The sequence below is a fragment of the Chanodichthys erythropterus genome, chromosome 22 (assembly GCF_024489055.1).
Source record: "Chanodichthys erythropterus isolate Z2021 chromosome 22, ASM2448905v1, whole genome shotgun sequence".
Classification (NCBI taxonomy): Eukaryota; Metazoa; Chordata; class Actinopteri; order Cypriniformes; family Xenocyprididae; genus Chanodichthys; species Chanodichthys erythropterus.
In genome coordinates this window covers 14,142,670-14,431,027 of record NC_090242.1, presented here as the reverse complement: position 1 = coordinate 14,431,027, position 288,358 = coordinate 14,142,670, and the positions used below count along the sequence as shown (strand labels likewise).

Here is a 288,358-nt window from a genome sequence, read left to right as displayed (position 1 = left end):
ATTAGAGAGAGCTGTTTCTGGGCCAGTGGCAACGTCAACAGTTCTTTAGTAAAGACATAGAATACGTGCGTTCACGGATGTTGTGACAGACAGGTGAGTCCCGTGAATACACGTGTAAGGTCTCTGACTTATATTTATGCACATGTAACACACAACATGATCCCACACAGACACAAGTGATGACAGCTGCTTAAACAGCATTTCCAAGTACACTGTTCCAAATTGCATTACTTCTCATTTATCAAATAAAACAAAAGCAACTTTGAACAATCTCAAACTAAATTCATGTTATGAGCTATGACTCCAGAGCAATGAAGGGCTCATGTTTCTACATCTAGGATTCATAAATTATTACACAACTTCAGCAGTATTTTTCTTCATTGACGACTCGTGCTTTAGTGATGTGGTCCAATGCATTAAAAGCAAAAGGTCGACTCTATCGGACGGGTTAACAGTCGGCCTCGAGAAGCACACGGGCCAAAGAAAGCAACCCATGTGCAGTAACGCAGTCAGCCTTTTCTCTGTTATTGCCATTATCATTTGTCAACATCCAGTGGTAGGATGTATGTTGTGTTTTGGCACATTGAAAAATGTACTAGGAAACTACGAAAGGCTTGGCACACAACCAGCTTTTTTTGGTCAGAAATATATCAACCAACTATCAAAAAGTATGGGGGATCAAATTTGATTAAGGAGGACAGACAAGAACAAAAGGGAATTTAAAAAAAAAAAAAAGGATGAAAGTGATTCCTGTTACCAGTCCTAGTTTCCACCCCACCTGCAAAGACGCCCCCCTTCAGAGAGTCAGAGGTCGGCCAGCTGAAGGTCAGAGGGTTTAGGGGACACGTGTTCAAACGCTAGCCCAGGCGGAGGTGACCCAGCTAGGCATGAGTCGATAGCATGATCCAGACAGTTGAAAATCTGCTGCTTTATTGGAGCTAACATCTGTAACATCTTAACTTAAAGCTACTTTTTTAAATTAAAAATGAAATCAAATTTTAAATTAAATATTAATATATTTATATAACATTTTATTATATAATATACATTATACATTAATGTATAATATTACTGTTATATATATATATATATATATATATATATATATATATATATATAGATTTATAATATACATGCATTAATTTAGATTAAAAATAAATAAATGAATAAAAATACATGCAAATAGTTAATTATTTTAATATTAATTTTAATTATTACATTAATGTTATACATTACTAAATATATTTATATTTTATTTTACTTTTTGCTTAAGTTAAATAAAGTAGGGACATATGAAGTGTCAAAGTGACAGAAAAAGTATGGATGTGGTTTTAATTTAAATAAATTAAGTTAAATTACAATTTAAACTAAATAAAATATTGATATATGTACTTAAACTATAGTTATATAATAAATGTAATATAATATTTATCATATATTACATATTTATTAAAAATAAAATCAATATTAAAATAATTAAATAAGATAAATCTATAATTCAAGAATATATTTACATATATCAGTCAATTGTGTTTTTTTTTCTTTGATATCTGGCACAGATATTATTGCATACATGCAAACAACAAAACGTAACTGTATAAACATCATATTTGCTCAACAATGCAGAATTTGCATAGCAACACCCTGGCAACCACTCATCATTTTGGTATCTGTATGCATGAGCAACCACCACTCACATAAAGTATATACAATGTAGTTGATTTGTATTCTAACAATATTCTTTTGAATGAATAATGGTATGTTACTGCAAAGCAATGTTTTGAAATTTGGACTGTGTATATAATTGTTTTGGCAGGGTCGGTTTGATAATGGCACAGTGATTAACAAGAAAAAAATTAAATATTACTTCATGTCAAAGTAAAGTGTGTCTTGGCGCGGTATTAAATGTAAACACAGTCGGTAATGCCTTAAGAGAATGTAAATGGTCAGGACATAAAAACGGGTATGTGTCAAAATATTAGATCTGGCCATTAGGACTTGCAGTGTAATAGTGTGATAAAGTCACACACAATCTCTTCCATGTAAATCTAGATTGGTCTCAAGCAGATTCAATAGTGAAAACCAGGATATTTTGTTGCAATCTCATTGGTCCAAAATTCAACACCACATACAATGGAAGTCCAAAGTCTTTTAAAATGATTTTAGTGCAAAAACAAAACAGATCCTGCACCTGCTGATCCAGTTTCAGTCTTACAAGGCTGTTGAAACTATTAAGAGCCTCCCGTAAAAGCAAACATGAAGTGGAACTGCATCCAAAAACATAGAATTCCATGGCTACGAGAGCTCAAATCTGATTATGTCCCAAATGAGACCAGCCATTACAGATTTACTCAGAGTTCATGACCTTAGAGTAAAAATATTTCAACTACAAATGCATCTTAAGTGTACAAAGAAAACATTCAGTGACATTTCCATGTCAACAACATACCGAATTGCTCAGTAGATCTACAAATATTCGCGGTCACGAACTTAAGACATTGTCTCCAGAGGCTAGATACACACATGCCGCAAAGTGATGATACGGCTGAAAAGGTTAACATTAGAAAGCCTGCTGTGATTCACAGCATTTGTAATTTAAGTGTGAAAAAGTGTGTGTGTGTGTGTGTGTGATGATAATTCATTATGTCCGTCAGTCTGTGGAAGAATGTGTGAAAGAGTAATGAGGGTTAACAGTCTGTAACAGGAAGTGTAAAGAGTGTCACCGTCGACAGCACCCACAGAGCTATAACACCATCATGCTGTGTCTAAAATGAAGCTTGGTTCAATAAATCTACAAATGCTAAAAGTGAAAAATGAAGAAATTAGGATCAAGTACAACTAGCAATTAGGAAGTTACTCAGCATCTTAAGAATGTAATGGTAATGTGATGTTTATAATCTTTACTCCAGGGGTTCCGAATCCTAATCCTGGATGCCTAACTTCCAGCAGAGGTTATGTCTAAATGCCTGATCCCACCAAGTCAAGAATTGCAGCTCTAAGAACATGCGTCACATGATTTCAAACACAAAAATGCATCTCTATGAACTCCAACTTTAACTGTTTGAATGCTGAAACACAGACCCCTTCCCCCCCAAAGAAGAGAGAAAAATATCTCTGTTAATAGGTTTAGCAAAAAACTAGTCTAGACCTACTATGAATGAATTTCTTGGTGTTCCAGATTGGTTTATCTTAGTCAGTGCTAGTTTGTATATGATATATGATATGATTCATAGAACTTTTAAAAATATTTTTGGCTGTTGAAACAAAGCTGAAATATAAATTAAAAAAACAAAATGTCAATATTAGATGAAAAACTTTAAAATTAGAACAGTTTTAGAATTAGAAATCTTGCCTTGGCAACTAACTAAAATAAGTTTAAGTTAAACTAAAACAGAAAAATAAAAGCTAATTAAAAAAATCCAATACTACAATAGTACATAAATAATACTAAAATAACACTGATTATATTTATATATTATATTAAGGGGAGACACTACAGGCATAAACACTGTTTTTTCAGGCACCTGTCAATTTTGAAATTTTGTACTTTTTGGCTTTTCATAAAGTGTTTTTTCAGACTGGTGGAAAGAAAACATCCAAAATACACCTTTAAGTGTATATTTTATAGCACTTTATCTTTATCTATTTGCATCTATAGATTTCAATTACAGTAAATATCTTTAAAGGCCATTTTCTCAAAATGAGTTTTTTCTCCTGCTCTGAGTCTCCACTTTAGCAGAACTTACAGACACCAAACTTTTTTGTTTGGTCAAACAGTTTTATTCCTATCTATATTCTGAAGGTTTTTACAGAGGGATTTGTTGATATATAATTTGCCTGATTTTATACAACATTTTATTCCTAAAAAAATTGTGAAAATATTTTTTTTCTGGCTGTTGATAGTATTTTCTGATTTATGGAGTGATAAAAAGAGATATCCAAAATTTCCTCTGTAAAAACTTTTGAATTTAATATGTCCAAAAAATTAAATGAGAATTTTGAACCTGACGTCATCCAATATTCCGATTTTTGTTCTAGAAATGTATGCAAATTAGCGCATATTTAATTAGATAATGCCTCATTTGCATATTTAAACATAACATTTTAGAAAACTTGTAATACAAAAAATGTTTGCAATTTTAATGTAATCAATCACATGGGGTAGTATGGTGATATCTATTAGTTAATTTTTTTACCCTATTCACCTGGGGTGTCTCGCCTTAAGTAATATACAACATAAATTATTATTACTACTTTACTACTATTATTATTAAGCAGCGGCTGTTTACACTAAGTGAAAATAGTGATAGATTCTATATAGACTATGTAAAAATAGCAGTATCTTCTTTGCAATAAGTGTAAATAGTAGTTAGATGCTATTTGTACTTATAAATAGTGGCAGATACTGTTTGCACCTCAGTGTTGATGTACATTAAACAGTATGCAAGAATAACATAGTGTAAATGATTATATTTATTAAAATTATTAAATTAATTTAGCCTTATTGGGACAATAAAGCCGTCCCCACACATTAGACACTTTATTTACACTTTTCGTGAGGCGACTGTTGCAAGGGAAAATAAATATTTCGCAAATATTGTTTACTTTCATGTCATTTAGCTTCTTCAGGTGTAAACAAGCCTTTCCTTAAGTTCTCAAGGATTTATTTAAAGGGGTAGTTCATTTTTGATGAAATACGAGAGCTCTCTGACCCCTCCATAGACAGCAATTTAAAAAACATTTTCAGAAAAGTAGTAAAGACACTGTTAAAATAGTCAACGTGACTGCAGTGGTTCAACCTTAATGTTATGAAGCGACGAGAATACTTTTTGTGCGCAAAAAAAACTAAATAATGACTTTATTGAACAATTTCTTCTCTTCCCTGTCATTCTCCTATGCCAGGGATGGACAACTCCGGTCCTGGAGGGCCAGTGTCCTGCAGAGTTTATCTCCATCCCTGATAAAAACTCACTTGCCTATAACTTTCTACTAATCCTAAAGACCTTGATTAGCTGGTTCAGGTGTGTTTGATTAGGGTTGAAGCTAAACTCTGCTGGATACTGGCCCTCCAGGACCGGAGTTGTCCATCCCTGTCCTATGCTGTTGACGTAGTAAACACATTGCAGCACTAATGAATAAAGTCATTATTTTTTTGTGAGGCTGATTAATTAATGACCCCTAATGAACCCTTTAACAATGACAGGTCTGTGTGTTTAAAGGAGGGCTAGTACTAAACCTCAGTAGGAAAGTAGATGTCCATGAGAAGGATTGAGCACCCCTGAATAAATTCCTTGAACTTGCTTTAGTACATCCTTTAGCTAGTCATAATAAATGTGGACACCCAACTAGACTCAAGCTCAAGAATGTAAGCCACAGGCCACCCGGATGTCACAAAATAGATGCTGAGCCAAACCACGTTATCTTAATAGAGCTTAATGGTGAGGCAGAGACAAATGGAAAACAACACCATTGCCCTGTGTGCTAAGCAATACAGACAGCATTAAGGAACATCAAGATTAAATAGAGTAGTGCAATCAGATTGTGTGCTTATGCTAGACAAATTATTATGATTATAGATGCAGTAAAATGAACTAGTGCACATTAGTCCTTAAGTCAGACACTTTAGGATACTAATTAAATTACAGCCGATAATACATTGTTTGTGAGGTTTCTAGGGTTACCTTCAGACTGTAGGCAAAAGTGGCCCAGATCTGTTTCTCCCCCCCAAAAACACTGTGAACAGCACAAACCACATGGAATCTGATCTTTTCGATTCTGATTTGGGCCACTTCCATACGTGGACCAAAACCAGATATGTGTTTTGCAGTGCAACCTTTTAATATTGAAATTCACACGACTTTTACGTCACTCTAGGCCAACATTCATCACAATTCTGCACTGATGCAAGCCACTTCACAGATTTTTCATACTGGCAGTCGTTTGGTCACTCAGTGAATATGGAAGATAGCAGTGAAGTTAGTCAGTTGAAGGACATTGAGCTGTTATATTATGATTACAGCTCTATACAAGAAAAACTGCACAAGAAAAATGTTGCTCTTTCTGAAATTCACTGGCTCCAGTGGCACATCACCTTATAAATGCAGTGTGAACGTAGCCAGGTTACATATGAGGATTGATACGTACCATTGGGCCACGTCGTCCCTGTTTAATATGAGACAGGTCCGGTGAGGGCCCAATAGGCCCCATGTTGCCTCTGGGACCAGGCAAACCTTGTGGCCCCATCTGTCCTGGGGGGCCAGGGGAACCTTTGGGTCCTGGGCTCCCTGAGAGAAACATAAAAAGTGACAGATTTAAAGAAGAAAGGCTTTAGGAAAAGACAGATGAAATGAATGGAGAAAATAAACACCACATAAGTGTCACCGCCCTTTTTGAGCATTGACACAAAAATGCATCTGAACTTAAAGGGTTGTAATTCGTGAATGCTTTGTAGTACAGACCTAAGCTTCATCTTTTTTTAAAGGATTCGTTTATTTCATGACCTTCCCAACATGATTATGTCCTGCATGGCGAATCGCAGAGCTAGTGCATGACGAACATTTGTGGTTAAAAAGTAAATAATTATTATTATTTTTTTAAATAATTATTCCTCAGCTGGGATTGTGTAGAGCCCTTTGAAGCTGCACTGAAACTACAATTTGGACCTTCAACCCGTTGGTAGCCGTTGAAGTCCACTATATGGAGAAAAATCCTGGAATCAATGTCTCCTCAAAAACCATGATTTCTGATTGAAGATTGAAAGACTTAAACATCTTGGATGACATGGGGGTGAGTAAATTATTAGGAAATGAATTCTGAAGTTAACTAATCCTTTAAAAAGACACTCAGTAGATTATTACATATGTGAAAGCACTTCAAAAAAAAAAAAAATAAAAAAAAAATAGACGAAAAAAGTTATAGTAGGGCCCTATGAAATCCATTTTATTTTTTCCCAAATTCCATTTAATTTTTTCTCAAATTCCGTCTTTCCCATTTTATTTTTTCTGGATTCCGTTTTTTTTCCCCGTTTTATTTATTTTTTAACTCCATTTTAATGGTTAAATTAAATTTTAGTAATCAAAAAGCATGTATAATTAATTGAAATAATGAATCTTGTCCAATTTACCAACAATTTAATAAAAGTTTAACAAAAAAAATAAAAATTTTAGGGCCCTATGATAAACGTTTTATTATTTCCCCTCAAATTTATTTTTTTTACCAAATTCCATTCCATTTGGCCAAATGGATTTTACCAAATGGATTCCATTTTAATGGTTTAATTCCATTTTAATAATCAAAAAGCATGTCTAATTAATTGAATTCTTAAAAACAACAATATTTATTAATTTAAAAAATATATTTTTATGATTTTCTTTTTTCAGAAGTTCTGTTGTGTACTTAAATTTTTCTGGCAATCAAATTTCATAATCATGAAATTAAACTTTTTTGTCAAACAATGTGCTGCACAACTGAGCTTTACTGTTAAAATTAAAACATGGAAGAAACACTGAGATTATTGTTTAAAATATATTTTAATAATTTATTGTTAAATTAATTTATCTAAATTCTACTGTACAACAGTAATATGTTTCTGTCAAGTTAACTTTTATTTTGCCTAGAGCCTTGAGTTTCTCTGTGTTTATGACTGTAGTTTTCTCAAACGAAGCGGTTAAATGATAATTAAGTGACTTTCAGAGCAGCTCTGGAGATGAATTCATGCGTTCATATAGTGAGGCGACAGAGGACGAAAACACTGCGTGCGTCGCATGTGCTTCAGCATGCATGCGCCCCCGCGCGAGTTTGTGTGAGGCGGTGTGAGGTAAATGAAACTGCGCTTCCACATCATTCATTTCAGAGTCACACAGGCGTGCAGGATTCATGTTTAAATAGTCTTTTTGAGGTTTAATATTCACAGACACTAGTCTATATCACAAAAATTGAAGTTCCCATGAGATTTTGTTAAGGCGTTGTAAAAAACAATAGCCACCAGGTGACATCCTCATTCCACTGAATGTTTTTGATACATTCTCCTGTAACAAATTAATACATTTCTGTCAAAATATCACTTCTATCACAAAACATTCACCAAATATGGAACCAGTCTCAGAGCTTTCCAAAGATATGCGTTTTGTCAAGATTAGAAAAAGTTTGATTATAAAATAACTAAAATCAATTTTGTAATATGAAACATGACAACGCCCACTAGGGGGAGGAGCCCATTAAAAGGGTTTAAGGTACCGTATCCATGGAATCCAATTTCAAAACAGTTTTCACATGATGAATTTTGAATGTTTAAGCTTTCGAATGATACCTAATTAATGATGATTACTAAAATATGTGATAGGAAAAAAGGAAAGCGTCCTGCTGGTGAGACGGTTACAGTTAAGGCGTTAACAAAGCTCACCTGCAGGCCCAGGTGGCCCTGGAGGTCCAGGTAAAAATGAGTGTGTCATCATCATCTTTTCATTGGTCATCTGCTTATTGACCTCTGTATTGCTTGGCAACAAGGCAATCTGAGGAAAGGAGAGTTAAAACACAGATCATCCAGGGTCTTGCTGTTTCTTGCACTACAGGACTACAAAATACAGAACAGAAAAATTACATGCACTAGATTTTTGGTTCTGAAGCTCAACAGAACCAAAAACGCAAGACTTACAGTTAGTTTTACAGGAAAGAAGCCCATAAATGAAAATAAAATGTCATTAATTTCTCTCTCTCTCATGCTGATCCAAATCCAAAATGTAGTTATTTATTTTCTGTGAAAAAACTTCAATAAAAAAAATCTTCATGCTGGCCTAAAATGAAATTAAATATAATGAAAATAATTAAATTAAAAAATTAAAAACAGATAAAATAAAAATGAAATATAAAACAAAGAGAAAAATGGATGGATGGATGAGATATAGAGAACAAGCCATATGGAATACTTTTGTTTTTAACTGTATGGTGATTTTTGACATGCCACTATGAATGATAGTTGTATGGAAAAGAACTATATTAAGATTATGTAACAATATGACGGTGAGTAAATTTGTTCAAACTATTCCTTCAAGCAAACGACTAAGGATGTTACGATCACATGATATCAATTACACTACCTGTCAAAAGTTTGGAAACATTAAAAATGTTTTTGTTTGTTTGAAAAAAGTCTCTTCTGCTCCATTTATTTAATCAAAAAATACAGTAAAAACTGTAATATTATGAAATATTATTACAATTTAAACAATTTTCTATTTTAATACATTCAACATGAACATGTAATCTGATCTATAAACTTTAACATCTGTGTACATGCCATTTGCAAAAACAGGAAATCCCTGAATTATTCAGGCTGGTGCATGGACTGAGATCAGTGCCTGTCTTTTACAAGCATTCTTTGTGGAGTATTTCACTTCAAAGAACTGGAGGCTGTCTGGGTGAACTGGAAGTATCCATTACCTGCTAACCTCTGAGCTCTGGACATCAGTACACACACACACACACACACACACACACACACACACACAGACCTTTGAGGTCTCGCCACACACAGCAGATACAGCCCTAGGCTTAGCGCATAAATCTGTGAAAGTGTCTGTGTCCAGCCCTTTGCAAGCAATTTAAATCTCATTTGTCATTGTTTCTGGTTTTGATTTGTGTCGGGTTCCTTGGACTGCACATATTTCAATTCCGAGTGCCAATATCAACCACTTATGATGGCGCGAGAGATTAGCAGCATTATGCGCCGTGAAGAAAAGTCCATTTTACAAAAATAGACCTGCAGTTGAATTAAAACACTACAACTCTGATTCAAAACTAGTGAATATTGCAGTCTGTCACCCACATAGTAAGCTACCTTCTAAGGCACCATCCTAGCAGTCATGTGTCACTTCATAAATGTTAAAGGGAGAGGGATAGTTCACCCAAAAAAAAAACATTGTCATCATTTACTCACCCTCAAGTTGTTCCAAACCTGAAAGAGTTGAACACAAAAGAAGATATTTTGAAGAATGTTGGTAATCAAAACAGTTGACGGTAGCTTTTGACTTCCATAGCAGGAAAAAAATATATATATTATGGAAGTCGATGGCTACTGTCAACTGTCTGGTTTCCAACATTCTTCAAAATATCTTCTTTTGTGTTCAACAGAAGAAAGAAATTCATACAGCTTTGAAACAATATGAGGGTGAGTCAAGGAAGCTAAAATTTTCATTTTTCGGTGAACTAATACTTTAAACACAATATTCCGAACAGGAAAATAGAACATTTTGAATTTCACTTAAAATGTAATATATCGATACTGTTCAGTATTGAATTAAATACCGACCACAAATTTTTGAACAGTAGTGTATTATTTTTTAAATGTTTAATGTTGAAAGAAGTCTCTTGTGCTCACCAAGGTGGCATTTATTTAATCAAAAATACAGTATTAGCAGTAATATATTGTGAAATATTTTTAAATTTAAAATATCTGTTTTATATTTTCATATATTTTAAATTGTAATTTATTCCTGTGATGCAAAGCTGAATTTTCAGCATCATTACTCCAGTCTTTAGTATCACATGATCCTTCTAATATGCTGATTGCTGCTCATTTCTCATTTAATTAAAATTGTCTTTTATCACTTTAATGTCACTTTTGGTCAATTTAATGCATCTCTGCTGAATAAATATATGAAATTATTAAAGAAAGCAAAAGAGGAGAAGTTACAACAACAGCCAGAAAAAACATTTGTAACAATCATATCAATTTTTACATCACCTTCTCATAGAACCATACCTCTTGCCTCACACATTTTTTTTACTCTTTCAATCTTTTCCCCTCATAGTCTGCTGGACCACACGCACAAGAGCTATATATCACGGCGTGACCATGAGGGTGTTGAGTGGATTTGTTGACAGTCTCGCTTTGACTGCAGAACACCGACTCTGCGCCCTCAGCCTGTCTAAACTGCATCACTGCGTTCAACGTGATTTACTAGCCTGCAGCAAGGACAGACATAAGTCACACTACCAGATCGCTTAGCTGTTTGGGCCAAGTTTTATCACTCTTTATTTCGCCTATAAAGTCGCCAACACATCCCTAAAGACCTGTATAACCTGACTCTGACTTGCTCGTGAAATATTGGCAGGTAGGTTCTCGTTGGGTCGACTCAAGTCTACGGATGAGGACATGCATATAAAAAGAAAACTGCTGCTTGTTTTAACGAATAAGCCCCGCAGGTGAAACTGGAATACCTTCTGTTTGAGTTGGAGAACGGTCATCTTCATCTGATGAAAGTCTTCACATGTGGCCGAGCATGTTCCCTCTTTCATGACGTTGTCTGACTTCTCAAACAGCGGAGCTGCAAAGAGATAACATGCATGTGGAATTTAAGGAAGGTTGTTGGATAAAACCAAAATAAATCGCAACAAGTTCAGTGAAAAGATGAGTTGAGAGAACTGTTGATTATGAATACACATTTCATGAAATAAAAAAGTTCTCAGTGAAAGCAATTCAAACTCTTTACAAAATGACTATATGTATTTTTATGCTTAGAGCATTGCACCATTAGCTTCGCAATATGCTAAAGCCAAATTTTAATTGAATCAACTGTTGAGAGTTGTGAAAAAGAAGTACACTTAAGCATACTTTTAAAATCAGTTATGTAAATAATCTACTTTAAAGTATATACTAAGTGCAAACTGAATAATAAGTAAAAATTAAGTAAAAATGTATTATAATTTACTTTTCAGTATATTAAATGCAATTAGTTGAACTTAAGAGTGCTTTTTTGACCCACTTAAGCAGGACTTAAGTAAATCTTTACATGTAATTTCATAATTACTACTGTACTATTGTCTTTGTAATATGGTAAAATTGTACATCCGACTGTGCTGAGAAGTATTTATGGTAAACTAAAATATACTTTAATATAATTTCTATTGAAACTTGTACACTGTAAAAAATAATTGTTGTTTTAACTTAAAAAAGTAAGTTACCGCCTTAAAATTTTGAGTTCTTTGAAATAAAAAATTTGAGTTAATACAATTAAGGCAATTGGTTTAATCAACAGAAACTTGATATATTATGTTATCTGAATCGCATTAATTATCTAAGTTGATATGACAAAAAAAATGTGATAAACCATGAAAATTTTTTACAGTTGGTCATATATTTGTTATTACACATTTTTTATTGAAGTTACAATTTAGTATATTTAAAAAAATATTAATGTTAAATGCAAAATTAAAAAAATACATGCTTCTATAGTTTTTTAAATATACTTTTAAGATTTGAAGTATATTACAAGTGCACATTTAATAAGCGCACTTCCTTTTCACAAGGAGAATCTCCCATATGTAGCGCGTACAGCTGCTGCCTATGTAAAGTGTTCTAAATCAATAACTTCTGAGATTCTGTTTCAGTTAGTATCTTATTTAGGCAACAAGGTAGCTCACTAGCTTTTGGGATAGAGCTAATGGTGCCATGAACTTACAAGAGATATCTTAAGTCTTGCTCAAGGTTATAACAGAAGCTCACTCTGTACAGGCATCATCAGAAATGTACTAGCTCATCCCAGTTCTGTCCGCTGAGTCATATCACAATCTCCAACAGCTTAGTTTGACTCATAGCTGATAACCTCATCTGATCCACACACTGTAATCTCAGTTTTCTGAAATTCTCAGAATTCCTTTTTTGTACATCTGGATTATTGCATCCCCGAATGCCCCAAAAGGTCATCTTGTTTTGCACTCAAACTGACCCAAAAGAGAGGAAACAGCACACAGGAAACTCTGACAGACTGATACGCTCCACAAGAAAGTAAAAAAAAAAAATAGATGGACAGAGGAGTGGAGAGGAGGAAGTGATTGATGCTAATGCTAAGCGCTAGCTGATGTCCCAAGTCATTAACCGCAATGGGTCAGTGGACTTCCTGCAGGGAGGCAGGAAGCAATGTCTTATAAATGTGTCAAGCCAGAAGAGGCTGCAGAATGGATTTTTTGTAAATAGTGAGGTGATTAAGAGTTAAGCCATATCTGACATGAAATTAAGATGTTCTTGGTTCATAGCCAAAGCCAGGAACAGGAACATGTTGCAAACCTGCAAAATTCTAAGTTAAAGGGGTAGTTCACTGAAAAATTATTTTTTTTGTCATTAATTACTCACCCTCATGTCATTCAAGACATTTGTTTATCTTCAAAACACAAATTAAGATATTTTTGATGAAATCCAAAAGGTTTTTTAATCCCCCATAGAATGTAATTCAAGTCATTCAAAATCCAGAAAAGTAGTAAAGACATTGTTAAAATAGTCCACGTGACTACAACTTAATGTTATGAAGTAATGAGAATACTTTTTGTATGCAAAAACAAAACAAAAACTTTATTCTTCTCTTCTGTGTCATTCTCATCCGCTGTTTACGTTCAGCACTTCCAGGTTCTACATCAGAACGCCGGCTCATGATTGGCCAATGCTGTACATGTGAGCACCACAACGCATGTGTGTGATGCTGACGCAGGGGCCAGCCAATACTGATTTGGCGTTCTGACGTAGAACCTGGAAGTGCTGAACGTAAACAGCATAGGAGAATGACAAGAGAGTCGAATTTGTTGATTTGTTGAAGTCATTTTTTGTTTTTTTTGTTTTTGCATACAAAAAGTATTCTCGTTGCTTCATAATATTAAGGTTGAACCACTGTAGTCACATAGACTATTTTAACGATGTCCTTACTACTTTTCTGGATCTTGAATGACTTGTTATTACATTACTTTCTATGAGGGATAAAAAAAGAACCTCTTGGATTTCATCAAAAGTGTTTTAAAGTCTTACGGGTTTGGAACAACATAACGGTGAGTACTTAATGACAAAAAATTTTGGGTGAACTAACTCTTTAAATATGACCCTACGACATTATTCAGAGGCAAACATAATGTGGCGACCAGGGCGGGCGAGAGCGGTGAGGGAACGGCGCGAGGCCGGTGGTGCGAGTGTTAATGAGCTTCACCTGGGAGGCGCACCGGCCCTGAGTCCCTCACGGAAGAGCTCCGGGAGCATAAAAGGAGGAGCGACTACCGTGAAGGACGAGAGAGGACCAGGCCTGGACTTTATTTTATGTTTGTTTGGCCGGCAGACGTCCGCGAGGGTCTGCCGGCATTACTTTCGTTTTGTTCTTTGTTTCTTTTATATTAAAGTTTGTTGAATGTTCGCCAGTTCCCGCCTCCTTCTTCCCACATCTACCTCGTTACACATAAATTTTAGCATCCACCCTTATTTTAGGCAAATCTCTGCTTGTTTTTGCACTGCTATAATTGGATCTTAAGGTTTGATGAAGCATCCATGACCTGTCTGAGCATTTTACAGATGGCATTCACTCCTTTTCACACCTACGTAATGGAGAGATCTGTTGATGGATGGTCAGGCCCAGACAGGAACACGAATATCTCTGGTTCTTCGTGTTCTATTTAAAACCTCACACAGCAGAGATTCGCCTTTTTCTGTGCTCCATTTCTGTTGTTTGTTGGAAATGCATTGGCCAAATCAAAGCAGAACTGTGAGGTTTGCAAAAGCAGCTTTCAATGGGAAAAGTGTCTCTCAAGCTGAACAAAAATCTCACCGAAAAACTGTGGAAATGGACTACAATCAAGCACCGCAAATTCTGTAATCTAATTAACCATGATGATTCAACTTAAAACCATTGACCAAGTATACAAATATACTAAATTCGAAGGTTATTACAAAAGTATTCACAAAAACACATGACTGCCAAGTTGATTTATTATCTTTACAAGCGAACAACAACTTCTCTGGATCTTGCTTCAGGATTCATGAAGTACCTAATTTTGGCAATTTATCTTTTTTAGTAAGACCGGAAGGAGGGGGGTCAGTGAACAGTTTGGGGCCTTTAACAAATCCAACAAACGTGTCCCAAAAAAAGTTTGACAAACCCCAATGTACAGAAGAAAGACAAAGACCAAGCAAGCCAAAAGATTAAAGATCTTTGCTGAGAAAGACAACCAAAGTCCAGAGCGTACACTCACCTCTCTCGCCCTTGGTGCATGTTTTCCCATCGTCCTCTAGGTAGAAGCCTCTCTCGCACTCACACCGGTAGCTGCCGGGGGTGTTCACACAGATCTGTGAGCACACCGTCTCGTTATTGTTGGCACATTCATCAATGTCTGACGCAAGAACAGAGAGTCAAAGTGTGAGGGATGGAAATTTGGCAAAGCACAAAAGATATGATGTTCTCTCCTTGGGCGCTATGGAACGCTTCTGTGAGATCAGCCGGAAAAAACAAAATTTGACTCCAATCAAATCAACACTTCAACAGTCAGGGAGGTCAGACACTTTAAGAAACACTCACGCTGATATTAAAGAGACATTGAGAAATCATGCTCCATATGAACTAAAAACAACCTACAGAGGGCGCTAACATCTTCATACTGTTAAATATTCTAGATCAAACAAGTAAAATTTCAAAACATCCCAATCAAATTACAGATTTTCAGTCTTCTTTTGAAAAACAAATTTTACTGCAGCTATTGTTATAATAAATCAAACTGTGATATGGTAATATGCACTATTGAAGAAAAGGTTCTATATAGAACTTTAAATGGTTCTTTCAGGCACTTCATATCATGACATCTTCAATTTAGTTTATTTTAAAAAAATTTTTAATTGTAATTAAATTATGAAGTAAATGGCTTGTAAACAATTTATCGCTAGAAAAACAAAACAACAACTGTTAAACGTGAAAGTATTATGCAATCATTTAAGTAATTTCTCCTTATATAGAACCTCTTTTGCATAAAATTGGCTTAAAGAAGCCAAGGCTTAAAGAGTCAAGAACCTTAGGGTTCTATATAGAACCCCCTGAAACTTTTTCCCCTAAGAGTGTTGGTGTGGGTGAATTAGGGTTCATGGGTGACAAAATAAGTTAAAATGACAAAGCTTTTGAAAATTTGAAGAAGATACCCTATTATTATTTATTTGTTATAATTTTACAGTTTAAGAATGTATAACAATAAAATAAAAAAATGAAATTGATATAAGTATATTAGAGTCTCCAAAAATATATAAAAGGAACAGGAACATTTACATTTATTCATTTGGCAGACGCTTTTATCCAAAGCGACTTACAAGTGTGGAATACAACAAGCGAATCGTCATGATGAGGCAAATAAACAAGAAGTGCTCACAATACAAGTTATAGGCAGTGGAAGTAGGAGCGTGCTGAGCCTGTGGTAGGTCTGTAAGCAAGCGTCTACGCCTTGAATTTGATGTGAGCAGCAAGTAGTAGCCAGTGCAGAGAGATGAAGAGAGGCGTGACGTGGGCTCTTTTGGGCTCGTTAAAGACGAGACGTGCTGCAGCATTCTGAATCATTTGCAGAGGCTTGATTGTGCATGATGGCAGTCCAGCCAGAAGAGCATTGCAGTAATCAAGCTTAGAAATGACCAGGGCCTGGACCAGAAGTTGTGTTGCATGTTGGGTTAGAAAGGGCCTGATTTTCCTGAACATGTTGCACACATGCAAATGCCAAGTTTAATTAGAAATTTTAATGGTCATAAATATTTATATTAATTAAATAATTAATTAAATAATTATATTTAAATTTCAATATTTACAGTGGGTACGGAAAGTATTCAGACCCCCTTAAATTTTTCACTCTTTGTTATGTTGCAGCCGTTTGCTAAAATCATTAAAGTTAATTTTTTCCCTCATTGATTTACACACAGCACCCCATATTGACAGAAAAAAAAAAACAGAATTTTTGCAGATTTATTAAAAAAGAAAAACTGCAATATCATATGGTCCTAAGTATTCAGACCCTTTGCTGTGACACCTATATATTTAACTCAGGTGCTGTCCATTTCTTCTGATCATCCTTGAGATGGTTCTACACTTTCATTTGAGTCCAGCTGTGTTTGATTATACTGATTGGACTTGATTAGGAAAGCCACACACCTGTCTATATAAGACCTTACAGCTCACAGTGCATGTCAGAGCAAATGAGAATCATGAGGTCAAAGGAACTGCCTGAAGAGCTCAGAGACAGAATTGTGGCAAGGCACAGATCTGGCCAAGGTTACAAAAAGATTTCTGCTGCACTTAAGGTTCCTAAGAGCACAGTGGCCTCCATAATCCTTAAATGGAAGACGTTTGGGACGACCAGAACCCTTCCTAGAGCTGGCCGTTCGGCCAAACTGAGCTATCGGGGGAGAAGAGCCTTGGTGAAAGAGGTAAAGAAGAACCCAAAGATCACTGTGGCTGAGCTCCAGAGATGCAGTCAGGAGATGGGAGAAAGTTGTAGAAAGTCAGCCATCACTGCAGCCCTCCACCAGTCGGGGCTTTATGGCAGAGTGGCCCGACGGAAGCCTCTCCTCAGTGCAAGACACATGAAAGCCCGCATGGAGTTTGCTAAGATGGTGAGAAATAAGATTGTCTGGTCTGATTAGACCAAGAAAGAACTTTTTGGCCTTAATTCTAAGCAGTATGTGTGGAGAAAACCAGGCACTGCTCATCACCTGTCTAATACAGTCCCAACAGTGAAGCATGGTGGTGGCAGCATCATGCTGTGGGGGTGTTTTTCAGCTGCAGGGACAGGACGACTGGTTGCAATCGAGGGAAAGATGAATGTGGCCAAGTACAGGAATATCCCGGACGAAAACCTTCTCCAGAGTGCTCAGGACCTCAGACTGGGCCGAAGGTTTACCTTCCAACAAGACAATGACTCTAAGCACACAGCTAAAATAATGAAGGAGTGGCTTCACAACAACTCTGTGACTGTTCTTGAATGGCCCAGCCAGAGCCCTGACTTAAACCCAATTGAGCATCTCTGGAGAGACCTAAAAATGGCTGTCCACCAACATTTACCATCCAACCTGACAGAACTGAAGAGGATCTGCAAGGAGGAATGGCAGAGGATCCCCAAATCCAGGTGTGAAAAACTTGTTGCATCTTTCCCAAAATGACTCATGGCTGTATTAGATCAAAAGGGTGCTTCTACTAAATACTGAGCAAAGGGTCTGAATACTTAGGACCATGTGATATTGCAGTTTTTCTTTTTTAATAAATCTGCAAAAATGTCAACAATTTGGGTATTTCTGTCAATATGGGGTGCTGTGTGTACATTAATGAGGGAAAAAAAATGAACTTAAATGATTTTAGCAAATGGCTGCAATATAACAAAGAGTGAAACATTTAAGTGGGTCTGAATACTTTCCGTACCCACTGTATATTAAACATGTCAAATGGAATATGTATTAGGGGTGTGAGATTTCACGCCACGAGATCTTGCGATATTAAAATGTGGTGAGATTTTGCGTCAAGGTGAAAAGCTGTCTCGCAACATCGCCATGACAGAGCATGAGGATGAAATTAGCATAGAATATGCCACCGCTGTTTTTTTTTGATAGAAATAAAAACCATTTAATTCAGTTGTATAATGCTCACTTCAATTGTAAACTATTGTAAATGTCTGCTCTGCTAATCCAGCTTGAGCTGCAGAGTCGCACACAGTACAGCAGGAATCACAGTTCACTGATCATGCGACGAGAGTAAGGCGAGATTTCTGACAAGACCATGGTGGAGGGTTTGTTGTGCAACAGAGCCTAAGTGTCTGATAAGTGTCTTGTCTTGTAGATTGCATGCTCAGCACCACTGCTCCCTATACACAGAGCGATTCCAAATTCGAAAGCAAAGTAAAACGCAAGCTCCCTGATACAAACAAATTAGGCTACATACAATAGCCTGTCTCCCGATATCAAACCTATCTTAGGCTGGGTTGTGTAGTTGTAACAACCTCTTAGCTCTGGTCTCTGTTTTCAAAGAGAGTACTTTGATTATGGTTGCACTTACAGTTTGCACTTAATAAGACTAAGAAAAAACGTTATTTATTTTGTCGTTTATACAGTTTTTATTTCTACGTACAATTTGTAGAATAGACTTCAATTAGGTGGTCACACACAGCCTCAATCAGAAGTTCTGGAAGCTCATGATTCATGTACAGTAAATTAATTGTGTGAAATCAAACAGGAGAGAAGCCAGTCAGTTGAGTTTGTAGCAAAACCTTTTACAGTGCTTGTATATTGTTGTCTTTCAATGCATATGATAATTCATACTCAGAACGTAGAACTGAAATGACATGTACCTGCAGACTATTTTTCCAGTCATGAATTTTGTCATTTAGGATTTCTTAAAAGTATTGTGCAAAAATGTTGTTTAGGGGTGCATCTTATCACACCCCTAATATATATATATATAAACACTCAAATAAGTAAAATTTTCGCAATTTATTCATATGAATATGAGTAAAATCTTACCAAGGCAGTACGGTTTCTCACGGTTTCTATGTCTTTCCCGGTCATAGCGATACCCAGAGTAACAGGTGCACACCACACGGCCAAAATGATCGGTACACTGCTGTTCACAAGGAGCGCCAGTGCACACATCATAGTCTGCATATACAAACACAATCACAAACAAACAAATATAAAAAACAAGAGAGGAAAGCACAGGATTATAAACATCAAACCTAGCTTTAAAACAAAACCCACAGTATTTGTAATTTCCGGAAATCATATACAAATGTGCTACTTCAAATGTCTTTTCCCATTACAATTTTAATTTAATAGTCAAACAAAACACTGTGGTCTAGAAAGCCAGTACTGCAAGTTCCAGTTCAAGATTTCTCCCATCTTTTCCTTATTCCACGATTTCTCCTGGAAGAGCCAAACCATCTCAGGCACAGCATGGAGCACCGTGTGAGTCAGGGAAATATGTGTCCATTCTCAACTGGTACTTTATGTGTTTCTCATCAGTGGAGAGGGGGCAGGTAAGGACACCAGAGAACATAAACAGCATAAAAAAGAAAAAAAGACTTTAAAAACAAGCTGTAGACTGTCTCAAAGGACCGTTCCAGAGACCACTATACACCCTCTTAATGTGGCAGGACGAACCGCAGAACGCAGACAATATAATTGCACGCTTTTATTTGACAGTTACGAGTAAAAACTTGTTAGTGGTTTGAACCCCTCAACCAAAGATCGAGAAGTATATAATTGCATTCATAAGCTAATATACAGACCTGTTCCCGCTATAAAAATACACACAAGGTAATCAAGATATTGTTACTGGTTGGGAAAACTCTGCCAAGCTTTTTAAGGTGTGCTGGAAATGTTAAAACAACAGTAAAAGCACCAGCCGAGTTGTTTCCAAAAGGAATGATTTTGTTTAGAACACTAATGGGAGATGAGGGAAAACGCGTCCAGAAATATCAGAGCAAATTCAGCCCAGAGGAGTATAGTAGAGAGAGAGAGAGAGAGAGAGGGAGGGAAGGGTCTTACCTTCTGGAATACACTGTCCCAGCACAAACTTAAAACCTTCACAGCACTTCTTTCTGAAAGAGAGAAGAAATTACAGAATTTTCTTTAAAAATGTGATTCAGGCTTACCCTTGATGCTAAGGTGCACTTTATAAACCCATTTTTTTCTATTTTCACTTGTTTTATCATCACAAATCACAAGTTCTTATAAAAGTATCAAAAATCTATCTATCTTCAATTCTGTCTTCAACAAGCTTCATGATTGAGGTATCATTCATAACTAGCCAAAGTCCCTTCTAGGCAAGTCATTTCACTCGGCGGCCACCTTTGAAATGCCTCTCGGGCAGCTATTTCAGTCATGCGAGTACAGCTCTTGTCTCTTTGAATGGGAAAACATCAAATTCTCCAAAGCTGTTCACCAAGCTAATGATTAAATTTCGTATTTAAAAATCATCAATGAAATCAGAAAGCAACTGTCTCATACATTTTGTTTCTAAACGCTCAAATAATGACAAAAAAAAAAAAATGCATTTTTCAGGCTAGACCAGCCAATGCACATGTGATGTCCTAAGTGCACATCTGAGAAAAAAGACTGTTTCCGTAGCAACCGGAGCTTCTAACAGCAGCTGCAGTGACACAATGAATTTACCAATTGACGATTGCCTCTTTTATTTACAAGGCAGGACTTATTCCGCCATATTGCGCGTTGCACTTTCTCCCATTCATAATAATACGAGTGCACCGTATTTGTATATCTGAAGTCTTTGCTGTAGCACAAACAGGCTGACACGTGTTACGCACAGAAGTTTATGGGTTTATTCAAACCACCCCCAACTGAACGGATGAGCTATAATAATACTGATGTTTGCCTAAGAAACTTCAAGACAGACCAGATGTCCCAATCCAGTCTGAAACAAACCAGCATGAGTTATTAATGTGCACAAGTGTGTTTTTATGATTTTCATAGTCTGATTTAATGTGATATCCATGTCCACAATACAAGACATACAAACAGAAGATCCAAGGGGGAAAAAAAGGTGTTTTTTCTGGTCAGAAATGGAAAATTCACCTCCAAGGTAAGACAATGAAATTCCCCTGGACCTTTTCCCTCTCCAAGTGGTCATTTTGGTGATGTTCCATTTTCGGAATGACAAGGGAACAACTCACAATCACTTACAGAAATGATTCATTTCCACAGTGTTTTACAATGATTCCCAAATGTTTCAATGCTCAAAAAAAGAAAAACAAAAAAATACAACAGGGGGGGAAATGGAATTTGGATATTAAGTAATGGCAATATCCTTTCCAACAGTATTACTCACAGATTTTGTGGAACTATTTAGTCTAGTCTGCTAGAGTGAGCTATGTCGGTCTACTCTGGAAGCAAACTGATCAACAATGTTTAAATGGTGCATATTAAATAGAATATCAGCATGTTAAACATTTAAATGCACTGGTTTACAAGTTAATAAGAACATAACCAGCCAATATATTTCCACACAATCACTTTTACAGCCACATACAGAGTACGAGGTTTGAGCTAGGCTACGGGTTAGTATGGTTTGAATCATGGGAGCTATTTAGGTGGTCTGATTCACACAGAAAAAATAATGGGAACCACGATCACTTAAAAATCTCTCTGTCACACACAAACCCAAAACCCAGTAAACCCTTCCAATATTAAGGGGCACCATCTACATCTTGATATTCTGAAAAAATAATAAATATACATAATAATATACTTCAGCTACATGAAACCTTATGGAATTCCTTAATGGAAATTACAGTGCAAAATGTAATTATATAATATTTTGAATGAGAAGTGTAGAAATCACAGATAATTATAAACTAATCATGATTCGCAACTTGGCTTTGACCTTAATAGACTTGAAACACTGAATACATTAGCTTGTTTTCAGACAAGACTTGCAGTCTTTCCACATCACAACATTTTTTTCTGCTGCATGTTGCATAAAGGGTGTCGTTGGAGTTCCCTCCAAGATAAAGAATTTTCCCACGCTAGCAAGAACCTGTAGCATTCAGCCTACTGAGACACTGACTCTCTGGAGTTTGTTCCTTTTTAAACTCTATATGAAGGTTTTAAAAGTGATTTTAATCATGATGCCATAAATATGGAAGCTTGTTTCCGCCACTGAATAAAAATTAAAAAAGGTAATTGCGACATTTTATCTCACAATTCTGACTTTTTTCATGAAATTGCAAGTTTACATATCGCAATTGACTTTTTTTCTCAGAATCGCGTGATATACACTCACAATTGCGCGTTATAAAGTCAGAATTGTGTGATATAAAGTTGCAATTGCGAGATATAAACTCAATTGTGAATTATAAAGTCAGAATTGCGAGATATAAACTAACAATTGCAAGTTATAAAGTCAGAATTGTGAGATATAAACTCAATTGTGAATTATAAAGTCAGAATTGTGAGATATAAACTCAATTGTGAATTATAAAGTCAGAATTGTGAGTTATAAAATCAGAATTGCGAGTTATAAAGTTGCAATTGTGAGTTAAGTCAGAATTGTGAGACAAACTCAATTACGAGTTATAAAATCCGAATTGCGAGTTATAAAATCAGAATTGCGAGTTATAAAGTCAGAATTGTGAGATATAAAATTAGAATTGCGAGTTATAAAGTCAGAATTGTGAGATATAAACTACCAATTGTGAGATATAAACTATTGTGAGTTATAAAGTCAAAATTGCGAGTTATAAAGTCAGAATTGTGAGATATAAAATTAGAATTGCGAGTTATAAAGTCAGAATTGTGAGATATAAACTACCAATTGTGAGATATAAACTATTGCGAGTTATAAAATCAGAATTGCGAGTTATAAAGTCAGAATTGTGAGATATAAAATTAGAATTGTGAGTTATAAAGTCAGAATTGCGAGATATAAACTTGCAATTGTGAGATATAAACTATTGTGAGTTATAAAGTCAAAATTGCAAGATATAAACTAACAATTGCGAGTTATAAAGTCAGAATTGCGAGATATAAACTAACAATTGCAAGCTATAAAGTCAGAATTGCGAGATATAAACTAACAATTGTGAATTATAAAGTCAGAATTGCAAGACAAACTGACAATTGCGAGCTATAAAGTCAGAATTGCGAGATATAAACTAACAATTGCGAGTTATAAAGTCAGAATTGCGAGATATAAACTAACAATGGCGAGTTAAAAAGTCAGAATTGTGAGATATAAACTAACAATTGCGAGTTATAAAGTCAGAATTGTGAGATATAAACTACCAATTGTGAGATATAAACTATTGCGAGTTATAAAATCAGAATTGCGAGTTATAAAGTCAGAATTGTGAGATATAAAATTAGAATTGTGAGTTATAAAGTCAGAATTGCGAGATATAAACTTGCAATTGTGAGATATAAACTATTGTGAGTTATAAAGTCAGAATTGCGAGATATAAACTAACAATTGCGAGCTATAAAGTCAGAATTGCGAGATATAAACTAACAATTGTGAATTATAAAATCAGAATTGCAAGACAAACTGACAATTGCGAGCTATAAAGTCAGAATTGCGAGATATAAACTAACAATTGCGAGTTATAAAGTCAGAATTGCGAGATATAAACTAACAATGGCGAGTTAAAAAGTCAGAATTGTGAGATATAAACTAACAATTGCGAGTTATAAAGTCAGAATTGCGAGATATAAACTAGAAATTGTGAATTATAAAGATATAAACTAACAATTGCAAGTTATAAAGTCAGAATTGCAAGATATAAACTAACAATTGCGAGTTATAAAGTCAGAATTGCGAGATATAAACTAACAATTGCGAGTTATAAAGTCAGAATTGCGAGATATAAACTAACAATTGCGAGTTATAAAGTCAGAATTGCGAGGTATAAACTAACAATGGCGAGTTATAAAGTCAGAATTGTGAGATATAAACTAACAATTGCGAGTTATAAAGTCAGAATTGCGAGATATAAACTAAAAATTGTGAATTATAAAGATATAAACTAACAATTGTGAGCTATAAAGTCAGAATTGCGAGATATAAACTAACAATTGCGAGTTATAAAGTCAGAATTGTGAGGTATAAACTAACAATGGCGAGTTATAAAGTCAGAATTGCGAGATATAAACTAACAATGGCGAGTTATAAAGTCAGAATTGTGAGATATAAACTTGCAATTCTGAGAAAAATGTAAGTCTTCCCCCCCGTCAGAATTGGACTTTATAACTTGCAACTGCGAGTTTATATCTCACAATTCTGAGAAAAGAAAATTGCAAGAAAAAAGTCAGAATTGTGAGTTTATATCTCGCAGTTCTGACTGTATAATGCTATTGCAACTTTGTATCACGCAATTCTGAGAAAATCATTTTTAGATTTGCAAGACGTTAACTCATAATTGTGAAAAAAGTCAGAATTTTGAGATAAAGTCACAATTATCCTTTATTTTTCTGTTCTTTGGTAGAAACAAGCTTCCATACATAGGAGAACCTTTTAAAATCATGATGTGATATAATAACTTGTAAAAGACCTATGATCATGTAATATAACCTAAAGTTCTTATGATGTCAGAAGAACCATTTAAAGTACTATGATGCAATATGAGAACCTTTAACTATTTAATGTTTGTTTATCTAGCCTATGTGCCAATTCTTGGTAAAGGTGCGAGCACCATTGTTATCTAGCACTGCCTTAATCCTCCTGGGCATGGAGTTCACCAGAGCTGCACAGGTTGTTGCTGGGGTCCTCTTCCACTTCTCCATAATGACATTACGGAGCTGCTGGATGTTGGACACATGGCACTTCTCCACATTCCGCTTGAGGATGCTCCACAGGTGCTCAATAGGGTTCAGGTCAGGAGACATACTTGGCCACTCCATCACCTTCACCTTCAGCTTCAGGACATGGTTCCAGTAATTCATGCTCTTGGACAGGTTGTCTTCAGCAAACTGTTTGCAAGCTTTCTTGTGAGCCAGCTTCAGAAGAGGCTTCCTTCTGGGATGACGGCCATGCAAACCGACTTGTTGCAGTGCGCAGCGTATGGTCGGAGCACTGACAAGCTGACTGCAACTGCTTCTGCAACCTCTAAAGCAATGCTGGCAGCACTCATGCATCTGTTTTTTGAAGCCAGCTTCTGCATCTGATGCACAACACAAGGTCTCAACTTCTTTGATTCAACTTCTTTGGCCTGTTCCGACCGGAACCCATCTTGGAAAACCTCTCTCTATGACCCTGGCCACTGTGCTGTAACTCAGTTTCATGGTGTTACCGATCTTCTTATAGCCTAGGCCAGTGGTTCCCAAACTACCCTGGTGGTACATGAGGTGACGGCGATTCATATCGATATTGAACGCGATATTGCGTGGCTTATCAGTGAACTACGGCTCTGTCTATTAAATGCCGCTCCATTTGAAAGCAGGTGATGGCGATTTAGCGGCAATCAGGGAACAGGCTTTACTGACGAAATGCGCGTGACAAAAGCATTCGATATAATCGCCCAGCCCTAGGGGGATATGCGAACAAAATGCTGAGTAGTTAATTTAATTCTACCTTAAAATAATATTAAAATAGAGCATGTATTTCTAACTACCAAAATGTCGTAAATCCAGTACATTTAATCAAATTACCTCATCATTTGCAGTCAAAAATAACTGTATCCACACAAGCAGCATGCATATGATAGATTGTGTGTCGAATCTGCTGCCTTAAATCGCACTAAATTACTGTCGTTCTCGACAGTGCACCTTTGTAAAAGTGGGGATTTAGCACGCATGCAGATAATGAATTAATTTCAATTTAAGACTCAAACTGTCTAGGGTACAAAAACATACCTTGTGTGAGTTCTTGTATTTAATGATGATAACTAGCAAGAATGAAATTGTTCTCAAATATCCACAAGACTGCAAACTTGACATTAATATACAACAGGTCAAAAAACAAAACGTACATTTTAAACACAGTACTGCCAGTATTTACTCTATTTTGCAATGAAATAATAAGGAAAACCACAGCAGAACTACAACACACGTCTGTGTTTCGTGAACATTTCTGCGGCTTTGAAAGAAATTGTGAGAGTTGATTCAATGATTCATTCACAGCCACTTGCTTCATTACTGAATGAATGACACGATGACTCACTCATAAAAACAGTGACTTGCTGCCACCTACTGGCAGTTTTAGTTTAATATTTAAACGTTTTACTTAGTTTTACCATCATTGCATATTTCTTTATTGAACATTTTTATATTAAACATTATTTATTTTATAAAGTTATTCATAAAGGTAAAAAAAATGCACTGGAAAATCAATTTAGGGGGCAAATATTGTTCCTTAATGGTAAAGGTGTGACTGCAGTCGAAGTGGAAGAGAGGGGGTACGCGGAAGGACGGTAATGCCTTCAGGGGGTACTCCACGCTAAAAAGTTTGGTAACCACTGGTCTAGGCCATCTCTGTGGAGAGCAACAATTCTAATTCTCAAATCCTCAGAGAGTTCTTTGCCATGAGGTGCCATGTTGAACATCCAGTGATCAGTTTGAGAGAATTGCACTCAAAGCACCAAATTTTAACTGCTCTAATACAAGATCCACACATTTGTATGGTCCTGTCAAGCAGGCAAAAACATGAACATGATGAATAGGACATGTGGCTTTGCATGGTTAAACAACATACAACTGTTATCACTTAGGGTGTATTCACTTTTGTTGCCAGCTATTTTGACAATAATGGCTGTATGTTAAAGGAACACTCCACTTTTTTTGAAAATAGGCTCATTTTCCAACTCCCCTAGAGTTAAAACAGTTGAGTTTTACAGTTTTCGAATCCATTCAGCCGATCTCCGGTTCTGGCGGTACCACTTTTAGCATAGCTTAGCATAGTTCATTGAATCTGATTAGACCGTTAGCATCGCGCTTAAAAATGACCAAAGAGTTTTGATATTTTTCCTATTTAAAACTTGACTCTTCTGTAGTTACATCGTGTACTAAGACCGGCGGAAAATGAAAAGTTGTGATTTTCTAGGCTGATATGGCTAGGAACTATACTCTCATTCAGGCGTAATAATCAAGGAACTTTGCTGCCGTATCATGGCTGCAGCAGTGCAATGATATTACGCAGCGTTTCTCACAAACGTCTCCATGGTTGCAGGGCACGCTTCCCTGTGCAAGCAGGGGCTCACGGGCGCTGCGTAATATCATTGCACTGCTGCAGCCATGGAACAGCAGCAAAGTTCCTTGATTATTACGTCTGAATGAGAGTATAGTTCCTAGCCATATCAGCCTAGAAAATCACAACTTTTCATTTTCCGTCGGTCTTAGTACACGATTGAACTACAGAAGAGTCAAGTTTTAAATAGGAAAAATATCAAAACTCTTTGGTCATTTTTAAGCGCGATGCTAACGGTCTAATCAGATTCAATGAACTATGCTAAGCTATGCTAAAAGTGATACCGCCAGAACCGGAGATCGGCTGAATGGATTTGAAAACGGTAAAACTCAACTGTTTAACTCTAGGGGAGTTGGAAAATTAGTCTATTTTCAAAAAAAGTGGAGTGTTCCTTTAAGTTATTTTCAGAGGACAGTAAATCTACACTGCTATACAAGCAGCACATTGACTACTCTAAAATATATCCAAGTTTCATTTCTATAGTATTGTCCCTTGAGAAGATATACTAAAATGGCTGCTGAAATGTGAGGGGTGTACTCACTTTTGTGAGATACTGTATATATATATAGTGTATTACAGTCAGCCCTCTTACCTAGGAAAAATTAAATTCTGAATTCAAGAAGGCTCACACTGACACACAGAATTGTAAAATCAACTGTGCAGTGCCACACAAGTGCCATAACTCACATTTATATGGTGAAAAACAGCAGAATTGGAGAGAGTCCATGGGGAGGAAGCACTGAGAAGTGGAATAGGAGGGCAGAGGAGGCACAAATCTCCTGCTGTGGGAGGTGATGATGGGTATGAGAGCACAACGAGGTGGAGGTGATTTTCACACTTCGACGCATGTTTGCAGTCATGTACACACAGACACTCAGGGGGTCATATTCACTCTACCAAACTAAATCACACATGCATGAACACCGCTATAGAAACATAAACACAAGGCATGTTACAATACAGCTGTGAATTTGCAACTAATGCAAATGAAAACGAGCCAAGTTAAATATCTGCAAATGGAGATGTAAAGAAAAAAATGGTAAAACTCTCTAGTAATCTCACATGTATCTCCTATCAAAAGATCTAAACAATGTGCTCAGATTTGAGAGTATAATAAAGTCTGTAATTAAAATTCCAAGTACTTTCACAAACACATACAGTACAGTATAGTAAGGACCTAGCTTTAGGTACATTAAGATCCAAAAGAAAAAAATATCATTTTTTTCTGGTATGCTGACAGCAAAGCCACCCTGATCCTTCACAAATACACAAACTCTAAGTCCTAACAAACACGCAACATTCAGAGAGAAGAACCGAACGCACAGAGAGAACAGCCAGAACTGACCCTGGACCTGTGTCTGCTAGGGTAAGCTTTCCAAAAATATTTTTAAAGCTTTGTTTATTGACTCTCTGAACTGTTTACACTTAGGTTTCCATCCATCTGGTGCTTTCAAATATTCATAGTTTGAGGGTTTTACATTTCATTTAAAAAACAAAAAAAATCTCTTTATAAAAACCTCATATAAAACACAAACTATGAAACCTATCAGGAGTACATTTTTTTTAGTAATTATATCTTTAGGTTTAGTATGATATCTTTATTTACCCCTTATTTTAGTTATAAAATTTATTGGATGTTATACAATATGAAGCGTGCATATTTCTAGGAATTTTAGAAACAAAATCTGAACTGCATGAAAGTATTTATTAGTGCATGTGTCATTAATATGAATAATTATACAGGCTTAATGGACAGGAGAACATGAAATCCAGCTGGACCAAATCCCATAATGATCTAAACAGAGCCAGAAATATTCAAACATGAAATCAAACTATACTGTATACATCACACAATCCAAAACCATGTAAATATACGAAACTTCACAAGGGCTATAATTTTTTGCCTTGAGCGACCCCAGATGTTCTGCTCTGACGTCTTATATAGACTATGGCTACTTATACCGATTCATATTATCTGTCTGACACAGTGCTGGTTTAATCCCAGAAGCTTGAAAACACAAAACCAATCATGAGTCTGTGCAGTCTAAATGTTCAGGCCTGTTTCAAAATAACATGCGCTGTACAGAGGAACAGCAAATTATAATTTCAGTGGGAAAAAAAAACAAGACCGTTTTTCTAAAGATAAGTTTAATAGCACTAGCATTTAAAAACATGACACATATTAATGTAAACCTTTGAATCACTCCCTATATTAGTTGCATGTCTGTTAAAGCCTGACAGCCTGATGCAGGCCAGAATCTCTAGAATCAGTTTCCCTAATGACCATTTTTCATGACAGGACCTTGGAGAGACACTCCAGCCCATTGGAGTCTTCACGAATGCAATTAAGACACATGCTTCTGAGATGGTTACGCAATATTAAGCACCTACACATGGAAGAAATACTACAAAAACTTATGAAAAAACAATACTATAAAATTATAAAAGTCTGATTATACAATATGAATTTAAGAGAATTCTTCTTAACATTCTTAACATTGGCAGATACACAAATCAAAGAATTACTCATGATTTAAACATATCTAGTTTCTAAACAGCACTGATATGTACGAAAGGTTTTTTCTGCCACGGAATACACAAATAAAATAAATGAGTAATTGAGACTCTCTCGCAATTCTGACTTTTTTCCCTGCACAATTGCAATTTTACAACTCGCAATTCTTTCTTTTTTATTTTACCGCACAACTGCAACTTTAAATCTCACAACTTTCCCCCCCCCGCAATTCTGACTTTTTTCCCAGTGCAATTGCAATTTTACAACTCGCAATCTGACTTTTTTCCCCCTCACAATTGCAATTTCATAACTTGCAATGCTGACTTTTCTCCTCGCAATTGTGATTTTACAACTCGCTATTCTGACTTTTTTCTGCGCGCAATTGCGATTTTACAACTCGCAATTCTAACTTTTTTCCCCCTCACAATTGCAATTTCATAACTCGCAATGCTGACTTTTCCCCTCTTAATTGCAATTTTACAACTTGCAATTCTTTCTTTTTTATTTTACCGCACAACTGCAACTTTAAATCTCGCAATTCTGACTTTTTTCCCAGCGCAATTGCGACTTTAAATCTCACAACTTTTTCCCCCGCAATTCTGACTTTTGTCCCAGTGCAATTGCAATTTTACAACTCGCAATCTGACTTTTTTCCCCCTCACAATTGCAATTTCATAACTCGCAATGCTGACTTTTCCCCTCGTAATTGCAATTTTACAACTCGCAATTCTGACTTCATTTCCCCTCATAACTGCACATTTATATCTTACGATTCAGACTTTATAACTTGTAACTGCGAGTTTATCTGAGAAAAACAAGTCAGAATTGTGATAAACTTGCAATTCTGATATTCCATAAATGTGAGATCTATAGCTCCCATAGATGTGAGATCTGTCCAATGTCAGAAAGTTGTGGAAATTCAGAACTATTTTTACAGTTCAGTTTAGAAAAAAAGAGAGATCTTTTTGGACTGGAGAGGATGTTTGGAGCTCTGACAGTTACAGTATGTTTTCATATTACATCAAACTCGTATCTCAAAAGATCAACGTCAATTTAATTTGATATGACTCATTTAAAATATTTCCTCTTAATAAACTTAATACAATAAAACACTATATATGCATTCCTACTTTAAAAGCCACCAAAAGCTAACCAAAGAAATCAAAAACTTTATTTTTATTTCTGCATTGAACCTGATAAACTGCAAGTGAAACTATATTTCTATGAATTAGGATAAGCAACCAAAATTACTCAGATTTTTTGTGGGAACTTCTGTGACACAGATGTTTTCATGCAGTAGATTATTATTCCAGAATGCCATGCCACTGCAGGCTGTTACATCATTTACTATTAAACATTCTCTACGGGCCAGATTGAAAAGATAAGATCACATTGAAGAGCAAAAGAGGATGTGGGACACTGTAGTGTGGTCAGATTGCTCCAATGGTGTGTAAGTCTCAGGAAGGGAAGGATCCAGATGTGAACCCAACCTCAGGAGGTTTAAATATGGATGAAATGGATTAGTTCAGGTTGAGTCACTCAGAAACAATCAGACTTCTAACCAAATCAATGTTGTGTAAGAGAAAAAGAATTAGCATGCAGTGGCACAAGGTTGAATACATTTTTTTGTAAGTGAATAGAAGTCATCTCACAGTTATTCAATATCACCTATTGATTAACACAAATGCTACTTCATTTAGAACACTCACATTGAGCCCTGATCACTCACTTAAGCACCTGATCTCGACTCCTGAGAGCGTTGCAGTCCTCAAAGAGCAGGTGCATTTACTTGCTGATGAAAAGGAAAAGTTTAGTTATTCTGGCACATTAAAAGGGCTTACAACAAGTCAGCAGCAAAAAATTAGCTGCATGGGAGTGTTTTGTTTAGATACATTAGTGTGGAAAAGGAAACGTCTTGTATTTCTGTAGCCTAAATGATAGATGAAAATTATGGGAACTCCATGAATGAGCACTGAGATTCCAAGACCATGCCGAACAAAAACAGGTGCATTAACAGTGAGTCACATTCGCTTTTCAACAGTGATTTTACTTGACTTGTCAGATGTTATTAGTGGGTACGGTAGCACCTGTGCTTTCCTAATGTTGTGTTTATTTAATTTCCCACGCGGATGGGGATCAGATTACCAGGAGAAAAATCAGGTCTGGATTAGCGTGACCCTAGCCCCACTTGCTGGGCTCTGAGAGATCTCTAATTACCTGATAAACAAACAGAGTAGAGACCTGGAATAAACACACACAGACAGTTCACATGGAGGAAATAACATTACATTCTGGCTACACTGAGAAATGTACCATGGTACGTGGAGTCTATAACATCAGTTCAGTTGAATTTTAAATAAAGGCTCAAAATAAAGGTTACAAAAATAAAGGTGCCTATGAAGTTCCTGTTCCTGAAGCTGATGTCATATAAAAACCATTTTAAGGTCCTATGATGTCATGAGAGAACTGTTTCAAGATCCTATGACGTCACATGACGGCTGTTAGAAGCTCCGGTTCCTATAAAAACGAAATGAGACACAAGAAACGCGCATTTAGGACTGTGTATGCGCATTAGGTTGATCCAGCCTGAAAAAGACCATTTTTTTGGTCATGATTCAAGCATTTAGAAACAAAATTTATAAGACAGTTGTTGTCAGATTTTATTGGTGATTTCAAATATGAAATTTTATCAAAAGCTTGGCAAACAGCTTTAGAAAATTTTATGTTTCCCCATTCAAAGAGATAGGAGCTGCACTTGAATGCCCGAGAGGCGTTTTAAAGATGGCCGCCGAGTGAAATGACTTGTCTTAAAGGGACTTTGGCTTTACCACCAGCTCAGTTCAAATAAAAATAAAGTATATTAAAATTCAAATACATTGTTCTAAAGCAGCTTTACAAAAAATTATGCCTTACACAAAAAAGAAAGAAAGAGTTCTGTGATGACGTTAAAAAAAGAACACTTAAATGAACATGAAGGCATATGCTGCTAATTTTGCAACATTTCCAAGTGTTTTATAAACAAACACATAAATGCATAAATAAATGCATATATATATATATATATATATATATATATATATATATATATATATATATATATATATATATATATATATATATATATATATATATATATATATATATATATATATATAAAAATGTATATAATATCAGTGTATATAAATGTATATAATATCAGTGGCGAGCAGTGACTTTTTTTAACCGGGTATGCTGTGTGGTGCGTCATGTAAATAAATGTAGCCAATGCAGCTAATATGCGAGACACTCACATTCTCTAGACATTGTTAATTTACTCATTTGCTTGCTCATGACAAATAGCAACACAGCGAAACGTATTTCTAATATGTTGGAACTTTTATTGAGAGTAGCCCATATTTACCTGTTGAGACGTGCCTTCACAAGCACCTGTAAGAGCTTTGGTGACATTTGAGTCGACGGAGGCGCAACATGCGAAAGGTGTGTTTGCAAAATATGCTGTATTTTTGTAATCCGCTAGGTGCCGCTAGTGTCACAGAAATGACATACTTCAACGTATCAGTTTAGGACACAGATCTAAATCAGACACGACAAATAAATAACACCAAGCGCGTCAATTTAAATGTATGCCAGAAGTACCTTTTAAATGAATAATTAAAAAAAAAAAGTATAACAATTAGTATTGGCAGCCTATTATAAATAAATAAAATAAAATGTAATTATAATAAATATAAGTAGGCTATAATAAATAAAAATATCAGTAGGCTATTCTTTAAAAAAAAAAAAAAGTTGAAATTATGCAAACACAGAAATGATATCGATTAACATCCGTAAACTATTTATAAGTTTTCATTAAAAAATCTCTATGGAGAAAATTTAATGCTATGAAAATAGTTTTAGTTATGATTTTTTCCCCCCATTTGGCTAAGTCTAGTTAGTTTTGTATCAAATACAATCTGGCAGTGGCTATTTTTTCCTCTTGGGCGAGCGGCCCGCTCATAGCTTATCCTGCCCATGTAATTTGCAATAGACCAGCAAACCAATGAGAACGCGCTACAATGATGACGTTCCATAACAAAAGCGCGAAGGTGCAAAAGCTGCTGCAAATCAGCTTACCCGGAATTTTCCGTAACTGGCAGATTTAGGGAACTGTCGTTTGGCAAATAAATTAATTACGGACAGTTACATATGTATTACCAATCGTGTAGGCTTTATGGTACACATCAAACAAGGGATTTAATAGTAATTTATAATGTTAATATTAGTTGCTGAGTCCACGAATGGCTTGTGTATGCAGAGCTTTCGCAGCTTATATGGACCGCACGTCACTGATATATTATATATATATATATATATAAAATAAAGTAATCAGATTACTTTTTTCAAGTTACTAGTGAATTAGCACATCATTTTACAACAGAGTTACTTTTTCAAATGTTTGTTTTCAGTTGCCATGCATCTCCTAGCAAGGTGTACATTTCTGCATGAGTTTGTTGTGTTTGGAAGAACCTGAAAGTCTGGTAGCATGTGATCCTCAGTTGTTTAGTGTACGATGCCGAGTTTTTCTTTATAACCGCTTTAAAAGTAGACAAGTGATGGCTAGTGTTTGAAAGTGTTCAGTCGTGTACTGTATTATTCCAGCTTTAAGAGGAAGGTAATTGCAAAGGCGCTAATGAATCATGCACAATAAGACCAGGAATGTGAATCAACAAAATTAACTGGGGTCATTTCAAATCCATGATGACTTTAAGCTTAGCATAGCACTTGAACTTGATACTTTCTATTTAATACTCACAGATACATTTTCCAGACTATCCAGCCAAGCACAGCACAAAGAGTCATCAACATTCACAGCTGGAGATCACAGGCTAACAAACGCATAACACAAATCTCAATTTCCTTTATAATTAACATCCACATAATTGGCCAGGAGCCTAAGCCATTAGCAGCTGCATAAGGAGGGTGGTTGTACTATTTCATGAATTCATGGCGGGCATCTCTCTCCCCTTTTTCTGAGCAAAAACCTCTACAGCTGGAAACTGTAAATTACACAGACCTCCATTAATGTTTGACGATATATAATGAGTGTATAACTCAGTACAGGCTTTGTGTATGTGTGTGGCTGTTTGAAGTTTCAGTATTACATGTGTAAGAGTCTTATTAGAGCCTAGATCCCATTGAATCTTATACTGCATTTCAGTAAACTCCCTTTGGTTGAGTTAGGCCTCTTAAAACTGATTTGATCTTAGTGCTTTTTTTTAATGCCAAGTGTGAGTATGCATGTTCAGGAGGGTCTAATTGTTTTGATGGGGCTCTGATGCAGAGGGCCACGTCACCTTCTCTACTTTAATGCTTAGAAGAATCTTGATAATGTGGCACAGATCAAGAGCCTGAAACACACACACACACACACACACACACACGACAAAAACTACATTCCTCCACACTGGCCCCAGATGTGGTTCCTCGTTTTTCTTGTCTTCTCTCACTGCAACACCACCCACAGGTCTTTTATAAGAGTAGGGAGTCGGTATGCCTCTGGTAACCCACTGGACTTACCAGTCTTTTTTCCCCCTCTCATGATTTAATGTTCATGTTAAATCACAGAAGTGCTGGTGCTTGTTTAGGTGTAACTGCTTGGAATCGAGCCTGACAGAACCAGCCTGCCAATGCAAAGATCTGCCTGTCAACATTTCAGGCATGCTGAGGTGATGAGAAAAATAAATTAATTCAGATTGATGGTGTAATGGGCATTTAGCTGGTCTGGAAACCCATGCTGGCATGGGCACCATATAACACAAGTAATTCATATGGCAGGGTGTTTAACTGTTGAAATCCACATTTCACTTAAATTTAAACTGTGCAGGTCAATTACTTTAAATTAAACTACAAATTGAAGCCGATAAACAGTATGCAATTGTGACACTTTAAATATATACAGTATTATATTTTTAAAAAAGAATGTCAAATTTAAGTTATCGGAGGAAATGAGGTGAGTGATAAAATTAAAAATAAAATAAAAATAATATGATTATAAATTATATATTTATCTAATTATAAAGGACAAAATATTACAAAATAACAATAAAACATTTAATAATATAAGATAATATAACATAATGTAACATAACATTCAATAACGTATTGTAACGTAACAAAAAATTTTGGAGGTGGAGGTGTACTATAAAATAAAATAAAAACAATATATAATATAACATAACATAACATAACATAACATAACATAACATAACATAACATAACATAACATAACATAACATAACATAACATAACATAACATAACATAACATAACATAACATAACAACATAACATAACATAACATAACATAACATAACATAACATAACATAACATAACATAACATAACATAACATAACATAATATACAAAAATGTAGAAGTGGAGGTGTACCTTTCATATAATATAATATGATATTGAAATATATGAAATGTGATATGATATATAATATATGACATATGTGATATATGTGATATGACATGACATAATATATGTGATATATGTGATATGTAATATGATGTGACATTATATGATATGATATATGATATGTGATATGATTTCATATATGATATGATATGATATACAGAAATTTGGAGGTGGAGGTGTACCTTTCCTAGCCCTCTTGTTTTCCTATTTTCTCCATCAAGTGTATTTGTACAGTGATTAGACATCCCGACAATGCAGTGGAATTTTGCATAACTGTGTAAATATATACCAGGTCATGAATTTGTAAGGGTTCAAAGTTTTAACTGGTATATAACAGCCACATCTAATGCACATCAGTGCTTTTAAAAAATGAATTCTAAGAAAAATCCAGAGCAAGACTGGCAAGCTTAGAAATGTTTCGGGAAACCTGAGATATTTGAGAAATACAATCTCCGTGTTGAGTTGATGCTTTGGCAATCCTTCTTTCTTTTTTGCTCTGCCTTTCACTCTCCTCTATTGTTTTCACGTCACTCCTGTTTGCAATAAACAGCTCAAGAGAGGAATCTGGACCTGGAGCAGGCCAACTTTAGAACAGAAATCACTTACGGACAATCTAATTCTGTGGAAGTATGCGTTGACTGGATCTGTCTACCGTTTAAAAAAATGATAATTTGTTGGTTTTGCCTGTCCAATGTTTAAGATACTATATGTGATCAGAAACCGCTTTGTTGTCTCTCGCCATGCACCAGCCAAGAACTGGAAGCAAACACATGGGATCAGCATGTGGAATTATTTGGAAGTTGTTCAACATACAGTCTAGAGCAAAATATGAAACAGTGATCAGGCGCTACTATTCCAACAATCATTCAAAGCTTTATTTATAGCATTATACCTCACATTAAAGCCATTTTCACAAAGGCTCGCGTTAAACCCATGAGAATATGACGCAATATTTAGGAATCACCAAAACCTTCAATAACATCAGTTTGACCTCCATTGCAGTCCTCTGCAGTTTTTCAGTATCCTTCATATATCAACACCATGGGGTCCGCATACAATCTCAAGCCCCATGTGTTATAATAAAACTGATGTTTGGGCTTTATGTAACTCACTTTATGTAATCTATGGCAACACCGAAGCAAGCTATCTGTCAAAACACATACTTATGTATAAACCGTTCATCGACACAGAGGTGAACCAAATGTCTGTCATGGTGCGCTGGTTACTCAAGCGAGCAGTGAGAACGAAAGGCCTAGCCAAAAAGTTCAAGAGAGGAGAGCGGCTGTCGGAAAATACTAGTGTTATGTCTCCAAAACACATTGCCCTCTGGGAATACTGTTACAGGAAGGCATAAATTACAAAGAACAGTTACCTCTGAAAAGTGCTTGGATATCTTTTTGTTTTTTAATATTTCTTCTTCCAAATGTCATATTTGGAGGAACTTCCTACCACTGCTAAAAATATCTCTGTCAAACCACAGGATGCTTTGCAGACCTGAGAAAAGTGCCTTTTATCACGAATTGCAGATAATCTTTAGACGGAACTGCACTTTTTCATGAAAGGTATAATTCATCTTGTCCTTTTTTTTCCACTGGAGTAAAATGTTTTTCCCGTTACGTTTACTTCTTTCATTTTCATCCCACTTCATAGTCCAATTTCAGCCGCTACAGTTGCCTTGAGACTAACATAAACCCAAAAGACTGAATTGACTTTGGCATTTATGATATAATTGTACTAGGTACAGAGGACAAAGCAATTTGTCTTGAAAAAGGATATTACTCCAAAGACGTGCTGTGCACAGGTCAGCGCCTGTGACGCTCTGATCGGGCAGCTTTTCTGTAAGAGAATAATGCTGGATCAAATCTTTAAGCTCCTGAACTGTCTAGTCATCTAAATGTTGACCAGACAAAGTTTAGTTGGTCTCCATGGTGCTCTTTACAATGGTCACGCACAAGCCATGGAAAAAAGGCATTTGTACAATTCTGTGTAAAAGAATAAAAATGCAAGTACACTTGAGGGGCTTCTCAGTTATGCGGTCTCAAAGGCATCATTAAAACAAGAGAGGAATTTACACTCTTTAAAGTGTCTTCAAACTAATGCATTGTATTTGCATTTGAGAATTATCTGTTCAATGATCAAATGTTTAGAGCTATTTGTGTAATTTTCTGATCTGGAAATGCTTTCTCCTATCCCAACTTTTCAAATCCCCTAACCTAATGATTAAACTTAATTCATGCAGCACCCGACTGTTCTACAGAAATAAATTATACCTCAAATTCATTGGCTTATTGAGGACAGATCCGCTATGAATTTTTTATACAATCAGCAGTGTAACTTTCATCTGGCAGATCATAGAAAGGCACTACACTAGAACATCATAGACAACCACTCAGACACCACCTACCACCCATTCAGAACAACCACATAGCGACACACTGAAAAAACACACTCAAACTTTACAAAACAAGCATGCACTACGGAAGCCTGTTTCCACAACGGAATTAAAAAAAAGGAAAGAAAAAGAAAGAAATTGCGACTTTTTTTCTCACAATTCTAAATTTTTTCTCAAAATTGTGAGTTTACATCTCACAATTCTGACAATTGCGAGTTATAAAGTCAGAAATGCCAGTTATAAAATCAGAATTGTGTGATATAAAGTCCAATTCTGAGGGAAAAAAAGATGACTTTATAACATGCAATTGCGAGTTTATAATCACAAAATTCTGTCTTTATAACTTGCAATTGCGAGATTATATCTCACAATTCTGAGAAAAAAAGTATGAATTGCAAAATGTAAACTGCAATTACCTTTTTTATTTTTTATTCAGTGGTGGAAACAAGCTTCCATAATGCACAACATTCTAGCATCATGGAGAAAAAAATATATATTAGAACGGTTTCTGAAGGATCATGTGACAAAGAAGACTGGAGTCATATTACAGTATTTTAAATATATTTTATAATATAATGGATATATCCAGAATATTTTATAATATATATTAAAAATATATATATTTAAATTAGTGTTGGGCTGTTATCGGCATTAACTTGAGACTCTTATCGGGCAATAAAAAAATATTGCCGTTAATCTATTCTCAAAGTTGGGTTGGGAGCTGGGTCTATACTACGCAAGCTATGATGACTTTCACCTTGATATTTTAGCGCGGATGTATACCTAGCCGAATTGACCCTTCGCAAAGACCCGCCCCCCTTAGTTACGGTTGCTTTGTCCGACAAGCCCTGTCACGCCACACACAGTGATAAATGCATCACGGAGCAAAGAGGACACTGACAACACGTCGACAGACAAGACAGAGCAGGTTACTTATGATATTAAACAAAGTCCTAGCTTTAAAACGGTGTAGTTTTTTAAGAAATTCAAACAATAAAAACCGTTTTGTTGCTCTTTAATGTGCCGTGACAGATTGCTGTAGCGCCTCAGCTCAAGAGGCTCGTAAACCGATCATCTCTTACTACGAGTCCACAGCATCAAATAAACATGAATGAACATGAGAATCAATGTAGTTTCAAATGCGGAAAAACGTCAATATACACAATTTTTCAAGTTTAACTCCACAAAAGGTTAATCTTCTAACTCTTGACTGCTTCCTTGGACAAAATGGCGGATTACTTTTAGTCATTATTTGGGTAGCACACATATTCTGAATGTCTTCGGCAGAATTCAAATGAGCCATTTTAATCTAGATTAATTCCAAGATTACAGTGAGATTAATCTAGATTAAAAAAATTAATCTATGCCCACCACTAATTTAAATATAAAAGAGTTGTTTTCACAATATTACACAATATTAAAAACTAGTGTTGTCAAAAGTACTGACTTTATTTAAAAAATGTGATGATACCAGCATTTCCCCCTAGCATTTTGAGTGCTGTTGAGTGGATTCGTAAATACCTCTGATTGGCCATTGTGTTCACGCCATAGACTGTAAAAAAAGATGGACGACGCGACGCGGCTTCCTTCCATTGTATTGAACTGAAGCCAAAATGGGCTGATGAGTGGGCGCTGACACGTTACACAATACGTCAAAAAAAAAAAGTTTGGATCCTGGGCATGCGTAGAAGGAATCGTCAGTTGAGCCGGAGGCGGAGTCGTGATATCAAACTTCCGCCCAGACGACTGCGTCATCATTCATGTATTTTAAATAGACTATAAAAATTATACACAATTTAAAAGTCTACCTATAAAATAATAGGCTATTCTGTTTCTAGAGCAATAATATTTTTGAAACAGCAAATTCAGTAGATAAAATCAATATATTATGCCACTAGAAACAACTCTAAATCGTCAGAAACGGTCCTGCCATTTTAAATCAAGTTCAACTAACGTTACAGGAGATCGATTGCTGTAATTAGAGTAAGCTATCACTAGTTTTGTCCTGCTAATTATTATTTTATACCCATGAAAATAATAAGTAACTGCCAGATAACGATCACCTGCTTTTTCCCGACATGGTTAACATTAGGTGTGTTATCTTAACTAATAACATTTATTAATTAGCTTATAACGCCCACATTTGATGTTACAGAAAAAAAGTTCAGTGATCCGTCAGATCCTGTAGGTCGGTTAGTACAGTTTACTGCTGAACAACTCATTTTGTTGGTGTTAAAAAACAAAGAAATCGAAAATTAACAGTTAGTTAATACATCTTCAATCTCCCCTCGAAGCTCCGACAGTCCTCAGACAAGCTGTCAATCAACTTCGAATCATGACGACACGCCCCGTTTTTATATCATCAAATTGCTAGCTAAAATCTAAATCATCACAAAAACGAACAATTGAATATATATCAGTGTGATAACAACTACCTTAAATGACCAAAACCATCTTTCAGAAAGTTTTATTTGAAGCAGAATTTATTTTTAAGTTTTCACTCAAGTCTCATTCGACTGCATTGAGAGGGCGGGGTTTATGACCTGTACTGCATCCAGCCTCCAGGGGGCGATCAAAGAGCCCGTGGCTTCACTTTTCAGAACGTATGAGACACACCCGGTTCACAGACTCAAGAGATATGTCTGTGATTGGCTACAATGATCAACGCACGGTAATGCTTGAAAGCTCATTGAAGTGTTTAAAAGCATTTTTGAAGCGTTGATCACAGACATTTTTTGATGAGTGCTTGAACTCAATAGCCAATCAGAGGTGTTTAAGAATCTGTTCATCAGTGCTCAAAATGCTAGGGGGAAATGTTGGTATCTTCACATTTTTAAAATTTCAGTACCGATTTGGTACCGAATTCAGTACTTTTGATAACACTATTAAAAACACAATCTTACTTTTTTTTTTATTTAAAGTCTTTGTGAGCATACTTTTTTTTAAAAAAACATAAAAAAAAAAATAAAAAAAAATTGAACGGTAGTGTGTGTTGGCTGTATGACAGTTTCTCCAAAATTCCCTGTCAAGCCCGGTCTTATCCAAAACAAACAAACCTGCATGAATGGTTTGCTTAATTTGATGTTCATTTCACGCTTAGTTCCTCATTCCCAACTTAAGCCTTGTCAGATGTTCAGAAAATAATGAATCAAGTTGCCATGCAGTCAAATCACAACACTTCTCACAGTGTAAATGTGCAGATGATCTGCTACAATGGCCAACATCCTCCACAATTTCACAATCTTCACAAAATGTCACTGAAAATAAAAACTGCTTTGATGATCACTTTTGGATGTGAATTACATGAAACGACCTGCTGCAGAATATTTATGTCATTATCGTGTGAGGTCTTGTTTTTCCATCACATTCAAAATCCCCAACCTGAGACGCACATGTGAACGTCTCGGTTTTTGTTGTTGCACATGCTCACTGACATTAGAAATTGCTGAATTCTTTGTTGACTTGACAACAGTCGGAGGGTTCTAGAAAAGACCCCCCAAAGCCCATGTGGTTGTGGTTAGATGCAGTACTGTGTCTCCTTTTGGCCAGTATTCACATGTGGAACAGTCTCTCTCCTCATCTCCATCTCTCTCTCTTGAGACTCAGTTACCAATTTCGTTATCGGAACCATCTAAATATCTCACGATATCTCTTTTGAGCCTGTAAACAATAAGGTTAATTAAACCAAACAAAGAAAAGATGTGCGTTTTCTCAGATACACAAACACAAACGCTTGAAACCAAGTGAACAACCAAGAAATCAGTCCAAAATCTGCAACGTCTGGCTTCAATATAAAGCAAGAGGAGAAAGTGAAGGTATCTTTGGATGTGGGCACTGAATCTAACCTGTGTGATGTTTCTCACCCTGACAACCCCGGAAATTACAGAGAACATGCCCGTCCATAGGTTGTTATACAGAATCCGCGTTTACGGACGTCCTTTCTGTGCATTACACTCTCTTAACTCGAACCATACTACACCCCTGGCCTTGGGCCAAATCAACGATGAAGAAAGCGTTTCGACTACTGGAACCCTCAATAGACAGACGATTTGCACAGTAAACGGGAGGTTTTTCCAGGAAAATGTCAAGTGCTTAGACTGACCATTTGGGCCGCTTTATAAAAAGTGACACCTTTACTGCCAAAGGACATGAATGAATGATGGGATGAATGAATGAACACGTCCCTGTTTTGTGAAAAGTAAATCCTGTAGGCACTGACCTCTGGTTTACAAAAACACCAAATCAGGACAAAAAGTTGTTGCTTGGAAACAAATGATTCAGTTAAGCGGAAAATATATTATATATGTCAACAAGGTGATTTTAACGATAGCTGCAGTTAAAGTATTCTCAGACAAAGAGGTTTTTCTTTCACATCCAATTTGTTGGAGAGTCAAAGGCTTATGGGGTATCAGATGACCAAGTTTTTCCCTACGATTTAGCAAGAAAACAAAGCTTGTACAATTTGCATGTCCTGAACTGAAAGCAGTATGTCCGCCAGACTGAGAAAAATATTCAAATTCAGTAGCATACAAGATTATAATGGTGGTACAAAGTCAAAATGCACGGAAAAAGGGCGGCCTGGCATCCAAACTCTTGAAAATCAAGCTGATAGCAATAGAAAATGACCGACTGTAGCACAGTGCAGAACATTTCCTTTTGCAGGTTAAAAATTATCGTCTCTTCTCCTAATGGGAGAATAAATTAAGAGTTAAAATGACCACAAATTGTTTATAAAGCAAGACAGCAAAACAGAAACGAAATGCTCTGCCAGTAAAATATGCACTGCAAATCCCAAAACAGGCAAACGGTTAACCACCTAAAGGAGGAAAAAACCCAGACTGTGGTTTTGCGGAACCATGTACAATTTCCTATGCAAACCCACATAAACAGTTCTTGACAATCCATCCTTGACTTCATTATCCACTGCACATCAATCATGCAATTTAACACATTTAATGTCGTTCCATAAATATAAAGAATTAAAATAAGCACAATTTAGCCGTGCTGGGAATTTATAGCTTTGGTGGGAATTGTCTTTAAATCCAATAAATCATGTATGAAGTATGTAAATCTTCCAGCATTAAAATGATCCAAATTCATTCATTCAAATTTATTCAAATTCATGTTCAGATTCTTTAAAGCAATCTAGGGTTTCAAATAAATAAATAAAACTGTTACTACAGTGTAAAAAAGAAATGTTGATTTAATTTTGAGTTAATACAATGAAGGCAATTGGTTAAAACTTAAAAAAAAAAAAATGAATTTTCAGAATTCAAACAGTAAAGAAAGGCTATTCCAAAACAATAAAGGGGAATGCAATAAAACTATCCATCCAGCATTCGCAGAATTTTTACAGCTCAAGTTTAAAAGATTAATGTTTCTGAATCAAGCATGGAAACCACATTTTTACACCCTGTCCAGACTTTCACACAGGGGTCATGTGGATGCAAAATGTAGTGCCGCTCTTGTATTCACCTTAAATAATCATTAGATCCACTTTAGTAGTTCCATTAGAACACACTTAATAGGATAAACACACACACACAACATGTTGACACAGTACAAAGCGCTATACATCATCAACCTGTGTCTCGACCATCCTGTTTTAATTCAGGCCAAAGCTAACATCTGTTTCTCTTTAGGAAGCCAAATCCTCAGTAGTCTGCATTCAAACTACTGGCACCTATTCAACGCAACCCCCCCCCCCCCCAAAACCATGGCAGGGGCAAATGAATATTGTCAAAATTATGTTTAAAAAGGATAAGTGTGCGGCAAAGACAGAGTGACAGGGCTATTTTTCATGCAGTTGGAAAGAGCCAAGGGTTTGTCAGTACCGCAGGGGACTGAAACAGTTTAGATTGCTGGCTATTTTTGGTGATGACTAGACTCATCCTCACAAGGGGGTCTGTTACGGTATTGTCCTAACAAGGTAAATTAGGACGGAGCCATGGTGAAAAGGTTAACACGTGCTCAGATACACTGAGCTCAAATCAGATTAAATGGATTATACAATTTTCAATTTCCAGATCCAGCTTGATTTAATTATTCAGATATTCGCATGTGACAATTACATGTACATTTGAATGTGCAGTGAAATGTGCAATATGGACATAAAGACAGCATTTAAAGCATTAAAATATACACTGCCATTCAAAAGTTTGGGGTCAGTACAATTTTTTAATTTTTTAACTTTAATTCAGCTAGAATACATTAAATTGATAAAAAGTGAAAGACATTTATAATGTGCTTCATAATAGTGTTGTCAAACAATGAATTGCGATTAATCACATCCAAAATAAAAGTCTGTGTTTACATAATATATGTGCGAGTACTGTGTATATATGTGTGTATATACACATTTAAATATTTTAAATAAATATAATATATTTTTGTTAAAGCTGCAGTCCGCAACTTTTTTGGTTATAAATGATCCAAAATCAACTTTTGAACAAGTACATAACCAGCCAGTGTTCAAAACTATCGAATTATCTTGTCTCGATTCACAACGGTAAGCTTGTAATCATGTTTTATAATAAGAGCGACATGGCGGATTTCCGCGGGAAATTTGAGCATGCAGCATTTTCTCTGTGCGTCGTTACATCACATCCGTAAACAAAGGAAGGAGTCCCGTCGAGAGGCTAGTCAGTTATATCATGTGAAGATGCTACCGGTAGTGGCACATTTATAGCAGCTTTAAATATGTACATGTATATGTGTGTATTTATAAATACATAATATATGTGTGAGTACTGTGTATGTTTGTGTAAACAAACTTATTTTGGAAAAGATTAATCACGATTAATCGTTTGACAGCATTACATCATAATAAGGTTTCCACAAAAATATTAAGCAGCGCAACTGTTTTCAACATTGATAATAATAAGGAATGTTTCTTGAACAGCAAATCAGCATATTATTATTATTATTTCTGAAGGATCATATGGCACTGAAGACTGGAGTAATGATGCTGATTCAAAATGGATTAATGATGCCGATGCATTCAGCTTTGCATCACAGGAATTACAAATATATATAAAAGAGAAAACATTGATTTTAGATTTGTAATAATATTTCACAATAGTAGCGTTTTACTGTGTTTTTGATCGAATAAATGCAGTCTTGGTAAGCTGGTGTTTCAAAAACATAAAAAAATCTTACAGACTTGAACTTTTGAACGGTAATGTATGAACAGTTTAAAAAAAAGGAATCAATACTTTATATTAAAAATACCTTTGTATTATTATATTTTGCTATTTATAAAGATATATGAGGTGTTTTGAATTAATTACATATAATGCCATCACATTTATGTCACTGATTAAATGCAATATAAAATTACCCTATAATTTGATTGAACATGAAGTTAATATTCTATGAACCTACAATTAAAAGGATTCGCAAAAAGGTCTCAAGTTAAAGTTGTTCATAAAATGATTACTACATTTTATACAAAACCCTACAAGTAACAAGTTCACATTGCCTGGTCCCATTCGTGCCTTCTTCCCTTATTTCCAAAAGTAAAAAGACAAAATAAACATCAATTAGACACTTAAGATCTGTTTACAACTCACAAACTAAGTAATTTTCAGGTAAAAGGTCAATTAACACACAAAGAAAGCTATGTGCAACATACACAATGACTGCTGCAAAGTAATTAAATCAATATTTTTCCTAAGTTAGAAGTATAGCTTTTGCAAGCAGCGCACAAATATTTGGTAAAACAGGATGTTTTAGTCATGCTTTTACAAGTGAGCTAAACATGAACAAACAAACCTATCATAGCACTGTGGAAATGAGACTAGTTTATAGAAACACATGCCATAACAGCAAATAATGAGCAAGAAACGAATCATCTATGATTAACAGAAGTTTGGAATATTGAGGTAAACATGTAGACAGGATGAGTGGACCTCTGCCAAACCAAAACCTTGAGGCTAATCCACAGCAAAGAGAGACGCAGATCAAACTCTTCATTTTTTGGCAAGTATGTAAACGTTTTTAGCTACCAACAAGCTCATTCTCATTCTATTTGACCTGATTGCTAAAACACATGGATTACAAGACGATTCAGTACCCAGCTAACAGGTCTGGACAGCTAGAACAAAGTCTGGCACAAAATACTAAAATGATGCAAATGCCCAATTACACAATTGTACCGTTTTTATGCCAAATTACTTCATCTTTAAATATATACAGCTCATCTTCATGTCTGCCATTATCAAAGCACATCTAAAACATTATTAATATACTTTATAGCTAATCATCTTGGAAAAATTAAAGATTTACATTCACAGCCATAAACAAAGATGCAAAGAGAGAGATTTAAAGTTAAATCCCCTTTTGTTGAAGGTCTGTTTTACTTTTTGTGTTCATATTTCTGTAGTGCTGAAACCTGACCTCAGAAGAGGAAACCAATGGGAACTGAAGCACTTATAAAAGGATCATGAAGGTCATTACTATCATTTGGATAAAACAATCCTGGCAAAGGAATGTAACAACCATGGCAGCCACATTCAGTAATGAACAGTAAACAATGATTATGTTATGAAAACAAACTCAAGGCTATGAAAAATGGAAACATCACAACCCCTGATAAAAAAAGTAAAAAAGTAAAAAAATAAATAAAATAAAAATAGGTAAATATATTGACCCCTAAAAAGAAAAAAGAAAAAAAAGTAATAGTCGTTTGGTGTCAATTTTAGAGAGAGTAAAGGTAATTTTGTGGCAGTTTCAGGACCTTAAAATCCATCGTTTATTGTCTAATTTTAAATAATAATTACCCTGACTTTTTATTTCACAATTCTGGCTTTTTTCTCACAATTGCAAGTTCACATCTCACAATTCTGACTTTATTTCTCAGAATTCCACGATTTAAACTCGAAGAATTTAAAAGTCAGAATTGCGTGATATAAAGTCACAATTGTGTCTTTGTATCTGTGAGTATTTATCATGCAATTCTGAATTTATAACTCACAATTTATAAAGTTATAATCAGTAATAAAGTCAGAATTGTGTGATATAAAGTCAGAATTGTGAGAAAGTCGCAATTGCGTCTTTGTATTTGCGAGTATTTATCACACAATTTTGACTGTATAACTTTATAAAGTTATAAAGTTGAGTTATAAAGTCAGAATTGCATGATATAAAGTCAGAATTGAAAGTTATAAAGTTGCGTCTTTATATCTGTATTTATCATGCAATTCTAAATTTATAATTCACAATTTATAAAGTTGTCAGTTATAAAGTCAGAATTGCATGATACAAAGTCAGAATTGCGTGATACAAAGTCAGAATTGCGTGATATAAAGTCAGAATTGCATGACAGTCAGAATTGCGAGTTATAAAGTCAGAATTGCATGATATAAAGTCAGAATTGCGTGTTATAAAGTCAGAATTGTGTGTTATAAAGTCAGAATTGCGTGTTATAAAGACAGAATTGCGTGATATAAAGTCAGAATTGCATGATATAGTCAGAATTGCGAGTTATAAAGTCAGAATTGCATGATATAAAGTCAGAATTGCGTGTTATAAAGTCAGAATTGCATGATATAAAGTCAGAATTGCGTGTTATAAAGTCAGAATTGTGTGTTATAAAGTCAGAATTGCGTGATGAAGTCAGAATTGCGTGATATAAAGTCAGAATTGTGTGTTATAAAGTCAGAATTGCGTGATGAAGTCAGAATTGCGTGATATAAAGTCAGAATTGCGTGATATAAAGTCAGAATTGCGTGATATAAAGTCAGAATTGCATGATATAGTCAGAATTGCGAGTTATAAAGTCTGAATTGCATGATATTAAGTCAGAATTGCGTGATATAAAGTCAGAATTGCGTGTTATAAAGTCAGAATTGTGTGTTACAAAGTCAGAATTGCGTGATATAGTCAGAATTGCGTGATATAGTCAGAATTGCGTGATATAAAGTCAGAATTGCGTGTTATAAAGTCAGAATTGCGTGATATAAAGTCAGAATTGCGTGATGAAGTCAGATTTGCGTGATATAAAGTCAGAATTGCGTGTTATAAAGTCAGAATTGCGTGTTACAAAGTCAGAATTGCGTGATATAGTCAGAATTGCGTGATATAGTCAGAATTGCGTGATATAAAGTCAGAATTGCGTGTTATAAAGTCAGAATTGTGTGTTATAAAGTCAGAATTGCGTGATGAAGTCAGAATTGCGTGATATAAAGTCAGAATTGCGTGTTATAGTCAGAATTGCGAGTTATAAAGTCAGAATTGCATGATATAAAGTCAGAATTGCGTGTTATAAAGTCAGAATTGCATGATATAAAGTCAGAATTGCGTGTTATAAAGTCAGAATTGTGTGTTATAAAGTCAGAATTGCGTGATGAAGTCAGAATTGCGTGATATAAAGTCAGAATTGTGTGTTATAAAGTCAGAATTGCGTGATGAAGTCAGAATTGCGTGATATAAAGTCAGAATTGCGTGATATAAAGTCAGAATTGCATGATATAGTCAGAATTGCGAGTTATAAAGTCCGAATTGCATGATATTAAGTCAGAATTGCGTGTTATAAAGTCAGAATTGCGTGTTATAAAGTCAGAATTGCGTGATGAAGTCAGAATTGCGTGATATAAAGTCAGAATTGCGTGTTATAAAGTCAGAATTGTGTGTTACAAAGTCAGAATTGCGTGATATAGTCAGAATTGCGTGATATAGTCAGAATTGCGTGTTATAAAGTCAGAATTGCGTGATATAAAGTCAGAATTGCGTGATGAAGTCAGATTTGCGTGATATAAAGTCAGAATTGCGTGTTATAAAGTCAGAATTGCGTGTTACAAAGTCAGAATTGCGTGATATAGTCAGAATTGCGTGATATAGTCAGAATTGCGTGATATAAAGTCAGAATTGCGTGTTATAAAGTCAGAATTGTGTGTTATAAAGTCAGAATTGCGTGTTATAAAGTCAGAATTGTGTGTTATAAAGTCAGAATTGCGTGATGAAGTCAGAATTGCGTGATATAAAGTCAGAATTGCGTGATATAAAGTCAGAATTGCATGATATAGTCAGAATTGCGAGTTATAAAGTCCGAATTGCGTGTTATAAAGTCAGAATTGTGTGTTATAAAGTCAGAATTGCGTGATGAAGTCAGAATTGCGTGATATAAAGTCAGAATTGCGTGTTATAAAGTCAGAATTGTGTGTTATAAAGTCAGAATTGCGTGTTATAAAGTCAGAATTGCGTGTTATAAAGTCAGAATTGCGTGATACAAAGTCAGAATTGCGTGATATAGTCAGAATTGCGTGATATAGTCAGAATTGTGTGTTATAAAGTCAGAATTGCGTGATGAAGTCAGAATTGCGTGATATAAAGTCAGAATTGCGTGTTATAAAGTCAGAATTGTGTGTTATAAAGTCAGAATTGCGTGTTATAAAGTCAGAATTGTGTGTTATAAAGTCAGAATTGCGTGATATAGTCAGAATTGCGTGATATAAAGTCAGAATTGCATGATATAGTCAGAATTGTGAGTTATAAAGTCCGAATTGCATGATATTAAGTCAGAATTGCGTGTTATAAAGTCAGAATTGCGTGTTATAAAGTCAGAATTGCCTGATCAAGTCAGAATTGCGTGATATAAAGTCAGAATTGCGTGATATAGTCAGAATTGCGTGATATAGTCAGAATTGCGTGATATAAAGTCAGAATTGCGTGTTATAAAGTCAGAATTGTGTGTTATAAAGTCAGAATTGCGTGATACAAAGTCAGAATTGCGTGATATAGTCAGAATTGCGTGATATAGTCAGAATTGCGTGATATAAAGTCAGAATTGCGTGTTATAAAGTCAGAATTGTGTGTTATAAAGTCAGAATTGCGTGATGAAGTCAGAATTGCGTGATATAAAGTCAGAATTGCGTGTTATAGTCAGAATTGCGAGTTATAAAGTCAGAATTGCATGATATAAAGTCAGAATTGCGTGTTATAAAGTAAGAATTGCATGATATAAAGTCAGAATTGCGTGTTATAAAGTCAGAATTGTGTGTTATAAAGTCAGAATTGCGTGATGAAGTCAGAATTGCGTGATATAAAGTCAGAATTGTGTGTTATAAAGTCAGAATTGCGTGATGAAGTCAGAATTGCGTGATATAAAGTCAGAATTGCGTGATATAAAGTCAGAATTGCGTGATATAAAGTCAGAATTGCATGATATAGTCAGAATTGCGAGTTATAAAGTCCGAATTGCATGATATTAAGTCAGAATTGCGTGTTATAAAGTCAGAATTGCGTGTTATAAAGTCAGAATTGCGTGATGAAGTCAGAATTGCGTGATATAAAGTCAGAATTGCGTGTTATAAAGTCAGAATTGTGTGTTACAAAGTCAGAATTGCGTGATATAGTCAGAATTGCGTGATATAGTCAGAATTGCGTGTTATAAAGTCAGAATTGCGTGATATAAAGTCAGAATTGCGTGATGAAGTCAGATTTGCGTGATATAAAGTCAGAATTGCGTGTTATAAAGTCAGAATTGCGTGTTACAAAGTCAGAATTGCGTGATATAGTCAGAATTGCGTGATATAGTCAGAATTGCGTGATATAAAGTCAGAATTGCGTGTTATAAAGTCAGAATTGTGTGTTATAAAGTCAGAATTGCGTGTTATAAAGTCAGAATTGTGTGTTATAAAGTCAGAATTGCGTGATGAAGTCAGAATTGCGTGATATAAAGTCAGAATTGCGTGATATAAAGTCAGAATTGCATGATATAGTCAGAATTGCGAGTTATAAAGTCCGAATTGCGTGTTATAAAGTCAGAATTGTGTGTTATAAAGTCAGAATTGCGTGATGAAGTCAGAATTGCGTGATATAAAGTCAGAATTGCGTGTTATAAAGTCAGAATTGTGTGTTATAAAGTCAGAATTGCGTGTTATAGTCAGAATTGCGTGTTATAAAGTCAGAATTGCGTGATACAAAGTCAGAATTGCGTGATATAGTCAGAATTGCGTGATATAGTCAGAATTGCGTGATATAAAGTCAGAATTGCGTGTTATAAAGTCAGAATTGTGTGTTATAAAGTCAGAATTGCGTGATGAAGTCAGAATTGCGTGATATAAAGTCAGAATTGCGTGTTATAAAGTCAGAATTGTGTGTTATAAAGTCAGAATTGCGTGTTATAAAGTCAGAATTGTGTGTTATAAAGTCAGAATTGCGTGATATAGTCAGAATTGCGTGATATAAAGTCAGAATTGCATGATATAGTCAGAATTGTGAGTTATAAAGTCCGAATTGCATGATATTAAGTCAGAATTGCGTGTTATAAAGTCAGAATTGCGTGTTATAAAGTCAGAATTGCCTGATCAAGTCAGAATTGCGTGATATAAAGTCAGAATTGCGTGATATAGTCAGAATTGCGTGATATAGTCAGAATTGCGTGATATAAAGTCAGAATTGCGTGTTATAAAGTCAGAATTGCGTGATGAAGTCAGAATTGCGTGATATAGTCAGAATTGCATGATATAAAGTCAGAATTGCATGATATAGTCAGAATTGCGAGTTATAAAGTCAGAATTGCATGATATTAAGTCCGAATTGCGTGTTATAAAGTCAGAATTGCGTGTTATAAAGTCAGAATTGCGTGTTATAAAGTCAGAATTGCGTGTTATAAAGTCAGAATTGCGAGTTATAAAGTCAGAATTGCGTGATATAGTCAGAACTGCGTGATATAAAGTCAGAATTGCATGATATAGTCAGAATTGCGTGATATAAAGTCAGAATTGCGTGATATAAAGTCAGAATTGCGTGATATAAAGTCAGAATTGTGTGTTATTAAGTCAGAATTGCGTGATGAAGTCAGAATTGCGTGATATAGTCAGAATTGCGTGATGAAGTCAGAATTGCGTGATATAAAGTCAGAATTGCGTGTTATAAAGTCAGAATTGCGTGATATAAAGTCAGAATTGCGTGATATAAAGTCAGAATTGCGAGTTATAAAGTCAGAATTGCGAGATATAAAGTCAGAATTGCGTGATATAAAGTCAGAATTGCGTGATATAAAGTCAGAATTGCGTGTTACAAAGTCAGAATTGCGTGATATAAAGTCAGAATTGCGAGATATAAAGTCAGAATTGCGTGATATAAAGTCAGAATTGCGTGATATAAAGTCAGAATTGCGTGATATAAAGTCAGAATTGCGTGTTACAAAGTCAGAATTGCGTGATATAAAGTCAGAATTGCGTGATATAAAGTCAGAATTGTGTGTTATAAAGTCAGAATTGCGTGTTATAAAGTCAGAATTGTGTGTTATAAAGTCAGAATTGCGTGATGAAGTCAGAATTGCGTGATATAAAGTCAGAATTGCGTGATATAAAGTCAGAATTGCATGATATAGTCAGAATTGCGAGTTATAAAGTCCGAATTGCGTGTTATAAAGTCAGAATTGTGTGTTATAAAGTCAGAATTGCGTGATGAAGTCAGAATTGCGTGATATAAAGTCAGAATTGCGTGTTATAAAGTCAGAATTGTGTGTTATAAAGTCAGAATTGCGTGTTATAGTCAGAATTGCGTGTTATAAAGTCAGAATTGCGTGATACAAAGTCAGAATTGCGTGATATAGTCAGAATTGCGTGATATAGTCAGAATTGCGTGATATAAAGTCAGAATTGCGTGTTATAAAGTCAGAATTGTGTGTTATAAAGTCAGAATTGCGTGATGAAGTCAGAATTGCGTGATATAAAGTCAGAATTGCGTGTTATAAAGTCAGAATTGTGTGTTATAAAGTCAGAATTGCGTGTTATAAAGTCAGAATTGTGTGTTATAAAGTCAGAATTGCGTGATATAGTCAGAATTGCGTGATATAAAGTCAGAATTGCATGATATAGTCAGAATTGTGAGTTATAAAGTCCGAATTGCATGATATTAAGTCAGAATTGCGTGTTATAAAGTCAGAATTGCGTGTTATAAAGTCAGAATTGCCTGATCAAGTCAGAATTGCGTGATATAAAGTCAGAATTGCGTGATATAGTCAGAATTGCGTGATATAGTCAGAATTGCGTGATATAAAGTCAGAATTGCGTGTTATAAAGTCAGAATTGCGTGATGAAGTCAGAATTGCGTGATATAGTCAGAATTGCATGATATAAAGTCAGAATTGCATGATATAGTCAGAATTGCGAGTTATAAAGTCCGAATTGCATGATATTAAGTCCGAATTGCGTGTTATAAAGTCAGAATTGCGTGTTATAAAGTCAGAATTGCGTGTTATAAAGTCAGAATTGCGAGTTATAAAGTCAGAATTGCGTGATATAGTCAGAACTGCGTGATATAAAGTCAGAATTGCATGATATAGTCAGAATTGCGTGATATAAAGTCAGAATTGCGTGATATAAAGTCAGAATTGCGTGATATAAAGTCAGAATTGTGTGTTATTAAGTCAGAATTGCGTGATGAAGTCAGAATTGCGTGATATAGTCAGAATTGCGTGATGAAGTCAGAATTGCGTGATATAAAGTCAGAATTGCGTGTTATAAAGTCAGAATTGCGTGATATAAAGTCAGAATTGCGTGATATAAAGTCAGAATTGCGAGTTATAAAGTCAGAATTGCGAGATATAAAGTCAGAATTGCGTGATATAAAGTCAGAATTGCGTGTTACAAAGTCAGAATTGCGTGATATAAAGTCAGAATTGCGAGATATAAAGTCAGAATTGCGTGATATAAAGTCAGAATTGCGTGATATAAAGTCAGAATTGCGTGTTACAAAGTCAGAATTGCGTGATATAAAGTCAGAATTGCGTGATATAAAGTCAGAATTGCGTGATGAAGTCAGAATTGCGTGATATAAAGTCAGAATTGCGAGTTATAAAGTCAGAATTGCGAGTTATAAAGTCAGAATTGCATGATATAAAGTCAGAATTGCGTGATATAAAGTCAGAATTGCGTGTTACAAAGTCAGAATTGCGTGATGAAGTCAGAATTGCGTGATATAAAGTCAGAATTGCGAGTTATAAAGTCAGAATTGCGAGTTATAAAGTCAGAATTGCATGATATAAAGTCAGAATTACATGATATAAAGTCAGAATTGCGTGATATAAAGTCAGAATTGCGAATTATAAAGTCAGAATTGCGTGATATAAAGTCAGAATTGCGTGATATAAAGTCAGAATTGTGTGATATAAAGTCAGAATTGCGTGATATAAAGTCAGAATTGTGTGATATAAAGTCAGAATTGTGTGATATAAAGTCAGAATTGCGAATTATAAAGTCAGAATTGAGTGATATAAAGTCAGAATTGCGAGTTATAGTCAGAATTGCGCAATTCTGACTTCATAACTCAATTTAAGTTAAAGTCAGTTATAAAGTCATTAAAATGTCAGAATCGCATGATATAAACTCGCAATTGCATCTTTTAAAGTCAGAATTGCAAGATATAAACTTGCAATTCTAAAAAAAAAAAAAAAATCCTTTTCTCCTAACAATTGCACATTATAACATGCAATTGCAAGTTTATATCACACAATTCTGACTTTATAACTCGCAATTGTGAGTTTATATTGACTATTGATGGTGCTTTCACAAAAAAATTCATTGTCTAGAATTCCTTGTTAAAAGTCTATAGCATATTTGTCATATTTACACATCACTAAGGGACACAAAGCTTCATAGAATGACCTATGTGTCCTGAAGAGGGCACTTCATAGATGCATTTCAATCTAAGAGAATGACCTTTCACTGTAATTCACTTCAATGGCCTTGTGCATTGCCCTGGTACATCCTGCCACAAATAAGAAAGATTCTTAAAGCTTGGCACTCCAACATAGAGACCATCAGGAAGGAAATGCAATCCACAGAGAGTTTTGAAAGGGAAAAAAAGGAATTCAAAAGCTCTCCAAAAAGTGTGTTGAGTCCTCTGTACTAATAAATAACAGCACTAAATTTTAAAGCATTAGGTAACAGTACAATGCGAGTTAATTTGTCCTGGTGAGAGCAGAAAAACATCAGGAAAAGAACTGGGAAAACTACTGCACTCACTCACAGTACATTTCAGCATAAATACATCTATAAATACTATAACCTTCCAAGAGCTGCATAAAAAGTACCTATAAATAGGACATTTTTCCCTTCAGTAATCCACAAATATGAAGAAGTGAAATGAACTGAATCAAATGATTTCATATTGAAATCAATATCGCTTTATTGTAAAAAGTCACGCAATGGTATAATCCTTCAAATAAAATAAGACTGCCTACAGCTTTGGTTTATGGCTGACTCTGAGAACGAGAATTCTTACCAAGCGTGCTCATGATGATATATGAGACTTAACAGATATATATGACATTTATAGCACTTGTTTGCCAATGCTCTGGCATATCACAAGATATCCTGCTGTGATACTCCTATACCAGCGTACTTCATTACATATCATGAGCCTAGGAAGAATGCCAGCGCTATCCGCCGGTTGAGATTTAAGACTGCCATATACATTGAATATTAAACCCATTAATTTGGGTTTGTTTAGAGCTACCCATCAAATGTTATATTCATCCAAACTCCCTAAGCGAATAACTGCTCACATTGGCTTTGCCTCGGGCTCTTTTTGGGTGGAAAACATAAGTAATTAAATTCATAGAACATCAATCAATGCCTCTGTCTCAAATAACTACTGCTTGACATCATCTAAAATGAGTTGAACAACATGGCAAAGAATGTGTTATGCAGAAATGTCATTTTTAATTAAAATATTGGACAATAAATCCAGTAGATATTTCTAGATAAAAGCAAATTACGTATTCTTATCCTTCATAACTTCAACAACATGCTTTGTTAACATGGCTAACTCAATAAAATGGCAGGAAAAATGGCTCAGGGGAGGAAAAGACTACATAATTTTTCTGTTTCTCTAAACAGTTGGGAGAAACATTACTGAAGACCATCCAAAAGAAACGGCAAAGAAAATTTCACTTATTTACAGCTCTGAAAAAAGGTGTTCCAATCTTTAAAAGCCTTGAAAGTCTGAGGAAAATGGGTTCATGCACAAATCCACCAGCATTATATGGTTTCACAATCTGCAGCTTATGCAAGGATTTTATCATAACACAAAATGCTAGAATTGTATAAACAATTTCCATGTCTTGTGATTGGCTGTCATTTACGGACAGCTGAAGACATAAATGTTGAGTTGCTCTGGTGACAGCTACAAAGTGTTTTAGTTAACTGCCTCTACTCTACTGCATTGTTCTCAAAAAGACTGACACGAGAACAATAAGAAACCAACATTAATGGCAGATATCAATCTACACTCAGTGTAATTGCTTACAGGTGGATCAAAACACTTGCCAGGTTGGAAATCAAATGTCTGACATGGAAATTTCACTTCTGCATTTATACAGCAAGACTGGTGCTTCATTGGTTCCCTTGTTTGTGTGTGTGTGTGTGTGTGTGTGTGTGTGTGTGTGTGTGTGTGTGTGTGTATGAATGGACACCACTGTGTTTTTAAAAGTGATAGGGCACAGATGTGCTAGTTGTGATATGAAATGGCTTCGCTCATGAATATTATCATTATTTATACAACAGTTCTTTCTGGTTCTTGAATGTGATTGGCTGACAGCCGTGCGATATTCTAGTGATAACAGCACTCCTACCTTTTCACCGTTTGCATCACTCCGCTTGTCATGGCGGTCGGGCAAATCCACTGTATTTTATTTTTATTTTTTTACAAATTGGACACTTGTTGTACCATGAACTGTAGTTTTAAAGAGTTTTTTTTTTTGTCGTTGTTTAGACCTGAAACTCATATTTAATCATAGCATCTATTTTACAGTTTGTTTAGATGTTTTCAGAGATGCGAGCTCCAGGCTGTCAGCAGCTGTTCAGTGCTCCTGTACCCGCTGACAACAGTTTTATCTCGGCCAGTACTTCTGGGATTCGCTGCGGTCTCTTATAGTGGTTAAACATGAGATATAATTAATTTTGGTACATAAAACAGGCAATCTTTGGTCTTGTTAATCTATTAATTGTTCCTGAGCAAATCAAATTTAGTTAAATTTAATAATTTAATATTAAGGCTATATTTAACTTGCGTCCAGTAGAGCTTTTTTACGTTTGACTGAATTGTACAATTGTGTTTATTTCTTATTGTCATTTATAATGGCTATTGTTGTTAATTTTAAAAATTGTTGTTCAATAAATATTATTTTATATAAATAATATGTTGTATTTGTTATTGAGAAAGGTCCATTAGTGTGTAATATGGATTAAGTGAAAGTTACATTAATACGCCATTAGATGGCGGAAAATTTTACTAATGAATAAGTCAGTCGCAAGAGACTTATAAATTGAAAGGGATTTTTGTAAACAAAGGACGTTGTTTTAGTGCTGTTATGGAAAATTCCCCTAACTGTAAAAAAGACAAATAGAAAGATCGCTTTCCTCAGCAGACATTCAAACAGATTTTTATAATGGACCTGAAGAATGAATGTTATATCAGACTTGGTCAAACTGTAAACTTGAGATTTGTATCTGTGGCGGGTTTTAGAGACACTCTGTTGTTATTTCTTATTTATTTACACACTCATGTCGTCGAACTGTTGTATAAATGCAACATCACGCTCATAGCCATGCAATAATGCTGTATATCAGCATTCTGTGATTACCTACGGCGCGTGATAATGTATTGATCTAAAGATGAACTCTGCAGTACAGTATTGGCTCATTTTCAAGTAAAAACTGAAACGTAAACAATAACAATTAACAAGAATCATTAAAATAGTAATTTCAATAGCAGATTGAACTGCCATTTTCCAACATGTCCTTCCAAAAATGTACAGTACATCTGATTCTGTAGGTCAGTTGATAAGTGCATGGATAAGAAATTGAATTGCATGGATGACATAGCAATGTTTCTGTATAGAGTACAAGACCTTCAGGGTTCTAGCCTGCCCTAATATAACTTTAGATTTTAATAAGCCAAAATTGTAACAAGTAGATGTATATCAGCAGCGGGAACACATTTGTTTGCATTTTGATTTGTGATTTCACTGGAACGGACAGTGAACCACAGAAAAGCAAAAGGGAGATAGAGTGCACAGCTGTGTGTGGTAGAAAACATAGCCGCTCTATGTCGCTGTTGACAACTGCGATAATAACTCAGCAAACAAATTACAAAATTCCAGCAGGTCTCCCTCATTATAACACATACAAACAAAATACAAACTTATGCCTCAGAAATGGAGAAGCTTCCACTATATTAAATGCATCACGGTAACAAGATATGTCAAAGTGCTGGGAACATGATGCCACTGTCCCCACTGTAAATGATGCCCATGATATTAAAAGGATGAAAAACAGAAATAGGATGGATAGCAGGATACAATGATGCGTAATCAGCAAACGTGAACAAGAGCAAGACCAGAGTTCCGAGGCAATTCATACATCACTGAGGAATGCAACACAACAAAAACAACACGTCCTCTCCCCCGCACGCCTGCCAAGATATCCCAAACAGCACTGCAGACTCCCTGTTGCTCAACTGTGCTCTCAAATTGTGCCGAATAGATGTCTGCTATTTCAGTCAACTACTGAAAAAAATGGGCCTTAAATGACAAGTTTCCCGGATCTCTCTATAATGCCGGGATGGAGAGAGCACGCTACATTCACTTTAGCTGAGAGTTTTCTCAATGAGCTGAGGTACTGAGTTATTCATCCTGAACGAATGGCAGAACTTGAGCAGAAAGGGCCTTTCTTGCCAACGATGTCTTTGAGGATTAAGATTCACACGCAATTAGAAATAAAATCCCAACCTACACCAAGGGCAATTCAAATGATGGAACAAACTGAATTTATTAAAGTGCCCCTATTAAGCTTTTTCGAGAATTAACTTTCATGCAGTGTGTAATATATAAGGGTGTGAATTGTCACTGGTCTCATGATTCAATCTGGTTACGATCATCATGTCAACGATTTGATTCAATATCACAATGCATCACGAGGCGTTGCAATATTACTGCACATGGTTACATTTTCATCCATGAATGCAAGCAGTTATTATATATATTATATATATGAACTCCCTTTTTATCTGCTCCAAGGAAGTACACTTCCTGAATGTAGTCAAACAAAACTTAAGTCTGAACACAGCAGACGACAGGAGCATTTAGAACTAATAGTAATAGTTCACTAGTAAATACTAAAAGCTAGGGATGTAACGATTCACCCAACTTACTCAAATCCTAAATCAAATAAATAAATAAATAACAGAAATAAAAGAAATCTCTTTATAGGAGTACATAAACAAAATGTTTATTTGCTCTATTAAAGGCTGAACTATCTGTAGCCGTTTAAAATTAGAGGCAAGCACTGCATTTTAATCACGATCCTAACAAAGATGCTGCATACATGTAGCATGAGCAGTTTGTTACTTAAATTAGACTGTATAATTTCAAAATTTGAAGCAAAAACAGAATGGTCTGACCTTAGCTTTGTGAAATTATGCCATATAAAACGTCATAACGGCAGACGGGCTGCATGAGAACACAAATTCACTGACTGACAGCAGGTGCCGTTTATGGAACAGCGGCAATACAGCACTTCCATTGGTTACCGGTGTAAACAAAGCAGCGCTGCGCACTTATAAACACTACTTTAAAAAGCATTGTATGGAGGTAAGATGAAAAGAAAATACCATCTGAACTTTTCTGAAGACAGTAACTCCCCTCGGATATATATTTATATAAACCCCCACCCCCAAATGTATTGCGTTTAATTTAGCATCTCAACCAACTTGAATCATCACATACTTTAATCGATTTTCAACTGGTTCGGTGTGCGCAGTTACATCCCTACTAAAAGCACATGAAACTGTCAAGTAGTGTACTCAAGTTACAATAATGCTCTCACACACATGCACACGCACTCGCTCACACGCTGTAAATGTTAAAATAGTGGGTGCATTTTTATTACTCGCTTTTATGTTTTGCCTCCCTCGGCCATTTTACACTAACGAGACAAGAGCGCATGGGACAAATGACATCAGAGAAACTTCAGTAGGCTATAATCGATTATGGTCTATTTCTGCGTCGATGCAGAATCATCCACGTCTGCATCACAATGCATCGTAGAAATTATTAATTTCAACACCCTTAGTAATATAGCTGTTTGTGAATGTAAAAGGTCTGCAAAGTTTTAAAGATCAAAGTACATGTGCAAAAAAGTTATTGTCTCCTAAAAGAAAGAACAGATTCTGCCATAACAAGTCATCAGCAATTCAAACCTACATTGCTACAAACCTAAGTAACAAATTTTAATAATGCCAGTCTAAGGTCTTCATTGGCTTCCCATAAACAACATCTACTTTGACCAGCCCTCAAGCACTGTAGTTGTAGCTGAGGCCTGGAAGAGTTTGGTTCATGTTGTGATTGGTCCACTGCCAATGCAAAGTGGAATTGCATGTCGAAAAGACGATGTTTCCATCGCTGCAATTCCACTTTGCATGGACTTCAAAAGGATGAGGACTCTGGAACTGATACGGAAACAGACGACACCATCATTACTGTTCGTATCACTGTGTATACAAGTGATGAGGAAGCCTCTACATCTGAAATTCAGATATGGTAATGAGCATTTTGTTTCAGACATGTGCTGTAAGCAGTGGACCAATCACAACAGACTGGGCCGTCTGACCAATCAGAGCAGAGTAGGCTATTGGAAAGGAGGAGTTTAGAGAGACTGAATCTTTGAACAAACAGTTTTCAGACTCTTTGAGAAATGAGTTGATGTGCAATGTATATTATGACATGTATGTTTTTTGACCTTTGATGCCTTTAAATCTATTGTATTTTCAAATTTTCATTTGTTCCATAGGCTATCAACTTGCTTAATTCAAATAGGAAGAGGTAGTTTTTAATCTTTTACCTTTTCTTAATGTGCTATTAATGTTGTGTATTTGTCTGTCTTGTGTGTGGTGCTATCATGCTGCAGAACAAATTGCCCCTAAGGGGGACAATAAAGTTTTACAATACAATACAATACAATACAATACAATTATAGGAGACAAAATTAGAAACCTTTAAAATAGCATAATAGGGGCATTTTAAGAAAACAAGACCTTGGAAATAGTCCAAAAGGTTGGGGTTCCACAAATAGACAGTTAGTTCTGAATCACATGATTTCAGCTGCGCTTATTCAATATGCTTTCCATTCACAAAGTACATATGAAGTTAACTGCGAATCTGCGACGTAGCTGTGACAAGATTGTCCACATTCATTGGGATGTGTGGGAGTTTTTGTGACTGTACTCTTTACACTATGCAACTGTACATAGTAGAAAAAAGTTACTGTTCTGAAGTTTTGGGTCAGTAAGATTTTTTTTTTTAAAGAAATTAATACTTTTAATCAGTAAGGATGCATTAAATTGATCAAAAACAACAGTATTGCATTTCTAATGTTAAAAAAGATCTCTATTTCAAATCAATGCTGTTCTTTTGAACATTCTAATAATCAAAGAATAAAAAATAAATAAAAAAATATGTATCACTGTTTCACAATGCATCACAAGAATATTAGGCAGCATATCTGTTTCCAACACTGATAATAATAAGAAATGTTTCTTGAGCAGCAAATCAGCATATTAGAATGATTTCTGAAGGATCATGTGACACTGAAGACTGTTAGTAGAAAACTTTAGGTGAAAATTTCTTAGTTAATATCAACCTAAAACATTAGCTACTTACAAACAAAGAAATGAGGTAATGGGAACTGGTTAAATGACAAAATGACTTACTGGATTTACCACAGGCCCCAATTATTCAGGTTGTTGACCTTTGACCTTCTAAATTGCACGAGCAAACCATTACCGGCCTAACCATGAGTCTGTATCGTCTTGACTAGTGAGACAAAACAGACCACCATTGCTTCTAATTACTGCAAAAAGAGCAGCAATTATTAGCAAAAATATGTAAAACTGTGGTCCGGTAATTAACCTTTGTGAATGCAAGACAGCGAGAGGGATGACCATCATTTGTATGTGACACCATAACGTCACATCACAATAACATGGTATAACTTTGATCATTTTTGAGGTATATTTCTGAAATATGATTTAAATACAGTCCCTCATATTTAAAAAACAACAAGGATTCTATACCTTAGTACTGTAGTTTATTTAGCCATTCAGTTTCTCTCCAAGCTAATTTCAGAGCCATTCATAACATTTTATGCGAGAGAATCGCTGGAAATATAAAAACCACCGCTTTTGTTGATAACGTTTTCTTTATGTTCATAAAATTGCATGAGCAAACCGACCTGAAGTTGATGCAATCTGTTTAGATGTCAATGGGGCGTTACAATTTTCACCTCAGATAATTTCTTCAAGACTGATATTTCGAAGAAAGCTCACGGAAAGCTTCATCTGAATTCATAGCTTACAGCTGTGTACACACACCAATGCGGCATCACCAACCAGACCGGTGTTGAAAGAAACAGCGTCATGACAAGATGTAGAAAGCAAAGAGAGAAAATTATTAAAGGAGAGTGCTAGAAAACAAATGCCTTTTTCCACCGCCACTATTTTCATCAGAATTATCACAGAATCCATCAGGGACTTGTGTAAATTCCAGAGGTTGTTGGGTAATGCATTCGTTTTTCTTCATGCTTTGACTAGCTTTGCTCAACTGATCCCAAACAAACTCTGGCTACGTCCCAACTAGAATCACTCGATCTAACGTTTTCTTGAGCTGGCTTCAAGCATGCTGAAAATGTTCTTCAGCGGACATTCATTAACTTTTGGGTTTTTGGAGAGGAGAATGAAGGTCATCCCTGTCGTAAATACCGGCCAGTTGAAAAGCCTATAAATCAGCTTGAGTGGTGTTGACTCGGTGGTCAGTGGTCCATTTTATTTAAGCATCTACAGACCTCATGACTCATTTGTGCTTTAAAAAGATACATATTCAGATGGAATCCTAACCCTCACTATAAAAACACCCCATAACACACCAGAGCTCTTTATGAGCAAACAAGAAGGAATTTGTTTGATATTCAAAGAAACAATACCACAAACAAAAGACTGGCACATTGACTACGGTTTGATCGGCTGCCATTAATTCCCACAGACATCATAAAGACACAACAGAGAACAATGCAAAGGATTTCCTGTTAAATCACCCTTTTCGTTTCATGGGTCAAAAATGCCAATATCCTATTCCCCGGAATTTCACGAGCTGGTGGTCAAAATGGTTTGTTTGACCTGATGAGCATTTTGAGCTGATTGATGAAGACCTTCACTGATATGAACCATATGGTCAACTTAACCAAGCAGGGCATTAATCACTGTAAAATTGCGTAATATTTCTGGCTAAGTCATAAAATTAAATGTACTGAAATCCCAAATGGCAGATGCTCTGAGAGTGATTCGCATCAATTACTTCCAGCTTGTGTCTTTTGAATATTAAAGGGGAGGACAAAACCATCATAAAATGTTTGTTGGAAATAAATCATACTCAAATATTTTTAAAATTAAGCAGCAAAGATCTCTTATATCTTCAGCCTGCGGATATGTTGCCTCAAACTAAATTTCTTCCATATTTCATGTGTTAATCTAGTTGACAGAGTTCATGCTCATACTAGTTTAGATAAACTGCTCCTGATGAATTATGAACACTGGCAAAGTCTAAATCAATTAAAAGTCATGGATTTTTTTTTAAATCAAATCACAATTACAATTTCAATTTTGATTTTAATTTGATTTAATTTAGTTTTTGGAAGTGAAAAAGAACAAGTCATTGTATAATTTACATTCCCAGAATTCCCCGTATGACACTTTACATTTCATGTATTTTCATTGAAATAACTATGTTTCTTTTCATTTTTTTCTAATCAGTTATGTACATTAGATTTTTAGGTTACATCTAATGTTGTTAAATTAATGTTTACTGTATTTTTTAATATAATGTGTGTTACCATGGTGGTGTTTAGTGTTTGTGTGAATGACACTGTGCACCTTCTATATATTAGTATTGTCCTTCTCATCTTGTGGAAAAGCTGCTTGTGATAAACTTTGATTCATCATGTGACTCTTATCACCACTGTGTTTGGTGTTTGTCAGTGTATTACAAAGTATGAAATGGATATTAGTTATTCAATAGATTGGTAAATTAAAATTCATTATATCAGTTAATGAAATATGGTATTTTTCTGTACATTTAGGTTAAATCTGTAAAACCTAAAATGTTTCATTTTTTTATGGTAAATTTCTGGCAACCACAGCTGCTGTTTTTTTTTTAACTGCATATTTAATGGATTTTTTTTTACAGTCATAATCCCATATATATTTAAAAGATTAGTTTACTTATGAATGAAAATTTCCTGATAATTTACTCACCCCCATATCATCCAAGATGTTCATGTCTTTATTTCATCAGTTTTTGAGGTTTTAGTGGACTTCACTGGGGTACAACAGGTTGAAGGTCCAAATTGCAGATTCAGTGCAGCTTCAAAGGGCTCTACACAATCCCAGCCGAGGAATAAGGGTCTTATCTAACGAAACTGTCATGATCACCGTCTGTTCCTGTCAGTTCCCGGACTACATTACCCACAATCCTCCCTGCCAGTCACATGTTCACTCCACACCAATCACCTGTCGCCACATACAGCCATGCACACACTCCTCACTAATCACCACACCCAGCTGCAGTACATTAACAGGACTATAAAGGACTCACACTCACACCACCAGTTTGCGAAGTCTTGATTCCTTGTGACAATTCTGAGCGTTTCCTTGTTTTCTGTCTGCCTGTGATTGATCTTGCCTGTTCCTGTTTTTGACCCGTTGCTGCCTGTCCTGACCCTTGCCTGTTTTACTGTTCTGTGAATGATATCTGCCTGTCCTGACCATTGCCTGCACCCTGATTACGATCCTGCCTGTCCCTTGCTGTTCTCGTCTGCTCCTGATTGACCCTGCCTGTACGACATTCTTAATAAAGCTTGCATTTGGATCTTACCATGACTCCCGCTTCGTTACAGAAACAATCTGTCATTTTCTAAAAAAAAAAAAAAAAATGTATATAATTTTTAACCATAAATGCTCATCTTGCACAGTTCTGCAATCCGCCATTCATTACGTAATCACATTACAAAGGTCACACGTGACGTAGGTGAAAGTACAGATCCAGTGTCTACAAAGTGACTGTGCAAAGATTAAGCCAAATGCCCTTTACAAAAAACAATATAGAATTTTTTCGAAGTTGGAGGGGAAAATGAGATTTTTTGCCCTAACGTGGTGCTTCCGTCCACATTACGTGTGACCTTTCCAACGTGATTACGTCATGCTGACAGGTCGCAGAACTAGTGCAAGATGATCATTTGTTGTTAAAAAGTATATAATTTATTTTATTTTTTTAAGAAAATTACCAACCGTTTTGCTAGAAAAGACCCTTATTCCTCATCTGGGATCATGTAGAATGCTGCACTGAAACTGCGATTTGGACCTTCCACATGGTGTACCCCACTGAAGTCCATTATATGGAGAAAAATCCTGGAATGTTTTCCTCAAGAACCTTAATTTATATTAAACTGAAGAAAGACGTAAACATCTTGGATGAGATGGGGGTGAGTAAATTATCAGGAAATTTGAGTTCTGAAGTGAACTAATCCTTTAACTCCCTGAGGTCCGAAAACGCGCCGGCGCATTTGCAGGATTTTTTTCACACTGCAGCAAAACAGACTTAAAATACTCCCGTCATTTCTTGTCATAGGGACATAAGTAATATATCAATATAATATATGCCATTAGTTCCTAGTTCCTTTTCTTCTTTATATGAATTTGTGGCCTAAAGGTGTACAGAGTGCCCTCCGGCTGCAAGTATGAATTGTAAACACAGTATCCAGCACACATAGTGATGACAATAAATATTACTTCTCAGTATAGAAAATTGACATAAATATATAAGAATCTAGGGATGTCCAGATCCGATCATGTGATCGGAAATCGGGCCCGATCACGTGGTTTCAGACTCGATCGGAATCGGACGTTACCTCCCGATCAGGACTCGGATATATATGTATTAGGGGTGCAACGGTTCTCGGTAAAAAATCGAACCGTACCGTATGGTTTGTTTAAAATAGCAACGTGGAAAACAGACAGACACAGTTCAAATAATGTATGTTTCAGTCGATGGATGCACAAAACGTTACAACAACGATAATCAAAAAGCGTGGACAAAACAGTCACTCTTTGTAAACTGTTAACTGCGAGTGCCGTCTGCTCTCATGTCCAGTCATTTACGCCGTCATCACCCGGGTGTTGATACAGGTGAGACCTGAACAGCACACGTTGCTATCTGTGTTTAAACTAACTCATTTAAGCCTTGCTGATTTAAACCTTCAAGAACAAGACGCGAAAGTGAACTCGCAAATACTGAGTTCTCTTTCACGTCTTGCGCTTCGGCGGCCACATTCATACAAACATTATTTAAAAATGCCCGTCCTAGCTAATATCCTAGCAAACATAGTCGGTTATGTCTTAAGTGAACGTATATTAGTCGAGAAAGACAGCGCATGTGGAACAGTAAAGGTATGTACTGGATTGTGCATGTCTTAAAGGGAGAAAAACTATTCTTGCTGCCTGTTTTTAATGTTAAATAAAACAACAAATAACAAAGAAATCACTTACTGCTCTTGACTGAATAGTTTTTGTAACTTCAATAATGATTAATCTTTATTTATTTTACAGTAAAGATAATATGAAGTGATATTTTATATTTGATTACTTTATCCATTTTCTGTACGTGAAAACGACTGTTAGATACCTGAAAAACCTGAAAAGCACTGTTCCTGGATCTGTTTTTTCGCTCTTCTTTATTCTTTTTCATGTAGGCTATTATAGAAGTATCGGATCGGGACTCGGTATCGGTAGATACCCAAAATCAAATGACTCGGACTCGGACTCGAGGGCAAAAAAACGTGATCGGGACATCCCTATAAGAATCCATCAATATTTCTCCAAATGTGCATGCTTTTAAGCTAAATGCCTATATGTAATGCCATAGAGGTAACATAATTGTTCAGACACTTTGCATCACAGAAATACATTCTATTTTAAAGAATATAATAGAATACCATTATTTTAAATTGTAATAATATTTCACAGTATTGCTGTTTATGATGAGCTGAGACATTATTGCAGAGGGTTTTTTTCACAGCCTACCTGACTGAAAGGCCTCATTAATATGCAAGTCATTTCAGGTCATTGTTATGTGATTCTTTTGTCTTATCAGGTGTAAATGGCCCATTATTCATGATGATTCACGCCTCCACGCATACTGTGTTTCTTGACAAAAAGTGTCTTACAAAACCTAAATCAATATACTGTTTTATAAGAAGGAGTAGGCAGCATAATTTTTACATAATTCTGAAGCAAAAACTCTAGTCTACAACCTCCAATACCCAGAAGTCTTGTGAACACAGATTTAATATACTTTTTTTGGCCTTATTTCAGTGACTTAAGTTTTTTGTTTTTTTCAATAACCACACATAAACATGATTCCTTCAAAAATACAAACATGTACATACATGTTCCTCACATATTATTGTAGCCTAGTTTGTGCTGAATACAGTGTAATGATAACTTTTGTCATTTATATGTTTATGAACAACTGAAAAAAGCACAAATGTCAGGGCATGTCAAAACTCCTCCAAGCCCCAAATCAGCCTCAGACTCCAGAGGGTTAAGGGAACAAACAATAAATCTTTTGCAATTACAAAAGAAGCAGGACACTGACAGATTCTCAAACTTCAATTGTCTTCTCCTCAATACAGTCCCCCCCACCCCCACAAAAGAAAAAAAGTATATTTCGTGAAAGGCAATAATGTCATAGCATAATTATGGATTCATGTAGATCAAATTAAACTAAAGAGTGTGGAATGTGGTTACCGGTTTGTCCAAACAATGGAAGTTAGAAGGGATGGTAGGAATGTTTTGGAAAGCCTTCGCCCTTCAGTTTTAAGTCCCAAATCTTAAAGTAATCGAACAATCAATCCCGGAGCTGTTCAGCGGTGGGTAACCAGTACACTTGTGAAGCCATGTTGCAGGTTTTAGTTTACTGTGAATATGCCAGACACATCTGCATTTGCTCAAAAGAGCTTTTGGACATGTCTGGGTTGAAAAAAACAATATGATCTTGTTTCTTTTAATGGCCACTTTTGGAAATAAACTCCCTAGACACCCGTGGATATTAAAGATGAACGAGGGGTGAGAAAGACATGCGACTGGACTCTAGAGGCTTACAGTTTGTGTAAAGGTTCAGCCGATAATTAAAAAGCTTTCTGCTGGCGACGAACAAGTGCTTGTGGTCAGATGAACTTTATGTTTAAGTTCATGGCTGGTTTTCTGTCCTAGAGGGGATAGTGAGAGGAAAAAACTGAGAGGGTTTATATGATATGGCCTTTGTCTGTTTGGTTCCCTTTGCCTTTTGCCCTGGAATGCTTCTACTTCAGAGCATAGAAACAGGCCTAAAACCACCAGAAATATTTGGAAGAATAATCAAGAACCAAGTTCTCCAGAAACGTATGTTCTGGAAAGGCCTGCTCTGATCTGGCTTCACAATGTTGTCCCTGATCCCATTCCTGTGAAACAGTACATCTATTAATCCAAAACTATTGTACTAAATCACTTTGTGCATGGCACTTAATTTAGAACAAAGCTATCTATGGCACTATCAAACAAATCTATGGCACTATATCAACAACGTCACAGCAGCCTTTCAGAATACACAGCTGTCCAATGTAAAACTATATCCTCCAATAAAGGATCCATGACACTATTAAAATAAACCATCCAATTGTTCTTGACGGTGGTATCCTTCTGAAGTCTTAACAGAAATGAGCAATTAAGCTGTTAAACAGGACGCATGAAAGCGAATGGTCCTTTATGCTTCCATTTGTCCTGCTGTCAACAGACTCAAGTGTGTGGAGTAGAGGGCTGCACTGGGATTGGGGTCAAGCAGGACCCAACGCAAATTTTGCGGGAGCGGGCAGTTTTACCTTTGCTGGGGGTGGCAGTGGGTGGTCAAAAAGTACAGCGCAGGTCCCGTGATTTGCCAAGAAACTAAAGGACTCAACAAACGAAGTTCACCGCACTTAATCAGTATACATTCTCTTTCTCCACTATCTGAAGTAAACTAGGCCAAGTGAGTCATTATTTAATTCATTTGTTAAGTACATTTAATTTTTTTTTTTTTTTTTTTTTTTTTTTTTTTTTTATTATAGCATAATTATTGTGCCTTGTTAGGTTACCAGAATTTAACTGTTATGGTTGCGTTTGTGTGTCTGTGTGTTCAGCGGCCATCTTGAAACGCCTCTCAGGCATTCAAGTGCAGCTCCTATCTCTCCTATCTCTTGTATGGGGAAACATCAAATTCTCCAAAGCTGTTTGCCAAGCTTTCGATTAAATTTCATATTTGAAATCACCAACGAAATCTAACAACAACTGTCTCATAAAAGCGTTCGAATCATGACAAAAAAACAGTCTTTTTATCAGGCTGGATCAACCTAATGTGAATGCGCAGTCCTAAATGCACGGGTCTTGTGCCTCATTTCGGAGGCGTGCATCTGACTGTTTCTATAGAAACCGGAGCTTCTAGCGGCCGCTGCAGTGACACGGTGACTTTACCAGTCGGCGATTGGCTCTTATTTAGAAGGCGGGACTTATTCCGCCATATTGCGTGTTGCACTTTCTCCCATTCAAAATAATAAGAGTGACGCATCTTGTGTTATTCTGTAGTCTTTGGTTACGCACCACCTTTCCAACGTGATTACGTAATGCGTGGCGCAGAGCAGAGTGAGACAAGCATTTGTGGTTAAAATGTATATCAATTTTTATTTTATTTTTTAGACAGATCGTTTCGCTAGATAAGACCCTCAGCTGGGATCGTGTAGAGCAATTGAAGCTGCACTGAAATTGCAATTAGGACATTTTTAACCTGTTGAACCCCAGTAAAGTCCACTATATGGAGAAAAATCCTGGAATGTTTTCCTCAAGAAAGAAAGACATAAAAATCTTGGATGACATGGGGGTGAGTAAATTATCAGGAAATCTTAATTCTGAGGTGAACTAATCCTTTAAAGTCAAATTTCATAATATTTGTGTTGTTTTATTTTTGTATTGTGAATTATTTTCTCATCCATTTTTTTTTAAGAGAATTGTTTTTTTTGTTTTTTTTTTAGAAAACATTGCAATGTATGTAATTGCAATGTAATATTAATGTAATTGTTTACATTATTCAGATACAAATGTTATCTATTACAGTCAGCCACAAGCATACTTTTACACACATACGTAAATAGTTTCTGAGATAAAGCCAATAAAAGTTCAATAAATGATCATTCAATGATGGACAGAATGTTTTAGCACTACATCCCTGGCCAGTTTTCACAGCTATCTAGTTCCAGGATGGATCACAACTAAAGAAAATGACACACTGAAATGCATGAATGTTCTCCTCTGTTTGACTTTATGACATTCAAGAGACAGACCCTGGCTTGCAGGCATGTTTCTAACACAAGAACAGATGCGCAGGAGATCAAATCAAATCACATCAGATTAGAAGCATCAATTAAACAATGAATGACACACAAATATTTCCTTATCGCATCATGAGATTGAGAACCGCCAAGGCACAATCGAAAAGAGGTGTGGTGGCTTATACTAACTGCTCCTGTTAATTTACGATGAGCTCATATTAAAACATCGATTGAGTCATTTTAGTGATCTGCATATGAGCAAATGTTACTGACAAGCCTGCTCACTTGAGACCCACTGTGTAAATACTCTCCAAGCACGCTTGAGAGATTTAGGGACTCCACAGGTCACCAGTGCTGGCGCACCATACACGGCAAGAATTTACAAGAACAAGCTTAATGGCGATTTTGGCAAGTGTTTCAAAGCATCACACATCAACGCCTGCTGAAATAAAAAGACCTGTTGTAGTTTGTACTTTAACTTGCTACTTCCAGCATGCAGGTGGACTGAAATGCACCACCACAGAAGAGAAAGTGTGACAAGGGAAAAGTATGGAAGCTTGTTTCCATCAGTAAATAAAAATAAAAAAGGTAATTGTGACTTTTTATCTCGCAATTGTGACTCCTTTTCTCAGAATTGCGAGATAAAAAGTCAGAATCGTGAGATATAAACTCACAATTCTGACTTTTTTCCCCTCACAATTCTATTTTTTTTTTTTTCTGGCAAATTGCGAGATATAAACTCGCAATTCTGACTTCTTTTCTCAGAATTGTGAGACATAAACTTGCAATGGCGAGTTATAAGCCCAATTCTGAGGAAAAAAAGACTGACTTTTTTTCTCAGAATTTAGTCCATAACTCACAATTCTGACTTTGTATCATGCAATTGTGAGGTTAAATTATTTCAGTAAAGCCGGTTCCCTGATTACCGCTAAATCGCCATCACCTGCTTTCAAATGGAGCGGCATTTAATAGACAGAGCCGTAGATCACTGACAAGCTACGCAATATCGCGTTTATTATCGAAGGCGATTCATCTGCGATAATGAACGCGATATTGCGTAGCTTGTCAGTGATCTACGGCTCTGTCTATAAAATGCCGCTCCATTTGAAAGCAGGTGATGGCGATTTAGCGGTAATCAGGGAACCGGCTTTACTGACGAAATGCGCGTGACAATCGCATGCGATATATTGCCCAGCCCTAGTTTAAATCACATAATTTTGACTTTATATCATGCAATTGTGACTTTATAACTAGCAAATCTGAAAAAAAGTCAGAATTTTGAGTTTATATCATACAATTCTGACTTTTTAACACGCATTTGTGAGTTTATATCACACAATTCTGACTTTTTAACACGCAATTGCGACTTTATAACTTGCAATTCTGACTTAATAACACGCAACTGCGAGTTTATATCACACAATTCTGACTTTATAATGCAATTGCGACTTTATATCTCGCAATTCTGATTTTATAAATCACATTTGCGAGTTTATATCACGCAATTTTGATTAAAAAAATTGAGAGATAAAAAGTCGCAATTATACCTTTTTTATTTTTATTCAGTGGCGGAAACAAGCTTCCATAGAAAAGTGATAATGTAAGGGAGAGTAAAACCTTTTCAACTGTTTGATTTAAATTCTAGATAATTATTTAAAGAAATAATTAAACTATACATTACCAAACCTGTATGACTTTACGTCATCCGTGGACCACAAAGGAGAGAAAGTATCATTTGGACTACATTTATGAGACTTCATGGTGCTTTCTGTCTTTTGCAGCTCAGCAACCTGTATCTTTACTTGCTTTGATCTCAAGAACATTCATAAAGCCTCCTCCTTTTATGTTAAACACAAGAAAGTCTCACATATGGGTTTTAAAAAAATTATGATAGTGAATTACTCAGAATAGATTTTTGAACTAACTATACCTTTAACTGAGGGGGTGTGCAGCAACACAATAAACCTCAATATTAATCTAACCATCCTTTGGCAAAGCAGTAGACTGGAACAACAAGACCTGCTTTAAAACTAGCTTAAGTTACTGCGGTAAGGCTGAGGAATCTTGGTCTGCTTTGCATCCGGAGCCAGCTTAAAGCACCAGCATCATAATCCTCAACCTTCAAAGAATAATATCTCCTTGCTTTCTTTCACTAATTCTGAAAGGTCACAGGAATGAAAACAGGATTACTTAACATGCCCCACACAAAACACCAACACAGCTAACCAAGTGAAAGAAAACCCTGGGGACTTCATGAGAACAGAAACAGCACGAGTCACTCTTGAGGAAAGGAAACACTTACTAATCAAGTGATAATCTAGCGATAGCCTATTAAAGAAAATCTATTTTAATCTAAAAAAATGAAAAAATGCACTTTATATATAGACATATATATACACACAAAGAGAGATTGAGAGAGAGAGAGAGACCAGCTGATTGAACAAATTTTAGATTAATTTTCAATTTGAAAGGACACAATGTGGGTCTCGTTTTTTAAATATAAACTCAGTATGGTTCTTCCATTTGCACATAAGAACTGCATAAAACGCAGCTGGAGTCTGTGTGCTGTTAGTGATGTAGAATAAAATGGTACATTAAAAACTGTCTGCCATCAGAAATGGAGCCAGTTGTTCTATTTCAAACTTAATCATAAAGCAACCAAAGATAATTTATTGGCAGCCTTCCTACAAATAAGATTTTCTGAAAATCTTCAAGCAAAACGGGATTCATTGCATAAACATTCAAAACAGTCATGATTGACAGACAGATCTTTATTTATCCCACATGGGAACCTGTAAAGTCCAATTCAGGCTTGCTTCAATAAACACAAAAAGTTCATACAAAACGATAACAGCTATTACATACAACACACAAGAACCTACAGAATGCTGAGATGGATGAGTAAACAGTTCTTTACCTGTAGCATGTGGTCACCTCTCCAGTGGATTTTACGCAGGGGTATTTCGTCGTTGCGATTTTGTTCTCTGAACACACTTCTCTGTAAGACAAAGAAGTCGTCAGCTGTTTCTTTTTACATAAACAATTCTGCCTCACGCGCAGGAAACAAACTTTCCATCCTCTCGAGTTTGTGCAAACAGCGAGCTGACAGCACGCGCACTTTACCTGTCCACATCCTCCTTCTCCTCTCGGAAAGTCCACGGCGTTCCCGATGAGAACAGTATTACCACCACAGCGAGACTGAGAGGAGTTCCTCTGCCCGTGTAGATCATTTCAAACACTCTGAGATGATAAAAAGATATTTGTCCGTATAACGCCAGCGTCTTGAAGTTCAGCGCTTGTTTCTGAGGAATTGAGAGAGTATTGATTGGTTACCTCCTGCGAAGCCCCACGCGCAGATTCCCTCCGGCCCCTCCTACTGCAACACTTGATCAGCTTGCATAGGTTCAGGAAAGCAAGTTATAAATATAATATTTAATAATTGCCGCAGGTAACATTAAAGTCATTCTTGGAAATAAGCCTGAAACCGTGGGGTGTGAGGTTTGAGATAAATAATTATTATTTTATTTAATGTTATAATAGGCTACATATTTAGACAAATAAAAATTCAGTATCTGAAATTCAGACCATACTGAAAATGTTTTCCCTTTGTGTGTGTGTTTATAAATATATATATTGTGTGTAAATGAGCTGCGGACAAAAATGAACATTTTGTCATCATTTACTCACCCTAAAGTTGTTAGAAACCTGTATGAGTTTCTTTCTTCTGTTGAACACAATGGAAGATATAAAGAATGTAATTAACCAAAAAGCTGATGGACCCCATTGACTTCTATAGTATTGTTTTCCTTCTATGGAAGTCAATGGGGTCCATCAACTGTTTGATTACCAACATTCTTCAAAATATCTTCTTTTGTGTTCAACAGAAGAAAGAAACTCATACAGGTTTCTAACAACTTTAAGGTGAGTAAATGATGACAACATTTTCATTTTTGGGTGAACTATCCCTTTAAGCCCAAGAATATTAGCTCAACTTAGATATTTTTGCTCCAACATTTTATTAATTGGCATTTTTACATGACAAGTGTTTAATTCTGTACATAAATACATGAACAAAGAAATTACAATTGCACAAATAATGTTATGTCATGACTGACTGCCATGGAAGCTGTTAAGGAACCCAAATGGCCCACAAAGCACTGCTGTCACAAAAAGATTTAGGCTAATAGTATACTTGCTGAATTTAGTTATTTTTATGTCAGTGCTATTGATGCCCATGTAATTCAGATGAACTGGGGCGACTTTTTGAAAGTTTTGCCCCCTAGTGGCTGACAAAACAGCAGCTGTTTCTTGTTTGAATGCAGAAGAGCCCTCACTAAAAATGATCTCCATCCCCAACCATCAGAAGAGCAATAAATGAAGATGATCTGGCCAGAAAAAACTTCCTGATGAATAATCTTGCATCTCATGAGATTCAGAATCGTTTCTCATGAGTAAGCAACTCTAAACATATCAGATGGGGTCGAACTCAAGTGCTTGGAAGAGCCGATAAATGATCTGCTTCCAAGGATGTGTTTCCATGGAGCTGTTTGCATGATGCTGCTGATGAATCTTGGCTGAGATTACTCTTTCGTGCCTTGTTTTTTGTAGCGATAAACCACTCCTTTTCTTTTCCTGTCAACACTTTCATTACAAATCCAAGATTTAAGAAGCAAGGTTGATGTCATCAGGGCCGATGTCTAGACTTTATGGAGCTAAGTATTAAAAGTTCACTCATTGCTTTCAAGGTTCAAAATCAAGGCTAAATGTATATTCATTTTTCTTAAGCAGTGTTGGGGAAAGTTACTTTAATGCTAGGGTGACCACATCCAATTTTTCCAGAGACAGTCCTGTATCTCAGCTCTATTTTTAGTGTCCCCACTTATTAAGAAAAAAATCATGTTTTGTCCCGTATTTCATCTTTCCTAAAATTTCCAATTACAATTGGGTGATCATAGAACGAGTAGTAGTAGTAGTAGTGTTCTGTCATGCAAGAACAGCCCAATCAATTCGTCATAGAACAAAATTACCATCCAATCACAATTCGTTATTGATTAGTGAAGGCGGGATAGGTGGAATCGTTTGGCGCTGAATGCACAGACCAGAAGGGCTCTCTCTCGCACACTCTCTCTCTCTTTCTTGCAAGTGATCCCAGTTCTCTCAGACAGCGTGCGTTCCGTTCTCCTTGGTCAAATGCACACATAGCTTTCAAAATGTCCATCGTGTATCGAGTATCTCACGTAAATACAGTAGGTTATGGCTTAAATGGACGTAAACAGGTAGGTGAAAACAGGATATGTGTCAGTATTATACATCCATGGATTCGGCCTTAAAGGGACAGTAGCCTAATTAAATATTTGTCTGACAGTAATGTTAATAAAACAACAAAAGATGTTAAATAAATGTATATATATATTGTGAAATAAAATTTCTCATATCATGGTCATATTGCCCACTCGTCCTGTATTCCACCATGAGAAATCTGGTCACCCTATTTAATGCATCACAATATTGTAGTACTCACTAAAAAAGTAACTAATTGTGTTACTTAGTTACTTTTTATGGAAAGTAATCCGTTACGTTAATGCGCTACTTTTTCTCATCTGGGTTGGGCTGTTTGTTTGTTTGTTTTTATAACAACATAAAAGTTCTATTTTTGGCAAATGTAAAGCCAAAAGAGAAATGAATTAGCCTCAGGCTGAAGGAAATGCAAATTCAAGGCTGTACAGTAGAGGGCGCAGTTCAAGCAAACCCTTCAGCTGTGCTGCCATTCTGGAATACAGAAGAATAGGACGCAGGAGAAGAAGTAAATGAAGAAGTGTATGCTCAGAACTAGTCTGTAATAACCACCATGTTCACTCAGCTCACACAACGCCTCGGCACTTACTCACAATTTCTCTTAGCATGGGGACAGGAGAGTTGTCAGTCAATAAATGGGAAAACAAAGTAACTTGCGTAATTTTTTTGAAAAAGTAACTTAGATATTGTGTTGTAAATTTAAAAGCAATGAGTTACTTTCCTAGTTACTTAAAGTAATCTGATTGTGTAACTTGTGTTACTTGTAATGCATGACTCCCCACACTGGTTGTAAGAGACTAAACCTTGATTTCCAATCACAACATGAGGGTGGATGTAACATTTAAAATTTAATTGAACCAGCATTTGTTTTCGAATTCTTTCTAACTGTTTACATGTGATTTTTTTTGTCTCAGGTGGTTGCATAACTTATGCTGTGCTATTCAAACAAACAACCAAAACAACCAACAACCACTCATATGAATTGTTTTCAGACAGAGAACACCTGCTCTTTTAAGAATTTTACTCAAACAGCAACGAGCAATTTAACCCTCTAGTCTACCGCATAGTGTTGCCATATGGCAACATACTCTTTGTGTTCATTTCCTTGCCACCGCCTCTTTAAGAGAACATTCTAGTTTTTTGTTGTTGGTAAGAGAAGACCTTAGTTTAGCCAATGATGTGCTTTGGTTAAGTCACATCACATGCAGTTTTTTTTCTGTGGTGCGATTTCTGACAGACTGCCGTCTCTTGTCGGTAGTTGCTGAAAGCAAATTAAAACGTCAGTAACAAACAAGGACCCGCCCATGTCACATTCACAAACATTTTTTTAACATCATCTCAGGTAAGGTATGATGACATATTCACCACTCAAAAAAGTTTTTATGAAATTAGTTTTTGGTAAATCGAGAAAATGTCTGTGTTGCCATATGGCAACACTGCACAATAATGGAATGCCATTATTATAATAGGTTACATAGCTAGCAAAGGCCAGCTGCAGTCTGTTAAGCTATAACAATAAAAACATTAATGCTAGTGATATAATGTTGATTAATCGTATGTTATGGACTTCCATGGCATTTATATTATGGATTAAATCAACATCAGAGATCTGCCATCACAGCCAGTGCTACTGGCCCAGACCTACCACTGGCCTACCATAGTGTCTCAAAAAGGCAGGTGCAAGTGGCTGTAAGTGTATTGTTAGGGTGAAGTGCACCAAATGTGATGTGTATATGTGTCTCACCTCTGAAAAAAAAATGTTTTTTGAAGTTTCGTACAGAAAAAAAGGTGAAGTTTCAAGGATTTTGGGGGGTTCATGTTCATAACCTTCCTCTCATAAGATTGCGTAATGTTGAATTTTCATGAACTGCAATGTTTTTGGTTTTATGTCAGTGTTTTATGATACATGATGAACAGTATTAGATTTGTTTTTAACTGTCTACATTTGCAATTTAAATAATATTCATGAAAAATGTAATGACATTTAAAGAATATAAAGCATTATTCAGCAAAAGAGAATGGAAAAGCACAAGATGTTGGAAAATAAGTATAAGGTATTGTTTAAATTTACTGCTAAAGCTTATAATAGCACCAATTGATTCAATACAAACAACATTTCTGAGGAAAAATATCAACTATATACACTTACACTTGTTCCATATGGCAACATATCATAAAGTACCTTAAAATAATATTTTTTTCCAAAAAATTTTTTTACAGCACTTTAAGTTAAGCCATTCTAAGAAAAGAAAAAGAGTCAAATATTTTTTTTTATAGATTTATCATAATGCGTGCAGTAGAGGGTTAAGTTTATATTGTTTAAACTAAGCATTTTATCCAGTGTAACATAACTGCATAGTGATAAAAATTCAGCATTTTTGTAAGGGATGGTCTCATTTACATAGAAATTAAGAATTGTGTTGACACAGTGTTATGAGTAAGCAAGATTCAAAATGATACAAATATGCACTAATGAGAATGAGTGTGCTTGCATGTTTTGCTTTCAATTAAGGCATAAGAAATAGGTCAACTTGAGCAGTGCAACAGCAGGAAAATATGCACAGCCTTTAAAAGCCTTCCAAACATTTTAATGTTAATGGTAGATGCAAATATTTGCAGTGGGTTATGACTAAAGAAATAAGGTCTGGTTTTTTTCTTCACTTCTGTTCTATAATGGCTGAAAACATTCAAAGGAACAAGAACAATGATTTGTTTCAATGTACAATAATTATGAAAGCTTGAGCCAAAAGTCAATTACACAAATGTGTTTTTTAAAGCAGTGGTTTTGTACACTTCCATTGATAATTTTAGGGTCAGTAAGATGTTTTTAAAGAAATTAATACTTTTATTCAGCAAGGACGCTCAATCAAGCATGACAGTAAAGACAAAGAATCCTAAAAAAATGTAGCACAGTTTGAATAAAAAATATTACGCAGCACAACTGTTTTCTGTGATAACAATAAAAAATATTTCTTGAGTACCAAATAATGATTTCTGAAGGATCATGTGACACTGAAGACTGGAGTAATGATGTGGAAATTCAGCTTTGCATCACAGGAATAAGTTATATTTTAAAATATTAAAATAGAAAACAGTTAATAATATTTCACAATATTGCTGCTTTTACTGTATTTTTGTTTTGCCAGCATCACACACATGCGTTGTGCTGCTCAAGTGAACAGCGTCGGCCAATATTGAGCCGGCGTTCGGACGTAAACACAGATGCACTGAACTGCGTCAACTATGTACGAGACTGACAAGGTCAGAGAAGAAATTGTTGAATAAAGTCATTATTTATGTTTTGTTTTTGCGCACAAAAAGTATTCTCGCCGCTTCATAACGTTAAGGTTGAACCAGTCACGTTGACTATTTTATCGATGCAGTTTTCCCTTACACAAAGTGAGAATCATCTGTTCTGACATGAAGGTACAACTCCTTGTGATAATGACATTTACATGTGTGTATTTTGGTGTGTGAGAACAGGAAGAATTTACCATGCTGACCTCTGGGTCACCCAAATCAATGGTCCATAATCAAGGTCATCCGGGGGCTCTGCACTGTTATTTTTTCTCCTTTCCTTTCTCTCTTCAGCTTAGAGTTGACACATTAAGAATGCAGCTCTGGATTTTGAATCTATGAGAAAATATCTGAGAACAGAAAATGAAGCTGTGGGATTTATTCCATCTGCATCAACAACACAATCTGCAGCCAGGATGAGACCTACGATTTATGTTTATACATCATGCACTGGAACACACACACACACACACACACAGAAAAAAATCTTGAGATTTGCCGTCTGTCAGATTTTCTACCTCACATGACCTGCCTGCTAAATCTATGAACCGAGATTTTCACTGTCTGGTCTTTGTGTCGCTACAGCAAGACATTATGGATTAAAATGCTCATCTTGTCATACATGGGCACTTTATCACGTGATATCAGTTTTATTATTACCTCTTATTGTTGTCAATGCTGGCATAGGGACATAAGGCATCGCTTGACCAAGGGAAAAAACCTCACGACAAACTACAATTGTAGTACCGCTGTTGACCGCTAGATGACTCTTCGACTCCAGTGTAGCGCTGCACACCTCCGTCATCGTAAACAAAATGGATGACCAGTGTTATAAATACCGGGGTGCGTCACGACTAGGGAGGGTGCCTGCTGTGCCATTTAAGTTTCTGCAGTTTTTGATGGCTCAGCAGAGGGGAGGAAAAAGGAAGATAGATAAATAAGGAGAGCAGGGTCATTATATGTCTCCAGGTGCAAAACATCCCTCCCACAGCCAGTCTTAAAGAAGAGAGGCACTGTATTTTCCTGTGGTATAGCTATAACGTTTCACACAAGTCATTTTTGTTGCTTTGTTGTGTATTGTGTGTGTATAAGTGAATGTGAATAACTTGAAATAGCCTTGAAAGCACTTGTGGGGTTTCTCTGAAAAGCATGCAATAGTTTTTAAAGGATTAGTTCACTTTCAAATGAAAATTTCCTGATAATTTACTCACCCCCATGTCATCCAAGATGTTCATGTCTTTTTTTCTTCAGTCGAAAAGAAATTAAGGTTTTTGATGAAAACATTCCAGGATTTTTCTCCATATAGTGGACTTCAATGGGGTGGACTCCAAACGGTTAAAAGGTCAAAATTAAAGTTTACAGCGATCCCAGACGAGAAATAAGGGTCTTATCTAGAGAAACCATCGCTCATTTTCTTAAAAAATAAATAAATAAATTGTTTTAACCATAAATGCTCATATTGAACTAGTTTTCTTCTTCTTCTTCATTTGAATTCCAGCAGTGTAGACGCTGCTAAGTGTATTACTGCCCTCCACAGGTCAAAGTTTGAACTAAATTATCATATACAATATGCTAGTGCAAGTATATAACAATTAGTTCAAACTTTGAATTAAAATAATAAAAGTTTTAATTAAAATATTGCATTATCTGGACCAATTCTGAAAAATAAAATTGTAAATTTTGTATTTTATAAAAAATAAAAATATAAAGATTTGATTTAATTTCTGTAGGCAGTATTTATTTAAATACATTGTAATTGCTGTATTTATTACAGAGGAGTCTAAAAGTCAATAAATAAAAGCATTTTAGTAGTGTTGTTGGTTTGGAACCCACTGTACATTTTGGACAGCATCAGCACCACTGTACATTTGGAAAATCACAGTCCCTATTCAAGAAGATAGTAGCAGATGTGCTTACGTGACTAGAAAATTGCTGCCAAGGGTTTTCGCCAAGATGGCTGCCAAGTGAACAAACTTGCTCCATTGAGGATTTTGGTTTAGTGGAGAGAAACTGGAAAAGATGGGAAACGAGAGGGAAGAACCAGATCTGGAAATGCCACAAGTTGGAAACAAATTCACTTCGCCTTAATGAGCCCCACTGCTCAATGCGTCAGAGCATGTGCACTAACTACTAGGCCACAGCTCCAAGAAATGCATGTTATCTTTTAATGAGTTAATGAATATTTCCATTTAGTGGTATGAAGCATATAATCCAACACCAGGGCTATTGTTTGATTGTATCTGCAGTTTGCATGTTTTTTTTTGGGTCAGGTCTGCAGATGTGGCAGCATTTGTCCCATGCAGTGTCCAAACTTTTTTTAAAGGGGGCCAGATTCAATGTTTTTGACACTCTTTGGGTGTCGGATACTTCTCTTTCATTACATTTATTCATATCTTGGCCATATTCCAGGATGACAATGTCAAGATTCATCAGGCTCAAATTTTGAAAGAAGGGTTCGGAGGGAGCATGAAGAATAATTTTCACACATGAATTGGCACCTCTGAGTCCAGACCTTAAATTCATTGAAAGTTTTTGGGATGTGCTGGAGGAGATGTTACAGAGTGCTTGACTCTTGCATAAGATCTTGACCTAAAATACCATCACAACATTTATTTCCATCAAGAGATGCATCGAATTTTGGTTTCACTCAATGTTCACTGCTAGACCTAGCCTAAAATCTAGTACCATCATCTTGTGTTGACACGGTAAAACGGCATGATTTGTAAATTATGTGTGGTGGGCCACATGTGTGACAAGCTGCAGGCCGTTTGAAATTCATCCCCGGGCCGTAATTGGCCCGAGGGCTGGACTTTGGACACCCCTGCTTTAGAGGATCCTGTGCACCAATTTACCCAGGGCAGTGTTACTATAATAAGTTCATGCCTTTTGTTTTCCCTTTTATATTTTTCTCTGTCCATTCGGTCACATATTACCTTGCCTGAGAATTGGGTCTGCGGACAGGGAAGATTCTCTATGGTGGGCATAAGGTGATTACATAACGCCTGGCACACCAATCATAGAGGGGCACCATGCTGACTCCTGGACACACACTTGGCCAAACTAATGTCTCTTTCTCAATTCATCCTTCTGTTCCATTTTCCCACTCCTTGATTGCATCTTTTCCCTTATCAACCATTTTATTTTCCTCAAAATGTTTTTTTTTTTCTTTTTTCTTCTCCTCTCCCCAGGCTTACACATTTCCTGTTCCAGCCCCAAGCTTTGTCATTTCAAATGAATTTTGGGCTGTCTAACCCTGCCTTTTCAGCAAAAAAATAGTACTACTAATTTATGTATATAATCATTTACTTTATTAAGTTAGAATCTCCACAATTTCAAACAGTTTGGAGATGGATAGATGGATATTATTTATTTTTTTATAAACCCCACCATTCAAAATCTTTGGGTCAGTCATTTTTTTTTAACATAATTAATACTTTCATTCAGCTAGGACACATTCAATTGATTAAATAATGACAGAAAATACATTTATAATTCAGCACTTTTTATTCATCAAAGAGTGCTGAAAAAAAAAAGTATCATGTTTTCCACAAAAATATTACACAACTGTTTCAACACTGATAATAATATGAAATGTTTATTGAGCAACAGATCAGCATATTAGAATGATTTCTGAAGGATCACTAAAGACCGGAGTAATGCCTGCTAAAAATTCAGCTTTGCTACATTTTAAATTGTAATGCGATTTCATATTACTGTTTTAATATATTTTGATCAAATGAATGCAGCATAAGAGACTTTTTATTTAAAAATCTTACAGACCCCGTTCTTTTGAACGATAATATCTACTGCGAAATAAACATTGTTATTATCTTTTCATCCAGATATATCTAATGATTACTTGAATTTGTGTTATATTATTCGATGTGACGATATGGTGCAAAGACAGTCTGAAAACCTTCATACAAAAACGCACATGGCAAGACTTCCTAGGCAACGAGGCAGCCTTTCGGTTTCAGATACAGCCTTGGAAAGCATTGCAGCTGAGAGAGGACATTGCAAGGAATTCTGGGATAAGCAGAGAGCGAGAGCTGCAGTGCAGCCATAGTAATCTGTTTACGGTGTCTGCCTGTACAGACGCCAGCTTCTCTTCTCCTCTCTCACAATTCATACTCTGAGCTGTAGCACTACACACAGTGCAGTCATAGCAAATGGAGGCTATCATAACATCAGCATCCATCACTGTCAGACAGGCACCTGTCAGCTAGAATACAGGAATGTCCCATAGTGCCATTGCTTCAGACAAACACCCAGTCCCTCAGGGCACCGCAAACCCACGCACACATAAACCAACAGTCTGCCTGACCACCTGAAGAGAGAAGGTGACAGTGCTTGTGTTTTTTTAACACACACAGTAAATACTGTCATAACCCACACTTATGTTTGTTCACAACTAAAGAGCCAACATTTTTCTTTATTTTCTGAAATGTTATAAGGTTAGTTCACCCGCAATCCATCCTAAGTGTATATGTGTAACCCCTCCTGTTTGAACTGCCCGCTCTAAGTGGGATTTGAACCTGAGTCCGCTGGCATGAGAGTCAGGTGCTCTAAGGAGGCTAAAGACTGCAGTCTCTAGCATCAGTCACTAGAGCACCTTTTGAGATCAGGGGAGTGAGGTTTACACAGCTCTTACCGACCTCTGTCCGTTACATAAGACTTTCTTCTGTAAATCAAACACATATAATATAATGGTTTAATAAAACAGAGTTATAATACAAATATTCTGGCTCTTCTTAGCATTATAATGGGAGTGAATAGCAACCGATATTTTGAAGCCCAAAAAATATATCTATCCATCATAAAGGTAATCCATATGGCTCCAGGGGGTTAATAGTTTTTATAAGAAATATATCTATATTTAACTTAATAGACTAAAATCACTTGCTTCCGGTAATGTCCTTCTTTGCGTTTACAAGAGAGTCGAGTTCCATTGTATGACGTAGTAGTAGATGCCTCTCGCAGTTCAAACAAATATGGTTGGGCAACAAACTAAAGCTCCTCCAACATTTCTCTTTAAAAATCCTCAATCTGTGACCGGTCAAAGTTCACTCTTACAGGGGAATCAGGTCATGTGGAAGTCAGTGATTGTAGTTTATAGTTATAAATATGGATATTTTTCTTACAAAAATGCACCGCTTCGCTTCAGAAGGACTTTTTTAACCCCCTGAAGCCGTCTGGATTACTTTTATGATCGATGGATGCACTTTTTTGGGCTTCAAAATCTTGGTTACTATTTAATCCCATTATAAAGCTTGGAAGAGCCACAATATTTAACTTCCAATTGTGTTTTACTGTAAGAAGAAAGTTATATAAAACTGGGATGGCTTGAGGGTGAGTAAATTATGGGATATTTTTCATTTTTGGATGAACTAGCCTTTTAAAACTTGCTTCTATGATGCCAGGGTGTCACTATGCAGTTGCTAAAGTGTTCGAATTGGTTTTTGGTGTGTTGCCATGCAGTTGTTATGGTAAGAGCTCACTCAGATCATATACAGTAATAAGCCACAGAAAACACGTGACAAGAAAAAAGAATAATGAATAAATAAATAACACATTTTTTCAAATATTTTATTTAAAAACTACAAAAAAATTAGTGAGGTTAAGAATAGAAAAATGGACCAATAGCTCAGTTTTAAAGCCTTGTTTTCACAATACATTTAATAAAGTACTGGATGTAGTTTGCAGACAAAATTAAATAAATGTTTTGCATGTATTTATAAATTTTATTATTGTTTAATAACAGTATTTGACTCATAACATAGCCAAAAAATGATTTCAGATGAGTTCTTTTCAGTGTAAAAATCCAAGTGGTCAGTGTCCGACTGGTTAGCTTCAGTTACTCCCTGCTCATATAACTGCCATAACTACAGCATTATGTGGGTAAAATAGCGTGACTGTGTGATGAGAGTATTCAGGTAAGATGACACCTCCTGTACAGTTCTTGTGTAACTCCAGACACAAGTGTCTCCACCTGAGCATACCGAATGGCATCAGACCTGCTGTCCTCTGGCTGTTGTCCGCAGGGAGCTGCTGTCACTGTCTAGCCAAGAAGCCAGATAAGACAAATGGTTATGTAAATTGTAATATGAGCTATTTGAAGCTACTGTGTTCAAAATTATTATATGCAAGTGACATATCAGTAGGATTTTAGTACAATAAACATTCAGATTTAGTTTTTTCAAAGAAAGTTTTTGTTTGTTTTATTTCTCTTATCTCTTTAGATAACTGATAATAATCTCTGACAGGTTTGTTAAGTAGTTTGCCAGGTCTTAGGTACATGGAAACAAAAGAAGTTGTTCCACATCAGTAAGCAAGTCAGTTCTCATTCAATATAGGGGGGAAGAAAGATCTTTCTGAAGATGAAAAGCATGAAATGGTGCAATGTCTTTTGCAAAAACTAAATAGAGATTGTCAAACTGTCAAAAGATTTGTGAGTGATTTAGAGCATTGAAGAATCTGGTCAGATAAAGGCATTTTATATTATATATATATATATATATATATATATATATATATATATATATATATATATAGCTTTTGAACATTACTGAATGACTAATCTATAATAATACCCAGTAGTGACCTTTCCTTTCCATTTGACTCCAATCAGTATACATTACTGCATATCTGGAAGTGTCTACAGTACCTTTATAAATACACATTTTAACCTATTTTTATCACATTATATCCATTCAATGGCCTTTCCCAAAGGCAAAGCACGTATATATTTAAAATTCTATGATTATATAATGCTTGCATATTAAACATTCTGTAAATATACCAGAACAGTATGCTCCATTTATGTCAATGCTTGAGTAACTGTTACATTCTCAGATTAGATACTACAGCAAACACCCTAATCTATGACTATACCTTAGCAACTGCATAGCAGTGCCATAGCAACTACCTTAAACCACTCAGAATACCTTAACAACCACATAACAATGCTCTAGCAACCATCCCCAACACCATAAACAACTCAAAATACTTTGCAATACCATAGCAACCACCCTAAACCATGCAGGATACCTTAACAATAGCAATGCCTTAGAAACCACCCTGAACACCCAAACCACTCATAATGCCTTAGCAACTGGATACTAATGCACTACAGGCACACTAAACCACTTTTAATGCATAGTAATGCATATAGTAACCACCATGAAAACCCTTAACCACTTAGCAAAAGCATAGCAATGCCCTAGCAACCATCTTAAACCACTCAAAAAGAATACTTTACCAACCACACAACATTGCCTATAGCACCCACCATGAACAACCTAAACCAGTCATAATACATTAGCAACTGCATAGCAACACCTTAGCAACCACCCTACAACCCTCACATTCACAATACCTTAAAAACCACATAACATTAGCAGTAGCAACCACCCGTAACAACTAAAACCACTCATAATACCATAGCAAAAGCATAGTAACACCACAAATACCATGTTAAACCACTCATAATACCTTCACAACTGCATAACAATGATCTAGCAACCACCCTGAGCACCCTAAACCACTCATAATACCTTAGCAAATGCATAGCAACACCTTAGCAACCACCTTAAACCACTCAGAATACCTACACAACTGCATAGCAATGCTCTAGAAACCACCCTCAACACCCTAAACCACTCATAATACCATAGCAACACCATAGCAACCACCCTAAACAATGCTGAATACCTTAACAATCACAAAGCAATGCCTTAGAAACCATAATACATTATATCATAATACCTTAGAAAAAGCATAGCAATCCCCTAGCAACCACCCAACAGCACTCAGAATACTTTAACAACCACACAATGCCTATAGCACCCATGAACACCCAAGCAGTCATAATACCTTAGCACCTGCATAGCAACACCTTAGCAACCACCCTAAAGCACTCACTTTCACAATACCTTAACAACCACATGGTAATAATGCCCTAGCAACCACCCGTAACACCTTAAACCACTCATAATACCATAGCAAAAGCTTAGTAACACCTTAATAATCCCTTTAAACCACTCAGAACACCTTCACAACCACATAACAATGATCCAGTAACCACCCTGAACACCACAAACCATTCACAATACCTTAGCAAATGCATAGCAAACACGCTAGCAACCATCTTAAACCACTCAGAATACCTTCACAACCACATAGCAATGCTCTAGCAACCACCCCAACACCCTTAACCACTTATAATACTTTAGCAATACCATAGCATCACCATAGCAACCACCAAAACCATGCAGAATACCTTAACAACCACATAGCAATGCCTTAGAAACCACCCTGAACACAGTAACCATTCAAAACACCTTAGCAACTGGATACCAATGCCCTACAGGCACACTAAACTGCTCATAGTACTTTAATAACCAAATAGAAATGCTTATATAGTAACTACCCTGAACACTCTAAACCACTCAAAATACCTTAGCAATAGCATAGCATCACCCTAGCAACCATCGAAAACCACTCAAAATACCCTCACAACCACATAGCAATGCTCAAGCAACCACCATGAACACCCTAAACCACTCAAAATACCTTAGCAATACCATAGCATCAGCATAGCAACCACCATAACCATGCAGAATACCTTGACAACCACATAGCAATGCCTTAGAAACCACCCTGAACACCTTAAACCACTCAAAATACCTTAGCAAATGGTATTGCCCTTAGCAATGGCCTACTGTCACACTAAACTGCTCATAGTACTTTAATAACCAAATAGAAATGCTTATATAGTTACTACCCTGAACACTCTAAACCACTCAAAATACCTTAGCAATAGCATAGCAACACCCTAGCAACCACACTGCTTTCAAAGATTTATCACTGAAGCTTTATGAATCAGTGAAAACAAGCTGAGAATGATCCAGGGCAGCTAACACCACACTGTCAGATAATGTTAGTGGGTTCAGTACATCAAATTATTTGGTTGTGATCATTCCATATATTTTTTATTAATGTCATTAAAATTCGTAATTGCAGGTTGCAGGTTTTCTGCCACCTCTAAATTTCTCCTGTTGTGTTCCTATATTTCAATATAGCTGTAGTATAGATTATAGTTCAACGCTCTGCCTCCTGTATTAAGGGGTTGAGTGTTACTGCTACCCCATGACAGCCACCTGTCTTTCTGACTGAACATTTCTACCTTACGCAACACAAAATTGAAAGCCAGCCCTCCTGTGTTTTGTCCTCCGGAAATTTAACAGCTCTCGGAGAGAAAATGAAACACCTTTGTAATCACATCCTGACCAGAGTAAAGCGACAGAAAAACAGAATGCTCTGCACCCACGTCTAGAAAGTTCTCAGTACAAAGACTTCCTGAGGACAGCTATGCTTCTGCTGTCCTCCTCACATTAGAATGGGCATATGACAGCTCACCTGACAGACAAAGAATGTATCCACTTGAGATATCCCATAATCCCCATTCAGACAAGCTGTTCCTTGTTGCTACAGGAACTTGGCACATCAATGGCCTGAGGTTTCAGTCCTTCCAACTCCTGGAGAACTTCATTGTTAGCCATGATTTTCAACATGACATATGTTTGCAAGATGTGCGGCTATTTGTATCTTGGTTGTGGATATTTTGTGAATGATATGCTGAAATATTATGACCTGAATGAAGCATTTTATTGTGTGAGGTGCTCCAGCTGACCTCTGCAGTTGAATCCGACATCTGCAAAGAATCAATGCAATCTTAACAATGCATTTTTTCCCATCAGGTTAATGCAAAACTGCTCTTCATAGATGCAACCTCAGTGCTGTGAAACCTCTTGTTCACATTGCATACAATTCTTGATTCTATAACAAAAGGGCAGTAGCACAACACTAAAATTGTAAACATTGAAAATAAATGTAATTGATACATTTCATTTGTTTGGTCTACAATATAATGTTATATAAATAGGGCTGGTTAAAATGAATGTGTTAACTTTTTTTTTTCCAGTTGAATGCATTCAAAATATTTAACGCAATTAACACAGCATCCGTTTTTTCTGTCATCCTTTAACTAGCTGTAACACAGTTCGTAAATGTGGGAAGAAGGAGGCGGGAACCGGCGAACATTCAACGTAACTTTTAATCTCAAAATAAACAAACAAAACGAAAGTAATGCCGGCAGACCCTAGCGGACGTCTGCCGGCCACACAAACATAATAAAACATAAAATAAAGTCCAGGCCTGGTCCTCTCTCGTCCTTCACCGTAGTCGCTCCTCCGTGAGAGACTCGAGGTCGGCACGTCTCGCAGGTGACGCTCATTATCACTCGCGTCACCGGCCTCGCGCCGTTCCCTCACGGCTCTCGCCCGCCCTGCTCGTCACACTAGCGTTACATTATATGATCACGCTCTTATTCATGCAAATGCTTTTAAACCATTCAAGCGACAATGACATCGAGTTCTCTTTTGCGCTTGAACGCACAAAATTATGCCAAAATGCCCGTTTTGTTGAGAATTATCATAAGCATAGTCTAAAAATTAGTTAAATAAAGTCTTAAATGAACATAAAGAGTTGATGTGAGTCAGATACGCATCATGTGCGTCAGGTCTTAAAGTGACAGCAGCCTAATAAACCTGCTTATGTCTGTCTTCAATATTAATCAAAGAACAAAAGAAAAAATGAAAATCACTCACTGCTCTTAACTGAATAACCTTTGTAGCTTTATATAAAACATCTATCTTGTGTTTGATAACTTTAATCAATTTTATACCTGTTAATTTGGAGATTAAATGTGCGATTAATCACGATTAATTACAGAAAAATGTGTGATTAAACCGATTGACAGCACTATACATAATATAATATATTGTTTGCAGAGGGGGTGAGTACTTGTATTATTTGATAGATTTTTCTGTAATAATAACAACAAATAATATCAATAAAGGTGAATGAATGAATAAATGAATGAATCTTCAGTACAATACTGAAAATAAGATAAGCCTTTTAAAATAATCCTTAGATTAATCAGTTTTATCATTTATCATCATCATTTATGTTATATTTATTTAAACATATTAAAACATATTTTTAATGAATAAATTGGTTGAGTAGTTATATGTAGGCCTATCTTTTGTCTGTAATAACAACAAACAAACAAACATATAAATAAGTGTAGAATATTTCAATAAAATTCAACAAAATAGTTATTATGGGCAGTTCTAGCATTAAAAATCTCAAATTGAGATGTGCTTTTTTAATAGCACTGCTTGGGCGCAACCATTTGGAAAATGTCAGAGGTGTTGGTTTCGCATGGTGGAATAGCATGTCCTGGGCGTATTTTCTCTGATGTGTCCTCTCACAGGCCCCATTGCACTGGAATAAGTGAGTGCTCACGCCATTCTGAATTTTTCATTGGCCCCTGGAGTTCAAGACTCACATAGTCTTGCAGGTGTCTGCTTCAAGAACGTGTGTGTGTGAGATAGACAGGTCACCTGATCTCTACCCAAATCAGTTAGACAGTCATTCTAGACTTTAATCGGACCAGGTCAAGAAGTTTTGACCGACAAGGGCAAGTGTGGGAACTAGAGACTGTATTTGTGAGTGCTGTCAGACACTTGTGCATTTCTTTCTTTTTCTCTTTCTTTCTTTTCATTTATCTATCTATCTATCTATCTATCTATCTATCTATCTATCTATCTATCTATCTATCTATCTATCTATCTATCTATCTATCTATCTATCTATCTATCTATCTATCTATCTATCTATCTCTCTCTATCAACACTTTAGCAACTGCTTAGCAACCACCCAGAATGCTTTCTATATATCAAATTATTAATTTTCTGTTCTTTCTGTGCCTCAGTTCTTTGTATTTAATTCATGGTGTGAGGTATGGGTGTGAGAAAGTCATTTGTTTAAACAGCATGATGTCTTCTAGAGTTTCAGAGCCGGATGTTGTGGCTGTAGGTGACTGTCAATCATGTGTCTTTTTCACATCAATGTGACATCCCAGCCTGGAAGACCAGACAACATATTTGGTTGTGAATGTGTATTTGTGTCTATGCTAATGCTGTCAAATCAATTAATAGCAATTAATCACATCTAACATAAAGTTGTATGTTGGTGTTTCCTCAGAGGAGGCAAGGGAGGCAGAGTCACCTTAAAAAAACTGTATGAGAAAATAATCAATATTACAAAAATACAAAAAACGCAAATATTACAAAATGTGACGTTAAAGGGTTTAGTTCACCCAAAAATGAAAATTATGTAATTTATTACTCACCCTCATGTCGTTCCAAACCTGTAAGACCTTTATCTTCTGAACACAAATTAAGATATTTTTGATCAAATCTGATGCCTCAGTGAGGCCTGCATCGCCAGCAATACTCCCTTTTTCAATGTCCAGAAAGCTACTAAAAACATATTTAAAACAGTTCATGTGACTACAGTTGTTCAACCTTAATGTTATGAAGCCACAAGAATACTATTTGTATGCAAAAATAACAAAATAGCGACTTTATTGCACAATATCTAGTGATGGGCGATTTCAAAACAATGAAGCTTTGAATCTTTACGAATCATTTGTTTCGAATCAGTGGTTCAGAGCGGCAGTTTGATATGCACTCTGACCACTGATTCAAAACAAAAGATTCATAAAGATTCAAAGCTTCATGAAGCAGTGTTATGAAATCACCCATCACTAGATATTGTGGAATTAAATTGATATTTTGTTATTTTTGCCGCACAAAAATTATTCTCGTCGCTTCATAATATTAAAGGAACACTCCACTTTTTTTGAAAATAGGCTCATTTTCCAACTCCCCTGGAGTTAAACAGTTGAGTTTTACCGTTTTCGAATCCATTCAGCCGATCTCTGGTTCTGGCGGTACCACTTTTAGCATAGCTTAGCATAGTTCATTGAATCTGATTAGACCGTTAGCATCACGCTTAAAAAATCACCAAAGAGTTTCAATATTTTTCCTATTTACAACTTGACTCTTCTGTAGTTAAATCGTGTACTAAGACCGACGGAAAATGAAAAGTTATGATTTTCTAGGCTGATATGCCTAGGAACTATACTCTCATTCAGGCGTAATAATCAAGGAACTTTGCTGCAGCAGGTGCAATGATATTAAGCAGAGTCTCTCACAAACGTCTCCAAGGCACGTTCCCTGTGCAAGCAGGGGCTCACGGGCGCTGCGTAATATCATTGCACTGCTGCAGCCATGGAACGGCAGCAAAGTTCCTTGATTATTACGCCTGAATGAGAGTATAGTTCCAGGGTTTCCGCGGGGTCTTAAAAAGTCTAAAATTCTGAACTTTAAATTTAAGGCCTTAAAAAGTCTTAAAAACGGCCAGATTTTCATCAGAGGTCTTAAATTTCAATTAGTCAGGTCTTAAATTTTTTTACCCATTTCCAGAAACGCTACCTGCTGAAAGTTATTACAAAGTAGCAAAAAAGTAGCGAGTCGTAGTTCTTTCTGGGGTATATTGGTGTTGGTATACGCGGTGATAAAACTACAAATCCCGTGATAAATGTAATACCTGCCCGCGAAATACGTCTGCGTCTCCTCAGAGTTTGTTAAAGTTCGGCTACGTGTGGAAAATGGGAAAGTGTACTTTCAACGAGACATGGCTAGATCACAGCGATTTCTGCTGTTGGTTACAAGCGGTACCCAGCTCCAGGTACGAGGCTCACTGCAAACTTTGCAAAAAAAAAAAAAAAAAAAAATCAGTTAGAGAGTCTGGGTGTGAAGCGGTGTAAAGGCGCTGGAGTCACACGCCAGAGCGGAGAAACACAAGCTAGCCGCAAAATCCCTTCAGCGGACTCGGCCAATTAGCCTCACCACTGCCGTCGTCCTCCTCAATGCTTGGTCCCTCCGGTCTCCAGCGCAATATCATCACAGCTCCGTCGAACAACCTTCGGGGTACTTTTGGAGCGACTGACACATCGAAAGCCGAGGTGCTTTGGATACTACACACGGTGACTAAACAAACACCACTCATTTAATAGCAACAGTGAGATTAGCGATCTCTTCCAAGTGATGTTCCCCAATTCAGTAATCGCGAAGCCGTTCTCTTGCGGGCCCAACAAGATCGCTTATGGCGAGATTTGGATTGGGGGAGTTTATAAAGAGGGAATTGATTCGTACTCTTACCGGGCCGTATGTCGTAACCATAGGTCGTAACGTTCAATGAAAGCCAAAATCAGACCAACAGGACCATTGTTCTGGAACAATGAAATAGTTTAGTCGAGGTACCTGGGCTCACAGTTCATGGGACAGTGCGGGACACACACACACACACACACACACACACATACATACATATATCAGATAATCCATGTTAGATAGATACTCTAATTATCCCGAGGTAAGTATCTATCTATCTAAAATAGATTATCTGGTGTGTGTGTGTGTGCTACATTGGTTGTTACATGGGTTGGAGTAGCCTGTTCAATCTTTATTAGGCTATTAATATGCTGTTTTGTAATGTAAATAAATAATGAAATGAAATCTATTCTATTTGAGGGCAAGTTTGTTTTAGCCTATTTTCATTTTGGGCCTAAGGTTTTGGGCATTTGGCACATTGATGTGTGTGGAAGGTTACTAATGTGATTGCTTTATCTGTAAATTAAATAAATGCTTTTTCAATGACTGAATTCATTGAAATAAAATGATTTTTTCAGAATTTCTTTGATTTGAATATTTTTTGGTAATGCGTCGTGTAGGTCTTAAATTTCAGTCTTTATGGTCTTAAAATGTCTTAAAAAGGTCTTAAATTTGACTTACTGAAACCTGCATAAACCCTGAGTTCCTAGCCATATCAGCCTAGAAAATCGCAACTTTTTATTTTCCGTCAGTCTTAGTACACGATTTAACTACAGAAGAGTCAAGTTTTAAATAGGAAAAAAAATCTAAACTCTTTGGTCATTTTTAAGCGCGATGCTAACGGTCTAATCAGATTCAATGAACTATGCTAAGCTATGCTAAAAGTGGTACCGCCAGAACCGGAGATCGGCTGAATGGATTCGAAAACGGTAAATCTCAACTGTTTAACTCTAGGGGAGTTGGAAAATGAGCCTATTTTCAAAAAAAGTGGAGTGTTCCTTTAAGGTTGAACAACTATTGTTCCATGAACGGTTTAAAATATGTTTTTAGTAGCTTTCTGGGCATTGAAAAAGGGAGTGTTATTGCTGGCGATGCAGGTCTCACTGAGCGGATTTTATCAAAAATATCTTAATTTGTGTTCCAAAGATGAACGAAGGTCTTACTGGTGTGGAACGACATGAGGGTGAGTATTTAATGATATAATTTTCATTTTTGGGTGAACTAACCCTTTAAGAAGTGTAAAAGTCACTCCTTTTTATAAAGCGTCAACCGCAGGTGAAGTTACAGCGGGAGGCTTGCCTCTACCGTGCTTTGATTGGCTGATATGATTGGTTATAACTGGATATGATTGGATGATGCGATAAATCCCGCCTCTTGTTTTCGTGCGCGTTCTCATCGGCCTGAAAAAAGACAATGATGGCGTTAATGGGAAGCAGTGTTGCCAAGTCAGTTTTCCCGCGGAATTGGGCTACTTTTACACTGTTGCCGCGGGTTGTTTTTCATGTCCGCTGGTTGAATCGACCCAAAATAACGTGATATTTAGCCCCTGGAATGTGAAGGGGACCAGGGGAGCCACGCCAAAAATGCTAATTTTACCCACCAGAAAGCGATTTTTACCGTGGGACCCCCCTGAAATGGGAATGGACAAGTTTTGGGGAGCAATTGGACAGGTTTTGTTGTGAAAACCTGGCAAACCTGATGGGAAGACTGTTTAAAAAGTAAGTAAACAACTCAGCCTTTTCACCGCTTTATGTCACGTCAAAATCAAACTTGAAATGGGCTGAAAACATGATGACTATTAAAAAGAAAAGCTGAACATCAGTTCACAAATATTATATATTGTTTAAATTGTTACTGCCTCCAGTTAGATTATTTTGGAATAAATGTGAAATTTGTAAAAACCGTTACAAATTTATAGGTTACTTGGTTTTAATACATTACATAGTTATTGCCAAAAAATACAAAATGGAATTGTATTTGGAATAATGGACATAAATTTACATTTGATATACAGTACAGAAAAAAAAAAAGTGAGGCCTCCTCATTTTATAACACCACCACACACCACTATATATATATATATATATATATATATATATATATATATATATATTACATAAAAAGGTAGATCAGTGTAATTCGAATTGGAAACGTTAGACTGATTAAATCTTGGTTAACTGCTTGATCAAAATAGCTTAAGATGGAGTCTTAACAAGGTGACTCTACAAGTATTGACCAATTGTGGGTAAAATCGCCCACTCCAGTAGTCTAGCCACAAGAAAACCGAATCACTCTGTCCCTCTGTCCAGTCCAGCTTTATGCAACATCTGCTGAACAGCAGTTTGATTTCTCCATATAATCATCTGTGATTAAACGACAACCGAACATGAAGGGCATCCGTGTCTGTTTCACTCTCTTTTTATCCGAAATCATTTTGCATTCTTGGTAATCACAAACATCTGGTCATTCCCATCTGCTCCAATGATGTGTGGATGGGACGCAGGGATTATGAGACCAAAAAAAAAGCCCCCAAAAAAAAAAAAACCCATATTAAATGTTGGGGTCATATAGAGACAGCATAATGTCAGGACCGCTAATAAATACAGACATGTGCAAATATACACATTCTGTACATAAAACAATCCACAGAAGCCTATTTATGCCTTTACTGAATACTTATCAAGGATGCATTACATTAATCAAAAGTGACCATAAAGACATTTATAACATTTAAAAAAACAAACAAACAAACAAAAACCTTATATATAAAATATAAATGCTGCTGTTGAACTTTCCATTTATCAAAGAATGCTGAAAAAATGTATCATGGTTGCCACGAAAAAAAAAAAAAAGATACTTTTTTTAACCCCATTTTATTCAGTACCAGATTTTATTGATCTGATAACTGAAAAAAAAGCATAGTGAGCATTTATACATATCCCCACAGAAAGATAGAGAGCTTGGAATGTCTCAGGATGAACATTAAAGGATGCTGCTGACTGAGCATGAACATTAAATCATAAGAGGCATTTCATAAAGCGCTGAGAAAAACAGTCACATAAAAGACTGACTGCAATGCAGAAAGACTTAAAGAGAGAAATATCAGGAAATGGCCTCCAATAAATACAGGGACCTCTGATATTTAAGCAAAGCTCTCACTTCAAGCACGGTTACTCTGATAAATGAATCAATAAATTGAGGTGAAGTGTTGTTTTGTTCTGTGTTTTTCCCACTTCAGTTGTACAGAGAAAATGTCATTAATTCGACAAGCTGAATGGATACAAGAATCAAATCACTTGATTGAAATCAAATCAACACTGTTATTTGAAGTTTTTTTCTATTCACCAAAAAAAAAAAAAAAAAAAAGATTCAGATTCGTTCATTGGTTTGTTTGGTAACCCTTTTAGTAAGTTATATCGTTAGGTGGGGATTTACAAGAATTGAATCAGAAAGATTTATTCCCTTAAAATATGAATTCAAAAACACTATAACATTTTGAAAAATAGTAGTGGTTTGGAGATTAAGGGAAAGAAATCAAAGATTTCAAATAGCTCTGTATAAAAACAATTGAAGTTAATTAATGGAAGCCTTTGAAAAACAAACATGTGTGTATGCGTGTGTGTGTTTGCTTTTGTCGTAAGGAATCTAAGAGGATGACATTGTGTGATATTGTCTGAGAATGACACATAATCACTAGCAGGATTGTGGACATTGACTCCCTGTTGCTTAGTCATCAGGGAAGAAAAACTAGACACAAAAGAAGTCAATGAGCGAGAAACAAACAGAGAGCTACAGTTCCTTCAAATGTCAAGGTCTCAGAAACCTATGGCAGTTAAATCTGTTCCTCTGGAAACTACAAATCTGACTGAAACATACCGTTCATTCAGAGACTGTTTGGATTTGTGGATTGTTATTAAAGGTATTATTTGTAAAGTTGGTAGGAGTTTGAAAGTAATGACTAATAATAGACTGCCTCAGAAATGAATCTATGACTCTTTCTTAGCTGGAATTTATAGCTGGGCTGCCGTTTATCTCGTATCCAAGGCCAACTGAATGGAAAATCTGAGACCCTGAGCAATGGAAGAAAATTAGCTATCTTTCACATATCCAGCATCCTGATGTCTTTATAGTTAGAAAATGCCAAAGTCAGTCAAATACTTGGCATAGTTATTATTTAAAAAAAGTCCAGTTCTTTTCTTTCTTTCTGTTTCTCTTTTTATGCAAGAACTTTAATGAATGTAACATATATAAAATTGATTTTTTAGGAAATCAAATCAAATGAAATACAGAACAATTCTTCATTCATTTCAGAATAATCCTGGTAAGACACTTAACAGTGTCTACACTGCCGGAATTCTAATAGAGAAGAAGAAGAGAGCTACACTGCAAAAAAAAAAATCCCAGTAGAATTTACGGTAAAAAAAACGGCAGCTGTGGTTGCCAGAATTTTACCCTAAAAAATACGTGCAACATAAAAAAGAAAAAAATCTGTTAAATTTACGGTAAAAAAACATATTTCATTAACTGATATTAATGTTAATTTACCAACCTATTGAAGTACTAATATCTGTTTTGCACCTTTATAATACAGTGACAATCACCAAACACAGTGGCGATAAGAGTCCCATGATTAATCAAAGTTCATCACAAGCAGATTTTCCACAAGCTGAGAAGGACAATACTGATATATAGAAGGTGCACACTGTGTCATTGACACACACACACACACACACACACACACACACACACACACACACACACACACACACACACACACACACACACACACACACACACACACACACACACACACACACACACACACACTATCATGGTAACACACAACATTTTAAAAATGCAATAAACATTAATTTAACAACATTAGGCGTGACATAAAACCCTAATGTACATAACTTATTAGAGTTATTTCAACGAAAATATATCAAATGTGAAGTGTCACGTAGGGAATTGTGGGAATGTCAATTTACGGTTTTTCACTGTAAATTTTACAATGAATTGTTATTTTCACTTCCGAAAACTGTGAATTTAATGGTATTTTACCGTAAAATTACATTAAATGTACCGTTAGATCTATTACAGTTATTCACCGTATATAGAATGGGAATTTAAGTAAACCAATTAACAGTTTTTCACCGCAGCATTTTTACAGTCTTTTACTGTTAAAATCACGGTCATTTTTTACAGTGTAGTACAAGATGAGCATTTATGGTTAAAACTTTATTTTTTTTTAGAAAATGAGTGATGGTTTCTCTAGATAAGACCCTTATTCCTCGTCTGGGATCGTGTAGAACGCTTTGAAGCTGCAATGAAACTGTAATTTTGACCTTCAACCGTTTGGAGGCCACTGAAGTCCACTATATGGAGAAGCATCCTGGAATGGTTTTCATCAAAAACCTTAATTTCTTTTCAACTGAAGAAAGAAAGACATGAACATCTTGGATGACATGGGGGTGAGTAAATTATCAGGAAATTTAATTTGAAAGTGAACTAATCCTTTAACAAAGGCTTTCAAGGTTGTGATATTGGGCAAACTGAGAGCAAGTGCATTCACCAAAAGCTGATGAAAGGAAGAATTACATTACTTTGAAATAAATTCAAAAGACATCTGAATTAAAGATTGCATTGAATGATATGGTTTTCTATAATTAACTTCCGGTATTATCCAATAGGTTACCATTTGGTGGTGGATTGTCCTTGCCTTCATGAAAAGAGCTTGACTGAGCTAAAGGAATGTTCACAACTAATTTAATCACAGTTGTTTAGCTTTAACAGTCTTGTTAAAGAATCAAAAATGTCTCAGACTACAACCAAACCAAAGAAGATGAGAAAGAAAAAGGAGGACAGAACGCCTGAGAGAGCTACAAATTCTTCCCATGGTGTCTTATAGCAGATACAGCGTTGTATTAAGTCTTCGTGTAGTCGGCTCATTTGTTTTCTCTGGCCCATATACGTTGTCTTACACAATTTTGTCGTCATGAGCTACAAGGCCATAATTCAGCGAACCTGGTGATGTATCCACCAGAGCCTAGATGTAGATAACTACATCATCAATCATATAGAGGCTTCATGCCGTTTGTGCGTAGTTTACAAAAATGCACATTCAACAAAACCAACTTCGCCAGCTAGTCTGCCTGGCTCCTGATGCCCCATTTCTATCTCTCAACAGGATGTCATCATTGCGTCTGAGGTTTTATTCTCATCTTCATAGCAACACTGTGTATGTTTGATTTGTTTGGAGAGCATATTAATTCATTAGTGTGATTGCCTCTTATAGTTCAGGTCCATGCTGGTGGTAGATTCAGCCTTGCTGATTGACACTGTTGTTTTCCCCAGCATGTTTATCTTCACGATTGTTTGACTGCTCAAAAATCCATGCGAAATAATAGACGATTTCGAGAAAATCTTAATCACACTTCAACGCAGGAAGCACAACGCTGTTGTTTGCGAAGACCGGACCATGGTAAGTCAAACCCTGTGGTTGTATGTGAGAGACAGGTGAGATGGCTTGTGTTTCAGTTGCGTGTAAACACATCCCAGCTTGGTAACAATGAAACCGGGCACATGGTAATCCAAGCAGCCCAGCCCATGCCAGGGTCTGCGCTCATGCTCACCTTAGTAAACACACATGCGAAGCTGCTTTATCCATGATAAAATCATGCGCCTGACCCATGAGGATATTTGATAAATGATGCAGCAAGCAGATCTGATAAAGCAAGCAGAAACAAATAGAATAGAAGGCATACAATTCACCCTTGTGTCCTAACCAGTTTCCAATGACTTTTGTCTGTCCACATTGCAAATGGAAATGTATGGAAGCTTGTTTCTACCACTAAATAAAAAAAAAATATATAAAAAAGGTATTTGTAATTTTTCATCTCACAATTCTGACTTTTTTTTCTCAGAATTGCGAGATTTAAACGCAATTGCAAGTTACAAAGTCAGAATTGCGCAACCCAATCTCACGGTAATTCGTACGTATTTTACGAGGTGGCTAATTCGTATGAATTTGCATGAATGACCTACCCCTAACCCCGCCCCTAAAACGCAGGGGTTCAGACAAATCGTATTAATTCATAAATATGTACTAATTGGTCATGAGATAGCGTTGGAACTGTGTGATATAAATTCAGAATTGCGAGTTATAAATTCAGAACTGTGAGATATAAACTCACAATTGCGTCTTATAAAGTCAGAACTGAGATATAAACTCGCAATTCTGACTTTTTTCTATGAATTGCTTTATAAGACGCAATTGCGAGTTTATATCTCCCAATTCTGACTTTATAACTCGCAAATGACTTAATATTACAAAATTCTGACTTTATAACTCGCAATTCTGACTTTATAACTCGCAATTCTGACTTTATAACTCGCAATTCTGACTTTATAACTCGCAATTGACTATCACACAATTCTGAATTTATATCACACAATTCTAAATTTATAACTCACAACTGACTTTATATCACGCAATTCTGACTTTATAACTCGCAATTCTGACTTTATAACTCGCAATTCTTACTTTATATCACGCAATTCTGACTTTATAAAGTAAGAATTGCGAGTTATAAAGTCAGAATTGTGTGATATAAAGTAAGAATTGCGAGTTATATCACACAATTCTGACGTTATAACTCACAACTCTGACTTTATAACTTGCAATTGACTTTATATCACGCAATTCTGACTTTATAACTCGCAATTCTGACTTTATATCACACAATTCTTAATTTATAACTCACAATTGACTTTATATCACGCAATTCTGACTAGATCACAAAATTCTGACTTTATAACTCGCAATTCTGAATTTATATCTCGCAATTCTGACTTTATATCACGCAATTCTGACTTTATAACTCACAATTGACTTTATATCACGCAATTCTGACTTTATAACTCGCAATTCTGACTTTATAACTCGCAATTCTGACTTTATAACTCGCAATTCTGACTTTATAACTCGCAATTCTTATAAAGTAAGAATTGCGAGTTATAAAGTCAGAATTGCGTGATATAAAGTCAATTGTGAGTTATAAAGTCAGAATTGTGTGATATAAAGTAAGAATTGCGAGTTATATCACACAATTCTGACGTTATAACTCACAACTGACTTTATATCACGCAATTCTGACTTTATAACTCACAATTGACTTTATATCACGCAATTCTGACTTTATAACTCACAATTGTGAGAAAAAAGTCAGAATTGTAAGATAAAAATTTGCAATTACCTTTTTTAATTTTTATTTCATTGCGGAAACAAACTTCCATAGAAAAGCTATGAAACAAGTGAATCTAAACATATTTGAAGTTTATTTTCCATTTTGGACCAGTAATTTTGTTTGTTGCAGTATTGGTTATGCTAAAAACTCAAATGAACCTGGAAGTGATTGCATCACACCTGAAATTCATTTTAATTTCAAAGATGCAGCATCTGTTTATCTCTAAAATGAGCCGAATTCTTCAGCATCTGTCCCACAGAACCTGATTTCACTGAGTGCAACATCTTTGTTGATCCCGGAACAACATTCCAATCAGATTTGAGTGACAAGTTTACGGTTTATGTCACATTTAGGCTTACAACAAAGGTTAGGTGCTTCTACATCAGTGTTGTTCACCTATCATTTCCCTCTGATTTTAGGGATAACATAAGGGTAGGGTTAGGGATATGGTTAGGATTAAATTTTCAGACAGGAACATGTTGATCCAGGAACAGTGCAAAATCAGGACATGTCACTGTCCCCAAAGCCACAAAAATTGCACCATTGCATCATTTCCAAAAATAAGACTGGCAAATATGTCAGTCAATGACATTTTGGTTCCAGTTCAAGGAGGTCTATAATACCTGAAGAAAGCAAATTGTAAAAGCTATAGCATTTCCATTCACTTCAGTGCTTGACTGAAAATGTCATATAGAATGCCAATTAAAAGTTTGTGATTGGTACTTTTTTTTTTAAAAGCTTTTAAAAGAAGTGTCTTATGTTCAATGTTATATTTATTTGATCAAAAATACTAAAAATATATTTTATAAATATATATTTCATAAATATATAAAACACTTAATATATTTTAAAATGCAATTCCTGTGACCACAAAGCTGAACATTTCTTATTATTATCAATGTTTAAAAATTTTAATTGAACAATCCTTACATATTATTCATATTATGAATTAAAAAATTTAAATGAGAAAAAAAAATAGAGCTTAATAAAACATTTGTATAAATCTTAATGGAACAAGGGAATGGACTATTTAGTTTATTTGATTTGTATTCATTCATTTAAACATTTTCATTTATTTATTAATTTTACTATACCAATTGAAGCTCATAAATATTTAAAAAAGGCTTACATTTTTTTTGAGTGTGATATTTTTTTCATTATTCTCCGATAAATATTAATTATAAATTGAAAAATTATAAATTTTCGTATTTATTTGAAATATTTTTTGTAAAAAAACAAAAACAAAGATCTTTTGCATCCTTGCTGCATAAAAAAAAAAAAAAAAAAAAAAGTATAAAAGCATACATTACTTTGAAATAAATAAATAAAATCTTACCCCAAAATTTTAAACATAGTTTGTAGACTAAGCCCTAATATAAGCTGTGGTTGTAACCTAATAATGGAAAATCATTGCAGAACAAATCTTCAGCATTTAAAGTGGTGCCAAAGAAACTGATGATTACCGCATTGCACTTTTGTACTCTTGAGTAAATCACTTAACTTCAGGTATTTCCAGCGGGACTGTTCCGGCACTTGGGATACTTTGAGTTGGATGAAGCATATTTTCCAAATGCCAAGTTGCTAATTTGGCTCCTCACCTAATTCCTGTTTGATTGTTCATCATAATTTCTCCCAAACAGGCTAAGACATCAAGCATACATTATATCTACAACTGCAACTTACTGACATCAAAACAGAATATAATCAACATCTAACGTGCCAGCAAAATCCTCTGTGTATGGTTCAATGCGTTTCCTCCAGGCCTCAATATTTAGAAAGGCCAGAAGAAGTCTTTGGTAATGCTTCTCACACTCATGCCTAAGGAAAGATCTCCTAATGTCTTTGTTTTTTGCTTTGTTGTTGTCGTTAGTCTTGCTAGCCTCATTAGCTGGCTCAGAAAGCCTTTCGATAAAGCATCCAAGCAAAAGGAGTCTATCCTCAAATAAACCAGCAGAGATGACCTACAGAGCTGGAACCAAGCCATAAGATGTTTTACCACCACATCTTCTCTATACACTGGGCTGTTTTGTTTTAATCCTCTTCTGTATCTAGCTTGTGGATGCTATTCAAAGTAAATAAAACAAGATTAGGAAAGATTATTGGAGTACGCTTTACAAGAAAATACTCTTTGTACTTCAAAGTTTAATGTTTAATGCGTTTAATTTGTAATTATTCGTAAAATTTACTAGCAATTTCTGAGTGAAAATTGTTTCAAAGTTTGAATTTTGTTTTTGAATAGTTTTTCTTCAGTGCAGGTTCAATTAATTACGGAGCCCCTAAAGGGACACAGTGTTGTAAAAAATGTATGAAAAAATATATTTCAATGCTTTTGCGTCCTCTCCCAAATGTTTAACGTTTCCAAGAAAAACTTTGAATTCACTCGCAAAGAACACAAAAGTTTTGCGAGCGAATGCAAAGTTTCTTGGAGGGAACGCAAAAGCATTGAAATCGACGTACAAAAGCATTGACATATAATTTTTCCCTCTGGTCCCACCTCATTTTTTTTTTCTTCACCACATCCCTTCATGGGCTTCATAAATTGAATAATATCAATTCATGAATTAAAGGGATAGTTCACCCAAAATGAAAAATCTGTCATCATTTACTCACCCTCAAGTTGTTGCAAACCTGCATACATTTCTTTGTTCTGCTGCCCCCCATTGACTACCACAATAGGAAACAAAAAAGGTTGTTGAGGGCATAAAAGCAGTGATCTCTCAATTTCTGCACCCTAACGAATGCTTTCATCATATCCAACAGTGCAAATGTGAAATAACTAAGAAATTCGTTGAATAAAACGGGAGTTTTGTTGCGAGTCCAGAACTCAGACAATGATAAACTCACGCTGTTTGATTGACAGCTCCAGTGATTGTAAAGGGAGCGCTCTTTGAACGCTTTCTATATATAATTTAATCACTTTTTAAATAACTATATCATTATTTTCATCCTACTAAGAGAAACAATTTGAAGTTTAGTCCATTTAGTCACTGGTTTGATTTACTGACGCATAGACAAAGAACATCTGACTGTACATGAATCATTACATATCAGATCAGGCATTAGAATTAACACAGTAACTTACATGTTGTTGCATTACTGTCGATTCTATATCGTAAAAATCTGTTTGCAAAGCCTGCGCGAAATGCGATCGATTTACCAAAGAATCAATAGGAAAATGTCCCAAATACAAATAAATAAAGCTCAACTTAGACATTCACATTGTTGAAAATAAATAACCATATTCCTAGCATTAGGATCCTTTGAAAGGTAATGGTATTTTTAGTCCTCATCTCATGCCAGTGGGCGGGGCTAACGTTGCAATGATGAAGTAGGCATTTCTTTTGTAGAGGTGGCATTTCACCTATCTATGAGGCACATTCCAGGACAAGTCGTTCGCTGGGCCTGGTGTCAATGAAAGCTTTTATTGGACTAACAGGAAAGTTTTCAGTTCTGAAACTTACAGAATATTCTTATAGTACAATGACCTCTTATATATCAAAATCTTAAGGAAAAGCTGATTTGAAATGAAACTGCTACTCAAGGTCATGACCTCTGTAGAAACGTATATGTCTGTGTGATGTAAGCCACGTCTCTTTTGTTCCACCCTTATGACTGCCAAGCAAACATATTATTATTAGCATTTCAGATCAAAAGAGAATCCTTATGTAATGAATGGGGCAAAAATAGTTTTTTGCTGACCTTGGGGAAACATGGTGGGAAACATTTCAGCGGATCATCGCAACCAGCTGTTCCCTTGAGTGCAGATGAGTCTTAAATGCATTATTAGCGTGATGTGATTTTTATTGTTGCATAAGAGAATTTTTGGAAAGCTTCAGAGAGCTGATGGACTCAAAGAGAGAAAGAGATGCTCACACATCTGGGAGCAGTTCCTGACATGGATGACTGGCTCTTTCACTTCAATAGTGGCAATGTGAAGAATGATCAATCATGACACACCTCATTCCCTTTATGGCTGAGCGTCACATTTCTGGGACAGCTGCCGCTGTGTCTCACCTATTCTTGGGAGTTATGGCAAGATTCACATGGAAACAGGAAACCATGTGCCTGCAAACGCACATGCAAGCATAAACATTAGCATATGCGCATATATCTCAACCGTGATAATGAAAACACACTAGAAGTTCACACTCAGAAGACCATTTCTCAACCCATTAATTGATTATATGATAAGGCCCCAAGTGTCCACCTAATCCCATAAAAAAAGAGAAGTGTTAAATATTTACATTTTTATCTTACCATTTAAAAATTCACCACAAAGGTTAATAAATGATAACAGTTGTCATGTTAACAATTAGCATCTTTTCTCAAGCATCTGTCAGTTACATTTTCTCCACAGTCAACCTCGAATGGCACTTTAAATTCTGCATGTCTTTTGGTATATCGAAATATTGGATCTAAGCAGCAGACAGGCTTGATGGATTTGTTCTGGGGTTGAAGGTCAGGTAAACGTCTTGGGTTACCTGTGTGTAAGATGTCGAGTTTAATTTCAGGCGATGCCAGAGGACGCAACAAACCGAACATGATTCCTTCTGGACCGTAGTCTTCTCGCTCAGCGGTCCACTGGTGACAGGTGCGTATGTGTCTGGAGAGATTTCTTCAACCTGTAAAGCAGCCACAGGTTTATAGGTTTATAATTTTCATTTTTTAACATTAAACCTGACCACTTAAAGGGTTACTATGGAATTTCGTTTCTGGCATGAAATAAAAAAAATGTAAAAAGGTAATTGCGACTTTTTATCTCATAAAAAATTGCAATTGAGAGTATATATCTCACAATTCTGACTTTTTTCTCAGAATCGTGACATATAAATTCACAATTACGAGATATAAAGTCAAAATCGTGTGATATAAACTCATAATTGCGAGGAAAAAAAGTCAAAATTGTGAGTTTATATCTTGCAATTCTGACTTTTTTCCCAGAATTGTGAGATATAAACTTGAAATTCCATGTTATAATGTGCAATTGTGAGGGGAAAAAAGTGAGATATAAACTCACAATTCTGAGAAAAAAGTCAGAATTGCGAGTTTATATCACTCAATTCTGATTTTATAAGATGCAATTGTGAGTTTACATCTCGCAATTCTGAGAAAAAAAGTTAGAATTGTGAGATAAAAAGTTGCAAGTACTTTTTTCTTTTTTATTTCGTGGCGGAAACAAGCTTCCATAGGTTACAGTAGTTGACACAAAAATAAATCCACAAGACTTTTCATCCAAATGAAGATATTTTTAATGAAATCTGAGAGATTTCTGTCCCTCCATTGTAAGTCTATTCACCCAAAATTCTGATGCTTTAAAGTGCTCATAAAAAAATTCATATGAATCAAGCATTGATCAGTAAACAAACAGAAGCTCAAGCATGCTTGCTTGATGTGTGAGATTCATGCACTTGTTACGCAACACATTTGAGCTTCCGCAAGAACCACTGAGGATTGCTCTCACACACATCAAGCACATACGGTTTATGTTCACTGATCAATGTTTATAGGTGAAAAAAGGCTAATTTAAATCTGTTCATCATATAAAGTGATCATATCTCTATAGAGGACTTCTCGATTCATAGAGATTTGTTTTACAATCTCTTTATGAACGTTTTGTGTAAATAGACTTTAAATGGAAGGACAGAAATCTCTTAATTTTCATTCAAGGAACTTCATTTGTGTTCCGAAGATGAACGAAAGTCTTACGGGTTTCGAACGACATGAGGGTGTGTAATTAATGACAGAATTTTCATTTTTTGACTGAACTATCCCTTTAAGGAGTCCAATGAATTTTTTATATTTTTTATATATTACTTTTATCAGTTTATTATTTATTAGCAGCTTTTGAAGCATGTTTCACAATGTTAGTTAAAATTAATAACAACAAGCAATGCCAGTGCTTATCATTACACATCAAAATCAAGGCAAAACGTTGCAATGCCACTTATAGGAGTCCTAAAATTAGAGATCCATGAGTAAACCAACCTTCTCATTCACCTCGGCAAACGTGATCACAGCAATTATTCGATAATTAGCATTGGTTCACCACATCCAACGGCTAATTGCAGAAAGCTTTCAAGAAGTAACCACAAACACTGGACTCATCTAAATTAGAGGTGCAGAGGCAATTCACGCCCTTAATTTATTTGTAATTTGATGTTAGCTTACTAAACTGAAGGGTCATTACATGGTAACCATTAAACACATGGCTTTTGGGAAGGACAATATCATTTTCTCACTGCTGGGGGTGACAATTAGCAGAAAAGAAACCAGAAAATATTGTGGGTAATTCAGTTCATTCGTTCATTAATCTTGCTTGAGTGTAAAATAAACACACTGAAATTGAGTCTGCAGATTTGCATATTTTGGTTGCATGTCATTTTATGATTTTACTGGAGAGTGTGGAGTTGAAAGATTTGGGTTGAAAAGTAGCATTCAGTAAGTCATGTCACCCAAATATTGTATTGTGTCACCAATAACCAGCTCCATTCCTGACCCTGACAAGAGAGAAGGATATTACTTAAAGGGATAGTTCACCCAAAATTGAAAATTCTGTCATGATTCACTCATCCTCACATTGTTTCAAACATGTACGAGTTTATTTCTTCTGTTGAACATAAAAGATGATATTTTGAAAAATGTCGGAGCTAACAAAGTTTTTATAACTGGTTTCGGAGTGAAATTTCCTCCGATAACTTCTAAAGCAACTGCTGTTTTCAGCATATGTGAGGAGAGACCACATTATCAAGGGTTTTTAGGACTGAGATGAAAGACAGGGCCTGGAGCCCCCTAATTAGTGTCTAGCGTATTTTTTATGTGTCTATAAATGCGTCAGATGAGGACATAGTTAGCAACTTATTATAAAAAAACGCAAGTTACCATGTGAGCATTTGACTGGCAGGTTTTGTGATAAACTGTCCTTAAATGCTAGGCTCAGACCAATGCAAAGGTCACTGTGTGCTATGCATCTGTCAAAACCGCTGCCATTCCCTTAAAAACAAGAACATTAGAGATTAATTATCAAATAGCCAGGGCTTTAATGAGGGGAACAAAAAGGTTACTGAAGCTCCATAACACATGCAAAATGGGACACTGACCACCCGCTAAGCTGGGCTCTCTTGGATGTGACATCTTGGACAATCAGGCAATCCGACAGGGACATGTCAAGGAAAAAAGCTCTGATAGCTAAAATCAGAGAACCTGCCCTCCTGTAGAGGTGGTAATAGGGACCAGAGAAGACTGAAGAGGTCACAGATGCATGTGTTTACCTCTGAAGAGCCTCTGCAATGTCGAGTGCTGATTCATATGAAATGAGTCATATTTGTGACTGATAGGGGAACTGAAATAACGAGCCTTAAAGCCAAACACATTAGAGATAATAATTTACCAGTGTTGGGGAAAGTTACTTTTAAAATGGATTACAAGATTGCATTACTCCCTAAAAAAGTAACTTCGGTTACTTATTATGGAAAGTACTGTAATGCATTACATTACTTTTGCATTACTTTTTCTCATCTGGGCTGGGCTATATTTGGCAAATGTAAAGGTTCTTTCATTCCAAAAGTGGAATAAATAAGACTTAGATATTTATTTGAAAAAGTAACTCAGATATTTTGTTGTAAATTTAAAAGCAATGCGTTACTTGTAATGCATTACCCCAACACAAAATCAGCAATAAAGGTAAAATGAACTATCACATGCTTTTTGCTATAACATTTGTGATCAAGTAAATATGAAAGGATATTTATTATTGCATACACCGATCAGGAGTAACATTATGACCACCTTCCTTATATTGAGTTGGTCCCCCTTTTGCTGCCAAAACAGGCCTGACCCCTCGAGGCATGGACTCCACTAGACCCCTGAAGGTGTGCTGTGGTATCCTGTATCCTCAACAAACCGTCCATACCGGCATGAAGAATACGATCCTCAACCGGATGGAACTGGAATAAATGCTATGAATGTTGCGATCCTATCAGACTTACGATAGCAACCTGAATCGTAACAAAGCACTGTTCGGCAGAGGAGAACTGGCCCCCTGACTAAGCCTGGTTTCTCCCAAGGTTTTTTTTTCTCCATTTTAACACCTATTTGCCACCTGATGTCACCTGTTGGAGTTTGGGTTCCTTGCCGCTGTCACCTTTAGCTTGCTTAGTTGGGGACACTTAAAATTTGATATTCAACAGTATTCTTGACATTTATTCAACAGTGCTTCTGATCTGCCTGCATTGACACTATTATTTAAGAGCTGCTGTGCAGCAAAAATTATATACCAGGTATCACTGTAAAGCTGCTTTGACACAATCTGCATTGTAAAAAGCATAAATAAAGGTGACTTGACTTGACCTGACCAAGATGTTAGCAGCAGATCCTTTAAACCATTCCTGAACCATTTTTGCTTTGAGGCAGGGTGCATTATCCTGCTGAAAGAGGCCACAGCCACCAGGGAATACCGTTTCCATGAAAGGGTGTACATGGTCTGCAACAATGCTTAGGTAGGTGGTATGTGTCAAAGTAACATCCACATGGGTGGCAGGACCCAAGGTTTCCCAGCAGAACATTGCCCAAAACATCACACTGCCTTCGCCGGCTTGCCTTCTTCCATTAGTGCATCCTGATGCAATGTGTTCCCCCAGGTAAGCTACGCACACGCATCCGGCCATCCACGTGATGTAAAATAAAACATGATTCATCAGACCAGGCCACCTTCTTCTTTTGCTCCGTGGTCCAGTTCTGATGCTCACGTGCCCACTGTTGGCGCTTTTGGCGGTGGACAGGGGTCAGCATGGACACCCTGACTGGTCTGCTGCTCCATACGCAACAAACTGTGATGCACGGTGTATTCTGACACCTTTCTATCAGAAACAGCATTAACTTTTTGAGCAATTTGAGCTACAGTAGCTTGTCTGTTGGATCGGACCACACGGGCCAGCCTTCACTCCCCACATTGGCCGCCCATGACTCTGTCGCCGGTTCACCATTGATCCTTCCTTGGACCACTTTTAATAGATTCTGACCACTGCAGACCGGGAACACCCCACAAGAGCTGCAGTTTTATAGATGCTCTGACCCAGTCCTCTAGCCATCACAATTTGGCTCTTGTCAAACTCACTCAAATGATTACGCTTGCCCATTTTTCCTGCTTCTAACACATCAACTTTCAGGACAAAATGTTCACTTGCTGCCTAATATATCCCACCTACTAACAGGTGGCGTGATGAAGAGATAATCAGTGTTATTCACTTCACCTGTCAGTGCTCATAATGTTATGCCTGATCTGTGTATATAATAGAGCAGGGATGGACAACTCCGGTCCTGGAGGGCCAGTGTCCTGCAGAGTTTATCTCCATCCCTGATAAAAACTCACTTGCCTATAACTTTCTACTAATCCTAAAGACCTCGATTAGTTGGTTCAGGTGTGTTTGATTAGGGTTGGAGCTAAACTCTGTTGGACACTGGCCCTCCAGGACCGGAGTTGTCCATCCCTGTAATAGAGCCTTAAACAGAGCAGTCACTAATAAACAAATCAATAAATGCATTTTTAAATGATTTATAGCAATACTTGCATATCCTAAAGATTCTACTAAGAAAAAATATTTTTAAATAAATCTATCGTAATACAACAATCTGCCTAAGATGAACACAGCAACAATATTACATCAATATTAATACAGATAGTCCTGAGGTAATTTTCCATAATATTCCATAACTAAGGCACAAGATGACACTAATTACGTTATATAAAACAATAAAACGAGTCTGCAATGTAATTCAAGAGACATGTAAGTAGCGCCTGCTTCATTGCCATAGGCAACAGTGAACATTACTAAGAAATATCTGACCACTGCTGAATGCCGTATTTGACCAATCAGAATCAAGTATTGCAGAAAGCCAAACCAACCAGCTAAACGGTTAATCTCAACATTAAAAACTTTTATTTGAAGTAAAAATTTCAAAATCAGGAACAAGTCTGGCTACATAATGGCTTTAATGAGGAAATATGAACTATTGGCTTCAACAAATTGATTAACAACCTCGTATCTCGTAGATCTGTCTTTAAACGTTTATGTTGTCATTAAAAATATATTTCTCTATAGAGAAAATTAATGGAATATTTACTTCCAGAACTGGAGTGTTATACCAACATATAAAAAGATACAGTGAGACTAAGATACTATTTGACTATTTAAAAATAGGCATTTCATCGATTTGTCATTCCTCTGTGTGTTTAGTGTTCACAACACTTATCCGGTATATGGTCCAGTTATGTCTAACAAGCCTTTGAAAAAATGCCAGGTGTCAAACATGTGCTCTAATAAATCATTACATGCGTGGGTGAAGTGCCTCATGCCTTGTATAAAAAGCAGTGTAAATGTATGCAGCCTACCTGTTTATTTTTGTTTATTACTATTTTGAATTCAGTGAATTTATAATTTCAGTGGTTCTGTAAGGATGAATCTCATCTGCCAAGAATCTACCATGTGTTTATTTATAGCATATGCTAATGTACATCATGAATCAATGTATATATTCTTGGAAAGTAACAATGAAGTCTCAGTTTGCTTATGGGAGCAACTCAGCATCTCTGATTAGTTTTGGATCTTAGCCAGACAAACAGAGGTCTCTGAGGACACACCAACACTTGACAAACAAATCTCCCTCTCTTTCTCTTTTCTTTCATATACATACATACATACTTTATAAGCCCACAATTCATAACTCTGCACCTGTACAACCTGCATTATTATGTAAATCTATCTTATGTGCCTGTCTGTGTGAGTTGTTCACTGTAGGACCACATGTTCTGGGTATCTGACCTGGCGAGGCATGACACCAGCTGGTTTTACAAATGTGTTAGCCTCCCTGGCTTACAACGCTAGCTCATTAGCTAGAATCAGATGTTGTTCTGCAGGGCAAGAACAAATGTCATCAGGGTATTCAGCACTGAAGGACTGAACAAGCACCTTGGCTCTGTCTCAATTTACATACAATTATACATGAGACTAGACCGTTGTTGTAGCTAGAGCTGGGAACTTGACTAAATGGTCTCCAGAGCTAGCCAGAACAACAGTTTATATTATTGAAATTAAATGGAGGAAACTAAAGAAATTTCTGGGTCATATTTCACCCAAAACTCAAATTAAAAAGAGAGAAAAGTACTTATGCTTTAGCTGAAGAAAATGAAGCCTGTATCTTTGAAATAAGTAAAAATCTTTTATGATGAATAAACATTCCTGTGCAGGAACATTCATTATTTTTGTTTTGTTTTTGCGCACAAAAAGTATTCTCGTTACTTCATAACATCAAGATTTGAATGCCCTAAGCCCTTGATCACTTGAAATCCACTATGGAGTTGATTTATTATTTAATTTTTTCCCTCACAAAATTGTTTTATGCAGCATTCTATATGTATAAATGTGGGTTTTAAATATTACAAAATAATGAATATATCATAGAGTTGTTTGGAGTGGGGTAAATTAAACGCAATATGCGGTGACGTCACAATCGTGTTTCATTATGGAATATGGAGCTGCCTGAAGTATACATATTAAAAAGACCTGCTCCCTCTGTCAAAATCGAGGGAGCGAGAGTCTGTCCAAAAAAACTTCCCTCATCCACTTCACGAAGTGGAACGCACTTCAAAATGGTGGCAGGGATTCCCCCGAAGAGAAGTGCTTAGGGAAGTTTGTGAGTGTGTGTCTAAAAGTGGATTGCATACATATGCTGTTGCTTGTTGCTTCTTCTTCGCCTGTGTTTTGATGAGGAGATACAGTACTCATTCAGAATATGTGTAATAGCGCCCCCTACCATATAACAGTGAAAATGCAGAAAGCTGGAAAATTCCGTCAATGGCGGGAAAGCTTTGTCTCATAAATAACAGATATTTCCTTCAATGGTGGGGAAAGAGTACATTTTCAAAATGTATAATTTTTTATGATTAGCAGTTCCTCCTGTCTCATGCAAAAATAACATGGTTCAAGTGGTATTCGTTGTTGTTTTACCTTTCAGTCGGGTCAAGACACACAGTCTCTCAATTTACAAGACAGGTAGAGAGGTCCCGGTTTCTCCCCAGACTGTTGTTGTCCAGCAGCTCAATCAATAGTGGGTAATGAAGCATCTTCTAAAAAAATGTTATATAGCATTGTGGGTGAGATGGCCTGCAGATTTCTTGAGGGGCCAAAAAGAGAACTTAAACTTTAAAAAGAGTTTAAACACTTTAAAATGTTCTATGAAAAAAAAAAAAAAAAAAAAAAAAAAAAAAACTTTTTAAAGGTTTAAAGTGCACTATAGCATTAGGCTATAGTTGTGTATCTGCATATTGAGCTATGATACAAGAAAGTGCTTTATCATTCAAAAATGCAGCCTTCTGGTTCACAAAAAGATGTGTACTGAGGTTAATATATGTGTGCTAACAATAAGTGCATTGATCTCGGACAGTGCTTGTGAAATGAAGTGTGGTCTCCTTCCCAAGAGGGACTTTGTAAGCAGTTTGATTGAGGTCCACTTGGTGGTAAGACCTCTGGAGGTCACCTACCTCAACTCTACGCTGCAGGACACCAAACAGCTTCTGACAGGCATTTAGCAATGGATAGGATTGTTGAGATGAAAGCCACTATTTGTCCACTGACCCCTGTGGAGACCAAGCCGTGTATCCATCAATCTGCTCAGGAAGGAAAGGTGAAAGAACAAAAAAGAAGACAACTGATGAACCGCTCTTCAGATTCCAATAATTAAGTTGTTGTCAGGTGTAAATACCCTGCGGGAAATAAAAATGGGCTGTTGCATGGGAGGAAAAAGGAGGATAAAAGGACCTTGTGTAAAGAGAAGTGCTGATGGAGCAAGCTGAGCTGAAACAGGTGGAGGTGGAGAGATGGCACGTGTGGATGGATTGTTTTAGGGAGGAAGTCATGCGTGACCTGCAAGATGATGAGAAGATCAGATAATTAAACGTGATGACAGAGAGCCTGACTATCCTGTATGCATTTCAATATGGTGTCAATGGATGAAAGCATTTCAAATAGATAAATAGACAGACAGCATCTAAAATATAATCTATTTGGAGTATAATAGTACATACAAACCCGATTCCAAAAAAGTGTTTTTTGGAGTGAATGAGTAAAAACAATGCAATGATGTGGAAGTTTCAGATTTCAATATTTTATTCAGAATACAACATAGATGACATATCAAATGTTTAAACTGAGAAAATGTATCATTTTAAGGGAAAATTAAGTTGATTTTCATCAATACATCTCAAAAAAGTTGGGACAAGGCCATGTTTAACACTGTGTGGCATCCCCTCTTCTTTTTATAACAGTCTGCAAATGTCTGGGGACTGAGGAGACAAGTTGCTCAAGTTTAGGAATAGGAATGTTGTCCCATTCTTGTCTAATACAGGCTTCTAGTTGCTCAACTGTCTTAGGTCTTCTTTGTCGCATCTTCCTCTTTATGATGCCCCAAATGTTTTCTATGGGTGAAAGATCTGGACTGCAGGCTGGCCATTTCAGTACCCGGATCCTTCTTCTACGCAGCCATGATGTTGTAATTGATGCAGTATGTGGTCTGGCATTGTCATGTTGGAAATGCAAGGTCTTCCCTGAAAGAGACGACGTCTGGATGGGAGTATATGTTGTTCTAGAACTTGGATATACCTTTCAGCATTGATGGTGCCTTTCCAGATGTGTAAGCTGCCCATGCCACACGCACTCATGCAACCCCATACCATCAGAGATGCAGGCTTCTGAACTGAGCGCTGATAACAACTTGGGTTGTCCTTGTCCTCTTTAGTCCGGATGACATGGCGTTCCAGTTTTCCAAAAAGAACTTCAAATTTTGATTCGTCTGACCACAGAACAGTTTTCCACTTTGCCACAGTCCATTTTAAATTAGCCTTGGCCCAGAGAAAACACCTGCGCTTCTGGATCATGTTAAGATATGGCTTCTTTTTTGACCTATAGAGTTTTAGCCGGCATCGGTGAATGGCACGGTGGATTGTGTTCACCGACAATGTTTTCTGGAAGTATTCCTGAGCCTATGTTGTGATTTCCATTACAGTAGCATTCCTGTATGTGATGCAGTGCCGTCTAAGGGCCCAAAGATCACAGGCATCCTGTATGGTTTTCCGGCCTTGACCCTTACGCACAGAGATTGTTCCAGATTCTCTGAATCTTTGGATGATATTATGCACTGTAAATTATGATAACTTCAAACTTTTTGCAATTTTTCTCTTAGAAACTCCTTTCTGATATTGCTCCACTATTTTTCGCCACAGCATTGGTGGAACTGGTGATCCTCTGCCCATTTTGACTTCTGAGAGACACTGCCACTCTGAGAGGCTCTTTTTATACCCAATCATGTTGCCAATTGACCTAATAAGTTGCAAATTGGTCCTCCAGCTGTTTCTTATGTACATTTAACTTTTCCAGCCTCTTATTGCTACCTGTCCCAACTTTGGCATGACATTTCAAAATGTCTCACTTTCAACATTTGATATGTTATCTATATTCTATTGTGAATAAAATATAAGTTTATGAGATTTGTAAATTATTGCATTTCTTTTTTATTCACAATTTGTACAGTGTCCCAACTTTTTTGGAATCGGGTTTGTATAAACATACATATCAATATAATACCAAGGATTCATTAAGATGTTCATGTTTATAAAGTTGTGCATAGATAAATACTTATGCAGTTTTTTTAATGCTGTATTGGCAAAGAAATGTTTTTTGCAGTTCTACTTCAAAATATGAAGATTTATGTTCAGATTAGCTGGTGAGTTGGAACCAGGTGCGATGTAAAGAAATATCTGTGACGGATAAAGTTGCGCTCTGGCTAGAGTGCATTAAATTCACAGCCTACAGTAATTAAACATGACATCTGATCATTAAATTTGTCCTACAAAGTTGGCTAGAGCCGAAGTAGAATAATGAGAGAGGAAGTTTTATAGAAATATGTTTTATAGCCTCGAACAACTACCGAGTTCTAGCAAAATCCAAGATGTTGGAGTCATTGCTCACTGCTATACTTAGTAACACAAAAAAGGGATAGATCTTAAAGGGATAGTTCACCCATAATTAAAGGGTTAGTTCACCCAAAAATGAAAATGATGTCATTAATTACTCACCCTTATAACATTCTACAAATGTAAGACCTTTGTTCATCTTCAGAACATAAATTAAGATATTTGGGATGAAATCCAAGAGCTCTCTGACCTCTCCATAGACAGCAGTTTAATTACCACTTTCAAGGTTTGGAAAGGTAGTAAAGACATCTTTAAATTGGTCCATGTGACTACAGTGGTTCAACCTTAATTTTATGAAGCGATGAGAATACTTTTTGTGTACAAAAACAAAACAAAAATAACGACTTTATTCAACAATTTCTTCTCTTCCCTGTATGTGTCCTATGCTGTTGACACAGCAAACACAGTGCAGCGCTTCCTGGTTCTAAGTTAGAACGTTGGCTCATTATTCGCTAGCTCCTGCGTCAGCATCACATGTATACGTCAATGTCTTTTCTGCCTTTCTGGACCTTAAAAATGGTTATTAAATTGCTATATGGAGGGGTCAAAGAGCTCTCGGATTTCATTAAAAATATCTTAATTTGTGTTCCGAAGATGAATAAAGGTCTTATGGGTGTGGAACTACATGAGGGTGAGTAATTAATTACAGAAATTTCATTTTTGGGCGTAATATCCCTTTAATTAAAAATGTTAATGTCCCCTTTAGACATTTTGTTGACAATAAGTAACGCTGGACATGTCAACTAACTCTCATTAGTGGACTGTTAGGGGTAGAGTAAAGGTTAGTAGAATAAGTTGACATGTACTTGCAAAGTTACTTATAATGAACAGAATGTCCAGTGGGCCATCAAAATAAAGTGCTAGCACAAAAAAAAAAAAAAAAAAACCTTTCCTCTGTGGAAAAATTAATAAATAGATAGATAAATAATAAATGCTATAGAATTTCTACTTCTGGGTAAACTAACCCCAGTGCTTTCAAATCAATTAAATCACAATTAATCACATCTAACAAAGTTTGTGTTTATATAATATATGTGACCCACGACCACAAAACCATAAGTCATAAGTCTCATCGGTATATTTGTAGCAATATCCAACAATACAATTGTATGGGTCAAAATGACCAATTTTTCTTTTATGCCAAAAATCATTAGGATATTAAGTAACTTAATTAAGTAAATTGCATTGCTAAGGACTTCATTTGGACAACTTTGAAGGCGATTTTCACCCTCAGAGTCAAGAACATCAAATAGTTGTATCCCGGCCAAATATTGTCCTAACAAACCATACATCAGTGGAAAGCTTAATTTTATTTTAAAAAAAAAATTACCCTTATGAATGGTTTTGTAGTCTAGGGACAGCCCTATATAACCAACCAAAACCGTTCTCAAGTGGATTATGACAACTACAATAGAGAATTACATTGGAATAGTACAGAAGAAATGCTCATGCACCTTTCCACGTCAATTTCCTGCACATCTCAAACAAGTGAGCCCTGGAGCGACATCTATAATTATCAACCTCTGAAGCTGAGAAAATTGCAGGATTTGCTTTCCTCTGTATGTCTTGAAGATAAAACTTTGAAGTTTTTATCCAAGCAAGGTGTCATCCTTTTCCCCAAACAGAGGGCAGAAGATAATCATAGATAATTGCAGTCACATGTGATAATACAGTACAATTTTTTTACTGCACTCCAAATCCACATCATGTGATCTCCCCTAGCCCATGCAGGAAGTAATGTGTTTCCATGCAGATAATTGCACTGTGCTAATAAATTAAACGCTGATGAACTACCATTTAAATTGGTGCTGGTGTCTGTGTGTGTGTGAGGAAGAGGAAACTACCTGCTGTTTTTCTCATGGAAGTTTTATTATTTAAGAGTAGGGTGTAAGGAACAACTATAGCCGTGACCATGCAATCTCTAGGGTCTGCTGTAATGATGGCCGCTGACATAGATTCATGCTTATCATTACTCTGTGCTGTTTACAATAACAGCTTGGCCAGCTTGAAAGTGTCAGCAGGGAAACGGTATTAAGAAAAATGCCTAGCATTACATTTTAGCCTGCAGCGCAAAAATACCTATCCATCTCTCATTCTGGGCGGCTAACTGATGGATATCAGAATATTGCAATAACACAGGCAGCCTGGCAAATTGCCGCACCTCACCTTGTTGGACAGGGTCTTGTGTCTGTCTCTGTGAGACTAAAGACTGCCTAATCTTGGTCACGTGCATTAAGACTGCAATCTTGTCTTTTACATCAGAGATTCTCAACTGCTGGGTCACGACCCCAAAAATGGGTTGGAGGTCAGGACAGCAGGGAAAGAAAAAATGTTAAATGCAGATAACAGAATACAACTAACCATTTAATCATATCATCTAAATAGGCTTGTCAACTTTTAGTCAGTGTGTGTCCAAAGGCATCAAACTCTTTGATATTTAACTGCAAATTCATCCCTCACTTGATAGAAACTAGCCAAATAGACAGACAACAAAGCGAAACCAAAAACAAAGTAACATCTTTGTAAAGTAAAAGAAACTATAACTCAGACTACATTAAAAATGGATACAAATGGTTTGTTTTGGCTTACAGGCTGCCAAGAGAATGTAGTACAGAAGCACTAAGTTTTAGAGTACATTTAGACAACAACGATATACTAAAAACGGAAAAGTTTTTCCTTTGCATTTTTTGTGTACAGAAGATAATGTTGTATTATGCTGCCAGGCCAGTAGTTGGCAATGTCACTTTATAATGAAACACTCCGCACCTATAGACCGAACATGTAATACGCATGCGCATGGCATTACCGTTTTCACAAATTTGCGTTATTGTGGTTTTCACAGAGAGAATAATGGTATTGTTTTCAAAAACTTGCACTTAAAAAAAAAAAAAAACGTTTTCAGGCCCCCAAAACTGTTGAATGGCCAAAATGCATAAAGGATTTCAAGTTTTTATTTGAAAATAGTTTCAAGTAGTCTTAGTGTGATCAGGAGAAAAGTGACAAAACAAAAGTTGTGTTCAAGATCTCAACCTAAAAGTTGTTTTCTTGGTAACTGTCTGACAGGAACAAGAGATTCTCATGCAATATATGTACGGTTAACAAGTGAAAAATTGGATTTTGCTTTTTAATCAGGGACTCACTCAAGCTGGAATATGGTGATGTCTGTCTGTGATGGAGCACTTCCTAATCAATGTCTGACACTTGAGAATGAGACTACAGCTTTATCATTATAGGAACTAAAGTGACCCTGAACATGTGGTCAATTTCACTGCCAGTGAACTCGAGGGACTACTAGGGCATCTGCATACTTATAGACTGATGTTTGAGAAATGGGAATGAAATGGTTTGAAGTTGACCAGAGAAATGGTGAACAACAATTGGTTTGGTTTCTTTTAAGAAAATTAAGTAGAGATCATGAGATAACTTGTGTTGAGATCATGATGTTGAGTCATGCACATAAGAAAACAAGACGAAATTGCAGTCTTATAAGCCTTCTGTAATGTCTCATTCTCAACTATATACAGCCTAGAGATCCACTAAAAGCTTCTAGTTCCTCTTTACATATTTGTCTTGACTCACATAAAAAAAAAATCTCTATTTACTACCCCTCATTTCCCTTTATGGACCCTAATGGGTCTGTACGCCACATTAATCCACCATTGATGCTTTCAAAAAAACAAAAAGGCCCTTTTCCTTAATTTTTCCTTTTCTACATCAAAACACAGTCCATAAACTCGCTCACATCTGTGATGCAATTAAATTACCAGCAAGACTAATGGGGAGGTGGTTTCAAACTTGACTGACATTCGAGGGTGTCTGTCCGACTAAAGAGCCATTATTGACACAGATGCGGTGGTCAAATATACACACTGATGCTATTTAGGTGACAGTTTCATTAGCTCATGACAGTCCCATCAACACCTTCGTTATTACAATCAACACATGTGGGGATTCTGAATGGCCAGGTCCCCAATGCGTGTAGAAATGACAAGCATATGTTAAAATAGTCAAATTAAGCATCTGTTAGGAAATTATCGAAGTGCAGCGGCAGTAATGAATATATCTCATATGCAGAGGCGAAATCCACAAAACAAACTTGGGGCCTGACAAATGGATGTGGTGATTAAATTCACTGACTTGATTGGGGAAACATGGGACATCTGTGATGGTAGAAAACATTAGCAGCTGAGAGTCGGCTCTTTGCAATCAGAGTGAGCACATATTTTACATATCTTTTCAATCAAAAGCAATCAGTACTTAACCTGTTAAGAAACCTGCTAGGCTATTCATGGCTAAAAATGAAAATTTTCATTTTACTCACACCTATGTTGTTTGAAATCTTTATAACTGTCTTTCATTTGTGGAACACAAAAGAAGACATTTTAAATGGGACCTATTATGCCCCTTTTACAAGATGTAATATAAGTCTCTGGTGTCCCCAGAATGTGTCTGTGAAGTTTCAGCTCAAAATACCTCACAAATCATTTATTACAGCTTGTCAAATGTGCCCCTATTTGGGTGTGAGCAAAAACAAGCCATTTTTTGTGCATGTCCCTTTAAATGCAAATGAGCTGCTGCTCTCGACTTGTTTTTTAGAAGAGGGCGGAGCTTTAACAGCTCGCGCTTTGGTTTCTCAAAAACAACAAAGCTGGAGAATCTCACGCAGCCAAAATGTCGATTGTCAATAATATTGTTCAGCCTTATGTTGTTCAAACCAGAGTCAAACACTGAAGGAGAGTTCATTCAACTCATCGACTAGCATGTGCCGTCATGTTAATCTTTTGTGAAAATCCAGAGTTGAATTGACCCTCGTTTGTGAAGCAGTTCACCATGAAATGACGGCATGGCAACAACACTCTACTACAACAACTCTTCCTCTTCTCTAAAGCAGCCCAACATGGCCTTTGTTGCATGTTCTCGGGGGCAGGGTTTATGTAAATTTTGGGGTTTGTGATGTCACCAACCTGGGAAGAAGCTTGTTGTAGTTCCTACCAGCTGTTTGTTGTAGTCCTTAAACAGAGATTTCTGTAAAAGAAAATGTTACTTTGCAGATTTTGTTTAAGCCTAAACAGCAACATTTCACACTAACTAAAGTTAAAAAAGTGATCAAGGACCCCTTTAAATAAATCATTAATAAATAATGTGTTGCTCTTCTCCATGAAATTATAATAAATGGGGTTAGCAATTAATCAAAAAACACTAGTGAACTTCCTTGGGTCAGTGTTGAGTTGAGTTACTTCATCTAAGCCTTTACATTAACAAACTCTCATCTGCATCACCTCTGAGTAAATGGACCTGAATAAACGGAGGTCTGAGTGATTGATTTATTAGTCTGATCTTGAGCACCTTGGTTCAGGGACAGTTAATGTTTAATGATGTGGTTTAGCCCAATGGCCTTAACCTAGATTTAGACTTGGCTGATTCCATTACTCATGATTACCTGTGAAGAGACCACCCAAGTAGGTCAATAATACCTGGTGAAAGTTCTCCGTTAGCGTTCTGTCATCTCAGTGGTACTTAAACTGGTGTGGGACTCCATGGAGGATCAAAAACATTTATACAATTTAATTTATAATATATAATTGTAATTGTACAGGATTGTATAGATGATATATGTTTTGTTGGTTGCTTGCAATAAATAAATAAATAAATAAATAAATAATGATATTAATTGTCAATACATAGATGACAAATGATGCTATTTGCAGCCAAAAGGTGTAGTTACATCTCAGCTTTATCTAACTGGAAAACCTTGCCCTGTGAGACCACCTGGACCAAAATGACACTATTTTTCAAGCCATATCATAATATTTTATTGGCATTTTGAATGAAAGGAACTGAAATGTGTATGATCCACAGCCACTATGATCTCCTCTGAGAGTTGATTGTTTGTTCTTTGCTGTAACAAGCTAAAAGGAGGATTGCGCCTTGTTGTTTTATTCAGGGATATATTTGGGTTAGTGGAACATGAATCCAGACGCTGCTGAGATGGTAGATCCAGCATTTCTCAGCCAATCTATGATGTCAATTTATGATTTCAGATGCGAATGTGGGATATATTACAAAATTAGCACTAAAACCAATCAAATAAAAGGTCAAAAATGATTAAAAGTGATCACAAGAGGGTCAAAGAGAGTAACTTGTCTTGTACGCCCTATGAATCAAACATGCACTCTTCTCACCACTGATGCGCAAGAGCACAGTTCGGATATCAGATGCATGCGCACGTCCTTTAATAGTGGATGATATAGCATCTCACCAACACACGATGATATCACTGATGACATCGTTGAGAGACATAAGGGCACTGGTTAATGACCTCTGGCACAATGCCATAACGCCTGTCCATTTCAGATGCAGCCAAGTGCAGAGGACCTGGCACGTCCATTTCGCCGCAATTAGGCCGGAGTTAAGAGGCGTTACTTTACACAGACTATTAATGAATAATAGGTAGGAGATTTTGTTACGTTGCCACACAACCTTGTGTTACATCAAAGCCTGTTACAGGTATGTTTAAACATTCCATTCAGGCATACAGTAACGCTCAGCGGAATGACCAGTCGGACTGGTGTTGTATCTTGATAAAGATCAGATAAAAAGCAAACAATGCTATTTAATAAATAAATGATGCCAGGACAAGACGAACGTCATACGTTAGCTACTGTAAAATAATTCTCATGTAGTTGAACTAGAAAAGAGTATGGTGACATTATTTATAAATTCCACATAGAATAAATGGGATGCCAGTAGATTAGGCTATTAACTGACTGTGTAGAGTAGGGCTGCAACTAACAATTATTTTGATAATCGATTAGTTGACTGATTATTTCTTCAATTAATTGGATAAAAAGACCATTATTCTTTTTTATTTTATTGACAGAACATACTATTCCACATCCTGCCCAATGCTGTCCTTCAAACAACTGAATGCTATGAAAACATATGTAATGAATTATCTAAGTAAGTGCCTTATATATACACTGTACAGTTCTCTCATCACTCCATATTTAACATATGGAATAGAAATCTGGGGAAATACATATAAATGTAGAACTACTCCAGTTTTTCTACTAAAAAAAGGGCTATTAGAATAATTACACATTCTCCATATAATACTCCAATGAATCCTTTGTTTACCCAGATAAAAACATTAACATTCTATGATTTGGTAGATTTGCATACTGCTAAACTTGTGTATAAGGCAAGACAACACATCCTCCCTCAGTCCTTGTAAGCTATGTTTAGCTTGAGAGACAGTAATTACGACCTTAGAGGGATATATATGTTTAATATACCATATTGTAGAACCAATTTAAGAAGAAACTGCCCATCAAATAAAGGTGTTCTGATTTGGAATAGTTTCCCTGATGAGTTAAAAAAGGCTATTTCATTAACACAGTTTAAAATACTTTATAAAGGATTGGTAATGAAAAGATATACTGAATAGTGATGATAATGTTAGTAGTAGTAGTGATGATAATAACAATAATAAAAATAATAATATTGTATGTTCTTCTAAATATATACTGAGAATATCTTATATTGTCATATTAATGTCAATTAGTATGTTAGTGCTGCTTGTGTGGAGTTGAGGGTAGGCATGATAAGCTTTAGCTTCAGCCTACACCTTTTGGTCAATAAGAGTGTAAACATCTTTGTTTTTTTTTTGTTTTTTTTTGAATGATTTTGTAATTATTTTAATTTGTAAGGTTATGTATGTGTACATGCATATGCACAATTGTATGTATCTGGAAGTTTTATGTTTTCTTGTGCAAAAGGGAATTTTGCTTGTTGACCAAAAAACAATAAATATAATAAAAAAAATAATCTATATCTAATTTGCTCTATGTAAAAGAGCTAAAGCAAAAGGACAGTTTAAGTCCCTACATTAAAAATAAAGATAAAGACAAACAAAAACAAAAACACAAGTTCAGTTAACAGACAAGAGGAATGTTCAGCAGGAAACGCGTGCGTGCGCGCACACACTCTGGACACAATAACCTGTTATTGTAATTATTTCTTTATCCTGTAAATGTAAGAACGTCTTCAATTTATATACACAGTTATCCTTTTACACAGTTGGCATAAAATACTTTAATTAGCTTACATGTAAACTTTTAAACTTAAATTTAACGTCCAACAAAAATATTAATAGAGGGTATGCATCAACGTCACTTTCCCACCAGAACACGCTCCCTCAGCTGGACTGAGTGGCTAAAGAAGCTGCTGAATAACTGGATTTAATAGAGGAAACTGCGAAAACGCGAGGTAAAACAAACGAATTACAATAAAAGGTTGGACTCGAAAGTGTTTCTTACAACTTGTCAAATAAACTTAATCCATGGATATTGACATGCAGCCAGGAGTCGTGTTTCCTGACATTTATATGTGCCTGATTTGATGCTGGGGAAACACAAAGCAAATCCGCCTGTGAATATTTTATATAACTAAAATATAGGTAGGTTTAAATAATCACTTATAAATAATCACCGCGTAATCACTTATATCAATGTTATATATATATCGTCATATTGTCCAGCCCTAAAACATATATAGTTTTATAGTATAGAACTTGTCAATGTTTATTTTAAAACACACAAGATGGAAAATATTTAATTGATGATTTGTCAACATAATATATAACAATACAATATATACGGTATGATTTTACCTCAAAATCCAACAATTTGACACAAAATGATAACTGCAATGTTTCTCTGCTGGAGTCGAGTTGTTTCTGTGAATTGCAGTGATACTTTTGCTTCTTTTTTCGGCAGTCTTTAAAGGTCCCATTCTTCGTGATCCCATGTTTCAAACTTTAGTTCGTGTGTAATGTTGTTGTTAGGGTATAAATAAAATCTGTAAAATTTTAAAGCTCAAAGTTCAATGCCAAGCGAGATATTTTATTTAACAGAAGTCGCCTACATCGAACGGCCAGTTTGGACTACATCCCTCTACTTCCTTCTTTAATGACGTCACTAAAACAGTTTTTTGACTAACCTCCGCCCACAGGAATACACAAGAGTTGCGGTTGTAGAGTGTGTTTGTCGCCATGTCGTCGAAACGCTGGTATTTTCATCCCGCAGTCCAATCACCGGGTCTGATTCCGGCTCAAATTGATAAGGTAAAATTAAAGACATGTTTACAATAACACTGAGCGTGTGCATCTCCACGTTTTGGTAAAGAGGCGTGACCTTTCCGGGCAAGGTTCACTCAGAGCTGTCGAATCACAACACAGGAACCGCTGGCACAATCAGAACTCGTTACGTATTTCTGAAGGAGGGACTTCATAGAACAAGGAAGTCATCAGCCCGTTTTTATGACAGTGGAAACAGCGGTATACAGATAAGTAAATAATGTGAAAAATACTGTGTTTTTTTACATGCGAAACATGAACACATGTTATATTGCACACTATAAACACAATCAAAGCTTCAACGGGACCTTTAAATATATACCTCAGGTTTTGTGTCAAAACTACAGTCAATCACAAAGCTCTTTTCCGCTTTGGATATGTTTTGTGTGTTTTTCGCGGCATTCATGCTCAAAACCAATGCTGCCGCTCAGTCCTTTGCCACTCAGCGGGCGTGACCGCAGTCATAACGGTCGATGGTGACATCACATGCATATCCTCTATTGTTCCCCTAATAGACCCCTTAAAAGTTTGTAAACATTGCAACTTTTCATGGTGGGCGGGGCTTAGCTGGAGGCAAAAAGAAGTGCTGGACGCAATGTTGACAAGCGTAAGCTAGCACGTTTTTGGAGGGATTTATTAAACATGGATGCAGAAGAAGGTTCGGAACTGTCCGAATATGTACAGTCACTGACTCTGCGGGACCCGTGACAGCTATTTTTGTAAATTAACTCTCGCGGATGGAAGCAGGCTGCCTGACCCGTATGCCGTACGGCCACGGGAGTGGCATGTCTTGACGGGGCTGCCGAGGGTGGAGTGGCCGGACATCTACATTTACCTCATCGAGTCACCAAGTGTTTACTGCCAAGAAAAGCTACGGGCATATCCCTGGATGCCTACAACTATGTTATTAATGGTCACATTCAGACATTACAATACAACAATTTACATACAGATCTTTGTGTGGTGTTGCCTAGGTGTTGCCTAGCCAGAGGCAAGGCAAGAAGGGTGACATGTACCACACCTGGGTGATCGTAAATCGGGACAACAGTAAAATTTTAACGGCGAACTGCACTAACTGCACTGCACTGAACCAAAAGTGCTGTTCCTTCTATTCTGGCAGCCAAAACCACAACAAGACGACATTTTAAAGTCAAAACCTCAAACTTTTAGTGCACCTGCTATGAAATCTTCCTTATGTTTTGCCTCCAGCTAGAACGTTGACGTCACAGTGATGTAGGCGATCAAGGGGTCTATAGGCCTACGTCCCGTCTGTTTATCCCGCATGCGTTCGCTGGCGCTAATTCATTCAGAAGTTTGAACGCAGACTGTCGGACAAGCCTTTGCAAAATAGAAATAGGCTACTCACGTGAATTTGTAACACTTACAGATAAGGATATAACCGTAAAATTAAAGTTTTGCTCTAAGGAAACATATCAAACATTAAACAGCTGTACACGCTGTCAAAGTGCCTGAGAGGACAGGCCATTTCAAACCTTATGCTAATTAGCATTAGCTCGAAGCTTAAAAAAAAGAATTCTCATGTTTTGGGCAGCTTGGATTACGCACCTTTCCTACAGCAGCTCACTCAGTTTCCTCCACTACTTTAAGATGCATTTTGTCCATAGAAATGCGTTATTAGGTGCTTTGCTATAATTTAAGGCGTCTGGCGGATCTTTCCTTCCATGGCTGGCAGATACGACTAATCGATAATGACATTCGTTGTCATTGATTTTCATTATCGATTACTTGTTGCAGCCCTAGTGTAAAATAGTGTGTAATTCTTAGGATCAGGGGTTTGTTCAAATGCTCTTTTTTCTTTGGTACCCTCAAACCCACATCACATTAACCAAAACTGAAAATTTGCTAATTAGGTTTTGCAGTGCACTGAGAATCACTATAACGTAGCCTATTACAGTTTAAGGGTTCTTATCGCATTTCAGCTTAAACTGACTCTACGGTAACATGGAGTGATCTGATTAGACTAATGCAGAATGAGTTAATCCATCACAATCAGACAGAATCCCAGCCACGTCCCGAATGTGGATGGTCCCTTCAGTCGTCACGCGGATCATTTTCTGCGATACATTTCAACCCAAAACTTGATTCCCATTGGCCACTGAAATATTCAGTCCAGCCGGTATGTCTGTGACCCAAAGATTCTTATCTTTTCACTGTTATACTGGCAAGACGGAGCTTTCAATGAATATTTCATTTGGCACAGAGTGAATGGGCAACCACGGAATGACATAAAGGTAACACTGAGTGGTCGTTGAGCATTGACTGTCATCTCCACGTTTCTCAGCTTTCCTCTGCAAGCTCAAGTGCTATCAATCTGAGCTACCAAAACATGTCCAAGACATCTGAAACCTCTCCTTGAACAAATTCGAACAGAATTACACAATTAAGCAATAGATGGTCTTTATTGCATGAAAGCCCTTCAGCCATGATAATATTCACAAATGACTGCCTCGATTGCTATTATAAAACAGTCTTGGGACACAGCAGTCAATGTAATGGGGGCAAATGTTTCTCCCCTGAGAGACTTTTAGCCAATAATCATTATGTTTTAAGAGTTTCATCTTCTTTAGACACAGTGTGAAATAAATAAATAAATAAATAAAATCGTAAATGGTCATGTGCGATGACAGCTCTACCAGCAGGTTGGACAGGATTAGGATATAATATTAGACCAAAAGGTAAAACATTTTTTTATATAAAGAAAAAATATAGAAATTGAGGAAATTTTGTTTCTCCTTGGCTTCAGATGCCAAAATGTATCACAAAATGAATTATAATAAACTATAATATAGTATATAGATTTCGGAAAATCACATTAAAAATGAAATAGGAAATATAAGTAACTACGTAAATATACATACTTTGTTGTAAATTGAAAAAGTAATGCATTATTTTACTAGTTACTTACATAATTCAAGTTACTTGTAACAATGTTGAACACACAAATATATATATTATATATATATATATATATATATATATATATATATATACACACATATACATATATACATATATATAGCTATGGAAAAAATTAAGAGACCACTCCAAGTTCAGAAATCAATGTTAAGTGTTCTCTTAATTTTTTCCATAGCTGTATATATATATATATATATATATATATATATATATATATATATATATATATATATATATATATATATATATATATATATATTTATATATATATATATATATATATATATATATATATATATACACACACACACAACCCAGCTGTTACTATATTGTGTAACACTGAATCAGCATCCACACTCTAAAAAATGTTTGGTTAAAAACAACCCAAGTTGGGTTGAAAATGGACAAACCCAGCAATTGGGTTGTTTTAACCCAGTGGTTGGGTTGAATGTTTGCCCAACCTGCTGGGTAGTTTTATTTAACTCAACTACTGATTAAAAATGACTATATGGCTGACTTAAAATGAATCCAAAAAAGGTGAGAAATTAAAAATTAGACAAATAATTACTAGAAGCAACAATAATAATCAAAAGGTGTACATTTATTAATAAGCAATTTATTAAATGTTTATTGTTTATTATTCATTATCTTATTAATAAATGCTCATTTATTAAACATATTAATAAATGTTAATTTCCAGCATATTTTGGGTTCATTTTAAGCAAGCAATACAGTAATTTTTATACAACAGTTGAGTTAAATAAAACTACCCAGCACGTTGGGCAAACATTTAACCCAACCACTTGGTTAAAACAACCCAATTGCTGGGTTTGTCCATTTTCAACCCAACTTGGGTTGTTTTTAACCCAGCATTTTTTAGAGTGCAGGAATAGATTGGTTTTATTTTTTGGAGTGTTTAGAGTGTGGGAACCATATAAATGCACTTTTATAGGCTTTTGCTTTGACCCTTAAGAAAAATGCTACACTTATATGTTTAAACAGCGCACTTTGTGCAAATTTTACAGTGAACAAATCCAAGCACTCGTGATTCAGCACCCAATGCACACGTGGGTAAACGATTCTCCTCATTACACTTGGCAAATGCATGGTACACATGCTGCCTTTTGCCTTGAGATGACAGCTTGGCAGAGGAACAAAGGAGAAGTGGAGGAGAAGAAAAAAAAAAAAAAAAAAAAAACTAGGTCAAGAAAAACCCTGATTTTGCAATCCTGCACACCTCATCTGTTGCCATATGACGCACATTCATTGGGATACTGTTTGTGTACGTGTGTGCATGTATAATTAGTGGCATGCATTACTATTAATATGGATCATACTTAAAATAAGGGGGTGATTTAACTCTATAACCTTAAATTGCCTTAAATTTCAGATATTACCTTAGTAGTGTGCTGTGTAATATAGCTGTATGTGAATGTAAAAGCTCTGCAAAGTTACAAAGAGCACAACAAATGGATTGGGCTATCTGACCAATCAGAGCAAAGTAGGCTCTCGGAAAGGAGGGGTTTAGAGAGACCGAATCTTTGAACAAACCGTTTCAGACTCTTTGAGAAATGAGGTAATGTGCAGTGTTTATTATGATAAAATAAGTGTTTTTTGACCTTGGATGAATGTAAACCTAGGAGACCTTCAGAACAAAATCAGGAAACTTTAAAATAGCATATAGGGGCACTTTAAGTATTAAAAATTTTGTGCAGAACTCGACCTTTATAATCGACCTTCAAATTGATAGCATGCTATCACATTCCTAAGTGACTGAACTTGAGATTTTCATCTGGCTGATGATCAAACTTCTAGTTAAATGTTTGTGGTGCAAAAATGCACATGCAAACGGCTTTATATAGACTATCATGAGACACATTTTAATCTTAAAAGAAACATTTTAACCCTACAGAATGAGCATAATATAGTACAAAAAAAATTGTGTGTGAATTATGTATTTTAGTGCAACACACTGTGTCTATATTGTTGCATTGTAACTCACATGATAGGACACACACAAAAACACTTCAACTGTCCTTTTCTGGTCCAGTTGGTATCACTATCTTTCCATCTTCTCTCCTTATGTTGGGCGGAGATGATGGATCAGCCTCCACACCTGGATAACCCTGCTCTCCTCTCCTCCCTGCCGCCTTGCTGTGTCTCCCTTCCAATCAGCCATTCCCTTTCATCTGCCTTTTCAGAAATCTCCATGACTCACTCATATATGACTTCGTTCAATAAAAGATTTTTTGCTGAAAAATCATCAGTGTTGTAACCCCAACAATCTCTCTGAATCAATCTCTGAAAATGCAGAGAGTTGATCAAAGCAGGGGGAGGTTGGGAGAGATGCACTGTCTGTACTGGAAAAACAATTACTATTGTACATTTAGGAATAAAAACAAACAATTAAGTGTAAACAAACAATAATATCTCGGTTTGATTTTTTTTTTTTTTTTTGGTCATATGGTCACTTTAACGGTCTTAGAAAACTTCCATAATTTATTTTTGCTAAATTTCAACAATCTTGTTTATAGACCTAGACCTTCATTTTAAAATATAAAAATTATCAAAATATAATTATATATATTTTAAGGCAAGACATAACAGGCAAAACCCATGCTTTTCATGTTTCTATTAGCAATAAGCAATCCATTAAAGTATAAAGTGCTATGTAAATAATCGTTAATAATCGCAGAACTGGTGCAAACATGCTTTCCATACATAGTGGAAAGAAAACATCCAAAATATATATATTTAAGTGTTTATTTTACGGCACATTATATATTTGCGTCTGTAGATTCCAATTACAATACATATCTTTAAAGATGGTTTTCTCAAAATGAGCTTTTCTGAGTCAGAAATCTTCAGTGTCACTTACATACAATAAACTTTCTGGTTTTATTATATCTATAATCTGAAGGCGTTTACAGAGGGGTTTGTTCATATATCATTCACTTGTTTTATATAACATTTTATATAACAGATTACTTTTTTCTGGCCATTGAAGGTATTTTCTGATTTATTGTGGAATAAAAAGTAGTGCTGTCAAACGATTAAACAGTTATCTCATGTTAATCTTGAGTACATACAGAGTAACAATGCATTCTTCATATCTCCGAAAAGTCTTTAGTTTTATCATATTTATAAAAGATACATACAATGTACAAAGTCTTTTCGAAAAAAGCCGAGCTCCTGGAGGCGTTCCTGCCGTAAAACCTTTAAGTCTAGTATGTCAAAATGAACAAAACAAAATTAAACAAAATTCTGAACCTGCAGCTTAATCTAATATTCAGAATTTTTGTTCTGGAAATGTATGCATATTGGCAAATTTTAAAGCATAATTTGCATAAACATCACTTTTAAGAAAACTTTAATGGCCTAATTTACTGTGATTAATTAACGGATAGTGATATCTAGTTAAGACTTGTTATTTATTATTATTGTGTAACATTTCCAATCAAAATGTAATTTGGTGAAATTATGCAGAAGTTTTATTTAATTGTGTGTATATAAGATACATGAAACATGAGCTAAGAAATAAAGCAAAGGCCTTTATTCTAAAAGTCCACAAGGCCAAAACAAGTTGAAGAAACACTCACTTTAACTTTAAAAAAATAACCTCGGTTGGTTTTTGATGAATTCCAGAAAAGTGAACAAACATCTGTAAAATTGCCCTTAGAGTGGGCGATTATTAACACATTCATCAAGCACGTCCCCACAGGTTTCAGCAATAAATAATAATTTACCCACACAATGCTCTAATTTACCACCCAGCCTGTCTGAATAGGCACACAGATTGAAGTAGATGGTAACTGAGACTATTGTATTTGAAGTTGTTAAGCAGCATACTGACAACAATACATTTTATTCTAGAGATCAAATAAACATAATCATTTAAATTGCAACATTAGCAACAGCGAAGAAAATAAACCTTATGAAATTGCAGTCTGCCACGGATGTGGAGCGAAACAGAAATCTGTTCCTCGTTCCATGAATAATTACTTAGAGGCTTAAAGGTAAGGATCTCATTTTACGTCTCAAAGACTGTGAGACAGGACGTGCATATTAACATACTTAGTGTGCATATTCTATTCTATTCTATTCTATTCTATTCTATTCTCAGTATGTTACTTATATTGCTGTCTCTGAACAAAACTTGTCTAATTCATTGTTTTTCAAGGTCCACTGAGATATTAAAATTTAAATGAGCGCCTCCAGCTCTAACGATGGTAAAATATTAAAATTAGTTTTTAGTTTTTATCAGACCCTTATTTCACAGATAGAAAATAACAAATAATAACCACCACAGCGAATAAAATAACATCTTAATGAGGTTTGCGTTTATTTTAGGTTGTGTTTGTCATCAGTCCACATTAACTAAACAGGACAAGAACGTATGAGGAGGCTGTTGGTTACTATGAATATTCCATATTTATTCTACTCCACAAGGACATCCAGGTTGTTCTGCCCCTTGGCATTTTTTTCTGTTTTTACATTTAATGTATAATCAAGGCTGATCCTCTAGCTTGTGTACGTGTGCTTGTGTGCATAAGATTTAATATCTAAGCGGCCACTGTACGTGCTAATGAGAGACGCGACAGGGAACATCCTGATTTTCTCACATATTCAGCCTCCCATCTCTGCTGAGACAGCAAGGCCTGGCCCCAGGGGTCCCGAGAGAGAAAGAGAGAGAGCATGAGAAAGGTGAAAGGAAATGAGGATGAGAGGAAAGGAAGTGGAGACAAACAAAGAGGTGAGATGAAACATATAAAGGAAATGTTGTGGAACAAGTGCAAGTCCTCATTACTGAGTCTTGTTATAAAACAAGCACGCATCTCTTCATGTAAAAGGTAAGTGTATTTCCCGTAAGAGTTTTAGAAGAGAGGAAAAATACATTCATGTCAGTCTGGATTTGCCCTTAAATCATCATATTTAATATTCGCCCCATATAACTGAGATGGCATTTTTGGGTATAAGAAAAATAACCTGCAAATAAAAAGGTATAGCTAATATGTGACATATTGCATTTTATTTTTAATATATTTACTAAATGTTTAATCTAGTTTTAAAGGTGCACTCAAATAACGTCTTTAAAGGTCTGACGCAATGTATATATAAACAGAACTTTTTTAATGTTTTTAATGAAATAATTAATAATAATAATAACAATATACAAATGATTATTATTATATAATGTAATAACAATTGATAACATTAATTTACTATACATATAAAATATTATTACTAAATTATTAATAATTATTACTAAATTATTGTCACAGATCCCTTGTTTCCCTGGACTCCATATCCCATTATCCTCCTGTTCTCCACACCTGCACTCACTTCCCTCGTCATCTCCCCATCATCACGGATCACCTGCACCTGGACTCTATTATCTGCACTCCCTTTATAATGCACTCACTCCCTGCACTCCTTGTCCGTTCTCTGTTTTGTTAAGATGTATGTTTGGTGATCTCTGCTTTCTGTTTATGTTAAATGTATGTGTGGTGCCTCCTGCCTTGTTTAAGTAAAGAAATATATGTATTGTGGAAATCCGTATCTGCCTCGTCTCTCTACACCAGTACACGTAACAGAAGAACGGACCAATAAGGCTGGATTTCCACAGAATTATGGAGAGTTCCACCAGCTCCCTGGCTCCTGCTCCTTCTATGCCTCTCTCCCATCTGGCAGCCGGCTATCGCCTCATCGGGCTCCTGCAGGTGGGTCGTTCGCTGGAGAGGTATGTGGAGGAGTTCGCTGAGCTTGCTTTTTTGACTAACTGGCCCGACGCTCAGTTGATCGCCCTGTTTCTGGATGGACTGGACGACAACACTATCCGTTTTGATGAACCTGTTTTTCGTTTCTCCTTAAGCGAAACTATCAATTTAATTTTGTGGTTAAATGGCTCCAAATTCTTCGTGGACACGGTTCATGATCAGTGTATGTCTCCAGTCCATCCGGAAACACGGTTGACCGGGCCAGTCAGTCAATCTCAGTCTTCCTCCGCATACCCCTCCAGCAAACTCCCTGCCTGCCACATGCTGGACCCACTTTCCTCTACTGGGCCCAGTAAACGGAGGAGGAGGAAGAAAGCGGCTCCAGTCTTTCCAGAGCCCGCTCCAGTGTCTCCAGAGCCCGCTCCAGTGTCTCCAGAGCCCGCTCCAGTGTCTCCAGAGCCCGCTCCAGTGTCTCCAGAGCCCGCTCCAGTGTCTCCAGAGCCCGCTCCAGTGTCTCCAGAGCCCGCTCCAGTGTCTCCAGAGCCCGCTCCAGTGTCTCCAGAGCCCGCTCCAGTGTCTCCAGAGCCCGCTCCAGTGTCTCCAGAGCCCGCTCCAGTGCCTGTGGGGATCTTAATTGTATTTGAGGGAATGAACTGGCCCTCAGCTCCAGCCGCCGCCGCCGAGCCAGCCGCTCCAGCAGTCTCCGCCGAGCAAAGCTCTCCAGTCTCCGCCGCCGAGCAAGCAGCGCCAGTCTCCGCCGCCGAGCAAGCAGCGCCAGTCTCCGCCGCCGAGCAAGCAGCGCCAGTCTCCGCCGCCGAGCAAGCAGCGCCAGTCTCCGCCGCCGAGCAAGCAGCGCCAGTCTCCGCCGCCGAGCCCTCCGCTCCAGTCTCCGCCGCCGAGCCCTCCGCTCCAGTCTCCGCCGCCGAGCCCTCCGCTCCAGTCTCCGCCGCCGAGCCCTCCGCTCCAGTCTCCGCCGCCGAGCCCTCCGCTCCAGTCTCAGCCGCCGAGCCCTCCGCTCCAGTCTCAGCCGCCGAGCCCTCCGCTCCAGTCTCAGCCGCCGAGCCCTCCGCTCCAGTCTCAGCCGCCGAGCCCTCCGCTCCAGTCTCAGCCGCCGAGCCCTCCGCTCCAGTCTCAGCCGCCGAGCCCTCCGCTCCAGTCTCAGCCGCCGAGCCCTCCGCTCCAGTATCCACCGCTAAACCAGCTCCACGCTCCTCCACCCACATATTTACTTTATTCCTTGGACTCCTCAATATTATCCTAAACCTCTCCAAGTATTTTTTGGGGGGGCCAAGTACCCGTGGGAGGGGGACATGTGGGCGCCACACATGTGGCACACATGACATGACATGGCAGCCCTCTGCACCTGACCCGCCGTGGCCCGCCAAGGCTCCTGACCCGCCGTGGCCCGCCAAGGCTCCTGACCCGCCATGGCTCATGGATCCGCCCTGGAGACCTCCACTCCAGTCCACTCCTCCCCCGGCACCTGCATGAGGTCTCCAGGGCGCCCACCCCCCCTCCCAGTTATTCTATTTACGGCGCGAGGACGCGCCTACCGGGAGGGGGAGGTACTGTCACAGATCCCTTGTTTCCCTGGACTCCATATCCCATTATCCTCCTGTTCTCCACACCTGCACTCACTTCCCTCGTCATCTCATCATCATCACGGATCACCTGCACCTGGACTCTATTATCTGCACTCCCTTTATAATGCACTCACTGCCTGCACTCCTTGTCCGTTCTCTGTTTTGTTAAGATGTATGTTTGGTGATCTCTGCTTTCTGTTTATGTTAAATGTATGTGTGGTGCCTCCTGCCTTGTTTAAGTAAAGAAGTATATGTATTGTGGAAATCCGTATCTGCCTCGTCTCTCTACACCAGTACAGGTAACAATTATATGAATAATAAGTATATAATGTCAAGTTTATAATTAATATTAAGTATATTAAAAACAAGTATTAAACACTAATAATACATATACTGAAGACTTCTGAATCTACAGATGCTAATATATAATGTGCCATAAAACAAACACTTAATATATAATATATATCATATGATATAAAAATAAACACAATACATAAATTATATATTTTAATTTAACAAATATATAACATAAATGTAATACATAAGTAAAAATATTATTACTAAATAATAATAATATTACATAATACATAATATATTAAATATATTATTATTAATGACATTCATTTACTATATGTAAAATTATTATTATTAATTAGTGTTATTAAGTAATAATAATTAATATTAGTATATTACAAATATTAAACATTAGAAATTATAATAATATAGAAATACTCACTATATACAAATATATGTAAATTATTATTATATAATTTAATAAAATGCAATAACATTTAATACATATGAAAAATGTACACATTATTAATAAATAATTATAATGATAATAGTCATTAAGTATAATTATATTAAATATATTATGATTATTCTTAAAGGGATAGTTCACCCAAAAATGAAAATTTGATGTTTATCTGCTTACCCCCAGTGCATCCAAGATGTAGGTGACTTTTTTTCTTCAGTCGAACGCAAATTATGATTTTTAACTGCAACCGCTGCCGTCTGTCAGTCAAATAATAGCAGTAGATGGGAACTTCAACTATAACAGTAAATAAAACTTGCTTAGACAAATCAAAATTAAAACCTGCGGCTTGTGACGGCACATTAATGTCCTAAGAGACGAAACGATCGGTTTGTGCGAGAAACCGAACATTATTTATATAATTTTTACCTCTATTACACCACTATGTCCAACTTCGTTCAGCTTCCTGTTAGTGAGGTCAAAAAACGCGTTCTGGTGACGGAAGTGATGTCTCGCCCATATACTTCAATGAGCGCGAGACATCACTTCCGTTGTCAGAGCGCGATCAGACCTCACTAGCCGGAAGCTGAATGAAGTTGGACATAGTGGTGTATTACAGGTAAAAAATTATATAAATACTGTTCGGTTTCTCGCACAAACCAATCGTTTCGTGTCTTAGGACATCAATGTGCCGTCATGAGCCGCAGGGTTTAATTTGGATTTGTCTATGGAAGTTTTTTCGACTTTTATTGTTCAAGTTCCCAATCACTGCTATTATTTGACTGACAGACGGCAGCGGTTGCAGTTAAAAATCATAATTTGCGTTCGACTGAAGAAAAAAAGTCATCTACATCTTGGATGCCCTGGGGGCAAGCAGATAAACATCAAATTTTCATTTTTGGGTGAACTATCCCTTTTAAGTATATTAGAAATATTAAATATTAATAAAATAATAAAAACTATATAATTTAAAATCGTGTACGCTCACATGAGATGAAATCATGTTAGTAGCCTTATAAAAGCTGTTCAAATCATCATTCAGACTGTCACTTTCTCTCCAAGTGGGCAGTGCATGGTCAGAATAAAATGCACCAGATAAATAAATAAATAAATAAAGCATCAAGCATAATAAAGACGAGCAACACAGTGAGTTTTGACATTGAATATCTGTCAGTCAGGTTCAGAAGTAATTGCAAAAGCTAATTTTGAAACGAGTTATACACAGAGCAGCAGACTTCTGACTGGGGATTTTATTTCTTTCTGCGTCCCAATGGATGGACTGCACTGCAGCAAGCCTCTGAACACTGATAGTGCAGGTGAAGAGAGACAACACAATGGCCAAGGCAGTTTAATTAGTGTTTACTAAGTCTAACTGAAGCTGAGCTGAGTCAGAGTACCCATTTAAGACAGGCGAGCTCTTACTCTGGGACTTAATGTGATCATGAAGTATTGACTATGGTTGTCACTTTATCTGTCTTTCTCTCTTTTTGGCCTTTCTTTTACCTTTCTCTAAGCAGTCACCTAGCAACCACCTAGAAACAGCTTAGCAACCACACAGACACTTTCACAACCGCATAGCAACACCCATGCAACCAGCTATTGTGAGTTTGCTCTATCTCCACCTCCTTTCCACCTGCTTCACTCTCTCTCTTAACTTTCTCCTGCAAGTAATGTCCTCACATTAGAGATAATGCCTCATGGCCGCTGGAAGGACAATTTCATTTTCGTTGCCCTGATGCTTCTCTTTTGCCCCCTCTGTCAAGGTGGATAAATCCATACCGCAATGAGTCCACTTGATTGCTTTAGTCCACACACCACTTACAGTATTTTCATGGATGCACGAGTCAGACACAGCCTGAATGGCTTGCGGAAGAGAGCTTGACTTCACAAGGAGAGAGAACCGGCCCTGAACTGACCTTCAGTTTCTTCTGAAGTAAAGTCATCAATCATTAGCAAACCAGAGCTAGCAGAGGACACGGGGGGATAAACAAGATCACAGACCAATCTGAATCAAACAGCACGTTTATTCAGATAAATGTCTTTTAGATTTTAGGCTATCGTTTTCCTTGCTTAAAAAACATACTGTACTACAATGCAGTTATGTTACATCACACAGTACAAATTACATGCAGTTTACATTTGAATGACCAACTTGATGAGACTTCCGAAAAGTCATAAATAACGTTGTGAAAGTGTGAAAATACCTCAGACTCGAAACATATTTTAGCTAAGTTACAAAAACGGCAACATTTGTGGGACGTTTTAAAATACAACTAAAGCCACAATTAATAGGTATTTTTATTATTATCGGTCTTACCTTATTCGCCAGAAAAACTAGCGTGTAGCCACATTTGAATTTTGTCTTTGAACTTCCGTTTTTGCTGCAACGTTAGCTCTGTTTGTTTCTATTGCATCGCTGTAGAAGAGCAATTATCTGGTGAAGCCTTCACGTGCTCTCGGAAATATCGAAAATTCTGTAATTTATTACTTACCATCCCACACCCGTAAGACCTTCGTTCATAGAACACAAATTAAGATATTTTAGTTAAAATCCGATGGCGCAGTGAGGCCTCCATAGGAAGCAATGTAATTTCCTCTCTCAAGATCCATAAAGGTACTAAAAACATATTTAAATCGGTTCATGTGAGCACAGTGATTCAATATTAATATGATAAAGCGACGAGAATATTTTTGGAGCGCCAAAAATAACAAAACAACGACTTATTTAGTGATGGCCGATTTCAAAGCTTCTTGAAGCATCGGAGCACAAGTGAATCAGTGTGTCGAATTATGATTCGGATCGCGTTTCAAACTGCCAACGGCTGAAATCACGTGACTTTGGCGCTCCGAACCATAGACATCATATAGGTAGACGCCCTATCGAACGCTACTGCCTATTGGCACGGACGAGCCGTGGAGCCGCCATCTTGGACCGGTCGCCAGCTCCACTCAGTGAGCTGTCAGCGCATTTAATTAATCATATCTCACTGAATACCTAACTGATTTTGACGCGGGTTTTTTTGCTGCAAAGGTCATTCATGTAGCTATGATACAGGACACATTGTTCAGTGTATTTTAATATTCATAGTAGGCTTAACAGTTATACAATATTCTGATATAAGATAGAGTGACCAGACGTACAAAATCAAAATATGTGATGTAGGATATAAGGTAATTTATAAATCGCACACTATAAATATGATTAAAAAAAAAGCAGAAACAGATAGTTGCAGTAAAATAAGATATCTCAGTAATACTAGCAGAAGTGGGAGGGGTAACTCGATTTGCGCTTTGCCATGTGTATACATTGCTTCCTGATATCACGTGCACAAACACAAATAACAGTTATGTCCGGTCGAACAATGTATGTATTAAATTCAGATTGGATTGTGTTGGTAATAGGCACTTAACGTTACCTAACGCTAAAAGTAAGTTTCGTGCATTGAGCGCATTCTAACAAGTGCTTTTGAACTTCTTTCTGATCTGAATAGTAAGTTATGAGGAAAACGCGAGGTCCGACGGTTAAGCAGAGCGGTTAAGATAAAGGGGCTTGAATAATTAATAATCAATATAACCTGACGAAAAGATATTTATTAAATGTTATCCACATTATATTTCATCTGCAACAGCATTGTGTACTTTTATAACGATTCGTTTGGTCATTCATTTTTAAATGCATCATGCAAAGATGAGGAGAGTTCTCTGCATGAAAGACCAATGGCAGATCAACGTGCGACTACATTTCTCTCCGAAACGGTAGGAAAATAAATTTAATTAAATGTGGAGGAAATGTGGAGGAACTGTGACAAGATGATTGACAGGGTAGTTTAAACAGTTAACGTTACAGTTTGCGTAAATAAGCGACAGAACGTCCGTTAAAGACGCAGTTATGACGAGGTAGTATGTCCCAAAGCTTGTCTACTCTTCTGCTACACACTCAAAAGTATGTACTTTTTCTTTACAAAAACAGTAAATGCTTTTAGAACGTAGTATAAGTAGGCGAATTGGGACGCAGCTTATGGAGTACGACCGGTCTAAGATGGCGGCCGCAAATCTCAGCGCCCAGCGGCCAATAGGGCGTCTACCTATATGATGTCTATGCTCCGAACAGCAGATTCGGTGAATTAACCCTTTAAATGTTTATATGTTTGTCAGTGCATCATGGGACACTTAATATAATTTTGGTTTTAATACGATTTTTCCAATAAATAGGCAAGAATAAACCGGGAGTCTTCCATGATTTCTGTTCATTTCAACAACAAAGAACTTGAAAGAAAAAGCTCGTAATCACGACTTCTGAAGTGGAAATTTCCGACAGCACATGAAGTAGGCTACTTATTATACACTGAAAAAACTATTTTCACTCAGAAATTAGTAGTAAATTTCACAAATAATTACATTTAACTGAACATGAAATTTTGAAGTAGAAAGACTGAAATAGTTGGACTCCAATAATCTGTTAAATTTACAGTGCAGAGTTTACTTAAGTTATCAAAGGCATTGTAATGTTTGAAGCGGATTTCATAACAATTGTCAGTATACTGGGAATATTTTAAAACTTGTGGTTCATTCATAAATCCGTAAGATCTTACCTTCATGCTGTGAAAATACAAACCAGAAGACAGAACACAAGGAGAGCGTTGCTGAAAAGGGGCGGGGCTACATAAGGCCTATACTTTAAAGATGTCTGTGGCAAAAACATGCAAAGCCAAATATAATAAGCTACCAATTAATGGACTTTATAAAATGTTCATGCAATGTTATATTGCAGAATATGTATTTATTAAATATAAAAAACACCTGCTGCCTGTTTTAAAATAATAGTTCACACAAAGATGAAAATTTTGTCATGATTTCCTCACTCGCAAGTGACTGGAACATACTTGAAATATGGGACACTTTCATGATACTTTTATGATGTAATGTAATGTAAATTAATGAAATAAATAACATTCAATTAAATAAAATTTAAGTTTGTAGTGACATGAGGCTGAATAAATAATGACAAAGCTTTAACTAGCTGCTATGGATAAAACAGTCATTATAACATTTTCACAACATTTAAACAACGTTTTTACAATGTAGATGTGCTAGCTAAGATATTTTCTTGCAAAGGTGAGACAACGAAACATAGTTCTCATTTATCCAATGTTTCAGATGTCAAAAAGAGATAACTGACAAAAATTTGTGTCTTTCCTCAAGAGCTTTTGAAAGGTGAACTATCAGAGGACAACACAGAGGGAGAGATGTCATAAACTTTCCAAGAGCTCAGCCATAATTCCTTTAATCCAGATAACAGATTCATATTCAGTGCAGTTAAGGTGAAACCGCCCTGAAGAGCCCCCAAAACATCGAACGTGAACTAGCACAAGGTCGAATGGAAACTAAAACAGGATCGTCCTCCGTTTGCTGTTCGTTTTCTGCTGCTCTGACATGGCAAGACAGAATCAGAGTAATAGTACATTATTTCCCCAGAGGCCATAATGCAGACACAACGGCCCATGATACAAGACAGATCTGAGATAGGATTACAGTTAAAGAATATGAGCGGGAAAATGTTGCTGTTATTCAGAACAACAGAAAGAGCTCTATGTGTACAGCGTAAGCGCAACCTCATCATTTGAAGATAATCCTCATCATATTACTTATTATATTTGAAGCAAAGTGTTTCAAACCTGATGTCCATCACAGACTTTTATCATCTTATTGAATTATATATTGTATAATTGATCACCAGTCTTACAAATAAAAGTGGCAAAATAAAAAATAAAAATCATATAGACTTACACTGAAAGAGGGACCTGAGCCAGATCTAGACTGACCACCTATGAAATGCATTGGAATGTGTGTGTGTGTTTGTGTGTGTATATATATTATATATTTTATATATATATATATATGTGTGTGTGTGTGTATACATGTATATATGTATGTGGGTCATTGACGAATAAGGATTTTAAAAGTGTCAAAAAATATAATGGAGATATAATTAATTTTGAAGTTATATTAAGTATTATTGTGGTTTTTATAAACAATTAACACTTTTGTCATTTATTACAAGATGAACAAAATTTGTCACCAAAATTTCGGTTTTACCGAATTACATTTTTTTGTTACACTGAATGACGATATTTTCAAAACAATGCTAACAGGCTGATATTTAGCTAGCTAGCTAGTTAGTTACTTTGCTTCATGACCATGTGGTCCTTTGCAGGTGTCTGAATGATGTCACATCCTGTCACATGATATTGACCACATGACTTGATCCAAACTATATCTTTATATTGGTTCCTCCGAATGACATCAATGAAATTCTTTTTTCTGGACATTTTTTTCTCATAACAAAGCAATGACTTTCACATAATTTTAATACCATTTTGCACTATGTTGGTATATGATGTTACAAAATCATGCCAGAATAAAAAATATATACATTTATAGATATTTTAATCACAAATGAAATGGCTATATTGGCCTTTGGACGGTTAAAACGAATGACCTTTTGACACTTCAAAATCTTTCAAATACATTTATATGTAGCAAAATATAATTAAAACCTTTTGGATTCAATAAAACAGATCAAATACATACTTTGGATGTCATATTATTGTTTTTTTTTTATTATTATTATTAAGGCCTTTGGACAAAAAAAATGACCCGTCACGTTATTGATACATGTATGTATGTATGTATATGTATGTATATATGGCAAAGCGGAAAGAGTCCGATTTTGTAACACAGTGCTTTGGGGTTTCTTTTTGGCGGAAGTCTATATTTGATGTGTGACGAATAGCTGGCATAAAAAGCATGTAATGTTGCACATGTGGGAAAATATCGAATGAGTGAATGTAACCTAATAGATGCACATGAGTACATTAGCCCCACAGGATGCTAAGCAATTCAGCTTCCCACATCTGTGCCTAATTCAGCTTTATTAATTAGCCTCAGAGCATCAAATCACATTTTCGGATATAAAAAACATACAGCACTGATTTGAAATGACCTTCACTTGTCTCATCTGTTGCAGTTTCGTCCAGCGAGACCTTTGCATATGCCAGAGTTTCTTTCCCCCCCCCGCACATGTGATCCAGCGCTTAAGCTCTGTGGTCAGTCTCTAAAGAGTTATTACCTTGTGTTCATAAATTACGCAATGCTTCGCCCCAAAACTAAAGTTACACAAGCATTCTGGACTGCCCCGAAAGGGAACAGTTGGTATGCCAACTAATCCAGGCAAAACTCTGGCTGAAAGCAAAACGGAGGCAATAAAAGGAATGTCAGCTTTAATTTGGTTAACTTATATAATGAGCTCACTGCCAAATGTGCTACACTAGATAGTCTTCATATAAATGTTGTCCATTAGCAGGAAGTTCCCTGTACACACATTTTCCAGTGGTGAATCATCATTTTTGTTGTAATATAGTCCACAACCATCTGTGCCCAGGATTTTAAATCAATTATATTATAAAGAATAAACCAATGTCTCTCTATATATGTAGTAATATATATAGTATATGTAGTACATAAGTAAAGTCTGTTCTTTTGAACTTTCCATTGATCAAAGAATGTCGAAAAAAAAAAAAAAAATCATGGTGTGCAAAAAAATATGAAGCAGCATAACTGTGTTCGATTGATAATAATAAGAAATGTTTCATGAGCACCAAATCAGCTTATTAAAATTATTTTTGAAGGATCATGTGACCAGTGTTGGGGTAACGCATTTATTCGAGGTACGTAATCAAATTACTTTTCCAAGTAACTAGTAACGTAACACATTATTTTACATGTACAACAAACTTATTCAAATAAGAATTTACTCACCTCACTTGCACAAAAACAGATTCAGTATTTGTCACAACGAATAAAAACAGTAAGATGCAAACTCAGACTATTACGCAAACCTTCAATAACTAAATGTTAAATGACACTAATATAGCTACTTTATGTGTTTAATCTCACTTTATTAACCAATGTCTTTGTTGCTGTCCTTCGATGATCCAATTCAACCACAACAAACAAAAATGACTTTAGTTAATTATCACATTTGTGTTTAATTTTTTTTTTTTTTACTTTTGTCTCTTGCGTCTTATTCTTCTGCGAACCATAATGGCAGTACAGCTTGTTTGTTTAAACTGCGCCCTCTTTTTTACCAAAACATTAAAAAAATTTTTACCACCCTTAAACTTAAAAGCTTATTAATGACTAACAATCCACCATTGTTTTTTATTTTAATAAAATGGTCAACCAGCAGTTAATGTGACTGCCTCTGTTTTACAGAATCTACTTTCTTCTGGTTTTACCTTTGGTTTTGGCAAGGCCAGGTTCGAAATCATCATTATAAATAGGAAAACGTGTTGTTTTAAGCCTCACATTATAGCAGGGTAGCAGGTGGACTTGGTCTGGTTTCATCAATTCACCAGTTTTCACTGGATGTGCATATCGTCCTATGTCCATGACTGGCACACAGCTGTCCAGCATGCACAAATCACCATCATCACCACAACACAACCCTATTTTCCTCTCCAAATCATTTCTCTGCAACTGGGAACAGCTTGAAAGACTATAAGAGAATTAAATCAATTTCAGGTGATGAGCCAACATTGAAAGACAAAATTCAAACATTTAAATATTGTGTTTTATGCATTTAATGCATTGAGGGCCACTGATTAAACGATTTTTGATACATTTCTCACAAATGATATCAGATCACTCACAAGAAAAGCTTTATTTTGGGAAAACTATCAGTTCAGGGCCAGTGCTTCCAGTGTTAATAGGGAGTGGTTCTCTCATGGTTGAAAGAATCAGATGAAAGGTTTTAAAGATGCAGATCAAGCTGCATCTTTAGCTGTTTTATCAACCTTTCTTACTTAGGATTCAAAATGTCCCTATATTGGCAGTGGATTTAGAGCCTTACAGTTTGATAGTCTTGCATTTAAAATAGCAATAATAATGTGAATTTTGCCATTGGGCTGACAATATATCATGTGACTGTAGAAATGCGTCAACTAGTAAACATTTGGCTGTAATATTTACACTTTGGTCAGCACCTACACCACAGTTAAAGGGTTAATTCACCCAAAAATGCAAATTTTGTCATTAATTACTCACCCTCATGTCGTTCCACACCCGTAAGACCTTTGTTCATCTTCAGAACACAAATTAAGATGTTTTTGATAAAATCCAATGGCTCAGTGAGGCCTGTTTATGTGACTACAGTGGTTCAACCTTAATGTTATGAAGCGACGAGAATACTTTTTGTGCACTAAAAAAACAAAATAGCGACTTTATTCAATAATATCTAGTGATGGGCGATTTCAAAACACTGCTTCATGAAGCTTTGAAGCTTTACGAATCTTTTGTTTTGAATCAGTCGTTCAGAGCCAAAATCACATGCTTTCAGTAAATAAGGCTTTGTTACATCATAAGAGTTTCAAAATTTCAACAGTTCACATGATTTTAATAGTTTGCTCCGAACCACTGATTCAAACCAAAGGATTCATAAAGCTTCGAAGCTTCATGAATCAGTGTTTTGAAATCACCCATCACTAGATATTATTGAATAAATTTGCTATTTTGTTTTTTTTCTCTCGACGCTTCATAGTATTAAGGTTGAACCACTGTAGTCACATGATCTGTTTTAAATATGTCTTTAGTACCTTTCTAGGCATTGAAAAAGGAAATGATCCTGCTGGCTATAGAGGCCTCACTGAGCCATTGGATTTTATCAAAAATATCTTAATTTGTGTTCTGAAGATGAATAAAGGCCTTATGGGTGTGGAAGACATGAGGGTGAGTAATTAATTACATAATTTGCATTTTTGGGTGAACTAATACCCTTTAAAATGACATCACTTTCTATAAACACACATTTTAAAAATCCTGCTTTCTTTCTTCTTTTCTATCTAAAGTTTACTTTTACACTTGGCATAGAGATTATGAATATCAACTCTTGTACGATAAAACGCTTGTGATGTTCTTCATTTGTAAGTAGCTTTGGATAAAAGCATCTGCTAAATGATTAAATGTAATGATTATGTTGCTAAATTCCCTTTAGGTTTTTTATAATGACTTTAAATGGTTCATCCAAGAAGAACAGCCAGTCCAGTTAGAACTGTTTTATAATATTAGTTTATACTGTTTAGAGACTTTTGTTTTCAAACTGTTACATAATGTGAAGTTGGTTTTGAACTGATGCCAGCCTTTTGTTCAAATAATCATCTTTTGGATTGTGTCCATAAAGTAAAAAGAGAAAACAGCCAAAAGAGATGAAGTACCATTCAGTTATTCAAAAACTAAAATAAAGGTATAAATGTAAAATAAAAATTCAAAATAATACGTTATTAAAATATTGATATTTTTATTTGTATTGAATTTCAACTATAATAGAACCTACCATTACCATAATACAAAATGTATTAAAAATGATACACGATTTTGTCATTCCACAAACCCCTACGGCATATGAGATTTTATTGACCGCTTTAACCACAGAGATGTTAGTCTTTCATAATATAATTACCATTTCAATTCACCTCATAATAAAACATGCCCTTCCCAAATGCTTTACATAACCCTGATTTGCATCTACAACATCATGTTCAAATTGTGTTCCTTTGGCACCCTTTCAGTCTGGAAGCACATCCGCGCAGGCAGCGCAGTGCGTCCGCGACACGCTCGGAGAGAAACGGGACGCGGGCCGCGCTCAATCCCAACAGTAGATGGCAGCAGCCCAAGAAAGCTGATCCCGTCGGATTCACCACTACTCTGCCTCTCAGTTGTGCAGCAGCACTTGCACTGGAGGCAGCGGTGGTTTGAGGGACGTCCAATGAAACAGAAGAGCCGCCAGCTGCTCCTTTCGACTTTTACGCGTAGCCTGTCCTCCGCACCCGGAGACAGCACGTTCTGAAACCGCCATGGAAGACAAATCCAATTCGTTCTCGAGCAACAAAGAGGAGAAAGTGGATGGGAATAATGTGTTCCAGAGGCAAGACTCGATCTTGAAGAACAGCATGGGGAGCCAGAACATGAAAGACCACGGCAACTCAGTGGGTGTCAAGGGGGACCGGGAAGAAGCCATGGTCGGTTTTGACGATATAGACGCCGCGTCCAGGCAATCCGGGTTTATGCAGCGGCAATTTGGAGCCATGATGCAGCCCGGGGTGAATAAGTTCTCTTTGCGGATGTTCGGGAGTCAGAAAGCCGTGGAGAAAGAGCAGGAGAGAGTGCAGACGGCTGGATATTGGATCATTCACCCCTATAGTGATTTTAGGTAAGGAGTGTGGAAAGTCACCTTCCCACGCACACGCAGGTCACAGTAAAATGGGCTCTGCGTGCGCCGCGCGGCGCGTTTGCAGTCATTTTGCATAGCGTATCGGGGAACCAAACCGGAACGCACGCGATGTCCTTGGCATGAGTAGGGGTGAATGTCACCTCGGTGAATTAACGCCACGATAGTCATCATGGGACGTCTCCGACCTGCCATCATTGGGCATTCTGCTGTTGTATAAGACGTGTGCTGGTGCGCGCAGGGAATGATGCACCACTCTTTGGCATTGTAAACACATAGCTGTTAGTGTTTGCCGTGAGAAGGAACCAGGGTGGCTGCGAGATCACGTCTTGTTTTCAGGCGTAAACACGCGGATTATTCTATTGTTTTATCTCGTGGCACTGTATGATCCCGTGTGGCTGTCACCAGGTAACATCCCATGCCAATTTTAGCGCTGGGACAGTTGATCTAAAGCAGTTTAACGCTAATCGCGTTAGTCAGGTGAAAGGAGGGGATTTTCAAACCCAATGCCCCCCAGAACAATGTTTCATGCACAACTTGACTAGCTCATATACTTCGAATTAGACTAATGTGGACTAAGAATGTACAATTTAACACCGAATTCCTGTCAAATAGCCTGTTAGGAATGGAATTATTACATAAGCAAAATCATAATTTCATTCTGTTGTGCACCAGTTGGAGCTGATTAGTCCACTTGGAGGTTTGAAGTCTTCAGTTAGTTTCTCAAACAGGCAGACAGACAGACAGACAGACAGATAGATAGATAGATAGATAGATAGATAGATAGATAGATAGATAGATAGATAGATAGATAGATAGATAGATAGATAGATAGATAGATAGATAGATAGATAGATAGATAGATAGATAGAGTATATATACTGTAAAAATCTGGTTTGTGCTTAAATCATCTGATTTCTTTCTTATTTTTATGGGTCACATTTGCTAAAAGGCCAGTTTTGATGAACTTTAAGTCATCATGTAGCTTTCATTTGTACCACCTGAGTGATAATTGGTACATTTTTACAGTAACTACCCAAATAGCTCAAATATGTTGGTATATAAACATACAAATACAGTCAAGAACTAAAATATATAGTCAGCAAAATGCTTGAAACGTCATTGCCATGTTTTTACAGTGAAGTTCTGACAAACACAGCTGCCAGCATTTTTTTTTTTACCATAATTGTGTAGATATTTTTTACAATGTAGACAGATAGATAGATAGATAAATAGATAGATAGATAGATAGATAGATAGATAGATAGAAAGAAAGAAAGATAGATAGATAGATAGATAGATAGATAGATAGATAGATAGATAGATAGATAGATAGATAGATAGATAGATAGATAGAAAACAATGACATGTCTGATCATTAGTTTCAATCCTATCTGCCCGTAACGCTCTCCATGGTGCTGAAAACAGCTCCATGCTCTCCATGAATGCAGAGAACTTTATCCCTTGCAGGGTCATTAGCTCGACTCCCACCTGTCTCACTGTTTTATTTATTTACTTCATGTACTTTGCTTTGGAATATCATGTGTAAAGTGTAAGAACATAACTCGGAAGTTGCACTCCCAAGGCACTAAAACTACCAAAAGCAGGGTAATATGCTGTTCATTTCGAAGTCAAGTCTTCACATACTAAATAAAATATTATCATAATTATTATAATAGCCAGTATGCCTATTACTTACAATATCATAATTAAGTAAACAGGGTTGAATTTTTAATAACTTGAGCCAATGCCATTTTTGTCATGTTTCTGCTGCTGCAGTAACTTGTAACATGAAACATATGCAGTTTATTAAGGAATTAGGCTATTATTAAATTCATAATCGGTCTATCAGTTTTTCCTGTTTCCTTTCCCGTCTTTTGTAACATCCCTTTATCTGACAAAAGCAGTGACATCATCCTCCAGCAAGTGACGTAGTTGGTTTGTCTCACTCTAAAACATCCCATCCTGTTTAATAAAAGAACAGAAATTGTTTAAAAACAAACTAAATATAAAAGTAATAAAGAAACACCTTCTATATTTCTTAACGAATTGCCAGTTTTTCATGTGAAAGAGGTATGGCAAAAATGGCGATATCCACTTAGAAGTGCTATTTTCTCCAGTAAAAGTCAGGTTGTTCCCTAGGAAAATAGTTTAAGTTACAACACAAGCATATACTTAACTTTTTTAAGTTGCAGAGGTCAGTCAGTACTGCACAACAGGAATGACCCATCATATCTGCTGGAAGTAAATTTCCACTGCTTTTATGCTGTTTTTATGCCATGTGACTCTCAGTACATTTATTACAGGAAGTAATGGATCAACCTGAGGTTACATGTCCCACTCAAGAGCACAATGGTTATAGTTCACGGATTTAATCCTACAACCATTCAGGTCTTTAACCACTAGGTTATGCTACCCCTGAAACAGATCAGAATGGTTTGTGTAAAGCCCTCTAACATCAGAGCAGGGATGAGAGAAGGTGAGATCGGATTAGATGTCCAACACACACTGAACGAGATTAACATCGCTCTGAACCCTGTGATGTAACATGATTGACCTTTCTGCCATAATGTACAAAGGACGCGGATGCTTAGCAATCATACACTTACTGTACAATATTCTTATTAAGGAGGTAATTTTGAGAATCTAGTAATTAAAGCTTTTTTTAATGTCAAAATACAGATGTTAATGTGAAGAGAAAATTAAATTTATATATTTATTTTATTAAAAAAGGTAATTTTCCACCAAAAATCGGATCTGTGGCACTTTCAAAACATTAATTTATTTGATTGGGCATCCAAACACCATAACACCACCAGCTCAACCAATAGAGTGATTACATGGGTGGGACTATCTGTTCGATTGACCAGTGGCAGACAGAGGGAGTGTACTGGAAAACTTTTTAAAAAGAAAATGACACACTTCAGCTTCAAACTATTTTTTGATCAGTTAGTAAACTTTACATTGACATTTCTGCATAAAACTTACTGTACATACAGATGGTTTGAAGACATTATTTAAAAAAAAGCAAGCAGTATTGTTTATTAAATACTGCCCTAGAACTTAGAAAAAAATATGTAATATTAATCTAAGGTGTCCCCTGAATGTGTCTGTGAAGTTTCAGCTCAAAATACCCCATAGATTTTGTTTAATTAATTTTTTAACTGTCTATTTTGGGGCATCATTATAAATGAGCAGATTCAGGGCTACTGGCCATTTAATTCTCGTGCTCCATGCCCACGGAGCTCGCACTTGCCTTGAACAGTGCATAAACAAAGTTTACACAGCTAATATAACCCTCAAATGGATCTTTACAAAGTGTTCGTCATGCATGCGGCATGAATGCGTCGGATTATGTGAGTATTGTATACTGTTATATTGTTTACATTGATTCTGAATGGATTTGAGGCTGTGCTCCGTGGCTAACTGCTAATGCTACACTGTTGGAGAGATTTATAAAGAATGAAGTTGTGTTTATGCATTATACAGACTGCAAGTGTTTAATAATGAAAATAGCTACAGCTCTTGTCTCCGTGAATACAGTAAGAAACGATGGTAACTTTAACCACATTTAACAGTACATTAGCAACATGCTAGCGAAACATTTAGAAAGACAATTCACAAATATCACTAAAAATATCATGATCATGTCAGTTATTATTGCTCCATCTGCCATTTTTCGCTATTGTCCTTGCTTGCTTACCTATTCTGTTGATTCACCTGTGCAGATCCAAATGTTACTGGCTCCCCTTGTCTAATGCCTTTCATAATGTTGGGAACATGAGCTGGCATATGCAAATATTGGGGCATACACTCCGACTGTTACGTAACAGTCGGTGTTATGTTGAGATTCGCCTGTTCTTCGGAGGTCTTTTAAACAAATGAGATTTATATAAGAAGGAGGAAACAATGAGAGTTTGAGACTCACTGTATGTCAAGTACTGAACTCTTGTTATTTGACTATGCCAAGATAAATTAAATTTTTCATTCGAGGGCACCTTTAAAAATCAGTTCTGTCATGACAACTCTCTGAGAGTTTGGCATGGAAATGGATATGACAATGTTGATATGTTTGGTCTTGGTGGAATAGATCTGCTACTCTGATGCTGCTGTTATTGCTGCTGCCAATACATACACAACACACTGCTGTGAGCAAGTAAGACATGCTGCTGCTGTACAATAGCATACATGAATTACCCATAGCAGATCTATACAGGTGGAGCTGGGGAAGGTGGAGGGTTTCTGAAGCGTGCTGCAACTGCTACAGCAAATGCTGACCAAGTACTTGAGCGTACATTGACTACTGATACAGCAGGATAGAGAACGATGTGATTGCAAGCAGACTGAGTTAAGGTCAGCCTGTGCTATCTAGAGTTTCATGACAGAACTTTGCAGTTTTGCTAACTGAAATTAAGTTGAAATAAAGTAAAATATAAGTATTAAATGAAAAATTGAAACTTCTAATAATTAAACAAAAATTAGAAATCTTGTCTCGGTGGCAACTAACTCAAATAAAATAAGTACTATAATGACAAACTAAAACTGAAATAAAAATGAATTAAACTAATTAAAATGCAAAAGCACACAAAAGACTAAAACTTATACTAAAATGAAAATATGAAAATAAAAGCTAATTCAAAATATTAATAAATACTCTAATAGGATATAATAGGATATGAATAATACTAAAATAACAGAATATGAGCACGCAAAAGACGGCTAGTCTTTATTGAAATGAACTTAGTGTGTAGCTTCATAGCACTCTTATAGGGCTGTTTCACACAGAATGCGTTTTTGCTGTTATGTAAAATGCGAGAAGCAGGTCAGTGGAAGAAAAAAGTGTTAGAGTCTAGAGATTTTAAAGGGGTCATGACAAGGATTTTTTATTCTTATTTTAATGTTCTTTGAGGTTCACATAATGTTAATAAAGTTTTTTTTTGCTTTTATATATAAAGTTAAAGTTTATATATATATATATATATATATATATATATATATATATATATTTATATATATATATATATATATATATATATATAATATACACACACACACACTGTACGGTGTTTAAACAGGATGCATTAAAGCAAACATTCCTTTACACTTCTATTTACTCCACTATTTGTCCTCTTGTTGGCAGACTCCAGCATGTAAAGCTTCTGTATACTGTATCCAGTGTAGACAGTGTCAGTAATTATAATGGGTTTTATTTGCTTTTGGCGCGACGCTTGCATCCAGTGTAGGCAAGTGTCAGCCGTTAAGCGGCTGAATGCCAGTGGGTGGGGCCTATGATGCGATGATGTAAAACTATTCGACGATGTCTTACTCTGGAGGCAGGCATTTGCAAATGAATTTGTCCGTGTGACGTCACAAGCCCCCCATTTTTGGAGTTGGATTAAATAAATGCTTTGCATATAATGACGAAGACGTTTTAAGCTATAAAACTTGTAGGATGTTTTAATGGTACAAACATCTTTATGTCAAAAGATCAAGGCAAATTTGATTTCTCATGTCATGACCACTTTAAAAGTTTTAATTTGAGCGGCATGTTTTTAGAATGCCACGGGACGCATGCACAACGGTTAAAGACATCCGTCTAGCGTGTTTATATTAAAAAACAATGGAAAAGTAGTGCAGTGGAATAGAAAAAGCACTCTGTGTGAACAGCCCCTTAGATGGCCATGCTTCAGTTCTGCAGGTGGTACACACGATATTGAGCCTTTGATCGCACTTGCCAAATAGGCTTTACATCAAAGAGAGAACCATAAAAGGAGACAACAGGTGAGAAAGAGAAAACAAGATATGGAGAAGGAAACGGTGGACAGAAAAAAAAGAGAGCAAATAGGAGAATAACAGTAGTTATTGCTTTAATGGACGAAAGCCTAAACCGTGTGATACTGGCTACACTTGGCAGGCATCGGTATTGTCTGCTCATTTACAATGGCTTTCCTTTTTCACCCACACAGGAAACTGCTCTTTTGTTTCTATGCTTTTTTTCAGTTAATGTTGTGAAATTTGCACATTCTTTCCTAATTTTCTTGCAATAATGCCACAGCTGTGAGCTGAAAATGTTGGAACCGCATGAGTGACAACAGCATTCACATGTGCTGTTTTGGTTCTGAAGCATCAAGGAAACTCAATAACTCAATGCGGTTCTTTAAAGATTAATAGGAGGTTAGTAAGATTCATTAGTCATTGTTTTCAGAAAGGGCTCATGCTTGACTTGATGTGGCCTGAGCCCTTTTGTCATCGGCTTTTGTCACGCGTGACTCAGTCGTATGTTTCTTTTATTGGTCCTCCATATTGCATGTCATCTGTCTCTTGCTTTCCTTGTTTGTCCAACCTATAGCTGTGCACACAATTCTTCACTGGGGAAAAGAAAATCTACTGAAGATCTACTGAAGATTCCTTCACCTTTCCGAGTGACTTTGTGTGTGTGTTTTTTTTTTTTTTTTTTAGTGGCAGGATTTATCAGGTAACAGATGAGCCTGGGTCAAATCTCTGGCTTATAAATTAATCACACAGGTTGTGGAAAAGCAGGATTTGTATTTGAGCAGATTCCTTCTCCCTATCAAACGGCCTCTGATTTCTAAACCCAGATTAACCTCTATTTTTAGGGGCATGCAAGTTTGTCTTGCATTATTGATGCTTTTTGCTGTTGCTTTTTGGAGGCTTGTCTCAAAGTCGTGTCCCAAAGTCTAATGAAGGTCTTTGTGGCTGCGTGTCTCACTTTTTCCAAATTGATGCCCCTTCGGTAATCTTTAAATAGCCTAAGACTGTTTTTCTTCTCAGATAAAATGCAGAAAAACGCCCAATTTATGAATGCAGTGTGACTGCAGAGTTCTGCAGACAGGCCACAGCAGGGTAAAGGATTAGTTCACTGATAATTTACTCACCCCCATGTCATCCAAGATGTTTATGTCTTTCTTTCTTCAGTCGAAAAGAAATGAAGGGTTTTGAGGAAAACATTCCAGGCTTTTTCTCCATATATTGGACTTCAACAGGGTTACCAATGGGTTGAAGGTCTAAATTGCAGTTTCAATGCAGCTTCAAAAGACTCCACATTATCCCAGAGGAGGAATAAGGGTCTTATCTAGCGAAACGATCGGTCATTTTCTTAAAAAAATTTAAAAAAAATTATATACTTTTTAAATACAAATGCTTGTCTTGCAGTAGCTCTGTGATGCGGCACGCATTACATAATCATGTTGTAATGGTCACACATGACGTAGGCAGCAGTACTGAGCAAGTGTTTACAAAGCAATCATGCAAAGACTAAGTCAAATGGCCTATACAAAAAAATTATTTTGAAGATGAACGATTTTTATGAAATGCAGTTTTTCACCCTACTGTGGTACTTCTGCCTATGTCACGCGTGACCTTTCCAACGTGATTATGTAATGCGTGGCGCATCACAGAGCTAGTGCAAGACGAGCATTTATGGTTAAAAAGTATACAATATATTTATTATTTTAGAAAACGACTGATCGTTTCACTAGATAAGACCCTTATTCCTCGACTGGGATAGTGTAGAGTCCTTTAAAGGAACACTCCACTTTTTTTGAAAATAGGCTAATTTTCCAACTCCCCTGGAGTTAAACAGTTGAGTTTTACCGTTTTCGAATCCATTCAGCCGATCTCCGGTTCTGGCGGTACCACTTTTAGCATAGCTTAGCATAGTTCATTGAATCTGATTAGACCGTTAGCATCGCGCTTAAAAATGACCAAAGAGTTTTGATATTTTTCCTATTTAAAACTTGACTCTTCTGTAGTTAAATCGTGTACTAAGACCGACGGAAAATAAAAAGTTGCGATTTTCTAGGCTGATATGGCTAGGAACTATACTCTCATTCTGGCGTAATAATCAAGGAACTTTGTTGCCGTATCATGGGTGCAGCAGTGCAATGATATTACGCAGCGCCTGTGAACCCCTGCTTGCACAGGGAACGTGCCTTGCAACCATGGAGACGTTTGTGAGAGACGCTGCGTAATATCATTGCACTGCTGCACCCATGATACGGCAACAAAGTTCCTTGATTATTACGCCTGAATGAGAGTATAGTTCCTAGCCATATCAGCCTAGAAAATCGCAACTTTTCATTTTCCGCCGGTCTTAGTACACAATGTAACTACAGAAGATTCAAGTTTTAAATAGGAAAAATATCAAAACTCTTTGGTCATTTTTAAGTGCGATGCTAACGGTCTAATCAGATTTAATGAACTATGCTAAGCTATGCTAAAAGTGGTACCGCCAGAACCGGAGATCGGCTGAATGGATTTGAAAACGGTAAAACTCAACTGTTTAACTCTAGGGGAGTTGGAGAATGAGCCTATTTTCAAAAAAAAGTGGAGTGTTCCTTTAAAGCTGCATTGAAACTGCAATTTGGACCTTCAACATGTTGGTAACTGTTGAAGTCCAATATATGGAGAAAAATCCTGGAATGTTTCTTTTTGACTGAAGAAATAAAGACATAAACATCTGTATGACTTTTTTGTGCACTTTATTACATGTCCTTTGAAGTCCTCTTTTTTCCATGCTACATATAACGATAGCAATGATTGATTCATGAAAGACTCATTTACTCTTTTCAATGACTTGGTTGATTCAGATCATAAAATCAGTTTGAGTGATTCATTGATGATTCAGGGTTCAGACTGATTAGAACTCAGTGATTCAATGATGCAGTGGTTAACAGAAGATTATCAGTGAAAAAACAACTTAAATGTCTTCTCACACAAAGCTATCATATGACTTCAGAATACTTGGAATCTAGTGCACAAGTTGAGAGCTTGACAGCCTCGTTCACATTCATTATATAAAGGGTTCTGGAATGACATGAGAATTAATACATGACAGAATTTTCATTTTTGTGTACATTATTCCTTTGAACCACATTTCACACCGAGGGAAAGTTGCAGCAGCTGTAGAGAGACAGAAAAGTGCATTCGAGCATGTACAACCATTGTGTGGAGGTCATGTCCTCTATGCCTGTCTTTAGTATTCACCAGTAGGACAGATGGTCACATGGCAACCATCCCACCTCTGACAATGCAGCCTGTCTGTCATTCGGTTGTCAAGGCTACAGTTACAAAAGCAAAATGGCTTGTCAAAACCCTCTCTATACAAGTACTCGATATACCTCTGCATACTCCACGTGCAATTCATCCACATTCCTCGCTATACTGCAACCAACAGCATAAGCAATATCAAATAATACATTAATATTTTTAGAGCTCCCAAAAGTAAAAATAACCAAAGTGGATATTATTAACCAAAGATGCTTGTTTGGACTGAAGCGCAGACAATTATTTGACACTGGATCGGTAGATATTTATAAAGCAAGACCCAGAGCTTTTCTCATTCGCTCAGATCCATTACAGCCAAGTGCGTCGGCCACATCGGAGGCACCAGCCAGGGGTTTTTAGCATGAGATAGGATTCTTGAAAGCATCTATTTTAGTTCATGGATGTATGCCGTTATCAGTGGCCAGGACATTTTGTGTGATTCTCTAGGCCAGACCGGCGCCCGTCAAAATACGTCTGGCTTTGGTCTTTACAGGACACAGTGGCTACATTAATGCAATTACAGCATGTGTGTGTACATACGCTGACCTCTGAGCATTACAGCATGTCAGTAACACTTTACTTAAAGCCTTTATGGTCAATGTATTAAAAAGGTTTTCAATACATTGTATCTTTTCATAAATAATTGTAACCAAAGTTCTGTCATGGCAACTCTTGGGAGATTGGTAATAGATTTTTATGGTAATGATTATGTATTTGGTCTTAGCGGTGCTGCTGCTGCAAAGCAAGTACCGAGAGACTTGCTACTGCCAATACATTTACAAACATTGCTGTGAGCATGGAAGACATGCTGCTGCACATGTAACATACATGATTTAACCCCCGTAACAGATCTATACAGGTGGAGCTGGGGAAGGAGAAGGGTTCTGAAAGCGCGCTGCAGACTGCTAATAACATCGTTAACATCGCAGCTCAATGGCCACTGATGCAACAGCAACCAATCAGCTGTGCTATGTAGATAATGACGTGATCACTACCAATGAGTTAAAGACCTATCCGCCTGCGCCATCTAGAGTTTCATGTCAGAACTAGGTAATTAAAATGCATTATAATATTCACAGATTCCTTGTTACATCTGAAATTGGTCGTTCGTCGTGTTTTAATGCATTATTCTTTCTAACTTTGTATTATAAATGTGGTTACAATTATTCATGAGCCCATACAATGCATTAAAAGGTGCATTACAAGGCATAATGAATGCATTAAAAATACTTTTATAATGCATTATACATAAAGACTTTAAGTAAAGTGTTACCAAAATCTCTTCTATTGTCTACTGGACTCCTCTCAGAGAGCTGACTCATGTCTGCTCATGGCATACATTAAAAACGGCTATTTTTCACTTTGCGCTGAGGAAGATTTCTTCACATTAGGTGGCATGAGTAATACCGCCAACGTAGCAGTGTTTGCTAATTACTTCACTCGTGTTTGGTTTGGCTTGTTGTCAAACATTAGATTCACACTTTCGAACGACAATGGAAGTCTCTAACCTGTGCTAAATAGACATCTAGACTGGACTTTTTATGCGCATTGCAGAGTCTGTAGCCATTTCAGAGACATGTCTTGTCTGCCAAGGCAGACAAACGCTGCTAGACATGAAAATGGAATCTGATTGATGTTTCGTTATTTATCAGAAGCATCTTCTTGACCAGTAGATATCAAAATAGCCCACAGGTGAGGGTCCTGTCAGGAAGGACAGGGTGGTTATAATAGCATTATCAGTAAGAGGGAATTTGCATCAAGGATGATGATTCAATTGAATAAATAAATAAATAATAATAATAATATAAATTAAATAAAAAAATATTTTCTTTCAAACTGAAAAATTAATCCCAGAATATGCTTACTTGAAATCAATTAAATAAGCAGTCAGTTCAATTGCTGCTGTCTTGTCCTTCAATTCTTTGCATGTCTATTTAACACAGAATGTCTTGTTACATAACATTGAAGGTTTGAAATCATAATGCGATTCTTCTCGCTGTATGAGCTGTGTGCTGCATCTTCTGCCAAGCAAATGAAAATCTCTCATATGAGTTTAGTGCTCTGGTGAAGAGAAAGAATGAATGACATATCAAGAATACAGAATTGATATTTAACATGTAACTAAACTTTTACATTATTTTTTAAAACGCTTAATGAGCTTTACAGTATAGCAGCTGACAATATTTTCTCTGAATTCACTAAAATTATAAAAACAACTGCATTATCAAATGGGCTGTTTGTGTTTGTAGACATTTACAATAAAAGTAAGAGTTCATGGTTCTTGCCAATAATCTAAAAATGACAAAATATTAGCCAATTTAGCCTAACCGAAATATCACTCTGCTGGTTCAAACTCTCAATCTATAAATTATCTCAAATGTGTACTTGATCAAGACATTTAACCTCACTGTAAGAATTGCATTAAATAACTAGTAAGCTAAGTGGGTGTTGGTTTCAGCTAGCTAATTAGCAATATGCATTAATAAAGTGCACGTGGTATAATTGCTGGGCCCAGCAGGCCACTAGTGGTACTGCACACGTCAACAAACGCCTCCAAACCGCCATCACGATTCCATTCAACCCTATGGTGGCTCCATTCACATGTTTTCAGAACACAAGCTAATTCCTGAGGGTGCATGCGCTGCTGGCTCAGCAGATACAGCCTGTACCTTTAATTAGCTTTCTGTGTATTGTACAAGCAAAGCCGAATGTCACACACAGACGGTTGTAAACACACAACTCTCGCATAAGAAAGGGAAACCCTCTCATGTTACAATCTCCCTCTTTTATTTTCGGGCCTGTGGCTCTTTGCCTCCTCATCCAGAGAGCAAAGTGCGAGCCGTGCTGCGCTGTCACAGGGCGGCAATCCAGCAGGAAGTGTTGGCAGTGATATCAAAAGCGACAGGGTAGTGCATCGTGTGCGGACTGCAGGCGCGAGCTGTACTGATCGCTGAAGGAAGTCCGTTAGACAGAACCCATAGAAACATTACAAATATCTGAGGGCTGTTGGAATGAGGGCATTCCAGCAGAAAAGAGCAGGAATTTAATCTTGCCAGTCCTGCTACATCATCTTCTTGCTGAAAAGGGCACTAGCTTTTTTTCTGCTATCGGGAATAGAATCAGGATGGAAGGGAATGTGAAAGTGCTTTTTGAAGGGTTGTAAAGTCAGTTCATGGGTAAATCTTTGTTAGTTCAGCTAATGGGAATGGTTAAGCCATAAGTTTGACCAAAAATTCAGCTACCAGCAAATGTTTTAGACGCTCGTCTTAAGAATGAGATGCTGATACAAACCAGGAAATTCATGCCGGTCTAAGCTAAAGGGTTGTGTGCCATTTAGAACTGAAAAGAGAATGCCTTTTAAAGGTGCCCTAGAACCAGATTTCACAAGATGTAATATAAGTCTAAGGTGTCCCCTGAATGTGTCTGTGAAGTTTCAGCTCAAAATACCCCATAGATTTTTTTTAATACATTTTTTTAACTCCCTATTTTGAAGCATCATTAACTATGCACCGATTCAGCATGTGTGCATGCATGCGTCGGATCATGTGAGTATAGTATTTATTTGGATGTTTACATTTGATTCTGAATGAGTTTGAGGCTGTGCTCTGTGGCTAAAGCTAACATTACACACTGTTGGAGAGATTTATAAAGAATGAAGTTGTGTTTATGAATTATACAGACTGCAAGTGTTTAATAATGAAAATAACGACAGTCTTGTCTCTGTGAATACAGTAAGAAATGATGGTAACTTTAACCACATTTAACAGTACATTAGCAACATGCTAACGAAACATTTAGAAAGACAATTCACAAATATCACTAAAAATATCATGACATCATGGATCATGTCAGTTATTATTGCTCCATCTGCCATTTTTCGCTATTGTTCTTGCTTGCTTACCTAGTCTGATGATTCAGCTGTGCACATCCAGACGTTCTGCCCTTTTGTAATGCCTTGAACATGAGCTGGCATATGCAAATATTGGGGGCGTACATATTAATGATCCCGACTGTTACGTAACAGTCGGTGTTGAGATTCGCCTGTTTTTCGGAGGTCTTTTAAGCAAATGAGATTTATATAAGAAGGAGGAAACAATGGAATTTGAGACTCACTGTATGTCATTTCCATGTACTGAACTCTTGTTATTCAACTATGCCAAGGTAAATTCAATTTTTTGATTTTAGGGCACCTTTAAAAAAAATGAATTGAGGCAGTAAAAAGAATATAGAATTGCAATTCAAATTTGAATGTGAGAAAGCAAAGTTTGTCAAGACAAAAATTTGTGTAAAATGTGTGAAGATTTATAGGCCTTATAGACATTTTGATATGGTAGCAAACATTTGGGGTCTGTCAAATTTTTGTAATGTTTCTGAAAGAAGTCTCACCAAGGTGGAATTTATTTGATAGAAAATACTGTAAAAACTAGTAATAATTTAAAATAACTCTTTTCTATTTGAATATATTTTCAGCATCATTACTCCAGTCTACAGTGTCACATGATCCATCTGAAATCATTCTAATATGCTCATTTGCTGCTAAAGAAAACATTTCTTAGTATATTCTTATTAGTATAAATCTTTGTTCACAAGACTTCTGGGTATTTGAGGTTGTAGACTAGAGTTTTTGCTTCAAAATGAGGTAAAAATTATGCTGCCTGCTTGTTCATATAAAACAATAGAGAGATTTAAATTTTATAAAACATCTTTGGTCAAGAAACACAGTATGCGTGGAGGCATGAATCCTCATGTATAATGGGTGATTCTCACCGGAGAAGACAAAAGAATCACATAATAATGACCAGAAATTACTTGCATATTAATGAGGCCTTTTAGTCAGGTAGGCTGTGAAAAAACCCTCTATGATCATGATTCAAATCTCATCATGGTGTAAATCAAACATACAGAAAAAACAGCAATACTGTGAAATATTATTACAATTTAAAATAATGGTGTAACGAGGTTAGTAGATATAGGAAGAAGGAGGCGGGAACCGGCGAACGTTCAAACAAACTTTAATGTAAAATAAACAAAGAACAAAACGAAAGTAATGCCGGCAGACCCTCGCGGACGTCTGCCGGCCACACAAACATAATAAAACATAAAATAAAGTCCAGGCCTGGTCCTCTCTCGTCCTCCACGGTCGTCACTCCTCCTTTTATGCTCCCGGAGCTCCTCCGTGAGAGACTCAAGGCCGGTGCGCCTCCCAGGTGATGCTTGTTATCACTTGCGTCACCGGCCTCGCGCCATTCCCTCACGGCTCTCGCCCGCCCTGGTCGCCACAAATGGTATTCTATTATATTCTTTAAAATATAATGTATTTCTGTGATGCAAAGTGTCTGAAAAATTATGTTACCTCTATGGCATTTCATATAGGCTTTTAGCTTAAAAGCATGCACATTTGGAGAAATATTGATGGATTCTCATATGTTTGTCAATTTTCTATACAGAAGAGTAATATTTATTCAGGATTTATTGTCATTACTATGAGTGCTGGATACTGTGTTTTGAATTCATACTTGCAGCAGGAGGGCGCTCTGTACACCTTTAGTCCACAAATGCCTGAGCACTAAAGAAGAATAGGCAATCCAGGAACTAACCGAACTAACAGAGGCCAGAGATCGCTAACTATGGCTATTCAAAACACTTTTCAAGACAATAAATACACAATTGAGATGATGTATGCATGTATTGCCTCAGAATTTTCCTCTGAATAGCGCTGGCTCCGTGGGTGTGGCCGCATTAGCGGATAATCAGCTGAATCACGGACTTCTGACATCTCTCTCTTTTCATACAGATTACATAAACACAGAATGTTTGTTTTCAATTTGACTTACATGATTTAAAACCTGACATTTCAACGTTTTATTAGACATAAGTCTAATTTTTTTTGTGATTTAGTATTCACTAACTTACAGTTCATTTTCTGAGAACTATCAGATTGGACTTCCTTCAGAGGGAGACGAGAGATCACGCATCATGTTAGTTTTCTTTATTTTACAAAAAGCACAACATTTTGTTTTTACTTTGAGTGTATATAAATAAAAGAAGATATTCCACAGATTAAAATGGTGTATAACTCTTAATTGTATGTGCAACATTGATGGAGTATTTTGAGTCTCTTTCACACTGGTTAGAAAAAAACGCGGTGATCACGCCGGCGTGACCGCCGACCCAAGGGTCGGTGTTGAAAACAGTTGTGCTACAAAAAGTATTAATCGTATTAATCTTTTTTTTTTCTTCTTAAATTCTCACTGACCCAAAGCTTTCGAATGGTAGTGTATATGTGTGTCTCATCATATTTAAAAAAAATTTCTTTTGGAGGACCAGTGTAGAAAAACACTTAATTTCCTAGAATGAATTTTACTGGGTTGAATTGCAGTTCAGTAAACTCTTCTTACTGTCATTCTGATTCATATTCTAACTTCCTGTGGGGTGTGGCCAAATCAACTCAAAATCACTAGGGGATGCACACCGACATGAACATTTTTGCCAAAAACGATAACTGATAATTCTTTATATCTGTATGCCGATAACCGATATATTGGCCAATGAATCTAAATGCAAATTTTTATATAATTTTTGAGAGCGTGATTACAAAAACAAATGTCTCACCATTAAAAGCCATATCCCAAGCACACAATTATAATGTTCTCAATATAATTTTATGTAGCCTATATTACAGACTTGTGCTGTACATGTTGCACATAACTGTATTTTCCTTTTTGAAGTGATTTCAATCATATTTCAAGCAATTCAAAACTAATCTGAAGGAAATAATCAATTATTGATCAGCTTTAATATATTGGCCAAATTTTCTTATCGGGCCGATAACGATGACATTAAAAATTAACATATATCAGCCGATAGCAATATTGTGGATGATATATCATGCATCCCTAAGATTCACACTCATGCAATGAAAGGGAATACTTTTTTTTTTTTTTAAATTCTGAATATCACACAACCCTGCAAGGCTAGGAGAGAAACGGTTTTGCCTTCAACTGTTCCCACTTTAACACGTCACTTTTTGTCTCCACTGCAGGTTCTACTGGGACTTGATAATGCTCATCATGATGATGGGGAATCTTATTATCATTCCTGTGGGAATTACCTTCTTTTCCGAGCAAACCACCACCACCTGGCTCGTCTTCAATGTGGCCTCGGACACCATATTCCTGGTGGACCTGGTCATGAACTTCCGAACAGGAATTGTGAATGAGGAGAGCTCGGAGATCATCTTGGACCCAAAGGTCATTAAGATGAACTATCTGAAGAGTTGGTTCGTGGTAGACTTCCTATCCTCCATCCCAGTGGATTATATCTTTCTAATAGTGGAGAAAGGCTTTGATTCGGAGGTCTACAAGACGGCCAGAGCACTGCGTATCGTACGCTTCACCAAAATCCTCAGCTTGCTCCGTCTTCTCAGGCTTTCACGCCTCATCAGATACATCCACCAGTGGGAGGAGGTGAGGGGACAGTGTGTGTATGAGTGTGTGTGTGAACGAACTATGACGCAGATGGCCTTTAGTAACACGTCTTGACTTTGTTAGCTTCCAATATGAACAAGATGTTAGTTGATGCACATTTAAGTGTATGTGCGTGTTTTAGATGCATTTGACCCAAGGTGCTTTGAGCTCAGGTGTTGTTCTGCAGCATGCAGCTCTCTCCGAGACCTCTGAAGCACACTCTAGAGAGGTGGAGAGACTTATTTGAGGGTTAAGGTAAGCATATCTGCCGCTTAGCCCTCAGCAACACCTCAAGATCTGCACTGGGGAGCGAGAGCGGGAAGAGGAGCCGGCCTCTTCAACGCTGCAAGAGCAGCTGAGCAAAACTATTAACTGCCTCAGTATTCATACTAGAGTACTTCACTCCCACTACTGTCTGAGACACCCCAAGCTACAGTACAAAGCATTAATCTTGCGTATGCGGTATGCAAGCCCTCCCCAACTGGACCAGTTTCACAAGAGCGGTGTTGCACTGTAAGGTCAATTTCATCAGAAAAACACTGCATGTTTCTGCTTCCCACCTGCTATTATCCCTAGCCAATTGTACAGTAAATTACAGCTTATGTTATGAAAGTTAACCCAACTAAGACAACCCTTTGTTGCCATTGAAGGTTTGTTGCATGATAAAAAAAGATTGAAACCAGATATCAGATCAGATATCAGATATGGTTAACTGATTTTGCTAGGTAAAAAAAATGCAACATCAGGGGTTTCAAGGACTTTTTAGAAGCTACGAAGGAGAAGAAAGAGTTCTCTCTTTGCCAGTTCATCTTCCTCTTCAGCTGGCAGACGCCCAAGCCAGGACAAGTAGAGAGCAGAGTCGACGCTTTCTGATCTTACCTAATTGAAATACAGATGTACCTCTCAGGAGGAGTAAAACAAACTAATGCGACAGACAGTAATCAGGGTTGATTCATTACTATTGTGTTCTGCTGCCTATCTACTGTAGTATTAGCTAAGACAGTGACTCCATTAAAATTTTTGTTTACGCTTATGCAGAGAGCGCTCTACAAACAAAGTAGAAGGACATCCAGTGTTAAAAACATTGCCAAAAACATCTAGTGGTAAAAACATTGCCTAAAACTCATCATCATGATGGTGTTGTGTGGAATTCCCATCTATGTGGCAATGGCAAGATTTCTGCAAAATGATATTACGTTGATTCTTGCTCATTTTGCGACACTTTCAATATAAACTGTAGAGTAAAGGCCCGTTCACACCAAGAATGGTAACTATAAATGGTAACTACACCAGCAGACGATATCGTTCTGATTATTCTGTTTATACTATACTGTTGCAAATTTGTCAACTACATTGGTTAAAGATATCATGCATGTGATGGAGTAAGAACTTCTTTTGATGAATCCGTTTGAGATTGAATTAATGCTATAAATTAGTTATTTTGCTTCATTTCCAGATTCAATCATAGGCCCGTTCTTATGTGCTAGAGCACGTACACACATGCACACTCTTCAAAAACAGTGCTTTAAATCGCTTGACAAGCTAAAAGACGTAAATTACATTTGTGTATATATTCGAAATAAAAGATATACATTGTACCAAAGTCCCTTTAAGACAAGTCAATTCACACAGCGGCCATCTTTGAAACGCCTCTGGGGTATGCAAGTGCAGCTCCTATCTCTTTGATTGAGGAAACATCAAATTCTCCAAAGCTGTTTGCCAAACTTTCGATTCAATTTCATATTTGAAGTCACCAATGAAAAACACTCGGATCATGACAAAAAATTGAATTTTTCAGGCTGGATTAAGCTAATGTGCATGCGCAGTCCTAAGCATGTCTCAGGATCTTAGGAAGCACACGTTTGACTGTTTCTATAGGAAGCGGAGCTTCTAATGGCCACTGCAGTGATGCGATGACTTTACCAATTTTTTTGGTAAAGTGATTGGCTCTTATTAGGAAGGTGGGACTTATTCCGCCGACTTATTCCGACGCATCTTGTGTTATTCTATAGTCTTTGTACTGAATGTCAGCTTGCTTATTTTGCTCAAGATAATGATTTATTGAGTTCATTCGTCATACAAACAAGAAACTATGCTTCTAACCACAGCTCAAGAACTGCCTTTCCAACCACACAACTTTGCAATTCTTTTTGCGAATGATCGTTGGAACTATGGTTTCAGGGAACAGCGATTTGTTGAACTATGCTGATAGAGACGGAACTTGAGACCATAATGATGCTTTCATGAAGTGCACTCCAGAAAGTGATTCCAACAATATTGTTTCTCTGTGCCGTTTTCGTTATAGCTGAGGTGTGAACTCAGCTATTCTTTAATATTGAGAATGATTTTTTTGAGAACTATATCTTTATTGTTATCTTTATAGTAGGGCTGTCAATAGATAATAGATAAAATAGATCAAATATACCCTAAACCAACACTTATCGTGAAATTAAGCATACGCCATGTTAATTGTATCATATATCAGCTATATCCAGCAAAGTAAACCATCAAATTAAAGGGTTATTCTTAAAAAACTTGAAGTCAACTAAGCCTTTAATAGCACACCTCTGCTCAAACAGTCACATGCTTTGAGGTATCGATGTCTAAACTCTAATAGTCTGTGCCAAAGTTTAATACTTAAGGTTAAGCATGTGTTAGGACCTCTAAACCTTAATTTGAGCCTATAAAGCCTCTAAATAAAGTAGCAATCCAGAACCACAGGCTAAACCTGGCCAGAGGCTTGGCTTTACCAAGCACTTATTTACGGCATTCCCGGAAGCATCCACATTATACACACCATTTCCCCTCTTTCATGCTGCACTGATGCATTCTGGGAAATGACTATCAGCCCTGTCTCACTCTTTTTTTTCTGACCTCTCACTGCTATGTGGTTTCTTTATTGCAACGCAATAAATAACAACATGGTGCTACTTGCATATTAATATCTCTATATATTGCACATCACATGCATATTATTTCCAAACTCAGGCAGTCATAAACCTCCCCCACCCTCTTCCATTCCCTTCTCAGAGAGATTTTTTGATTGTCAGGGAGGAGCGTGTGTTTATTCCCGACCTTGGGTTGCGCTGCTGGCACATGCTGTGATTCTGGGGTCCGCTATCTCTGTCTAAATCCTGCCGTGAGCAGGTTTGTGCGCTATATACCACACCGTACATGCCTCTGTGGATTTATTGCCATGTTGAATGAAGTCACGCTACCCTGATCAGCTCAAACATGGCTGTGACGTGAGTTAGCGCGTGGATCACGATGCTGCAGTGTGACATGGTGCAGAGTCAAAATGAGCTTTAATGAAACCTGGAGTGTGAATCAAGAGGCCGACGCAGAGGAGACGTGATGTTCAGTAGAGCCTGAAGGGTTTACGGAAAATGTAGATTATATTGGGTTGCTCATGCACATGCAATCTTGCATATGCAATCTTCCTTATGCATATATGCACGTCTATGCAGTTTGCTTCCCTCTCTATCGCTGTTTCATTTCCTTACCCACTTAATTTTCTTCCATATTATCTAGCATTGTTTCTTTTTGTTTTCACTTAACCCTGCTTTATCACCCTTTTACTTCCTGTCTCTCACTTCCTCTGTGTCTGCTTCTCTCTTTCTCTCTCCATTTCCTCTGATGAGACACCTAAATTGAGGGGGAGGGGATATTGTAATAATGTAGAATAGTACACATACATCCTATGGAGATGGTTCCCTGTGTAAATCTATTCATGGTTACATTGTTGAATCGAATTGAATGGGATTTACACAGTACAATTTACACAGAAATTAATTTTGCTTGTGTTTCCTGAATAGGGGCTAATTGATCAGAATTCCTAACATAGCAAGTGTTCCTATAACACTTGTTTCTAAGAACTGGTTATATAGCTCAGCTATGTTCAGACAGACACTGCAAGGATCTTTCTGTTTTGATTCAGAATAGATAGATTATAACAAATATATATATATATATATATATATATATATATATATATATATATATATATATATATATATATATAGATAGATAGATAGATAGATAGATAGATAGATAGATAGATAGATAAAATAGATAAAGCAATAGATATAGCAATATATATATATATATATATATATATATATATATATATATATATATATATATATATATATATATATATATATATATATATATATATATCACTAAATATATACTAAATATATACTAAATATATTTCACTAAAACATATCAAATATATATTAAAGTTTTTTTCCTTGAAAAAGAAAAAATCTTCATATGCAAATTAGCCCCACCTCCACTCACTCACTCCAGTTCAGAGATCCACTCATTGACGTGATTGGTTACAAAGTCATTTGTGACGTCAGAAACACCAGCGATTTCAAACCGTGTCTTTCGATCACTGCAGTTTTAAGGAGAAAATACTCAGCAATGGTGCTGACTTATAAATTTGCACATGGTTCGTGTTAAAGCATATTAAAAACAACACATAAACATATAAACATCATCAAAAACTTGATTTTCACCACAGGGGGACTTTAATTTTTTAGTAGTGGTCGGTAATATTTTTGAAAGAAGTCTTATTTTCACCTAGGCTGCATTTATTTGATCAAAAAACACAGTAAAAACAGTGTATTGTGAAATATTATTACAATTTAAAATAACAACTTTTTTTCTATTTTAATACATTTTAAAATGTAATTTATTTCTGCAATGGCAAAACTGTATTTTCAGCATCATTACTCCAGTCTTCAGTGTCACATGACCCTTCAGAAAATCTTGTTGACCCTAAGCTTTTGAATGGTAGTGTATTGTGTAAATTAAGTTTGTGTGTGTGTGTGTAAGAGTGATGTGTAAATTGTATCACACGATCAAGAGTGTTCTTTTCCCCCGAATATCATCACGTCTGTGATTCTGCTGCAGGTAGGCCTAATCACAATCACTTTCATATTCAGAAAAACATGATTTTAAAGCAGAACTAAGTAACTTTTTTTACCTTCATAAATAGTTTTCTAAGTCCTTACGATGGTTAATTGACTTGTAGTGGTGTGTTTGAGGCGTGCACTAACCCCCTCTGGCAACTTGAGCTGCACCGACCCGAAACAATCTCGCCTCATGTTCACGTTCACGCGAGAGTGACAAAATGCTTTACGGTAATTCAAAAACAATGTATATATTATGTCTTTATAAGACAATTTCGAAAATTACCCACCTCCATCCAGTGTACTGTATTTGCAAAACTACTGCGCTGGCGAGTGTTGTAGTCGTTGTAGTCCAGAGCTGCGCTTGGAGTATTTGGAGTAAGGGGGAGCTTCACGAATCTTGCTTAGTTCTGCTTTAAGTGTGATATTGTTTTAACACAGCAGTTAAACTCAACCAATAACGACCAGAAACTAGTTCACAACCATTAGGAATCTTGGCTAATGCATCCACTGAGACAAAACAACATGTTATAGAAGCTCCTCTTTTGAAACATCATTATTGCTTCATAATCTGTTTCTGAAATGCTCTATAAAGCTCTTTTAATGCTATTTGGATTGGGACAGAGATGAACAAGCAGAGAAAGAATAGAAATAATACGAGGCAATGGAGAAAAGCAGGAGGGATTGAACATTCAGTGTGATGTTGGGAAAAGAGAGGCAAAATCAACAGACTAGGGTGGGGAGATAAGTGAGTGCTTGAATCCCCAAGTCAACGAGGGTCACATCTGTCCATTTGCTCTCACACCAGCATTTTGTCTGCTCTGTGGAGGCCTGATGGTGTGTGTGTGTGTGTGTGTGTATCAGTGTAGAACCCACAGCAAAACACAGCTGTTCCCTCTCAGTGCCCAGCACAGGTAACTTTAACAGCTAAAATGCATTCATCTTTAAACAAGTGAAACATTTAAAGGGAATGTATTTTGGAAAACAGGATTTCTTTGCTCTTCTGGAATAAAAGTATGATAGGAGGTTTTCTTGCATCAGAGTGCAAGCAACTACAAATCTAAAATGTAACGCTCGCAAATTTTTTTTTTTAAATGACTGTAAATTAATATACTTTTTTTTCATATTTAATCCAAATAAGTGTAACAATGCGTAACTGTTGGCAGCAAGAACAAAAATTTGAGGGGCAATTGGTAATATGCTACTGCTTTCTGAACATTTCCATACTCAGTCTTAATGTCACAACCATGAGCAAATGATTTGTCACATTTGCATATCAATGCATATTCAGTATTTTCAAGATTGGCCTACCCTCATAAACAACAGTGTTATATTTGCCAGTATTTAAAGGTTTGCCAAGCATAACAGGGGTTTTTACATATAGAAGTCTTATGGCGCTTTTCCACTGCATGGCACAGTTCGGTACGGCTCAATTTGGTGCTTTTCCACTGCATGAGAAGGCTCAGTATGGAAAGGTATGGCTCGCTTAAATAGAACCACCTCAGTTGAGGTTCCAAGTGAGCCGTACTGATACTAAATGTGATGTGTGAACACTGATTGGTCAGAGAGAATTGTCACTACCAGCATCATTGGATTTGAAACACGTGACACCAAACCCGCTAGATTTAAATAGTTAGCAACAGCCACCGCAGTATCATTTTTTCACGTGACTTTTTTTAAATGACTTGCTTTAAACGACTGTCGCACAAACTTGAAAAAAAATGGCTGTATCATGGTCAGTAGAGTAGAGTCAACAGAGCCGAGTCGTTCCATGCAGTGAAAAAGCGGCATTAAAGTCCCCCTGTGGTGAAAATCAAGTTTTTAATGTTGTATATATGTCTATGTGGTGTTTTTAATATTCTTTAAGACAAACCGTGTGCAAATTCATAAGCCAATACCATTTCTGAGGAATTAAAAATAAAGGTTCCCAAAGGAAGGTTTTGCATTGATGCCATAGAAGAACCATTTGGGTTCCCTAAAAAACCTTTCATTGAACAGTTCTTAAAAGAACCATTTTTTTCTTAGTGTGAAAAATATTTTAATAATCCAAAGAACCTTTTTCCAATATAAAAACTACCTTTTGTACAATTGACCCTTGGCAAAGACCCGCTCCCTTAGTTACTGTTGCTTTGTCCAACAAGCCATGGCGCTGTCACGCCACACAGAGTGAAAAATACATCGCGGAGCAAAGAGGACACTGACAACACGTCGACAGACAAGACAGAGCAGGTTACTTATGATATTAGACAAAGTCAAACCTTTCAAACTGTGTAATTTTTTAAGAAATTCGAACAATAAATACCGTTTTGTGGCTCTTTAAGGTGTCGTGACAGATTGCTGTAGCTCCTCGGCTCAAGCGGCTCCTGAACCGATCATCTCTTCCTACTAGTTAATTTATAGCATTAAATAAATATGAATGAACATGAGAAGGAATGTTGTTTCAAACGCGGAAAGACATCAGTACACACCATTTTTCAAGTTCAAGTCCACCGAGGTTAAACTTCTTACTCCTGACTGCTTTGTCGGACAAAATGGCGGATTCTGCGTTATGATTGGTTAGACCGCTTGTCAATCAAACTCCCGGTGAAGGGTCATTTGAAAAGTTCCATGAATGTTTAAAATTCTGCATTGAACCACCTTTTTGATAAAGAACCTTTATTGAGAGCGTACTTGAAAAGTGCAGAATTAACCATAAATACCTGAAGTGATCATACCTTAATTTCTTTTAATGGGGGTTGCACATAAACCACATCATCTTCTCTGTGGAAACCAAATAGGTCACATCCAACAGAAGACAGCGAACATCAGTCAAATGACACGGTCCCTTTAAACATGTCTCAACCTGGGAGAAATTCAAGCAGAATGATTCATCAGTGAGTAAATCGATATAAATGGAGAAAATCAGACCCACGTACTGAGCTCATTTAGCACAGTAGGGGGGCAGAGAGGTACTTAATGACGCCAATGTTAGTAAACTAGTCTGGAGACAAGGTTATCCAACAAGCCCCAATTTCACCTGCAGGTTTTTTCTTTTTAGGACAGTGAGAATCCTGGGGGACATTGTGCAAGTCTCACCTTGGGCTGTGCCCTTGAAGAAATCTGGAATTAAAGGGTTAGTTCACCCCAAAATCCCAAAGATCCAGAAAAGTAGTAAAGACATTGTGCATGGTCTTAACTACGTAAACTGTGTAGGAGAATGTCAGGGGAGAGACAAATTTGTCAAATAAAGTCACTATTTTTTTTTTTTTTTCTTTGCACACAAAAAGTATTCTTTTCGCTTCATAATATTAAGGTTGAACCACTGTAGTCACGTTGACTATTTTAACAATGTCTTTACCACTTTTCTGGAATTTTAATGATGGTAATTATACGTTTCTTACTATGGGGGATAAAAAAAACTCTTGGATTTCATCAAAAATATCTTAATTTGTGTTCTGAAGATGAATGAAAGTCTTATGGGTTTAGAACAACATGAGGGTTTAATTTTTGTGTGAACTAACCCTTTAAAGGTGCAATATGTATGAATTTTGCAGTAAAATATCCAAAAACCACTAGGCCAGTGTTAGAGATTTTGTTCACTTGAGTACTTACAATATCCCAAATGTTTCCAACTATTTGTAAATCGTGAGAAAATTGCAATTTTAACCAAGGCTCCGGGACGTGTGAGGAGTCGCCTATCAATTCCGTCATACCTGTGTTACCCTCAGTTTCCGATTTTATTTTGTAGAATCCATGGAAACACAAAAGACGCTTTAATATTAACATGTTTTAATAGTTGAGGTAACAACTGTTTTGATTTATTTATGGACAGAAAACTAATTATTATTATATAGCTCAACATGTTTAATCTTATTGTTTAAATGTAATTTTCTTAATTTTTTGCGAGTACTGTGCTTCACCATGCCTCAGAGAAAAACACTATTTTAGCTAACATAGCATAATCAGATGCAGCTTTATTTTTAGTAACAGTAATACAGAATTTTATCCATCATACAATACGTTTTAAAATTAATTGCATGCCATTTATCAACACAAGCCATCCAGCATTTAATATGATATTCTAAAATTGATCTGTCTTACTGCAGTGTGCAACAAATATCTCACAGCAGCCGCCGAGCGAACACACAGAGTAACGTTATAACATTTTCAACACACTCAAATGTATCTAATATGATAAACAGAGCTGTGTTACCTCATACTCATGACCGGAGTTCCGCTGCTCGTGAGGCAAGTGTGTTGCGCAATCGCTCCAGTGGCCGTTCAGCTCCCACAACACTCGGTCCTGCTCTGCTTCATACTAAAATAATGTTAATAATCACATCCATGAACATGATTTCTTCCCGAGTCCTATCCCAATTCTTTTCCACTGGCCGTTGAGGTAAGACCACACGTCCCAAGATTCCGCGATCAAACTTGGCGTCATCAAGCTACGCCTTTATTTTGAATAGGACTCTAGCGACCTCTAGTGGACAGAAAATATTACATATTGCACCTTTAAGGAATCAAAGATCAGTTAATTAATTAAAAAGCAGAACAGTAAATAAACAGACATTTTTAAATTTATTTATAAAATTAACGTTTAAATGCTTAGTAAAATGTAACAAAAAATATTTTTTAAAACTGTAAATTTAATTCATGTCTAAATTATTAGTTAAATTTAACATTAAAATAATTTATTAATAACTTAATCAATAAAGAAAACATAATAAAAATAAACTTTTTATATAAGAATTTTTATTTGAATAAAATAAATAAATAAAAAATTTTAAAAAAAATAATAAAAACAATTTAATTTTAATGTTTACATTTTTAAACTGTATAAATGAATTTAGTTTATTTTAGGCTCTTAATTCCCCAGAAAATAATTTAGACTTTTCTCTCAGTTTATATAAACTTATAGATTTGTATTCAACACCGAACGCTCCTTTAATTCTAAATTTAATTCATTTAAAAGTATGTTTGTTTGGCGACTGTCTAGGTGCTTGGCACCTCAGGAATACACAGTGCATTCAAATGTCACATTCAACGGGTCAATACTGTCCTTTCTAAAACAAAAGGTCACCAAATCCCAGAGTAAATGTTGCTCCTGAAAAGCAGCTACATCACTTGGGACTCGGGAACAGTGGGATGGTTTCCGTGTTGTTCTCAGGTTAGTCAGACACTATTTTGTCATCCACCTGTGTGTTTTCCAAAGCACCTGTGTCTGTTTCTGATGACTCATCCTTTCTCCACATATGTCCCGCCCCTGCGTGGCACACAGGTGTCAAGAGGCTATGCTGGTGAGAGAGTTAATGCTAGGTGAGGGCAGGTGAGGATATTGCGTGTTTGCCTCCTCAGCGAGATTTTGCGTCTGTGCCAGGTATTAGAAACCGAAGCACAAACCGTTCAGTCACACCTTCAAGATGCAAGAGCAGGATGGCTTCTACCGCCAGTCATTCCCTGAACACAGCTGAGTGAGATTGAGCTGGTTATCTTGACAGCAAGAGTTATTTCCTCAGATTTGGCCAGATAATACGACACAATTGTTCATATTTGGTTGTGGGTTCCATGAGGGCAAATAAAACAGCCAACTCTGTAAAAAAGTCAGCATGAAATGGAAGTTGTGATATACTTTTCTTCCCTATTGTGACATATAACCCTACTGCTCAGTCAATTCTTCTTCTTCTCCGAAATGAATTGCATTTTTGAGGGCCTAAACATCCTCGAAAACTTATGAAACTTTGCACATGTATCAGAAGTGGTTAAAATTTACATCTGATATGGGTTTCAGAATTAGGTGTGCCAAAATGGCTTGATAGCGCCACCTACAAAATTTCAATTAAGTGCCTTTCGTGCTACGTTTCATGTACAACTATGAAATTCGCCTAATACCTACAAAAAAGTACCTGGGAGAAAAAACTGAAAACCCAACAGGAAGTGAGATATTTTGAGTTTTCTCAGCAAAATTTTTGCAGTTTTTGCCATTTCCAGACATTGTACATTAATGAACTCCTCCTAGAGCTTTAATCAGATCAACGTCATATTTGGTCAGTCTAATCTAAAGGCTTTTGTGACGTTAAATTGTGAAGATCTAGAGTTTTCGCTGAAGGGCGTGTCCGTGGCGGCCTGACAAAATTCAATGTTTTGCCATGAAAGAGGAAGTTGTTGTAACTCGGGAATACAATGTCGGATCTGCCCCAATCTTCACATGTTTTATTAGAGTCCTAACCTGAAGACATCTACATGGCAATATTCAGCTATAGTCATAGCGCCATCTACGGGCAACAGGAAATGACACGTTTTACACTGTCTTTAACTCCTCATAGAGATTTAACCAGAACATCATCATATTTGTTCAGTCTAATCTAAAGGACTTGGATCTCCAAGATCTAAGATCTTGGGTTTCCGCTGAAGGGCGTGTCCGTGGTGACTGACAAAATCTGATGTTTCGCCATGAACCATGAAGCTGTTGTAACTTAGGCATAAAATGTCCGATCTGCCCCAAACTTCACATGTGTGATAAGAGTCCTGGTCTGAAGACATCTATATGACAATATTCAGTTAGTCATAGCACCACCTGCTGACAACAGGACATGGCATGCTTTACATTGTAATTAACTCTCAGAAACACATTTCAGTATGCCACAAAGTACCAAACATGCTAGATATGCATTAAATCATGCAACACTTGGCAAAGTGCTAAAGTAAGCTGTTGTAACTCAGGCATACAATGTCTGATCTGCTCCAAACTTCACATGTTTGATAATAGAGTGCCCCAGGGATGACGCGTTTTTGTAGGCAAAACCCGGAAGCGAGTTAGCATTTTAGGACTTCCGGTTCCAACGCCGTAAAGTCTATGGGTTTTTTGAATGGGTTTTTGCTAAATCGCCTGAAATAAGGTCTGTGGTAAACAAAGCCTCTAAATACTTTCACGTTTTGATCTATGACATAAAACACACCGGTTATAACCCACTTGTGATTTTTTTAAACTTTTACTGCATCTTCAAATCGGCGGTTGCTAACAAATTGCTAAAAGGGACTACTTCCTTTGGCGGGGACTTTAGATGTCATCATGACAATCAGGACATTTGGACAGTATTTCTCATGAAAAAGTGGATAAGTATTCATACACAGCGCAGATCATAATCAGCGAGCATGTTTGTAAATAAAGTTGTTTTTTAAATACAGTTTGAGGAAGCTTGGTGGTGACGACGTTGATCCGCGACCATGGTGTGCTGTAGTCCATTTATAGCCTACTGTTAGCCTTTTATATCTGACGACTTTATTTAGGCTTCAAAATCTATAAATGTTGTGTTCACTTGTAAAGATTATCTTTATAGACAAAACGTGTAAGTGTCATAACCCTTTGTTAAACACAGAACTTATTTTCTGCGATTTTTCAAAAGTCTATGGGAAAAATGAATAGGCTTTCAGTCGAGGGAACCCATGCGCCGCTAACTTCCGGGTTGGCCTACAAAAACGCGTCATCCCTGGGGCACTCTATTATCCTGGCCTAATGACATTTACATGGTAACATTCAGTTACGGTCAAAGCCCCACCTGTTGGCAGCAGGAAGTGTGGCACTTTGAAATGACTTTGCCATAATTATCCTGTATTTAAGCTTACATGCAAGTTTAGTGACAATTTGGAATTGATTGGATGGTTGTGGTTTGCTATTGGTGGATCTCATGTGAGTCCCGCCTTCGTGTCAGTAAACACGTCATCAGAGAAGAGAAGAGATGTTGCTGCTAGAGGGAGAAGGGAAGTTATTTTGGTTAAAGATTACAAGAGTACATGAATTAAAAAAAAATAAATAAATAAATAAAGATGTGCACAGATAAATCATTTACAGTATAATTAATAGTGCAATATTCCATAAAAAAAGAGGTCAAATATGATATCATAGTGACTTTAACAATAAGTTCCCTTACTAGATACAGTGAAAAACTGTAATAGATCTAATAGGATATTTCATTTGATTTTATGGTAAAATACTGTTAACTGTACAGTTTTTGATAATTCTAGGAATATTGACATTCCTAGAATTCCCTGTTACACCTGTTACATTTATATTTTTTAATTATTATAATTTAAATCATTATGTTTAAAGTTAGTCGTTTTGTTATTAGTTATATACGTTAGGGTTTTGTGTTACTTTTGCTATATTATATCAGTTAATGAAACATATGTTATTCTACTGTAAAAATAACTTCAATCTGTAAAACCTAAAATGTTGCTTCCATATTTATTTTTTGGCAACCACAGTTGCTGTTTTGGTAACACTTTACCATAAGGTTCATTAGTTAACATTAGTTAACTACATTAGTTAACATGAACTAATAATAAACTGCACTTCTATAGAATTTATTAATCTTTGTTAATGTTAATTTGAACATTTGCTAATACATTATTAAAATCTTGTTAGCATTAGTTAATGCACTGTGAACTAACATGAACAAACAATAAACAACTGTATTTTCATAAACTAACGTTAACAAAGATTAGTAAACACAGTAACAAATGTATTGCTCATGATTAGTTCATGTTAGTTAATACATTAACTAATGAACCTTATTGTAAAGTGTTACTGCTGTTTACTGTCAGTTTTACAGAGTTTACAGTGCAGGAAAATACCATTATGGGAGCGCTGATTTTTTTGTTTTCTGTTTTATGGTTGCGTTAGTGTTTAATTTTGCATTGTGTGTTAAAATCAAAATGAAAAGTTATTCCCAACCTATTTTACTTATGTACCAGTAATCTGCTTTTCCATTCCTATTTATAAATAATTAAACCCAAATAGCAGAAAGAGAGTAAGTCTAAAAATGGCATCCAATGAGTCAAGGTGAAATTTGAGATATGCAAATGGAAGGTTAAAGTGGCGCTCCTAATTGGCTAAAGCATTATTTCTGTAGATGGTTGCTTACACAAGCCTCTTGAGCCACTGAATATCTTCATCACTCTGCGCGTGCGTGCATGTGTGCGCGAAAGCTGTCTGCCTTCCTCAGCGGGCTAAAAGCTCTCATCACGCGGAGAGTATATGTGACTGGCTGTTTGGACACGACAGATCTCTTTAGCAGGAAATCTGCTTTAATAGTTTGGAAGTCCAATGCAGTTCTGAGAATATGATCAATGTCTGTAGATAAGATTCATTTTGTAACGATAATGTACACTTGTATTAACATGGTATTATATAAGGTATGATAGGATTATGACTATATGTTTATTCATATTCTACAGACCTCTTGACTTCAGTATCCGCTGAATTCGGATAGAAACGTCCGGGTCATATTCAAGTCAAGGATTATTAAGCTGCAATATAACATTTTTACAGAAAGAAACAAAAACCAAAAACAATTTAGCATCAATATAAAGTGATTTTAAAATTATATATCAAAATCGCATTTTAGCATTGTACTTATTTATAATCGCATTATTTATTTGATTTTTTTATTTCTTCATTTAGACCTGTTTATATCAAAGAAATAACAAAATCCGAAATCACAAGTGTGCGCAATCCACATAATTTATAGAAACATTTATTAATTTGTGATTTATTTATAAGTATGTTTTTTATTTATTGTCTTGTTAATACATTTTAGCTGTCATTTGAGGTCAGGGTGATCCTTCCAGGGTGTTTTGGGCACGTACAGTAGATCTTAAACCTCTTAAAGTTAAATTGCTAATAAATATTTCCACTTCAAATCCTGCTAATTAGGATTATATGTGGAGATCAGTAGTCATAATTTGAGAAGATAAATCCCAAGGACCATGTTGTTTTTTGTCCTGTTCACTTTTATTCTTGCTCTTTAAACTCATGTGTCTTTGCTTAATTAGATTTCTCAAGAGGCTCACTTTGTCCGGGCATGCTAATGCAATTTCTCCCCTCTTCCTCTCAATTAACAATTAATCTTTGCCCAAAACTGGCCCGCGTTGCACTGTACGGAAGAGCAGGCAAACATCGGCAATGCAGCTCGCAGGAGGATAAACAAGAACTAGTCGTTCCTTCGCTCGTTGCCCGTGGGCACCAGCCGCCCATCGCCCCAAAGGAGAACAAGGGATGCTGGGAAAACCATACACAGAGAGTGATGCTGAATCAATCTCTTACCCAAACCAAATGATTACACTGCTGCTTCATTCTCCAGTGAATTTAGAGCAACTCTGGCAGATTAAAACTATTTGCACAAACATGGTTTTGCCCTCAGTGTTCAATGTCTCACGCTCTGTCTCTTTCGGTCTCTTTGCCCGTCTGTCCTCCGTCTTGTGTGTGTTTGTGCGCACATGTATATCTGATAGCGCCTGACACACTCTAATCACACAGATGCTTATGCTTTATGGTTTTACTGCAGATCAGCGTAGATGTTCATGCACAGATTAGATGTACAATAACATCATTCATCGAGTGTTACACATGCAGTGAACCTGATGCTTCATAACCTGCATTTCATTTTGCTGCACACAAAATGATGGGATAAGAACAGAGCATCACTGGGAAACTGCATAAACCTGCATACATACTTTTTATAATTAAGTACATAAATAAACAGAAAAAATACTCAATCCAAAAAAAAAAAAAAAAAAAATATATATAAATATAAATATATATATATATATATATATATATATATATATATATATATAATTGCAGTATATTTCAGTTTAAGCACACACATATATAGGCCTATATTTATTAAAGATGCACCGATACTAAATTTCTCTGCCAGTATCGATGAAATGAAATCGGTTGATGCTGATATCGATAGATTGATTTTTCTTAAGAAAAATAAATAAATCTCTCCCACATAATTTGGTACACTATAATATTAGAGGTTACAATTAACAACAGAAGTATTATATTTTCAGCTGCTATTTATTTTCAGATATAATAATTACACTCAAATAAGAACTAAAATGTTTGTATAAAACTCAGTTGCAGATAAGGTAGTTTTCATGAGCACTTTATTCAAACATATAATTAACAGTAAATAAGCTACTCAGCTACTCTCTAGTTTTTATATATATATATATATATATATATATATATATATATATATATATATATATATATATATATATATAGCTAACTAAAGAAACTGTGAATGTTGGAAAACATTCCAGAGGTTAATGCAACGTTATGTGACATTGTTCATAAGCTGCTTTATTGACATCTGTCCATGGTTGAAACACAGATTAAGTGATTACATGATACATTTCGGTAAGATGGACTATGTCTTTCAACATACCTCTTGATGTTCATGCATGTTTTTCGAGATATATAACCTGTATTAATGTGGAAGAAAACTGGGGAGCTACAGCGATCTGTCATGTCACATTTGAGAGCATCAAAATGGCATTAATTGTTTGAATTTCATGATAAAATGAAAACTGAAACTTTGTTTCTTATCAGAAGTAAGAAAGCACAAAGCTCTTTGCAATCATTGGATGGGAGGCACTACAAATAATGTTCAGTGTAGCAAAAAAACAAACAACAACAAAAAAAAAAACGGAGACCTGACAACCCTGGCTTTAACTACGGGTGATTTATAAGGTCAAATAGGGTCTGCTTTAACATCGCTATTTTTAACTGTTAATGTGTTATTGTCATGTTAACTAAATTCAACACAAGAGATTTTTCTTTTTCACAGTATGAAAGGATATAATCGGTAATCGGTCCTGATCATGGGCTGTTTATATATATATATATATATATATATATATATATATATATATATATATACAATTTAATTATTTTCATATATAAATATAATTTATATAAATATTTAATATTTTATTGACATATATAATTTAATTGGAAAAGCATGATTTTTGTCTTATCACTTAGAAGTGTAATAGTATGTCTCTCTTCAACAAACTGCATGCTCCTAATGATAAAAACAAGGAAAGACCACAGCAGTCTTTTTTATGCCATTGGTTAAATCCCCATGAGCAGCACATGTGGATTCTGATCCAATAATTCATTAACTACCTCCTTGGCTATAAGATTGCTAGATTATTTTCACCTGAGGTATTTTTGTAAAGATGCTCCTATTCTAGATCCAATTATTAAAGAATATCCCCTGCTTCATCTTGCACTGCACCACTCTGTGTGCCAGTGGGGATGGACTTGGACGCTTCCATTTTTGGAAACCCAACTATTTCTCACACCACTGCTTTTTAACACAACATGAGATTTGTCTGTGTTCCGTGACATTTAAAAAGCACCAACTGGGGTTCTTTTAGTCCAAGGAACAGCCTGCTGGGGCTTTAGGTCTTTAGTTATACTTCACTAACTTAAAGCACTTACCCACTTGGTACAGAACATATGGTACAGAAATGCTGACTCACCCAAAAGCCCATTTTTTCCAAGCAATGCCCCCTGTAGACAAAGCACAAAACTGCAGCAGTAATAGTTCACTAAGGTGACTGCATTGTTTATGGTGAGTTAAGGACACTGTGTGAGTTATCTATTTGAGCACATGGAGTTACAGTCCCAAGGGAATAATTGTTGTCTTCATTACTAAAGCAGATTAAATAAAATGAAGAGAAAAGAGTGTTATTCCACACTGACATTGAGATTTTTTTTTTAAAGCTGACTTTGTCAGAGAGCTTTTAGTTTACACAGAGCAGCATCAACACACATTGACGTTCCATCTGCAAGACCACTCTGGATAATGAAGAAGGAACATGGACTATTTAAGACTGATAATTCCACAGATTAGCCTAATCTGTTTTATTTTCTGTAGCTGTGGCTATGTGTACACTAGACATGGACTGGTGGGTGGACATAAGTCCCGCTGCCACAAACCTGCACACTAGGGAACCATGTGAAACACCAACCCAAAAATTACTCCAAGACATGTTTTAACTCTGTCAGTGAATGCTTTGAGTTTGTACATCGTGACTTAAAGTCATTATAAAGCATTTTTTGCATTCCTGATTTAAAAAAAGAAATTAATATGGGTGCAATAAATTGATCAAAAGTGATAGTAAATATGGAAGCTTGTTTCCGCCATGAAATAAAAATAAAAAAGGTTGCTTGTTGTAAAGTCAGAATTTCAAGTTCTAAACTCGCAACTGCAAGAAAAATGTGAGAATTGCGAGATATAAACACACAATTCTGATTTTTTTCTCGCAATTCTGACTTGTCAGAATGTGAGATATAAACTCAGAATTGCGTGATATAATGTCCAATTGTGAGGGAAAAAAAGACTGACGTTTTTCTCAGAATAGTGAGTTTATATCTCACAATTCTGAGAAAAGGTCAGAATTGCGAGATATAAACCTGCTATTCTGATTTTTTTTCTCAGAATTGTGAAATATAAACTCATAATTAATAAGATGCATTTGCAAGTTTACATCATGCAATTCTGATTTTATAACTTGCAATTGTGTTTATATCTCGCAAATCTGATAAAAAAATTCAGAATTGCAAGAAAAAAAATCTGAATTGTGAGTTATAAAGTCAGAATTGCATAATAAAAACAGTTGCGAGAAAAAAGTCAGTATTGTGAGATAAAAAGGCGCAATTATTATTATTATTTTTTTTTTTAGTGGTGGAAACAAGCTTCCATACCGTAAATACCTTTATACTACTACAAAATATTTCTTTTGCAAATAAATGTTATTCTATCCATTAAAGAATCCTGAAAAAAGTATGATGGTTGCCACAAAAATATTAAGATAAATAAAATAAAATTCACCTTTGTCATCACAGGAATAAATGACATTTTGAAATATATCAAAATAGAAAAGAGTTATTTTACATCATAACAATATTAATGTTTTTCCCCCAGTATTTTTGTATATTCAACAACAACACTGCAAAAAATGTAGAGTAATTAATCAGAAATTGATCAAATCAAAAGTGGGCATTTCCTAGAATTCGTAGTCAACCATGGACGACTCCTCCCTTCCTGAAACACAGCCAACACTCATTGGTTAAAACTTATGCGGCCTTGATGACGTCACCTGAAAAGGAAAGTCATTTAGAAAGCTAGTTATTTTGATGAAAACAAAACATTTTTTTTATACTTGTACATCATGTACAAGATGTGTATTAGGTAAAAATGATCAATAATGATTTTATTTTAAAGCTTTAAGCACATTCATGAAGTTGATAACTTCCACCATCCTTAAATTAAACGCCCTCTGATCAAAGACACACCCTCCAAAGACAACAAACTTGAACATACTGATTAGGCAGAGAGTTAACTCTACATTTTCTGATATAGAGCTTATAGCTGTCTCTAAGAGAAATGTGTTTTTTTTTTGTTTTGTTTTTCAGGATTACCTATTTCACGGATTTATATCAGGTAGCCTACATTTTATATGTGATACTAAAGTAATGGATTAATTGATCAGTAGTCTTGATCTGGCACCACAAAGCAAAGAGATTCATGAACAGATGCAAATTGGATTGGGTCTCAGATTCTGAATGAGTAATGTCACAGCACAAAATGTTTTGGTGCGCTAATGGCTTGTTGCCAGGTTAATGTACTGAGACATGTCTTTTGATGTGAAGGAATGAGTTACATTTGTCACAGATTTTCTCCCCATCTGTACTGCATGTATATTCTCATGGGGAGCTTCCAATTACCAATATTTACTGTAGCTGAAAGGAATCTTTTTTTTAAAAGAAGTTGGTAATTTATACCCCTAATATTAATGTGCTAACCGTGCTATTGTGCTAAAGTCCATGAAGCGTGCTGGCAAGCTAACGCAAGTTTGTTCTATAACTGAACTAAAATTGGAGTAATCATTTTAGAATTAAATGGATCTTCACTCTAGTAGCGTGATTAGGTGGAGTCGGGCCAAAACAAAATGAAATTGTGCAGGGAAACGTGTGAAAAGTCATTGAATATCCACTCAAATCCTGCAGATGTCATAATACCGAAGGAGGTTTTCTACGACAGTGTATATGCATACTTCAAATGCTAAAACTAAATCAATCACACTTTCATTTCGATGCTGTTGGTAATGATAATGGGTTGGTGATGATGACATAGATGACAGCATTAGAAAAGGAAGCCCAAGGGGAAATAATTCTTATGCATGTTCATGAAAAGCCCAAGCTTAATATCGCTGCTGGATTTTTGCACTGAGACCAAGAGCTGTTAAGTAATGCAGAAAGACATGTGATGGAGAGAGCGACACTAAAAACAGGACAGATGCTCTTCAGAGAAAGAGGGTAGAAAATTCAAATCCTCCTTTAAGAAGTCTTTGCAGTGTTACACTCTCAGGAGAAATTAAGCCTCTTTATTCGCCCGCTTTCATGTTTGTGCATTTTTCTTTCATGGCTTGTCGTCCAGACATGAATTTACAGATCTTGGGAATTTGTTATAATCATTTGCTGCTAAATTCTGCTTCTACTCTGAAACGATAAACTAAAGCAGACAACATAAAAATTAAAAACAACTTCAATTCCAATAACGATTCTTTTAGTAGTTTTGAGGAACCACATCCTCACTAACTGGTCTAATACTTTTTTTTAAATTAATTAATTTATTTATAAAAAGCAAAGTACCCAAAATAAAGTCAAGCTAAGCAAGTCAAGAACTGCTACTGATTTAGTGAGTTAAATAACATGAGTTTAAGACTATGGAGTCAAATTAATGCCTTAAATTTTTGCACAAATATAAAGTTTTGCAAAACACAAAAAAGAATTGAGCAATAAAAAAATGTTTTGCAAACAAAAATAAAGAATTGCAAAGGAAAAATAAAGTATTGAGCAGAAAAAAAATAAGTTTTGCAAACAAAAATAATAAATTGCAAAAATAAATATATAATCAATTACAAAAATCAGTGACAGCTGTAATCCTATTTTATTTTTGACACATATTTTTCATGCTCAAACCTACTAAATCATTTGCAGCGCTCATTTTATTCTGCGTTTCAGTCAAGCGTGCGCTCACAATACCGGTTTTCTTTTGCGCTGCACTCTGTGCGGATCTCTTTATGGCACTGGTTTGACGTGGGGGTGGAGTCAAGAAACGGGGGGACGCCCCCACGAAATGCATTGGAGGGGAACGGAATCGGCCACAGGTGAAATAATTCTTTGACATGGTTAAAAATAATGAATGGTTTGTTTTTGTTGGTTTGTTTAGCATATGTTGTCGCCAATTGCGTCCCCCTCCAGTGCATTTCTTATAGTAATATGAGCCGTTGTGCTCTGTCTCACTGCCTGTATCCACTTTTGTGTCCTTAAACATTAGTTTTTTTGGGGTCGACAGCTTATAAAAACTTATTTCTGGGTTTTTTAGCTTGTTAGCTGTACACCTTGTCACACAGCAGCTTTTAGGCGTTGTTCTGTTTTTTGTAATGAGACAAGAAGGCAGCCTGGAGACAGTTGGATTGTTTTTCCCCCGGTGGGCGTGGTTTTCAGATTATAATAAATGCGCTCTGTCTCTATGCTTGATCTGTTCTGTTCCGATCTGCGTCTCCTGCCGATGACGTGTTTCGCGGGGGCGTGCCCCCGTTTCTTGACTCCACCCCCACGTCAAACCAGTGCCATAAAGAGAACAGCACAGAAAAGTGCAGCGCAAAGGAAAACCGGTATCGTGAGCGCACGCTTGACTGAAACGCAGAATAAAATGAGCGTTGCAAATGATTTAGTAGGTTTGAGCATGAAAAATATGTGGCAAAGATAAAATTGGATTACAGCTGTCATTGATTTTTGTAATTGATTATATTTTTATTTTTGCACTACTTTATTTTATTTTGCAATTTATTTGTTTTAAAAAAATGTTTTGCAAAACTTTCTTTTTCTGCTCAATACTTTATTTTTCCTTTGCGATTCTTTATTTTTGTTTGCAAAACATTTTTTTATTGCTCAATTCTTTTTTGTTTTGTTTTGCAAAACTTAATTTTTGTGCAAAACTTTGAAGGGGCTCTATGTAATAATGACACCCAGTGTTTAAAATAGGTACTGACACGGGTTTGAACATACGGGTTGCCAGCTTTTACAGCATATGGTTGCCAGCAACAATAGAGAGCGCAATTGACAATGAAAGCTGAGGAGACTTAAACACTGTAAGCTGTAAGCTTAAACACTGTAAGATTTAAATACTGTAATAGTCAGTAATAAAATATAAACAGCTCAAATAAATGCAATAGAATAAAAAGAGCTATGAAACTAAGTTTTTCGGGTTACTGGGTTTTTATTCAAGTGAGAAATACTACAGAAATTAAAGCAATCAAATGTAAAATAACACATTGTGTTATTTTGCATTGGTTACCTTAATTTCTGTAGTCTTTATTGCAAATAATTATTACCATTAAAGTTATACAACGTATTCAGTCAAGAGCAGAAAGTGATTTTCTTTGTCTTTTGTTCGATTAACATGACAGACAGCAGCAGGAATATTGGACTGCTGTCCCTTTAAGAGTCTATGAACGGTGTTCAACGGACCCAATAATGTTACACACGACATGAGTTCACTTTCTTGGCTAATTTAATGATTAAAAACTGACAGTGTTTATCTGTGTACAAGATTGCGTGTGCCGCTGGTTTTTACATACTTTTATATGTATTTGACAGTTTAAGCTCAGTAAGCCACTCATTTTGGTACTTGTGACTCTGTTTGACTTCTGTCTCTGTTCGCGGCTCGTCCGCTCCACCGCTCAGTGGTGCGCGCGCTTTTGGTGTGACTGCGAAACCTGCGGGAATGACTAAAATTATGCGCAATACAAGCACTACTTACCGGAGCGAATTAGACGAGAGAGAGGAGGCGCCCGCGCGGGTGTGTGTCACTTCACCGTGACCGAGAAGAGAGAACGCGCAGCTGACGTTATTGCCCGATTATCTAACCCAGTTCGTTTGCTGGTTTCCATGGTTGTAATACGCGGTGTTTTCCGCCAACTGGCAACCTGTGATGTTGAAATATTATTGGATAAACTGCAGCACGAGGTTTCGCACAGACAAAAACAAAAACAGACATTCCAACACGGAACGCACTTTTTCAAAGTAGAATATTTGGCTGCAGCATTGTTTTTCTGAGAAACAAGTAGGTGAACTTGGCATGTTTCCTAAATATCTGCAAACATATTGGGGTATTTGTATGCTTTATTAAAGAAAAAATCTTACATATAGCCCCTTTAAGGCATTAATTTGACTCCAGGGGCGTAAATCGCGGGGGGGACGGGGGGGACATGACCCCCCCTATCTGAGTGCTGTCCCCCCAAAAAAATATAATTAAAAACCACTCTAAGTATTGTAAATAAATGATATATCCTTAAAATAATTGTGTAAGAAGCAAAGCAATACAAACGCAAACAGGCGTTTTAAGTTTAGAAACATTTTGAGTCACCCCTCCCTTGCCTCACAGTGGTTTGGTCCACCGCGCACGTCACACTCGTGCGTGTAGAAATCCGGCGGCGCCGGCGGGAGAGAAGACAGACGGTAGTTGAGAGGAGCTCTAGTAAGCAGGCTGTTTAGGCTATTTTATTCAAACACATCGGATGAAGTGGTTATTTTTGCTTTAATGCTGACGACGCTGCAAGAGCAAGATGATAACATGATTTTTTTTTCCGTGAGTCCGCTATTTGGTTTCAGGCTTTCGAGGAGTGCACATGTGTATGCAAAGCCTACAAAATCTTATCAATTGACAAACTAAAAATAAGTCGACAGAGCCCTCTGCTATGAACACTAAAATGCAGATCAAAATCATTCTAGATGCTGGCAGTGTGCAAAGCTAACTTACATCTGATAACAAAGTCTTTCTGTAGGCCTAAAGGAGAGCATATCAATACAAAATACAGGGTATTGTCCTTTGGACAAGTAAATTGGTCACTTGTCCGACCAAAAAAGTTGTCTGGAAAAAATTTGATGTTTTTTTTGGTGTAAATATAATTTATTCTGAAGCTATATTCTCAACAGTGTTCCGTCAGCTTTTGCATATTTATATCTGCATATTTGTGATATTTACCCCAAGGGCATTTTTTCCCCTAATCTTATTACATGCTTCATCTTTTATTTCATTTTTTTTTTTTTTACATTTGATCAATAAATTCAATAAGAAAAATAAAGCAGGACTGTTATGAATCAAATTAAATAATTTACACTGAAAAATTACAACAGCATTAAATAATGTTATGATATTCTTTAAATATTTTTGAATATACAAATAAGAAATGTTGGGAAAATTTAAACATGAAACTGAACTGGCAGTAGGTGGTGGCAAAAGACTGTCCTAGTCATTCATTCAAACGATTTGTTCAAATGGCTGATTCATTCAAGAATGAGGCAGGTGTTTTGGAATAGGCTTTTACTGATTCTTGACTCAACCGATTCGTTCAAAACGCTGAATCATTCATTAATAAAATATTTATTATTAAATATTTATATTATCCATTATCAATCGCCACTTACACTAAATCTAATAGAATCATGCTTGCGTTTTGGTGACTCCCTAACTATTTTTGTTATTGTTGTTTTAATCAGGACAAGTAAAGCTCTCTTTCTCTTGCCCCTTCAAGAAATTAAGCGTTAATGTCGAGCCCCGGACGGCCCCGGCCCAATTTAACCTCTGCATATATCCTTTATAAGTAAAATTTTGGCTGTATTATTTGTGTCCCCTTCAAAAATTGCTCTTGAGAAATGTTATGTTTATTGTCCCCCCCTACTGTCCGATGAAATTTACGCCCCTGTTTGACTCCATATAAGACTGATTCATGAATCATTTGTGATTGATTTGTTATAATGAACCAGCTCTTAAGAGTCATTCAGTCATTCACAGTATCTCCTACACTTAAAAATTAAGGTTATTTATTGGCATCTATAGTTCCATTAAGGTCCTTTAACATCCATGGAAACTTTCCATTGCAAAAAAAAAGGATTTTTAAAATGTTCTTCACACTAAGAAAAAAAAAAAAAAGTTGTACTTCTACTACTAGATACAGTTCTACTTCTTTGGGTAACCAAAAATCATTCTTCTATGCAACACTGCACCACTACATTGAGGGTTAGTAAATTACAATTCATTTTTGGGTGAACTATCCCTTTAAGTTGTCTGCTTATCTTTTCTCAGGGGGAAAAAAAGGCCACAGATATCTCACATGCATCTTTAGAGTTTCAGATCTGATCTCAGTGTCTCAAACTCTACTCAGGTACACCAAATTCTGCAATCAAAAGTCAGAGATCTCAATAAGAACTAAAATATTTCTCATCAAATTCTTGCAAAGCCGGCTCAGAATTCTGTAACCTCACCACTGCGGATACACTTCCACGATCTTTCTGCATTATTTGCCGCTCTCTATCATGTCCTAATCCGGCCAGACTGCAGTCTCAGTACACATGAACGTTGCCAAATTGCTGCCAAGCTGCTTTCTATCCACCCTCTTTTTCTCTCTATCTGTTCCCATCACTCTATATTTCATTTGTTCATTTAGCAGATGACCTTCAACAGTGGACAGAAGCACACTGGACTACTTCCTAATGAACTGTCATTCTTTTCAGAATATACTAACTCTGTAGCCACTGCTGCATCTCCTCCTTTCATCTGCTCTCTCTTTCTCTCTTTCTTCACTGACTGCTTGCCTTCCTCTCTCACCACACCTTTGGCATATAAACATCATGCTCAGACAGTACGAACCAGGATCTTTTTAAGCTCCAGTCTTAGCTGTATAGATCTACAGATGAGTTCAGTCTGAGAGTTAGATGGGGATAAATGGACTTCATTCCTTCCTCCCACTTCTGTTCCTTCCACACAGCAGACTTCCTCCTTCACACCACACTGGCTCTAGTGCTACGCTAGTTATGACAACTAGAGTGACTGATTTGTTTAACCATTTTGAGAAAATAAAGGCGAAAATCTATCCATCCATCCATCCATCCATCCATCCATCCATCCATCCATCCATCCATCCATCCAGCATACTGGATCATGTGACACTGAAACTGAAAATTCAGCTTTGCCATCACAGGAATAAATTACATATATATATATATTGTTTTTACTACACTTTGATTATTATTGACACTTTTGATTATTAAATGTTTGTTATCACAACATTTTTTCTTTTGTCAAATGAACTTAATGTGGTTCAGATAACATAATATTTTGAGTTTCTGTTGATTAAACCAATCGCCTTCATTGTGTTAACTCAAATTTTTCATTTGAGTGAATTCAACATTTTAAGGCAACCAGGTAACTTACTTTTTTAAGTTAAACCAACAATTCTTTTTTTTTTTTTTTTTACAGTGTATATATTTGATCAAATAATTGCAGATATTTGCTTGATAATCGTTAAAGAATGTGACATACCTCTGAATGAAAAAGAATATTCAAGCGGGACATCATGTACTGTAGAACGGGAAATGATTGGATGGAAACATCTGAGGGTAGGATATTACTGCTTATATCATTTTTCCTTATCCACATGGCCTTCGGATGATGTCTAAAAGAATATATTTACAAGATGAGCGCATAATTGCCACCATAATGATTACCAGTAGATTATATAATTTATGTTTCCACACATGCCTGCATGTATGAAATTCTGAAGCTAAAGACGTCACATGAGATCAAGAATCCTTTTAAACATGGAAGTAAGAACAGTACTGGCCCAAAGACACCGGAGAGAAAGAGAGCGAGAGATGTCAGCCATTTTTAAATCAATGTGCTTTTAGGCGCTCTGCTGGTATTACACTGAGACCAATCTGTCATTGGAACAGGACAGTGTGTATGTGTGTGAGATACAGTATCTGCATGCATTTCTCTCTCTGTGTGTGTGTGTGTGTGTGGCACAGCACTCCCATTGGAATGAATAAGCCAGCATGGCTAAATATGGTCCCTTAGATTAAAGAGAGTGTCAGAGGTTAATGAAGTTTTTTTCCTTTAAAAATCTGAATGGATTAGTTAGTTGTAAAACTACACTGACCGCCTGTCCCGAGATCTAACTAATCAAAATTTCAGCCTTGTGCTTGCTTTGAATTTTGTCATCCTGCATTGAGAGCTGCTGTAATTTGATGCGACTGTGTTTGAAACCTTTGAGTCTGGATGCTCTCTGTCAATTGTGCTGCAAGAACGAAAAAAAAGTTTCTTGATCACAGACTTGATTATACTAAGAGATCAGACAGCTCTGGCAGTCTCAGATGCTTTTTTTAGCTATGAGGACAGTCGAACCCCCAAAACATAAGAACAGAGCGGAGCAACATTTTTAGTCTCTTACAGAAGTCTGTTTGAGATAGAGACATCACTGAAACATTAGACTGTCACTCAGATCTCACGGCAGTGGAAGGATTTATATGTGAATTCAGCCCATCTTTCGTGACTGTCGTTACATTATTGCTACCACCAAAATGTCACTATAGATGATGGTCCTGATACATTTCAATTTGTTTAGGCCTCTAAAAGTTTATTTGACAGCAATATCTTAGTGACAGGTTTATTATCTTTATCTAACATGTTTTATGACATATGGTTGAATAGATGTGTCAACAAAAAGGGTAGATAACAAAGTTTGTGCATGACCTATTGAAATGCACCAGCATATTATTAACAAATTATTAAATGGATGTTTCAGACATTTGAATTTGTGACAAACATTAAATAATGTTTCATTAAATCAATGTACTTCAGAATATTGTAGAATATTGAATATTAATTATACATAATTATTAATTATTAACACACACACACACACACACACATATATATATATATATATATATATATATATATATATCCAACAACATCCTGTGGTTAACCTGTATCTCATGTTTTCAAATGACCAATGATATAAATAATTTAATATATGTACTTGCTGAAATGTCAAACCTGTAAGATGATCGTGCCAGGTCATCATTTTACATCAAACATCACACACTGTTATATTTGCCTGAAGGCAATGTTTTACAGGAACTATCTAAGGTGACACCCTCCCCGTGTGCTGAAGGGAATGAATTTCCCATTATGACCACATGTTCATTTGTGTGAATGATCACAGACGTGCTGAGCGATGTTGTCTGGGATCAGGAGTTTGGCATTTGAATCATGGGAGATCAACTATCTGACACAACCATTAACTGTGGCCTTGATCAATAATTTAACTCTGGTAATTTAGGCTCTATAATTAGGGATAGTGGATGGTGTCTTGGCTGCTTTTTAGGTTGTGGCTATTGTAGTGATGTTGCCAGATGGAAATAACAGGCAATAAGTGTCTCTTTCTTAGTCTCTCCATCTCATATGGGCACCTCAGAGTCAAACCCTCTCGATTCAAGGTGTATTCCCTGAAATCAAATGCACAAAGTAAATTTATATTGTTTTAAATATATTTTACTGGTAAACAAGACAAAAATACTTATTTAGGCAACACACTCGTCTGTTTGAGATTTCGGGCTAATTGGCTTTTCATTACTTGTTTTTTTTTTTTTTTTCAGACTAGTGGACAGTAGGGTTGTCACGGTACCAAAATTTCAGTAGTAGGTACCAATACCAGTAAAATTTTGTGGTTCTCTATACCAATTTTGGTATCAGAGTACTTGAATTTTGGTACTTGAGCAATTGAATTAATGTTTTGTTTCATCCATTGGTTATCACAGTCAATCATCGCAGTTAACGTTTCAATCGTGCATTTAAACACGGTTGTCAATCCAGAAACTTTGCGGTGTACTTTATATAAATAGGGCTTTAAATCAGTGCGTCAGGTCTTAAAGTGACAGCAGCCTAATATACCTGCCATTATATTACGAGAATATCTATATGCCAGTTTCTCCCCAGTGTCAAAATTGTGGCCAGTGAAAATGCTGAGTGGCTAGTAACTTTGGAAAACCACTAGCCACAGTGGATGGTGAGCAAAAAAGTTAATGTCAAGCCCTGATTATAAACAGAAAGCAAGAGAAGAGCCCTCCCTTTATAATCACTAAGGCTATCAAGCTCTAGAGTACAAGCTCACTGAATTCTGTACTCTCACAACAATGAATCTCTTAGTTACATTGTGTTTAGACTTTGATGGTTATAATAAAAGGATTCTGCGTATTCTGACTAACTTACTGACTAGCACCTCTGATAGGCCATTGCGTTCATGCATTCAACAGATATGTCTACAATGGTCAATGCTGTAAAAAGAAACCTTTGACGCTCAGAGAGTGCTCAAACAAGTCAGAACGAGAGCATTTCAAAGCAGCGTATATCAGCAAATAATGAACATACACGCTATCTGTGCTACAGGTATGGCAGAAATGTATTAGTACCGACTGGTTTTGGTAGTACCGGTACATTTGACAACCCTAGTAGAAAGAAAACATGCAAAATACATTTTTATTTTATTATCTATTCGCATCTGTAGACTTCAGTTACAATACATGTATCAAAGGCTGTTTTGTTTTGAGCAAGAAAGTAGCACTTTCTTGCACTTAACTTTGCAGTTTTATTCCTGTCTATATTCTGAAGTTTTTTTTACAGAGGGGTATCTTCATATATCATTGGCCTGATTTTATACAACATTCTATTCCTTAAAACATGGTGATTTTTTTCCCCCTGGCTGTTGACAGTATTTTCTGATTTCTGTTCTGGGAGTGTATGCAAATTCGTTTCTATTTAATTAAATAATGGCTCACTTGCATATTTAAACTTGTAATTTAAAAAAAGCACTATGAGTATGTTAACATATGTTCCGCTACCTCATCTTCAAGTCTGTTTCCTGCAGTTCCTTTATCATTATTTTCTGTATGCAATGTCCATTTAACTATATTTTTCCTTGCTTTAAGACTGCTAATCAATGTAAATATTGGCAAATAAATAAATCATGCACTGTATTTTGGCCACTAGCTATATTGGACTTGCAGTATATGAAGAATTTAATCGATCCAGCTTTCCCGTAAATGCATTTTTAATGGATTATATTGTTCATGTTGAAGATGTACAGAATGATACATCAATGAAAGCGGGAAGCTTGAGCAAGATCTACCTAGTTTAATGTTACACGTGTAAAAAATGAACTGAGCAGAGTCCAGATATTTGATATAAAAATATCAAAAAGGAAAGCTGTGCATAGAATTTAGGCCTCCAAGCCATAGTAAACAGATTTTATACATATATATATATATATGTAAATATACATTGAAAATCGCGTTCCAGGACAGGAACTTCCTGTTCCAGGAATTTCCCCCCCTCGGTTGAAATTGTGTTTGTCCCGCTCGGTTAGAGGGTTGGGGGGAAGGGGGTTTGTATGTGATACATGGAGAAATGCTGTTTTAACAGAAGCTAGCAGTTTGTGTTGTTGTTTTGTTCTATGTTCTTGTGTTACATCCAATAATCGATTGCCTCTACCCTCAGACCATAAATAAGTTCTGTTTGGCATTGAAATATGAGGACTTGGGCATGATAGGTTTCAGCGTTTGTGTTAGCAACCTTCCACACAAGGCTGGTTTTAAAATATCATACAATGTAAGCTGCTAATGTAACATGGGCCTCTTGTCTCGTAATTATTGATGGGTTTGTAAAGTATCTGTTCTAATTCTCTCCTTTGAAAGTCATACAATATAAAATACAAAACCCTTAAAATAAAAATACTTTTTTAAATTTTATTTTTAATAATAAAGAAAGAGAGAGATTTTGAATTGTATGACTTTGTACGTTTTGTCAGCGTTTTGAACTATTTTGACTGATAGAGGAGATAGTAAGAAGAAACCAGAAGTGAATTAAGAGAGCTGTTCTGTGCCTTGTTCAGGCCTCAGTGTGCCACAGCTCAGATTAAAAGAGCAGAGGAGTTGAGGTTATCACGCTTCTGAGACTAAAATAGACCCACTGCAGCCCAGACCGGCCCAGCCCAGACCGAGCTGTGACATGCAGGGAGGATGCGCCACTTAGGGCACGTAAAGATGGAGAGATCAGGCAGCAAAAATCGTTCCTCATTGTCATTTCTGTTCCACATCAGCACTCATTCCAGACCATAACACCAAGCCCAGCACGTGTTTTTACACCCTTCATGAGAGTCCATATTCCTTCACAGTACTGAAACAAACCAATGAAGAGAATGGAAAAATAAAGAAAATAAACTTTTACATCTGAAGAAATTCAAGTAGTGCTTGCATACACAAAAGTCACAGCTGCTAAGTATGCAAAGTATGCAGCTGCTAAGGTGTAGTGGGTGGATGTTAGTGCATTGCTGCAGTATGTGGTTGCTGATAAGTTGCTAGGACCTTGCTGTATTTGATATGGTTGCTAGAGCATTGCTACATGGTTTCTTAGGTGTTATTGGTGGTCCACAGACATTACTATGCTGTTGCTAGGGAGTACAGGGTGGTTTTAGGGCATTGCTATATGGTTGCTAGGTTATAGCTGTTGGTTACATTGCTAAGTGGTTGCTAGACCATATCTATGCAGTTCCTAGGTTGGTCAAAGTGGTTGCTAGGGGTTTATTAGATGTTGGTGGTCCTAGCTCATTACTATGCAGTTGCTAGGGAGTGTCATGATGAATCACAGGAAGCAAGTGCAAGTTAACTCCGTTTATTATAATATTGAAGGAGATAGACAATAATGGTCTGAGACAGGCAGGCGTGGCAGACAACAGGAACTGAGGTGATCGCTGCGTGGATGGTGCTGGTGTGATGAAGCGTGGTGACGGTGATAATCCAATCCAGGCGGTGAACGAAGACACGAAGAAGAGAACAGGAACTGGAACGACGAACACAGGAATAACGGTCAAGAACGGACACCACAAGACAGGACACCAAACAACGATCTGACAATGGATGGGGGAATGAGGTGAGTATTTGAAGGGTGACTGAATGAGCATCAGGTGGGGAAGGTGATGAGTGGCAGCTGGATCCAATGATGATTGTCGTGGCCTGGACACACCCACAAACACACTCGCACACACTCAACACGCGCACAACTGTCAAAACAAAGAACACGTGACAAGAAGGAAACAATGCATCTGAAAACCGTGACAGTACCCCTCCTCCTAGGAACGCCTCCCGGCGTTCCCCGACTCCCTTACCTGTCGATTGTAATCATCGATAAGGGTGTGATCCAGAATGTCCCTGGCAGGTACCCAACTCCTCTCCTCCGGACCGTAACCTTCCCAGTCCACCAAGTACTGAAATCCGCGTCCCCTCCGCCTAGAGTCCAGAATCCGATTAACCGAATAAGACGGTTCCCCATCTACGAGTCGCGGCGGTGGGGGAACCGGAACAGGCGGATTAATGGCCGAGTGAAAAACGGGCTTAATCTTGGACACATGGAAGACGGAATGAACCCTCCTGTACGCAGGAGGAAGTTTGAGGCGGACTGCTACCGGGCTAACAATCTTGGTAACAGTGAACGGACCAATAAATTTAGGAGCAAGCTTGTTAGAGACGGAGCGGAGAGGAATATCCTTAGTAGAAAGCCACACTCTTTGACCAACGACGTACACGGGAGGCCTTGACCGGTGGCGATCGGCCTTGGCCTTGGTGCGCTCCCTTACCCGGAGGAGAGTCTCACGGGCTCTCGTCCAGGTACGGTGACACCTCTGGACAAAGGCGTGTGCGGAGGGGACCGCGACTTCGGATTCCAGACCGGGAAAGATTGGTGGCTGGTAACCTACGCTACACTCAAACGGAGAAAGGCCCGTGGACGACACTGGTAACGTATTGTGGGCGTACTCCACCATTGAGAGCTGCTGACTCCACGAGGAAGGATTCTTAGAGACCAAACATCGTAACGTTCGCTCCAAATCTTGATTGGCTCTCTCAGTCTGACCATTGCTCTGGGGATGGAACCCAGAGGACAAACTAACAGTCGCCCCCAGCAATCTACAAAACTCCTGCCAAAATTTGGATACAAATTGGGGACCCCTGTCAGAGACCACGTCTACCGGGAGGCCATGAAGCCGAAAGACGTGGTCAGACGGTTTCCGCTGTCTCCTGGGCTGTTGGTATTTGGGGCATGGGTATAAAATGAGCTGCCTTCGATAACCGGTCCACTACGGTCAAAACACCCGTATACCCTTGGGTGGGTGGGAGGGCGGTGATAAAATCGAGCGAAATGTGGGACCAGGGTCTCGAAGGGACTGACAGCGGTTGGAGCAACCCATCTGGAGCACGATTGGAAGTCTTACCAACAGCGCAGACTGAACAAGCCAACACAAAATCACGAACGTCACGAGCCATGCGGGGCCACCAGAATCGTTGCTTGACTAAAAATTTAGTTCGACAGACTCCTGGATGACACGCTACATTGGAACAATGACCCCACTGGATAACTCTGGACCGTAGTTCCTCCGGCACAAATAAGCGGTTAGGTGGACACTCGGGCGGAGGCGTTACCCCTTCTAGAGCCGCTTTGACTCTCTCTTCGACCTCCCATGTCAGAGTGGAGACCACTAATGTCTCAGGTAAAATACACTCGGGAGTAGACGGGCGTTCGGAACGATCAAAAATACGTGACAAAGAATCGGGTTTGATGTTTTTGGAACCCGGGCGGTACGAGATGGTAAAATCAAAACGTCCGAAAAAAAGTGCCCACCGAGCCTGCCTGGAGTTCAATCTTTTGGCTGTTCTAATATATTCCAGGTTCTTGTGATCGGTCCAGACTATAAAGGGTACCCCAGAACCCTCTAACCAGTGACGCCACTCTTCCAAGGCCAACTTGACTGCCAGCAACTCCCTGTTACCAATGTCGTAATTACGTTCGGCGGGAGACAAACGATGAGACAAAAACGCGCAGGGATGCATCTTATCGTCTGAAGAAGAGCGCTGGGACAACACTGCACCTACCCCCACCTCTGACGCGTCGACCTCCACCACAAACTGCCGTGATGGATCAGGGGCAACAAGAATGGGGGCCGAAACAAAGCGAGCCTTCAGTTTGGCAAACGCAGCCTCTGCTGCGTCTGACCACCTGAACGTAGTCCTGGGGGAGGTCAAGGCAGTCAGAGGTGAGGCTAGTTGGCTGAAGTTGCGGATAAACCGACGGTAAAAATTGGCGAACCCCAGAAACCGCTGTAGGGCCTTACGGGAATCTGGACTTGGCCAATCTACCACAGCCTTTACTTTCTCAGGATCCATGCGCACTCCCTCAGTCGACACGATGTACCCTAGAAAAGGAACAGACTGTGCATGAAAAACGCATTTCTCCGCCTTGACAAAAAGCCCATTCACTAGCAACCTCTGAAGTACTCGTCGAACGTGCTGAACATGCTCCTGGAGAGACGAGGAAAAAATCAATATGTCGTCCAGGTAGACATATATGAACTGATCGACCATGTCTCTCAGCACGTCATTGACGAGTGCCTGGAAGACTGCTGGGGAGTTGGAAAGCCCGAACGGCATAACCAAGTATTCAAAGTGCCCCCTAGGGGTATTAAAAGCAGTCTTCCATTCATCGCCCTCCCTGATGCGGACCAAATGATAAGCATTTCTTAAATCCAATTTTGTGAAAACGGAGGCTCCCTGCAATCTCTCGAAGGCCGAAGACATTAACGGCAAAGGATAAGTATTCTTTACCGTAATGTTATTCAACCCCCGGTAATCAATACAAGGTCGCAGAGATCCATCCTTTTTCCCCACAAAAAAGAATCCCGCCCCCGCTGGAGAAGAGGAATGGCGAATAAACCCGGTTGCTAGTGAATCAGAAATATATTTCTCCATAGCCTCTCTTTCAGGAACTGAAAGTGAATATAACTTGCCCTTAGGCGGAGATTTACCTGGTAATAAATCTATAGCACAGTCATAGGGACGATGCGGAGGGAGAGAAGCAGCCCTGGACTTACTGAACACCTCCTTCAGGTCGTGGTACTCGACAGGCACGTTAGACAGATCCACCGCTTCCTCCTGCAACACAGAACCAGAGACAGACGAACAGGCAGAAACGAGACAAGACTTATGACAGCTTTCGCTCCAGGCCACGATGGAGTTCTGGATCCAGTCTACCCGGGGATTGTGTTTCGTGAGCCAGGGGTGACCAAGTACAACCGGAGAGTTGGGGGAATCAAAAACAAAAAATGAGGTGAGTTCTGAATGGTTGCCGGCGATGGTCATGGTGATGTCATCTGTGATGTGCGAAATGGTGGGTAGGCGTTGTCCATTGAGTGCGTGAACTGTAATCCTGTCGGAGAGGGGTTTGAGTGGGATGTGAAGCTTGTTAGCAAGAGCTCTGTCCAGAAAATTACCCTCTGCCCCCGAGTCCAGAAGTGCACGACACTGGTGAACGTGAGTGGACCACCCCAGTCTCACCGGGAGGAGGGTGGAGGTGGTTGAGGACTTCCCGGCGGAGATCCCACCCGACAGTAGCCTCAAATTTACTGCCGGGTTAGCCCTTTTAACGGACAACTATACGCAACATGTCCAGGTCTACCACAATATAGGCACAGTCCTTGGGACCTCCGCCTTTCCCGCTCCTCCCGGGAAAGCCGAGCTCGACCCACCTGCATGGGCTCGGGATCTTGAGCTGGGCTGACCGCGTCCCCGCTGCTGGACCTCAAATACTCCGTGTTCCTTAGAATCGGGTCACGCTGCTCGGCCCTGGTCAGCCGAGCGTCCACCGAAGTGCCAAATCCACGAGTCCATTGAAAGTCGGGGGAGGTCCAGCGCGTAGATCTCCCGCTGGACGCGATCAGCCAGCCCATGCAGGAACATGTCCCACTGCGCTTCCTCGTTCCAATGGCACTCAGCTGCAAGTGTGCGAAATTCGATGGAATAATCAGACACCGACTTCTCTCCTTGGTGCAGTTCAGCTAGTTGTCTAGCGGCTTCTTTCCCCGCGACCGATCGATCGAACACTCCTCTCATCTCAGCCGAAAGTGCCTGGAACGAGGTGCAGCAGATGTCCTGGTTCTCCCACACTGCCGTTCCCCAGAGGGCTGCCCTCCCCGTCAGAAGGGTGAGAACAAACGCCACTTTACTCTGCTCCGTACTGAAAGTCCGTGGCTGCAAAGCAAAGTACATAGAACAGCGTGTGAGAAACGCTCTGCAATATTTGGGTTCACCTCCATAAGACTCCGGGATCGGAAGACGTGGTTCCAAACTGGGGGCGCCCTCTGGTGATGGTGAGCGAACAGGCGGTGTGGGTGGCGCAGCGGGACCACGAAACAGCTGGAATTGCTGGGTGAGCTCGGACACCTGCGCTGCCAACGCCTGCACTGCTCTACCTGTCTTGTTCAGGTCTCTCTCCTGCGACTCCATGCGGCGGATGCTACCGTTGACAAAATCCTCCAGCGTAGACTGTGACGAGCTTGCTGCTTCCGTTCCTTGGTCAGATCGTTCTGTCATGATGAATCACAGGAAGCAAGTGCAAGTTAACTCCGTTTATTATAATATTGAAGGAGATAGACAATAATGGTCTGAGACAGGCAGGCGTGGCAGACAACAGGAACTGAGGTGATCGCTGCGTGGATGGTGCTGGTGTGATGAAGCGTGGTGACGGTGATAATCCAATCCAGGCGGTGAACGAAGACACGAAGAAGAGAACAGGAACTGGAACGACGAACACAGGAATAACGGTCAAGAACGGACACCACAAGACAGGACACCAAACAACGATCTGACAATGGATGGGGGAATGAGGTGAGTATTTGAAGGGTGACTGAATGAGCATCAGGTGGGGAAGGTGATGAGTGGCAGCTGGATCCAATGATGATTGTCGTGGCCTGGACACACCCACAAACACACTCGCACACACTCAACACGCGCACAACTGTCAAAACAAAGAACACGTGACAAGAAGGAAACAATGCATCTGAAAACCGTGACAGGGAGTTTAGGTTATTTGCTAGGGCATTGCTAAATGGTTTCTAAGTTATTCTGGTTGATTACATTGGTTGCTATTGTGTTCTGGTTAGTAGGGCATTATGCAGTTGCTAGGGAGTTCAGGATATGCAGTTGCTAGGGTGATCCACATGTGTGCTAGGGTGTTTTGTGTGATTGCTAGGGTGTTCTAGTTGCTAGGGCATTGCTATATTGTTTCTTCTGTGTTTGGTTGGTTCTAGGGCATTACGAAATAGTTGCTAAGGAGTTCAGGGAGGCTTCTGAGGCATTGCTATGCAATTGCTAGGGTGGTCCACATGGGTGCTAGGGTGTTTTGGTTGCTAGGGCATTGTTACATTGTTTCTTCTGTGTTTGGTTGGTTCTAGAGCATTACTAAATAGTTGCGAGGGAGTTCAGGGAGGCTGCTAAGGCATTGCTATGCAGTTGCTATGGTGTTCTTGTTGCTAGGGCATTGCTACATTGTTTCTTAAAGCCTGTACACACCTGGACAAATATCGCACACGTTTATCGCCAGCGTTTTTCGAGACGTTTTTTGTATTCACTCCCAAGCGATATTCACTGGCGATGCGCTGAGTGAACGTGCAAATTCACTCTCGGACAGTATGTGGCGCTGGTGCTTAACGGTAGTGCAAATAAACATATTTATAATATTAAGTTAAAGAAGATAAAAATGCAGATTTTAAATGGCATATATATGGCATATTCGAGATGGTAGTCAGAAACGGTAGTGCAAATAAACATATTTATGAAATAGACATTCTGAACTATATTATTTCTTGAATGTAAAAGAAAAAAAAGGTAAAAATACAAAAATAATACACATCTATTGGTGTTGCCAAGAAGTGGCAGAGCACCCATAGCGTGCATCTCAATCAGCTCCCTAGTTCACTAGTCAAGGCACTGATCAGGGACTCGGCAACATTCATTTACATGGTATACTCATACACGACCTAGGAAGCTAGGGAGCTGTTTGAGACGCAGGGATAGTTTGTAGGGGTCTTCCTCGTCTACTTACTTTCTCTTCGTCGTCTTGGTATCAATGTGTGCTCGGCAAGACCGTTTTGTGCTTGTGGGCCACCAGGTCGTGTTTTACTGTAACTTCACTCACATTGGCACCCTTTGTTTACTCATGAACGTTAAACGTCGATATTCGTCTCGGTGTGTACAGGCCTTTAGGTGTTCTGGTTCTAGGGCATTACTATGCAGTTGCTAGGGAATTCAGGGAGGCTGCTAAGGCATTGCTGTGCAGTTGCAAGGATCATCAACATGGATGCTAGGGTGTTTTGGATGGTTGATATGGTGTTCTGGTTGCTAGGTCATTGCTACATTGTTTCTTACAATAGGTGTTCTGGTTGGTTGTAGGGCATTACTATGCAGTTGCTAGAGAGTTCAGGGAGGTTGCTAAAGTATTGCTATGCCATTGTTAGGGTGGTCCACATGGGTGCTATGTTGTTTTGGGTGGTTGCTATGGTGTTCTGGTTCTAGGGCATTACTTTGCAGTTTCTAGGAAGTTCAGGGAGGTTGCTAAGGCATTGCTATGTGGTTGCTAAGGGGTCCACATAGGGCATTCTGGGTGGTTGCTGTAGTGTTCTTTTTGCTAGGGTTAGTTGCTTAGGGTTAGGGCTGGTTACTAATGATTTACACCACTAATGATTGTTTCCAAACAAGGTAGATACTACAACTTGCTGTGACGTCCAGTTTTTATTCTGGTTATATAACTCAAAAGAATAAAACAAAAAGAACATCTTTTTCAAAAGGCCTTAAATCACCACCAGCATGCTGTGGCTTACTGGAAAACCCACTAATGGATAAGAGATTAAAGATGTCTGTTCCATGTGATTTACTCTCATTATTAGAGTCGAAAAAGATTTTATATGATAAAGATATTTTGTCCAATTCCAAGTAACAATCATCAGAATGTCACAACAGTAAGAAGACGAGCATGAAATGCACCACAGATGGAGGGACACGTGAGGGAACACGTTTGTTGTTTGTTCCTCCATTCTTAACCAAATGCCAGATTATGATGTTTACAAGTAGGCTTAATAAATATCCCATATCTTATCAAAGAGAATAAATCGCTCTGCCCTCTTCCCCTCACGCTTATACGATGCATTAAAATTCAGCAGGACGTCCCAGATTTCAGCACACTGAATCGTGATGCTCTGACAAGCCCTGATCTTTTGCGGACCTTTTCTGTGTTTCTGAAGAGAGAAAATGCATTTATTCTGTTGGTGAAAGACGCTGCAGCAAGATGACCTTTAGATCAGCTGCCTTCTCTCTTCACAAAGCTTTTGAACTTCAGTAATCGAAGTGTCAGATGTTTTTGTGCTCTGAGGTAAAACATAGCCGGCAGGGTTGAGTTGCTAAATCCTCTACACACACACACACACACGCGGCAGCGAAGGAATGTTTTCATTGATCGTTACTTTGGCTTGAATTAATAATGTTCTAGTCACTAAATAACATCAGGGACTCATCAGAGAAAACTGCCTCCATTAATGCCGGGTTCAGGCTAAACGACATCAGCACGATTTTGGCACAATGGGATAGACGTAGGGTGTCGTGGTGATAGGGCGTTGGAATCGATTGCTTCATCTCATATAGTCTGCGGCACTTCACAATGTCACGACAGAAAGACTAGCATGTCGGGTTCCATCACATCTGTTGACCAGTAAGCTCTTCCGTATACACAGCTTTCAAAAATGGAGAATCGAAAGAGAGATGATGGTATTGGTACTGCTAGGAAGAATTATGCATTAGAGAAAAGGTTCATGGAGCTATGGCAACAATACTCCCGCCTTTATGTTGTTTCCTCGAGGGACTACAACGACATAATGAAAAAAGATAAATGCTGGCGAATGATATTGGAGCATGAATGCTGGAATTAGCATTAGGCTAGTTACAACCATTATTGTTTACGCTATTGTTTCCGGAAGTCAGTTGCTAGTTCCGCCTTCTCAATGACATTACGCACATTGCTAAATACGGCAAGAAATGATTGGTCGGGAAGCAACATGTGGTCTTACATGTTTCTCGTCCACGACACAACAAGAATTTAGGAGTCAAAAATCACATAATCTGACACATTGACTACGGTATCCCATACAGTCTGGACTGTTACATTACATTTTTTTTTACTAGGCCTGAGCTTAGTAAATTTTGTATTCGTGTATGTTAATGCATAAAAAATTCACCCCCCCCCCCCCCCCAATTTGTATTCTGCATCATTTACTTACCTTCATGTTGTTCCAGAGTGTAGGATTTTTCTTTTTTTTGTGGAGCACAAAATGATATTAAAATTCTGTATTAAAAAAACAACAGTAAAATAAATGCTTTAAGTGAGTTTAGGCATCAAAATATTCTAATTTACGGTATAAAAATGGATATTAATTTTGAGATTGCATTTAAAGGGTTAGTTAACCCAAAAATGAAAATTGTGTCATTAATTACTCACCCTCATGTCGTTCCACACCCATGAGACCTTTATTCATCTTTGGAACACAAATTAAGATATTTTTCATAAAATCCAATGGCTCAGTGAGGTAACGGTGAGGTGACATTTTTAAAACAGTTCATGTTCATGCCAGTTCAACCTTAATATTATGAAGCGATGAGAATACTTTTTTTTTTTGCCAAAACCCCCCTCCCAAAATAACGACTTTATTCAACAACAACTTCATGAAGCTTCAAAGCTTTACAAATGTGGTTCAGTGGTTTGTATCAACCTGCCAAAGTCACGCCCCCCTGTGGTGAACCATTGAAATTTTGAAACACTTATTACATAACGAAGACTTGTTTACTGAAAACACGTGACTTTGGCAGTTTGATACGCGCTCTGAACCACTGATTCAAAACAAAAGATTCGTAAAGCTTTGAAGCTTCATGAAGCAGTGTTTTGAAATCGCTCATCACTAGATATTGTTGAATAAAGTCATTATTTTGTTTTTTTTGGCACACAAAAAGTATTCTCGTTGCTTCATAACATTAAGTTTGAACCACTTTAGTAGCTTTCTGGGCATTGAAAGTGTTAATTGTCTTGCTGTCAATGGAGGCCTCACTGAGCCATCAGATTTTATGAAAAAATATCTTAATTTGTGTTCCGAAGATGAACGAAGGTCTTACGGGTGTGAAACGACATGAGGGGTAGTAATTAATGACAGAATTTTCATTTTTGGGTGAACTAACCCTTTAAGAGTGTACAGTAGATTAGTGCTTCGAGCATTAGATAATATAAATGTAAAAATAGGAAATGAGCATGCACAATTCAATTTCCAAAATCAACCGATACAATACATAAACTGCTGTGCATCCCTACAATTTTTCTTTATTCATACCTCACATTTTCCTCTACTTCTTGTGCCGTTTTGTTGTTCTTTAATGCTGTGCTTTTCACTCCATTGGAATCTTCTCATCCATCACTATTCCCCCTCCCCACAATAAATCCCTCATCTTTTCTCTTTTTTCCATATTTTTCACACATATTTCACTGAGAGAAGGCCACCCATCGATTCTCTTCTCTGTAAGATTGTCAGGCTGGTGTGAGTAGGACGTGAAAGTGCTAAATGGCTCTGTGATGGGCTGAATCAGTAGGTTTAATGACAGCCGGTGAGGCTGCGCTCAAAGCTCTGGCCCATTCTCTGTCACCCCACGGGGGTCCGGTTCACAGGCCCTAACGCAGTGCAAAGAGGCTGATGTCATTTCCATGCGGCAGTTTGCCAGGCACACTGTAAAAAGCCTTCTTCCTCTGGAACAGTAAGAACCCCTCAAAGCAAACGCAGTGAGTCACATTTCCTCTTCTGCGCAAAACCCTTCCACTTCATTTAGCTTGTTAGGTTGTGTAAAGATTCTTAAACAAGATGCATCTTACCCTGAAATCAGTAAGCAAAACATGGCTGTATAATAGCGAACACATCTACATAATGTTAGACCACTAATATGATTCTTTAGTATTATTTAGCATATATATATGTGTTTGTGTGTGTATGTGTGTGTGTGTGTTTTGCAAACCTACTTCTGAATACGTTTTGGGGCCACTGTATTTAAAGTAACAGCACTAGATTTTTTTCGGGGAATAACAAAGGAAGGACATACCTGCAGCTATTTTTTTCCTTTGTTATTTTCATGAGTCCAGTCATGGATTTTAATCCCAGCCAATTAGTCCTAGTTAATCCTTGATAACCTGTAATAGAGGTTATACACAAACACAATGTCAAATTAAAGTGACAAAAGCTATGTCAGTACTGGATTAGATGATACATACACTATAAGAAATGTCCAAATTATGAAGTATGCTTTTATGCATGCAGTGTCTCTAAACAGAGCTGTTATAATGACACAGCTAATTCTGTTAGCATGAGTCTGCTTTCTGTGAACTGACTAATAAACTCTTTAATGAGGATTACAGATTCACATGCGCAAATCTGATTGAGACAATCGGAATGTCTCTTTATCTTTATTACGTACAAATCTCTCCTTGTCCCGTGATATTTATTTTGCAACACAGGCTCATTGGGAAAACGTGCCTGGGACAGCATTTCTGCAAAAAGATTGTGTTGCTTCTTGCTTGTTTTGCAACACTGTCTAAGTGTCTTTTGTCGTGACTTGTGTTTGCAATGCATGTGCAGTGCTGTAGCAGGTGAGCTACAGAGCAAGCTTACCATGTGTCACGTCTTTGGACTTTATGTTTGCATTTTCATTTGTCACATGTCTCCCACCACTTGTTTGCTTCCATGGTTACCTTCATTAGTTCATTTGTACCAGCTGTGTTTTGTAAATTAGGCCCTGTCCCAAATGGCACCCTAAACCCTCACGTTCTTCCTCTGAGTCCGCGCTTTCACGACGTATTGCCGCTTTGACTGCCAGGTAAAGTCCTCTGCATAGCTCACAGTCTTGTGGGCTCAGCAGAAGTGCGCATCGAGGGCGCATAGCAGCCGCAAAGGGGGCGCTCGCTCACGAGCACCCCTCTTTAAGCTTAAATGACGAATGGGACACCCTACAGTCTTGTGGACTTGACGGACACTCACACACAGTGGCCATTGTAAGTCCACAAGACCGAAAGTACACATGAAGTGTGCCATTTGGTAAAGGGCCTTAGTCTTGTTTGCTCCTATTTCCTTTGTATATAAGCCCTCAGTTTCAGTTCAGTCTTTGTCCTGTATTGATTATGTTATGTGGTGTTTGTTGTTATGTCCTGGTGATTTTCCTGTTCCTTGTTCCTAGTATTCCGTTAAATGTTATTGAAGATATCTCCTTCGTCGTGCATTGAATGCTACAACACCCACCGTGACACCATGTAAGAAAAGCCATACATTGGAGCTGGTTATGTGAGGAAAAAATGAAAATTTATTAGTTTATAAATAATGCGCTATGTAAAAGTGTTTTGAGGTCAAAGTATTGTGCAAAAAACCACACAAAAATAAAAATGCAATAATCAATAATCTGCCCATGTAATCACAATTTGTGTGGAAAGGAATAAAAGTTGTTGTTTTACTGCCATTAGTGTTAATTTCAGTGGTAATTTGATACAGTATATTTGAACTTTTGCAAAAATGTAGCTAGAGGCATATTTTTTTCTAAGAGCCAAGATTGTTATATTGTGATGTGCAATATAAGAGGATAAATTCTTCCGATACAATATTAGAATCTCTTGTCTGCCAAAACCTGTTTAGAGTCGAACGTTAGCAAAGCTAATTCATTTATGATCACTCTTTTACACAATTCACACCTTTTCTCCACTGTCTTGTGTTTTCAGTCTATGGTTAGGTGAGGAATAGCACCTAGGCAGCTGTCAAGGGCTGCGTTCCAGTTCGTTTTTTAAATGCCCTTCCCTCGCTAACTTCCCTCAGTCTCGTTGACTCGGATGTACGTCATTGCTTACGTTGCATGAGTGCCCACTACTGGCGGAACCTTTGCAATGGGCTGAAATGGAACGTCCTAAGCCCTTGATCACTTGAAATCCGCAATGGAGCTGATTTATTTTTCCCCTTACAAAATTGTTTAATACAGCATTCTATATGTATATGTGTGTGTTTTAAATGTTTAAAAAATAATTAATATATCATTGTGGAGTTGTTTGTGGTAGGGTAAATTAAACGCGATATGCGGTGACGTCATAATCGTGTTGCATTGTGGGTTATGGAGCTGCCTGAAGTGTACATGTGAAGTAGACTCGCTCCCTTGGTCAAAATCGAGGGAGAGAGAGTCTGTCCATATAAACTTCCCTTGTCCACTTCACAAAGTGGATCGCACTTCAAAATGGCGGCAGGGATTCCCCCGAGGGGAAGTGTTTAGGGAAGTTCGCGAGTACATGTCTAAAACTGGAGTGGAACGCAGCCAAGGTCTCTCTGTATCCATCTACTACTGTGAAACATTAGCAATGCTAATAGGCTAACCGCTAACCAGTGCCCAAGGAAGTCGACCAGAAGTTGAAGCCAGCCGCGTGCCGCCATCTTGTAGCAGAACTTCACTTGCGTTAGCATCCCATTGACTACCATTCATTTTGGCGTCACTTTGAAGGCGAATAACTTTACATCTGAGGCGTTTAAAGACTCCATTTCTCCATTATTTATATCTATATATACACGACAATGTATAAAGGGCTCCAGTTTTTGTAAAAATAGGCTAACGATTGCGTCATAACCACTCGACTCTCTGTCGCACAGTAGAGAAATTACCATACAGACAGGAGGAGAAGCTCGCAGGCAATAGTATGCATTAACTTAATATGGCGTTCTGGCGTTACATTTTAAAATACTATACAAACGAATTAATCAGAATACTTACTCCTGCTCCAAAGAACTCCCCGCTCAAGCTCGCCGTCTCTGCAAGATTAACGATGGCAGTTTGCACGCACAGCTACTAGAAGATTTACATCTGTCAGACAGGTTGCTGACGTCATCAAGCTTAGTGTGAGTCTGCGCGTCAGAAACGGAAGTGCTAAAAATCGCTAAAAATGGATTTTGTAACTAGATTTAGCGACTTTCCCACCCCTTTTGAGACTTTTTTTCAAAAGCCTAGCAACCTCTTGGACAAACCTTACCTAGATTCCATGACTCGCCCACTGATATATATTCATATTAATATAAATCCGTGAACTTGCCAGTATGACGTCATCTAGTGACATTTACCGACCAGTTTTAGGTACTTTCAGCTTAAAGCAATTGGCAACGCTGGTGAGAGAGAGTTGAATTTTGTGTCAGTGTATTTGTGGTTAGCGCTACACTTGTCTGAATATGCACATAACTTTTTTTTGTGACTGTAGAGTGCATACTATACAAACAAGTATGCTCTATGTAAGTTTACAAATGCTTGACTGATGTGTCTGGTCTTGTACTCTAGTAGCCTGCATTATATACTTTCTGTCAGCACTCAAGTTAGCATCATATGTATGTTTCATTAAACGTATAAACTTGCCAAAATTATCTAACTTTAACTAACTTATCAGCAAAATTTCTTAATTTTGCTCTGGCATGACAATAGTTGACCATAGTTCTAAACTAGTTCCCACTATGGCACCCCTTGTGGCAATATTAATAATGCAATACATACTGGGACTAAATTATGACACATTTTAACACAAAGATTACATTTCTATCTGCCATCTTACATGAAAATTTTCACTGACCTTGTCACAGTGCATTCTGGGATTGAGCCATAATAGAATGGGTTGTCTCTATATCTCAGTAAAACTGCACCTATTACAAAAACATTAAATGACTAGTTAAATTGGTCAAAGTCAATGTTTACTCACACTATATAAAGAGTGAAGTACTCATAAAGTGTTCATTTTGGACCCCGGATGTGTATCTTTATGAGTGTGATTCTTCATATATAGATTCACACAGATATAGTCTGCGATGATATGGGTGTTTTAGCAGTGTGTGAGTGTACTAAGCATGCGTGCGTGTGAGATAGTGCTGGAATGGTGATGGGTCAGGGCACTGTGAAACATCAGGCCTCACAGTCGTTGGCTAATTTTAGCCCTAGTGCACTGTACACCGCTACAGTATCTCTCACACAGGCAGATTAATAGAGTTACAGAAGCCTCTACTGTATCACTGCTGTTGCCCGAGCCATTCCCAGAGACAGCGGTGGGAGGAGAGAAAGAAAGAGTGTGGAGATACAGAAAGAGGTCGAGAAGACGAATAGAGAGGAAAACAAGAGAAAGTATGGAGCTTGAGCAGCAGTTTTTGCAGTTCATTGGGTTCACATGGAAATAAAAATTGCAGTGATTAGCGAGATTTTCAGTAAAATGTGCAACGTAGTCTTACTGGAAAAAAAAAAACTTGAAAATTATGTTATTTCTTGCATGTTTTGAGATACTTTCAAACTGAAATGTCCAGTAAGTGGTCCTAAAAGTTTTATTACGTTTATTGTTGAATTTATTTTACCAATATGGAAATGAAATGTCTGTTGAGTGGCACTTAAAGATTAACCACCTCATTTGAAAATCATCAATGTAAGTGAACATGACTGTTCCTAATGTTTCTACAACCCCATACTGTAAAAGAAATGACATGACATTATTAACACACATTTACCTTAGAGCAATGTAGATGTTCTTACTGCGGTTCTAGTTTAATCAACAGAACGAACCTCTCAAAATTACCATATAGTATCACTATTAAAAGTGACCCAACGTTTTACCTTTTTTTTATGTTGATAATTTAAATATTTGGTTGTAGTTCCCTGTTGCAGTATCAATGGCTACCATAGTAAACATATATAAGAGACAGAAAGAATAAAAAATAAACAAATTTTTGTGTATAAAAAAATTGTGTTTTTGCACAAAGTTCTGTCATGAAACTCTCGATGGCACAGGCTGAGAGTTCCTTAAAGGGTTAGTTCACCCAAATATGAAAATAATGTCATTTATTACTCACCCTAATGTCGTTCTACATCCGTAAGACCTTCGTTCATCTTTCAAAGACAAATTAAGATATTGATGATGAAGCCTCTTCTATTGAGAGCCATTCAAACAAAGGCTTTTCAACAATATCTATATGGGCCGATTTCAAAACACTGCTTCAGAGCTTTACGAATCGAATCAGTGAATCGGAGCGCCAAAGTCACGTGGTTTCAGCAGTTTAGCCCTTTGATGGGAGATCCGAATCATTAATTCGAAACAAAAGATTCATAAAGCCCATACAGATATTGTTGAAAAGTTATTTTGTTTTTTTGGCGCACAAAAAATATTCTCATCGTTTTATAATATTAAGATAGAACCACTGAACTCGCATGAACAGTTTCAAATATGTTTTTAGTGCCTTTATGGATCTTGAGAGTTTGAATGGCTTTGCTCTCAATAGAGGCCTTACTGAGCCATCGGATTTCATCAACAATATCTTAATTTGTGTTCGAAAGATGAATGAAGGTCTTACGGGTGTAGAATGACATAAGGGTGAGTAATTAATGACATTATTTTGGGTGAACTAACCCTTTAACTCAATCTGCTTACAATTACGTAATTCTCTATAGGGCACATCTGATTAGTCCCTGCTCTATCAGTAGCCAATGAGCTCGCTCAAATACTTGGTCAGCATTTGCTGTAGCCATTGCAGCATGCTTTCAGAAACCCTCCACCTTCCCCAGCTCCACCTGTATAGATCTGCTACTAAGGTTACACTTTATTTTGATGGTCCTCTTTAGACTTTCTATTGACTATAAGTAACCATGCACTTACAGTACATGTCAACTAACCCTCATTAGAGTATTAGTAGTCTGTTAGGTTAGGGTTAGGTGATAGTAGGTGATAGGGTTTTGGTTAGTACAGGGGTGTGCAAGCTCAGTCCTGGAGGGCCACTGTCCTGCAGCGTTTAGCTTTAACTTACCTCAACATACCTGCCTGAAAGTTTCTAGTATGCCTAATTAGACCTTGATTAGCTGGGTCAGGTGTGTTTAATTGGGGCTGGAGCTAAACTCTGCAGTGGCCCTCCAGGACTGAGTTTGGACACCCCTGAGTTAGTAGAATAAGTTGACACATAGTTTCAAAGTTAATTATAGTCAGTAGAATGTCTGATGGGGGCCATCAAAATAAAGCTTTAGCAGATATTAAGCAGACAGTCTACTAATACTTTCATGAGAGTTAGTTGACAGGTAGTGAAGAATGTCTTACTTGCTCACAGAAGTGTGTTGTGTATGTATTGGCTGTAGCAAGTCCCTCAACTACAGTATTGCCTCAACATATCAACATTGTCATATCCATTACCATGCCAAACACTCTGAGACTTGTCATGACACAAATGCATTAATTTGGTTGTATTCCTCTGGGAGAACTTGGCCTAGGGATACACTGCTCTCATAAGCTTGATCATACTTCCCATGAGGCACTAGGGCACAGTGGAACACGACTTACAAACCCACCGAGGTTTATACATCCGGCACAGATAACAGCATTGTGGATGAATGCAACTGATACATAATCGAATCACTAACTGGAATCTGCCTCCAAACACCACAAGCCAAGAGAAAAAGGGAAAGATAAACAGGCTAGTTTGAGAAGGAGAGCGAGCTTGAGAATAATTGATATTAAGTAAGTGTAGAGCGCCCGAGGCTTGCTCTGGCATTCACGATCTCTCTGCTTGACTCAGCTGCCCATGTTTCTATTGCCTACTTTTTACCATTATAAACTATTATTCTTTTTAATGTCTATTCCTCCTACTCCATTTGGTTTGTTCATCTGCTTCTCTACAGCTGGTCATTTGAAAGAAACATCAATCTCACTTTACATTTATAATTATTTGAGTAAACACTGAGAAGTAGCTATTCAAACTCGAAAACTGTCATCAGGAGACATGTGGCCTAAAAAAGGGGTTTTCAAACTGGAGGCTAGGGGGTCCAAAGTTTAGGGGAAAAAAATAGCAATGGCAATTTTATTTATATAGTAGCGTAAAATACAACCCAAGTTGACCAATGTGATTTAAGATAAATAGAAACACAAACACATTACTAAACTAATTAAAACAGTAAAATAACAATAAAATATCAGAATTCAGAGGTTCGTTAAAAACAACACCCAGATTTTTTCACCCATGGCTTCACACAAGAAGACAGTCCACCAAGGTTTATTTTGGGAGCATTAAGTGAATCCGAAGGTCCGAATACAATAATTTCCATTTTACGCTCATTGAAATTCAAGAAGTTTAGAGACAGCCAGGCCTTTACATCTGTCAAACAGGCCATGAGAGTGTCCAGACCGTCTGAATTAAATTTAAAGGCAGATAAATTTGGCTGTCATCAGCATAACAATGGAATGACAGTCCATATTTCCTAATAATAGAACCAAGTGGGACCCAAAATGGATCCCTGGGGAACCCCACAAGATTAAAGAGCATCACTAGAAATGTATTCACCAATGTTAACTCAAAATAGTGCAAACATTTTTTTTAAATAAAAATAACTGAATGCTTAAATTAATTTATTAAAATAATTAAATAAACTATTAAAAATAAATAAATCATCTAACAGTACTAATCATTAGAAAAAAAGTAAGAATGTAATATAACAAAAAGTAAATACTCAATATTTTCCAAATAATATTTTTACACATATTTATAATATTAATTTTACAGCATAAATTGGGCCTTATGAATATGCAGGGTGCCATTTTAGAATTTTTGGTCCCTTGCATGAGGATGATCATATTTGGGGGACTGTGGTATGTAAAAAAAAACCCTGGCCTAAACAACTCAATTTGTGATTATTTTAGGAAATAGCCTGTATTTAAACATTATTTTACTGCTTGTAAGGCAAGAATCACTATTACTATTGCTCATACTTAGGGCTAGAGATTTGAACAAAACCCAAACACCAAGTTTAATACCTCACATCATGCAGCTTGTAGACAGTGCTAATACTTTTCTAAATGATCAGAGTCAGACATATGATTTTCACTTGGCAAACAATAATGAGACTGCAGAATGTCTGGACTCTGGAATGGCTCATGTGTTCGATCCGTGTCCGTGGCAGTGCCTGGTAGGGGTTATCTGATGCTGGTGGTCTGATCTTTTAAGTGCTGTGTGCCCTTTCACCAGTAACCTTGAGCATTAATCAAGTGTTGTTGGTTAGCATTCCCAAAGTGCTTTGACTCTACACAATGCTGATGTTTGTTAAAGATCAGAGTGGAACCCTGAAGGAAAAAATGTAACACGTTATTTGTATGTAAACTATTAAAGCTATTCTTTTATTATTCTGTAAGGCAAAATTGCTAATACAATTGAGCTAACTCTTTTATCCAAAGTGACTTACAGAAAAACAGTCATGGAAATGGTCCCTTTGGAGCAACCTGGGGTTAATTGCTTTGTTCAAGGGTAGAATGGGGATAAAATTAAATTAGGATCTCAGTAACTCTCATATAGGTGAAAAACCTCCAACAACCCTATGACAGAAACTCGGACATTTTGCTTAGAAATACAACATTTTAACTGTTAAGACATGCTAAGACATGTGACATTTGCTTTAAAATAACAGACTTTTAATGGTAACTCTATCTCATCCTTGTGTACACTGTAAAAATGACCGTGATTTTAACAGTAAAAGACTGTAAAAATGCTGCGGTGAAAAACTGTCAATTGGTTTACAGAAAGTTTCTGTACTATATACGGTGAATAACTGTAATAGATCTAACGGTACATTTAATGTAATTTTACGGTAAAATATCGTCAAATTCACAGTTTTTGGAAGTGAAAAATAATTCATTGTAAAATTTACAGTGAAAACCCGTAAATTGACATTCCCACAATTCCCTTCGTGACACTTCACATTTGATATATTTTTGTTGAAATTACTGTGTTTCTTCTTAGTTTTTCTCATTTTTTTCTAATCAGTTATGTACATTAGGGTTTTATGTTACATCTAATGTTGTTAAATTAATGTTTATTGCATTTTTAAAATTTCATGCATGTTACCATGTTGGTGTTTAGTGTGTGTGTGAATGACACTGTGTGCACCTTCTATATGTTAGTGTTGTCCTTCTCAGCTTGTGGAAAAGCTGCTTGTGATGAACTTTGATTCATCATGTGACTCTTATCACCACTGTGTTTTGTGACTGTCAGTATATTATAAAGTTACAAAACAGATATTAGTACTTCATTAGGTTGATAAATTAACATTATATCAGTTAATGAAATACGTTATTTTACCGTAAATTTAACAGATTTTTTTTTTACGTTGCTACTGTATTTTTTACGGTAAAGTTCTGGCAGCTACAGCTGCCGTTTTTTTACCGTAAATTGTACTGGGATTTTTTTTATAGTGTACTGAGACTTGTTACCGCTATAGAGCAACGCAAGAGTGCATGTTAAACGTTAAAAATTTAACATATTTTAATATATAAAAAAATGTGAACACATCAATTTAATATTTAATATTTTAAAACATAAATTTAACATATTTCAAATATGCATGTTAAAAATGTATCCCCATTCTACCCTTGAACACTTGCAAATGCATTGTCTAAAAGTTAGTGTTGCTTTCCATACAGTACTTGTGTAAGGGTTTTAGTTATAATTCTCGCCAGAGAATTCTTGGTGTCTGTGTCTGTTTGTGGATATTGATTTCAGATTGGAATGATTCATTGACATTGGGGGTCTTTCCCATGTCAGCACTTCCTGATATTGTGTGTCAGTCCCATGAGGTGTATTTACAAGACTTGAAAAACCAATATAGATACAATGCTAGTCATATGTATATAAGATACAGCCATTCCCTCAGGCCAATTTGAAGGTTAATGTGTTTTGACAATATTCTTGACCCCACATCTCAATGACTATTACAGCTTTAAATTAGGAGGTGCCGCTGGATTTGACTTTTAGACATTAGACTTTTTTTTTAAATAATAAATTATGTAATTTCTGTGTAACAAACATCATCAAATGGAACTGCAAAAATTAGGTTTCCAAACCACTCCCTTCTGCCATTATTTAAAAGAAGAGATAGCCCCGCCCCAAACTCACACCATTGGCTGAGGCACTGTTGCTATGTTGAACTGGACAGGAATGCGTTCAATTTTGATTTAATGTTTTCTTGAGTGCAATGATACATGTAAATTTGAGTTCAAATATCTGTGACAAAACCCTCTGTATTTCATAAAGAAATACTTCTGTATCACATTACAAGTGTCAAACTATGAGAGAAATTTGCCGAGACAGTTTCGGCAGTCTGTTCTGTTAACACACAATGACGCCTCAGCTTCTTTGCAGTAACTCAAAAATAGTGTGAGACTACAAAAGGTCACCACATCTCACTGTGGGTTTTGTGGAGCATAAAATGAACTTAACCCATCACAGGCCCATACCATAAGCGGCTATTAAAACACCATCAAATTCACACCTTAGTAATTCCAGCCATATGTGGAGAGCAAGAGCAATTTCTTCGACATAGATAACAATTACTTTCAGCTTCAAATCCTGCTTTAATTTGGCAGGGGGGAAATGTCCACAGCAATACAGGGTTTATCATGCAAAACCAGTTAGCACTGACGCTGGGAAAAACATTACTGGAGATATTTTTTTGGGGGGTGTGTATTGAGTTTCTCCGGCCAGGGTTGTATAATGAAATAACTGGCCCGGATAGAAAAAAACCCTGAAGAGATGTGTGGAGTTAATGGGCTTTTCATGCAAATGAGGGATGGCTGAATTAGCGAGGGTGCCCACGGATGCATTCAGGAGAGAAGATCGGCTTTGTTCGGAGCCAGTGCCGTTGAAACCTTTTATCCCATGCCGTTAGCTAACGATGGATGATCGCACTAAGCTATAACATGAGCTTGTCTGATTAACCAGCAGAATCGGTGTCTTTATTCATGTCAGATGGGAGGTGCTGTTTAAAAGTGGAGTTACATCCTGAATTCAAATGTCAGAATATTTCATAGTAGTGATGTGGAATGCTATCAGTCGGGGCAGCCGTGGCCTAATGGTTAAAGAGTGAAGGTGATGATACACAGGGCAACAGCGACGTTGCTTGAGTACTTTCCCCATTGAGAATGGGCAACAAAGTTCGATCTAAAGTATCCAGATAGAAAGTTGTTGCCCATTCTCAATAGGAAAGATCCCAAGCAACATCACTCGGCAACACTGCCCACCAACATTGCTCAAAAAGTTGCCGGTGTATCATCACCTTGAGTTTGGTAACCCGAAGGTTGTGGGTTTGATACTCAATCCGGTTGTTAAGTCTGACGTCACGCGGCAGCGCTTCTGGGTCCTAACGCTCTATCTCATACCACAAGAAAACAACAAATGGTGCTAATATACATACACGATGTGGTGTAATACTACAAAAAATATATAATTATAACCTTTATCTCCATACCAAAATTCCAGATGGCCAGACAATGATTCATCTTTTATAAATCGTTAAAATATCAATATCTGTGACGCTGTAAGCACGGAGACTGTTGTGTAGACTGTAAGTATTGTAAGTAAAATGAATAAATAACGCTCATAAATGGCCGTTGATGGCATTCTCAAGTGAAACGAGTTGAGGCTTGGACCCGGAAACGGCTTTCCTTACGTCACGACTTAACAAGCGGATGCCGACAGGAATTGAGCAAGGAATCTAATCACTCCCCGGGCGCCACAGCAAAATGGCTGCCCACTGCTTCGGTTGTGTCCACGGTTTGTAGTGTGTGTGTATTTACTACACACTACTCCAAATGTGTATGTACTAACTTGGATGGGTTAAATGCAGAGGACACATTCTGAGTATGGGTTTCCATACTTGACCTTCACATGTCACTTAACTTTCACTTTAACTTTTTTTTTTGCAAAACTCCAAAAACTTACCTAAACATACAATTCACTGTAGTTTCCAATTGAAATGAACACTGGTGGGAGTAAAACACCGACAATTTACCTCTTACAGCATTGCACTTGTGATGCAATGCACTAAGGTAACAAACAGTCACATGAAACATGAGTCACAATAAAAGAGCTTAAAGACATGAAAAATCATACTATGCGTTTTTAATCTTTATATATATATATATATATATATATATATATATATATATAAAGCAAATGGTTACAGTATGTTTAGGGTAAGGTTTTGTGTAAGTAGCCACTTTTTCTAACGCTACTCCCCGGGCATTTAATTTCCAAAGTACTGCCTTGTTAATTACAACAACAACCCACATAAAATGTTGCCATATTCATGTTCATCTGTTTCAGATAAAACTAAGGCTATGTTCACACTGTCAGTCCAAATCCAGTATCTGATTGCAATCTGATCTAAAATTATTGACTGTCCACACTGTGTCTCGCAACTGTTGTGTATCCAATGCCACTCTTTCGTTTTCCAGAATATCTGTATTGGTTTCTATTGCAATGACATTGCTTTGGTAGATATAATCCAAAAACAACAACAATGCATAATGGAGGGTTTGGAATACAGATGTTGTCTTATTTATAAAATGACAATGTGTAGCAGAGGCAGAGGCAGAAATGTCTCCTACAAAGGTATGCGTGGCTTTATTCTGTGCTGTTGTCTCGGCTGGTTTCAAAACATATCTCCGTTATTTTGTCATTTTCTGCTTGTACAACCTAGTTTTTGCAGCAACTTTCAGCATGCTTCCTATAACAACATCTGACATGTTTACGTTTTACGTGGCGTGTGAAAGTCACATAAACCATGCGAAATCTGATCCGAGCAGTCAGACTGAAACTAATTTCCAGAAATGCGATTTGAATGATTTCAAACCACATACTGTATCAATGTAGCTCGAAACGGATTTGTAAAAATTGCATTTCATGTGATTTTTTTTTTTTGCTCTTCGCACTTGCTAAATCTGATGGGATTTCAATCGGATATGCACAAAAAATTAGATTTGGACTGACAGTCTGAACAAGGCTTAAATTTGCCTTTAGCGCCACACTGAACTTTGAAAAGTGTTGCGAAACATGCAAAGGGCAACAAAATATAATTTTGTAGAAAAATCACCACAGGCACATTTTTCCAATTAGCCTGGGTTGATCAAAATTGTCCCTAAATACTTTTTAAATATACATCCATTTTTGTGTTTATCAGTGCATGTTATTGCAAAAGGGGGGAAAAAAATGCTTATTGTAATCTTTTACCAAAAAAAAGACTTTCTTTTGGTTGACATCTCCAATTCCTCATACAGAGACCACTTTTTTACAATTCAATCAATTCTCAGTGGATAAAATCAAGTCCTGCCATGCATTTTTACTCCTTGAAAATCCTGTTTCACCCAGAAAATGTCACATTACAGGAGTAAAATGCAATTATTTGGTTGTGAATTGTCTGAGAAGTTGTGTGTGGTTGTGTCTAACTTTAAAAAGAGACAATGTGAATTATATAACAACCACAATCTCTTTCGGTCGACTACACAGAATAAGCAGCAAAACATAACAAGAAAAAATGTGCATCTCTTTCTCACTCTCACACACACACACACACACACACACACACACACACACACACACACACACACACACACACACACACATCTCTTTCCTTTCATCCCCTATCCATTTCTCTGCATTATTTTACTCCGTTTAAAATTGCACCCGCTTCCGTCTTGCCAAGCCTGAATTGATTTTTTAGGCATTCAAAGCCTTTCACCCCTCTGAGTCTCTGTTGTGCCAGCACACAATGTAGTTTGCATATGACTAATCATCTGCCGTGTTTATATGTAATCTCATATCATTTCTGGCCATGTCCCCTGTTTTCTATCTTCTTCTCTCCTTTCCTCTCCCTCTCTCACCTTCTGGCTGTTTCGCTCTTGTGAAACTCAAAACAGATCTACCTTTGTTCAAAACACATGCAAATATCCCAGGCGTTCGCTAAGATGGACAGGGACTCTTGCAATTGTGTGTAAGAGTACCTAATGTTTCACATAAGTGTCTGTGGGCGGCATTCTCAGTGGTTCTCAAATGGTGGGTCGTGACCAGGTATTACAATAATGCTAAATGCAAATAACGAAATGCAGCTTAACATAAAATTGTGCATATAAAGCACAGCAAAATAAGTATGCTTTTAAAAGGGAGAAGGAAATTGCTGTAGGTATTTTGGTGCAAATTCATCTGCAAATTTTGAGTATTTGGCCCAGTATTTGTTCCGATCTGGTAAATCCCACTTCTGATGCTGTTTATGCTTCTACAAAATTGTCAAGTTTCCCATTTAGCCTATGTCAAGTTAATTATTTTGCATATTGTTGGGCCTTGAGTTGATGCTGAAATCAGCCTAAGCTTGACTAGCTGAAAATTAGCCAAAACCCATCTAAAACCAGCCAACAGACCACCAAAGGCCAGCAAAGCAGCTTAGGTTGGTTTAACAATCTAGCATCATGGTGAGTTACCACTCAATGTCTAAATGTATCATCTGAACCCTAAAGCAAAGCCAGTTGAGAACTGCTGTGGACTATAGAACAGCTCTTTTTATTGCAGTTTTATTGATGCAGATATGCAGTATTAAGTATCAGACCTTTTAGTAGGCAGAGATGAGATGGATAACACATCTTCTTTTCTCCCGGTTGACTGCTGTCTTTGGGGTTGAATATAATTGTTTTGAATCCTCCAGGGCAGTGACTCGTCATTCTGAGACGCATTGCTCCCGTGATGCTCTGTTCTCACTGCATTATTAGCAATATAAATCTGCAAAGAGGTGAAAAGGCATGATCATTCTCAGCTCTGCCTACATAGTAATGCAGAAATTGTACAACATAACCATTAAGATCAAAGGCGAGTAGAGCAGGAAACAGGGTACTTTGGAGGCTTATAGTATCTAGCAGCATTTCAGCCTCAGGCCACGTCCACACAGCGAGAGAATACGGTTGTAAGGCCGTGTGTCCACCAGAGAGTTTTTAGCCAGCTGAAAACGCTAGGCGCTCTGCTTAAAACGCCCGTCTTTGAGCGCTTGAGAGCGCTTCTGCTGCGCAGCGTTTTTTTCCGTTGAGACGCTTTGTTGCTATGATACGGAATATCCGCGTCACTGTTACTTATAACTGATTTTGCAGGTAATTTTTTTCAGGCTTAAAATGTTCACACAATGTGGATTTACTTGCTATGTATGTTCGGAGACCAGTAATATTAATTTCTCATCCATTTTGTTTCTGTTTGTTGATGTCGCTGTACAGCAAGAATGTGACAGTTGGTCGGAGTTGTATTTGTTCCGCCCCTCCTCCACTCTGATTGGACGGCTGGCTAAAAAGTGACAGTGATGAGCGCAACGTTTTACTCAAAGTTGAACATTCTTCAACTCGAGGCGACCGGTAAAAACGGCCTCGTTACGCTCTCGGCGTTTAAAAAACGCGGCGCTCCCATTGAAAACAATTGAAAAAGTACGCTCGAAGCTGGAAAAAACGCTTAGGTGGACACACGGCCTAAGTCCTTAATACGATTACGATTAAACAAACACACCTGTAAATTTTCAGGACTCACAACCACATTCTCAGAAAACATACTCTGTGTGAATGAAACCAAAGTCCCTTTCAAGGAAAGTCTGTTCATTTGGCGGCCATTTGTAATGCCTCCTGGCAGCTATTTTGGGCATCCAAGACCAAGTCCTATCTTTTTGAATGGGGGAATCCTGAAATCTAAAAAAAAAAACGCTTGACGAACTCACAATTAAATAACATATTTCAAATCAGCAACAAAATCTGACGAACTGTCCCATAAATGTTGTTTCTTATGCTCAAATAGCATTAAAATTTTATTTTCAGGCTAGACGAGCCAATGCACACGTGTAGTTCAGGTTTCTTTGGGAACCAGAGCTTCTAAAGGCAGTTGCAGTGACGCAATGACTTTATCAATCAGCGATTGGCTCTTTTACTTAGAATGCGGGACGTATTCCGCCATATTGCGCGTTGCAGTTTTGAACTGTCTTTCTATATCTATAGTCTTTGACGAAACCGAACTGGACAACTAGTTGTCTGAAGGACTTGACAGATGAACTCTTGCTTGATTGGACTGAATTCACTGTTCGCAAAGACCCGCCCCCTTTATTTTGTTAGTACGTTCGTCGAGTCGCGCCACACATCATGTTCTCACTCAGTGAAAAATACACTGTGGAGCAAAGAGGACACTGACAACGCGTCGACAGACAAGACAGAGCAGGTTACTTTTGATATGAAACAAAGTCTCAAATTTCACATTTTGTAATTAAAAAAAATGTAAACAATAAATACCATTTTATGGCTCTTCAATGTGTCATGACAGATCTGGCGAGTGCTTTGTCGGACAAAATAGCGGATTCGGCGTTATGATTGGTTATATCGCATGTCAATCAAATTCCCGGCAAATGGTCCATTGGAATCTTATAATTTTTCAGTTTTATGGATGTAATCATCTTTGATAACACTTTCGCTATGGTTACTGTACTGGTAAAAGAATACGGACTACACATACACACACTCAAGACGCTTCTATAAGTAACTGTTTGAACAGGACAATTTGAGACTCACATCTCTAAGTATATGCGGTTGTCAATCCAGTGTGAACGTACAGTAGATACGTACATATTTTTTGAGTTATCGACAAATTGAAATTAAAACGTACCCAATTTACTTTCTTAATAAATGTGACAGATTTTATTGTGCACGATTCATCAGTGCATATTATTCATACAAGAAAAAAAAAAATCATAATATTTCATCAAAATGTAAAAAAACTTTGAAATGTTCTAATGATGAAATCACATGGCCCTGTGGGAAAAATAATAATATTAAAAATACAGATAGGCCTTCTACCTTTTAAAAGTGAGTTTGATAAGATCTTTTAAATATTTTTTTTATTATTTTATAAAGAAGTCTGTTATACTAAGCAAGGCTGGATTTATTTGATAAAAAAATGCAGTAAAAACAGTAATATTGTGAAAAATTATTACAGTATAAACTAGGGAAGCAAATCTATCATGAAAATCTATTTTATTATATTTCAAATTGAATTTATTCCTGTGATGACAGAGTTTTTAGCAGCCATTGTTCCATTCATCATTCTGTTTTCTCAATGTGCATAATAGTGATTTCTGTTACTCAGCAAAACACCATCCTGTGCAAAAAACAAGAATCTTTAATGAAACCACTGACCTTTTTCCTCCTTGTGTTCCTCCTTCAGATTTTTCATATGACGTATGACCTGGCGAGTGCAGTGGTAAGAATCTTTAATCTGATTGGCATGATGTTGTTGCTGTGTCACTGGGACGGATGCCTGCAGTTCCTGGTGCCTCTCCTGCAAGACTTCCCTCCTGATTGCTGGGTGTCCTTAAATGGTATGGTTGTAAGTATTCAAAACTTTTCATTACTATTTTGCAATTTTATTTCGAACCAAACATTGGATCAGGTCAAAATGATAATTTAATCAGTGAATAAGAAATGATTTAGGGAAAAAAAAAAAAAAAATTTCTCTAAATGTTTAACTGCTCTTCATTAAGAAACTTAGTAATGACAGTAAATACATGCTGCGTTCTCATAGTGTCAGAATTACCGTAATTACGAGATGACAACTCAGATTCTACTCTGAATCGTTCACACGATGGGACTCAGAAATTGCTCGTTTCTATGGCAACTCTCATGGATCCAAGGGTGGCATTGTTGGTTATGACAGCAAAATATTTAATCACTACATAAATTCACCTCCTGCAAAATACAGAAGAACAAAGAAAGCACCTGGCAATTCTGGTAATATTAAAATGCCACATCAAACAGAAGTATGTGTAGCGGTCGTTACCTAACTACCCTGTTGTCCATCATCTGCTACCCCCCTGTTCATTCACTGATTCTCTGATGCATGCAAAACTGAAAAGCATTAATCATTAAATCATTTTTGAGGCACTTAGTAACAAATAAACTATTTCACAAACAGAACTATATAGTTTTTTTTTTTTTAAGAAATTAGTACCTCAGCAAGGATACATTAAACATATCAAAAGGGTCAGTAAAGAGATTTATAATACAAAAAAAAAAAAAAAAGGTTTATTAAATTATTAAGCAGCTTCTTTGACCAGGAAATCTTCAGTTCATTTCTTCTGTTCAGTCCGTCAAGGTCAGACGTCTGCGAGTGAAAACATGAACACGCTGGAAAGCCCCTTCATAGCAGAAAATTAAGTTGTAATTCAAACTGAAAGAGACACTGACAGTTTTTTCATGTTTACTGTAAAGCTGCTTGCTTTAAAAACAATCTATTGAATAAAGTGGTATATAAATAAACATGACTTTACTGAAGTGCTGAATTGCAGAGTTCATGCAAACATCCACTTTGCTATGATCACCTGCTTTCTTTACTCTTTTCTCACCACTGTCATTTTTGTTGTATGTTTATTTTGTTGTTGAAAAGAAAAGCATGCAGCATTAAAATATTCATCAAACGCCGCTCTCAGCAGTGTGGGTGGCGTCAGGATGTTTGCCAACAGCATACTGCTGCTTAAGTATTTTGAACTTCTTTTTACCCCACAACGAAGGACAAAAAAGAACTTTGCAGTGTTGAGGAAAGTTACTTTTAAAAGTATTGCATTACAATATTGTCTCCATAAAAAAGTAACTAATTGCATTACTCAGTTACTTTTTATGGAAAGTAAGGTGTTACGTTTTTCTCATCTTGGCCTTTTCGTTTGTTTGTTTGTTTTTATAACAAAAAAGTTCTATTTTTGACAAATGTAAATGTCCTTTCACACCAAAAGTGAAATGAATAAGCCTCAGGCAGAAGGAAATGCAAATTCACACCTGAACAGTAGAGGGTGCAGTTCAGACAAACAAGCCATTCTGGAATACAGAAGTATAGGATGCAGGAGAAGTAAATGAATAAATGTATGCTTACATTTAGTCTAAAACTACAATAACCATCATGTTTACACAAGCACACACAACGTCTCGGCACTTACTCACGATTTCTCTCAACATGGGGACAGGAGAGGTGTTAGTCAAAACATGGGAAAACAAAGTAACTTGCGATACTTATTTGAAAAAGTAACTGCGATATTTTGTTGTAAATTTAAAAGTAATGCATTACTTTACTAGTTACTTGAAAAAACTAATCTGATTACATAACTCGCATTACTTGTAATGCGTCACCACCAAGTAGGTGAATTGAAAGCTGTAATGTGCATTGACAAAACTTTAAGATGTTGAATGTCAAAGACTACTTAACTAGCTAGCCATTACTGTTAAACCGCTGACATTTTGGTGCTTTTACATAACGACACTACAGTCAAGTGGGAAAGTTGAGTGAATCCAGAGTTTTAAACTTCAATTTGTTTGACAAAGTCATGAACGGACGTCAACTTACACAACGCGATTACACCAGTTAGTCAGAATATGTTCTAAATGAAACAACCCTGAGCATATGAATATTTGGACTTGCACGTCCCATTACTGTTAAAATCCGAGAGGCACTGGGCAGAACATTTTATACTTGACCTTTATCAAACGAGAGCTGTTCAGCTAATCAGGACAGATGGCTTGCTGTAGTTTTTCACCGCACATCATGTTGGTGCTAAATGGATGTTAAAATGCCAAGACTATTTTTTTTTTTTTTCCTTCTCCCAGCTTTACGAATGAGTTCAACCCATATTCCAGGTCAAATTGCAGTGCTGGTAAAAGCATTAGGCTTTTTTAGTTCAAGGCCAACTGTGTCACACTGTTTCAGGAAGTCAGATTTCTCTGATTCCCACTAACAAAGATTATGCATTCACTTTGAAAGCATGCGCAGCAATCAGCAGACGGCATGTGCAGATCTCTTTGCATATTCTTCTGAGCCTGTAAGCTTGGCATCACATTAGATAACAGTCTTGGTTGGTGGTAGGGTGGTGATATGGCTGTTCGTGGTTATGCAACCATATCCTCCCCCCTCAAGTGCTACAGGGCTCAATCTAACTTTGAGGTGCTCTGTGTGATACTGTGGGCCCCTAGGCTCTGGAGGGCCTTACCGGGAATCATTGATATTTGTGTTTTGAAATGTTGCGAAACCTCTGGCTATACTGAACGTGACATTTCTGGCAAATTAAAGACACTGTGATGAGCGTCATTAAAAATTACAGAAAACAAGTCCTTTGTTATAGCTGTAATGTTTACAGGAAGTGACATAACTGTGCTCCAGATATGTACTTTTTTTTTTTTTTTTAATTCTAAGCAAATTTCTCTCATCTTTGCTCTCTGAGCTCAAGAAGAGGTCAAATGCTGGTGGTGTTTTTACTGCAGTTGGATGCGATAGGAGGTTGAAATTGCCCCTTGTGGCTTTGATTTCAAATACTAGCCTCAGGTTCCTGTATTTTCTTTTAAACAGAGAATAGGAATATACTGCAGCACACACACACGCTTAATTTCACAACCTACTGGGCTGCCTATCTAGACAGCATTTTAAGAGACCATATGAAGGCTGTTCCACAAAAAGTATACCTTCTTTTAGCCAGATTTGGCATGCATACTTCAGTTAAGTCAATCTCAGAATGCAATGCACCAAACTCACCTTCTGGAAAGATCCCACTTTTAAGCCTAGAAGTCATAAATGTGCATGCAGGTGAAAAAAAAAGTTGATGTGATGGGCATTTCTGTATCGCTTCAGCAAAAACTGATAGATGTTTTATCACTAATGTAACAAAATGAAAAGTAAACGATGCGCATTTGGTATATAACATATATATATATATTATCTATCTTGCCTGCGTAGCCACAGAAATTGATAGGAAATGTAATTTTGTCCCACAAAAAAGACTTCATAAACCAAATGACTAGCTTTTTAGTGAGCTTTACAGATAATCTTCATTAACAAATCACAGAAACATCAGAATGACGTACATTCTCTTATGCTCTCCAAGGCATGGATTCATGTGATCAAAAATAGGATTCTGAAATATTACTACAATGTAAAATAACTGCTTTCTATTTTAAAATGTAATTTGTTCTTGTGATGGTTTAAGCAGCAATTACTCCAGTTTTCAGTGTCGCATTATCGGTGTTGACAATTATCAACAATATTTTTTGTGGAAACCGTGATACATTTTTTTCAGGATTCTTTGATGAATAGAAAGAACAAAGTTCAAAAGAACAGTCTTTACTGTTACCTTTGATCTATTTAATGAATCCTTGCTGAATAAAAGTATTAATTTCTTTCCAAAACCGCACATTCTAGTCAATATTTACAATTAAAATATTCCAATTTCTGTGCCACTAGTGTCACCACATGGAAAACAATGACAGTGACACAGTGTTTTCAAAATGTTCTGTGCGCTCATCTTCTAAATACGATCATTCCAATATAACTTGAAATTGTCTCTTCTCCAAGACCATTGTCACTTCATCAATCAAACATGCACATCCTCCATGACAATTGAATGAAGATCGCTTAATATTGTAAAACAGTCAATTGTTCTAAGATTCATTCTCTTAATAAGAGCTTTTGTTATAAAGTCATCAATTTTGCAGGTGTTTTGATGCGACATTTCCTCAGCGAGGGGTTTCTAAACAGATAGAGATGCACCACCTCCTCCTTTCTGTAAATTATATCAAGACTGCATCATTATTTTCCATCTGTCTCATTCCTCTGGGCTTTGTTCAGATAAATGCCACAACCAGACATTCATAACAGAAACAAACAGAAAATCAAAAGGCAAGGGAAGCGTTTTGTTTTACTTTTCTGTACCATATAAGACTCATCAATTTTCATGTACCTTCTTAGTCTAGGTGCATTATCATCTCTCTCTCCCTCTCTCTCTCTCCTTCCCTGAGTGACTTTGTGTGACTTTGAATCAATGACCTCCCTGTTTACCTCTGCACCACTTTCTCCTCCCCAAAAAAATCAATGCAGATGAAAAATGAGCAAAGATTCCCGGTGCTGTCTTTTCCCCATGCACGGATGGGGGTCCCAGAGGGAGGTGGTGGCCCTGCTGCTTAGTAATTCAGGGTTTAGACGGGCGAAAAAAAGAAGAAGCTATAATGCCCTGGCGGGGGAGTGCTAATTGGGACATTGAGTCTGAGCAGACAGGAGGCGACACCGACTGTGTTACTGGCCAGGCTGTCGGGTTAATTTAGCCATCAGAGAAGTTAGCGTTGCAGGACTGTCTGGGGATCTCGACATGCCTCCCTCAGCAGGATCCAAACTAAGTGACTGTAACTTTAAACCACTGTATAACTCAATATTTGAAAAATTGATAGTAAAAGATGGGTCATATTCCAAACCTGTTGCATATATTTTTCCCAAAAGTCCAAGTTTCCTGCACTAAAACAGTCATGAACAGTGCTGCTGGTAAAGCATTACAAGTAACAAGTAACCTTTGAGACAAGTCATTTCACTCGGCGGCCATCTTTGAAACGCCTCTCGGGCATCCTGGGCATCATGCAATCTCTTTGAATGGGGAAACATAAAATTCTCCAAAACTGTATGCCAACCTTATGTTTAAATTTCATATTTGAAATCACCAATGAAATCTAACAACAACCGGCTCATAAATTTAGTTTCTAAACGCTCGAATCATGACAGAAAAAAATATTTTTCAGGCTGGATCAAGCTAATGCGCATGCGCAGACCTAAATGCACGTCTCTTTGGAGGCGCGCGTCTGACTGTTTCTATAGAAACCGGTGATTGTAACGGCCGCTGAAGTGACGCAATGACTTTACCAGTCAGCCAGAAGGCTGGACTTATTCCGCCATATTGCGCGTTACACTTTCTTCCATTCAATACAATACGAGTGACACGTCTTGTGTTATTCTTTAGTCTTTGACGCAAGTTAAGTAATCAGATTACTTTTTTCTTAAGTAACTAGAAAAGTAACACATTGCTTTTAAATTTATAACAAAATATTTGAGTTACTTTTGTGTGTGCTGTGTAAACATAATGATTATTCTAGACTAGCTCTCAACTAAATATGAGCATATTTTACTCATTTAATTCTACTCCTGAGTCCTATTCTTCTGTATTTCAGAATGGCAGCACAGAGGAAAGGCTTGTTTGAGCAGCGCCCTCTATTGTACAGGAGTGAATTTGCATTTCCTTCAGCCTGAAGCTTATTTATTTCACTTTAGGTGTGAAAGGACCTATAACTTTTTTGTTGTTATTAAAATAAACTGACAGCCCAGCCGAGATGAGAAAAAGTATTACAAAAGTAACATAACGCATTACTTTCAATAAAAAAGCAACTAAGTAACGCAATTAGCTATGGTAACACAATATTGTGATGCATTACTTTTAAAAGTAACTTTCCCCAACACTGGCCATGATTCATGTCAGAACTGCCCAAATTATAAGTTTCTAACTAGTAAAAAAAAAAAAAGTTAAAATCTTAGCTACAGTATATTGGCTACGTACATTATTTTAAAATTTAATTTATTCCTGTGATGCAAAGCTGAGTTTTCAGCATCATTACTCCTGTCTTCAGTCAGTGTCACATGATCCTTCAGAAATCTTTGCTGATTGTTTCAGGATGAATAGAACGTTCACAAAAAACAACATTTAATGTAAAAAAAAAAAAAAAAAAAAAAAAATAGAATAACTCACTTTTGAACAATTTAGTGCATCCTTGCTGAATAAAAGCATTTGTTTCTTTTAAAAAAAAGAATGACCTAAAACATTTGAATGGAAGTTTATAATGAAGATTTTTAATATAAATGTGCCTAAGTGTCACCAAATAGAGGATTAGTTTTCAGAACATATCCATACTGTAGATGTCTATATAATGATTATTGTAATTTATTGCTTGATAAATTAATGTCATGCATTATAGAACAGTATAAAATTCATTCGAAAATCTTTTATGTACTTGAACAAGTATTAAATCATGTATTACGCAAGCTTTTAACCTACTTTTCAATACAACAAAAAAAAAAAAAGAGAGAGAGAGAGAGAGATTTAGTGGCCTCAAAACAGCAAGCGTGGTCCCTCTGAGAAGTTTTGAAGTGCATTTTTCCATCAGTCAGTGTCCACTCAATACTCTTGGAGTGGAATGTACAATGATAGTAACAGGACCTAGGTGTGACATGGACCACAGAGAGAAGATTCACAGGCTTTTACCACCCGGTCAATTCACAACAGGATTACTTTTACTAATCACAGGGATTTTATCTGATCTTCAGAGGATTTTTATTAATGTTTTAATGAAATATATATATGTATATATATATATATATATATATATATATATGTATATATATATATATATATATATATATAGTTTGTATATATATGTGTGTATATATATATATATAGTTTGTATATATATGTGTGTATATATATATATATATATATATATATATATATATGTATATATATATATATTTATATATATATATATGTATATTTATATAATGTGTATTTATGCATTATAATTACTAAAATTTTATAATAAAAAAGTATAAACTATAAAAAAATAACCAAAATGACAATCATTTAAACAGTTTTTGCTACTGTACCTTTAAATCCTCTGTCTGTTGCTGACCCTCCTGTTAATGTTTTTAATGTTAGAGTATGTCTAACTAGTACAATATTTTGTTCAAATGACCAAAACAAATAGCTTTCCAAATTTTGCATTTAAGTTGATTGATGCTCATGATGAGTACATTCAAAGCTAATTTATTCAAAGTAATTTCCTCACATAGATTATATAAAAATGATAATTATGCTTAGAGTTTATTTACTTGAGTTTTCAGTGTGTACTTACAAAGGATATGGAAGAGTGATTATGAACCTGCGGCAGCAGCCAAACCAACAGAGGTTTTGTGGGAAACGTTGTCCATAAATCACGTTTCTAACACGAGTGCTCTGCGATAACACAATGCAAAGAGGAAACATCAATAACTATAATTGTTTTCCCACATAATAAATAATAAATTAGTTTTTAATTGAATGATGTGTTGCAAGCACAAGTTCCTATGTACATGCGACTCGATCATGAATTTTGCATTACTGTCCGTTCTGCACTACTGCAGCAAAACATTAATGAGATGCTTCATTTTGATCTTTTGTACATAAAATAATCCACATCATCCCTGTGGATGTCTATAAATCATTTGAATACAGCCCTCTGGGATTTTCTCTGGGATGGCCTCAATGTGATCTACATCTCTCTCAGCACACGCTGTCTGATGCTACCTGATTGGTTCACGCTTGAATAGCTGGATAGTAACAGGGCTTGTGTGGGTGTGTGAGAAGGGGGGGGTATAATAAAACATTTCCTACACACCTTTAGACAACACTCACCTCATGTAAAGACAAAAGATTGGTTTAGTAGTCACACTAAAAGCCCGCTGGCCTCTCCAAGAGCCTTTTAATCAGGTCTTGTTTTGTATTTTTAATCTTCCGTTTCATTGGCCGTGGCCGTATTTCTCTCGTTTAAACCATTACTTCAAATGCCAGTCTAAACTGTAAGGGCATTATGTATGTTACCGTTGCACGAAATCATGACTATTGCTTCTGCTATAAATAACCACAGATGCAAAACAACACACACCCCAGAGGGCTTTCTGTGTGTCTGTGGATTGGATGGTTTGTTTTGGTGTGGAAGGTGACGTAATATAGGTTGGGTGTGAGCGATCAATCTGAGAGCTGCGCAGGTTTATCTGTATGTATAACAGGCAACTGGTGATTCACTGTAATCATCAGACATGATAACACCTCGTAAAAGCCCACACAGACTGGAATAGAGCCCACCGATCCAGTTCAGGAAGTAGGAATCCCATTTAATTTCCCCATAGAGAAATTGATTTGTTTAAACCTTTCAAGACAGACCTACAACAGCTCACAAATAAGTCACTTCAAACCATGCAGCTTTCTCTTTTGGTCAAAGCTACGAATGCATGTGACCAGCTTGAATCTGTTGCGAAATCTAAATGGAGAAATCTTTCGCCCTCATGCTAATTTTTTTCCTATTGAAATGATTGGATTGAAGGGGACCTACAGTATTATGCCTCTTTTCACAAGATGTAATATAAGTCGCTGGTGTCTCCAGAATGTGTCTGTGAAGTTTCAGCTCAAAATACCCCACAGATAATTTATTATAGCTTGTTAAATTTGGGTGTGAGCAAAAACATGCCATTTTTGTGTGTGTCCCTTTAAATGCAAATGAGCTGCTGCTCCCGGCCCCCTTTCCAGAAGAGGGTGGAGCTTTAACAGCTCGTGCTTCGGTTGCTCAACAACAACAAAGCTGGAGAATCTCATGCAGACAAAATGAGGATTGTCAGTGTTGGTGTTCAGCCTTACGTTGTTCAACCGGAGTCGAATACTGATGGAGAGACTAGAATGGAACTGGATGTTTCTGAATTGTTAAATGTATGTAGTTGCTGTGGAGTTGATTCAACTTATCAACTAGCATGTGCCGTCATGTTAATCTTTTGTGCAGATCCAGCATTGAATTGACCTTAGTTTGAAGCAGCCCGGCGTAAAATGACATCACATTAGTAGTATAAGCCGTTTTGTTGGCGAGTCATAAGTAACACCGATACATTTCTGTCAAACATAACTTCTGTTTGTGCTAGCATAAAGTAGTAGAGCGTATGGAGTCATCAAGGGGGTCGCACACCGGACGCGTAGCTCAGCGCAGCGTCGCACCACGTCTTTAAAATTCGAACGCATTGTTTTCTATGAGAGTACGCACACCGGTGGTGACATTCGGCGCCTGTCCGCGGCGCCCAGCAACGACTCAGGAAGTTGTTTAAAATCCTGCCGCGCCACAGAGCGCCATGTACATTGTTTTACATTAAATATATATTATATTTCTCTCAAATCGTCGTTAATGTACATACTGACTTCACCCTGTGCTGCAAGATACATTAGTTTCACATTCTAAGTTTAACAGCTTGAAAAAAGTCTAAAATTGTATAATAAACGTAGCTTTCCTTTTGCTTTGTTGTGCCATTTTTCCATGTACACTAACCAGTGCAAAATATTAAAGCATAGGCATGTAACGTTTCCTTGTTGACGTAAAACACTCCCATTGTGGAGCTCTTCTATCAGGAGTTGAGTCAAAATTGAGCTCGCGCGTATATAATGTGTGCGGCCGGTGTGCGATACCTGTGAGTCAGAGACGCGACGCTGCGCGGCGCCGAGCTTCGCGTCCAGTGTGCGACCCCCTTAAAAAAAAAAAGGCAAAGCACACAGAAAGTGAAGCTGCCTGAACCGAAGAAACACATTGCATTACTTAAAAATTCTTACATTTTCTTCATCTGCAGCTTTGCCTTGCTTGCAAAAACAAAATGCCGGTGCTGTGGGTGGAAACGTACAGATTAAGGGGCAGTAATATTAAAATAAGACCCCCTTCCTACGTCAATAGGGGAGCAAAATCTGAGTAGCTTCTTTTTTCACATGCTTAAAAGTTACTGAGTTGTCCTTTTTCATGTTTTCTGGGTTGGTAGATGCTACGGGAACCCAATTATAGCACTTAAACATGGAAAAAGTCTGATTTTCATGATATGTCCCCTCACTTGTTTTGATCCTGAATGAACCAGTGTATTGAATGAATATGTTGAGCAAATGATTGTCTCTTTCAAAAAAAACACTTGTCGCCACCTACTGTAACCTGCAGAAAGTCACAGAAAATAGTATTGTCCAAATGTCCTGTAGTTTCAGATTCAAGAATTTCCATTGCAATGCTTCAGCAATTAGTAGTTCATTTCCTTTTGTCTTTCCTCTGATTTTCTTTTCTTTTTTTCTTTTTTTTTTCTTCATGTCAATGAATTTCTGTCATGTTTTTGAAGAAAATAAATGGTAAAATGTTACTGGAACAAAGACTGCTATAAAAAGTGAACAGTCACTAATGCTTTCAGCCACAGAAATATAAACAGAATAGATTCAGAAAATTATGCACACCTATATATATATATATATATATATATATATATATATATATATATATATATATATATATATATATATATATATATATATATATATATATATATATATATATATATATATATATATATATATATATATATATATATATATATATATATATATATATATATACATTGATTCTGTTCTGTATGCACAAGCACACAGAAGAAAACTCATCCAGCCCATCTAAACAGAACAAGACTCTATAAATCCAGTAATGTTATGTACCCCACAAATTCCTTAAGCCCTCTTATCTTCCGTATATGGCTCTTGATCTTCTGTAATGCTGAATTAAGAAGAATATTATTACTGTACTCTCTAAATGACCCCTGTTTCCTGGAAACGCTTTGAAACTTGTGGCTAGTTAAAGCAATAAGGCGGAGAGAAGCAGAAATATGAACGCGTGTGGCCTTTTTGTAAGTGTGTGTGTGTGTGTGTGTGTGTGTGTGTTAGGAAAAGCCTGAGCCTCATTTGAATTTTTATTGCACAGTAGCTCATCAGGAGAAAAGCCCAGTAGAACAAAGGTGATTTCCAGCTTATTTATAATAAGAAGCGCTACTACCTGACTCATTATCTTGCTGCTTAAACTTCTCACCCACAATGCATGGCATAATGTACACTGTAAGCTCCAATGGTATCCTTCTGTATTCTCAGTCACGATTTTGTTCTAAATGCATGTAAAAGGCCCCGTGTCAATTTAGTTTGCTGGTGGGCTTGGATAGAGGGCGCTGTTTTCCACTTGCCTTTTCTATGGTTGTAGTGTAGCAGCAAGGCTATGTTCGGAATAGGATTCTATTTACTGTTTTTACAGTATTTATACCATGCAAAGTTATGCAAATTTCTGTGTGTAATTAATATTTTTTTAATGCTACAACTAAGCAACTTGAGCACACTGCATAAAATACCATATCCACAATGCAAAGCAGTAATATCAGCTGTTGTATAACATGTGCTGCATCCGAATATGTGTACTTTCATACTATATAGAAGGCAAAAAACCATATGCCACCAGAGAAGTATGTCTGAATTCATAGTATTCACAGTAAACACTGGGAGAAAAGTACCTGGATGACCTACTACTTCCAGCGAGATTCTGAAGTGCACATTCATTCGACACTTTACTGTTCCATAAGGTCACAGGAGAGGATTTATGAATGCCAGTGAAGCGACGCAACTGATGCCGTAGGTCACATGACAGTGACAACATGGCGGATACAGTATATCCGGATTACATTCATTCTTACTATATAGAACATACTTTTTACCGATCACATAAATTTCAAACCATACCAGTATGTGATTTTGGACGTAGAGTTCTTTGATTCATTATTTGATCGGACTAGCAAGAGCATTTTAATAAATTTGGAAATGCAAAATACCTGCAATTATTCACAAAGTTTGCTTTACAAATCATGCAGCTTACACTTTAAAAAATGCTGGGTTAAAAACAACCCAAGTTGGGTTGAAAATGGACAAACCCAGCGATTGGGGTTGTTTTAACCCAACTGTTGGGTTAAATGTTTGCCCAACCTGCTGGGTAGTTTTATTTAACCCAACTATTGTTTGAAAATGACTATGGCTGACTTAAAATGAATCTAAAATTAAATTAAAATGTTCATTTATTAAACATATTAATAAATGTTAATTTTCAAGATATTTTGGGTTCATTTTAAGTAAGCAATACTGTAATTTTTAAACAATAGTTGAGTTAAGTAAAACTACCCAGCAGGTTGGGCAAACATTTAACCCAACTGCTAGGTTAAAACAACCCAATCGCTGGGTTTGTCCATTTTCAACCCAACTTGGGTTGTTTTTAACCCAGCATTTTTTAGAGTGTAGTCATTAGTGACAACACTACGGTTCATCCATTTTCATTACGTTCTACTTTGTTTCCAAAACTACTTAAAGAAAATAATAGGCAGTGTATACTGCACAGTATATGCATACTGTGAGCAATATGCTAGTAATCCATTCTGAACAAAGCAATTCCCAAGGCAATTTTAAATGAGACTATCATAACAAGGAGTCATTTTGCGAGAGATTATGAGAGTAGATAACATTGCAGAAAGCCAAATTAGAAGGAGTAGGAGATCACTAATCCTCTCAGGTTTATGAAAAGTAAATAGTCCTAAATAAAAGGTCTTTGTTTTTCTGACACACGCTCAAGGCAAAAAGGCAGACCAGAATTTGAGGGTCCAGATATTTGGAAATGTCTTTTTCCATTTTCTTATCATGATTACTTTCAAACTGTTTTGAGAGTTTAGCAACTCCCTGAATGGATTACAGCAACAGAAAATGTGAGTTGGTTTGTAAACAATAAAATTATTTTGGCTTGGACTTTCTGGATATGATATATTATTGATTTATGTTAAGCTCCATCAATAGTATGTGTCTTTATTAACAGTTTAGCCGTACATCTACTTGTAAAATCCAGCAAATATACTGAAATATACTGAAACAGGATTTCAAAACATAATACAATACATTTACATTTTTACTGTAAGTGCATGATAGATGCTGTTGATCTAGCTTAACTTGTATTTAATATACAATAGTCTTTTTAACTTTGATTTTAGTCAGTCTCTTGAAATGTGCCAAATCAATAGTTTCTACTTTTATTTCATAAAGTCTCCTTGTTATAGTAATTAATTACCAGATGTAAGGGATAAAACAGGGATCTGTTTGGGAGCCTGTAAAAGATTGCTTTTAATTCTCAAGGGGCCTGTTGAGACGATTGCTTGGCCTTTCGTTTTATCTCACATGTCACTTTAGATAGCTTAGCTGACATCCATCAGGAGACATACTGTGGGAAGAGAAGAGAAAAGGTGAGAGAAGAAGAAAAACAGATAGACAAAAAAGGTAGAAGGAGATAGACAAAGGCAGAAGCAGAAATCAAAAGATAGTGAGAGCTGCTAGCTGAAAATGAACCAAGAAAACAATTAATCGCTGAAACGGCACACAAACATTCAGTTTTCACAAATGAGAGATTGTGGTCTTGTATAAAACAAAACTTGATTTCCCTTTTTTAAAAGAAAATAAATACTGTACATGTATGCATAGTCAGATAAAATACAAAATACCACAGTTTACTATAGTAAAATGCCATGTTTGTTGCATATGCAGTCAAATTTTTTAAATATTTTTTTTTTGTTTATCATTACATTTTTCCCACAGATTTGCGCTAGTAATATCATTAAAATCTTTTTCAATGACTTTTCAATATGCAAATGGAAATGTTTAACACTTTACAATAAAGGTTCCATTTGTTAACATTAGCTAACTGCATTAATTAACATGAACTATAATGACATATACTTCTAAAGCATTTATTCATGTTAATTTTAACATTTACTAATGCATCATTACAATCAAGAGTTGTATCTGTTAATATTATTTTATAGAGCCTAGCTGACATGAACTAACAATGAACAGAAATACTGCAACAAATGCACTCAACGCGCCACAAGCTAGTGATGCCTGGTGGTTAAAACAGTGTAAATGCAACGAATTCAATGTTTTATTGAAATGGTAATCTATTAACTTTATTTAGTTACTTGAAAACGTAATCTGATTTCGTAACTCAAGTTACTTACCCCACACTGCTGGTCTACACTTTCCTTGTATAAACAATTAGAAGATTAAGAAAATGACAAAGCATGTTCAGATAAAAATGCCTCTTCAGGTGGAGGTGGTTTATAGGAGCCTCTTTTTACCCTTTTCTGACAAACTCGGCCTGGTAAGTTAGCGTGTGATTAGCTGGAATGGCTGAATTGGATTGAATTTCAATTACTGCATGTCTGGTCACGTCTGAGAGAGTCACAGCTGGGTGAGGTTTAGTATCACAGGAGGACCACGGCTCTGATATACTGGAGAAAGAACTTCAGATGTTTGGGGCAGCAGTTTCACTGCAATTGTTGAACAGTTGAATGAATTTTCCACACAAAAGACTTGGACAAATTTATGAAAGGAGGATGTGTAAATGTGTCAACAGTGCTGGAGCCACTAGCTAAACCTAGCAGCGCTATTAAACTTGCTATATTTTTCAGTAGTGTCAATAAATAGTGTAGCTTATCCATTAACAGGCTATTTTGTTTCTAATAAATGTGTAGCATGACAAAATACTGTACTGTGCATGCAGTTGTAGCTAGCTAATCAGGAAGAGTTATTTATATCCCCAGTAACATTTTTACACCACTTAAACATGGTAAAATATCACAGTAACACACTGCCTCTCGTAGCTTATTTGTATTTAAGATTTTTTGTAATTATTTCTAATTAATATAGCTTATTGTAAATAGCTAATGCAGTTAGCTACTTTGTTAGTAAATCGCTATACGCTACGCTACGAGATAACGATAACTCGACTGTTGTTGTACTGCTTTAAATTCTAAAATTATTTGCAATTATTTAGACACTGAGTGTGCACATACACATGTTTTAGTGGTATGTTGGATTATTCACGTGTGTGCACGTGAGTGTCTCATGTGACTATTATGAGGATTAGCTGAACAATAAGACCTGAGCAACACACCAGTTGCATAAACATAGTCTCTAATGGTGCCAAGTTAATACTGTGTCTTAAGAACTAGTCTGACCAGCTAGCAGTTAGTTAAGGGCTAATCACTCTAACTTTTCATATTCAAATTAGACCAATCTACCTTTTCATTAATCTGACTTTATGTTATGTTATGACCAGTCTTGAAGAAAAAAAAATACATAACTAACTAATCAAGACTACGAGTCTAAACATTTTATGCAACCGGCACCTGGTGTGTAGTTGCTTTCGCTTTTGTTTTTGACACTTTCTGTAGCACACACACACTACAACATACACAAAGATTATCAGTCAATCAACACATTTCCCAAGTGGGCTCTTCTAATCATCAGCAGACCACTTAAGGATCCACAGCTATCAAATACGCCAGTTTAGAGTGTTAGTTAAAACAGTGTCTGAGTGTGGAGGATGAGAGGTTGTAGGCGCTTCTGGAGTGATTCTGATTGGGATGGATCCCTTCTCTTGAGCGCCTGGTCATCAGAAACTACAAGGGAAGCTCTTCTGGGTTTTAATTTATAATTTAATTATTTCCAGGTGTTGGAAAGCGTGACTTACTATTTACATAAAACTGGTAATATTAAATGCTGTATATTTTATAATTGAAAGTTACAGCCTAATATGCTTACCTTTTTTATTCAACTTTTGTAATGAGCCTGGCAGACAGTAAAACAGAAAAAAATCTTTAAGAGGGATATGAGCTATATTTAAGGATAATATAGCTAGAATAAAATTCGGTTTTGATTTGTGCTAATAAACAACCACCCAGAAATCAATATCAACTACCTAGCAACGCCCTAGCAGCAACTCAGAACATCCTAGCAAGCACATAGCAACACCCTAGCAATGCTGTAGCAACCACCACCCAGAACACCCTATCAACCACCTAGAAACCACTCAGAACATCTAGCAACCACATAGCAACACCCTAGTAAAACTACCCAGAAACCCTTATAAGCCACATAGCAACACATTATCAACACCCTAGCAACAACTCAGAACATTCTAGCAAGCACATAGCAATACTCTAGCAAAGCTGTAGCAACCACATAGCAACACCCTAGTAAAACTACCCAGAAACCCCCATCTACTGTACCACCTAGCAACACATTAGCAGTGCCCTAGCAACAACTCAGAACATCCTAGCAAGCACATGGCAACACCCTAGCAATGCTGTAGCAACCACCACCCAGAACACCCTATCAACCACCTAGAAACCACTCAGAACATCTAGCAACCACATAGCAACACCCTAGTAAAACTACCCAGAAACCCCCATCTACCACCTAGCAACACATTAGCAGTGCCCTAGCAACAACTCAGAACATCCTAGCAAGCTCATGGCAACACCCTAGCAATGCTGTAGCAACCACCACCCAGAACACCCTATCAACCACCTAGAAACCACTCAGAACATCTAGCAACCACATAGCAACACCCTAGCAAAACTACCCAGAAACTTTTATAAGCCACATAGCAACACATTATCAACACCCTAGCAACAACTCAGAACATTCAAGAAAGCACATAGCAATACTTTAGCAAAGCTGTAGCAACCATCTAGAAACCACTCAAAACATTTTAGCAACCACATAGCAACACCCTAGCAAAACTACCCAGAAACCTCTATAAACCACCTAGCAACTCATTAGCAACAACCTAGCAACAACTCAGAACATCCTAGCAAGCACATAGCAATACTCTGGCAAAGCTGTAGCAACCACCACTGAGAACAACCTATCAACCACCTAGAAACCGCTCAGAACATCCTACACACTAAAAACTCCTGGGTCAAAAATAACCCATAATGGGTTATTTTTGACCCAAATCCTGGGTTAAAAAGGGACCAACTAATTTCTGGGTTATTTCAACCCAGAAAAATGGGTTATTCTTTTTGACCCAACTTCTGGGTTAAATACCTGACCCAAATTTTGGGTTAAAATAACCCAAAATTGTAGTTAATATAACCCAACTTTTGGGTCAAAAGAACAACCCCAATATCTGGGTTGAAATATCCCAGAAATTAGTAGGTCCCTTTTTAACCAAAGGTCAAAGGTCAAAAATAACCTAACTTGGGTTACTATGCCAGTATGCCTTATTTCAGAAAATAAAACTTCAGAAACTTACACACTTCAAGCACTTTTACATTTTTATTGCATTAAATTAAATTAAACTCTACACACTTGGACCTATTTATCTTAGGTCACACTGTAATAACATTAGACATTAGAAAAAATAGAAAAATAAACAACTCATTTTCTCTCAAACATTTGACAACATTCAATAACTGGATTGAACTTGAGGGACAAGATTTTTGATAGTGTCCTCATCTAAGAGAAGAAATGCCTCCTCATCTATGTCTTCACCTGAAAGACAGAAAACAAGACAACATGAGTATTGTTAATAAGTCGAGACAATTGTGAACCACTCACCAGACACTCTTTGATTATCAAGCTAATAAATAATCACTCTTAAGGGAATGCTGTTGGTTTTTTTTTTTTGTTTTGTTTAAAAAAAAAAAAAAAAAAACGTGGCCCAATTTGCTAGTTAACTAATGTGGTTCTTTTGCAGCATTACCCATTTTGTGTGAATGACAGTCTATACTGTCCATCTTTTCTTTCATTAACAAGTGTAATAATGACATTAATGCAAAGGTGAATATCTGGCCCATTATTATGCATAACAGCTTAAAGACAAGGCACAAGTATCTTTTAACTATAAGGGTTATTATAGAGATGCATTCCCCACTGTCAAAGAAGTTGTGACTGTCACAAAATCTTACACTGACACATTTAAGCCATATTCAAGAAAAATATTTAGGTATAGAGAGATGATATGAGGGCAGTTAAAGGGATAGTTCACCCAAAAATGAAAATTTGATGTTTATCTGCTTACCCCCAGGGCATCCAAGATGTAGGTGACTTTGTTTCTTCAGTAGAACACAAATGATGATTTTTAACTCCAACCGTTGCAGTCTGTCAGTCTTATAATGCGAATGAATGGTAACACAATTTATAAGAGTCAAAAAATATGCTTAGACAAATCCAAATTAAACCCTGCGGCTTGTGACGACACATTGATGTCCTATGACACGAAACGATCGGTTTGTGCGAGAAACCGAACAGTATTTATATAATTTTTTACCTCTAAAACACCACTATGTCCAACTGCGTTCAGCAATCGCTTAGGTTTCTCACACAAACCGATCGTTTCTTGTCTTAGGACATCAATGTGTCGTCACGCGCCGCAGGGTTCAGTTTGAATTTGTCTAAGCATATTTTTTGACTCTTATAAATTGTGTTACCATTCACTCGCATTATAAGACTGACAGACTGCAACGGTTGGAGTTGAAAATCATCATTTGTGTTCGACTGAAGAAACAAAGTCACCTACATCTTGGATGCCCTGGGGGTAAGCAGATAAACATCATATTTTCATTTTTGGGTGAATTATCCCTTAAAAGAGTAAAACGCTCACCTCTAAAATTCTCTATCAGCCCAGACATCCGCCACTCAGTTAGCTTATCAGCGACAAAGCTGTCCATTTATAATGACCTGAAGAAAACATAGCAATAGAGGTTAGCAACAATTTGAAGACTTGAAACGCTTCTTTAACTCTCACTACTTAAGACAGTAGGGCACTGTATAATATGATAAGCACAGCGCAGCTGGTTAACATAACTATTGTGTAGCCTCGTCGCTCTAGCCGCGGCTAAAGGGGGTCGCACACCGGAAGAGAAGCGTATTTAAAATTCAAACACATTATTCTCTATGAGTGTACACACACCGGCGGCGCCATTCGGCGTCTGTCCGCGGCGCCCAGCAACGGTTCGGGACCTTGTTCAAAATCCTGCAGCGCCACAGAGCGCCATGTACATCGATTTATATTAAATTTACACTTATTTGTCTCAAATCGTCGTTAATGTATATACTGACTTCACCATGTGCTGCAATATAAATTTAGTTTTACATTAATTTACAGAAATCAGCTGCTTGAATGAAAATTGCTGATGTTATTGGATTTTCAGGTGATATTCTCAATTCATTCAGTTAACGGACGCTCTGAGGTAAAGTGTTCAGACTGCAGACTCAGCAACGGTTGTATTTAATTATACAGTACAATCATAACATACTACTGACATTATCTTAATTTCATAATGTCCTAAAACATAACAATATTGCTGGCCATAAACTGAGAAAGTACGCGATACCTTGAGTTGTCCTAGACGCGGCGCAGCGCGGCGCTTCTCGTCCGGTGTTCGACCCCCTTAACGCGGCATGAAGTCGCCACTAGCTGCACTGTGCTTATCGTATTATTACCAGTATTATAACAATGAGATAAGTACAGCACAGTTTATGAAAAATAGAATTTAAAGACCGTGTAAAGTGAATTCAGTCATTTTCTTCTAAACACATTAAATAGATCATACGTTTCTCGATGTGTAAAAAGCACAACCATTTTGACACCTAATTTCATGAACTTATCGTTATTTTTAATCATTCAAATTTGGCTGGGTGGTTAATAACACTTTCTTATTTAGTCTGACAAACTCAAAACACATATTTATTTTGACTTTACACGGACTTTAAACTAGTTAGATGTTGTCGCGATATCCGTGGGCGGCTACGTGCTAACCACAGAATTACCACGGTAAGCCATGGTCATTTTTTCAACAGATGGTGCTAAACTAGCAACGGGGACATGGACACAGAAAAGTTTACGTTACATTGACACTGAAAATACTTGCTTACCTTGAACACGCGATGAAGTTGCACCGAAGAAGCCCAGGCCAAAACGGATCGAGTGCGTTCAAGTTCAAGTGACGGTTGTTTCAAACGACTGTTGTGAGAAAATTCCAGAACAACAGCGAGGGCGGGGGGAAGGGGCGTTAACCCAGAACATGGGTTACTCTTTGAAAAATAACCCAGAAACCTAAACAACCCAGGAATTGGGTCAAAATATTAGCCCTATAACCCAGAAAATGGTTACTCTCTGAAAAAATAACCCATAATTTTAACCCAACACAAATAACCCAGAAAATGGGTTAAAGAAATAACCCAGGAGTTTTTAGAGTGTAGCAACCACATAGCAACACCCTAGTGAAACTACCCAGAACCCCATATATGCCACCTAGCAACAAATTAGCAACACCCTATCAACAACTCAGGACATCCTAGCAAGCACATAGCAACACCCTAGCAGTGCTCTAGCAACCACCACCCAGAACACCCTATCAACATCCTAGCAACCACAAAGCAACACCCTAGCAAAACTATCCATAAACCTCTATCTATCACCTAGCAACACATTAGCAATGCCCTAGCAACAACTCAGAAGACCCTATCAACAACCTAGCAATGCCCTAGCAACTACTCAGAACACCTTAGCTATGTTGTAGCAACCACCTAGACTACTACAGCATCCCCATAGACAACACACCAGAAAAAATACTTTTTTTCTTCCAGCAAAATGTAGTATGGTGTAAATTGACATGGATCCTGATGCAATTCCAGCACAAAATGCTACAGGGAATATCTAATATGATGCCATTTATTTATTTATTTATTTTGCAACCTCAATTTGAGCAATTATGCCATAATTTTTTCATCAGTCTTCAAAAGGAATAAGCAATCAGCATGGAGATTACAGTAGATTTGGCATTAATATGTGACCCCGTACAGGAGATAATACAGCCATAGAGAGAGAGACAGCACATCAGGAGTATTTTTCTAAAGTTCTCTTGACACATGCAGGCAAACACACTCTGCAAAACTAGCGTGTGTGATACGTCCCGGCTTGCGTTTGAGAGCCCTATGGGTTGGCAGGCAGCGGTGCGCAGGTTTAAGAGCGGTTCAACGAGCTTTTGTCGGCTTCCTCAGCACTTTTTCCTCTTCAAAAAGAGCAGGAAGAGATTTGAACAGTCAGCAAATCCATTCCAGACTCCATCCATGAACACAGAGCTGTCACATCCCTCTAGTGAGTTTTCACATAAACACAAGGAGATGAGGCCATCGGGAAATAATATGTGAATTGTTTTAGTCAGTGTTCTCAGCGAAACATACCAACTAATGTCTGCGAGTAATGCTGACATCGAGTAGTGACAGAGCAAACTGAAAATAGCTTCTGGATATAAAATAAGTCAGAGAAGCAAATTTATCAGACATAAACAGAGCATCGTTATATTTGGTATGACCTCCCAAAAATATTTAATGCTGATTCGATGAGGATTTTACAATGAAACGGAATGAGAAACAGATAATTTTTATAAACCTAAGAATTAAAGCCCATTATATTTCAGATGTTAAATATATTTTTTTTAATAGAGAAATAACAAATTATTTTGTTATATTATATTATATTATATTATATTATATTATATTATATTATATTATATTATATTATATTATATTATATTATATTATATTATATTATATTATATTATATTATATTATATTATATTATATTATATTATATTATAAAAGAAGACCAAAAAAAAAAACCAACTTGCTTGGAATGTTTCTACCTTTGGCATCTTGTTTTCATGATCTGATGTATTGATTCTGAACGGGGTCAGGCACTCTGCAGTATATCTGCAGTACAGTTTGTCTCTTTCTATTCGCACAGTTCTTCATTAAAATCAGCTGCTCTAATAGCCTGTGAGAGGACTGAAAGTGTCCTTCCTCTTCTTCTCTTGTCCAGCATTAGGGATCCACAGAGCAGTACATCAACTGACGGCAGCTAATGGAAGTAATCCAAGTTGATTAGCAGACACCAAACCCATCTCTTGTTTTCACACCCTGCTGCAAATGACACAGATACAAAAAGATGGTGTAGAGCAGGGGTATTTTGTCAGAGAGTGATAAAACAAACCAAACAAATAAACAACTGGCAAAATGCCAATATATATTATTTCAAAATAATTAATAAGTTTGTTTCCGCCACTAAATATAAAAAATAAAAAAGGTAATTATGATTTTATCTCACAATTCTAAATTTTTCCCAGAATTGCAAGATTTAAACTTGCAGTTGCGAATTATAAATTCATAAGTGCGTGATATAAAGTCAGAATTGTGAGATATAAACTCGCAATTGCGTCTTATAGTCAAAATTCCAAGATATAAACTCACAATTCTGACTTTATAACCTGCTATTCTGACTATAACTTGCAGTTATGACTTTATATTATATCTCGCAATTCTGACTTTATATCTCGCAATTCTGACTTTATATCTCGCAATTCTGACTTTATATCGCACAAGTCTGACTTTATATCTCGCAATTCTGACTTTATATCGCACAATTCTGACTTTATTACCTGCAATTTCGACTATAACTTGCAATTCTGACTTTGTAATTCACAATTCTGACTTTATATCGCACAATTCTGACTTTATTACCTGCAATTTCGAATATAACTTGCAATTCTGACTATATCAAACAATTCTGACTTTATTACCTGCAATTTCAACTATAACTTGCAATTCTGACTTTATATCGCACAATTCTGACTTTATTACCTACAATTTCGACTATAACTTGCAATTCTGACTTTATATTGCACAATTCTGACTTCATAACTCGCAATTCTGACTTTATATCGCACAATTCTGACTTTATATCTCGCAATTCTGACTTTATATCGCACAATTCTGACTTTATTACCTGCAATTTCGACTATAACTTGCAATTCTGACTTTGTAATTTACAATTCTGACTTTATATCGCACAATTCTGACTTTATTACCTGCAATTTCGACTATAACTTGCAATTCTGACTTTATATCGCACAATTCTGACTATATCACACAATTCTGACTTTATTACCTGCAATTTCGACTATAACTTGCAATTCTGACTTTGTAATTTACAATTCTGACTTTATATCGCACAATTCTGACTTTATATCGCACAATTCTGACTTTATTACCTGCAATTTCGACTATAACTTGCAATTCTGACTTTATATCGCACAATTCTGACTTCATAACTCGCAATTCTGACTTTATATCGCACAATTCTGACTTCATAACTCGCAATTCTGACTTTATATCTCACAATTCTGACTTTATATCGCAGAATTCTGACTTTATTACCTGCAATTTCAACTATAACTTGCAATTCTGACTTTAAAACTCGCGATTCTGATTTTATAACTCCCGATTCTGACTTTATATCTTGCCATTCTGATTTTATATCACGCAATCCAGACTGTCACGCAATTCTGATTTTATAACACACAATTCTGACTTTATATCGCAACTCTGACTTTGTAACTTACAATTCTGACTTTATGACTTACAATTCTGACTTTATATCTTGCAATGAGTTTATATCTCATAATTCTGAGGAAAAAAAAGTCAAAATTGTGAGATATAAACTCGCAATTGTGTGAACAGAGTCAGAATTGTGAGATAAAAAGTCACAATTACCTTTTATATTTTTTATTTCATGGAGGAAACAAGCTTCCATATATATATATATATATATATATATATATATATATATATATATATATATATATATATATATATATATATATATATATGGATGGATGGATTACAACGTATAAAAGGGAACAGAGAGAAAGAGGAAGGAGAGATGCATGGAGAGAGATAGTTTGCCATGCATGAAGGTTCAGTTGTCAGGACGCTCTATGGAGACTCACTGATATAGCACAGAGTTTTTTGCCTGCAAGCCTGCATGTGTTAAATTCACTCCACCTGCTTTTCTATCTCTGACTGTTTTTCTTTTTGTCTCATCTTCTCCTCTCTGTCTCTTCCGCTCTCTTAGAACGACTCCTGGGGAAAGCAGTACTCTTACGCCCTATTTAAGGCCATGAGTCACATGCTGTGTATTGGGTATGGAGCCAGGGCGCCCGTCAGCATGTCAGACCTTTGGATCACCATGCTTAGTATGATTGTAGGCGCTACCTGTTACGCCATGTTTGTGGGCCACGCCACAGCTCTCATCCAGTCTCTGGACTCGTCTCGACGACAGTACCAAGAGAAGGTAAGCGCAACCTCATCGGTTTCATTCACCTAGCTGCTTTGTTTGCAGGTTTTCACACATTATTTTGATATTTCCACCACCATGCCTTCATTGGACATGCATGTGATCTTACAACTCCATGATAGCGTAGTAATCTGTGTCATCATCATGTATCACATTATAAGCTCATCAATCATTCAAGAATGACATCAATATTGATCTGACGTCAAAGAAATTCTACCTCTGCTACATGGGAAGAAGACTGCATGCTTCAGAAAACATGTACAGGTTCAGGGCTGGAATCTACAGGTCTAGAATTAGGTTTGGATGAGTGATATAGCCAAAATGAGTAATTAATCACTGCAACATATATTACAAAATGATGAGGATTATAATAATAATAATAAATAATATTAATCATTTTAAAAATTGTATAATAATTGTTGAATAATCCAAAATTGTTATTAATTACTAATTCATATTATTTATTAATAAAAAATTATGAATGTGATATATTATGATTATGTTTAAGAAAATTAATTAATTATTCTTTTTATTTGCAATAATAATAATTTTGGAAAAGTCCAGAATGTATTATTAATCAGTAATAATTCATATTATTTTAGTGTTATTAAAACACTATGATTATGATTTATTATGATTATGATTAAGAAAAATAATGAATTTTTATTCATAACAATAATAATAACAATAATTTTGGAAAAATCCCAAATGTATTATTATTAATCCGTAATAATTCATATTATTTTACTGTTATTAAAACACTACGATTATTATTTATTATGATTATGATTATTTAATTCAGATTAATAATAATAATAATAATAATAATAATTTTTTGAACAATCATTCTATCATTATTATTAAGATGTTGTTGTTATTATTATTACTATTATTATTATCATCAAGAATTTTTAATTTTCTTAAATAATTATAATATTAAAATCTTAATAATAATTATTATAATAATAATAATAATAGGCAAATCAGATTCTTGATTAAGTGACATTAGAATATTAATTAATTATATTAATTGATTATATAAAAATAACTATTATTATTAAGAAGAATTCATTCTCAATTATTAAATAATTACAATACATTTATTAATAATAATACAATTAAATATTAATAATTAGTAATTCATATTCTTGATTATACTATAATATTATGAAGAATTAATAACATTAATGATTTAAAAAGTAATAAAAACTATTATTATTACTACAAAATAAAGTCTGGCATAAGTGCAACTGACTCAGATCAGTAAAAATAATATTATAAAACATAGCTTTGATAACTCGCATAAAGCCACTGAAAAATAGCCAATATGCACAAACTGTGTCCATGCTTCATTTAAATTCTGCATTACAGCAGCAAAATGTTACTCAGTTTGTTGCCTAACAAACAACCCTTAAAATCATGTTCTTTCCACATATCCTGCTCATAACACCATGTTTCTTTGTCAGACTCGCATGTAAACAGCATATAGCAATACCAGCACAAACACATCTACCGCGGTCCGTAATTCTCACCTGCACAGGTTTTTGGAACCGGTGCTATCGCTGCTTAAAACTACTGTTACTGTTTTCTGACCTCAACTGTATAGTTCATTACTAAGCTAAATCAAGGATTGTGATACTTAAGTCATCAAGTCAGAGATGCCACAGCATATTGATTCCACTTCCTCTAAACAGCATGCAGCTTCCTCCCTGAGATACCATGAGAGGAGGGATTGTCAGATTATCCCTCATTCTAAACTCCTCCTGTCTTTGAGTGCTTGTTTTACCGTTAGTGGATCATTATATCGCCATGCTTTCAAAGAGGATTTATCCCAAGTGAAAGACAAAAACACTCTCTCTGGGCCAAAGCATGTGCAAGGGGAGCCAGAGCTGCTTTGTCCCATGGGAGGAGGGTTTTTTCCTCATCTGTGACCTCAACGAGCCAGGTTAACGTCACAACACACAACAACGTGCCAACATGAGCCATCAGCTTCTCCATTTAATACCATTACAGTGGATGAATGGAAAGACGAGATGGAAATGGAGAGAATGGGATTGTGCTCCAGGGAGTTGGCACAGACTAAATGAAAAAGAATTATGTAGAATAGGCAACAATGTCAGAGAAAGACTGTACTTTTAGGGGTGTAACAGCTTGTTACTGGGCCGTACCCTCAAAAAGTGTTTTTTTTTTAAACTTATCTACCTCTTAAGAGAGCATATTAGTACTTTTTGAGGTTACTGATCCAGTGACAAGCTGTTGTACACTCTAAAAAATGTGTTGGCTCAACAACAACAACAACAAAAATAACGCAACAGGTTTCATCAGTTATTTTGAGTTATGACAACTTTGAGTGAATTTACGTTCAACCAACAAGCTACATTGAGTTAGAACTTAATAATTTGTAGCATAAACACATTTTTAAGTTGATTACTCAAAAAAATTAAGTTGTTCCAATTACTAGAGTTGTAGCCCTGAAACCATAAACCAATCTTATCCGTTTCAGTTCAAATTCAAATCAACAGCTATCATAGCACATGCTAAAATAATTTTTTTAACATCTATATTTAATGAACAAGATATTACTTGTCACTGGCATTAGCGTAGTCATTGCGCCTTCTTCTAACCACAAAAACTTGCAGAGGCTCTTTTAAATGTCAAACATAGTGTAATACACTAACAGGACTTTCCTTCACTAAAAACAAATAAATTAACACTTATTTTCAACATTTATTGTCCTGATCCAGTCCAAATGCAAAGCATGCTAGGAACTAGAAATTCACTGCCTAATTTCCGAAGTTAAAGACAATTTCTACAACCTAATTAAAAAATAAATAAAAATAAATAACTTTAAGCCAATTAACACAGAAATTTGAGTTTAAATTACAGACAATATTAAGTTGATGTACTATAAGTTGCCATAGGAAATAAACTAAATGTCTGCTAAATGTCAGATGCAATAGCATCCTTTAAATTTATTGAGTAGCATGTATACATTCCCACATACGATCGAACTACTATCCAGAGACAATCACAGGCTCAATTTCACTCTAGCTCATTTGTGGCCACTGTTTAAAATATCATGTAAGAGTTTTCTTGCTTTTATAAAGTTGTATTTTCACATTACAGCCGAATCTTACATCTTTTTGATTGACAGAGCCATTTAGCTGAAACCTTTTAGCAGAACAAAGTGTGGGATTTCCAAGCTAATGAGATTCCTTTACTCTGGAAAACAGGGTGCTGCACACATCCATGGGCCATGTGTACCATCAATTTCCCTGTCATGGCCACTGTGCACAGGCTTATCTGAGTTGCACACGTAGCTGGTGTCACCTTCACTGCGACAATGACACAGCGGTCTGAAACGGACAAAGGGCTTCTATGAATTTACATCTCTCTGCCTGTCCCGGCATGGACTCTTATCTTCAATTTAAATATGATTTTTGACCTTGCCGTGGCCGTGTAGCGTTCGACACAAACGAGCAGTGTTACACACTTCACTTAGAATCGCAATGTCACCGCTGTGGTTTCATCCCGCCATAATGCCAATTAAAATCTGGCTCCATTGCAAATGGATATTAGATACGGCTCCCCTGCCCAGAGATCTGCAAAAGACATTCCTATTGAACGGGCCTCTCGGTGGTCACTATATATATGAACAGAGGAGGTCAAATGACAAAGCCAATGTCACTGGCCAATACTGCCGAGAAGAACAGCGTCACTGGTCACCAGCATACATATGTCTTATTTTGGATACTGGGCTGTTGTCCCAACTAAGCTGTTCAACTAGCTTATTTAACTGACATTTTAACTGTTTAACAGCAAAAGCACAGCATTATAATTAAAGTACCATCGCTAAAAAAAAGTAGTACCGGTAGTACAGAGCACCGGGGCAAGCCGGTTCATGCTGATAGACGACTGCTTTCAAGTGCTGTGTCTGTGAAGAGCATCAAAGGTTTCTATTTACAATGTGTTTTTGCAGCATTGAGCATTGTAACCACATCATATACATGTTTGCTGAGCACATAAATGCAATGTCCAGTCAGAGTTAAGTTAGTCAGAATCCGCTCAATAGAGTGCTGCAGGTACTGTATGACATATTTTTGTATACTAACCAGGAAGTTAGCATCACCCTTGTTCCCTTAACAAAACCCCAATAGGATTTTTCCATTGGCTTTTGAATTAGGCCTATTGCATGAAATAAGTGCTGTGACCAATTAGCATCTGGATAAGACATGCTTTTTGGGGTGTTAAATAATGGCACAAATACCAGTAAATTAACTAGCGTAAACCTTAGTAAATCACGTTGCATGATTCATTTAAATACTCTCCTCCCATTCATTTTGTGTTTAAAAGGGAAACTCCTACAAATGCATTTGCAGCAAGGTCAGCTGCAAAAATAACTGTGTCCATGCCTTTTCAGTGCTAATTTTTCACTGCGTGTCTTTAGTAAATCCTGACGGTAGTTTTTTTTTAATGCCAAAAGAGGGTTTGTGCTGATGATTATAAACTATTATTATAATACTATTAAATACAATATGGGATGAAATAAAAGCATGACTCTCACAATCTCAATGCAATCTGAATTTTATCAATGCATATAATATTTCTTCTTATTATTATAAAATATATCAATGAATATATTCAAAATAACAATAATACTTATATACAAATAAACAGTAATCAGTGGTTTTATAACATATCTGCGGAAGAATTTTTTGACGCAGCTCTTGCACCGTCTGACTCATTGTGATCCTATCTGTTCCATTTGCAAAGACAAGCATAAGAAAGCCGACTAAAGGAAGATAACCGTGCTTCAACAGCCTTATCTCTCATCATTCAACTCATCTGTGGCTTTGCAGTAGCAGATCTCCTATGATCATCAGATCAAACCAGCACATGGATGAGATCAGACCCAGAGAGGAACCACGAAACGTGGTTGTGTGCTGAGCAGGGAGCTGCACAGGAGCGGAAGAGTTCTTTCAAAGTGCAAGATCAAAGAAGATCAGCAGGAAAGCATTTCGGGGAGAAGTTTCTCTGATGTGAGGTCAACGTTCACCTCATTCACCTGATGTCATTGTTGATACCAGGAATAAACCCAGACATTTTTTCCTGGCATTTACAGAGAATTCCACTGCAGGAGAGCGAGGCAAGGATATTCTATGATCAAAAACAGTGTAAACAGCTAGAATCCCTTGTCACATCAGCAGTCTTGTTATGTAATGCTTCATGAATACAGGTTGTTGTGTGATTGAACGCAAAGGTTAAACAGGTGGGTTGTTTGTTGGATGCTACAAGACATCTAAAACCAGGTGCACACCTGTTTTGCTGTCCTTCCTTATGATTGTTGCTTGTCAGATTCTACAATATGTCCCAGTAAGATATTGAAAGTTAAAGAAGAATACAACATCAACGGCCTTTTATGTCAGTTTGTGTGATATATATCTTAGGACTTTGGTCATGCCTGACAGCATTGACAAGGCCATAATTCACAGGATTGATGTTGTGTTTTGTTTAGTGATAAAGGAAATTTATTTACAGCAAACTCAAGGTCATTTTGATTGTATGAACATGATGTGAAGGGAATGGGAAATAATGACATTTCATTATTGCACATTAATATTATATAAATAAACCTGAACATGGATTAAGATGTAATATATACAATAGGAGATATTAATATTTTATTATTGCTAATGAATATATATTAAAATGTTAATACAAGAAACAAATCTTATATAAACAAACAATGTTAATTGGAAAAGCGCTGGCAAAATTAGGGCCAAAATCAAAGTTTGTGGGCATGCATACAGATGGTCTATTTTGTATGCTTGTATATCCAAAATATAGATTCTAATTTTCAAAGTGACAGAATAATAAAATGCATCATGACCTCAAATCATCTTGCCTTTTCTCATTTTCCCTTTATTCAAATTAGAATATCTGTATTATCATCCCCATTGCATGAGCGCACCATGGTCTGTCCTCCTGAGCAGTTGCAATTTGGTGGAACAAAGCACCTTTCGAGTAGTTGTATTGTCCCTTAACTTTCCTTTTTTGTTGGAGAGAGAGTGAGGGGCAGCCTCAAGCACCTGGGACACAGGAGATATGCAGACAGGCTGGGCGGATTGTTTCTGACATCTAATATAACCCTGTCAGAGCCCAGCACACATTTAATGTGATGACCGCTTCTGCAAGAAGAAATGGGGGAAAAAAGAGAGAGTGGTGATAAACAAACCTAATCTTGACAAAGCATTTCTGTTCCCACGCTGATAATAAACCCGAACGTGGATTAGCCTTCTGTGCTTTTGCTCAAAATGTAGTAGAGAGGAAAAATCTAAACTAGCCTATAGTGTTTAGCACATAAAGGAAAGTAAAAGGTAATTAAAAAGAAGAAAAGACAGAAAGAAGAGTAAAGTAAATGGAAAATGAAAGGTGATTAAAATGATAGAAAATAAAAAACCTGTACAGAAAAGGGAAAGAAGATGTTAGGGAAAGGAAAAGGACAGAAGAGGAAGGGGGACTACAACGTCACTATCACTAAGCATCCGACAAATCTTTCAGTCTTTGTTTCAAAACATTTTCCCTGAAAGTTTGAGTTTGCAAGAGCGCGAAGAGGCTGTGAAAGTGGACTAGTGAGTAGATGATTTTACTTGATATTTAATGTCCCCGACAGCCTCTGTAGTCCCATTTAGCCACTTGATAGCAAAAAAAGTAAAAAATTCACAAGAGGGTATTACTGATGTATTTTATATCATAGAATAAAATGTGAAAATTTTCTAAACGTTCATTCACCACAGACTTTATTTAAGTATTTTTAAAAAAGTTAAAAAAAAAAAAAAAACCGCATTGACTTCAGGACGATTGTACCAGAAGTGCTAAAATGCTAACCTGGTTCCAGGCTTTGGCCTACAAAAATACATCATTCCCTGCAGCACTCTATATGCCATAGTTTGTTCAGTGTGAAATATGTGCTCATGAATCATTTTGTTATGACAAACAAATTATAAATTAAGAAATTATAAGGAAAGGAAAATGATAGACCTGGAAGTGGGGAAGGAAAGAAAAAAGAAAGAAAGAAAGAAAGAAAGAAAGAAAGAAAGAAAGAAAGAAAGAAAGAAAGAAAGAAAGAAAGAAAGAAAGAGAAAATGAAGACATGAAAAGAAAAGGAAAGAAAAAGGACAGAACCAGAAAGAGAGAAGTAAAAGGCTGGAAGATGAAATTAAACTAAAATTGAAAAGGACATGAATAGGAAAATGGGAACAAAAAATATATATATATATAGATATATATATATATATATATATATATATATATATATATATATATATATATATAGCGGCACAACAAGCCAGCCAACATGGCTGGGAGCATTAGACCAACTGCAACAGTGAGCAATTAAAGACCTATTAAGATCATTTAAGGCAAAAGTGTTGAAAAATTAATCAATAATAAAGATTTACTGGCTTATCACTTTTGACCAATAGGTGGTGCTGTGACCAAATGAATGTGGTATGGTCAGAGTGAGGTGACAATGACACTCGCTAAGGATATGACTCCCGTAAAAATAAGTCAACCAGATCAAAAGTTATAAGCATATGAAAAAAAAAAACACTAGATGGCGCTGGTTTGGAACTACTCAGACTCCTTCAGGGCCTTGTGCTGATGACCCATACAGAGTTTCGTAATGATACGCTAATGTATTCATAAAATACAGCATTTTAAAACAAAATTCAAAATGGCAGATGGCCAAAATGGCCGACATGGGAAAATTGGATATCATTCGACTCGGCATGATGCCTCGAATCGAAAAAGACCAACTTTATGATTTTTGGACAAACCTATCTGAAGCTATAAGCAAAAATAATGGCTATTTTGGCTTTTTTGTATCTCCAGACCAGTAGGTGGCGTTATGAGAAAACTCAACATGTAGGCTCTGGTCTTGCTTGGGATGATATATATGAAGTTTGGTCTAAATATGATAAATCATCGCATAGATACAGCCATGAGTTCAAATTGGGTGCTCTGCATTAGATTAATTTGCGTGTTTTTTGAGAATGGTTGAGTTTATCAAAAAGCTTTTGATAACTTTTTGCAACAATGGACTGAAGATGATCTGATTTGATTTTCATGAAAATCAAATGAAGCGTCTGGGAAGAGTTTGAAAAAGCAGGTTTTTCGCAAAATTCAACATGGCGGACAAACCATAAGTCGAAACCTTGCATGTTTGGTATCGTTGGACTCAGCAGGGATTCAGGAGTCTAAGGTCATGACTCTTTTGAAAATAAGTTGACCACACCCATAGTGATAAGCATTTGGATATTTGATTTTACCACTAGGTGGCGCTGGTGTGAAACTTCTCAGGCTCATTTAGGCCATCGTGCTGATAACCCATACCGAGTTTTGTGACGATATGCTAATGCGTTCATAAAATACAGCATTTTAGCACAAAATTCAAAATGGCCGATGGCCAAAATGGCTGATATGGTAATAATTGTTATCATTCGACTCGGCATGATTCCCTGAATCTGACGTGACCACATTTATGATTTTTGGACAAACCATTCAGAAGTTATTAGCCAAAATGCCCATTTTTCATATATCCGGACCAGTAGGTGGTACTGTGCCGAAACACTGCATGTTGCCTCAAGTCATGCTTGTGATGACATGTAAGAAGTTTGGTCTGAATACGATAAAGCGTTGCGGAGATATAGCCTCAAGTCTGATTTAGCAAGCTTTTCGTTTAATTAATATGTGCCATTTTCGAGAATGGATTGTTATATCAAAAATTTTTTGACAACTTTTTGTCGCCATGGTCTCAACATGATCTGGTTCAATTTTCGTGAAAATCGGAGCAACGGCCTGAGAGGAGTTTGAAAAAGTATGTTTTTCTGAAAATTCGAAATATTTTTTTCTGAAAATGATGTCATATAGTGCAATCGAATCATCTTGAGCCCAGGACTCAGAGGAAAAAATAATTTTTTGGACATTTGGACAGCTGGTGGCGCTAGAGGGATTGAGTTTGAAGCTCCAAATTCGCTATGGACGCAGTTCAGACTGTCCTCTAACTGTGTGCCAAATTTCACAACTTTTTAGCATACGGTTCTATGGGCTGCCATAGACTACCAGAGCGTAAGAATAATAATAAGAAAAGTAACAATTTCAATAGGTGCCTACGCACATTCTGTGCTTGGACCCTAAAAACAGGACAAGAAATAAGGAAGAATGGAAAGGAACAGAAAAGGAAAGGAAAAAGACAGGAAAGGTACTTGAAAGAACATGAAAGGTGAAAAGTAACAAAACAGCAAATGAAAAAGTAATGATAAGAAATAATGAAAAATATTGCAAGGTAAAGGACAAGAAAAGGAAAAGACCAGAACAGGAAAGGGAACTACAGGAAGAAAATAAGGGAGGAGAGAAAGAAAGAAATGGAAAGGGTAATGAAAATGAAGAAAGAAAAGAAAGTGGAAAAGAAAAGGTCAAGAAATGGAAAAGAACAGGGGACCAGAGAGGATTGACAGGAAGGAAGGAAGCAAGGAAGGAAAGAAAGAAAGAAAAGGAAGGAAAAGAAAAGGAAAGGGAAGAAAAAGGACAGAACAGGAAGGGGAGAAGGAAAGGGCTGAAAGTTGAAATTAAACTAAGACTGAAAAGGGCATTAATAAGAAAATGGAGGGGATAGGAAATGGAAAGGAACGAGACAAGAAAAAGAAAAGAAGGTGACAGGACAAGAAATAAGGAAGAATGAAAAGAAACAGGAAATGAAAGAAACAGGGCTGGGTTTCCCGAAACCTTCTTAACTCTACGTCGTTTTTAAATTATACCTTAAGCTGTACCTTAACGTTAATACGTGTTTCCCGAAACGTTCTTAGTTAAGTATGCCTTCTGTAAGTCATACTTTCGTAAGGTTGGTCTGGACCACTCTTAGCTATACCTTATCACTGTTTATAGTCAATACGAATATAAATCTGAAGCTGTAATACACCCAGTGTTCGATTAGGATTATGGCAAAGAATAAAATGCAAAAAAATTCACTGCTAAATTCAAATGTGCTTTAGCGCTGATCCAGAGACAGACGCGCGCTCTGCGCTTGTCATGTAACTTTATCACAACTATTCGGTGTTTTTAACCTCATCGCGCTTTATTTTAGGTTTCAGACATTTAAATACACATTTGAATTAAGTAGGCTACTGCATAAAAAAGACATTTATAGTTTGTTAAATTCAAATTACACTGATGTCTACGGAAGCTGCAGCAATAACCCTTTTTTTATATTTGATATGTTTTATTCATATCAGATACACATTGTTTATGAAACAATAAAGTTTACTCCATTCTTCTCCCAGTTCACCGGCCACATACTTTTATGTATTTCGGGGAAGATTTCGTATAGGCTATCCGACAGCTCTAACTGCCGTGCAAACTCATAGCGTGACAAAACACATTCACTTCCACATATTTTACAATCGTAAATTCATGATATTTGTGAATATTAAAAAAAAAAAAAAAAAAAAAACGATATAAACGAGATACCTACATGTCTATCAGCTGCATGACGCGTCTCCAAGGAATTAAAACTTTATTCTAAATAAAGGTCGCCTTAAACTCACGCTGATGGGAGCTCCGCTTCCCCAGAATATAGATAAATTACAATATAGATTTAGTTTGCAATTTAGATTACTTTTATAACATATCATGAGTCCAGATAAATGAAATTTCTACTTCTGAAGTGCTTATTTTTATAAAGAACACTGATTTCTCACACGCACTGAAGCAGCGACTGTATAGAGTGAATTATCGATTCTCGAGCCATCGATATCAACCAATTCAGCACTGCCACCATGGACAGCACCTGGTAACGTGGCACTTAAGAAGATATACCTTAAGCAACCTCCTAAGGGATAGTTTGGGGAACACGCCTAGAAACGGTACATCTTCAGTTAAGGTCTACCTTTAGAGTCTTCGTAGCGCGCTAAGAGACAACGTTATCGGGAAACCCAGCCCAGGAAAGGAAAGGAAAGGAAAGGAAAGGAAAGGAAAGGAAAGGAAAGGAAAGGAAAGGAAAGGAAAGGAAAGGAAAGGAAAAATACTTGAAAAAGGTGAAAAGCGACATGACAGCAAATGAAAAGGAAAGAATAATGAAAAATATTGCAAGGTAATATTAAGAAAAGGAAAAGGCCAGAACAGGAAAGGGACATACAGGAAGAAAATAATGGAGGGGAAAAAGAAAGAAATGGAAAGGGTAATGAAAGGGAAGAAATAAAAATAAATGGAAGAAGGTCAAAAAGGAAAAGAAAAGTTTAAAAAAGGAACAAAAAGGGCAGAAAACAAATGGATAAGAAAATAATGTAATAAAAGAGAACATGGCAAAAAAGAAGGAAGAGGGAAAAAAAACAGGGAAAAAGTGCAAAATTCAAGAACATTGGCACATGTCTGTAAGAATGTGTCGATGGCCTTTTTGAAGCGAATATATAAGCATGCCATTGACACTAAGAGGACGCCAGCTGTCATTCACACAGACGACTGAATCATTTTAGCATTACCTCTGTGGGAATCATGAAGTGCTTGTAAGCAAGCTTTATAAAATCCCCTCAGGATGAAGAGAGTTTATCTGCTCTGGCAGTATCAAATGATATCCGTGCTTTAAGCCACATGCCCAAAACAGCTTGACCTCTCTGTGCCTTCTCACCATCTCAAGACCACTCCTTTAAAAGCCTCTACGCTCCTCCTTCCTCACACGACCAACCAAAAGTTCCCCTTCTTTGTGAGTTCAGCATAAATCAATGCACTGCAAACACAAACAGGCCTTATCATGCTCTGACAGATGCGCTGTAATCAATGTAGAACAAGAAGTGACATCATTTTTTGTTTCAACCCTCATTTCCATTTTTGCCTGCTGTCTTACTGCAGCACCACTGGCCTGCGGTGTGCGAGACGATGTTTATTCACAGGTGCTGTCGTCACTGGGCTTTGACAATCCGTTAAACCAAACAGGCTGATCCCCTGATTCTGCTTGCTGAATATGTGTGCGTGTGTGTCTGTCTGTGTAAGTAGACTCTGATTAAAATGGATGAGTTTCTGGAGTTTTGGTCTCCAGCTCCTCTTTTTCCAAAGTTTGGAAGCATGTTTGTGAATGTCAGAGAGAGAAAATGGAAGGCAGTAAGCTGGTGTCCAAGCTTCTCAACCAGCTTAAAGGGGTCTTATTATGCTTTTTTACATTGTTACAAAAAAAGTTACAAAGCCCAGTTTTCCTCATTTAAATTATACCAAGGCATAAGCAAAAAAATGTTCCATGTTATGGAAGCTTGTTTCCACCACTGAATGAAAAATATAAAAGGTAGAATTGTGACTTTTTATCTTGCCATCTTTTTTTCTCAGAATTGCTTGATATAAAGTCGCAATTGCGAGGTATAAAAATCAGAATTGCTTGATATAAATTCACAATTGCGAGGTATAAAGTCAGAATTGCTTGATATAAATTCACAATTGCGAGGTATAAAGTCAGAATTACTTGATATAATGTCGCAATTGCAAGGTATAAAGTCAGAATTTATTGATATAAATTCACAATTGCGAGGTATAAAGTCAGAATTGCTTGATATAATGTCGCAATTGTGAGGTATAAAGTCAGAATTTATTGATATAAATTCACAATTGTGAGGTATAAAGTCAGAATTTCTTGATATAATGTCGCAATTGCGAGGTATAAAGTCAGAATTGCTTGATATAATGTCGCAATTGCAAGGTATAAAGTCAGAATTTCTTGATATAATGTCACAATTGTGAGGTATAAAGTCAGAATTGCTTGATATAATGTCGCAATTGTGAGGTATAAAGTCAGAATTTATTGATATAAATTCACAATTGTGAGGTATAAAGTCAGAATTTCTTGATATAATGTCGCAATTGCGAGGTATAAAGTCAGAATTTCTTGATATAAATTCGCAATTGCGAGGTATAAAGTCAGAATTTCTTGATATAAATTCGCAATTGCGAGGTATAAAGTCAGAATTTCTTAATATAAATTCGCAATTGCAAGGTATAAAGTCAGAATTTCTTGATATAATGTCGCAATTGCGAGGTATAAAGTCAGAATTGCTTGATATGATGTCGCAATTGCAAGGTATAAAGTCAGAATTTATTGATATAATGTCACAATTGCGAGGTATAAAGTCAGAATTTCTTGATATAATGTCGCAATTGCAAGGTATAAAGTCAGAATTTATTGATATAAATTCACAATTGCGAGGTATAAAGTCAGAATTACTTGACAAAGTCGCAATTGCGAGGTATAAAGTCAGAATTGCTTGATATAATGTCGCAATTGTGAGGTATAAAGTCAGAATTTCTTGATATAATTCGCAATTGCAAGGTATAAAGTCAGAATTTCTTGATATAATTCGCAATTGCAAGGTATAAAGTCAGAATTTCTTGATATAAATTCACAATTGCAAGGTATAAAGTCAGAATTACTTGACAAAGTCGCAATTGCGAGGTATAAAGTCAGAATTGCTTGATATAATGTCGCAATTGCGAGGTATAAAGTCAGAATTGCTTGATATAATGTCGCAATTGCGAGGTATAAAGTCAGAATTGCTTGATATAATGTCGCAATTGCGAGGTATAAAGTCAGAATTTCTTGATATAAATTCACAGTTGCGAGGTATAAAGTCAGAATTGCTTGATATAAACTCGCAATTCTGACTTTGTAACATGTTATAAAGTATTTTTTTCCTTAGAAATAGACTTTATAACTTGCCATTGCGAGATTATATCTCACAATTCTGAAAAAAAAGTCTGAATTGCAAGTTTATATCTCACAATTGTGACTTTTACTTGCAATTCTGACATAACTAACAATTGCGAGTTTATATCTCACAGTTCCGAGAAAAAAAGTCAGAATTGTGAGATAAAGTGTCGCAATAAACTTTTTTGTCGCAATATACCTTTTTTACATTTTTTATTTATTGGTTGAAACAAGCTTCCATGGGGGGAGGCCTGATTGAGTTGCGTTAGTAGTGTGTTGAAACTTGCGGTTTTGTGACGTTCACAAAACACGCTCGAAGCGGTTTACCAATCACAACACACTGGTCCAGTGACCAATCCATAGGACCAATCAAAGAACATTTGAGAAAGAGACAGGAACTACTGTAAACTGATCCTCACTGACAGACTGGGAAGAGAGGTTCTGTAGTAATGTAAAATGTGTTTGTTTGTTTGCCTGTTCTAAAACCTGTTCTAGTAGACCCCAAAAAATAAAATCAAGACCTTGAAAAAGGGCATAATAGGTCCCAAAAATGTTGTTTAATTTTATGTTTGAAATAAAATTGAGCCAGTACACACAGCATGCATTCAAAATCGTTCTTAAATTATGCCGGTAAGTCTACAATAATGACTCATACTGGTGTGTGTGAGTGTGTGTACTCATGCACACTAGTATGTGTGTGAGAATAAATACATGGGCACTATCTCAGTAAGGAAGCCCATAACAGCGTGTTTGCTTTTGCCCTGATACCCAGTGACTCACTGTAACTCTACAAGAAGCTCATGGCACTGCCACCAACTGACTGACCACAGGTCACAGTTACTCATATTCTGAATATTCAGTGCTGGCTCAGACTCTCCAGCTTAGTAACACAATAGATGTGTCCCTATTCAGAGACTGCATCCTTCAAAGTCCGAATGCATCACAGCGGCACAACTAAAGCTGTCCCAATTCAAAGGCTCCTTCGAATACGGTCTACACATACATTCTTTGTTCCCCAGGATGTGGATTTTGAAGTACGCATCCTTCGAAGGATGCAGCCTCTGAATTAGGACACAGCTTATGTGAGGGAATTCAGTAAGAATTGTGTCAGAAGCATTTACAGTTCGTGGTGAATAAGGCATAATCTATTAAAAGCCTAATTTACATAGAAAAGAGGCATGGTTTGCTGAAAAAAAAAAAAACCCACAATGACTAGATGCACCAATATTAAAATTCTGGCCGATACCAATAAGCTGAGAATTATTTATCATGTAATGGCCAATAACTACAACAAAAAGATTAAAATTCTATACTATTTTGCCTAAATAAAAATAAATACAAAATAAAAATTCAGTTGTTTAAATGTCATAAGTGAATTTAGGAACAAAAGGTTTTAAAAAGAGATGTTAATTTTGAGATTTATTAAAGATCACATTTATTTTTTTATGCAGTGTTGTTACTGTTAACTAAGACAAACTATTCAGAATTTTTTTCAGTAATTGAAATAAAGCTGAAGTAAAATAAAATATAAATATAAAAAAATAAACTTAAGAAAAAAAATAGAAATGTCAGTTGCCTAACTAACTGAAATAAAATACATTTAAGCAGAAGTACATAATTTAATCATTTAATAGGAGTACATAATAATTACTAAAACTACACTGAAATAAAAATGATTAAAGATAATTAAAAAAATAATAAAAATGACAGATGCACGTAATAAAATTACTAAAACAATGTAAAATTAAAATCAAAACTATAAAACTTGAAGCTAATTAAAAATATTAATAAATACTACAATATTTATTAAAAAAAAAAAAAAAACACTTTTAAAGATGACAGCATTCTGCTAATTTTCCCTTATCTGTGTTATTTTTTATAACCTAATAATCTAAAAATAGTATTTTTACACAATTGCGGATCCATTACAAATCAACGCTATAATATTAGCCAACAACCAATACCAAATTATTGTGAATCCCCATAACTGGCTGTTTAAATTCTCAAGGCACATCATACTTAGTGATTTCATCATTACATAGTGATTCGTTAAACTGTATTGTGAGCGGTTGGTGAATAAAACGCAGGGATTTGTGCTGAATTGACCCTTTGCCGGAAGTTTGATTGACAGGTGATCTAACCATTCATGATGCAGAATCCACCGTTTTTGTGCAGCAGTCAGGGGAGTAAGTAGATTAACGTCGGTGGGCTTGAAGTTGAAAAATGGTGTGTACTGACATTTTTGATGCTATAAATTAGTAGGAAGAGATGATCGGTTCACAAGCGCTTGAACTGAGGCTCTACAGCGATCTATCACACGATACATTAAAAAGCCACATAATAGTATTTATTGTTTAAATTTCTTTCTTTAAAAATTACAAAATTTGAGACATATCCAAAGTAACCTGCTCTGTCTTGTCTGTCGATGCATTATCAGTGTCCTCTTTGATCCGCGATGTATTTTTCACTGCGTGAGAACATGATGTGTGGCATGAGAGCGGCATGGCTTGTCAGACGTAGCAACAGTAACTAAAGGGGGCTTTCTTTATAAATCAGACACAAAGTCCCCTCAGAGACTTATTCTAAAATCAGCATGGTCAAGCTAAAGCAGCCTGTACTGTCTTCGCATCCCACAACCTGAAGACATCAGCTCTTAAATTCTCAAGGCCTCAGTCTAAGAGACAAGGATAAAGACTTCCTGTCGAGATGCTAAGTAGACGTGGGTCTAGCCATCTCCCTGCTGCAGATGCAGTAGAGTAGAGAGAGACGGGGAGGTTTTGGAACATTAGCCTAATTGCTTGGTGCTTGAATTGTCCTAGTCATTCAAAGCCATTTCACCCACACTGATAAAAGACTGTGGTCCACCATCAGAATACGGTTTCTGTGCTGCAGCATAGGCATTTCCCACACACTGCCATCACATGAAAAACTACACATATAAAGATATATGCCATCACACATAACAGATATATTCTCACTTCACACTAAGGTAAAAGGAAATTCAGAGAGACAATAGATAAAACAGCCTGTATAGAAATAGAGCATGTATTGATTAATCATAAACCGAAGAGCTGTTATAGATATGCCAGTCAGTCAATGTAACAGTATAAAATAGAACGTTTACGGACGGATATATAGACTGTCATGAAAGGCTATCATTTCCTGTGACGATATGGAGTGGGCAGCCTGTGTAGGTACAGAATGCATACATAATTAAATGTATGTGTAACCAGAGACAGGTAACAGGGAGCAGGTGTTGGGATTAGACATTCCTGCTCTGATGTCATCAGCTGAGTTGGCAGACAGGAAATGCTCTGCCACACGCACCACCTGCCCACAGCCAATGACCCAGCACATTTTATGCTTGTGTGCCGATGTGTTTACACAGGATTTATCTAAATAGCTCATCATTAAATCATGCATGAATTAAAAAAGATCATCTCACCAAACGCCTACACAGAGGGGCATTTTATGCTCAGGGGTTGCTCTTTCATAGCTCAGGTAAATGTTCTCAGTTCCTTTGGGGAAATAAAAATAGAAACAATTGAGATAATAATAGTCAAGATAAATTGGTTTTGGAAGAATTTGAAGAAAAATGTCTCTGACTTTTGATTGCAAAGCTGAGAACATGAACACAATGAAATATAAAATGCAAACCAGAGGCCTTTCTAGTTCACATACTAATATAAAATATATTTACTGCCATTCAAAAGTTTTGGGTTGAAAAAAAGTCTCTTCTGCTCACTAAAGATGCATCTCTTTGAGTAAAAATATAGTAAAACAGTAATATTGTCAAATATTAAACAACTGTTTTCTATTTTAATATATATATTTAAGTCATTTATTCCTGTGATGCAAAGCTGAATTTTTAGCATCTTTACTCCAGTCTTCAGTGTCACATGACCCTTCAGAAATCATTCCAATATGCTGATTTGCTGCTCAACAAATATTATCAGTGTTAAAAACAGTTGTAATATTTTGTGGGGAACTTGTGATTTATTTAACATTATAAATGTATTTACTGTCACTTTTGATCAATTTAATGCATCCTTGCTAATTAAAAATCAATAAATTTTTTTCAAAACAAATAAATAAATAAATAACAATAAATAAAATAAAATCGTACTCACCCCAAATTTGACGAATGATAGTGTTTAGAAACTAGTGATAGTTTTTCAGAAATAAAAACGTATTTTAACTTGCTCAAAGTGGATGTTTTCAATCACTGAAATCATTTCCGGTTGATTTATCATATTAAAAAGTGATTAGGTTGAGTGCATTGCATTGTGGGATAAATGATCAGTGCATGATCTGGCAATATTTCATGCACACAGAAACATGTAAGCAAGCAGTGTTATTCATTTTTCATGTGAATAGAAAACAATTGTGCTGCTTAATATTTTTGTGGATACATTTTGTTCAGGATTCTTTGGTGTATAGAAAGTTCAAAAGAAAGAAAAGCAGTTTTTTGCAGTAGATTTTTTTTGTAACTTATTAAGTAGCGTAACACTCCTCACTTTTAATCAATTTAATGCGATTTATATATGTATAAATCACTTGGGGGGGTAATTAAGAATGCAGTAATGTCACATGAGAGGAAGCAGTGCCTCCATCGCGCTATGATTGGATATGACTGTTTTGTGCGATAAATCCCGCCTCTTGTTTTTGTGCGTGTTTGCGAATTGGTCTGAATAAGCAAAATGGTGGCATTAATGGAAAGACTAATTAAAAAGTAAGTGAACTACCCACTTAGATATCAAACTGAAATGGACTGAAATCAGCTTGGTGAAGTTAAACGTACATCTCCGTGTCTGTCAACGAGCTTGATGACTGCTGATCCGAAAATAAGTTGACTATTAAAGATAGTCAACTGCTGAACATCAGTTTACAAATATAATAATGTTTAAATTGTTACTGCCTTAATTTATTATTTTGGAATGCATGTAAATATGTGTTAAAACACTAACTTGATGAGATTAGGTTTACTTGGTTTTAATAAATAGAAAATTAATCATATTGTACAGTTCAAAATAGAACTGTATTTGAAGAGTTTGGTTTCAAAACGCGATAAACGGCATTAAAAAAAAAAATCAGTACTGTATATGGTCGGTATTGAAAGGTCATTTATAAATTTTGCCCAAAATGCGATATCCGTTGTGTTATTCTGTCATGTTTTCTCCCTTTCTTTCCAAAACGCGACAAACGCCAGTCTCATTTCTCTACCGAAAGTGATATATCTGCTCAGCCAATCACAGCACACCATTCCACGCACTGTAAACAGTAATGGCGGCGCTCTGAATACACCCAGCATCATATCTACTTTATGCTTTGTGATCAACAAAAACAGAAAAATGAATCATTTTGGCGGCATTGATGAACCTGTGGTTGTTTCTGCGGTGGTTCTTGTTTCACGACAGCATTAACTTCTGTCACGGTCCCCAAAACTGAATCATGGACAATTTTTAAAAGCTGTTTTTAACACCAATGTACTTGGTAAACATGTTTATACCGTGATGTGACACCAGATAGCTACTCTTTAATTGGTAATGACAAACGGAGACATAATTAATTTATAACATTAACAAGATGACTCATTGAATTCCTTTTGGGAGCGACAACTGAATGTATTTTTAGTCAAATGCCTGTATATAAGATTAGTATTGACAAAGTTCAGAGGCTATCATATGTGAATCAACTTACTTTGTTGTGTATTTTCAAAAATAACTTTTATATTGATGGATTAATTGCATTTTGAAAAAAAAAAGTGGATTTATTGCATTTTGGGGGAAAAATTATCTGTTTGTATAATAATATCCTTTGAAAATCAAAATCTAGATTTGAATGTTTTATGTTTTTATAACCAAAAGATGCTATGTGAAAGTTTGAAATAAAAATTGTGGTTTTCATATGGCCACTTTCTTGGTAAAGAAAACACCTTTTTACTCAAATTAATCATTCATTTGTTTTTTGTATGTTATGTAAAGTAATGTTTATTTAACCAGGAAAATGTGACAACATTACATGTAACTGGGACATAAATTTACATTTGATTTATATACATAAAAAAACATGAATACAACTTTAAGGACTTTGCCTCCTCATTTCAGAACAGAACAGCACAGCACTGACAAGTCTTGCTTACTTGCATCGGCACCAGCTTTTTTACTAAAATCTCTTTTCTCTCTCTTTCTCTCACAGTACAAGCAAGTGGAGCAGTACATGTCCTTCCACAAGCTGCCAGCTGACATGCGGCAGAAAATCCACGATTACTATGAACATCGCTACCAGGGAAAAATCTTTGACGAGGACAGCATCCTTAACGAGCTCAACGACCCACTCAAGGAGGTGAGACACCAGTATATTCAGAATAGTGCTGACCCAGGGTCAGAGTTAATATGGCTGCGGGTACATCTCAACCCAAACATCTCAGAAAATAAGTGCTGATCTAGGATTATCTCCCTGCCTGGACGCATAATCCTTTTCATTTGGATATGACAGGAAACATCTTATCCTAGATCTTTGATAGGGTTTTCAAACGCCACATACTGTTCTTTAAGCCCTAGTAACTGCTGCTGGAAGATTTACTCATCTGTATCTGTAACGTTGTGCCAGGTTATTGGTAGGTCATCCAGATATCCTATGCATACAGAAAATGTGAATTTATAAAAAAAAAAAAAAATAAATACCCAGAATGCAACACTCATGTCATCATGATTTAGCATACAGAATGAGTGTCTTTTATGACACAGCAAAGTGAGAGATAACACTGACGGCTTCATCCCCCAAACACCTTCAAGTCCCTGGCAGCACCTCCCTCCCTCCCTCTCTCCTCGATCTCTCTCTTTCTCTCAGTTGGTCAGGGCTGCTATTTTTACATGCACCGCCTTGTGACAAACCAGCTTTAAATAGATAAAGTCTCCAGCTTGTCTCCCTTGTGGAGGTAAAGGGTTGGATGTGGCTATCAAACTCATTATTCCTCCTGTGTGATTGCGGTCAGAACCTTCCTGCCGCTTTTCCGACTACGCCACGATTTAAAACACAGTGCAAATTTATTCTTCACACCCAAGCCACAGCAAACAAACACATCCTTCACCCTGGCTGCATGGAGACGAGAAAGACTGAACATTATGTACATCAGGCTTTCAGCTAATGGCTGAAGTGAGCTTGACACTGACTGTACAGGTACTATAAAATAAGCTCACTGCAATGCAGTGGGAAGAGAGACTATAGAGGCTTGTGACTGTCGCAGAGGAGTGCTAAGCAAAAAGTAAAAAAAAATAAAAAATTTTAAGCTTTGAAATATGTAGTTTAGAAAGATATCCTTCTCTTATATTTTGCCCAGCCCTAATAAATAATTTAAATATTCACAATATATTTCTATGATTTTGCTGACAATATAAAATTAAGCAACTTTAGATTATTTCTGATATAAATAATGAGAAAGCAAAAACATTAAAATAAATAAATAAATACTTTCTGTTCATATTACACTTTTCTTTTTCTTTTTTTTTGCCAAAACACCCAAAATACTTTTTAAAAATTGTCATAAATGGATTAAACTTAAATAAAAAAAATAAATAAATAAGAATAAAGAAAACTGTAACAATATTCCAGATATAAATATTGGGATGCATTTCAAATATTGTCAGAAAGCAAGAAAATTAAGATAAAATAAAAAAATCAAACAATTTACCCAAAAAAATAAATAAAAAAACAATATACAATAAAACAAAAAAGGGTCTTGTTCCACGGGAAATTGTGAATATAAAATTAAGCAATATTGGGTTTTAAGTAAATATTTACCCAACTTTTAAGTAAATTTTTTTAAAAACTTTTAAATATTGTCAGAAAGCAAAAAAGAGTAGTAATAATAATAATAATAATAATAATAAGGTGAAATATAGGAAAAAAGATAAAATAAAATAAATATGTATTACACCTTTCTGGGTCATTTTACAAAAAAAAAAAAGTGGTCATTACAAAAATTAATAAATGCATTCCTTTTTTAGGGCATTACTGTTCAATGTTCAGCTGCCTTGTTTCTGTTTTGTCCCACAAGAAATTATGAATATAAAATTAAGCAACAATATGGTATAAAATTACACCCTTTCAGATATAAAAATTGAGATACATTTCAACTATATATCAGAAAGCAAAAACATTAAGATAAATAAATAAATATTGTTTTGTTTATATTACAGCTTTTTTTTGTTTTACAAAAAAGCTAATTTAAAAATACTGTCTTAATTTTTTTTTTTTTTTTTTTTTATACCGTTTGATGTCTGTTGATTGTATTTTCTTTCTGTTTTGTTCTATAGGAAATTGTGAACTTCAACTGTCGCAAGTTGGTGGCCACTATGCCCCTGTTTGCAAATGCAGACCCTAACTTTGTGACGGGAATGCTGAGTAAGCTAAAGTTTGAGGTCTTCCAGCCCAACGATTACATTATTCGCGAGGGAACCGTGGGTAAAAAGATGTACTTCATACAGCATGGAGTGGCCAGCGTCATTACCAAATTCAGCAAAGAGCTGAAACTCACCGACGGATCGTACTTTGGAGGTCAGTTGAAAACTCACAGACATATGGTACAAAGTTGTAAACAATTTACAATCTTGCTGAATTCCACACAAGGTGTTAAATAATCTACGCAAGTCGAAGACATTCGTCTGCTGCATGTTTACATACAGTAAAAAAATCACACAAATAAAAATTCACGTTGTACCGATGGAGCAAATGTAAAACAGATATGTAGAAATCACATGCTTCAAATCCTGCTTTAACTCAGAGTACAGTCATACAGTGTTTTATAATTCAGAGATTATGTCACAAATGACCTTGATGTCACATGTTCTTCAGTGTTACCTAAGCTCTACGAATGTGGGAACAAAAATTGAAATTAAACAATTTTTTTCACGATTCATGAAGCTTGTGCCTGCTCTACCATGGGTACACTGCGATGCCAGCCACCTGCTCCAGTGGAAAACCATCTGCTACGGGTATTTTGGCCCATAACAGGAATGCTGCTGGCATGTGTGCGTGTGTGTGGACACGGGGGCGTACGTGTGTTGAAGCTGCTGGCGGTGTCAGAAAATCTCTTCCTCCTCACTGCGTTCTGACTTTGTCCTAAATTGAACAGAGATCATACAGGACAACCCAATTTACACACTTATCAATGAGTCGCATTAAGTCAAACTGCATCTAGTGTAGCTGTCGATTAGCGGAGATTTTTCACTGACCAATGTTGATACAGAACTCCAAAAAAGTAGGGTGTCCATGCAGTGCCCGCATAATGTTATGTACATAGTAATACAATTTATTGACTAAATAAAAACTGCTAAAATAAAACGGTCTTTACAAATTATTTACTGAAAAATCTCAAATATTATATAAAAAATTAGAAGTTATTTGTATTTATTTTTGTTGTTAATGTTATTGTTATTCTAATATTAATAACAAATACAAATGAAAATATTTTTTTAAATATTAATAAAAATAATAATAATACATTTTTATTATATTATTAATAATAATGAATATAAATAAAACATTTTTGTATTATTATTATTAACATTATTAAAAATAATAATATTACTATTATAATATATTTATTTTGTTTATTATTATTATTAATAATAATAATAATAAAATGTAATAATAATAAATTATTTAATATATGTATCTATTATTATTATTATTATTATTATTATATACATAGTGGATATGAACATTGTAATACAATTTATTGACTAATTAAAAATTGCTAAAATAAAATAGTCTTCACAAATTATTTACTGAAAAATCTTAAATATTTTATAATAAAATAATTGTACCTATTTGTATTTATTATTGTTGTTATTAATGTTATTGTTATTCTATTTATTATAATTATTATTAATAATAAATACAAATAAACTAATTAAATATTAATTATTAATAATAATAATAAATATTAGTTTTTATTAATATTATTAAAAATGAATAATACTAATAATTAGTATTATATATTTTTTTAATAAATAAAAAAATAAATAAACAAACATTTGTATTATTGATAATAAATACACATAACATTTTAAACATTTTATTATTATTATTGTCATAATATTTCATTTTTATTTAATAATACTAATGATAATGACAATAAAGAAACAAAATAATAATAACAACAATAATAATAATAATAATAATAATAAAGATTTGTGTATATTGTCATTATTGTTATTAAAATGCATAATAATAATAATAAATACAAATTATTATGATTTATTATTAGTATTATTATTAGTGTCATCACTGAAATGAAAACTGGCCAGGTGAAATTAGAATATTTGAGTCAATAAATGCAAAACCTTGGTATTGATCCTTGTTTTTTTTTTTAAACACATGCAGTGGTTCAAAACATCCCTGTAAATAAAGTGAAGTTCTGGCAGCATGCCGTGAGGTGAGGGCAGGGTGAGGTGAGGCGTTTGATCAAGATAAATCAGGCAAACCCTGTTTGGTATCTCACAGCTGGGATATGTGCCAAACCGACGGACATCCCAGGCTCTGAGGTCAAGTGTCATTTCCATTTGCAGAGGCCCGAGAGGAGGGCAAGTTGATTGGATGCTCTTTCGTGAGGGTGAGAGAGACACCTTCACACATTGCTAGCTTAGGCGCTAACTCGTTCAGGCACTTATCCACTCTTGGCAGTCAGCCACAGACGTGCATAGTAAGACAATTACTACCGGAATCTGAAATTTCATAACGTTTCATCATTTTGTTGCTTTCAAACTCACTCCATCTTTCTTGACTTTTCGGTCGCTATTATTGGGCTGTGAAAATATACATTACAGTGACATTTGAGGCTAACGAACCAATTAGAAATAGAATAGCAAGCGCAAAGTACTTTTGCCACCCTCACCTTTATACTTCACCACATGACGCAAGAGAGATGGCACATTCCCATTAAAATACTCCAACACCTTGTTCCCACTCCCAGCTGGAGAGTGTTGTTAGTATGTCCCACAGGCTACACAGACTTTTTCCACAACATTTTTTCCTGTCCAGAACAAAATGTCAAGGGTATCATCTCTAGACTCTGTGAATAATGCTAAAAATCTGTCATTTTGAAGCACATGATGTACAGTCTTACATTTCCAGCAAATATATTCAAAGAATCAGTAGTCATGTGTTATTTACTCCAGCTCCAGCTTGCAGAAATTCAGGCTACTCATGCATATCTCAAGGTGAAAGACAGGGCTATTTGCATGGCATCTTCTCTAAGCATTAAAGACTTTTCCCCTCAGGGCAGATTAAACCAAACTGTGTACAAGATTACACTGACAGTGATGACTCAGTATTGACAACAAGGTTCATTACAAATTTCCTTATGAGACACTGTATGCGATATATTCAATGAAAAGCTTATGAGCTTTAGCTGATGAGGTGCATGTTTAGGTGCAGGTCTGTAATATAAATACATACAAACCTGATATATAGCCTAATATATTTTCACTGATTAAAAATCGTTGCAATAAAATACTTAACAAAATATGTATCAGAAGAAGAAGAAAATGTTTGATTTTGTTTTTTTTTGTTTGTATAATAATATAAATAACAACAATTGTATTTATGGTTTGTATAATAACATTAATGATTATTAAATACTATATTTATAAATAATATAATATTAATTGTTATTATTAATAATATTATTATACAAACAAGTTGTTATTATTATTATTTGATGTATATATATATAATATATGTATATATAATGTGTGTGTATATATATATATATATATATACACACAAAATATTATTATTAATAATGATATTGTTAATATTATCATTATACAAATAAATTATTATTGTTTGATTTTGTTTGTTTGTATAATACATACAATATTTTATTTAATATTTGTATTAATAATAATAATAAGATGATGAATATATTTATAAACAAATACGATAACATTAATAAATATGAGTAGTAGTATTATTATACAAATTATTATTGTTGTTATTATGTTTGAGTTTGTCTTTGTTAGTATAATAATAATATAAATAATAGTTTATTTATTGTTTGTGTAATGATGATGATGTGAAGTTTAAATACTATAATATTCATAATTATGAATTATTACTATGCAAACATTATTATGATTGTTTGATTTTGATTCTTTGTTTCTATAATAAAAAAAATTGTACTGTTTGTATAATAATAATAATAATAATAATATAATACTAATTTTTGTATAATAAATATATGTATAAATATAAATACTATTATATAAAATAAATACTTATATTAATATTATTATACATATACTTATATTAATATTATTATAATATTATTATACATAGGCACATATATATTCAATATGTTAGTCTTATCCTTGATGATGTGCCCTTCATGTACTAACAACAAGTACAAGTATACATTTAAAACACAGGGACAGTTTCTCAGTACTTTTAGCACTTACACTTGAAAAGCTCACTTGGCTCACATTTCTCTGCAATTTTTATGCATAGTTATGCAAGTATGCATAGTCAGTCCAAACATTTTAAAAAGTCTTAATTACAAAATGCATGTTTTTGGAAAGCTCACTAACCAAACTACACAAAGCAGCTCTCTAAGAAGCAAGCTCAAGAAATGAGAGATGTTCAGTCAACTCCTTAGTTACACTTCTAACAAAAACTGCTAAAAATCATACTTCATATCAGAACGCCATGATATGTCTTTAAACAGTTAACAATAACCTCACAAACAAAAATAAACAGTCTTAATTCCTTATCACATGACTTGCATCGGAGCTTCAGCACACAGCTAAATGCTAAAATCATTTACCACATAACTACATATGAAAAGCGTTGCAGATACAATCAAGTAAAATTGATCTTTTTTATATTATACAATATCTAAAGTGTAAAAAAGCACCGCCCACTACATATTAAACTGAATTCATCATGTGAATTCTCACACTCATGCTATGTTTATATGCTAACCTTTTCTTTTATTCAAGGTTAGCTCTCCTGCTAATCCAAGTAGCCTTGAAGATTTCTCAGCCTACTTCCTTGTCCAACTAGTGACCTCAGTTATATAAAATATGTAATATGTTTAATTCATCTATTTCCCACAGAGATCTGCCTGTTGACAAAGGGTCGTCGTACAGCTAGTGTTCGCGCTGACACCTACTGCCGACTTTTCTCGCTGTCTGTGGACCATTTCAACGAAGTCTTGGAGGAATATCCCATGATGCGCCGTGCTTTCGAAACGGTGGCAATTGACCGCTTGGACCGCATCGGTAAGACCAGAAATCCAACGCTCGCCTTCTCTTCTAGTCTATTGCCTGAACCTTGTGTGTGTTTGTTGCGCGTTTGTCCTATCCTTCATCGCACCTCAATCATCTACCATTGTGTTGCATGACGTGTATATATGCTGCCCTTATTTTCTCTTTTTTTTCCTTTTTCCAAATGTCTCGTATGGATTATAGTCATTGCGAACCGTTAAAACTAATAGCAACTAAATGTAATTTGCTAGCCTTAACTGAGTGGTCTGTCGGTAAGCGACAGTGCATGTAGCTGTCCTGCCCGGGCCCGGTCGCCCTGTTGGTTTTGGTTCAATGTCATCCCCAAATGGACGCATGGAGGGTGGACGGAGGCAAACCCTCACCAGCATGAGCCTCCGTTCCACTCCCCCACCCCGCACACCTGGGTATGAGCACCACCCCGCCCCCTCCCTTGACCCTAGTAGCAGCAGAGCGCCCCCTAGAGGGGGTTTGAGCTGGTGCACTAAAGGGCAAGGGCTTAAATAATAAACTATCAATTAGGACCAGTTCTTCACATGTTAGTGTAGTCCCTGCTCATTTAAAGTGCTTACTTTATTCTATTTATTTACTTATTTTTTTTCCTCAAAGCACAGAAATATGTAATAATATTAATTCAATTTATGGCAACTTCATATACTTTATAATTTATGCATCAGGCATCATGAACTAAGACAGAACAGTACATTTTTAGCATTTAAAGTTGCATAAATTAAGATTAATGTAATTCGAAAGAACATGAATAACAAATTAACAATTGTATATTTATGAATTAAAGGATTAGTTCACTTCAGAACTCAAATTTCCTGATAATTTCCAAGATGTTTAGGTCTTTCTATCTTCAGTCTAAAAGAAATCAGGGTTTTTGAGGAAAATATTCCAGGATTTTTCTCCATATAGTGGACTTCAACAGCTACCAATGGGTTGAAGGCCCAAATTGTAGTTTCAATGCTTCTAAAGGACTCTACATGATCCCAGCCAAGGAATAAGGGTCTTATCTAGTGAAACAATAGGTCATTTTCTAAAAAAAATAAAAATAATAATTATATACTTTTTAAGCACAAATGCTTGTCTTGCACTAGCTCTGCGATGTGCCACGCATTATGTAATGACGTTGTAAAGTTACATCCGCTTTACATCCACCAACGTCATGCGCGATCTTTACAATCTGATTATGTAATGTGTGGCACATTGCAGAGCAGTGCAAGATGAGCATTTGTGGTTAAAAAGTATATAAATGTTTACTTTTTTTTTTAGAAAATGACTGTTTCTCTAGATAAAACTCGTATTCCTTGCCTGGGATCGTGTAGAGACCTTTGAAGCTGCATTTAAACTGAAATTTGGACCTTCAACCCATTGGTTGAAGTCCACAATATGGAGAAAAATCCTGGAACGTTTTCCTCAAAAGCCATAATTTCTTTTTGCCTGAAGACAGAAAGACATCTTGGATGACATGGGGGTGAGTAAATTATCAGGAATTTTGAATTCTGAAGTGAACTAATACTTTAACATTAATTAATTGATAAATGCTATAAAATAATGTTGTTCATGATACACAATGCATTAAAGGTGCAATATGTAAGATTTCTGTCTGCTAGAGGCCTGTTCAAAACAAAGGCGTAGCTTGATGATGGCAAGTTTGAGCGTGGAATCTTGGGACATGTGGTCTTCACAAACATGTTCATGGATTTGATTATTAACGTTACTGTAGTATGAAGCAGAGCAGGGCGGAGTGTTGTGGGAGTGAACGACTCCGCTGGAGCGATTGCGCAACACACGCCTCACGAGCAGCAGAACTTTTATTATGTCACAGTCGCCGGCGCCGCTTCCGCTTTTCCGGTCATGAGTATGAGGTAAAGCAGCTCTGTTTATCATATTAGATACATTTGAGTGTGTTGAAAATGATGTTATAACGTTACTCTTTGCGTGTTTTTTTCTAAATAAAACCCGGAAGCCGAGGTTACGCAGGTATGACGCAATTGACAGGCGACTCCTCACACGTCCTGGAGCCTTGGTTAAAATTGGAATTTTCTACCGATTTACAAATAGTTGGAAACATTTAGGATATTGTAAGCACTCGAGTGAACATAATATATAACACTAGCCTAGTGGGTTTTGGAAAAATCTTACATATTGCACCTTTAACTAATGGTAATGAATTAAACTATTGCAAAGTGTTACCCAAACTATTTTCACAAAACATATTGTTCCAAAGCAGCGAATGTTTATTTTCCAAATGTGTTATTTTTTTGGAAGTTAATTTGTGCAAAAATTGCATGAATCACATCAACATTCATTAAATGACAACATTAACATCTAAAATATCACATTTAAAAAAAAAAAAAAAAATCAGCAACACCTTACACCCACCTCATTTTTTCACACACATTCACTGAATGTTCTTCTCCATGAAAACGTCCTTAAATAGCATTATATTTGTACTACACTACAATAGTCTCAGATTATACATAATGATTTTTTTTAAACCAGTTGGCTTGATGTACTTTAACATTTCCCCACTAAACACAAATCCATTATCACTCACACTTACTCCATAGAAACGCTGAAAAGAAGGATTTCTCTTTCAACCAGTTTCAAAGGAACAATTAAAAAAAAAAAAAAAAAAAAGGATTTTATTCAAGCTGTCTTAAAACAGACACGTCAGGTTCTGTAATACTGCATATTTTAGTCTTTGTCTCACTGCTGAGATACAGGCCACCGTCCATCATCAATTTGAATTGTGTGAATTCAAATGTGAGCTAATACATTCTGAACATTCGTAGAACATCGTTTGATGTTCTGCACCATTCAATGGGTTTGGTATATAACCTTTTTTGTATTATATAATTGAATTCTCTGTCACTACGGTTTAAAATAGTGTCTTGAGCATGAGCCTTGTTACTTTTCACCCAGCATCTCCATGAACCTTTTACTCAACAACAATCTTTAATTAGTTTGTGACAGGCCAGATTTGAAGTGAAGCACAAATACATCTTAAATTCAGTGGTCACATTCAAGCATAACTCCAAAAATACATATTACAACACTTCTTTTAATAAGGGGCTGATATGATTATTGAATACGTCAGTATAAAAATGTCTTTTTCTTTTTGCATCTTTTGATTTCGCAGTTCATAAGATAAAACCGGGAGATAATTTAAGATGTGACCTGAAAACTCAAAGTAAATGTTTCTCTTTTAAGCATATGAAATGGTTATGACGTATACTAACATAGCATGAAGCCCTGCATAATTGCACAAGTTGAGTGCATGAAACAAAACACTTGAAATATAAAACAGAATATCCCTTTTTAATTCGTTAAACAGTCATTGGGGTCGATACATTTTAGTACCTGCTTGCCTGCATCCAGCCCTTATAAAAAAAGTTCATTTTAGATATAGGTTCTAGTGTTATTTTAGCCTTTTTCTTTAGTTCAGTTGTTTTATTTTTGTGTTTATTTGCTAAATTCTGGCATGATGCTATTGACTTGCCTTGCACTAAAAGTTGGATTGGATTGGTTTGGATCAATATGCCCACACCATTGTGACATGCACGTCACTAACTAGTCAATAACAGATAAGGATTGATGCGATCAGGCCAATCAAATCAAATTTAAAAAAATGAAACGAACCCCCAATTCGACAGTATGCATTACACTGTCCGAATTCTAAACTAGGATTATATCAGCACCCATCTCTGTTTGTGGCGTCGACATTTTCACCGTTTTAATGTCAGTCACAACGCAAGATGACCGGTGTAAACAAAGACGTGCATTTGTCCTTTCATGTGGAGAACGGGCTTGTACTAGATTGCCACTGCAAGTTGCCAGCACTTTTGATTTGACATTAGACTAAAACATCTAAAACAAGGGGTCTTGTCTCATACAAGGGAAAAATACGGACCGTGACATGATTGGTGCTCCATGTACTGTTTTTTGGACTGCAAATGCTTGTCTCGTCCTAAGCAAAAGAATTTGCCAAAAAAAGAAAACAAAAGTTACCATGCATTAACCAGAATGACATGTTGTACAATTGATGTATCTATCTTTATTTAAAAATTATTTGACCAGGAGCCCCTCTTGAGATGAGCTCATCTCGTTTTCAAGAGTGTCCTGGCCGACCAGTAGGCAGCAGGTAAATTCCTCATGACGATCCAGATTTTCCCCCCTCACATCTGAAACGATCCACAGGCTTAAGGCAGCCAGCATGCGTTCAGTGCACCAGTGGACCTCAAAACCAAGGTTTAATCAAACGAATAAAAAGCCATTGTAAGTAAAAACAAAGTTGCATGCTACTGTTAAAGTCAAGGCAAGTACTTTTTATAGTATTTTCCCTGTCATGTTTGGGCATTGATCATATATCTGTCTTTAGAATAATCAATGCATGCATACTATTTGATCAGTTCAATAAATTCAAAAAAAGTGTGCTTCACTTGAGGTTTTTACTGCAAGAAAATAATCAGAATGATGATAACAAACGCTGCTGCTTGTTATGATGATGTTGCCAAACACAAAAATGCTTCATTCTGTTGTTAATTATTATTTGTCTGTACGTTTAAAAGTGGTGGGAAATATATTTTAAAATTGTAGCATGCTTAGCAAATTTAAAATAGTTCATTTATACTCAAGCCACTTTAAATATTTAGTTATAAAAAGCAGCTAAGGGGCAGTATGTTAACACATTATTAAATTTAGCAGATTATATAACGAGTCTATATAATCAGACACAGAATTAAACAACAAAAAGCTAGTGACTATTAATCTTAAACATAAAAAAAAATGTATATGTATATAGAAAAAAACTGATTAAAAAAAAGATTTAAAGGAACATTTCATCATAAAAAGGTGTATTGTTTTTTCAAACAAACGGATTCACTAGAATGTTTTGGACTTTCACTACACTACTTAAAATAGAAAACAGAAAGAAAGGACGGTTTGGATTAGCAACATACAAACTTGTGATTTTAAAAACGAACTTAAAGGGTTAGTTCACCAGTTCATGTGACTACAGTGCACAATCTTAATATTATGAAGCGACGAGAATACTTTTTGTGCACCAAAAAAACAAAATAACCTCTTTATTCAACAATATCTAGTGATGGGCGATTTCAAAACACTGCTTCATGAAGCTTCAAAGATTTACAAATCTTTTGTTTTGAATCAGTGGTTCGGAGTGTGTATCAAACTGCCAAAGTCACGCCCCCCAGTGGTGAATCATTGAAATTTCAAAACACTTATGACGTAACAAAGCCTCGTTTACTGAAATCACGTGACTTTGGTAGTTTGATACACGCTCTGAACGACTGATTCAAAACAAAAGATTCGTGAAGCTTCATAAAGCAGTGTTTTGAAATCGCCCATCACTAGATATTGTTGAATAAAGTCGTTATTTAGTTTTTTTTGCGCACAAAAAGTATTCTCGTCGCTTCATAACATTAAGATTGAACCACTGTTGTCACATGAACCATTTTTTTTTTTTAAAAAGTGTTAATTATCTTGCTGGCAATGGAGGCCTTACTGAGCCATTGGATTTTATCAAAAATATCTTAATTTTATCAAAAATATCTTAATTTGTGTTCTGAAGATGAACGAAGGTCTTATGGGTGTGGAACGACAGGGTGAGTAATTCATTTTTGGGTAAACTAACCCTTTAAAAAAAAGTTACTTGTTGGGAAAAGTATCTTGTTAATAAAAAAATGAACTGATGAAGATGTTAAGCTAATTGCTAATTTTAGTTAGTGATCTTTCAAACACAGAGCTCCCACACCTTTAGACCAATGCATTTCCATGATTTTCAGTTATATGTGATTACTGTATAAGAATTTTTTTTTTTTTTTTTTTTACATTGAATAAATATTTCAGAGCCTGGGCTTTAAAATTCCAGGATATTTCCAGGTTGACTTAAGGAACCTCCATTTACCTTAACTCACATAACAGTCATATCAAAATAGTTAACAGATTTTATTATTATTATTATTATTATTAGCAACAGAATCTAAAACATAAGAAGCTTTGTCCTGGCCTATTTATATTCATGGTCCAAACGTCATGGCAGCCACCTGGCAAGGTGCTTGAGCTCAATGGTGTGCCACGTTCACGGCTCACTGTGTTCCACTCATTAATTAGAGAATGGGAGGCAGACTCCAGGTTATTAGGCATCTTTAGTGACACAGATAGAGAGGAATGGAGCCCAATATCCCCATTCAGCCCCAGATGAATGCAGCAGAGGGCTAATGTGTCTCAGCGGAGGCCGTCAAGCTTAGAGGTGAAATGGAATGTTCCGTTCTACTGAATGTCTAAGAACATTCTTTGGGAATTTCTCCGTACAAGCCCCATGTAATAGGTTTTGTTCTGAAAGACACTGTGGGTTACTGTGAAATCAATGCTAAGGCAATGTTCAGAATGTCTTTTTTATAGATCTTTTCTTGCTCACAATCAAATGTTGTGGCACTCTCAAATGATATTTTTGCCAAAACTCCCCACAGGAAAGAAAAACTACCATGGAGAGCTCAATTATGAGACTGAGTTGAAATTGTGAGTTTTGCTCAAAACTGAGCACTGATCTTTAAAAAAAAAAAAAAAATTCTAACTGTGCTAAAAAAAATTATTATTATTATTGCCATCAAATTATTACATGAACTAAAAATTATTATTAAATGTAAGAATTTTGTTCACTATTAATACATGTCAACAATTGCCTAATTTGTTGTTCTTTTACTTCTAAGGAATTTTATGAGAAACATCTGGGATATATATTTATGGAAGCTTATTTCCACCACTAAATAAAAACATAAAAAAGGCAATTGCAACTTTTTATCTCACAATTCACACTTTTTTTCTCGATTTGCAAGTTATAAAGTCAGAATTGTGAGATTTAAAGTCACAATTCTGACTTTTAAACTTGCAATTGTGAGTTTTTATCATGCAATTCTGACTTTATATCTCACAATTCTGACTTTTTTCTCAGAATTGCAAGATATAAACTTGCAATTGGGTCTTATAAATCAGAATTGCGTGATATAAACTTCAGGTTTTTTTCCCTCACAATTAGACATTATAACACGCAATTATGAGTTTATATCACACAATTCTGACTTTTTAACTCGCAATTGTGAGTTTATATCTATATCTTGCAATTCTGAGAAAAAAAACGTCAGTTTTTTTTCCCTCACAACTGGACATTATAACACGCAATTTATATCACACAATTCTGACTTCTTATCTTGCATTTGTGAGTTTATCTTGCAATTCTGAAAAAAAAAAGTCAGAATTGTGAGATATAAACTCGCAATTGTGAGAGAAAAAAAGTCAGTTGTGAGAAAAAGTCGCAATTACCTTTTTTATTTTTTATTTCATGGTGAAAACAAGCTTTCATATATGTTTGGTTGTTGGATATACACCGAAACACACAATTTGGACATATTGACATCATCTAAAGCATAACACATTTAGGCATGCATGCAAACACAGCTAGAAATGTAATCTTGAAATGCATTAACCTAATTTCACATTCATTATTATATACATACATCATACAAATAAATACAAACACACATGTGCACATGCATATGAAAACTAATGAAAATTAAGTAAAAAACTAAACATTTGTAGGTCCCTGAATTTGTTCTTACGTAAAATGTTGATATATTAGTATTGCATATGATTTAGTGACTTTAGTGAGACTGCATTCTTTACAAGTCATGTCACTTGGTTTTTATATTTTGTTATGTAATGCAGAGACATTCATATATTTTCAAATGCGACTTAAGTGTCTAAATACTTTTTGGGTCACTGAATGTCAAATTCTTAATTTAGCGTAACCTACGATTATATAATGTTCTGTGGAAATCCCTGTGGATTTTGTTGACGGCAAGACCTGGTCAATAAAACATGGCATACCAAGTGAAAGTTCCTGCAAGTGTGTTGGAAACATGTATGACTTAAACATATCCAGCAGAACACATTTAAACATCTCTAAAACATCCTGTTTGATCTGCAAGGACCTTGTCTAGATCCCCTTCTCCACTGGCCCTTTAGAGTCCTCTGAATAACATGTTTTTGATCAACTCCTCATTCACAGAATTCACGATACCTACAAACTTCTTGTCAGACATCACGTAAGTCTGTAGACATGCAGTGCGTGTTTATTTAGAAGTAGACCGTAGTCTCCTCAATGTTCATCTGGATTTATTCCACTGTGGCTGCCAGTAGATTACACATCATGGCCTTTGCCTTCTGAGAATGAATGCACAAAGGCCATTTCTTTCAGGGTGGGTTGCAATCAGTCACTATTTTTCCCCCCCTGACAAAATGCATCACAGGTCTGACTCCCCCAGCCATGTTTACCGCTACCAGACTAGTTGATACGCACTGTGAACAAGGAAATTGTGTATATTTGGATATGCAAGGACACAACAGGCCTGTAAAAACTCAGAGAAGTCTCCAGGGAGATCTTTGTCCTTACTGCGATTACGTACACATTATTCATGTCCCCCAATAAGTGTTCCTGTCCAGACCAGACTTGTTTATCCTCAGGAGCCCCTTTCTTTCTCCAATGACATATGATATCTCTCATTTTCTGCTTCAGCAAATAACTAATGACATAGTCCTGAAACTCTTCGTTATTGGTTATTGATTGCTTTCCTCCATGGGAACGGTCTCAAATAAAATGTACAGTTATTAGGAGACAGTATTTTAATTCCTTCATCCTGACAGTTACTGTTCTGCGTTATGTTCAGATCATATTGTTCTTATTTTAATTTAAACCATCATCCATCTGGTACTGATGGCTTATGTCCACACACTTTTGGCTAAGTAGTGTACGTCTATACAAGAAATGTGTTATTTTTATATTGCATTAAAGCTGCTGTGCCCATTTTTAAGCCTTTTTGGTTTAAGTCTTTTTCCCATTCATTTTTCCATGTTTTTTTTTTTTTTAACTCAAAAATAACCTTCATTAAAGACTTAAGACATGAAGCAAATCAAACCAAATTAATATAATTTATAGAAAAACATCCTTACAAACTTTGATTTAAAGCAAAAATAAATAAAATAATAAATAATATTTTTTATATTTTACAATATTTATTTATTTGAAGTATAAAAACAATATGTTTTAGGTTTATTTCAAAATATTGATATTCAGTAGATTCAGATTCTGTACTGAAATCTTTATTAAATTACGGAAGAGGATTAGGGCCAAGCAATAATAAAAAAATAAAACCATCTCGAGATTAAAGTTGTTAAATTTCGAGAAAAAAGTTGAGATAAAATGTTGAGAATAAAGTCATTAAATTATGAGAAAAAAGTCATTAAATTACGAGAAAAAGTCGTTAAATTACGAGAAAAAAGTCGTTAAATTATTTGTTATGAGAACAAATTTGTAATTTAACAAATTTGTTCTCGTAATTTAATGACTTTTTTCCTCATAATTTAATGTTTATTCCCAACATTTTATTTCGACTTTTTTTCTCAAAATTTAACGACTTTTTTCTCATAATTTAATGAGTTTATTCTCGTAATTTAACGACTTTATTCTCAACATTTTATCTCGACTTTTTTTCTCGAAATTTGACGACATTTTTCTCATAATTTAATGAGTTTATTCTCGTAATTTAACGACTTTATTCTCAACATTTTATCTCGACTTTTTTTCTCGAAATTTGACGACATTTTTCTCATAATTTAACGAATTTGTTCTCGTAATTTAACGACTTTTTTCTCGTAATTTAACGACTTTTTTCTCGTAATTTAACAACTTTATTCTCAACATTTTATCTCGACTTTTTTTCTCGAAATTTGACATTTTTCTCATAATTTAACGAATTTGTTCTCGTAATTTAACGATTTTTTTTCTCGTAATTTAACGACTTTATTCTCAACATTTTATCTCGACTTTTTTCTCGAAATTTAACAACTTTAATCTCAAGATGGTTTTATTTTTTTATTATTTCTTGGCCCTAATCCTCTTCCGTAATTTAATAAAGATTCCAGTAATTTCTTAATCAATGTACTTCTATTTCAGTAATCTGGTAATTGTGACAATTTATGCAAAAAAAAGTAGCACAGACATTGTTCATGAAACTTTTGCAAAGTTTGAAGAATATTATTTATGATGCAACGCAAAACTTAGCAACTGCCCCCATAAACTAGCCACACAATAATAAAATATGCCATCTAAACATTGTGTCTTAAATTCATATTAAAATGTAATTTTCTTTTTCCAATCACAAAATAGTTTAATATTCCTTCCTTAATGATTAAATGATTAAATACTGTATATAACAATTCTGCCCCCAACACTGCAGACAGCTTGATAGTAAAATTTTATATGTCCCACAGCAGCTGGGTCATGAAACTGTACTTTCGCCTTGAAGGGTAAAAACCCCAGCATGCTTCCTGCCTGATTCGCTCTTATGGCTATGGAAGAAAGACTGATAGCCTATTGCTTTATGCCTTCAGCTCATAAGAGTCTTATGTAACAATGCTCAGCTATTGTGTACAAAAAGGCAGTACTAGAAGAGGTTCATGGAAAAATCGATACATCCTTCATTAATGATCGCAGCAAAATTGTAAAAGACTAGTAAAAGAATGGAACAGATCTAAATCAATTTGGCACACTGGAGTAAAATTAAATTCATGTTTGGAAACCCTAATAGCTGTTTCTCCATATCTGATCTCACCTTCTAGCATTCTTTTCAAACATTACCTGATAAATCAATTGATTTTTCTTATTGCTGGTTCCAGCTTTATAGAATATGACATCGATATCACAGTAACCCACAAATAGGCAACTATTAAGTGCACTGATCAATGATTATACTTATATTTTGTTGCATCATTTGTAGACTATGGAGGACTAAAAAAAATCATTTTAAAAGCATTCATTGCGGTCAACTTTTTATTTGTCAATTTGAAAAAGTATTTTAATTAATGCACTGATTGTTTTCTTCATTTTATTATTTTTAAAGTGACACTCTAGTAGGGCTGGGCGATATATCGAATGCTTTTGTCACACGCATTTCGTCAGTAAAGCCGGTTCCCTGATTACCACTAAATCGCCATCACCTGCTTTCAAATGGAGCGGCATTTAATAGACAGAGCCGTAGTTCACTGATAAGCCACGCAATATCGCGTTCAATATCAATATGAATCGCCGTCGATATTGAACGCGATATTGCGTGGCTTATCAGTGAACTACGGCTCTGTCTATTAAATGGCGCTCCATTTGAAAGCAGGTGATGGCGATTTAGTGGTAATCAGGGAACCGGCTTTACTGACGAAATGCGTGTGACAAAAGCATTCGATATATCGCCCAGCCCTACACTCTAGTCATCCACTGTAGATCACGAACGCAATAAAATCAAATAAAAAGGCTTATAGGACCATTGGCTGCTGACATAGAGGTTATTTGATTCATGATAAAGTCCTACTATAACTATAAACTTTGTAGTAGTCCTTGTTGAAGTAGTACTAGATACCCTGCTGGAAAGCAAACAGCTTCGACATACCTCTAGTCATCTAGCCTGGCCAAACTTGTCCACAATTAAGTTTAGCTGGTTGTGGTCTTCGAGCATAACCAGATTACAAGTGCTCCAAACCCCTTTGAAACAAGACCAGCCTGACCAGACTAGGAGACCAGCTAATACCTTCAAACCAGTTTAGAAAAAACCTCTAAAATTGATTTGAGGCTTGCTTTTCAGAAGGGTAACGAAACATTTTTTGAGTATCGTATGCTGTGCTTGGAGATTGTGATGTTTTAGACTTTGAAATAGTGAAAAACAAATGTGAATTGAGATTCAATGCATAAGCAAATGAGGTAAGCACCTCAGAACTTGAATCCAACATCAGTCCTACTTCAAAATTTCTACTTAGGAGTGACTAGCCTCCCCTCTCTACATTTGTGAGACCTTTGTGCTTCTCCTCTCACTGTTCAACACTCTTTGTTACCCTATTTGGTCTAGTTGTAACCTGCTCAGCCTAAACTAAAGATTGACTATGTTTTGGTTTCACCCCCCAACAGGGAAGAAGAACTCACTCCTGCTCCAGAAATTTCAGAAGGATCTGAACGCTGGCGTCTTCAACACTCAGGAGAACGAGCTGCTGAAGCAGATCATTCGGCAGGACCGAGAGATGGTGATGATGGTGGATCGGAAGCAATCGGTCACGGGGATGAACTCCACGCCGATGTCTGGAAACTCCATCATTAACTCTCCCGCTCAGCCACCGTTTACTACAGCGACTGCTATTCTTGGGAACAACCAATTACAGCAGCAGGCCGCCCCACTAAGCTACAGCACCTCCGCCACTATAACCCCATCAGGCCGCGTGCAGCCCTCACAGGGCGTCACGTTTTCGGCGCCGAGCGTTTCTCACGGCAACTTGAGCACCTCTTCCCAGAATCCCCCTACGCCCTTGCAGCAACCGGCGGGGGCAATCATGTCCCCTTGTTCGTTCACCACATCCATTTGCAGTCCCCCGGTGCAGACCCCTATAGCCAGTCGAACATTCCAGTATGGATCGCCGACGGCCTCCCAACTGTCCCTTGTACAGCAACCCTTACCCCAGCAGTCGTCGCCCGCCTCCATACCACAACAACCGGCGCAACAACAGCCACAGCAATCGCAAGGGGCGTCCCCTCAGAGAAGCGATGTCCACAAGAGCACACAGGTGCTCCAGTCAGGCAGCCTGAGCAAGGACTTACGCCACCTCTCTGCCTCGCAGCCGTCACTGCCCCACGAGACCTCATTGGCTGCCCGAGCACACCCCGCATCAGGCGAATCACTCGCTTCCATTCAGCCACCCATGGGATCCGCGGCAGGCGTCCAGGCCCCGGGCTCCGTGCTGCAAAGCGGCATCCGTACCAACGTCCCACAGAGGGTTGCCCTTTTCCGGCAGATGTCATCGGGCGCATTACCGCCGGTGCGCATGGCGCCTTCTAGTGCCCAGCACAGGGATTCCACGGGCTCCAGGAGAGAGTCGGCAGTCTTAAGCAGTACAGAGACGGAACAAGACAAGATGCGGTTCGCATCGAATTTATGATCCCATTTTACTTTTTTCACATTCATTTTTTTTTTTTTTTTTTTAAAGATTGATTTTTATGGAGAGACAAAAAATGGGGAAAAGACTTGTATTTTTTTTCCTCCAACTTCCTCTGAAAAAAATAACCTCATAGCTATCCTGTACAGAATTTCCTTGTACTATATTTTAGACACACTTCCCCTTCAACTTAAGAATGTATATTATACA

General features: G+C 36.6%; 2 protein-coding genes and 1 long non-coding RNA gene across 5 annotated transcripts in view; 1 reads left to right on the top strand and 2 right to left on the bottom strand.

The window, feature by feature from the left end:
* Nucleotides 1-74,565, bottom strand: part of ccbe1 (collagen and calcium binding EGF domains 1) — an 84,606-nt gene extending 10,041 nt beyond the window's left edge. For all 3 annotated transcript variants that reach the window (XM_067375974.1, XM_067375975.1, XM_067375976.1), the window contains exons 1-8: nt 74,390-74,565; nt 74,184-74,264; nt 20,303-20,355; nt 19,280-19,414; nt 14,998-15,135; nt 11,215-11,321; nt 8,402-8,510; nt 6,145-6,284 (exon numbers count right to left, since the gene is read on the bottom strand). In XM_067375974.1, coding sequence (XP_067232075.1) covers nt 6,145-6,284; nt 8,402-8,510; nt 11,215-11,321; nt 14,998-15,135; nt 19,280-19,414; nt 20,303-20,355; nt 74,184-74,264; nt 74,390-74,496 — 870 coding nt within the window. In that variant the 5' untranslated portion in view covers nt 74,497-74,565. The remainder of the gene's footprint in view (nt 1-6,144; nt 6,285-8,401; nt 8,511-11,214; nt 11,322-14,997; nt 15,136-19,279; nt 19,415-20,302; nt 20,356-74,183; nt 74,265-74,389) is intronic.
* A 73,682-nt stretch (nt 74,566-148,247) lies between these two features.
* On the top strand, nt 148,248-288,151 carry LOC137012793 (potassium/sodium hyperpolarization-activated cyclic nucleotide-gated channel 1). Its single transcript, XM_067376255.1, has 8 exons — nt 148,248-148,603; nt 164,730-165,153; nt 223,803-223,964; nt 247,844-248,062; nt 268,005-268,151; nt 270,125-270,365; nt 274,928-275,092; nt 287,133-288,151. The coding sequence occupies exons 1-8, from the start codon at nt 148,248-148,250 to the stop codon at nt 288,149-288,151; spliced, it is 2,733 nt and encodes a 910-aa protein (XP_067232356.1).
* LOC137013015 (uncharacterized) lies at nt 241,086-244,083 on the bottom strand. The gene is made up of 3 exons (XR_010893646.1): nt 243,805-244,083; nt 242,531-242,607; nt 241,086-241,419 (listed from the first exon to the last, which is right to left on the bottom strand). It is a non-coding gene; the product is annotated as an uncharacterized lncRNA (long non-coding RNA).
* Nucleotides 288,152-288,358: the final 207 nt, after the last annotated feature.

Bases quoted from the DNA above. Each gene is read 5' to 3' on its own strand.
- LOC137012793 (XM_067376255.1), top strand. From the start codon at position 148,248: ATGGAAGACAAATCCAATTCGTTCTCGAGCAACAAAGAGGAGAAAGTG. The intron at 165,154-223,802 runs GTGAGGGGACAG...TTCCTCCTTCAG, and splicing joins ACATCCACCAGTGGGAGGAG to ATTTTTCATATGACGTATGA. The intron at 275,093-287,132 runs GTAAGACCAGAA...ACCCCCCAACAG, and splicing joins TGACCGCTTGGACCGCATCG to GGAAGAAGAACTCACTCCTG.